This window comes from Meles meles, chromosome 10 (genome assembly GCF_922984935.1).
Source record: "Meles meles chromosome 10, mMelMel3.1 paternal haplotype, whole genome shotgun sequence".
NCBI classification, from domain to species: Eukaryota; Metazoa; Chordata; class Mammalia; order Carnivora; family Mustelidae; genus Meles; species Meles meles.
This window is the reverse complement of record NC_060075.1, coordinates 52,521,046-52,780,773: the sequence shown is the minus strand read 5'-3', so window position 1 is coordinate 52,780,773 and position 259,728 is coordinate 52,521,046. Positions and strand designations below refer to the sequence as shown.

The 259,728-nt window shown below is 38.2% G+C and overlaps 2 protein-coding genes and 2 pseudogenes across 5 annotated transcripts; 3 read left to right on the top strand and 1 right to left on the bottom strand.

The window, feature by feature from the left end:
* Window positions 1–13,608: 13,608 nt before the first annotated feature.
* LOC123951516 lies at window positions 13,609–15,044 on the top strand (annotated as a pseudogene).
* A 14,312-nt stretch (window positions 15,045–29,356) lies between these two features.
* FAM221A (family with sequence similarity 221 member A) lies at window positions 29,357–60,779 on the top strand. 4 transcript variants are annotated; one of them, XM_046020905.1, is made up of 8 exons: window positions 29,357–29,476; window positions 32,067–32,240; window positions 35,405–35,595; window positions 38,194–38,400; window positions 42,818–42,919; window positions 47,515–47,597; window positions 52,422–52,526; window positions 53,381–53,695. In XM_046020905.1, exons 1-7 carry the CDS (start codon window positions 29,412–29,414, stop codon window positions 52,488–52,490), a joined length of 891 nt encoding a protein of 296 aa, XP_045876861.1. In that variant the 5' UTR covers window positions 29,357–29,411; the 3' UTR covers window positions 52,491–52,526; window positions 53,381–53,695. The 4 variants fall into 4 exon arrangements, with proteins under 4 accessions (XP_045876861.1, XP_045876864.1, XP_045876862.1 ...); XM_046020908.1 differs by lacking the exons at window positions 52,422–52,526; window positions 53,381–53,695 and adding an exon at window positions 60,481–60,779; XM_046020906.1 differs by lacking the exon at window positions 52,422–52,526.
* STK31 (serine/threonine kinase 31) lies at window positions 60,779–162,421 on the top strand. The gene is given in 25 exon segments (XM_046020910.1): window positions 60,779–60,968; window positions 62,572–62,618; window positions 62,705–62,757; window positions 83,248–83,346; window positions 88,038–88,112; window positions 89,796–89,954; window positions 96,172–96,530; window positions 97,666–97,840; window positions 105,784–105,899; window positions 107,918–108,074; window positions 111,044–111,166; window positions 118,389–118,568; window positions 120,169–120,285; window positions 122,299–122,418; window positions 123,499–123,630; window positions 124,871–124,972; window positions 127,162–127,242; window positions 128,852–128,977; window positions 129,733–129,858; window positions 130,035–130,121; window positions 130,854–131,003; window positions 134,461–134,583; window positions 153,243–153,311; window positions 162,045–162,195; window positions 162,198–162,421. Coding segments are annotated over 25 exon segments (3,150 nt in total). The 5' UTR covers window positions 60,779–60,804; the 3' UTR covers window positions 162,257–162,421.
* Window positions 162,422–189,696: 27,275 nt separating this feature from the next.
* On the bottom strand, window positions 189,697–257,109 carry LOC123951515 (annotated as a pseudogene).
* Between the last annotated feature and the right edge of the window lie 2,619 nt (window positions 257,110–259,728).

The window sequence follows — 259,728 nt, the reverse complement described above, 5'->3', positions numbered from 1 at the left end:
AGATTCTCTCTCCTGCCCACTCGTGCTCTCTTTCTCTCTAAAATAAATAAATCTGTAAAAAGTAAAAACTCAATAGTAAACTTCAACTTGAGGGTACAAACCTAGGAAACACCTCTGATCATAATCCCCAGACTTGGTTCCATCAGTTCCTGAGCTCAGACTCTCCTATTATGAACAAGGCAATTTTCCATTTTTAAAAAAGATTTATTTATTTATTTGAGAGGAGGGAGAAGGGAGAGAGCGAACCCTCAAGCAGACTCCCCACTGAGTATGGAGGCTGCCTGGGGCTTGATCTCAGGATAATAGTTGGACACTTAACCTACTGAGCCACCCAGGTGCCCCTACTGTTTAAAAGTCATACCATAGTGTTTATATTTTCAATTAATCTTAATTAATCAGAACATCAGCATAGATAGGCCATCACTAAACGTACTAAAAACTTTCAGATTTATTTCAGAGTTCCTTTGGGTTATTTCAGAATGTCTTTAAGGAATATACTGGCAAAAGTCATTTAAACATTATTTCACATAGTTAATGATAACTTGGGTCTCATTTGTCTTTAAGAAATACTTACGACCTTGACTGTGGAGTTAGGTAGACTATAGAGGCTCAGGTCTAACTTTTTTTAAAGATTTATTTATTTTAGAGAGAGAGCATGTGCACTTGCGCGCTCGTGCATGTGGGGAGGATGAGGGGCTGACAGATGGAGAGAGTGTCCCAAGCAGGCTCCACCCTGAGTACAAGCCTGATGTGGGTATCAATCTCACCACCCTGAGATAATGACCTGAGCCTAAACCAATGGACTGTGCCACCTAGGTGCCCCTCAGGTCTGCCTTCCAAGTGACACCATGTTCTTCCTTTTGAATTTATAGAATATGCCTCATCTTATTTCTGTCTCAGAAGGCTAACAATGTTAATAGCTTACATAGGAGCCTGACTTGTATGTTTGGTTTAATTGCAAACAGTGTTTCATTTTTAACCAAACACTTTAAGCTGAAAAGCTATCGATGTAGTTATAATGGTTTCCTTTTCCTTTTTTTTTTTTTTTTTGAGAAGTGTTTCCTTGAAAAGGGGACATGATGTAATGTAATGAAAGAGACATGAATAAATGAATTAATGAATTAATTGAAACCATTTTTTAAATAATTGAAAGCCCTGAATGATTCTTAACTTTTGGTTGGGGGAAATGGTAGAGTTTATCTTTTGAGAGAGCTAAACAACTAGAGAGTAAAGAAATGAATATGAAAATGAGAATACAGAAAACCAAATGGAGGGACAAATCTGAAATTTTTCTGCCTACAGATAACTGCTGTTGACACTTTAGTATATAACTGTGAATCTCATCTCTCCTGCCCACACACTCTATTGTCTTACCATTTCTACTTAAAATAAAATCCAGTGTTCTCACTGTGGCCTGAAAAACCCTAATTTGCTCCTGTCTGCCTCCTTTTTTTTTTTCCCCAGAGATTTTTATTTATGTATTTGACAGAGAGACAGCAAGAGAGGGAACAGAAGCAGGGGGAGTGGGAGAGGGAGAAGCAGACTTCACACTGAGCAGGGAACCCAATGCCGGGCTTGATCCTGAGACCCTGGGGTCGTGACCTGAGCTGAAGAAAGATACTTAACAACTGAGCCACCTGGGTGCCCCTATAAAGGTTTTTCTAAAAATTAATGTTTTTAAGGTTTTACCAATGTCTTTCAAACATATTTCCAGAATGTCTTTAGGACCTCCTTTGAGTCCTTAGGTCAAGTGTAACTTCGTGTTGCTTGTAATTGATGATTAGCAGCATTGTTCATTCAAGTAAATCATCTTTTTTTTTTTTTTAATTTTTTATTTATTTGACAGAGAGAGATCACAAGTAGACAGAGAGGCAGGCAGAGAGAGAGGGAGGGAAGCAGGCTCACTGCCGAGCAGAGAGCCCGATGCGGAACTCGATCCCAGGACCCTGAGATCATGACCTGAGCCGAAGGCAGCGGCTTAACCCACTGAGCCACCCAGGCGCCCCTCAAGTAAATCATCTTTTAAAAAATATTTTATTTATTTGTCAGAGAGAGAGACGGAGAGAGCACAAGCAGGCAGAGTAGCAGGCAGAGGCAGAGAAGAAGCGGCTCACTGCCAAGCAGGGAGCCCTATGCGAGGCTCGATCCCCAGGACCTAGGATCATGACCTGAGCCAAAGGCAGCCACTTAACCGACTAAGCCACCCAGGCATCCCAAATAAATCATTTTTCATTTAACTTTCTCAGGTGCTTAATTCATCCACCTACTCACCCTTTCTTTAATATTTACTAATTTTTCAGACAAACTATGGTTCTGAGGAGTCATTTTTGGTGGGAGGCTATCATGTAGACATGGTAGCAGGGTTGAGGGAAGAAAACACTTTGGGAATTTACACATAACATTAGGTTATGTTCAATTTTGAGATAAATTTTTTTTGTTTGCTTGTTTCTCATCTTCATGAGTTTGAAAGGAGAGAGTCTTTTCTTTGAATCTGAATTAATTTCAGTCTAAAAGCCTTGAGTGGCTGAGTGAAGCAGAAGCAGGGGGTGCACAGAAAGGGGACTGCCAGGTAAGGGCCATTGGCTTGCCTCCTTGTGGAAGCTCTACACCTCCTATATTAAAATTATTCAAAACTGGGATGTGCCCTGGGAGGAAAGCTTTACAGCAGGAAGGATTTGGAGGATTTGTTTTTAATAATGCCTCCTCCATTCATTGGGATCATTATGGTCATGTGATTATTGAGCAGCTACCAAGGACTGTGCCGTGTACCGTGCTCTTCACGCACAGTATCATGTTTGATCTTCAAAACAACTTTGTGGGGCGCCTGGGTGGCTCAGTGGGTTAAGCCTCTGCCTTCGGCTCAGGTCATGATCCCAGGGTCCTGGGATCAAGCCCCGTATCGGGCTCTCTGCTCCGCAGGGAGCCTGCTTCCTCCTCTCTCTCTGCCTGCCTCTGCCTAGTTGTGATTTCTCTCTGTCAAATAAATAAAATAAAAAAAAAAAAAAAAAAAAAAAAAAACAACTTTGTGAGGTTCTATTACCCCCATTTTGGTGCAGAGAAACTGGGTATGGGGGCTGTGGTCACAGATCTTACCATACAGCAGAGATTCAAACCCAAAAGATGTAATTGACCACCATGTCTTACCCTCTGTTCTGCTAATCTCGGTTTAAGTACATTCTATCTTGTTCTTGGAATCCCTCTCCTTTGATTCAAAAGAAGGATCTGCTTCTCTCTTCACTCCATACTTGGCTCTTAGAGGCCAGGGTCTGCAGTGAACATAGTCTGCAGGGCATCATGCAATATGCATTTGGCGCCCGATCGCCAGGGTTTGGGGATCAGAGGAGGTGAACTCATTCCTGGGGAACTGGTTTGGAGCACCATGCTATTGTATTTGGGAGTTTATAAACGAGCCTGCCATGCCATAGTAGTGTCTCTTACATCCAATCTTAGAATAAAGGGAAGGGAGGGCTTGGCTCAGTGCATCTTCTTCCAGGGCGAACAGGATCTTCTCAGTCTACCCTCAGGGCCGTTTCTTGTGTTCAGCATGGGATTCAGGCTGCCATCAACCCACCTACAGCAGTTCTCTGTCACCATAAAATCTAGTACTAAGATTTTATTCGCAAGGCTTAGGGATTTCTCTGGTGCCAAAATACTTACCATTTTCGGTTCCTAGAGGCTAGACGAAGTGGGCTTCAACACCACTTTCTTGGTCTATTTTCCTCCTTGTAATCTCTTTAGGTTTAACAAATGGACCTGATGACTCTGGAAGAAACCTGATTGTCCTAGTAATGACTATAGCATCTGACTGAAGAGTTTCACATAGTATCTCTTGAGTTTTCTAAAATATTAACAAAGCCTTAAAAACACCTAGCCATTTCTCCAAAGTTTGCCTGTTGATTTGAGAGCATTTTATTTTATTTTTAAAATATGTATTTATTTATTTGAGAGGGGGAGGGGAAAAGGAAGAGAGAGAATCCCAAGCAAACTCTGTGCTGAGCACGGAACCCGAGGTAGGTTTGATGTTAAGACCCTGAGGTCATGACCTGAGCAGAAACCAAGAGTTGGATGCTTAATCTGTTGCACCACTGGGCGCCCCAAGATTTGAGAGCATTTGAAATTACAGAAGCTCTGGATTCACCTCTGCTTTCTGGTCCACACATCGGTCATCAGACTGGAACTGACCTAAAAAGTGACATGGAAATCCTGCTTTTGAGCATTGTCCATTATTACTCACCCCAAATTTTTTTCTTTCTTTCTTTTTTTTTTTTTTAAAGATTTCATTTATTTATTTGACAAACAGAGATCACGAGTAGACAGGGGCAGGCAGAGAGAGAGAGAGAGAGAGAGGAGAAAGCAGGCTCCCCGCTGAGCAGAGAGCCCGATGTGGGGCTGGATCCCAGGACCCTGGGATCATGACCTGAGCCTAAGGCAGAGACTTTAACCCACTGAGCCACCCAGGCGCCCTATTACTCACCCCATATAATACAAGGATAGCTGTTTGGTCTTCCCCTGAACCTGATGTATTTTAAAAGTGTAAAGAATAGGGGCGCCTGGGTGGCTCAGTGGGTTAAAGCCTCTGCCTTCAGCTTAGGTCATGATCCCAGGGTCCTGGGATCGAGCCTCACATCGGGCTCTCTGCTCTGCAGGGAGCCTGCTTCCTCCTCTCTCTCTGCCTGCCTCTCTGCCTAGTTGTGATTTCTCTCTGTCAAATAAATAAAATATTTAAAAAAAAAAAAAGTGTAAAGAATATAAAGACTGGGGGCACCTGGGTGGCTTAGTGGGTTAAAGCCTCTGCCTTCGGCTCAGGTCGTGATCCCGGGTCCTGGGATCGAGCCCCACATTGGGCTGTCTGCTCAGCAGGGAGTCTGCTTCCTCCTCTCTCTGCCTACTTGTGATCTCTGTCTGTCAAATAAAATCTTAAAAAAAAAAAAAAAAAGAATATAAAGACTGTTTATTGCTAACTCTGAGTGCCTTTTAACTACAAATACCCTTCTCTTCTTAGCTTCCAGGCTAAGAAACGCTTGGAGGAAGAAAGCTGGTAGAAGCTGGGGGGAGGGTGTTTTTGATACATTAATGTAGACAGGCTGCTGTCATTTTCTGCTTTGGAAAATAACTAAGTGGTACTTGGAATTAAAGTTTCCTAGGGAAAGTGGTATGACTATTGAGAATTTTAAGATAAAATCACTTTCTCTCTCTCTGCATGACTTAATTCTTTTTATCTTCTTTCCTAAATATCATGTATTAAAAACAATATTGGGGGGGCCTGGGTGACTCAGTGGTTAAGCATCTGCCTTCAGCTCAGGGCATGATCCTAGGGTCTTGGGATTGAGCCCCGGGTTGGGCTCCCTGCTGAGCGGGAACCCTGCTTCTCCCTCTCCCACTCCCCTGCTTGTGTTCCCTCTCTCACTGTCTGTCTCTCTCTGTGTCAAATAAATAAAATCTTAAAAAAAAAAAAAGCAATATTGGATTTTAAAACAGTACTAAATAACCATGGTGAAGAGCAGAAGAAAGGTAGCTCTTTCTCTGATTAAAACAAGTGACTTTTCTGACACAGAGTGTCAGTTCAGGGCCGGACAGACCACAGAAGTAGTTGTTCTGCCCAAATTTTCCTGAGGCTAAAAAAGAAGCCAAGGCCACAACTCTTAAAGGAGGCAATTTTTCCTATTGTTGATTAGGACTCAGTTAACTTCACCAGGGAAATGACCGCCTTGGATCCTTCTTTGATTCTCAGGGTGATTTAAACTCTTCCAACCCCGTCTTCTTGGAGGTGTTACGGTTCACATACACTGTTTCCAAAGTGGGGAGAATTGGTTTCTTCACAGCTCAGGTCAGAAGGAAAGTATTTCCTTTGCTTTTGCAAAACTAAAATAACTAGTATTTCTTGCCTGCAATAAGGCCTGAGTGCCAGTCACTTGGGAACGGTGTTCCAACGCTAGGCACTGCTGGGACCCTTCCGCCATCTTAGAAGGTAATGTTGTAATTCCAGACTGATGAAGCCCAGCCCAGAACTAGTCATGACTATGAAAAAGTCCTATTGTTTCCTCTTAGTCAGGTTTGCCTGTCCTATTTCCCGTCATACACAGTCTAGATTTGTTCCTTTCCATTTCCTTGCCTGCAATTCCTGGTCCTTTTCTTTGATGTGCTCTCTCGTTTTACCTACTTAGGATTCCAAGTTTCTGGTTTCCAACCTCAAAGGATTGATCCTTCTTCTCTGGGATGATCTCTATCACTTGTGGGCTCCGTGTCCACTGTTAGTCATTTATGCTCTTGCCTCTGTCTGGAATGCTCTTCTTTTCAGCTCTTTGCATGAGTGGCTGCTTCTCATTCTTCAGGTCTCAGCTGAACCACCACCTCCACGGAAGCCTTCCCTCACAAGCCCTTGAAGAAGTAGGAGGCTTTTTGTATGTTCAGAGACTGTCAGGTCCCCAGCACTTGGCTGCTCTGCCCTCTATTTCTAGAATGATGAAGTATTCATCTTCATGAGTTTGAAAAGGGGGAAAATGTCCCTTTTTGCTCATTTCTTCAAAACTGAACTGGGAGATTTGGTCTAAGAGTGTTGAGTGGACAGTATCTGGCACACGCTAAATATTGAATATATTCTGATAGGTGGGTATAATTTAAGTAGGATATTATCAAACGTTTTATCCTAGTTATTTCTATGTAAAAAAAGGTCATTATGTATTCTATTTTATTTTTAAAATTTTATTTATTTATTTGACAGAGAGAGAGAGACAGCGAGAGAGGGAACACAAGCAGGGAAGTGGGAGAGGGAGAAGCAGGCTTCCCGCTGAGCAGGGAGCCCAAAGCGGGGCTCCATCCCAGGACTCTGGGATCATGACCTGAGTCGAAGGCAGATGCTTAACAGCTGAGCCACCCAGATGCCCCTCATTATGTATTTTAATAAAGAAAAGGATATTGTTTTGAAGTTGTTTTAAAATCCTTAGATTTTTATGGGGCGCCTGGCTGGCTCAGTGGGTTAAACCTCTGCCTTCAGCTTGGGTCATGATCCCAGCTTCCTGGGATCGAGCCCCATCTAGGGCTCCCTGCTCAGCGGGAAGCCTGTGTGTCCATCTCCTACTCCCCCTGCTTGTATTCCCTCTCTTGCTGTGTCTTTCTCTGTAAAATAAATAAAATCTTTTAAAATTTAAAAAAAAAATAAAAACTTTAGATTTTTTAAGTTAAAGTTGAGAAAATTTGATTCTTCCATTGCTTTAACAATATGACCTTTGGCAAATATGTAATTTCTGATTCAGTGTATCCAATTCCAAAGCATTCGATGATGCTGTCCTATGTTACCCCATGGGGTTTGGTTTAAAATAAACAGAGTGTGTCTAAAACCCTGTGAGTTGGGGTGCCTGGGTGGCTCAGTGGGTTAAGCCTCTGCCTTCGGCTCAGGTCATGATCTCAGGGTCCTGGGATCGAGCCCCACATCGGGCTCTCTGCTCAGCGGGGTGCCTGCTTCCTCCTCTCTCTCTGCCTGCCTCTCTGCCTACCTATGATCTCTCTCTGTCAAATAAATAAAAAAAAAAACAAAACCCTGTGAGTTTCTTAAGAAGAAAATATTTAAAGAATAATCAGATTGTTCATCTCAAGTTCAAAATAGGTGTATAATATTTATTAATTCTACATAAGAAAAGGAGTCTGTGGACTAGCACATAGAAAGCAATAAAAAGATATTCATATTTCTAAAATTTTTATATCACAATGCAGCCTATATCCAGGACATATTTTCTAAAAAAAAAAAATGTAAGGACTACATAAAGCAATGTTGAGATGACAGGTTATGATTCATTAGGAAGATATGATATCAAATTAGTGGGTTGTGACCAGGATTTTGAAGTAATGGAATAAAATTGAAATATCCAATTTCATTGTAAGTAATAAGGGTAAGTCTTCCTTGAAACTTTTGATTCAGATCTCTGTGAATGTGTTTCCTGAGTCAAGATGTAAAATGTGTTTCTTAGGTAAGTTGAGGTTTAAAAAAATTTTTAAATTGTACAGATTATAATTGAAATGGTGTTGTCCTTATTTTGCTTGATTTAAGAAGAAAAATAGTTGGTACAGAATTCTATGTTTGCTGCTAGCAGCAAAGAGAAAAGTAAAATTCAATACTGGAAAAGCCATAAAGGACCTTTTTTTTTTAAAATCCCTACCTTAAGGAGATAATTAGAAGAGACTAAAATACACCTGCTTCACTGATAAATTCAAGTCATGTTCTGGGAGATCCTTGGTCAAATTTCTCTTTATAGAGGCACCTGGGTGGCTCAGTGGGTTAAGCTTCTGCCTTTGGCTCAGGTCTGGTTCTCTGCTCAGCAGGGGGCTTGCTTCTTCCTCACTCTGTCTGCCTCTCTGCCTACTTGTGATCTCTGTCTGTCAAATAAATAAATAAAATCTTAAAAAAAAAGCCTTCTCTTTATAGACCTACTATGAAACTAATGACTTTCTCAATTTTTATTGAAAACAAATGGCACTATCAAATTATGACTATCAACTAATATTTTAAGCTACACGAAGAACTGTACACATCCTATCCTGAAGTCTAATTGTATGTATTGCTTAAAAGGAATGAAATTAAAAAAAAAAAATTTCCTGTGCCAAGTCCCTTTCTTTCTACAAATTATGCTTGCTTGCTCCTTAGTATATGTACTTGGAGAAAACTTCCTCACTGGACCTGCTTCAAAAAAGGCAACAGAGTTTTAACTTTGTTTTTAACATTTCATTATGAACATTTTGAATCTGCAGCAAGGTTGAAATAATATGTCCAGCGTCTAGATTTTACCATTTTTTGTTAAACTTTACCACTTTCAGACATGTATCCATGTTGTTTATGCTTTTTGAAACAAATTACAGTTATCGGCACACTTCCCTGAGGTACTTTAGCATGCATATCATTAGCTAGAGTTCAATATTTAAGGTTCTTCACTGGGTGCAACATTTATATATAATACAATGCACAAATGTTAAGAGTATATTAGCTGAGTTTCAACAAAGACATTAACCTGCTACCCAAACTCCTACTTTTTTTTTTTTTTTAAAGATTTTATTTATTTATTTAGGAAAGAGAGAGAGGGAGAGCAAGAGCAGGGTTGCGGGGGAGGAGCAGCAGGAGAGAGAGAAGCAGGCTCCCTGCTGAGCAGGGATTCCATCCTGGGGCTCAATCCCAGGACTCTCAGATCATGACCTGAGCTGAAGGCCAATGCTTAACTGATTGAGCCACCCAGGCACCACCACCCGCCGCCCCCCCCCCCCCGCCCCCCGCCAACTCGTATTATATAGAAAATTACCATCACACCAAAGACCCCTCACACCTTTCCTTGTCAAGTCTTCCCCATTGATCTACCCCCAAGGCAAGGTTTTCTACTATAGATTAATTTCACCTGTTTGAGAATTTCATATAAGTGGAATCATGCAGTGTGTACTCTTGTGTCTATCTGCTTTACTCGTCATCTTGTTTTTGATTTTCATTTATGCTGTTGCATGTGTCAGTAATTTGTTTACTGTTGAGTAATATTTCATTGTATGAATGTAACACAGTTTGTATATTCTTTCTCCTATTGATGAACATCCGGGCTGTTTCTAGCTATTATAAAGCTGCTATGAATGGTTCTTTGGGAACTTTCTTAATTGAAGTCGTTTGTGAACATAAATTTTCATTTCTTTTCTAGGAGTGAAATTACTGGGTCATATGGTAAGTATATTAAGATATGCAATTTTTCCTTTCTAAAGTAGTTGTGCCATTTTACATTTTCACTGGTGATAGAATTTTGACTGGATGTCTCCAACATTGCTTCATGATCAGGGTAGGTAATAGCTAATAGAAGGTTCCTTGACAATATTCTAAACCAAGTTGCTAACTGATTCCCTGGGAATAATTGTGTATTTTTTTGCTTGTATTATAGATTTATCATACAACTCTGAGGTACCTGGTTAGAATTAGCTTTTAATTTCTATTTCATATTCCTGCCAGTTTGCATGATTTTCCTTTTATTCTGTTAATGTAATGAATTGCACTGACTGATTTTCAAATATTAACCAATTTTCTTCCAAAGTTGTAATGTATTGTTCTTTTTATGTGTTATTAGATTCAATTTGCTACCATTTTGATTTAGGGATTTTTAAACAATAGATTTATGAGATTTATGAGAAAAATCGGTCTGTAATTTTCTGTCTTTATAAATCCTCCTTTAGTTTTGGTGTTGAGTTTATTCTGGTGTCATAAAACAAATTGAGAAGTATTCTCTATGAGAGTGTGTTATATTGATGTTATTTCTTTGTTAATTTAGAAGAAGTTGCTAGTGAAGCGGGTGGGCTTGAGATTTCTTTTGGGTTCATTTTCTTTAATAGGTGTAGAGCTGTTTAGATTTTATTTATTTTACTTACTTATTTTTTTAATTACTTTTCTTTTAAAAGATTTTATTTTTGAGAATCTCTATGCCCAGGGTGAGGCTTGAATTTAGAACCTACGTGTTCTACCAACTGAGCCAACCAGGTGTCCCTATTTAGATTTTATTTTTGTGTACATTTTGGTAAGTTGGTCTTTCCCTAAATTTTTCTTGTTCATTTAAATTTTCAAGTTTGTTGGCATTTAAGTTTATTGGCATTAATATCTTACTGTTTTTTAATATCTACAGTATGAATTGCAATGGTGTTGCCTTTTATTTTTATTTGTTTTTGCTTTGCTCTTTTTTATGCTTTGTTCTTTGATTATTTCTTAGTTAAAAGGTAGGATTCTGTACACCTTGTCTGTGACATGATTTATGCATTTTAACAATATATTCTGGAGATGATTTTATAGCAGTATTCAAGAGATTTTCCTTTTTTTTTTTTTTTTTTTAACTGCTGCATAGGACTTCATAGTATGGCTATTCATGCACCTAGTCCCCTATAGATAGACATTTGGTTTGTACATATGTATTAAAAATTTGTTGTTGGGGCGCCTGGGTGGCTCAGTGGATTAAGCCGCTGCCTTCGGCTCAGGTCATGATCCCAGGGTCCTGGGATCGAGCCCCGCATCAGGCTCTCTGCTCCGCAGGGAGCCTGCTTCCTCCTCTCTCCCTGCCTGCCTCTCTGCCTACTTGTGATTTCTCTCTGTCAAATAAATAAAATATTTAAAAAAAAAAAATTTGTTGTTCATTATGATCTCATTCCCATGTGTAATTTAAAAAGCAAAACAAAAAATCCACAAAACCAGGCTCATAAATACAGAGAACAGACTAGTGCTTACAAGAGGCAGGGTTTAGGGGGCGGGCAAAATGGATAAAGGAAATAAAAAAGTACAAACTTACAGTAATAAGATAAATAAGTCATGGCAATGTAATTTGCAGCATGGTGACTAGTTAATAATACTATATTGCATATATGAAAGTTGCTAAGAGACTAAATCACATCACAAGAAAAAAATTCTAGAACTATAAATGGTGATGGTTGTTAACTAGACATTGTGGTGATCATTTCACAATACATACTGATATGGAATCATTATGTTGTATACCTAAAACTAGCATAATGTTGTATGTCAATTATACCAATAAAAAAAATAAATAAATTTTACTGGTGTTATCTTTGGGGTAGATTCTTAGAAATGGGATTTCCTAAAAATGGAGGAGAGGTAATAGCTATAGATTAAAAGAAATTTAAGAGATAGGGTTGCCTGGGTGGCTCAGTGGGTTAAAGCCTCTGCCTTTGGCTCAAGTCATGATCCCAAGTCCTGGGATCGAGCCCCACATCAGGCTCTTTGCTCAGCGAGGAGGCTCTTCCCTTCCTCTCTCTCTGCCTGCCTCTCTGCCTACTTGTAATCTCTGTCTGTCAAATAAATAAATAAAATCTTTAAAAAATAAAAAAAATAAAAGAAATTTAAGAGATATTGTAGGGGTCTGGTTAGCCAGAGGGAGTGGTTTGGTTGTAAACTTAGATTGACCCCGCCCCTCCTAGAGGAACTTGCTCGCAAGCCCTGGATATGGAGGTAGGCCAGGCCGGATGGAGACATCCAATCAGTGGGGCATGCATATATTTACTGTGGTGAATTGAAATTTGATTGGTCACCCATATTGCCCACCGAGCGTGACTGTGCAGTTTTCCCTGTGTATTGCAATCTCATTGGCCACCTGTGTATGGGCGGGGCTCAACCACCTCTATAAAGGTTAGTCTGTGAGGCTGGGGGCGGGGGAGTAGTAGGAGGAGATGTAGGAGGAGTTAGAATAGCCGTTGGGATAGCATTTAGGGTAGTCATTGGAGTAATAGTCGTGGGGGGGAGGGGTTGCAGCACTGCCTCAAGTGAGCGGCCTTGCCGCGCCAAGCCGCAGCACCACCATGAACGGCCTCGCGGCCCCAGCCACGGCACCATCAGGAGCAGCCTTGTCTGGAGCGGCTTTGTTGGAGTGGCGTCATGGGGAGCAGATTCTGTGTTGTTAGGGTTGTTGTCGTCGCATCTTTGTCGTGGGGAGCAGCCTTGCCGGGGTCGTCCTCACCGCCTCTTCGTGAGAGACGACCCCTACCGGTCGGTATGATTTTCGATCCTTGGCTTGAAACAAAGCTTTGCTTGACTTTTGCTTTGCATCAGTCTCATTCCTTTGATCACGGACCCTTTAAATCTTTAAAAAAGCTTTAAAAATAAATAAATAAATAAAAATTAAAAAAATAAAAAATCTTTAAAAAATAAAAAAATAAAAGAAATTTAAGAGATATAACAATCAGATACTATAGATGATTTTGATTGAATCCCGCTATGAAAAAATGAGCTATTTATAACATTTTGAGAACATGGGTAAATTTAAATATAGAATGGATATAAGATAAAATTAGGGAATTATTTTTGTGTTGTGATAATACCATTGTGTCTAGATAGGAGAATGTCATTTTTTTTTTAGATGTGTAAAGTATTTTGTCATAACGTCATTGTGTGTGACACTTTGAAACAGCTCAATCATCATAAAAAATATAGATAGCTAAAGCAATAAAGTTAATATGACAAAATGTAAATATTAACAGTGGTTTACTCAAAGGAGTTCATTGTACCATTTTTTTCCTACCTTTTATATGTTTGAAAATTTCTTGATAAAAAGTTAAAAATTAAAAAAATCATAGGGGCACCTGGGTGACCCAGTTGGTTGAGCATCTGACTCTTGATTTTGGCTCAGGTCAGGGTCTCATGAGATCAAGCCCTGCATCTGGCTCTGCACTTGGCAGGGAGTCTGCTTGAAGATTCTCTCCCTTTGTCCCTCCTCCAAATCACGCATGTGCACACATGCACTCTTCCTCAAATAAAATAAATCTTTAAAGAATATATATAAAATTGTCTTATCTTTCGAATGAATTATTGTTTTTATTCTTATGTTGTGACTTTCCTTATCCATAATAAGAATTTTTTCTTAAAACTGTATTTTGTCTAATACTAATATAATTATCTCATTATACTAGTATACTATCTCAGATATTTGTTTGGGAGTTGGTTCAGAGGCTGCAGCTAGAGAGGAAGGACCTGGGGAGAGCTCTAAAGATGCTATCTGGGGATGCCTGGCTGGCTCAGTAGGAAGAACATGTGACTCTTAATCTTGGGGTCGTGAGTTTGAGCCCCACTAGAAAAAAACCAAATTAGTTTTAAGAAAAAAAATGTTGTCTATGCACATGGCCGTGGGCTGTGGCTTTCATCTTCTCTCAGAAGGCTGGTCTGGTCTCCAGAAATGCTTGGCAATCATCCTTAATTGTCACAAGGAAACTTCCTGTCTCTAACAGGAGACAGTCCTCAGAAGACTGGCACTGCTGGGATGTCCTCTGTTTTTGAAGAGTGTATTCTTGGAGCTAATACCTCTGCTGACCCTGAAGAGACTGGGTGTCTCTTAAGTATTGGTGATGGTGTTGTTCAAGTACATGGGCTGAGAAATGTCCAAGCAGAAGAAATGGTAGAGTTTTCTTCCAAGCTTGAAGTGTATGTGTCTGAACTTGGAACTTGATAATGTTGATGGTGGTGTGTTCAGAAATGAAAACTAATTAAGGAAGGAGATACTGTGAAGAGGACAGGAGCCATTGTGGATGTTTTTGTTGGTGAGAAACTGTAGTAGGTGCCGTTGGTAATTGGATCCAAAAACCATAGGCAAGTTGGCCTAAAAGCACCTGGGATTATTCCTCCAATCTCTAAGAACCAGTTCAGACTGGCATTAAGGCTATGGATAGCTTGGTGCCAATTGATCCTTGTCAACCTGAGCTGTTTAATGTTGGCCAATGGACTGACAAAACGTCAAAGATTGACATAATCAATAACCAGAAATATTTCATGTTCGATCTGATGAAAAGAAGAAGCTGTACTATATCTACATTGCTATTGGTCCAAAGAGATCCACTGTTGCACTGTTGGTAAAGAGACTTACAGATACTATGAAGGGCACCATTGTGGTTTCAGCTGCTGCTACTGATTCTGCCCCACATCAGTATCTGACTCCTTATTCTGGCTGTTTAGGAGAATATTGTAAGGATAACAAACATGCTTCTCTCACCTATGATGAGTTATCCAAACAGTCTGTTGCTTTTTGTCACATCTCTGCTGCCCATGAAGACTATCTGGTGATGTGTTCTACCTACACTCCAATCCGTTGGAGAGAGCAGCTCAAATGAACGATTCTTTTGGTAGCAGCTCCTTGACTGCTTTACCACTCATGGATACACAGCTGGTGATGTGTCTGCTTATGAGCCAATGAATGTCATTTCCATCCCTGATGGACAGATCGTCTTGGAAACAGAAATGTTCTACAAAATTATCTGCCTTACCATCAATATTGGTTTGTCTGTGTCCTTTGTCAGATCTGCTGCCCAAACCAGGGCCATGAAGCAGGTGTCAGGTACCATGAAGCTGGAATTGGCTCTTAATCGTGAATTTGCTGCTTTTGCTTGATTCAGTTCTGACCTCCACAGTTCTTGAGTCATGACGTCCATCCAAATGTCTGAAGCAAGGAAAGTATACTGCTGTGGCTACTGAGGAACAATGGGCTCTTATCTTTCCTGGTGTAAGGGGTGGCTTGATAAACCGGAGCTGTTTCTATTTAATTAATTAATTATTTCTTGGCTGGAGTATTTAAAACCAAATTTTAGAAGGCATGATACTTTATCCTGACTACTTCATGATGCTTTAAATTTAAGACAAAAACATGTTTTTAAATGTAACCACAAAGCCATTTTTATATCTATCAAAATGAAGTATGCATTTCTTTTTTTTTAAAAGATTTTATTTGACAGACAGAGATCACAAGTAGGCAGAGAGTCAGGCAGAGAGAAAGAAGAAGGGAAGCAGGCTCCCTGCTGAGCAGAGAGCTCTATTCGGGCCTAGATCCCAGAATCCTGAGATCATGACCTGAGCTGAAGGCAGAGACTTTAATCCACTGAGCCACCCAGGTGCCCCAAAGTATGCATTTCTTAAGTTATAGTAAAAACAACTCAAATTTCCCTATCATCTCAAGAAATGTCTTTTTACAATTGTTATTTTTTCAAGCCAGAATCCATACAAGGTCCACATTTGGTTCTTATAGTTTCGTTTGCAGAAGTGCTCCATTTCCCCCTCCCTAATTTGATTTACTTCTTGAAGAAACTGGGTCAGCAGTCTTGTAGAATGTTTCAGTTGTATCCTTACGGTGTTTAATTTGCCTTTTCATCCTCTGTATTTCCTGCAGTCTAGAAGTTAGCTCTAAAAACATGATTAAATTGTTTCTAGATTCTTGACAAGGACATGCTATAGGTGATATTACAGACTTTATATTATTTCATCACCTCAAGGGCCACATAGGGTCAGATGGCTTCACTTCTAGGAATGCTTAAGTTGTTTATGTGGTGACAGCCTGATTCCTTCCACTGTAAAGTTTTCTAACCATCTTTCACTTAATGATTTTGGTATCTATTGATGAATACTGCTGATTCATTTGAAAATAAATAGGGATTGCAAGATGGTGATTTTCTAATGCAGTCATTCCTTCTTCATTTATTAGCTAGAATTCTGTATAGAATAACTTTTTTATATCCATGAGGGTTATTTGCTTATCCTGAAATACTGTTCATACCAGAAAGGCAGGATATGTATGTATGTATGTATGGATGGATGGATGGATGGATGGGGTGCCTGGGTGGCTCAGTGGGTTAAGCCTCTGCCTTCCCTTAAAAAAAATAAATATAGGGGCACCTAGGTGGCTCAGTGGGTTAAGCCTCTGCCTTCTGGTCAGGTCATGATCCCAGGGTCCTGGGATTGAGCCCCACATTGGACTCTCTGCTCAGCAGGGAGCCTGCTTTTCCCTCTCTGCCTACTTCTGCCTACTTGTGATTTCACTCTCTGTCAAATAAATAAATTAAAAAAATATATATACATATATTTTAGATTTTATTTATTTATTTGACAGAGAGAGAGATCATAAGTAGGCAGAGAGGCAGACAGAGATAAAGGGGGAAGCAGGCTCCCCGCGGAGGAGAGAGCCTGAAGCGGGGCACGATCCTAGGACCCTGAGATCATGACCCGAGTCGAAGGCATAGGCTTAACCCACTGAGCCACCCAGGCGTCTCAAGATCTTTAATTATTTCCTTTTAATTATCCAATTTTACAGTAATGTATTGGTTACTTAGCAACCTCCTTGATGTCCATAGAATCTTTCTCTTTTTCCTTTTTTTTTTTTTTAAAGATTTTGTTTATTCATTTGACAGACAGAGATCACAAGTAGGCAGAGAGGCAGGCGGGGGGGGGGGGGGAAGCAGGCTCCCCGCTGAGCAGAGAGCCCCATGCGGGGCTCGATCCCAGGACCCTGAGATCATGACCTGAGCCGAAGGCAGAGGCTTAACCCACTGAGCCACCCAGGTGCCCCTCTTTTTCCTTTTTTGTTAGCTTTTTTTTTTTTTTTTAAGATTTTATTTATTTGACACACAGAGAAAGATCACAAGTAGGCAGAGAGGCAGGCAGAGAGAGAGTGAGTGGAGGAAGCAGGCTTCCTGCCGAGCAGAGAGCCCGATGCGGGGCTCGATCCCAGGACCCTGAGATCATGACCTGAGCCGAAGGCAGAGGCTTAACCCACTGAGCCACCCAGGCGCCCCCTTTTTCCTTTTTTGAATAGCAGTCTGAACTCATTCAATGTGTTTCTGTCAGTTGCAATTGTTGACACTCAAATGGTTCTATTTTGGGTACAAGTGGGAAAATTTTGAGTCTTCTGTATTTGTTTGATATGAAAATATTAGCTTTTGGTAGACTTTGTTTTCTGGTACAATAAGACATCCCAAGCTCAGCTGGTATATTTCTTGGAATTGACTGTCTGGAAAATCCCAAGGCCTTTTAGTGTGAAATGGTGTTTTGAGACCACGATATGGGATTCTTGTTGCTACTGAGTTATTGTTGCTTCTGGCCTCTTCAGTAGACCTAGAAAACAAGTAACTATAAAAAAATTTTAAAGTATGAGTTTATACTGATATTTATAACTAATTTAAAATTATAAAATTTTGGGGCACCTGGGTGGCTCAGTGGGTTAAAGCCTCTGCCTTCGGCTCAGGTCATGATCCCAGGGTCCTGGGATCAAGCCCCACATCGGGCTCTCTGCTTGGCAGGGAGCCTGCTTCCCCCTCTCTCTGCCTGCCTCTCTGCCTACTTGTGATCTCTGTCTGTCTGTCAAATAAATAAATAAAATCTTTAAAAAAAATAAAATTATAAAATTTTTTAAAAAGATTTTATTTATTTATGGAGAGTGAGCATGAGGGAGAGAGAATTTGAGGCGGACTCTGCACTGAGCACAGACCCCAATGTGGGACCAAAACCAAGAGCTGGATGTTTAACCAACTGAGCCACACAGGCTCCCCATTTTTTTCTTTTTTTAAAAATTTATTTGTTTATTTGAGATAGAGAGAGCGTGCAGGGAGGAGGGGCAGAGGAAGAGGAAGAGAAAGAATCTCAAGCAGACTCCCGGCTGAGCAGGGAGCCCGAGGTGAGGCTCGATCCTAGGATCCTGAGATCATGAACTGAGCCAAAATCAAGAACTGGGCTCTCAACTTACTGCACAAACCAGGTGCCCCACACCGTTTTTTGTTTGACTTTTTAAACCTTTCTTTTTCTTTTTAAAGATTTTTATTTATTTATTTGACAGAAAGAGAGGGAGAAGCAGGCTCCCCGCTGAGGAGAGAGCCCGACATGGGGCTCGATCCCAGGACCCTGAGATCATGACCTGAGCTGAAGGCAGAAGCTCAACCCACTGAGCCACCCAGGCACCCTTTTTTAAACCTTTCAATGCTGAACAACTTTAACATAAGTTTCTTAGTAGTAGTATATTAAAAATATGTATATGTTGGTTTCCAAATAATACAATTTTTGCTATTAACAATAAAACTACTAAATGAAACTAGATAATTTAAGGTTGTTTGCCTTTCTAATGTTTTTTATTTTTGCCCTAAGATTATATCCCACTTAGAACTGTATAGTCAAAACGTTTTGTTCAAAGGTCAGTTGGTGGGATGACTGGGTAGCTTAGTTGGTTGAGCCGCTGCCTCCAACTTGGGTCATGATCCCAGAGTCCTGGGATCGAGGTCTGCATGGAGCTCCTTGCTCTGCGGGGAGCCTACTTCTCTGCCTCTGCCTGCCACTCTGCCTGTTTGTGCGCTCTCTCTCTCTCTCTCTCTGACAGCTAAATAAATAAATAAATAAAATGAAATCTTAACCCCCCCCCCCAAAAAAAGGTCAGCTGGAATAATTCTTTGTGTGATTTTTGTCACCAAACCGATACACTAGTAGGTTCATTTGCTTTAGTTTGTTTTCAAATTCTCGGTATTGGTTTTTATTTCCTTTTTCAGTTTGGTTTGGGTCTTGCTTCCTACCTACTCCTTGAAATACTTCTTTTACTTGTCTTCTGGGACAGTACTTTTTCTTGGGTTTTATTTATTTATTTTTCTGGCTCATTTGGGGCTTCTATTCAGTTTCCTTTCCTGGTTCCTCCTCCTCTTCCTGCTTTTAAACCCTGGCATGCACTAGGACCTTCTTTGCTACGTGTATTCACTTCCTACTGAACACATCTTGTCCCATAGTTTTTAACATCATTTGTTTTCTGATCACTCTCAAATTTATATCTCCTGCCTGGATTTCTCTGAATTGCAGATCTAGATCTCCAACTTTTCATTCACCGTCTGTACTTGGATGTCTAAAAGGTAGTTTAAATGTCACATGTCCAAAAATGAACCCTTGATCTCCATCCAGCTATTCCTCCGGCAGCCTCCTGTATCTCAGTAAATGATAGTTCTATCATGTTGCTGAGGCCAAATACCTACCTAGAGTCATCCTGACTCTTCTCTCTTATATTCCATAACTGTTCCATCAGTATATCCTATCAGCCTCTTTCTTGAAATACAGTGAGGATTGAATCGATCCTCCATTCCTCACCATCTACCCTGTCACCGCCACCCTCGACTAAGGTGCTATAAATTCACCAGGATTCTGATAATGCTCTCATAGCAGGTCTTCCCGTTTCCACCCATGCTTCTCCTTCACAAACTATTCTCAACTTGGCAGTCAGAGTGAGCTGTTTAAAGTCATTCCTGAGTTCAAAACTCTCTAATATATTCCTTCAAAAATATCTGGGTTTGAGTTCCAAAATAAACATTCCTTCAAATAAAGTAATTTGGTACTCCCCCTGCCCCCCTCCCCCCCAGTTTAGGGGCTTGGGGAAATTGAATGGACGTAAGTGAAACAAGGCTGGCTGTGTATTGCTAATTATTGAAAGTAGGTAATAACATTAAATTCATTATACTCTTCTCTTTATTTCTGTATATATTTGATAAATAAAATATGGTAGCCGCTAGCCCTGCGTGGCTATTGAGCACTTGAAATGTGTGAGTCTGAATTTAGATGTGCTGTGAGTACACTGGCTTTTAATACACACTGGATTTTAAAGACTTATAGCAAGAAAGAAAAAAAAGTAAAAGAACTCATGAGTATTTTCTTATATTAATTACATGTTACGATGATAATGTTTTGGGGCGCCTGGGTGGCTAAGTGGATTGAGCCTCCACCTTCTGCTCAGGTCATGATCGCAGGGTCTTGGGATAGAGCCCCACATCAGGCTCTCTGCTCAGCAGGGAGCCTGCTTCACTCTCTCTGCCTACCTCTGTGCCTACTTGTGATCTGTCTCTCTCTGTCAAATAAATAAATAAATAAATAAATAAATAAATAAATATCTTTTAAAAATAAAATAAAATTTAAAAAAATGTTAAAAAAGATGATAATATTTTGGATATATTGAGTCAAATAAAATATATTACTAAAATTAATTTTACTTGTTTCTTTTACCTCTTAAAATATGGCTACCAGAAAATTTAAAATTACATTTGTGGCTCATATCATCTTTCCAATGGACCCATAAAGCCCTCTATAATCTGGGTCCTGTTTTCTCTCTGATCTCATCTGCTTTTTTTCCCTCTTCCTTGCTTGTACCACTCAACCCACACTGATCTCTTTGCTAAGAACAAGCAAAATACATTCTCCCTGAGGACCTTTGCCCTTGCTAATCTGTCTGCCTGGAGCACTCTTGCTCAGTGTTTCCATGGTCACTCTCATGTTCTTTTAGGATTCTCTGCTCAAGGCACCTAAGTTTTTGGAGGTATTTATTTGATCCATATAACACCCTATCCCCTTCACTCTATTCCTCTTAGTCTGCTTTTTTTTTTTCCTTTATAATACTTACCATTACTTACTTTTTGGGTTTTGTGTTCCTGTATCCTGAACAACCAGCATAATGCTTACAGAGTATAGGTACTTGGTAACATTTTCTGGAAGGAATGTCTATCGATTGTGCAAATAATTATGTCAAGTTCACAACTGTTTTCTGCAATTCTGCAAATATGAGGTTCAGGTTTCCTAAATGTATGAAGAATAAAAATTATTATTTTTTTAAGAATAAAAATTATTAAAGTAAAATTTAATTATCATTACAAGATATTCCCTGCATAAGAAAACATATGCTTTATAAAATGATATAAGATTCCTGTTTTATTCCTTTCAAAAGAATTAAGGTAAAATAAATAACCTTATATGAATTAATTTTTAAAAATGTGGACATAAAATATTATGTTAGTTTCAGGTGTACAACATAGTGATCGGATAATTATATACATTACTAAATGCTTACTACTCTAAGTGTAGTTACTGTCTGTCACCATGCAACATTATTACAGTATTATTGACTATATTCCCTATGCTGTACTTTTCATCCCCATGACTTTTTATTTCTTTTTTTATTTTGATTTTTAGAGAGGAGGGGAGGGTTAAAGGCTGGACGAGAGAAGGAATTTTAAGCAGGCTCCATGCCCTGCAAGAAGCTCTACTCAGGACTCAATCTCACAACCTTGGGATCATGACCTGAGCTGAAATCAAGTTGGATGCTTAACTGACTGGGCCACCCAGGTGCCCTGACTTATTTATTTTATAACTGGAAGTTTGTACCTCTTAATCCCCTTTACCTATTTTGCCCACTGCCCCCCCCAGGCCCCTCCCCTCTGTCAATCACCAGTTTGTTCTCAGAACTAATACTAATCAATTTCTCTATATTTGTGTATTAGTAATATAGGGATTTTAGAGATACTTATGATGAATTCAGTAAAGTAAATAAAATACAGACCAGAACTTACCGAATGTCAGAAATGGTTTTTATCCAATAGATATCCCATTTCCCAAAGGCATTTTCCAAATTCTTTTATTAGTCTGGAATTTTTACTATTTTAATGATAATCTAGTAAAGTAGGTCGTGCCAAGGAGCTTAGAAATTTTTTTGGGTACATTGAAACTTTGTTGTGCTAGTAATTATAACAAAACCTGATCTGTTTATAAGATAACTTGAAGGCAGTCATTGTTCTTTATTTAAAGCAAACTATGTAGCAGGGAAAGGAACCAAAAAAGGAAAAATGCAAAAAGACTATTTTTAGCCTATTGTCTATATCTTAAAATGTAAGATGACTAAGTGTAGTATTGAAATAATTTAAAAGCAAGGAGACCTTTTCCTTAGTTGAATATATTTGCTTCTCTATTTTAATTTCAGTCTTGGTCACAGCATCCTTTCAACTATAACTAAAAAATAAATAAATAAATAAATGACACCAACAAGGTATATGACAATCTGGATTGTGAAATTATCATAGACAAAACTGGCAAATCAGGGCTAGCGCTGTATTATAAAGACCTTTAACTAAGACTTTAAAAGTATATCCTTCGTGATTTTTTGGTTTATTTTTTACTCGTTTAGCAAACATCTATTAAGTGTATATCATGTGTCAACACTGTACCCACTACCCCAGGTTACAAAACCATATTTTCTTTCTTTTTTTTTTCCAAGATTTTATTTATTTATTTATTTATTTATTTATTTATTTATGAGAGAAAGAGAGAGGATGAGAGAGAGAGGGAGAGAGCATGAGAGGAGAGAGGTCAGCGGGAGAAGCAGATTCCCCGCTGAGCAGGGAGCCCCATGCGGGACTTGATCCCGGGACTTGATCCCAGGACTCCAGGACCATGACCCAAGCCCGAGGCAGTCGCTCAACCTACTGAGCCACCCAGATGCCCAAAACTATATTTTCATAGCGGCTATCCTCCACTGAAAACCAAATGTCAAGTAAGTGTTTTCCAGAGATTATTTTAGTTAATTCTCATGGAGGGGGTGGCGGTGAATTTTATTACTCTCAATATGCAGACAGGGAAACGGAGGCTTTCCACAGAGTTCTGCTTTCAAAGAGTTCACCATCTAGAGAGGTGAGGATAAGAGTGTCTATATTATGAAGTGCTGGCTGCTGCCTTAGACAGTGCAGGGGGACTGCCTTTGGGGGGCGGCAGTGAGGAAGGCTTTCCAGAAAACAGGAAGCTTGTTCTGAATTTGGGAGGGAGACAGGAGCCTGCATGGTGAAGAAGAGTGGAAAGGATCACTAGCGTACTGAAAGACACTGAGATTGGAAATGATTTGAACATGAGCGAAAACTTTTCTGATAAGCCTTTCATTTACTCATCATGTACCACACATCCTGCATTTCCTTATTTAAACAAAGATCTGGCTTGGGCAATGAAGGATCATCTGAGTTGTTACAAAGGTCTGGGAGGGTTGGCAGGGTTTGTTAGGATCAGCAGACCGCTGAGAGCTACACGTCCTAGGCTCGGGCTTTCCCTCTGCAGATTTCTCAGGGGCAGATTCCATGGTGAATAGCAGAGCGGCTAAGAGAACAAACTCTGTGCCAGACTGCCTGGGTTTAAATCTCAGCTCTACCACTTCTTACCAACAGATAGGACCTTGGATAAGTTATCTAACATTTTAATGCCTTGGTATCTTCATTCAGAAAATGAGAACAAAAACAATAAATTCATCATATGGTTGTCATAAGGATAAAGGGAGTTAATACATATAAAGGTCTGAGAACAGAGCCTGGCACATAGGTGTAGGGGCCTGGTTAGCCAGAGGGAGTGGTTTGATTGTAAACTTAGATTGACCCCGCCCCTCCTAGAGGAACTTGCAAGCCCCGGGTATGGGGGTGGGCCAGGCCGGATGGTGACATCCAATCAGTGGGGCATGCATATATTTACTGTGGTGAATTGAATTCGATTGGTCAACCGTATTGCCCACCAAGCATGACTGTGCAGTTTTCCCTGTGTGTTGCAATCTCATTGGCCACCTGTGTATGGGCGGGGCTCAACCACCTCTATAAAGGTTAATCTGTGAGGCTGGGCCGGGGGAAGTAGCAGGAGGAGTTAGGATAGCAGCTGGGATAGCAGAATAGCCTAGCAGAATAGCCGCTGGGATAGCCGCTGGGATAGCCGTCGTCGGAGTAATAGTCGGAGTAATAGTCGGTCGGAGTAATAGTCTTCGGGCAGTAGTAGCAGCACCGTTGAGAGCCGCCGTGCTGCCCTGAGCTGCAGCACCACCGCAAGCGGCCTTGCTGCCCCCGAGCCGCAGCACGGTCAGGAGCGGCCTTCTCCAGAGCGGCCTCCTTCGGAGCAGCCTTGTCCGGAGCAGCCTTGTCCTGAGCGGCGTCATTCCAGGGAGTGGCCTCGTCCAGAGCGGCCTCTTCCCGAGCGGCCTTGTCGGAGTGGCATCATGGGGAGCAAAATCTGTGTCGTTGGGGTCGTCGGGAGCGGCCTCATCCAGGAAGTGGCCTCGTCCAGAGCTGCCTTGTCTGGGGAGCGGCCTCGTCGGGGTCGTCCTCGCCACCTCTTTGTGAGAGATGGCCCCTACCGGTCGGTTTGATTTTCGATGCCTGGCTTGAAATAAAGCTTTGCTGGACTTTTGCTTTGCATCAGTCTCGTTCCTTTGATCACGGACCCCAACAATAGGAAGCGCTATGTAAGTATTGTAGTACATACCTAATAGTAAATACCTATTTCTGTATAAATACCTAAGACAGGTATTTACACAGAAATGCTACTTTGTTCATTTAGAATAAACTTTGTTCCTATCTAATGATGCTAGAGTCTCCAAACTCCTACTTTTTCATTGTTAAGATACTTGAGAAGCTAAATTTTGAATCAGAAAGTTGTTTGGTGGGAACTGGCATGGGGTATTTACCCTAGGTACTGGTAAAGGCCAGTGAGATATCCCCACACCATAACAAAGAAAAATTCTCTATTCATTGGATTTCTTCTGTCTCCCAGAGTCATTATCTCCCTCCTGTGTTTCTGTCTGCCCAGCCAGATATAGCTAGTGGGTTCAGAGTGGAATGGAAATAGAACTTGGAAGGAATCCCAGAAGTGCTAAATGTTAAGTAGGATCTTTTTGATTTTTTAAAAAATCTCTACACCCAACGTGGGGCTCGAACTCACAGTTCTGAGATCAAGAATTGCATGCTCTACAGAATGAGCCAGTCAGGTGCCCCACGCCAGGATCTTTTTGTTAAAACAACCAAACCACTTAGAGGCATTCCTCTCTATTTCACCTCTTCCTGTGGGTAGAATGTGGCTAGGGTTTCCCTAACTTCATGATAGTCAACTTAGCTGAGTAGAAGTGGCTCAGGAAATTTACATGGAGCTCTCAAAGACGTGTTTCTCTACATTTGGTTTGGAAGTAATGCTGCCATAGGTTGTCAGAGACTCATGACATGTCAGGTTGAAAAGAGTGTAGTGCTCAGGTATCCAGGACCCTGTCAGTATGAATTGCCCCAAATTGAAGGCCATAAAATGCTTAAAGTGGAGGTACTCTACAACCCAAATAACATTCCAATCTGTTCTTCATATTGATTAAAGTTTGTCTGGAGGCTGTTTTCCACTTGCCTCCTTCCAGAATGAAGGTGAACTTACAGACACCCTGGAGGTTTTTTTGTTTTTTGTTTTTTGTTTTTTGTTTTTTGTTTTTTTTTTGTTTTTTTTTTTAAGGTGTGGAGCCCAATGTGGTTCTTGAACTCACAACTCATACCAAGACCTGAGTTGAGATCAAGAGTTGGACACTTAACCAACTAAGCCACTCAGGTACCCCATGGAGTTCTTTTTTTTTTTTTTTTTAAGATTTTATTTATTTGAGAGAGAGAAAGAATGTCCATGAGTTTGGGGGAGGGAGGGACAGACAGAGAAAGAATTTCAAGCAGACTCCATGCCAAGTGCAGAGCTGGACATGGAGCTTGATCCCATAACCCCAAGATCATGACCTGAGCCGAAACCAAGAGTTGGATGGTCAACAGACCGAGCCACCCAGGAGACCTTGCAGTTCTTAATTAGTAAAGACTCTTTGCTCCAGGAAGCTTGCTCAGAAGATCAGAGGTCAGTGAGATCCAGTAACTCATGGGTGGACTAGTCTGAGACTTCTTTTGTGGCTGTAAATAAAAAACTCACATTCTTTTGTTCTCATGAAGAACACTGGGGCTACCTGTGAGATTTTGAAGGACTTTATCTGTCATCTGGAGGGAAGAGACAAGTCATACCATTTAAGTGCTAAGTTCTGTAATAGAAGGTTCAGGGATAGGACAGTCTTTGGGAAACAGGGAAAGCAAAGAAGACCTCACAGAAGATGAAATGCTTGTCCTGAATTTGAAAGGTGAGGAGTATGCATAGCAGACAAGGGAGGATATTTGTGAGTATTCCAGAAATATTGCCATCATAAGCAATAAGACCCAGAAATCTGAAATTATCTCAACAGTCATGAAAAGTTTTCATACTATTAGCTACTTCAATGGCTTTAAAGGGTCTAATACTGAAAGGCTGGAAACAGAGTTCCCTCCTTTCCAGAGCTGGGGAAATTGGAGCTGAGTTTTGCGGACAGGAGTCTGATAATTAGAAATGACTGGGAGGAGGGCTGATGCTGTGTAAGCCGTTTTGTGATAACGAAGGCCAAGGACGCTGCAGAGATATCTACCATGACGTCATTTAGCTGCTGAACCAGCTAGATTTTATTTAAGCCACTTACGTTGAGTTTTCTGTTATTTTTAGTAAAATGAATTCCTATCTGCAGAGAATTTAGTTCCCTACGAATGGTTCTTAAAGTAACAGACTCTAAAATATGGACTTGGCTGAGTAGAGGAGTTAGGACAGCAGGCAGTGAGGACCTAGGCTGGTGATAACAGTGGGAGGGTTGGTCAAATCATTATCAGTTATGTCTTGGGACCAAGAATATGTAACAATAACAAGGAGGAGAAATGTTTAGACAAATCTCAGGTTTTTGATGTGTGTTGGCTTCTTGTTACCGCTGAAAATAAGAGGATTGAAAGGATACACCATCAACATAAAGTTGGTATAGTTTTATTAATATCAAGTAAAATACACTTTAAGCCAAAAACAACACTAGAAATGGATTTACTTCATATTGATACGTAGTTCAACACACCCAGAATATGTAACAGTTATAACAATTCCAATTCTAAACTTATACTGCCTAATACAGGCCTAGTATTCAAAATGTATAAAACAAAAAGTGAAGGAAGTGATTTGATGAAAGGGGAAGGGGCACATGATAGATCAGGCTGCCAACAACTGAACCCAGTGGCAACCTTAGCATTATGAAAAGAAATAAGCAAACCTTATATGTATATTCTAGAAGAAAGTATCAATATTACCTATGAGGTAATCTTGCCAAAAATTTGGACCTCAATCTGATCAAGGCTCTAGAGAGTTCATAAGAAATATAGAGTACAAAGGAGAACATAAAGCATAACCAAAGGATTATAATCAGTGAAACTTTAAAAAAAAGATTTTATTTATTTGACAGAGAGAGAGTGAGAGAGGACAGCAGGGGGAATAGGAGAGGGAGAAGTAGGCTCCCTGCTGAGCAGGGAGCCCAATGTGGGACTCAATCCCAGGACTCCAGGATCATGACCTGAGCCCAAGCAGGTGCCTAACCGACTGAGCCCTCCTGGGGTGGAGCCCAATATCAGGCTCCCTGCTTGGCAGGAAACCTGTTTCTCTCCCTTTCCCACTCCCCCTGCTTGTGTTCCCTCCCTCGCTGTGTCTCTCTCTGTCAAATAAATAAAATCTTTTAAAAAGGGCTCCTTTCCCTAAAATAACCCCATTTTAGGATGATTCCTTTATCTGACTGTGGAAAGCTGTCTCTATAAAATGCTAATGTGTTTGGGAGGCTTCAAAGTTTATTGGCTAAGCCGAGTTATGAGATAACGTTCTGGTGGAAAGTAACAAAAAGTAGGGAGGATGTCAAAGTGGGACTGGGACCTCCTTGAGTAGGAGAACTTTAGAAAGGAAAAAAGAGCACTGAAAAGGACAAGGGGGCGGGGCATGTAAACAATTTGTCTACATAATATCTTGTCTTTGAGATCTGAAAGACAGTGTTCAGGAAAGTACTTTTGAAATAAAGTTTTGTAGTTCAATGAATTTTTTTTCTTTTTTTACTGTTTGCCAATTATTCCTTACAGATGATTTGTAGAGAGCCCTCACGGTGATCTGTAAGTTGCGTAAGAGTTTAAGGACTCCTTGATGTGAGGGATTTCCTACTCCTTTTCCGGGTTGCTAAGCCAATCCCATAGTAATTCAGTTTTAACTAATTATTTATTTAGTAATTCAGTTTTTATTATTTTTAAAGATTTTATTTATTTATTTGACAGACAGAGATCACAAGTAGGCAGAGAGGCAGGCAGAGAGAAAGGAGGAAGCAGGCTCCCTGCAGAGCAGAGAGCCTGATGTCGGGCTCGATCCCAGGACCCTGGGATCATGACCTGAGCGGAAGGCAGAGGCTTTAACCACTGAGCCACCCAGGCGCCCCTAGTAATTCAGTTTTTAAAAAGATTTTATGTCGGAGTGGTAGTCAGTTAAGCCTCCACTCTTGGTTTCAGCTCAAGTCCTGATCTCAGGGTCCTGAGATCCGGCGGGATGGGGTTCCACGCTTCAGCGGGGGCGCTGCTTGAGACTCTCGCTCTCTCCGTCTGCCCCTCCCCCCCTACACTCCCTCTCTCTAAAATAAATAAATCTTTAAAAAAGATTTTGTGGAGGGGCGCCTGGGTGGTTCAGTGGTTTAAGCCTCTGCCTTCGGCTCGGGTCATGATCTCTGGGTCCTGGGATCGAGCCCCGCATCGGGCTCTCTGCTCAGTGAGGAGCCTGTTTCTCCCTCTCTCTCTGCCTGCCTCTCTGCCTATTTGTGACCTCTCTCTCTGTCAAATAAATAAATAAAATATTTAAAAAAAAAAAAAAAAAGATTTTGTGGAGAATATTTTCAAAGGCGTAGAAATTCTTCACCAATTTGTTTCTCCTTCTTTCCTCTTAAACCCGCTATTCACTTCCACGGAAGAACATGGTGCTTTAGTGCCACCCAAAGTGGGCGCAGACACCCAGAACTATTGATTTTTGCATCGCAGTCTCTTAAACGCCAATTTTGAAAGCGCTTCTGAGGAATCCGCGACGTCCGGCCACAAAATCAGCGAAAAGCTCCGTACAAAGAAATAAGCCCTGGGGCGCCTGGGTGGCTCAGTGGGTTAAGCCTCTGCCTTCAGCTCAGGTCATGATCTCAGGGTCTCTGGGATCGAGCCCCGTATCGGGCTCTCTGCTTGGCAGGGAGCCTGCTTCCTCCCCTCTCTGGCTGCTGCTCTGCCTACTTGTAATCTCTCTCTCTCTCTCTCTCTATCTGTAAAAAAGAAAAAAAAATTAAAAAAAAAAAAAAAAAAAAAAAGAAATAAGCCCTGTTCTGTGCGTCCATGATATGCATGCCATTGCACTCCTTTGTCGCTTGCTACCTTACAAGGAGACCTAGGCGGCCCGGAGAAGGCAAGAGCCACCGGGTCTGTGTCCCCGGTAAGCTGCTACCGGAGCTGCGTGGGCTGCCTTAGTAGACCGAAGCTTTCTCCCGACCCGAGCAGGCGGCCAGGTGGAAGCGCGCGCCCTGCGCCTCCACCGCCGTCCCCGGGCCGGCCAATCCGGAGGCTGGCGGGAGGGGGCGCGGCCGGCGGGGGCGGGGCCGGGTTCGTTCCTCCGAGGTCGGTTCGTCAGCTTGCGGGGCCGGCTCCTCTCTCCTCCTGCAGCCATGGAGCGGCTGACCTTGCCTTCCGGCGGCGCCGCAGCGGTGGACGAGTACCTGGAGTACCGGAGGTGAGGCTGCGGCTCGGCAGGGCCGGGAGAACCCAGGCGGGCCGCGTCCCCCTCACCGGAGGAGCGCGGGGGGCGCGGACAGGAGCCCGGCGCCCGCCCCCTGGGGCTTTCGGAATCCCGGAATCTGGTGTCCGGCTGCTGGGGGGAGGTTTCGTTATCTGGATTTAAGTTTCTTCTTTTTGTAGTTAAATATTGTAATGACATGTAGTTCCAATAAGTCTCTTCCGAGGCTGTTTAAGAGGTTTCCCGCTTGGACTCCTTCCAAGGCGGATTATTAACTCTTAGATTTATGCAGAAGTCCAACTGTTTTTTCTAAATGGTCATCGAAGAGTTCACATCGAGTACTCGGGCCTTATAAGAAATAGCAGACGTCGTTTGCATGTTAGTTTAGTAATAGGTATGTCGTGAACTTCCAAACGCGTTCCCAACCCCGAGGTGCTGGTTTTAGGAGAAAGACTGGTGTGCTTTCGACGGTTCCGGAGAAACTCCTCTTACGGAAATGGAAAGAGAGCTGCCGCTTTGGCTCGAGGACGCCACTCGCTGCCCTGGGCCCTGACAAAGCCTGATGCACCTGCGGAGACGTGCAGTTTTTCCCTGTCTCCCAAGAAAGGTTTTTGGCAGTTGGGAGACTGGGTGAATGGGAATTCCTGGAGAGGTTATATAGTAGGGGGATGTGGGATGAGGGCGCCAGGGGTGACGGGGTCCGGGAGGAGGTGTGGGGGCGATTGTTGGGGGTGGTGGTGCGGGGTGGGGGCCCGGGAGAACTTGTGTATATATATTCGGGAAGTGAGGCAATCACTGCTCCGCCTGGGAAATCCCAGCGGCCTGGAAAACCTGAGCGAGAGGGGCTGCTCTGCTTAAAGGTGGTCGCCCCAAATCACCCAGGGTTGTTAGTGCAAACAGATTGCTTCACTGACCTTCACTCCTTCTGACTGTCTCGGTCGTATAGTTTTGGGTAACAGCTAGAGATGTTTGGTAATTCTGAGCCAAGTAAGAGTGAGGAGCTTAATGCCTCATCCCTTGGTCAGGTCCTGTACCCAGGACAGTTTCCACCCAGCGCTCACTGAGGGCTGGGCGGGCTTCTTAAGCTCCAAGTCTCCAGGGCTTTGTGTTGACTGATAACGTAGATATTTAGATGTTTAGATACGTGGGTTGTGGATCTCCGCTATGGTCTCTTATCTGGTCCAGAAAATGTTAAGACCTGGTGGAAAATTATTTTTACCGCTTGTTAGAAATGCACATGCTGGGGCGCCTGGGTGGCTCAGTGGGTTAAAGCCTCTGCCTTTCGCTCAGGTCATGGTCCTAGGGCCCTGGGATCGAGCCCCACATTGGGTTCTCTGCTTGGCAGGGAGCCTGCTTCCTCCTCTCTCTCTCTCTCTCTGCCTGCCTCTCTCCCTACTTGTGATCTCTATCTGTCAAATAAATAAATAAAATCTTAAAAAAAAAAAAAAAGAAATGCACATGCTCAGGCCCACTCCAGACCCTAAATTAATCTGAATCTGCATTTGAACTAGATCCCCTGGGGATTCTGTAACTACCATAAAGTTTGAGCTGTGCTGGTTTAGCAGTCAAGTACAAATGATCTCCATCTTTAAAGACCTGTGTTGATCTTTTTTTCCAGTACCTATTGATATATTACATGGTACCTATTATAATGTGAAATGATACAAAACTTTTCTCAGAATAAAATGCCCTTTGGGTTTTTTTCTTTTTTAACTATTGTGTATCTAAATTATTTAAGTAAGGAAGAAGGTTGTGATGGTTTCATAGCTTCTGAATTAGTTTTATTTATCTGTCCCAGCTAAAAGCTTGAAAGTATGGGGAAAAGTACGGATTGCACAAAAAATTAAGTAGCATTCTACAAACAACATCTTTCATGGCTTTTAAGGGGTGATATTTTCAAGGAGAAATTTCTTTAATTTTGAACAAATTCTTTTACTTGTTCATCCTTTTCCCCCAGGGATGCTAACTTTTAATTTCTTAAGGAATGAAGAAATAGTAGTGGCTTAATTGTTCCCATAAAACTTTGAAGTTAAAGTTTTGGAATTAAAGGATGATTACTTAATATATATGTGGGTTTGAGCATGTGCAGATCCAAAGGTATTTGTGGGTTTCAACTCCTGGCCAGGATTTGGGTTCACATTACCCATGTTGTCTTCTGCACTGATGTTTTTTGTACTATTGTTTTTCGGGGGGAGTACTATTTTTAAGGAGGAAAATATTTGAATTTTTAGCAGTTAAGACTCTAGCTTTTAATGAAAAGAATGAGCATGTTTGCCTCCGAATCCAAGGAGAAACTGAGATTGAATTTGCAGTGATTGTCCAGTGGTAAACCCGGATCAGTAAAATCAGATGTCATGAGTTCACTTGACTTTTTTTTTTTTTTTTAATTTGGAATCCTCTTTTACTTGGGAAACAAAAGCTTTATTCCTATTGGGTAAATTTGCTATTAATATAAACCCAAGGTAAAAAAAAAAAAATCAAATCTGAAGCAGCATTTCCTTTGACTATACAAGTATAGTTTAATTTTGGAGTGTAGTATTGACCTGGAAAATAAATATTCAAGGCTTAAGAGAAGTTTTTGTTGTAGAATTGTCGGTGAGGACGATGGAGGGAAACTTTTTACTCCTGAAGAATATGAAGAATACAAAAAAAGAGTATTACCTATGCGCTTACAGAACAGATTATTTGTGAGCTGGCGGTCACCAACTGGAATGGATTGTAAGCTTGTGGGTCCAGAGACACTGTGTTTTTGTACACATAGGTAAGATATTGCTAAGTTTTCTTTGATTTGATTTGAAAATGTAAAATTGTAGCAGACTGTATCTTCCTTCTATAAATAACATTACTATGTGATAACTGAGAAATATTTAAAAGGCGGCTTTTATATAATACCCTAGAAATGATCTAAAGTGGGGTTTGTTTGTTTTTTTTTTGCTATAATTAAAAATTTCTCTTCTATCTTATTAGAACTCATTATGGAGTCCATCACCCTAAGCATCTCTTCTCTTGCATTTGGTAAAAAAGATTGGTGCCCCTGCAGCTTTGTCAAGGGTCTGCTTCTCCCACGACTGGATAAGTTAGTAAAGGATGGGCCATCAGAATGCAAAATTGCTTTAAGAGTTGCTTGAGTGGACCCACACTGAACAGGTTACCAACCTACAAATAGAAGCTTTTCTCCTTCAATTTACTAATCTTCCTTTGTGCTTTAAGAAATGTGTTGTGTTGATACCTTTCTTTAAGCAAACAAAAATACAAGCACACAGCTTTTTATTACAAATGGTCCTTTTCCGAGTAAGGCATATGGAGGAAAGAAAAGAAAGGAGGCTCCAGCCACTGATTTTTATTGCCTATACTAGAGGTTTGTATTTGTCTGTGTTTGTTGTGTTCTACTTTACACTTTACTGCTATCACAGGTCACAGCTATAAAGCTCAAAAGGACAAAGCTGCTTCTTGGAAAAATCATTGAACCTATTATGTATTTTCAGGTAACAACTTTTTAGCTTTCTGTTCCAAACAGAGCATGCAAGGAGAACCGCCCTGTTCTCATAGTTTCTGGGCTCTCTCAGGAGAGACTCTGTGTAGTTGCTGTTTACATAGAGATTTGCCATCTGCCAAAGGTTGGTAAGCCGTTGCTAGGAGGAGTAATGTTGGATATAGATTGACTTGAAATTTATTTAGCAACCCCTATGAAAACACTGTGGAGGAATGGAGAATGGGAGTTATGTTGGTGTCTTTCAGAGTTCAAGAGTAGTTTGGTTAATTTGTGTTGGTTTTATCATTTATTCTTATACAAATTTAGTGTCAGTCTCATATATGTATAATTGCGAACCATGGACTTAACTTTGAAAATGAACCCACCCCAGCTTCCGTGAAAAAGGTCTTCAGTACTAGTACTCAGTGAGATCTCTGTCTAAACCATTATGTTTTCCCTATTATAAACATTATAATTATTATTAAGGTAAATAGAACATGTAGCAAAATAGAAAACTCACCATCCAAAGCCAGCTGCTATCAATACATTTTACTATTCGTGTTTTTTTCTTTACATAGTTCATTTCGTTGTAAATAATGTGTGCATATAAATATTGAACAAGTTTTTAATGACAGTCACAGAAATGTTTCCACATTGTTATATAGTAATCACAAATAAGATTTTAAAAAAAAATTTATTTATTTGAGAGAGAGAGAGAGAGATAGTGAGAGAGAGTACAAGGTGGGAGGAGTGGGAGAAGCAGGCTCCCTACTGGGCAGGGAGTCTGACACAGGGCTCCAACCTAGGACTCTGGGATCATGACCTGAGCCAAAGGCAGACGCTCAACCGACTGAGCCACCCACATGCCCCCACAAATAAGATTTTTTAAAAAAGATTTTATTTATTTATTTGATAGACAGAGATGACAAGCAGGCAGAAAGGCAGGCAGAGAGAGGGGGGAAGCAGGCTTCCCGCTGAGCAGAGAGCCCGATGTGGAGCTCAATCCTAGGACCCTGGGATCATGACCCGAGCCGAAGGCAGAGGCTTTAACCCACTGAGCCACCCAGGCGCCCCCCCAAATAAGATTTTTAATACCTGCTCAATATTCTAGCTAGTCCAGTGGTGTTCGTTATGTGTTCCTTAGAGCTATGAGGGAGTTTCAGCAGTATGACATGGAAGGGCAGGTTAGAGGAAGGACAGACTCTAATTTTGCCTCTTTCCCTTGCTTTAACCAATTCTGCTTTTGTCTATTTTATATATTATGGTTCTGTAAGAGATTTTTTTTGCAGGAAGGGTTTCACTGCTAAAAATTGTAAAAACTGTTGTCTATTGATTTACTCATTCATTCCCTTATTAATATGTTGTATATGTGTGTGTATGTGTATTGCTATTGTAAGTACTATTGCTGATACCATCTTTATGCACACAACTCTTTCTATACACAGAAATACTTTCTGGACGTGTATTTTTGAAAAATGAGCTCTGGGTTAAAGGTTTTTTTTTTTTTTTAACCATTTAATGATTTTATTTTTATTGACATAGAATTGATATGTAATGTTAGTTTCAGTTGTGTAAGAGTGATTTGATAATTATATACATTAGAAAATGCTATATGTGAAATTATATAAGCCATGGGAAGTATGGATGGATCTTTTTAAGTTTCTTGAAACATTAAATGAGAAAGTTTCTTTTATAACACTCTTGACAGCATTGTGAATTATGTATAGTTTAAAAAAATATTGGTTCTCTTTGCTAAGTGCAAAATGGTATCTCATTGCTATTTTAACTTGTACTACCTAGAGTAATGTTAAGAATAATAAATTCAATATTATTTTATTGAGTATCACCTGAAGAGCAGGAAGTGAGTGGCCTGTTTAAGAAAATTACAGTGTTTTGACAAAGAGCTTTGGCTTTTAAAAATGTTGACAATTTATTTTGAAGTTAAAAGTTAAAAATGGAATTATATTAAATGGAAAATGCAAAATTCCATAAAAATGGAATTATATTAAAATAAATAGCATTCATATATGTTTATTAAACTCATTTCAGTTTTATAGCAAACCTATGAAAATAAATTTAAATAATGTACTTCAATAGAAAGAATTTTTATAAAGAACTTCTTCCATACTCATAGGTTGTGGTTCCATATTAAAGAATCTTCAGTGGTATCTTAAGGGAATTATATTTCTTTGTATATTGCTGTGAAAATTTTTCTTAAATAACTAAAGATAAAAATCTAAAGGAATGAAGGTTTTCTCCGACCAAAGCAATTTGTGACGGAGCTGACAGAAATACTGTTAAGGGAGTTTATTTTTGCCTTACGAACAAGAACAGCAAATAAAAATAAAAAAATTTTGAATAATTTTATATTTAACAGGACAGAGATAGTAATTTCCAGCAATCCCTGCATTGTTTTTATTTCTTTCCTTTCATTTGATTTTTTTTTTTTGTAGGTATAAGCAACATAAAACTGACTTTGAAACGATTCCACAGCAACGCCCCATCAGTCTCCCTTGCCGAGTGAGGGGCTGCGGGTGCACGGCGTACCTTTACGTCCCTCTGAACGGCGCGCAGCCCATTCGCTGCAGGTGCAAGCACTTTGCGGATCAGCACAGTTCTGCGCCCGGCTTTCTGTGCAATGCCTGTGAGTTACATTGTTAGAAAAACACCAACAGGGCGCCTGGGTGGCTCAGTGGGTTAAGCCGCGGCCTTCGGCTCAGGTCATGATCTCAGGGTCCTGGGATCGAGTCCCGCATCGGGCTCTCTGCTCGGCGGAGAGGCTGCTTCCCTTCCTCTCTCTCTGCCTGCCTCTCTTGTGATTTCTCTCTGTCAAATAAATAAATCTTTAAAAAAAAAAAGAAAAACACCAACAGAATTTTGTCTTTCTTTATTGAATATTTAATGCGTCTTTGTGCCAGTTTTGTTTAGTGCCTAGTCAATATTAAACAACTCAGAAAAGTTTGATGGACAACTACTCTAAAATGTTATTTTTGTGGAAAAACTGAGTTGTTTTGTAATCATAAGCCCTAATTTCGTGAAATTCAAATAGGTTAAATGATAGTAATAGATTTTAAAAATACTTAGATGTGATCTGATTTAAATTTTAGTCAGTTAGTTAGTTTATTTTTAAATAGGCTCCACACCCAAGAGGGGGCTTGAACTCACAATCTTGAGATTTAGAGTTTTGTGCTCTCCTGACTGAGGTAACCAGGTGCCCCAGATTTAAATTTTTTTTTTTAAATTTTTTTTTCAATTTTAAGATTTTATTTATTTGACAGAGAGAGAGACATAGAGCACAAGCAGAGGTAGTGCGAGAGGGAGAAGCAGGCCTCCTGCCAAGCAGAGAGCCTGATGTGGGGCTCGATCCCAGGACCCTGGGATCATGACCTGAGCCAGAGGCAGACACTTAGCAACTGAGCCATCCAGGCGCCCCCAGATTTAAATTTTTGAATGGGAATTTTATCAACTAAATTCTGTTGAGAGGTTTTTAGAAAGGATCTGATAAGTAAAAAAAAAACAACTTTGTAATTTGCTGGCAGATTATTATGTTATTGCCTAAAATGAAGGCTGATGAGAAAAGCAAAAGGCAACATAACAATTTTAGCACTTTATAAGTGATAGCATCCTTACCTTAATACCTGTACCCAAATCCCAGCCCTTTCACTTGATCATCCTTTTAAAACCCCCTTGGTATAGGTAGGACATTATTTCAGTATTTTCTTAAGTAGATAGTTATTCTAATTTTCATAGTAGTTGGAATTGAAATATGTTATAAAAGACTTTTAATGATGGGGCAGGATCAAATGTATTTTCACTGGCTAAGTATGGAAGTAGTTGGATAAAATTTGTTATGCGCTTTGGTTCCCATACACATTTTTTAGAAGTGTGAGTGTGTAAAATTTTGTTAATGGTGTATTCTGGCCTCCACTTCTGTATGTTTTTTTTTTTTTAATATATATAACCTTTTTTTTTTTAAAGATTTTGTTTATTTATTTATTTGTCAGAGAGAGAGAGATTGCGCTCGCAGAAGCAGGCAGAATGGCAGGCAGAGGCAGAGAGAGAAGCAGGCTCTCTCTGCCAATTAAGGAGCCCCATGCGGGACTCCATCCCAGGATCCTGTGATCATGACCTGAGCCGAAGGCAGCAGCTTAACTGACTGAGCCACCCAGGTGTCCCTATATAACACTTTCATTAAGATATAATTCACAGGGGTGCCTGGGTGGCTCAGTGGGTTAAAGGCTCTGCCTTCTGCTCAGGTCATGATCTCAGGGTCCTGGGATCGAGCCCTGCATCAGGCTCTCTGCTCATCAGGGAGCCTCCTTCCCTTCCTCTCTCTCTGCCTGCCTCTCTGCCTACTTGTGATCTCTCTGTCAAATAAATAAATTAAATCTAAAAAAAAATTTGTCAAAGTCATCACAAAAATCCCCAAATTTAAAAAAAAAAGAGATATAATTCACATACCATAGAACTCATCCATTTCAAGGGTACAGTTCAGTGGTCTTTAATATACTCATAGAATTGTGCAACCATCACCACAGTCAATTTTAGAACATTCTCATTGCCCCCAAAAGAAACTCCATATCCATTAGTAGTCATTCCTTATTCCTTCCTCTCCCCCACCCCAAGGCAACCAAGAATTAACTTCCTGACTCTGTGGACTTGCCTATTCTAGGCATTTCATATGAATGGAAGCATAGAATATGTAGCCTTTTGTAACTGGCTTCTTTCACTTAGCATAATGTTTGTATGAGTCATTCATGGTGTGGCATGTATCAGTACTTCTTTGCTCTCTATTGTTAAATTATTCCATTGTGTCCTTTCTATGTTGTAGTTGGCTTTCCTATAAAGCTTTTATGGGGCATTCATCCACAGGGAGGCCTCCACGTTCTCTCTTCACCTGGTTCTGCCACGGGGCTATCCACATCTGCTTTTAACTCCATATTTGAGGAGAGGGCCTACATTTCCTGGCTTTCCAGTGTTAGCCCAATTTCTTTTAGTCCCAGTTGGTTTTTCCAGTATTTTTTTTCCTGCTATATACCTTGCCTTACCTTACTCACTTCAGCATCTTACAGAACAGTGGCTGGAAGGAAGTTCAGGGGCTGGAGGCTAGAGTTTTAGAAGCCTGAGGATAGCATATGAGGGATTCAGATTCAGGTGATTGTGGCCAAGCTGAGCATTTTTAGGGCAGACAACTTAGTACCTATATTTAAAGACCTTTGACTCCCTTCACATCTTGATTCAGGTTCCAAGTGTTCGGGATTCCATAGTTGCTTCACTTGTGCTTGTGGTCAGCCTGCATATGCTCATGACACAGTCGTGGAAACTAAGCAAGAAAGACTGGCTCAGGGAAAGCCAGTGGGACAGGATGTCCCTTATGCAGCAATGGGAGGCTTAACAGGCTTCAGCTCACTGGCAGAAGGCTACATGCGATTAGATGACAGTGGGATTGGTAAGTGTCGATCAATGAAATGTGAGCTTGTCATATTGTTTTTATGTGTGCTGGTGAGAGTGAAGCCCTATATTTGTTCCACACTTCATATTCTTTAGTTTTTTCCAGAAACCATTCTCTCATTTGATTTTTATTTTTTAATAAAGGTTTTGTTGCTACTATATACTATATGGTCATTATAGAAAACACAGGAAAAAAGATCACTCCTACTCCAATACTTGTATCCAAATCCCAACCCACAACCCTGTTGTTTGTAATAGCTGAGTATTTCTTTTTATTTGATATGATATACTTTACGTGTTGCTCTATCGTATGCAACTTTTTTTGCCATTATAGCCGTCTCATTTTGGAAACAGGCTTATGTCTGTGTGTGCATATGCCGATATATATGTATACATGTTATCACATTTATAATAATGTATGCACACACTGCTTGCATACATGAAAGTTCTAAGTAATATAGGGAAAAGTTCAGTTGGATATATCTTGAACTATTGAAGGTAGCCGTATTCTTTTTTTTTATTTTTCTGAAGTTGAATAGAATTGGGAGAAGAATATGGTTCCTATCTACTTTAAATACTTCTGCGTGTATGGATTTTTTTTCTTGTATTCAGTTTTTTTCAGTACAAAAATTACATAAACGTGAATGAATGTTTCTTGTACAAGATTCAAACAAGAGAAATGAAGTATTGTAAGGCCCCCTTGAACACCTCTCTTTACCTCAGGTCCTTTCCCAGAGGGTAATTTGCTGTCATTGATAATCGATAATTATATTTGATTGACAATTTATTTTTCTTTTTAGCATATATTTTTATCGTTTTTAACTCGGAAAAAATCTGAAGGTCTGTCAGGTCAGAATACGCAAATCTATTCAATTCTTTTAATCCTCCCACATAATATTCCACGCTGTCAATTTATCAGGTTTTCTAAGCTATTCTGTCAATTTTTCTAAACCTCGTTCATGGCATTTAGATTGTTTCCATTTTTTTTTTCTTTACAACTAGTCCTGCCAAAAACATTCTTGAACTTTCTTGCTTGTGTGCTACATAAATCTGACTCCAAGGTAGATACAGAGAAGCAGAATTGTTGGGTTGAAGTGTGTGAAATTTCAGTAAGACGTTCTGTCAAATTGCCTTCCAAAATGTTGTACTTGTTTATACTTCCTCTAGATTGTTTAGCTTTCCTGTTTCTCACATTTATGCTGGTCACTGATATTGCAGACCCAATGTTTTGTCAGTCTGAGCTGTGAAAATGTTTTTGTTTCAGTCTGATTTCCCTGGTTTAATAACCAGTGAGAGGAGAGTCTTTTTGTATTTATTGGCTGTTTAGCTTTCTGTGACTTGTCCGTTATATACTTTGCTCATTTTTACATTTTTATCTTCTCTCATTTACTTATAGTCTTATATAATCTATGTACTAATCTTTTGAGCTAATCTATGTAGTCTTTTGTACTAATACTTTTATAGTAATCTATATAATCTGTGTACCAGTCTTTTGTCATTTATTTTGCAGATATCTTCTTCCAAGCTTTTGTCTTTTTTTTTTTTAAATCCAGCTTTTAAATTTTGGAGGCAATTATATGATTATGTTCACCTTCATGCACTTTAATACTTAATTCTTTTTTTGTTTCTATGTTTAGCTTTTTCATGTATTTGGAATACATTTTTTTTTGTGAAAATGTGAGGTATGTATAATTTCAGTTTTTGTCCAAATTGATGGCAAGTTATCCAAACACCATTCTTTCCCAAATAATTTGAAACTTTACCCTTCTCATATTTTGTCATACTATTTTGTGTCATTGGCCTATTCGTCTATTTTGGGTCAGTATTACTTATTTTTCATTATTATTCTTTGTAGTATGTTTTGATATTTGGTTTGGTAAATGCTTCCTGTTTGTATTTTCTTTTTCTCTCAAGATTCCTGTGGTATATCTGTATTTTCTCTTCTAGGTAATTTTACAATTAGCTTGTTAGATTCCATAAATAAATCATTTTTCAATTTTCATGGGTACATGATTGTATTAAGCTCATGGAACAGTTACAGGAAACCCAGTTCCCAATGGCAAAATGTTGATGATGATTGCAGCTTTGTACTTCCATGAGTCTTTCCAGCCTCTTTATATCTATTAATGCATTTAATCCTCACAATAACTGAGTTAAGCGCTATTATTACTCTTATTTTACAGATAAGGAAACTCAGCACAGAGAAGTACAACATCTTTTTCTTTGTTATTCTGCTAATAAGTGGTAGGGCTGGGTTCAAACCAGAAATTGTTCAAGGCTAATTGCTTCTGCTTGCTTGTTGTCTATTTCTGAGCAACTACCATGCCATTTTCAGTGCTACAACTTTATAATAAATTAATATTTATGACTTCATTTCATTACTTCAGAATTTTCCCGACTTATTCTTACTCTCTAATTTTTTTCAGAACTTTGGCATTATTTTCGACAACATTCTATTATTACAAAACATTCTATTTTTACAAAAACATTCTATTATTTAGTCCATAATCATGTTGAATATATGGATTAATGTAGGAAAAATTAATATCTTATTTTTTTAATACAAGATTTTACATATTTGACAGAGAGCACAGAGTGGCAGAGTAGGCAGAGAGGCAGGCAGAGGGAGAGGAAGAAGCAGGCTCTCCGCCAAGCAGGGAGCCTGATGTGGGGCTCAGTCCCAGGACCCTGGGATCATGACCCAAGCACAAGGCAGCTGCTTAACTGCCTGAGCCACCCAAGTGCCCCAAGAATTAATATTTTAAAATGTTGAGTCCCTGCATTTGTTTTCTGTGTAGCTGAGTGGAATTCTGAAGTTATCTTCATGAAAGTCCTCAATCTGTTTCTTAATTTCCTTAATTTTATTTGTGGGTGTTTAATTTTTTTTATAGCTATCATATGTAGCATTTTTTCCTTCCTTTATATTTTCTAGCTGATTATTATTTGTTTATTGAAAAGCAAATATTTTATGTTGCTTTTGTTACCAGTCCTTTATTACTTAATGTTAGAGTTTAAATGTTTGGTCAGTGTTGTACATCGTGGTATTTTTGCCTTTTCCAGTATTTTCTGGCTCTTACTCTTAACTAATTACAATATCTCGTACTTGCAGAACTGTGCTAAGTAATAGTGGGAATAGTTGGCGTCTTGCCTTCTTATGCCTTCTAGTATTTTATCACTTAGGCATCTTATAAAGAGAGAAAATCTCCCGCTTTTGGCCCTTGAGGGAAGGTGTGGTGAGGAAAGGTGAGAGTGAGGAGAGGAAACAAGATGTCTTTGCCTTGATTTCAGATGTAGGGGAACCTGGGGCAGAGGGCATCTGCTCTATTAGCCATGTAGAGTCCTGGACAGAGATGACAACTTGCTGATTTGGTTCCTTTGTGATGCAGAAGGAGTCCGTAATGCCCAGCTCCTAGTGGGTGGTTGGAAGGCAGCTGAGCCATACGGCAGTTGAGACATTTGTCATAGCAAGGGGATCCCAAGTAGAGCTAGAGGGTGGGTGTTCTGAGCTCTGGGGGATTCAGTAGAGGAAGTGGCAGGCATCGGGGGGTTTATACTTCTAGTGAGAGCAAGTGTGAGGTTCCACCAAGCTGCGAGACTAAATCACCACTTACCAGCCTTGAGCATTTGAGATCAGTAGTGCATGCAGCAAGCAGAGGACAGCACAGGGGCCTCAGTGGACCTGAGCTCCTTCTCTTATATTTCCTCCAACCCCAAGAGAGAGGAGCTGGGGAAGGAGCGGACAGGAAAATGAAAGAACGAGCAATTGTCCCACACTGTTCAGCTTATAAGAAAGGACTCATTTAAAAAACCAAATAGGATTAAGAGTTTATTTCCTTCCCTTTATCCACTGTGTGGGAAGAGGGATATAGGAGAGATGGTGGTTTGTGAAGAATATAGAGCACTTAAAAATTTTCTCTACAGCTTCCTTCCTTTTGGTCCAAAAGTCAATGTATTTAGCAGTTGGTTTTTGTAATTCTGTGGTATGGGGTTATGGATGTTTCCTCATTTCATTGAATTTTTCTTTATTGTCCATACTTTGTTTTGAGATGGTTTCCCAGTAAGGAACAGAGTAAAAATGTACTTATTCTGTCTTCTTCAACTATAGGTTCTTTGTCATGAACATCTTACTTTTGATAATATTTTTGTGACTGTATTAAGGTTTTGTACCACTTTGTCGTAGTTACATTCATGCATAACTTCTTTTTTCTGTGAAAAAGATCTCTGAGAAGTACAAACATACTTCTACCTAATTCTCTTTACTTTCTATGACAGATAAAAATCTAAATAAAAATTTTTTTATAGAAAGATTTTTTCTAATTAATCTGCTGAGGTTCTAATTTATTTTGCATTGAAATAACTTTTGTATCCTGAAAAATGGAGATTTAATTTTCATTCTTCATATATTTTGTTCTTAGGTGCACCTTCAATTGAATTTTTAGACTCTCCAGTTACAGCCATGGACCACCCATTTCTAAAAGCATTTCAAGCATCATCTAGTTCTTCTCCACTGACAGATGGTAATGAAATTAAACTGACAAATATTTTGGGGGGTAGTAAAAAAGAATGTAGATTGATTCATTTTCTAGATCTTTTTTCCTCAGTATTGCCACAATTTGGTTATCATTTTATTTTTAAATTGACCTTGTACTGAGAAGCAAGGAACTTCTTCTTTTTTGAAAATTGCTAAATCTAAGAATTATGAAGATTCTAATAATACAATAATTTGAACTTTTAAAACCTTACACGTTATTGCTTTGATATCTGAATAAGAGACTCCTTTAGTGGCTCTTCCAAGCAGGATCTAATCCAGTGATAAGTATAGGTTAGAAAGGTTTGTCATTTATAAATTATACATGTGCCTTATACATATATATTAATTTTATTCAGTTTTAAGCACTAGTATTCTATTTCCTTTATTAAGACAAGAAAAAAAACATTGAAGAGGAATTTTTATGATGCAGTAGGTATTTAATATTTACACATATTTTTAAATGAGAATTTTCTTTTTATTTGTATTTTCATGTGGGCTTTTCATGTACCCTGACTTTCTCCACAAGGGATTTTTGGGCTGCTTACACAAACAACACCCAACAAAGTAATGTGAAAATATAGATAGAAGAAACCAAAACCAAGAAAAAGGACACAGTTGTGTCAGCTTTCAAGGTTGATGTAATTGCTGCTGATGTGATTAAGCTTCGGTTTTGATAAGTGTAATGGTAGGGAAGGCACAGAGGAAGGTGTGATCAGTTAAATACTTTTCATTATTAGAAAGATACTCATCTATTATTATGGATTCCTCAGTGCTCATGAAAGTTATACTAGTGCTGGATTTTAAAGATGTCTGTATAGTCTGACACTCAATGATGTGGTGATCCATGGTCCTTCAGAACTGTTTTTCAGAAGACACAGGTACACAAGTCTGCCTGTGGTCCTGAGAAACCAATTACTCAGGCCTTCTCGGTATGGGGGCAGGGACGGAGACGGTTTTCCATCCTAAGGCTCAGCCTGTAGATCTTTCAAGATGGTGGTGACGAAGTCCCCAGGCTGTCAGGGCTTCTTCCTCTTAGTTCCGTCCTGCCAGACATTTGCTCTGTCTTGTCACTGTCCTGGCGCTGGGCTATTTCGTATGGGTTGTTTTGTGGCCTCAAAGTATTCCTTGTCAGAGCCTTGGGCCTCTTGGCTTCTTCACTCAGGACTTCGTGGACCATCATCACACTCTCTTACATGTGGCCACTAGCTTGCTTGGCTGATTCATGTGGGAGAGCCCTTGTTAGCCATGGTTTTGTGTAAGTCTAAAGGCATCATGGCTGGATGGCTCAACTGCTCTGGTTCCTACAAACTTCTTCTTTGGGATAGCATCTCTCTCCATCTTGATTGCTTATGGACCCAAAGGCCAAAAACACACAGAAGATATCCAAAAACTTTCTCTGCACTTTTGACATTCAACTTCACTGTTTTGGGGGTGGGGGAGGGGAATGCTGGGGAACGCTGAGTTTACTTGATCTTTCTACTTTCCGGAAATTGAAGACCCTCTAGTTATTCGATATTCTTTCATATGCTCTGGTTGAGCTTGACCAGAAAACAGGAAAGGATTTAAGCTTCCCAGTTCTGCAGACTCACCTGTTTGGCCGAGGGCTTCCAGCTACCTTCTTGAGGTCCTTGGCCGTGTTGATGCTCTTTCTATCGTCTGGTTGAAGCTGTGTACTTAAACTGCTTGTTGGAATAACTTTGCTCGCCCCTTCTGACTAAGACACCATACCCTTACCACCCTGTTTTAGCTCCCTGTTCCCCCAATTTTCCCCACCTTTCTGAACCAAGACAGAGTAACACTTCCACCATACATCAGCTCCGCAAACACCACGCACCTGTGAGGGAGGATCTTATCTCTCAAACTTCCCTTCCTCACACCACCAAGAAAGATAAGGAAGATAAGCAAGTGCCTGGAATGGGCCAGGCGGTGCAGTAATCCAGAGGCACAGAGGACGCTGAATACCAAGAGGAGAGGATGGAGGAATGCCGTTCCTGACGCGGCTGGCCAGAAGTCATCCTTCCCTCCACGAGGCCCCGAGGACAGCACTCTGTGGTGTGCAGGGGTCTGATGGCCCCTGTTAGATGGCTCCTTCCAGTCAGGATCACATCTTAGCTTGCTGGTTTTCCGGCACCTGTCCCTTTGCCTTGCACACAGGCGTGCTCTCAGTGTTTTCTCAACCATGGGCGGAAACTCTGAATTAACTTTCCACTTGCTCAGTATCATTCCAGTTGTTACCCGAAAACTGCGGACCCCACTCTGTATTCTCTTCTCCGAGAAAAGCACAGGACTGCCCTTGGCTGGAGGTGCCCCCTTTCTGTGGGTCCCCCCGGTAAGAAACCTGTATCTTTGCCACACTTGCCTATTTTTAGTCATTTTCTCCAGACTCTGTAACATCTCCCTCCAGCTCCCGCTTACTCAAACACAGACATTTCTGAGCTAGAAGTTCTCAGTGGAAGCTAGTTACTACCTCTCCCACTCAGCTGGTTAGACCTTTTTACTGCTGACTGGTGAGGGTAGGAGGGTCACTGACTCTGTCCCCTGACCTTGGCAGAATGTCACCTAGGAGCCCTTAGGGTTCCTTTCCTGGAGGACCACCTGCCTGTTGTCTGGGAACTAGACTTTGTTTTCCTTCTATGATGCAGTAGGGCATGTTCTCGCTTTTAAGAAACCATTTATGAGAGACAGCCCCCTCCCCTACAAAAGAGGCCCCGAATAAGAGTACAGCCCTGAAAGATTATGGACTATGAATTGTTTCTGGTGGAGATCACTTTCTACAACTAAATCTTGGTTTTCCTCTTTCTCTTGTGATGAAGGGATTACTTTTTGGTAAGGAAAAAGATTTTAGAGATTTTTAGTTAGACATCATGGAAATCCAACCCAGATTTTTTAAAAGCATGGTTCCCTCAAAAGGGAAATAGTAATGCGATAATATTAACAGTTACAGCAGCAATATGGCAGATTATTGAATGAAATGAATTAACTTGAATAAATGAAGTGACTTGTCTTCTTAAAAAAAAAAAAACTATTTTTCAGCAAATGCAGCATGTGGTTGCTCATTTCTGATAGACACTTTGACGAAAGTGGTAAAATACCATTTTACCAGGTAAATGGCAATATACCATTAAACTGCAACTCATTGAGAGTGATTCTACAAGCAGCTTAGCTCAAATGGTCCAACGTGATTCAGGGAAAGACCCAGAGTTTTGAGATGAATGGATAGATAGCACGTATTCCAAGTACTTTTTCCTCCTTTTTCTTAAGTCTTTTGTTAGATGATTGACAGAGTGTGGTTATACACTGTGGTGATTGTCTGGAGTTATGTGATTTTGTGTTGCTGGTTGAGAGTAAATTTATATGCTTTGAAAACTACCACGTGTGTTCAGGTTGATACTATGTTTTAGAAATGAGGGGACCGGACCCTACCAACACATTCACCTGAAAAGGGAGGTGACCTTTTCCATGGGGCTGGGCTCTTAGTGCACCTACAAAGAAAACTTGGTTTTTTTTTCCCAAAGCAATTTTAAATTCCTTTTACAACTCAAACTAGTGTTTGTTTAGTTTTAAAAAGTGAATACCATGGAAAATGGCTAAAATTATTTTAGTTTTGAAAAATTTCAAAGCAGGTAGTATCTTGGTTGCTTGTACAGACTGCCACAGTCCAGTCAGGCGCTATACCAACATACCATAGACTGAGTAGCTTATGCACAATTGAAATTTAATTTCTCACAGCTCTGGAGACTGGAAGTCCAAGATCAGAGTGCCAGCATGGTTGTGTTCTGGTGAAGGCCCTCTTCCTGATCCACAGCTGGCCCTTCTCATTCTGTCCTCATATAGTGGAACAGTTGAGGGATCTCTGTGTGGTCTTTTTTGTAAGAGCACTAATCCCATTCGTGGGGACTTCACCCTCCTAACCTGAGGACCTCCCAAAGACCCCACCTCCTAACACCATCACATGGGGCATTGGGATTTCAACATATGCTGTGCTGAGGATTTCAACGAACACAAACATTCAGACCTCTGCTTAATTCTTCTGTTATTACTTTTGTGCATTATCTGTTATGATGTTATGTGAATTTCTAGTTTTGCTATAAAATTTGAAATGTAAGTCAAACAAAGCTAAATGTGCTCTTGTGTGAAATAGCTGTATGTTGTTATTTAGTATGAACTAGTTGCTCATTAGGAGAATGTTTGCCAATGAAAATTACTTTGTCTTGCAATGTCTGCTTTCTAAAGAATTAGGTAGGACACCTGGGTGGCTCAGTTGATTAAGTGTCGGACTCTTGATTTTGGCTCAGGTCACGATCCCAGGGTCTTGGGATCAAGGCCTGTGTCAGGCTCCGTGCTCAGTGGGGAGTCTCCTTGAGGTTCTCTCTCTCCCTGTCCATTTGCCCCTCTGCCCCCTAAAAATAAAGGAATTAGGTAGTAGGATCAATTACCATTTAGACCATTCTGGTTTGAAAAATTAAAAAAAATCACTGGTAAGAAGAAAGTTTTCTTTCTGCCTTTTTTCTTTTTTTTAAAAGCTCAGCAGAATCTATAATTCCATAAATATATTACTTAGAATTATTTTTTCCTTATTAGTAGGTACAAGTAGTCAAGTTTCTTCTTTAAAGAGACCTGAAGAGGATGATATGGCTTTCTTTGAAAGACGATACCAAGAAAGGGTAAGTTTGTGGTGAAATTTGTTTATATTAAGCATTTAATTTGTGACAAAAGCACAGTAGAATCACATATTGATTTTGGATCATCATTAAAAATAATTTATAGGGGTGCCTGGGTAGCTCAGTGGGTTAAGCCTCTGCCTTCGGCTCGGGTCATGATCTCAGGGTCCTGGGATCGAGTCCCGCATCGGGCTGGGATCGTGACCTGAGCCAAAATCAAGAGTCCCACTCTCCCTCTCTCTCTGCCTGCCTCTCTGCCTACTTGTGATCTCTGTGTATCAAATGAATAAATAAAATCTTAAAAAAAAAATTTATAAAGTCTTTTTTTACAGCTGGTATTAGACCTGAGACTTATTTAGAATGATTCAGAGAGAAATAGGGTGAGTGAATAATATATATAATATAATAGTTAATTTCGGAAGGTCATAAAGATTGTCTAAATAGATAAAACTGTCAATAATAAACATCAGCTATCAGTAGATTTGAAAATTATATGTTCTTTGAATTCTTTTTTTTAAAGATTCACTTATTTATTTATTTTAGAGAGAGAACGAGGCAGCACGTGCACGCATGTGCATGGGTGGGAGGAGGGGCAGAGAGAGAGGGAGAGAATCTCAAGCAGAGGCCCTGCCAAGCGAGGAGCCTAATGTGGAGCTCAGTCTCACAACCTTGAGATCATGACCTGAGCAGAAATCAAGAGGTAGACACTCAACTGACTGAGCCACCCAAGTGCCCCTGTATCTTGAATTCTTAATATGTAATATTTCTTCTCAGTGCATTCAAGGTATATCTAGACTTGAGTTAAAATTACCCATTAGCCGGGGCGCCTGGGTGGCTCAGTGGGTTAAAGCCTCTGCCTTCGGCTCAGGTCATGATCTCAGGGTCCTGGGATCGAGCCCCACATCGGGCTCTCTGCTCTGCGGGGAACCTGCTTCCCCCTCTCTGCCTGCCTCTCTGCCTAGTTGTGATCTCTGTCTGTCAAATAAATAAAATATAAAAAAAAATTACCCATTAGACTTTAAGAAACTGAACACTAGATATAAATGTATTTAGGCAATTCCCAGGGCTCAATAACTATAGTATTGATGTGTTCCCAGCTTTCAGTAGTGATAATTTACCTTAGTCCTCTACCACACTGTAAACTCCTAGGGAAAAAACAGTACTTTATTCTTCTTTATATTTTCCCCAGAACTAAATACAATGCCTTGTACATAATAAGTTTTCAATAAATATTTATGGAAAATTGAAAAAGGAAACATACTAATTGATATTCACTTTCATACATGTCATATTGTTAGACATTTGATGTGTTTCATGGTGGTCATATTTGAGAGATTTGGTTTTGTTTGTTACCAGATGAAAGTATATAGGTTTGATGAGGTATGGGGGATGGTATCCGGCCACATGGTAACATTCTCCAAAATGCTTTCTTAGGATTGTTTTATAATTTCTCTGTGGGTGTTTATTAACTCTCCAACTAGGTAATAAGTGCCATGAAAGTAAAGACACTCTTGTCACTTTTTGTTGTAGCTTTTTGAGTAACAGAAGGTATGGAGAAAGGAGACCATTGAATAAATTCACCTCCTAAGAGGAAAGCGAGTAGAGGACAGAGAGAGCAGCTTGGTTTTTCTGATGAAGAATTTTGAAATAGAAGGGGAGAGTCCTGGATATAATTTAAGGCAGAGCTAGAAATAGAACTTTTGGGGGGTGCCTGGGTGGCTCAGTGGGTTAAGGCCACTGCCTTCAGCTCAGGTCATGATCCTAGGGTCCTGGGATCAAGCCCCGCATTGGGCTCTCTGCTCAGCGGGGAGCCTGCTTCCTCCTGTCTCTCTGCCTACTTGTGATCTCTGTCTGTCAAATAAGTAAATAATTAATTAAATAATTAAAAAAAAAAAAGAAATAGAACTTTTTGCAGTGATGAAAATGTTCTTTCCCTGTGTTGCAGCTGTTCATCATGTGTGGCTAGATAAGTCTGATTTTAAATAAACTAGAACTTAAAATTATTTTCCTCAGTCACAGCAACCACATTTCAGGTACTTAGCAGACCACATGTGGCTAGTGGCTACCTTACTGGAGAGCTCTCATCTAAGAGAAAGAAGTAGTAGTAGGATCTCAGGGAGGGAGATGAAATGGCCAGAGCAAGGAAAAAGAAGGCTCTTTTTACAGCATCATTAAGACTAGACTTTTAATCACATCACTCTCCATTTCTGGAATACACGAGTTCACAGCTGAATTTTAGTTTTCCCTTCAGAGCCTTATGAGGGACAGGGTTCCAGAACTCCTTCCTTCCCTCCTCCAGGAGCCTGGGTTGTGTTGACTGCCTTGAAAACATGATGGTGGTATTTGCTTGTGGGAAGACAATGGCGGGAGTGATTGTTTTAGAGGATATATGCAGCCAATCCAGACTGCTTATTATAAATAGACTGAGAATTTATGGATTTACAAGATGTCATTTATTTTTCATTTATTTTGTTTTAAAGATTTTTATTATTTATTTGACAGACAGAGATCACAAGTAGGCAGAGAGGCAGGCAGAGAGAGAGAGGAGGAAGGAGGCTCCCTGCTGAGCAGAGAGCCCGATATGGGGCTCGATCCCAGGACCTTGGGACCATGACCTGAGCCGAAGGCAGAGGCTTTAACCCACTGAGCCACCCAGGCGCCCTACAAAATGTCATTTATAACTCTCCATCTTGTGTGATTTATGAATTTACGAGGCACAGCTTATAAACTTCCCAGCTTGTGTGATTAATGGCATATAAAAACTAAGAAGCTCAACAACTTCCTAAACAACTTCCTCTGAGCTGACATGTAGTACTATACATGTTGTTAGTTCTTGAATTTTACTCCAAAAAAACAAGATATGCACTGTTGAGGGAAAAGGGGTGATTAGGAAGCTGAATCTGGTGGGTCACAAACCCTTTAGAAAGCAGTATGATGTCTGTATCTGGTTTTGCTTGTATCGTGGTGCAGTGGTAACATTTAGTGTGGAGAACACTCTGCCGTAAGTGTGAGTTGGCTCTGACAGTTGAAGCCTTTGTGGTAACGCAGTTTACTAATTACTTTTAGGTATTATTGAAGAGTTGCTTCATTTCTTCTTTTATATATTAGGTCAAGTTATTTTCTTCCATTGTGGATGACCCTTGGTCTCCTATCTCTAAGAAAGGAGAATTTTATTAAGGAAACAATTGTCAAAGGTGAACTAGGTTCAAGGTGCTATTGCTGTGAGTGCCAGGAAACTGAAGAAGAAACAAAGGAGGAGGAGGAAGTATCTTTGCTCGTCAGACCCTAGATTAGATGGATGTATTTGATAAGTATTATTTCAAGTGAGGAAGCCCTGCTTTGGCTTTGTTTGGTTGTTTAGCATCTTCTCTCTTCTTTGATCTTACTATAAATCTAACACTTGGCCCTAAATGAGAGAGGAAAAGGGACTAGCATTTGTTGATTCCTTATTAAGTACCTGGATTTTCTACATATAATCTCTTTTATACTTTCAGAACAACCTTGAGAAGTACCTATTATTGTGACCTTTTTTTTTAACAAATGAGAAAACTGTTGGTTGAAAAACTCACCTCAAATAGTTAATAAATGCTAGAGTTAAGGTTCAGATGCTCTTCTCTGTGACCCCAAAGCCTATAATCTTTACCTTAGTATAGGGTATTCCTTTGGGGGTTCTTCAGATGACTTGTTGACTAATACAGTGAACGAGAGTGATATGAATGTACGGTTTTTGAATGAGGTTCCCATCCAACTCAGAGAGGAGAGAGAGGGGAAACATGGGGATGAGATAGAGGTGAAATATATAGATTTTATTATTGGGAAGTTATTATTTACAATTTGATGAGATTGGATAGACTGGTGTTGCTAGGTTCCTTCTGTTTTCTTGATATTATTCCTATCACCTTAGAAGATAGGAGGCCCTCCACCTACCATGCCCCATACTTTCTGTCCCTTTCTCTTACAGGGATAAGGCAATGCATGCTGCCTCAGGGAATTGTAAGAGGCAAGTGGGCTTTGTGTTCTCTGGGGTCTTTTTTCCCATAGAAAGGATTTAAATGTTTCTGAAGGTCAGAAGGCCACTACTTAGGATCTGTAAAGTGCTTCTTTGCATCAGTTACACTGGAGGATAACCTTCAGGGAAGTAACTGTGGAAATGTGAAAACCAGAATTTCAGGAAACTATCCTTAAAGCAGCCTATGTTTCAGAGATAATCCAGCTGCATTAAGTGTGTTAATGTGCCTAGAAAGGATGTAAGTTTAGGTATTTAAGCTTTTATAAAACAATTTTTTTTAGGGCAGTTAAAATTAACTTACTAATTTTCTCCAAAGCAATATTCACTGTATGCTATTTTTATTAAAGGCTACTGCAAAGTTGAAATCATACCATATTTAAAAAATTCAATTGCGGCGGGTGCCTGGGTGGCTCAGTGGGTTAAAGCCTCTGCCTTCAGCTCAGGTCATGATCTCAGGGTCCTGGGATCAAGTCCCGCATCGGGCTCTCCGCTCAGCAGGCAGCATGTTCCCTTCTCTCTCTCTCTCTGCCTACTTGTGATCTCTCTCTCTGTCAAATAAATAAATCTTAAAAAAAATGCAATTGGGTCTCTTCAACTATTAGATTTTGCTTTAGAATTTAGCAGCTTAATCACTGCTAAATAAGTGTGAAATGACTGTGATAAATGAGACATGAATCCAAATAAAGTGTGTACAATGTTTTTTTTCTTTTTTTCTTTACAATGTTTTTTCTTTACAATGTTTTTTTTTTACAATGTTTTTTCTTTTTCTTTACAATGTTTTACAGTTTATTTTATCAACAAATATTCTAACTTTACAGATAAAAATGGAAAAGGTTGCTAAGCAGAAAGGAAAAGCACCATTACCATCAAATACAAAACCTTCATGAAGACTATTGGGAAAATTAAAACCATCATCCAAATAGGTCTTGTTTGTGTTTGTTTGAATACATCAATACAGTTTATTCTCTCAAATTATTTCCTTCTTTTACTATGTAAAAATGTCATTTTGGTTGTTTCCTTAATTTATTTAAACAAGTGAAAATTCTTTATATTACTTTTATCAAAATTCATGATTTACTATTTTGTATATAGTTTTTAATCTCTCCTAACAAATGAGGTTGCTTTCATTTTAGTCAAAACCTGAAAATACAGTAACTGTTTTTAGTCTGTCATAATTTAACTTTTTGAGGTTATTTAAAAAATTAAGTATGTAGGGGCACCTGGGTGGCTCAGTGGGTTAAGCCTCTGCCTTCAGCTCAGGTCATGATCTCAGGGTCTGGGATCGAGCCCCACGTCGGGCTCTCGGCTAGGCAGGGAGCCTGCTTCTCTTCCTCTCTCTGCCTGCCTCTCTGCCTACTTGTGATCTCTGTCTATCAAATGAATAAATAAAAATCTTAAAAAAAAATTAAGTATGTTATTTTGGGTTTTGAATAAATATATAAGGAACACTATTTAAAAATAGTAAGTTAAAATCCCTATTTTTTCTTTTTTAAACGTTGTAATCTTGACTTATGTTTTTAAATAAAAAAGTGTATTTAAAGATTATATAATCATTTTCTAGTGGTGTCTACTGATTTTTAAGTAGTTTTGTTGATTATGCATTGTATGTAACTGTATTGAACTTCTTGTGTGCCACCTCAAATCCTCTTGCCCTCACCTCTTACTCCTGGACTGCTGTGAAACACTTCCAGGCAGGCTTCTGACAGCTTCTCATGGAAGCCCTTTGATGGCATTTCATCTTGGAAACATTTCATGATTCCCTTGCTTTTTTCTCCAGGGATCCTCTGACAGTGTGACTTGGGATTGCCTACTGGAGCCCCTCTGCCATCATAGTATGTGAAAGATATGGAGGAGTTAATGACCTTGGGGCCACCCTTGACTTATGGATAAATGCTCTCTTCCATCAGCTGGGAAAATTCTGAGATGCCTTTCGTAAGCTTCCTCAGAAAATCCTGTGGGATTGAGTACCAGTCACCTCTAGCAGTGGCCAACTCTGTACTACATTCTTATGTTAGCTTTCTTTAACTTCTCCCTTTCTCATCCATCTCTCTGGTTCTTTCAGGTTACTTCTCAAATAAATACCTGTATGTGAGTATTTGTCTTGGGCTTCACTTTTGGCTGGTGGGTCCCAAGCCAAGAGGGATACCAGGAATGACTTTAGAAAGCAAACCCTCTGGATGGGATTCTATGACTGGATCATTTGCTGGACAGATGACAATAAAGACCCCATAACTAGTGGTAAATGGCGTAGTGATAACTCCTGTCATGTGGATGGGTCACAGTTACTGTACCGGATTTGGATAGAGTGCTGGTGGAAGGTAAAGTATTAGGTTATATAGTAGCTGTGGCATTACAGTGGAATGGGACTAATGGAAATGATAAAGATGAAGGTGTTGGTTAGTTATTGTTAACTGCTTTAACAACCTCGAAAAAAGAAAATGACATAGGCTCATGTTAGCTATTTAAGTCAAGGCATGCTGTGAAAGCCAGAATGCCTCTATACCACCTTTTAAGGAAAAATCTCATCTGTAGATGCTGGCAGTCTGTGCTGACAATCCAGCCCAAATAGAAAAGGTGGCAAAGATGCAAAGGAAATTGAAGTCACAGCCTTGATTATCTCCTCCAACAAAGTCAGCATGCTGACAGGAAAAGATTGGAACATTGAATCATAGAATGGGAACATTAGTGTTGGTGAACCTCAGAATCTTGAACCCTCATGTTTCCTTGATTCCCTGAGCCACAGAAGTGGCCTCCTCTCCTCCACTTTGCTGATCGAGAGCGGTCTTCACTTGCTTGGAAATCCTGCAAAGAATTTATCTGGGGCACTTGCATTGTAAGATGATACTTGTCCTCCTTAAGACTCACCCCTGCTACCTCTTCTTAATTCCATACTGATAACTAGGATCAGGTCTCAGCATATCCTAAGTGGGGAAATACAGTCCTTTCTATAGGAGGATAGGTTACAATCTGATGAACTGCAGGTTCTGGTTAAAATGTTTTGGCAGGAACCCAGGAAACATGCCTGGGAGTAGGTCTTGAGGATGTTGGAGGGGAATGGAACATAAGGCCTGATAGGAGAGAGTAACATGGTAGCACTTAAACTCCTGACTTGGGTTTTAATGCTTTAGATACCTGGAGTTGGTTCTAACATACTTGCTAGGATGGCATCTAGAAGATATGGTGGAAATGCTAGAATGTATTTGGCATGGTATTGAAGAAGGGGTCATAAAGCTCAGGAATGTCTCAGTGTTAGAATGGGTTTGTTGTTTGAAGCTTGAGAAGCTACACTTGAGTATTTTCCCTGGGAAGGCTCAGATGACACTCATAACTAAGGCCATAAAAAATGTACTGGTGAGAAGCATGGTTATGGCTGACCTCTAAAGGGTAGAATTGGTGCTAGAAGATAACTGCCATAATACTGGGCTCCTTGATGTCAGCATAGATGATGGGATGCAGAAAGGTCGAAGGCCAGATTGTGGAACCTGTCAGATGCCCCATGGATGTAATTAATGGGTACCAAGACATGGATCTGTGAAGGAGTTTAAGATCATGATGTTCCAAGGGGCAAAATAGAAGGACAGCTGATTAGGATGTTACTTGACTTGTATATCCACTTGCATAACTACTAGCAGCTGGTTTTCAATCTTAGGCACTGATGTAAGGGAAAGCCCAGATTCCCTTGAGGGAGTGTCCTCAAGTATATATGATAAACATCACCTTGATCCTTCCCCAAAGGGGCAGCCATTTAGCAGGGTAACTGTGCAGAGGAGAAAGAAGAATACTCATATCTTTCAACGAAGGACTTTTGAATATAGGGTCTGAGCTATATGGATCCCAAAGGACCAAAACGCAATTGTGGTCCTCTGGTTTTATGCAAGTCCAGTGATACATGGGGTCCTGACTAAAGTCCATCCCAGTGGGTATAATGGGTCTGACCCCCCTGTATTTCTGAAGTAAATATACATAATTGGGATAGATATACTGATAGAATCCTTGAGCCTACATTGATAGTTCTTGCTTCGTGCCCCATATACTTCTCAGAGGCTGCAGGCTTGGGTCAGAGTTAATGACCCAGGGGTCTCCCTTGATTGAAGTGTTGTGTAGGCACAAAGTCAGTGAGGCTCTAGAAGACTTGAACAACTGTTAACCAACTTTATGTAATTGACATTTATAGAACACTCAACCCCATAATAGTAGAATACCCATTCTTTTTTTTTTTTAATTCACAGGCAAGGTTTATTAGGTTGACCATACTCTACATCACAAAACAAGTCTCAATACTTTTTTTAAAAGAAGATTTTATTTATTTATTTGACAGAGATCACAAGTAGGCAGAGGGAGAGGGAGAAGCAGGCTCCCCGCTCAGCAGAGAACCCGATGCGGGGCTCAATCCTAGGACCCTGAGACCATGACCTGAGCTGAAGGCAGAGGCTTTAATGCACTGAGCCACCCAGGCGCCCCAAGTCTCAATACTTTTAAGATGATTTAGATCATGATGTCCTCTGACCACAATGGAATTAAATTAGAAATCAGTAACAGATATCTGGGAAATCTCCAAAAATTTCAAAGTTCTATAATATGTATCTAAATAATCCATGGGTCAAAGAAAAAAAAATAATGGAATCAAAGTACTTTTAACTGAATGAAAAGAAAACATAACAATATTTGTGAGATTTGGCTAAAACGGCACTTACAGGAAAATTTAGGCACCAAATGTCTATATCAGAAAAGAAGAAAGATCACAAATAAGTGACCTCAGTTTTCACCTTCAGGAGCCAGGTAAAGAAAGGCAAATGAAAACTAAATAGGAAGAAGGAAATAGTAAACACCAGAGCAGAAATAGAAAACAGAAATGCAATAGAGAAAATGAATAAAACAAAACACAGGTATTTTGAGAAGACCAGTAAAATTGATACAGCCAGGCTAATCAGCAAAAGATAGAAAGAGAAAACACACAAATCATCAATGTTTAGGAATAAGAGTGATGACATCGCTATACTACAGATATTAGATGGATAATAAGGGAATGTTATAAACAACTTTATGCCAATGATTTTTACAACTTAGTCTGAAATGGATAAATTTGAAATATAAAAACTGAAGCTCATTCAATAATAGATAACTTGATTAGCCCTTTATTGTATAACTATTATCCCATATATCAATTTAAGAAATTAATTTATACTTAAAAACTTTCCTACAAAGAAAATTCCAGGTCCAGATGGCTGCACTGTGAACTTTACGAAAGGATTAAGCATTAATAATTCTATATAACCTTTTCCAGAAAATTGAAGTTGGGAATTCTTTTTATTTATTTATTAACAAGATTTTATTTATCTGACAGACATCACAAGTAGGCAGAGAGTGAGGGGGAAGCAGTCTCCCCGAGACTGATGCAGGGCTAAATCCCAGGACCCTGGGATCACAACCTGAGCCGAAGGCAGAGGCTTTAACCCACTGAGCCACCCAGGCACCCCGAAGTTGGGAATTCTTTACAACTTATTCTTTTTTTTTTTTAAATAAAGTAGTCTTTTTTTCTTAATATTCCATTTATTTGACAGAGAGAAATCACAACTAGGCAGAGAGGCAGGCACAGAGAGAGGAGGAAGCAGGCTCCCCGCGGAGCAGAGAGCCTGACACGGGGCTCGATCCCAGGACCCTGGGACCATGACCTGAGCCGAAGGCAGAGGCCTTAACCCACTGAGCCACCCAGGCGCCCCTACAACTTATTCTTTGTAGCCAGCATTACTCAGATAAGAAAACCAGACAAATACATCAAAAGAAAAGAAATTCAGATTAATTCCTCTCAAACATAGATGCAAACATTCTTAACAATTTTAGCAAATATAATACAAGAGTATGTAAAAAGGAAATACATCATGATCGAGTGGGTATTATCCAAGGAATAGAAGGTTGGCTTAACATTTGAAAATTAATGTAATTCATCATATTAACCAACTAAAAACCACATGACCACTTCAATAGATGTATGAGTATGTGACAAAATTTAACACATTCAAGATAAAAACTCTCAGAAAACTAAGAAGCTAATTTCTTCAATCTGATAAAGGTATTTACTAAAACCCACAGTTAACATCATACCTAATGCTGAAAGCCAAATGCTTTCCTCCTAAGATTAGGAACTTGGCAAGGACGACTGCTCTCAGCACTTCCATTCAATATACCGGAGGTTCTAGCTACAGCAATAAAGAAAGATAAAAGAAATAAAAGATATCCAGATTGGAAAGGAAAAAAGTAAAAGTCCTTATTTGCATATGACATCATATATGTACATAAATCTATTAAATCTATTTAAAAAAAGACTCACTAGAAATAAGTGAATTTAGTAAGGATGCAGAAAAGATCAATATACAAAAATAATATTTCTATATACTAGCAACAAAACAACTAGAAATTGAGATTAAGAAAATAATACCATTTACAGGGGCGCCTGGGTGGCTCAGCGGGTTAAAGCCTCTGCCTTTGGCTTAGGTCATGATCCCAGGGTCCTGGGATCGAGCCCCACATCGGGCTCTCTGCTCCACAGGGAGTCGGCTTCCTCCTCTCTCTCTGCCTGACTCTCTGCCTACTTGTGATCTCTGTCTGTCAAATAAATAAATAAAATCCTTAAAAAAATAATACCATTTACAATGGCATAAAATATCCTTTAGGTATAAATTAGACAAAAAAGTACAAAACTTTTATATTGAAAAAATAAAAAACATTGCTCAGAGAAATAAGAATATCTAAGTAAACGGGGATGTATACAATGTTCATAGATCATAAGACTCAGTATTGTCAAGATGTCAATTCTCAAACATATGTATAGATTCAATGTAATTCCAATAAAAATCTCAGCAGATTTTGTATGTGTATGTAGACATTGACTAGTTAATTCTAAAATTCAAACAAAATTGGAAAACTAAAACAACTTTGAAGAACAAGATTGGAAGGCTTTCAGTACCTGTCATTAAGACTTATTATAAAACAGAAATCAAGATGATGTCATTTTAGATTAAAGAAAGCAAATAGACCAGTGGAACAGAATAGAGAATTCAGAAATAGTCCTACACAAATACAGTTGACACTAATGTCAAGGCAATTCAATAGAAAAATAATAGCATTTTCAACAAATTTTGCTGGAAAAACTAGACATCCAAATGCAAAAACATAAATTGATTCATGCTTTGCATCTTATACAAAAATGAACTCAAAAAGGATTATAGAGCTAAACAAAGCCTAAACTAAACATATAAAACTTCTAGAAGGAAATATAAAAAACATTTCTGACTCGGGTTAGGTGGTGATTTCTTAAATACAACACATAAGCATGATCCATAAAAGACAAAACTTATAAATTGAACTTTATCAAAATTAAGAACTTCAACTTCTTTGAAATATCCTTTTTAGAGAATGAAAAGATAAACTACAAACTGGGAGAAAATATGTGCAAATTTGAAGGAGTTAAATCCACAGTATATAATGAACTGCAAAACTCATAAGAAAATAATTCATGGACGCCTGGGTGGCTCAGCAGGTTGAGCCTCTGCTGATAGAGAGCAGGGTGGTGATCTCAGGGTCCTGGGATGGAGGCCTGCATCAGGCTCTCTGCTGGTGGGGAGTCTGCTTCTCCCTCTCTCTCTGCTTGCCTCTCTGCCTACTTGTGACCTCTTTCTCTCTGTCAAATAAATAAATAATATCTTCTAAAAAAATAATTCGCTTAAAATTGGGAACAAGTTTGAACAGACACTTTATCTAAGAAGCTGTATGGGTGGAAAATAAACACAAAAAAATGGTCAACATTTTTAGTTAACAGAGAAATACAAATTAAAACTACAAGGAGATACCATTTTATATAAATGTCTGAACTTAAGAACATTGATCATATAAAATAATGGTGAGGATATGGGACAACTAGAACTCTTAAACCCCACTGGTGCACATATAAAATAGTAAATCTACTTTGTAAAAACAGCCTAGCAGTTTCTTTTCTTTCTAAGTAGGCTCCACACCCAGTGTGGAAACCAATGTGGGATTTGAACTCACAACCCTGTCTAGCAGTTTCCTAATAATTTAAACACACATAACAATATCATCCCACCCACATTCTACTCCTAAGTATTAACCCAGGAGACATGAAAGCATATTCCCATACAAAGATTTGCATGTGATCATTCATAGCAGCTTTATCTGAAACAATCCCAAACTGGAAACAATCTAAGTGTCTATTAAGGGGCATCTGGGTGGCTCAGTCCCTTAATTGTCTAACTCTTTATCCCAGCTCAAGTCTTGATTTCGGGGTCATGAATTCAAGTCCGGTTTTGGGCTCCACGCTGCAAATGGAGACTACCTTAAAAAAAAAAAAAAAAGTTAAAAGTCTAATCAAAAGGTAGATAAATTGTGTTATACTCATGCAATGGAATAGTACTCAGCAATAATAAGCAATAAACTGTCGATACAGATGACAAAATGGATGAATCTCAAAATAATGCCAAGTGAAAGAAATCAGAATGAACTCGCAGCATGGTTATCATTAACGTCAAATTCTAGAAAATGCAAACTAATATAGGGTGAGAGAAAGCAGAACCTGTTTATATGAGGTAGGTGGGGGAAGCCAAGTATTTCACTGGGAGATGAGGAAACTTTGGGGTAGGGGATGTGAAGGGAGTGATTGTTACCTTGTGGGGATGTGTATACTATGTTCACTTACCAAATAATGCAGTGTTAATACCTGCAGTTTCTTGCATGTCTATCATACCTTAATCAAGCTGTTGAAAATTAACAGAGATAATTTTCAACTGTTGTGCAAGATTTGCCACAAAGTATAAGATCTGCATATAACTGAACAGCTTATTTATATTAATTTTTGTCCTTTAGCGTCGTGAAAAAGCTGCAACATGAGAAAGCTCTGATGCCAAGGTTGGGCTGAGAAATGATTGTAAAGGTACTAATTTAAAAATCACATTTTCATTTACTGAATTCACTTCCCATCTTGTAAAACGAATGTTGAGGATACTTCTAACTTGACTCTTTTAAATCTAAATCAGCAGGAGCAAATTAGTAGAGACTATGAAATCCAAACCACTATCTTCCTCATTTGAAGCCCTGTAAACAGAACCCACCATCAAGCCAGCCACTGAGGGCCAAAGAGGCCCGGAAGTCCCTGGCTCGCGCAAACTCTGTGCGGAGCCCTCCACGTGCATGGCCCCGCCCAGCGCTCCCCTCCCCCCACACCCCCTCCTCAGGCTCCAGGCTTTGGGGCCACGTGTACTAAGCAGCGGCTCCCAGCAAGCTCCGCAGAGGGCACGGCGCTGTGCGCGCAAGCGCAAGCGCAGCGTGGAGCCTGAGCAGCGTCTGTGCGCACGGTAAGTTATCTTCACGTGCGCGACTGGGGTCTGACGGCTAGTTGCGGTGGCGGGCGGAGGGCTGAGGGCCCAGCATGTGGGGCCGCGGGCACTTTTCTAGAACTTCTGTGGCGGACAGTGTGAGGTCAGTAGTAGTCATTGGATAAGTTCGATGCCAACCGCTTCAAGGACCGTCTTTTACCCATAGTGGCCGTTTAGGGCTCCCAAATATGGGGCGAGGCCCATTTCCTGGCCTTCCTCAGCCTTGGAATCGCTTGCCTACTTCTGAGGGTGATGGGCACCCCAGCTTTTGAGTTGCGGTGGTGGGGAGGCAAAACTGGCTTGCAGGTAACTTGGGCCTGAGTGTTCTTAGTCGAGGTGGGGTGTCTCAGGCCAGTAGTGGGGTGGAATTCACCCCGTAAATTCTGTACCATTTAAACTTCAAAATCCCTCATAAAATGGGTGTCGAGGAGCCACCTGGACTCACTCATTCCAGATTCTTGACCTGAATTGTAGTGCCATCTGGTAATCCAGTGTTGCAGGAAACGGGTGAAGCATCAGTTTCTTCATAATTATCGTGGCTAAAATCTTTTTGACCGCTTTTAAAATACAGTTTTAAGATGAAACTATAGTTTCTTGGGATTTCCAGACAATTTCAGTTTTTACTAAATTTAAGGCTGGCTTCCAGAGAAGTAATAGTCTCTCCAAGCAGATTCCAATTTGGTATTACAATTTTTTGCTCAACTAAAACTTTTTTTTTTTTTTTTACCATTAGTGGAGGAACGATACTTGTTTTGAAGATATATTCATGCAGCTTAATGATGCGAAAAAACTGTTAAGGTGTAACAAAAATCAGAAGACTAAATTAAAAAAAATTTTTTTTTTACTTTTTCTGTGACAGTTAATTTTTCTCTTTCCATAGTTGAGAGAACATTTGAAACTTTGGTGTAGCACTGTTCTTAGTTAACTTTTAAAGCCTTAAAAAGTCTATATTTTCAGTTTCCTTCACAGAACTAACATTTAGGCACAGAAAGTGCAGTATTATAGTGTATTAATGATAAAATTATAAGCTAGTCAACATTTATTTTGAAGTATTTTGGAGTTGGAAAGTATATTATGTAATGAAAATTAGTTTTGATGTAATGGGCAAAATTTGATTCATTTTGCAGTCCTTGATTGCAGGGTATCTTCAAAAGTAGAAACCACTGTTACCTTTTAAATAAAGTTGATTACCAAGGTGAAGTGTTTGTTCTCTATATGTTTGTACTGTTTGTTTTCGTTTGCCCTTTTGGGAGGGCATCAAGTATTTTGAAAGAATATGCACATTGTTCTGAAATATTGATTTATGCAATTGATCACAATGTGCCTGGATATCCACTACAGTGTAAATTTGTAAAAGCTTAGCTGAAGAGGTAATTTCAAAGCTAAATTGTATATGATGAAATTGTAGAATTTTTATATTCAAATGAAATTATTAAAGATCTCTGACGTCATTTTTGATAGACTTTGAAATTTGCTTATTTAGGAACAAAACGTACTCGTAGGAATTCAAACATTATGTAGTCTTTATTCACCTTGAATGGACAGATTATTGAACTTAATTCAAGGTATTGAATTGTTTTAGTTTTTCAGGAATTGTCCAGATGGATGAAGATATGCATTACAATAAAGGTACTGACACAAAATTATTTTTGGATGTAAGAGCTACATGATCGTGATTAATTTCTAATCTTCATTGCATTTTGATTTGGTTTTAGTTGAAGATGTGGTTGGAAGTCATGTGGAAGATGCAGTAACGTTTTGGGCCCAGGTAGTGTGGTTGATTTCCTCCTCCTTCCCCTTCCTCCACTAACCAGGTCCTGCCCAACAAAAACGAAAATAAAAACTACAGAATATAGATATCGTTGTCATTCTCAGTGCCTAATTCTTCTTCTTCTTCTTTTTTTTTTTTAAAGGTTTTAAATTAACGTGTAATGTAGTATTTGTTTCAGGGGAAAGGTCTGTGGTTCATTAGTCTTATACAACACTCAGCGCTCACCACAACACATTACCTTTCCCAATGTCCATCACCTAGGCATCTCATCCCCCAACCCTCTCCCCTCCAGCAACCCTCAGTTTGTTTCCTAAGATTAAGAGTCTTATGGTTTGTCTCCCTCTCTGGTTTTGTCTTTCATTTTTTCCTCTGTTCTCCTCTGATCCTCTGCCTTGTTTCTTAAATTCCACATACCAGTGAAATCATGATAATTGTCTTTCTCTGATTGACTTATTATTATTATTAGCATAAAATACCTTCTAGTTCATCCACATCATTGTAGATGGCAAGATTTCATTTTTTGATGGCTGCATAATATTCTGTTTTATATATTATTTATATATATAATCTTTATGTATGTATGTATACACATATATATATGTACACACACACACATACACCATATCTTCTTTATCCATTCATCTGTTGATGGACATAGTTTGGCTGTTGTGAACATTTCTGCTATAAACATTGGGGTGCACATGTCCCTTCGGATCACTACATTTGTATCTTTAAGGTAAATACCCAGTAGTGCAATTGCTGAGTAATAGGGTAGTTCTATTTGCAATTTTTTGAAACACCTCCCTACTGTTTTCCAGAGTGGCTGCATTAGCTTGTGTTCCCACCAGAATTGTAGGAGGGTTTCCCTTTTTCCACATTCTCACCAGCATCTGTCATTTCCTGATTCGTTTATTTTAACCATTCTGACTGGTGTGAGGTGGTATCTCATTGTGGTTTTGATTTGTTTTTCCCTGATGCTGACTGATGTTGAGCACTTTTTCCTATGTCTGTTGGCCATTTGAATGTTTTCCTCACAGAAAACTCTGTTCATGTCCTCTGCCCATTTCTTGATTGGATTATTTGTTCTTTGGGTGTTGAGTTTGAGAAGTTCTTTATAGATTTTGGATACTAGCCCTTTATCTGATATGTCATTTGCAAATATCTTCTCCCATTCTGTCAGTTGTCTTTTGGTTTTGTCAGCTGTTTCCTTTGCTGTGCAGAAGTTTTTTATCTTGATGAAGTCTCAATAGTTCATTTTTGCTTTTGTTTCCCTTGCCTTTGAGATGTATCTAGGAAGACATTTCTGTGGCTGAGGTCAAAGAGGTTGCTGCCTATGTTTCTTAGGGATTTTGTTGGATTCCTGTCTCACCTTTAGGTCTTTCATCCATTTTGAGACTATTATTGTGTATGGTGTAAGGAAATGGTCCATTTTCATTCTCCTGCATGTGGTTGTCCAGTTTTCCCAACACCATTTGTTGAAGAGGCTTTTTGCATTGGATATTCTTTCCCGCTTTGTTGAAGATTAGTTGACTGTAGAGTTGCGGGTCCGTTTCTGGGTTCTCTATTCTGTTCCATTAATCTGTGTGTCTGTTTTTGTGCCAGTACCATACTGTCTTGATTACAGCTTTGTAATAGAGCTTAAAGTCCGGAATTGTGATGCCACCAGCTTTGGCTTTCTTTTTCAATATTCCTTTGGCTATTCGGGGTCTTTTCTGGTTCCATGCAGAAGTGCGTAATTATTCTTAGCATTATTTAATGCAAGGCATTATTAGAAGAAAATGGTTACTACCTGAGTTACGAGTAGTGTGCTCATAATACACTGACTTAAAAAAGAAAGCAAGAGGGGCACTTGGGTGGCTCAGTGGGTTGGAGCCTCTGCCTTCGGCTCGGGTCATGATCTCGGGGTCCTGGGATTGAGCCCCGCATCGGGCTTTCTGCTCCCCGGGGAACCTGCTTCCTCCTCTCTCTTGGCCCGACTCTCTGCCTGCTTGTGATCTCTCTCTGTGTGTCAAATAAGTAAATAAAATCTTTAGAAAAAAAAGAAAGCAAGATTATAATTGTGGTTTCAGAATTACACTCAATTTAATACCCATAATCTAGGCTGCATAAATTACTGAAGATGCCAAGATACTTTATTTGTGATGTTATAGAGCCATCTAGAGGTCTTTTATAAGATTGTTTCTTAAAAGATAGTGTGTTTTTAAATGTCATTTTTTTTTTAATGGCTTAATTTTGAATTTGAGATACAGTAACTTTGGCGTCATAGAATGGGAAGCACTAGTGGAACATTTACAATTTTCTGTCAGACTTCAGGTCAGAAAACTTTGCTTAGTTTTAAATATAAAGCAAAGCACCTAAATACTTATATTCCAGAATTTAAGAAGGTGAATCCCTCTAATGCATACAGTTACTCACTAATTTTTAATTTTGTGAACTGCATACGTGGGAGGGAAGAGAATAATGTTTCTATACTTTCTGCGGTGTAAGAACTCTTTTCTGGGGGTGGAGTGAATTGGCAATATGGGAAGTGGAATTTGTGAGAAGAAAACTTATAGAAGAATATGATTAACCCAGAGTTTTTATATCTAGGTAGTAAACATTGTAGAAGGGTGATACTCACAGAAAACTTGCGATAAATATGTGTCTCTGCTTATGTAGATATTTTTTGAAAGGGTGCCCAAATATTCTCTGCCTGTTGTCTCTGTATTAATAGCAATAGTGTCTCAGGTTAGACGATAAATATGTTTAAGATCATAGCTTAAATAAGATTTTCTAGGGACACCTAGGTGGCTCAGTTGGTTTAGCATTGATTCTTGATTTCAGTGTTGTGAGATCTGGCCCCACGTTGGGTTCCATGCTGGGTGTGGAGCTTGCTTAAAATTCTCTCTCTAAGGGTGCCTGGTTGACGCAGTTGGCTAAGCGACTGCCTTTAGCTCACTTTGAGATCCCAGTGTCCCAGGAATGAGTCCTGCATCAGGCTGTCTTCTCAGTGGGGAATCTACTTCTCCCTTTGACTCTTCTCTTTGTCTCAAATAAGTAAATAAAATCTTAAAAAAAAAAAAAAGAATATCAAAGTTAAAAAAAAAATTCTCTAACCCTCCCCCATCTCTTAAAAATTTTTTTTTTCTAGATCATCACTGTTCAGTAGAAATATGTGAGCCACATAAGGAATTTGAAATTCAGCAGACACATAAAAAGTAAAAAGAAACAGGTGAAATAAATTTTATTTGATATATTTTATTTAACTCAGTATACCTAAAATATTTCAAAATGCAGTCAGCTCAGAGACATTTACAGGAGTTTTATTTTCCTTTTTCATTTAAGTTTTGAAATCTGGTATAAATTTTAGACTTACATATCTCAAGTCAGACCAGCTACATTTATTTTTATTTATTTATTTTTTAAAAAAGATTTTATTTATTTGACATAGAAAGAGAGAGATCACAAGTAGGCAGAGCAGCAGGCAGAGAGAGAGGGGGAAACGGGTTCCTCGCTAAGCAGAGAGCCTGATGTGGGGCTCAATCCCAAGACCCTGAGATCATGACCTGAGCTGAAGGCAGATGCTTAGCCCACTGAGCCATAGAGGCGCGCCCCAGACCAGCTACATTTAAGGTGGATTTTGGCTGTTGTATTTGGTCAGTGCAACTGTAGGCTTTGATTTCAATTGACCATTACGTGAAGCTGTTGATTGAATTTGGAGCTATTACTTAAACCAGGAATCAGCAAACTTTTCCTATAAAAGATGAGATAGTAAATATTTTAAGAATAATGGGCCATATAGTCTATAGCAACTGTTCAACTCTGCTCTTATAGTGCAAAGGCATCTATATGATAGTACATAAACATATAGATGGAGCTGTGATCCATTGAAACTTTATTTACGAAATCAAGTAGCAGAGGCCAAAATTTGCTAACCTCTGATTTCAGCCATGAAGTTGAGACCTTGTAGAAATTTAACATGTTAAGAAGTTAGGAAACATGTCATAAATGGCTGAAAATATTAAGGGTTAAAACTACTAATGGCATTCACATGAATTGAATGATTTCAAGAAGCAAATTGTAAAAATTTTTTATTTACTTGAGAGAGAAGGAGGGAGAGAGCGCAAATTTGGGAGCAGCAGAGGGAGAAGCTGGCTCCCTACTAAGCAGGGGGCCCAGCAGACTTGGGGCTCCATTCCAGGACCCTGGGATCATGTCCTGAGCTGAAGGCAGATGCACAAATTGTAAAATTTGATTGGAGTTGGAATGGGTATAAATAAAGACTAAATAGATTTACAGATATGTGGAGGCAGATCAAGACGAAGATCTGCTCATGTATATTCTCTGCCTTTCTGCCACTATGAATTTCTGCCATGTAAACCACTTATATGAGTACGTTGCAGAATTTTTTTTTTAAAGATTTTTATTTATTTATTTGACAGAGATCACAAGTAGACAGAGAGGCAGGCAGAGAGAGAGAGAGGGAAGCAGGCTCGCTGCCGAGCAGAGAGGCAGAGAGGGACTCGATCTCAGGACCCTGAGATCATGACCTGAGCCGAAGGCAGCGGCTTAACCCACTGAGCCACCCAGGCGCTCCGTTGCAGAATTTTTGGTAGGCCCACTGGGATGAGTAACAGCAAAAGGAATCTTAAGTGTTTGACCTTCACCTTTATTTGAAAGAAAGAGCTTCCATTTATTTCAGTCCAGATAGCTATAAGATCTAATGCAGAATATTTTGGTGTATTCTGAACTTTAGAGGTTTAATTCTGGGGCTTTATTCACAAAGACTGCTTATAATGTGCTTTGGATCAGTTTAAAGTCAGTTCCCTTTTTTACTCTGTAGTGATACTGATACTCATCATCGTTCTTTGGAATGGCTCTTTCAGAGTTTCTTTTCAGTCATCAGAAATAATCATGTTCTTTCTAGCCTTAGTCAATATTTTGCTGATATATTTTTAAGATTATATAAATATACTTAATTATTTGGGAATAACTTTAGACTTAAAGGAAGGATGTAAAATTAATACAGTCTTTCTTTTTAAAAAAATTAATTCAATTTAGTTAACATATAATGTATTATTAGTTTCAGAGGTAGAGTTCAGTGATTCATCAATCTTATATAATAATACTCAGTGCTAATTACATCATGTGCTCTCCTTAATGCCCATCACTCAATTATCTCATCCACCAACCCTCTCCCCTCCAGCAACCCTCAGTTTGTTTCCTGTGATTAAGAGCCTCTTAATGGTTTGCTTCCTTCTCTGTTTTTATCTTATTTTTCTTTCTCTTCCCCTATGTTCATCTATATTTTTTAATTTTTTAATTTTTTTATTTCTTATTTTTTTATAAACATATAATGTATTTTTATCCCCAGGGGTACAGGTCTGTGAATCGCCAGGTTTACACACTTCACAGCACTCTCCATAGCACATACCCTCCCCAATGTCCATAACCCCCCTCCTCCTCTCCCAACCCCCCTCCCCCCAGCAACCCTCAGTTTGTTTTGTGAAATTAAGAGTCACTTATGGTTTGTCTCCCTCCCAATCCCATCTTTTTCACTTATTCTTCTATCCCCCTAACCCCCCATGTTGCATCTCCACCTCCTCATATCAGGGAGATCATATGATAGTTTTCTTTCTCCGATTGACTTATTTCACTAAGCATGATATTCTCTAGTTCCATCCACGTCGTCTTAAATGGCAAGATTTCATTTCTTTTGATGGCTGCATAGTATTCCATTGTGTATATATACCACATCTTCTTTATCCATTCATCTGTTGATGGACATCTAGGTTCTTTCCATAGTTTGGCTATTGTGGACATTGCTGCTATAAACATTTGGGTGCATGTGCCCCTTTGGATCATTACGTTTGTATCTTTAGGGTAAATACCCAGTAGTGCAATTGCTGGGTCATAGGGTAGTTCTATTTTCAACATTTTGAGGAACCTCCATGCTGTTTTCCAGAGTGGTTGCACCGGCTTGCATTCCCACCAACAGTGTAGGAGGGTTCCCCTTTCTCCACATCCTCGCCAGCATCTATCATTTCCTGACTTGTTAATTTTAGCCATTCTGACTGGTGTGAGGTGATATCTCATTGTGGTTTTGATTTGTATTTCCCTGATGCCGAGTGACTTGGAGCACTTTTTCATGTGTCTGTTGGCCATCTGGATGTCTTCTTTGCAGAAATGTCTGTTCGTGTCCTCTGCCCATTTCTTGATTGGATTGTTTGTTTGTTGGGTGTTGAGTTTGCTAAGTTCCTTATAGATTTTGGACACTAGCCCTTTATCTGATATGTCGTTTGCAAATATCTTCTCCCATTCTGTCAGTTGTCTTTTGGTTTTGTTAACTGTTTCCTCTGCTGTGCAAAAGCTTTTGATCTTGATGAAATCCCAATAGTTCATTTTTGCCCTTGCTTCCCTTGTCTTTGCCGATGTTCCTAGGAAGATGTTGCTGCGGCTGAGGTCGAAGAGGTTGCTGCCTGTGTTCTCCTCAAGGATTTTGATGGATTCCTTTCTCATATTGAGGTCCTTCATCCATTTTGAGTCTATTTTCATGTGTGGTGTAAGGAAGTGGTCCAATTTCATTTTTCTGCATGTGGCTGTCCAATTTTCCCAGCACCATTTATTGAAGAGGCTGTCTTTTTTCCATTGGACATTCTTTCCTGCTTGTCGAAGATTAGTTGACCATAGAGTTGAGGGTCGATTTCTGGGCTCTCTATTCTGTTCCATTGATCTATGTGTCTGTTTTTGTGCCAGTACCATGCTGTCTTGATGATGACAGCTTTGTAATAGAGCTTGAAGTCCGGAATTGTGATGCCACCAACTTTGGCTTTCTTTTTCAATATTCCTTTGGCTATTCGAGGTCTTTTCTGGTTCCTTATAAATTTGAGGATTATTTTTTCCATTTCTTTGAAAAAAATTGATGGTATTTTGATAAGGATTGCATTAAACGTGTAGATTGCTTTAGGTAGCATAGACATTTTCACAATATTTGTTCTTCCAATCCAAGAGCATGGAACATTTTTCCATTTCTTTGTGTCTTCCTCAATTTCTTTCATGAGTACTTTATAGTTTTCTGCGTATAGATTCTTAGCCTTTTTGGTTAGGTTTATTCCTAGGTATCTTATAGTTTTGGGTGCAATTGTAAATGGGATTGACTCCTTAATTTCTCTTTCTTCTGTCTTGTTCTTGGTGTACAGAAATGCAACTGATTTCTGTGCACTGATTTTATATCCTGACACTTTACTGAATTCCTGTACAAGTTCTAGCAGTTTTGGAGTGGAGCCATTTTGGTTTTCCACATATAAGATCATATCATCTGCAAAGAGTGATAGTTTGACTTCTTCTTTGCCGATTTGGATGCCTTTAATTTCTTTTTGTTGTCTGATTGCTGAGGCTAGGACTTCTAGTACTATGTTGAATAGCAGTGGTAACAATGGACATCCCTGCCGTGTTCCTGACCTTAGCAGAAAAGCTTTCAGTTTTTCTCCATTGAGAATGATATTTGCGGTGGGTTTTTCATAGATGGCTTTGATAATATTGAGGTATGTGCCCTCTATCCCTACACCTTGAAGAGTTTTGATCAGGAAGGGATGCTGTACTTTGTCAAATGCTTTTTCAGCATCTATTGAGAGTATCATATGGTTCTTGTTCTTTCTTTTATTAATGTGTTCTATCACATTGATTGATTTGCGGATGTTGAACCAACCCTGCAGCCCTGGAATAAATCCCACTTGATCGTGGTGAATAATCCTTTTAATGTATTGTTGAATCCTATTGGCTAGTATTTTGGCGAGAATTTTGGCGTCTGTGTTCATCAAGGATATTGGTCTGTAGTTCTCTTTTTAGGTGGGATCCTTGTGTGGTTTTGGGATCAAGGTGATGCTGGCCTCATAAAATGAGTTTGGAAGTTTTCCTTCCATTTCTATTTTTTGGAACAGTTTCAGGAGAATAGGAATTAGTTCTTCTTTAAATGTTTGGTAGAATTCCCCTGGGAAGCCGTCTGGCCCTGGGCTCTTGTTTGTTTGGGGATTTTTGATGACTGTTTCAATCTCCTTACTGGTTATGGGCCTGTTCAGGTTTTCTATTTCTTTCTGGTTCAGTTGTGGTAGTTTATATGTCTCTAGGAATGCATACATTTCTTCCAGATTGTCAAATTTGTTGGCGTAGAGTTGCTCATAGTATGTTCTTATAATTGTCTGTATTTCTTTGGTGTTAGTTGTGATCTCTCCTCTTTCATTCATGATTTTATTTATTCGGGTCCTTTCTCTTTTCTTTTTGATGAGTCTGGCCAGGGGTTTATCAATCTTATTGATTCTTTCAAAGAACCAGCTCCTAGTTTCATTGATTTTTTTCTATTGTTTTTTTGGTTTCTATTTCATTGATTTCTGCTCTGATCTTTATGATTTCTCTTCTCCTGCTGGGTTTAGGGTTTCTTTCTTGTTCTTTCTCCAGCTCCTTTATGTGTAGGGTTAGGTTGTGTACTTGAGACCTTTCTTGTTTCTTGAGAAAGTACCGCTATATATTTTCCTCTCAGGACTGCCTTTGCTGTGTCCCACAGATTTTGAACCGTTGTGTTTTCATTATCATTTGTTTCCATGAATTTTTTCAATTCTTCTTTAATTTCCTGGTTGACCCATTCATTCTTTAGAAGGATGCTGTTTAGTCTCCATGTATTTGGGTTCTTTCCAACCTTCCTCTTGTGATTGAGTTCTTGCTTCAGAGCATTGTGATCTGAAATTATGCAGGGAATGATCCTAATCTTTTGATACCGGTTGAGACCTGATTTTTAACCCAGGATGTGATCTATTCTGGAGAATGTTCCACGTGCACTTGAGAAGAATGTGTATTCTGTTGCTTTGGGATGAAATGTTCTGAATATATCTGTAATGTCCATCTGGTCCAGTGTGTCATTTAAGGCCTTTATTTCCTTGTTGATCTTTTCTTGGATGATCTGTCCATTTCAGTGAGGGGAGTGTTAAAGACCCCTACTATTATTGTATTATTATTGATGTGTTTCTTTGATTTTGTTATTAATTGGTTGATATAGTTGGCTGCTCCCACGTTAGGGGCATAGATATTTAAAATTGTTAGATCTTCTTGTTGGAAAGACCCTTTGAGTAGGATATAGTGTCCTTCCTCATCTCTTATTATAGTCTTTGGCTTAAAATCTAATTGATCTGATATAAGGATTGTCACCCCAGCTTTCTTCTAATGCCCATTAGCATGGTAAATTGTTTTCCACCCCCTCAGTTTAAATCTGGAGGTGTCTTCGGGTCTAAAAATGAGTTTCTTGTAGGCAAAATATAGATGGGTTTTGTTTTTTTTATCCATTCTGATACCCTGTGTCTTCTGGTTGGGGCATTTAGCCCATTAACATTCAGGGTAACTATTGAGAGATATGAATTTAGTGCCATTATTAGTCTGTAAGGTGACTGTTACTGTATATTGTCTTTGTTCCTTTCTGATCTACTACTTTTAGGCTCTCTCTTTGCTTAGAGGACCCCTTTCAATATTTCCTGTAGAGCTGGTTTGGTGTTTGCAAATTCTTTCAGTTTTTGTTTGTCCTGGAAGCTTTTTATCTCTCCTTCTATTTTCAATGATAGCCTAGCTGGATAGAGTATTCTTGGCTGCATGTTTTTCTCGTTTAGCGCTCTGAATATATCATGCCAGGTCTTCCTGGCCTGCCAGGTCTCTGTGGATAAGTCTGCTGCCAATCTAATATTTTTACCATTGTATGTTACAGACTTCTTTTCTCGGGCTGCTTTCAGGATTTTCTCTTTGTCTCTAAGACTTGTAAATTTTACTATTAGGTGATGGGGTGTGGACCTATTCTTGTTGATTTTAAGGGGGGTTCTCTGCACCTCCTGGATTTTGATGCTTGTTCCCTTTGCCATATTAGGGAAATTCTCTCCAATAATTCTCTCCAATAGACCTTCTGCTCCCCCTCTCTTTTTTCTTCTTCTGGAATCCCAATTATTCTAATGTTGTTTCGTCTTATGGTGTCACTTATCTCTCGAATTCTCCCCTCATGGTCCAGTAGCTGTTCCCTCTTTTCTCGGCTTCTTTATTCTCTGTCATTTGGTCTTCTATATCACTAATTCTTTCTTCTGCCTCATTTATCCTAGCAGTGAGAGCCTCCATTTTTGATTGCACCTCATTAATAGCTTTTTTGATTTCAACTTGGTTAGATTTTAGTTCTTTTATTTCTCCAGGAAGGGCTTTTATATTTCCAGAGAGGGTTTCTCTAATATCTTCCATGCCTTTTTTGAGCCCGGCTAGAACCTTCAGAATTGTCATTCTGAATTCTAGATCTGACATATTACCAATGTCTGTATTGATTAGGTCCCTAGCCTTCGGTACTGCCTCTTGTTCTTTTTTTTATGGTGAATTTTTCCGCCTTGTCATTTTGTCCAGATAAGAGTATATGAAGGAGCAAGTAAAATACTAAAAGGGTGGCAAAGACCCCAGAAAAATGCGTTTTAACCAAATCAGAAGAGACCCCAAATCGTTGGGGGGAGAAAGGGGATAAAAAGAGTTTCAGAAAAAAAAAAGAAAAAAATTAAAAAAAGAAAACAAATAAAGAAAAAATATTAAAAAGAAAGATAAAACATATATATATTAGATAAACTAGTTAAAAAATGTTAAGAAAGAAAAGGGTAAAAGTTTAAAAAAATTTAGCAGAAGAAGAAAAAAGAAAGAAAAAAAATTGAAAAAAAGAATTAACCGCAAGACTAAAGAATCATGGGGAGAAAGCCATGAGTTCCGTGCTTTGCTTTCTCCTCCTCTGGAATTCCGCTGCTGTCCTAGGTATTGAACCTGCTTTCCTTGGTAGATGAACTTTGTCCTGGCTGGATTTTTTTGTTGATCTTCTGGGGGAGGGGCCTGTTGTAGTGACTCTCAAGTGTCTTTGTTCGAGGTGGAATTGCACTGCCCTTTCCAGGGGCCGGACTAAGTAATCCACTCGGGTTCGCTTTCGGGAGCTTTTGTTCCCTGAACGCTTTCAGTAGAGTTCCGGAGGATGGGAATGAAAATTGCAGCCTCCCAGTCTCCGGCCTGGAGGAGCCGAGAGCCCGGGGCCCCACTCCTCAGTGCACCCCCAGAGAACAGTGCCCAATCACTCCCATATCCCCGGCCTCCAGCCACGCTCTGAGCTCACCCAGCCTGCGACCGGTTCAAGGTAACCCCAAGCTGAGAGCTCAGTCCTCAGCTCTGTCTCTGTAGCTGGCTTCCCCGTTCTAATACCTGCGAGCTCTGGCACACTCCGACACCCCCGATCCTTCTGTGACCCTGTGGGACCCGGGGCCATGCTGACTCCACGTGGGCTTCACCCCGGTTTAGCCTCTAGAGCAATGTCACTCAGTGGAACAGATTTTTAAAAGTCCTGATTTTGTGCTCCGTTGCTCCGCCACTTGCCGGGAGCCGGCCCCTCCGCCGTGGTCTATCTTCCCATTGTTTTGGATTCACTTCTCCGCCAGTCCTACCTTTCAGAAAGTGGTTGATTTTCTGTTTCTAGAATTGCTGTTCTTTTTCTCTTCGATCTCCCGTTGGATTTGTAGGTGTTTGAAATGTTTAGATAAGCTATCTAGCTGATCTCCTGCTACCTGATGTAGTCTCAGCCTGCTACTTCTTCGCCATCTTGACCTATATTCATCTATTTTGTTTCTTAAATTCCACATGAGTGAAATCATACTATATTTGTCTTTCTCTGACCAATGTTCGTAAGCATAATACCTTCTAGTTCCATACATGTCATGGCACATGGCAGTATTTCATTTTTTTGATGGCTGAGTGATATTCCTGTGTGTGTGTGTGTGTTTGTGTGTGTGTGTATGTGTACCTTTATACATATATATATGTGTACATTATATAGTCACATATATAATTTTATCCATTCATCTGTTGATGGACACCTGGGCTCTTTCCATATTTTGGCTTTTGTGACATTACTGTTATAAACAGTAAAAATCTATATTTTTGTATAGATTGAATCTATATTTATGTATCCTTTGGGTAAATACTTCATAGTGCAATTGCTGGATCATAGGGTAGTTCTATTTTTAACTTTCTGAGGAAACTCCATACTGTTTTCCAAAGTGGCTACACCAGTTTGCATTCCCACCAACAGTGTAAGAGGGTTCCCTTTTTTCTGTATCCTTGTCAACATTTGTTATTTCCTGAGTTGTTAATTTTTGCCACTCTGACTGGTGTGAGATGGTATCCCATTGCGGTTTTGATTTGTATTTCCACAATGCCAAGTGATGTTGAGCATTTTTTCCACATGTCTATTAGTTGTTTTGTTAGTACAATCTCTCTTTATATTCTTATCTATCTTCCCTTACTGCTAACATTTTACATAACCATAATACAGTTATCAAAGCCAGGAAGTTAACACTGGTATCATGCTATTAACTGCAGCCCTTATTCAGATTTCAGCACTTTTTTTCATTGCCTTTTTTCTGCTCCAGGATTCCACATTGTATTTCATTGTCATGTATTTTTAGTCTCCTCTGGCTTTTGATAGTTCTTTTATTTATCCTTGCCCTTCATGACTTTGACATTTTTGATGAGTAGTGATCAGTTATTTTATAGAATATCACTATGGTTTTTCATAAGTAGATTGGCAGTAATACTATAGAAGTGTTACTGTGTCCCTGTTAGTGTATCATATTGGGGATTCATGATCTTGGTACATCATTTGATAATACTGAGCTTGCTTCACTTGATTAAGGTGCTCACTGCTGGGTTTCTTCACTTTAAAGTTACTGTTATTTTTGTAATTAATAAATGTTTTAGAGGGAGATACATTAAAATTATCTAATCCTGTTTTTCCTCAACTTTTCATTCACGGATTTTATTATTTATTACTGTGGTCTTTTCCTAAAGATTTTCTCTCATTCCTTCTGCATTTATTATTTTTTTTTCTTCCCATTTTATTTATTTTTTTCAGCATAACAGTATTTATTCATTGTTTTTGCACAACACCCAGTGCTCCATGCAAAACGTGCCCTCCCTATTACCCACCACCTGTTCCCCCAACCTCCCACCCCTGACCCTTCAAAACCCTCAGGTTGTTTTCAGAGTCCATAGTCTTTTATGGTTTGCCTCCCCTCCCCAATGTCCATAGCCCCCTCCCTCTCTCCCAATCCCACCTCCCCCCAGCAACCCCCAGTTTGTTTTGTGAGATTAAGAGTCATTTATGGTTTGTCTCCCTCCCAAACCCATCTTGTTTCATTTATTCTTCTCCTATCCCCCTAACCCCCATGTTGCTTCTCCATGTCCTCATATCAGGGAGATCATATGATAGTTGTCTTTCTCCGATTGACTTATTTCACTAAGCATGATACGCTCTAGTTCCATCCACGTCGTCGCAAATGGCAAGGTTTCATTTCTTTTGATGGCTGCATAGTATTCCATTGTGTATATATACCACATCTTCTTTATCCATTCATCTGTTGATGGACATCTAGGTTCTTTCCATAGTTTGGCTATTGTAGATATTGCTGCTATAAACATTCGGGTACACGTGCCCCTTCGGATCACTACGTCTGTATCTTTAGGGTAAATACCCAGTAGTGCAATTGCTGGGTCATAGGGTAGCTCTATTTTCAACATTTTGAGGAACCTCCATGCTGTTTTCCAGAGTGGTTGCACCAGCTTGCATTCCCACCAACAGTGTAGGAGTGTTCCCCTTTCTCCGCATCCTCGCCAGCATCTGTCATTTCCTGACTTGTTAATTTTAGCCATTCTGACTGGTGTGAGGTGATATCTCATTGTGGTTTTGATTTGTATTTCCCTGATGCCGAGTGACTTGGAGCACTTTTTCATGTGTCTGTTGGCCATCTGGATGTCTTCTTTGCAGAAATGTCTGTTCGTGTCCTCTGCCCATTTCTTGATTGGATTGTTTGTTCTTTGGGTGTTGAGTTTGCTAAGTTCCTTATAGATTTTGGATACTAGCCCTTTATCTGATATGTCATTTGCAAATATCTTCTCCCATTCTGTCAGTTGTCTTTTGGTTTTGTTAACTGTTTCCTTTGCTGTGCAAAAGCTTTTGATCTTGATGAAATCCTAATAGTTCATTTTTGCCCTTGCTTCCCTTGCCTTTGCCGTTGTTCCTAGGAAGATGTTGCTACGGCTGAGGTCGAAGAGGTTGCTGCCTGCATTCTCCTCAAGGATTTTGATGGATTCCTTTCTCACATTGAGGTCCTTCATCCATTTGGAGTCTATTTTCGTGTGTGGTGTAAGGAAGTGGTCCAATTTCATTTTTCTGCATGTGGCTGTCCAATTTTCCCAGCACCATTTATTGAAGAGGCTGTCTTTTTTCCATTGGACATTCTTTCCTGCTTTGTCGAAGATTAGTTGACCATAGAGTTGAGGGTCGATTTCTGGGCTCTCTATTCTGTTCCACTGATCTATGTGTCTGTTTTTGTGCCAGTACCATGTTGTCTTGATGATGACAGCTTTGTAATAGAGCTTGAAGTCCGGAATTGTGATGCCACCAACTTTGGCTTTGTTCTTCAATATTCCTTTGGCTATTCGAGGTCTTTTCTGGTTCCATATAAATTTGAGGATTATTTTTTCCATTTCTTTGAAAAAAATGGATGGTATTTTGATAGGGATTGCATTAAATGTGTAGATTGCTTTAGGTAGCATGGACATTTTCACAATATTTATTCTTCCAATCCAGGAGCATGGAACATTTTTCCATTTCTTTGTGTCTTCCTCAATTTCTTTCCTGAGTACTTTATAATTTTCTGCGTATAGATTCTTAGCCTCTTTGGTTAGGTTTATTCCTAGGTATCTTATAGTTTTGGGTGCAATTGTAAATGGGATTGACTCCTTAATTTCTCTTTCTTCTGTCTTGTTGTTGGTGTACAGAAATGCAACTGATTTCTGTGCATTGATTTTATATCCTGACACTTTACTGAATTCCTGTACAAGTTCTAGCAGTTTTGGAGTGGAGTCTTTTGGGTTTTCCACATATAGTATCATATCATCTGCGAAGAGTGATAGTTTGACTTCTTCTTTACCGATTTGGATGCCTTTAATTTCTTTTTGTTGTCTGATTGCTGAGGCTAGGACTTCTAGTACTATGTTGAATAGCAGTGGTGATAACGGACATCCCTGCCGTGTTCCTGACCTTAGCGGAAAAGCTTTCAGTTTTTCTCCATTGAGAATGATATTTGTGGTGGGTTTTTCATAGATGGCTTTGATAATATTGAGGTATGTGCCCTCTGTCCCTACACCTTGAAGAGTTTTGATCAGGAAGGGATGCTGTACTTTGTCAAATGCTTTTTCAGCATCTATTGAGAGTATCATATGGTTCTTGTTCTTTCTTTTATTAATGTGTTCTATCACATTGATTGATTTGCGGATGTTGAACCAACCCTGCAGCCCTGGAATAAATCCCACTTGATCATGGTGAATAATCCTTTTAATGTACTGTTGAATCCTATTGGCTAGTATTTTGGCGAGAATTTTGGCGTCTGTGTTCATCAAGGATATTGGTCTGTAGTTCTCTTTTTTGGTGGGATCCTTGTCTGGTTTTGGGATCAAGGTGATGCTGGCCTCATAGATTGAGTTTGGAAGTTTTCCTTCCATTCTATTTTTTGGAACAGTTTCAGGAGAATAGGAATTAGTTCTTCTTTAAATGTTTGGTAGAATTCCCCTGGGAAGCCGTCTGGCCCTGGGCTCTTGTTTGTTTGGGGATTTTTGATGACTGTTTCAATCTCCTTACTGGTTATGGGCCTGTTCAGGTTTTCTATTTCTTTCTGGTTCAGTTGTGGTAGTTTATATGTCTCTAGGAATGCATACATTTCTTCCAGATTGTCAAATTTGTTGGCGTAGAGTTGCTCATAGTATGTTCTTATAATTGTCTGTATTTCTTTGGTGTTAGTTGTGATCTCTCCTCTTTCATTCATGATTTTATTTATTTGGGTCCTTTCTCTTTTCTTTTTGATGAGTCTGGCCAGGGGTTTATCAATCTTATTGATTCTTTCAAAGAACCAGCTCCTAGTTTCATTGATTTTTTTCTATTGTTTTTTTGGTTTCTATTTCATTGATTTCTGCTCTGATCTTTATGATTTCTCTTCTCCTGCTGGGTTTAGGGTTTCTTTCTTGTTCTTTCTCCAGCTCCTTTATGTGTAGGGTTAGGTTGTGTACTTGAGACCTTTCTTGTTTCTTGAGAAAGGCTTGTACCGCTATATATTTTCCTCTCAGGACTGCCTTTGCTGTGTCCCACAGATTTTGAACCGTTGTGTTTTCATTATCATTTGTTTCCATGAATTTTTTCAATTCTTCTTTAATTTCCTGGTTGACCCATTCATTCTTTAGAAGGATGCTGTTTAGTTTCCATGTATTTGGGTTCTTTCCAGCTTTCCTCTTGTGATTGAGTTCTAGCTTCAGAGCATTGTGGTCTGAAAATATGGAGGGAATGATCCTAATCTTTTGATACCGGTTGAGACCTGATTTGTGACCCAGGATGTGATCTATTCTGGAGAAGGTTCCATGTGCACTAGAGAAGAATGTGTATTCTGTTGCTTTGGGATGAAATGTTCTGAATATATCTGTAATGTCCATCTGGTCCAGTGTGTCATTTAAGGCCTTTATTTCCTTGTTGATCTTTTGCTTGGATGATCTGTCCATTTCAGTGAGGGGAGTGTTAAAGTCCCCTACTATTATTGTATTATTATTGATGTGTTTCTTTGATTTTGTTATTAATTGGTTGATATAGTTGGCTGCTCCCACATTAGGGGCATAGATATTTAAAATTGTTAGATCTTCTTGTTGGAAAGACCCTTTGAGTAGGATATAGTGTCCTTCCTCATCTCTTATTATAGTCTTTGGTTTAAAATCTAATTGATCTGATATAAGGATTGCCACCCCAGCTTTCTTCTGATGCCCATTAGCATGGTAAATTGTTTTCCACCCCCTCACTTTAAATCTGGAGGTGTCTTCGCGTCTAAAATGAGTTTCTTGTAGGCAACATACTGATGGGTTTTGTTTTTTTATCCATTCTGATACCCTGTGTCTTTTGATTGGGGCATTTAGCCCATTAACATTCAGGGTAACTATTGAGAGATATGAATTTAGTGCCATTATTAGCCTGTAAGCTGACTGTTACTGTATATTGTCTCTGTACCTTTCTGATCTACTACTTTTAGGCTCTCTCTTTGCTTAGAGGACCCCTTTCAATATTTCCTGTAGAGCTGGTTTGGTGTTTGCAAATTCTTTCAGTTTTTGTTTGTCCTGGAAGCTTTTTATCTCTCCTTCTATTTTCAATGATAGCCTAGCTGGATAGAGTATTCTTGGCTGCATGTTTTTCTCGTTTAGCGCTCTGAATATATCATGCCAGGTCTTCCTGGCCTGCCAGGTCTCTGTGGATAAGTCTGCTGCCAATCTAATATTTTTACCATTGTATGTTACAGACTTCTTTTCTCGGGCTGCTTTCAGGATTTTGTCTTTGTCACTAAGACTTGTAAATTTTACTATTAGGTGACGGGGTGTGGACCTATTCTTGTTGACTTTGAGGGGGGTTCTCTGCATCTCCTGGATTTTGATGCTTGTTCCCTTTGCCATATTAGGGAAATTCTCTCCAATAATTCTCTCCAAGAGACCTTCTGCTCCCTTCTCTGTTTCTTCTTCTTCTGGAATCCCAATTATTCTAATGTTGTTTCGTCTTATGGTGTCACTTATCTCTCGAATTCTCCCCTCATGGTCCAGTAGCTGTTTGTCCCTCTTTTGCTCGGCTTCTTTATTCTCTGTCATTTGGTCTTCTATATCACTAATTCTTTCTTCTGCCTCATTTATCCTAGCAGTGAGAGCCTCCATTTTTGATTGCACCTCATTAATAGCTTTTTTGATTTCAACTTGGTTAGATTTTAGTTCTTTAATTTCTCCAGAAAGGGCTTTAATATCTCCAGAGAGGGTTTCTCTAATATCTTCCATGCCTTTTTCGAGCCCGGCTAGAATGTTCAGAATCGTCATTCTGAACTCTTGATCTGACATATTACCAATGTCTGTGTTGATTAGGTCCCTAGCCTTCGGTACTGTCTCTTGTTCTTTTGTTTGTGGTGATTTTTTCCGCCTTGTCATTTTGTCCAGATAAGAGGATATGAAGGATCAAATAAAATACTAAAAGGGTGGCAAAGACCCCAGAAAAATGCGCTGTAACCAAATGAGAAGAGACCCCAAATTGTGGGGGGGAGAAAGGGGATAAAAAGAGGTTCAGAACAAAAAAAAGAAAAAAATTTAAAAAAATAAAACAAATAAAAAAAATATAAAAAAGAAAGAAAAAATATATATATTTAGATAAACTAGTCAAAAAACGTTAAAAAAGAAAAGGGTAAAAGTTTTAAAAAATTTAGCAGAAGAAGAAAAAAGAAATTGAAAAAAGAAAAAAGAAAAAAAAAATTGAAGTAGCCGCAAGACTAAAGAATCATGGGGAGAAAGCCATGAGTTCCGTGCTTTGCTTTCTCCTCCTCTGGAATTGCGCTGCTTTCTTAGGAGTTGAACCTACTTTCCTTGATAGATGAACTTCGTCCTGGCTGGATATTTTGTTGATCTTCTGGGGGAGGGGCCTGTTGTAGTGACTCTCAAGTGTCTTTGCCCGAGGCGGGATTGCACCGCCCTTACCGGCGGCCGGACTAAGTAATCGGCTCGGGTTCGCTTTTGGGAGCTTCTGTTCCCTGAACGCTTTCCGTAGAGTTCCAGAGGACGGGAATGAAAATGGCGGCCTCCTAGTCTCCGGCCCGGAGGAGCCGAGAGCCTGGGGCCCCACTCCTCAGTGCGCCCCCAGAGGACAGCACCCAATCACTCCCGTATCCCCAGCCTCTAGCCGCGCTCCGAGCTCACCCAGCCCGCGACCAGTTCAAGGTAACCCCGAGCTGAGAGTTCAGTCCTCGGCTCTGTCTCTGCAGCCGGCTTCTCCGTTCTAATACCTGCGAGCTCTGCGACACTCTGACACCCCCGATCCTTCTGTGACCCTGCGGGACCTGCGGCCACGCTGACCCCGCGTGGGCTTCACCCTGGGTTAGCCTCTGGAGCAATGTCCCTCAGCGGAACAGACTTTTAAAAGTCCTGATTTTGCGCTCCGTTCCTCCGCTGCTTGCCGGGAGCCGGCCCCTCGCCCCGCGGTCTATCTTCCCGTCGTTTTAGATTCACTTCTCCGCCAGTCCTACCTTTCAGAAAGTGGTTGATTTTCTGTTTCTAGAGTTGCTGTTCTTCTTCTCTTCGATCTCCCGTTGGATTTGTAGGTGTTTGCAATGTTTAGATAAGCTATTGAGCTGATCTCCTGCTACCTGATGTAGTTTCAGCCTGCTACTTCTCCGCCATCTTGACTCCTCCTCCTTCTGCATTTATTAATTGGAATTCCTCTCTAAGGAAGAACTATATCTTCTCCTTTCATTTATTAAATTACTTAAGTTAATATGGACTCATGGTTATTTATTCAATGGGTTATAATCCAGTACTATCACTATTTTGTTGTTTGAATTGTTCCAGTTTTGGGCATCAAGAGATGTTCAAGTTGGCTCCTATGCCCTTTAAACATGTCTCCATTTCTTTCTTGAGCATTTCCTTACTTTCTGGTACCACCGGAAGTTCCAGGATCATCTTTTATTTCCCTGTCCTAGTCCTGAAAACTACTGCTCTCCAAGGAACTCTGATTACTTTTATTGGAGAATGGTATTTAGAAATCAAGAATAGGGCACTGGGTGTGCTTATTGCTACTGGAGTGTCATTGTTTTTAGGCCCTCTCAGCAGACAGATCTGGGAAATACATATGTCTAAAAACTTAGACATATACACATCTGTGTGTCTTCCTTTCATATATGCATATATTATACACACACACATGCGTACTGTGAGTTAATATGAATGCCTTCCAATTGGAATCTGACAGTGTAGTTTCATACTAGCCTTCTCCCCTTTTTTGTAATTTCTTTCTCCCTGCTCTCATTATCTGTGGTATTTGTTTAATCCTATTGTATACCTATAGGAGTTTCAAAATTGTTAGCCTATACCCATGAGAAATGAATTTACTAACTAGTTTGTCTTGTTTGTGTATAGAGGATTATATACATTTTGAATTTTTTTACATCTGTTTTCTTTATACAACAAAAATATATGAGGAGACTTAGGTCATTTGACTAAAATATGCTGTCTATTTTGAGCAATTAGACATATAGAAATTAGAATTTGAGCAATTAGAATTTGATCTAAAGTACAATCCAGAGATAGTTGTTTAAATTTTCCTCATCTTATGATTTAATAGTATTTGGTAACTTATTTTGAATTCCAAGTAATTTGAACTCACTGCAAAGTAAAAATTTTCTATACCTAGAACCATTTCTTATAAAGAACTCATTTGAATTTTAAAAACACTGCTCTAAGAATTTGATTTAATTTCTGATGTTCAAAATCTTTTTAGTATTATGCTAATAGAACTTAATTACATAACACTGTCAAATAATTTACTAAATCTTAAAATGTAGTTATTCTTTCTTCTAGAGTATTAATAGAAATAATGATATTATGAAGATTGGTTGCTCATTGTCTGAAGTTTGTCCCCATGCCAATTCAGTTTTTGGGAATCTTGATCCAAAGAAGGTGAGCCTATTCTTGGATATAATTATTCCATCTCTCTTGATAGCTTTCTTATGTCTTAGATTTTATAACTGTTGGAATTTTTTATGTATTTGAGAAGAAGAGGCAAATTTTTAGAACTTACGTAAACTGTAGTCATAATAAATTTATTCTTTCAAAAATACTTTTGGACCAGGTACTGTGGTAAGTAGTGAGTATATAGTGGTGAATAAGATAATCCTTGCCTTTGATACTGATTGACAAAAAAAATCTGTAAACGTAATCTTTATGGAGAAGAGTTTGATGATCTTTTTCTCTTTTTTTAAATTGAGGTATAACTTAAGTACAGTAATGTGTTTGTGTCTTAGCTGTACAGCTTCATTATTTTTACGTATAAATGCATCTATATAATCACCACCCAGATCAAGCTACCGTTTCATCTTTCTGGAAAATTCCTGCAGGCCTTTTCTCAGTCAATCCTTGGTCAGTAGTTCCTCCAGAAGAGTTAATTATTATTCTGACTTTTGTCACCGTAGATTCACTTCTCTGTTCTTAAATCGTACAGTATTTATTGTTTTGTGTGTATCTGGTTTCTTTAATTCAACAGAATTTCTGAGATACTTCCATATTATTGTATGTATTTGTGTGTTGGTAGTTGGTTCTTTTTTAAGCTATGCAGATTTCTTTGTGTAACTACACCACAGTTTATTGTCCTTTGATGGACATTTGGATTGTTTGCAGTTTTTGGCTGCTGCGAATTAAGCTACTATGAAACACTTATACAGCCTTTTGTTGGATGTATTATCCTAATTCTTTGGAGTGTATATCTAGGAGTAGAATTGCTAAGTCATACAGTAGGCATGTTTTACTTCGGTTATACTGGCCAAATAGTTTGGCAAAGTACTGAACCAGTTTTCATTCTTACCAGCAAAGTATGATAGTGATGAGGAGGCATTTAAATTTAAATTAAAATTTAAGGAGGCATTCTAAGATACACCTTTTAATTTTTTAAAGATTTTATTTATTTATTTGACAGATAGAGATCACAAGTAGGCAGAGAGGCAGGCAGAGAGAGTGAGAGGGAAGCAGGCTCCCTGCCGAGCAGAGAGCCCGATGCGGGACTCGATCCCAGGACCCTGAGATCATGACCTGAGCCGAAGGCAGCGGCTTAAACCACTGAGCCACCCAGGCACCCTTGAGTGCCTTTTTAAATATTGTGCCATGAATGCCTTGTTTGTGTTACCCAGCTCAAAGCTCTGTTTATTTATTTACTTATTTTATTTTATTATTTTTTTAATTTACTTAAAAAAATTTCTTTAAAGATTTGGTTTTATTTATTTGACAGAGATCACAAGTAGGCAGAGAGGCAGGCAGAGAGAGAGAGGAAGGAAAGCAGGCTCCTTGCTGAGTAGAGAGCCCACAGCAGGGCTCAATCCCAGGACTCTGGGAGCTGAACCCACTGAGCCACCCAGGCGCCCCTATTTACTTATTTTAAAAAGATTTATTTATTTTTTTTTGAGAATGAGAGAGAGAGAGAAAGAGCATTCAAGCACAAGCTGGGAGGGGCAGAGGGAGAGGGAGAAGCAGACCACCCTGCTGAGCAGGGAGTCCAGTGTGGGGTTCTGTCCCAGACCCCAGGGTCATGACGTGAGCAGAAGGCAGAGGGTCAACCCCCTCAGGCTTCCCAGCTCTGGTTATTTAAATGAAAGGGCTAGATCTTATATTTTGATATGAAATTAGGTGGTTAAAATAGTGTTTGTAAGATGAGCCCATTTTTGTAAATAAAAAACAAATATATCTTAGCATATATGTAAAATTAGTGTAAATGTAAAATTATTTTCAGGAGGTCCATGTTAAAGAGTGTTGGGAAGGAAGTCTTTCTTACTCTTTACCTTTTTGATGCACTTTGATTTTCTCTTAATAATGTGCTTCTCTTGGTTTTATTTTAAAGTAATTAAAACCCCAATGGCATATATAAAAATGTGTAAAAAGAAGAAATTAGAAGGAAAAAATGTAGCTTGGCGTTGAACATTAAAATGGATAAGGGAGTGTAATTTGTAAATTTTTAGGGTTTTTTAAAAACATCTTTGTAGCCTATAATTGTGGTTAGTAGGGTTAGAAATTAAGACATACCCACTTTTCCTCTTTTGAGTACAAAATACTTGCTTTACAAAAAATTCAAGCTAGTTTCAATAATGGATTTCTTATTATAAATGTTTACTCAGCCACCTCTGGTTACTTATGAATGCATTATAGTTTGAAAATTTGCCAGTGATTGACTGGTTCTCTTCCTCTCATCATGTAGGTGGGTAATGGGCTATAAATAGTGGAGCTGTGAGGGGAAAAGATTGGGACCAAGGACAATGGGAGTGAATATACAGTTATGCCGGTGTTTTTATTTACTTTTTTTTTTTTTTTAAGATTTTATTTATTTACTTGTGAGAGAGAGAGAGAGCATGGACAGAGAGGGAAAGGCAAGGCAGACTCCCTGCTGAGCTGGGAGCCGGATGTAGGACTCAATCCCCGGTTCCCCCGGGATCATGACCTGAGCTGAAGGCAGACACTTAACTGACTGAGCCATATAGGAGCCCCTCTATGTTTTATTTTATTTATTTTTTTATTTTTAAAAAAATTAAAAAAAAAAGATTTTATTTATTTATTTGATAGATCACAAGTAGGCAGAGAGGCAGGCAGAGAGCGAGGAGGAAGCAGGCTCCCTGTTGAGCAGAGATCCCTGAGACCATGACCTGAGTTGAAGGCAGAGGCTTAACCCACTGAGCCACCCAGGTGCTCTCTCCTCTGTGTTTTAAAGACAAATCTCTTTGGGATAGCCTTGTATTTTAATGATTGTGATTTATTCACACTAACAGAGTCAGGAGCTTCAGATTCTTCAATTTTGTTGAGTGCCAGCTCTGTTTCTGGATTTCTAAGTATCCCCACCCCTGCCTAGACAGGGTTGCAGTTATATCCCATTTCTGTCACTTGTCTTATATTGAATTGTTAAATATATTGACGTATTATTATAAAGTCTTAAATAAAAGTAATGTGACCTTTTGCAGAGTCTGAAATTGATTAGGGCTGTTGATTATCAACTGTTTTGCTACTAAAACTTTTTGCTTGCTGAAAAATGTAGTTAGATGGTTGGGAGAGTGTACCATGCTCTTTGTGCCCTCTCTTGGCCTCCAGTTGTTGAGTGTTAGCTGAGGGAACCAGAGTTAAGTGCTAATTGAACACACCTATCCTTTTTTTTTTTTTTTTTAAATATTTTATTTATTAATTTGACAGAGAGAGATCACAAGTAGATAGAGAGGCAGGCAGAGAGAGAGAGAGGGAAGCAGGCTCTCTGCAGAGCAGAGAGCCCGATGCGGGACTCGATCCCAGGACCCTGAGATCATGACCTGAGCTGAAGGCAGCGGCTTAACCCACTGAGCCACCCAGGCGCCCCATTGTTAGATATCCATTGTGTGTCTGAACTGATTTGTACTTGGTTGCTTTGGGGAGTTGAGGATTTTTATATTTAATGTGTGTATGTCTTTTGCTTCAGAATCTCTGAATTTGTCCTACCTCAAGTGATACACCTAGAAGTAATTTTTATACTTCTCTTAAAGCAGTGTTCCTCAGCCTTTGGTTATGCCCTTCTAAGGCATTTTTTCCCCTAATGGTTCTCCTCCCCTCAAGATTTATTACCACCACAAATATACTATATATCTGTTTATGTTGTCAGTTAGGTTTGAACTTTGAAGGGATACAAACCATTGTAATATTGAAGACACACCCCACTCCTGAACCAGTTTTCATTCCTTGGGAGTAACATTTCCCCCATTGAGAATGCATAATTTAAAGTGGTTATCAACCTAGGGTGATTTTGTATCCCCCACTCTCACCCCCAGGTGATATTTGGCAATGTCTGGAGACATTTTTGGTTGTCACAACTGGAGGAGGTTTATTGGCATCTTGTGTAGAGGCCCGGGAGGATGCTGCTAATTATCTTATAGTGCACAGGACAGAGAGAGCCTCCACCCCATTTCCCTGCCAAAGAATTATCCTGTCTCAAAATGTCGATAGTGCTGAGGTTGAGAAATTGATATAAAGTATGTCAATTTTCCTTTGTTTTTTAAATTAAACATAATTAAAATATAAACAAATGAAAATTCAGTATTAAGGATATTATCAAATTTAATTTTATCCATTTAATAACAGAGCCTTTATACATAAAGTAAAAAGTATAAAAAAATCTTTCTTGTCTGGTAGGACACATGGATCACACGTGGTTGAGAATCAGACTGAAGTGTCATGTACTTGGCATGTTTATATTTTAAGAATGATTAATTGTACTATTTATGTTTTTAGACATTAAAGCAGCATGATTTTAAGACTTTGATGCTTATGCTTTTTTTTTTTTAAATTTTATTTTTATGTCTTTCCTCTTTTTTTTTTGGTCGGGGGGGGGATGCAGAATTGCATTATGGACTCTGAAGTCAGATTGCCTGACTTTGTATCCTGGTTCTGTTGCTCACTGGTTTATGACTTTGGGTGTATAAATGGTGAAAACAAAGTATCTGCCTCATATGGTTGTGATAATAAAATAAGTTATTATATATAAAATGCTTATTGCCAAATAATAAGTGCTTAATAAATGATAACCATTATTCTGATCTAATTAGTGTGCTTTGAATCATTAAAATGCTAAGTAATATTTCTTTTTCTCTTTATAGATTTATGGCGGATTATTTTCTGAAGATAAATGTTGGTACAGATGCAAAGTACTGAAAATCATCAATGATGAAAAGGCAGGAACAATTTTTTTTGTTTTGTTTTGTTTTTTTGCCCTGAGTAACAATTATTTTGGGTCCAAGAATTGATGCTTATTTAGCCCTTCAATGCTTATACATAGTAGTAATAAGATCTGGTTCAATTGAACTTATAAATTGATTAATCATGTTTTTCCCCCTAGCGAACAGAGAATAAATGAATTAATTAAAAAAATCCAGGTCAGATTCAGGAATATTCTTCTGAATTTAAGTTGTCATATAATCACCAGATTGTCCAAGAGTAGATTATATAATTTGTAGATTATGTTTGCTGACCAGTGGTTCTTCATCATCATGTTTGGTTTTTGCTAAGTAACTTTTAAAAGTTGATCCTATTAAAATTGAGTAGGAAAAGAACATTTGATCTATCCTTAGAAGTTCTTTTTATCTTTTGCTTAGTTGGTTTGCATATGGTTAATGAAGATTGACTTACTGCTTTTTCATGCTTTGGTTAAATGTGATGAATTTTCTTTGTGTTTAGCTATTTGAGTTTTTACATGATGAACGTGAGGGAGATTTTAAGGGAATTTGTGGAGATAAGATTCTGAATACCTGATGGCAATTGCATATTGCAGGCTGTGTAAAAGCATCTCTGTAGGCTTTTCTTTACTGTTTTGTTCCTATATCTGCTTTACAGGACTTAAAATATTTTTTCATGTGTGTATATTTTAAAGATATTTTTCTTAGGGTAATAAGGAGATGGTGAGATGAAGTAATTCGAGTAATGCTCAGAATAACTTTAAAAAAAAATCTATGATTTATTACTGTCCAAGGTAATAGTTTATCTTAGTGAAATAGACCCTCCTTAGACATTTTCCTCACAATTTGAAAACTGGAGATGATATATTGTGTTTGCTTCTTTTTTTTTTTAATATTTTATTTATTTGACAGAAATCAGAACTAGGCAGAGAGGCAGGCAGAGAGAGAGGAGGAAGCAGGCTCCCTACAGAGCAGAGAACCCGATGTGGGGCTCGATCCCAGGACCCTGGGATCATGACCTGAGCCGAAGGCAGAGGCTTTAACCCACTGAGCCACCCAGGCGCCTCTGTGTTTGCTTTTGCCTTGACTTTAACTTTTTTAAATTAAGGAGCAAGATGGCTTTTGACGTTGGGATAATCTTCTTTTCTTTTTGCTTTCCAAATAGATAGAGAGCTGAAGGTGAGGGTAACCTTGATTCATTTCCTAGGTTTAACACTTGGGTTGGATTTAATTTTACCCAAGGAAGTTTGATAACTTTGATATTGTTTTTCATATTTTACTGTTTCCATTTTGAATTTAGGAATGTTGATTGATTTTAACATTCAAGATAGGAGAGGCCATTAGCTTCATAGATTTTTGTCTATTTAAATACTGGCTGTTTGAAAAAAAAAGCCATAATGAGAAATGGTATTATTGGAAACAGTACTGTTTGGTACTGTTGCAAATAGTACTGTTGGTAACTAGTTAACTAGTACCAAACAGTGATTACTGGGATCTCATGGACCATGGATTTTCTTTATTTTGAGAATATTTTTGGAGGTCTTGTTTTTAAATACATTTTGTCAATTTGAGGTAAAATGCCCTGAGGTAATTACAGTAATTAACAGAAGGCAGTAAATGGATGGTTTCCTTGGAGATGTTTAATCTAAATTCTGTGTTAGTATTTGTCTCATTTTTTCCCAGTGTCTGGTGAGATACATTGACTATGGAAATACCGAAATTCTAAATCGATCTGATATAGTTGAGATTCCTTTGGATCTGCAATTTTCTAGTGTTGCCAAAAAATACAGACTTTGGGGACTACAGATTCCTTCTGGCCAAGAAGTTACCCAGTTTGATCAGGCAAGTTACAGACTTAAATATTTTTGTTAATGGAAGTAAAACTCTGTGTTTGAAACAAAATAAAAATGTAATTAAATTCTGCTGATCTTCTTTAATGTAAAAGCCTGTATAAATTAGTGAAAAATATGAATTATAGAATAATTAAAAGTAATTATGTAGTAATATAAAAATATGAGTTACATAATGATTCAGAAGCAATTATTTGTGCTTATCTTTGCTAGGTAAACATTCGTGATGATCAGAGTTGCATGTGTGTATACATTTGCATAATAAGTGTAAATAATTTCTTCTCATATAAAAGCTTAGAAGAGTCTCTTATGATGGAAAAAATGATAAATATAATTATTGTTATCCTTTGGTTTTGAGAGAGTATGGTGATCTTTAACCTAGCCCTGGCCATAAATATCACAAAACTGAAATTAGTGGAGTTGTGAATTTATCAGATTTTTAGCATTTTGGCAAGAGTTCAAACTGTTTGGTGTCGTAGTTTTCAATGATGTTCTATTATATAGATTTGAGTTTGTATCCCTTTCTATTAAATTTTGGATTAGTAACCTAATTCTGCACCATCTGATAATTTTAGGGGTAGTCTTATGGGAATTCTACCTCCTTTTAAATCTCCTGTGCAATGATGATGTTCTTTTGGTGGGTGTTAATGCTGTTGAGATATTATTGATAAGTAATCAGATTTGTATTTTTTTATTTAGCAGCTCAAATGACCTTATGTGAAAAAATGACTTAATAACTGTGGAGTAGTAAAATTCAGAAAGTTATTTGCCTTTTTTCTGTTTGTTTTGTTTTGAGAATCTTGGAAGTTTGCTGTAGTTTTGTCTGCAGTTTAATTACCTATAAGAAACATTTCTGTACTTAGGAGTCGGACCTTCATAAGTATAGAGTAAAGCATAGATATTATTGTAAAATTATACCCCTAAATTTCTGGTTTAAAATCTGAAGTTTTTTATGTTTTTCTTTAATCTAGATGTTTTGACCAAGGTAGAGGATTGTTTTAAATTTCTTGTATGCCTAGAACCCTAGAATGTTAAATTTACTGACCTTAGAATTCCCCTGCTCTCACCTTATTATTTTATAAATAAAGAAATTGGGTCTAGAACAATTAGATGACCAATTATTTAAAGTAATAAAGGTAATTACTGCTGAGTAAGGTCTGGAACTCAAGTCTGTTGCTCTTCTCATGGTAAGATGGTATAAAATTTATGTCGATTGAAACAAGTATGAATCAAGAATAAAAGGTCATTTTTAAAAGTTAGTTTTGAAACTGAGAAGTAAACTTTAGTTATTGGGAATGTTTTTTAATTTTCATAGATTCTTTACAGGTGGTATTATTTGTATTTGCATGCTTAAGTTCAGTAAAAAGACTATTAGCAATCTGAATATTTTCTGGAAAAAATAGTTACTCTTGAATGTCTCTGCTTAGGAAGCCCATGTAGCCATTAATTCTCAGCTCAAGGCTTAAATATAATTTCCTGTATAAAGTCTTCGCTAATACCCACCATCCTTTCCCCTGTAGCTGTTTCAGTCATTCAGTGTATAAGGCATGTAGAGTTGCATTTTTTTCACCTCCCCCACAAGATAGTGAGCTTGTAGAGATAAGACTGTTTTAGTAGAGATAATATTTTATTCATTTTTCTATTCTGGATCTCCTCACTCTTGCCTGTTAGGTGTTAAATGAGCATCCAGTTTATCTAGCATTTGAACAAATGAATGAATAATAGGGATTTAGTTTAAGAGAGAGAGAGAGAGACATTCTCAGAGGGTGACCTAGGCACTAAAATACCTTCAGTACATTTTAAACCAACAATTTCATACCCCTGTTATAGCACAGTTGTAATTGATACTCTGAATAGTGGTTACAAATGCTGAAGATCACATGAAGATTTATGACCTAAATGCATTCCTTATTGTAAAAATTTTATGTAGAATCAGGGAATGAAACTAGAGATTGGAATTTGGGTTTAACAGATTAAAGATATTTTAGCCTGTTTTTTAGTATATCCAGATAAGATTAGGTAGACTAAAATAGCAAGTAAGTGATGCTTTCTTGGTTTTGAATAAAGCTTACCAGTTTGGGAAACACAATGAGATATGTCTTAGAAAAATGGCATCATCTTTTTTTTTTAAAAGATTTTATTTTTATTTTTTTATTTGACAGAGAGAGAGATCGAGAGATTACAAGTAGGCACAGAAGCAGGCAGAGGGGGAGGGGGAAGCAGGCACCCCGCTGAGCAGAGAACCCGATGCGGGGCTCAATCCCAGGACCGTGGGACCATAACCTGAGCCGAAGGCAGAGGCTTAACCCACTGAGCCACCCAGACGCCCAGCATCATCATTTTTTAATCATTGAAAGCTCTGTGTTCTAAGACAATTACCAGATTTATTTAAAAGATAAATCTTATTTAAGCCTTTTAAAGACCTACATTTTAAAAATAAATAGATCTCTCTTTCCGGCATGCAAGATTTAATGAGAACTATAACACATTTTTCAACATAAAAATGAAATATTTGACATTTAAGAAAAGAATACTGAATATATATATATATATAAATATATATATAAACATATATATATAAATATATATATATAAATATATATATATATATAAAAGGTTTTATTAATTTATTTGACAGACAGAGATCACAAGTAGGCAGAGAGGCAGGCAGAGAGAGAGGAGGAAGCCGACTCCCTGCTGAGCAGAGAGCCCAATGTGGGGCTCAATCCCAGGACCCTGGGATCATGACCTGAGCCGAAGGCAGAGGCTTTAACCCACTGAGCCACCCAGGCGCCCCTAGAATATATATTTTTATGGTAAAGTATAATATTAAAAAACCCATGTATTATCTACTTGGTCATTCTTTTTGTTAATTAGAATTTAAGAGAACTTAGATCATATTCCAAGTTTAGGATTTTGTTTTTCTGATTATGTATAATTCAGGGAGAATTTTATTGAACAACTAAATGTGATTGGTGATCATAACTTAAATGGAATTTGACTTCAGGGAAAAGTCTAAAATATTAGATTTTTGCATAACATTTTAAGCAAGGAGTAGTTTATACCTTTAGTGCATTCAGCTTTAGATAATTAGAACTCTTGTAGAAAGTAGATTATTTCCGTCTAAATTCATATGTTGCCCAAAGACAGAGTTTCTCAAAATTAACATTGATTAGGAGTAGAAGTTGTACTTGATTTTAGATAGACTTTCAGCATAAATGTGATGGTGTGAACAAAGGCAAAGGAAAAAAATTATATTTCTTTAAAATTTACAGCCATTGACAAGTCCTTGAGACAGGCAGTGTCTTTCTAGGAACTCAGCTGCCTCCATGTTATTAGTTTGACCTCCAAAGTCCTGCAAGTCTCCTTTAACATGTAAAAATTCCTTTGGAAACTTCCTTTATCTCTACCCACCTGTTCTTCCCAAGCTATATGTTAGCAATCATCCTCCAAGAGTATGGCACACTGATAGACATCTGAAGGGTCTCATGACTAAGTTTTTACTAGACAGTAGTAAATGACCTTTTCCTAACAACAGCTAGCCCCTCGAGGTCCTGGAAACTTTGCTTCCAAATCCTTAGACACTTGTGCTTTCCCTGACCCCCTCCCAATTTGAAAGTATAAAATGGGCCGCTCCTCATGACCCCAGTGCAGCTCTTTCTGCCCACAGATCTTGTCCCTGTGCTTTAATAAACCATCTTTTTGCACTGAAGACATCTCGAAAGTTCTTTCTTTCTTTTTTTTTTTTTTTTAAAGATTTTATTTATTTATTTGACAGAGAGAGATCGCAAGTAGGCAGAGAGAGAGAGGAGGAAGCAGGCTCCCCACTGAGCAGAGAGCCCGATGCGGGGCTTGATCCCACCTGGGATCATGACCTGAGCCGAAGGCAGAGGCTTTAACCCACTGAGCCACCCAGGCGCCCCAGAAGTTCTTTCTGGATGGTTTGCTCCCAAATCCCAACAATGTCACATCAGTTGAAACCAAAGGTTTTTGTTTGAAAGAGGTTAATCCAAAACCAGATTCTGATTGATCAAAATCTTAATCTGATCTATTTCTATGAATTATATTTTGAGTTTGTTAGCTTCACTTGCTTGATCTCATTTGTTGGTGATGCCTTCTGAACGATCTTTACTATCTATATTGGTATTCTTGGTAAATTCAAGTCTCTCATGTGTTTAAGATGTGTGTGTCTAAGAATTTTATGACTTGAAACATTTATAAAGCCTGTGTTTTTTTTTTTATTTTAACATTTTATTTATTTGACAGAGAGGGATCACAAGTAGAGAGGCAGGCAGAGAGAGAGGAGGAAGCAGGCCCCTGCAGAGCAGAGAGCCAGATGCGGGACTCGATCCCACGACCCTGGGATCATGACCTGAGCCGAAGGCAGAGGTTTTAATCCACTGAGCCACCCAGGCACCCCAAAGCCTGTGTTTTTGTAAACTTAAAATATTATGTCATTTTGGTTTGTGGATTAAAAAATATATATATATTTTTGAATGGTTAATGATGAGCATTTACAGTTTGCCTTCTGCTCTTACAGATGTACCCTTCTACGTCCAGGGGGTCTTAACTTGGGGTTAAAATGTATCATAGTGAAAGAATTTTCTTTGTAATTCTATGTATTTTTCATTTTATTTATTTATTTAAGTTTTTTTGTTCATTTCTTAGAACACAAGCCGGGGTGGGGAGGGGCAGAGGGAGAGGGAGAACTAGGCTACCCATTGAGCAAGGAGCTGATGTGGGGCTCCATCCCAGGACCCTGAGATCATGACCTGAGCTAAATGAAGGCAGATGCTTAACTGACTGAGCCACCCAGGCACCCCTATTTTATGCATTTAAAAAAAATTTTTCTGAGAAGGATTCCAAAAGTTTTACCAGCCTGATTAAAGGAGCCCATGGCATAGAAAAAGTTAAGAGCTCCTACTTAAGTCTCATTTCTACACTTTATAATACTGTATAGTTAAAAAAAGAGAATATAATTACTCCTTACCAATGTTATTTAGTTTCGTACACCTCGAATTTTTTTTTCTTTCTGTTATTCCTCCTCCTCTTCTTTGGACCTTGAAATTTTTTCTTTATCCTCTTTTTCCCCTCTTCCTTTTCTTCCTCCTCTTTTTTATTTAAATGTGTTCAGCTTGTGTATTTGCTAATTTTTAGTTTGGTCTCTTTAAAAAATATATTTATTTGAGAGACAGAGAACTTGAGCATGGGTAGGGAGGGGCAGAGGGAGAGGGAGAAGTAGGCTCAGTAGGGAGACTGCTGTGGGGCTCATGGGGCTGGATCCCAGGATCCTGGGATAATAACCTGAGCTGAAGGTGGACACTTAACTGACTGAACCACCCAGGCACCCCTAGTTTGGTCTTTATGCTCTTAGTACCTGGATTATCATTGGTATGGTTTCCTGCTTGTTTTTTTCTCTTCTAATCCTGTTTTACTGTAAAACCAGAGTACTTTTTTTTTTTTTTTAAGATTTTGTTTTTAAGCCCCCAACATGGGGCCCAAACCCAAAACTCTGAGATCAAGAGCCAGCCAGGTGCCCCTAACCAGAGTACCTAATTCTGCCTGTAAAACTATTTTTTATTTTTAAATTTTTATTTATTTTTAAAAGATTTTATTTATTTATTTGATACACACACACACACACAACAAGCACAAGCAGAAGAGGAAGAAGCAGACTCCCCACTGAGCAGGGAGCCTGACATGGGGCTTAATCCCAGGAACCTGGGATCATGACCTGAGCTGAAGGCAGATGCTTAATCAACTGAGCCACCCCGGTGCTCCTATAAAGCCATTTTTAAAGTTTTGTTGAATTTGAGTGCTTTTTTTAGATACCAGAATTCATTTTTATGTGCTATACTCCTTAGGATACCATTTCATTTCATTGGGACCAAAAATGGTCAACACTCTCTACTTGGTTTAAAATAGTTATTCTAGGGTATTTAATTGATACACGTTTTAAAGTTTATGGATATGGCTGCCTATACAGGTGTTAACTCTACTTCTGGAAAGGAAGATTTCTCCTCTAAATGTGTAATTAGAATATATTCATACACATGGAGAAGTATATTTGCATATAGCCAATAACAAGGTAAGAGTTTTCAGAATGAAGAAGTATGATTGTTTGAAAAACTGGGTAGAAACAAAATAAGTGAAGAAAGACATGTTGGCTTAGTTGGTTTACATCTTTTTTCCTCCCCCATTTTTCTTAGGGCAGAACCTTTTTGGGGAGCTTGATTTTTGAAAAGGAGATAAAAATGAGAATTAAAGCAACCTATCAAGATGGAACAGTTATTGCTCAGGCTGAGTATGGCAGTGTGGATATAGGGGAGGAGGTGGCTAAGAAAGGATTTGCAGAAAAACGCAAACTCACTTTCAGCAGTAACACCTGTGAGGAAAAAAAATCAGATCCTGGTCAGCTTGTCCTCAGGAACCTCAAAAGCCCTATTCCCTCATGGGGGCATAGATCAAACCAGTCAGCCTTCACCCGGCCAAAGGGGCGCTTAAGTGGGAGGATGACTCTTGACTCGAAGAATGAAAATGATGCAGGAAATCATGTGACATTTCCAAAGTAAGACTGTCGTGGGGTTTTCAGTCAACTAGTTTCTAATTCTTGGTAAAGCTCTTGTCATAGAAGTCAAGCTTTATGTTTTTGGAATCCTCATCTATGTCAGTGGTTTTGAGGGATGATACTCATTTCTATTTTTCTTAAATGTGTATTCCTCTCTGCTTTTGTAGGAATTTTTCATAAGAGTCATTTTGAAAGAAAAATTATTCCTGTTATTAAAGTTCACATGTCAGCTCTTCATATTAATTCTTCTGAATATGTTTACCAAAAATATACTCCTAAATCTGAATTATCCAGGCACAGCCAGAATTTCAGATAAACTTTGAAGTTTTCATATTGCTTTAAGAATATTTTAATGAGTTTTAGGGAATAAACTTTCCTTTTCTTTTTTTATTTATTTATTTATTTTTATTTATTTGACAGAGAGAGATCACAAGGAGACAGAGAGGCAGGCAGAGAGAGAAAGAGAGGGAAGCAGGCTCGCTGCTGAGCAGAGAGTCTGATGCGGGACTCGATCCCAGGACCCTGAGATCATGACCTGAGCCGAAGGCAGCGGCTTAACCCACTGAGCCACCCAGGCGCCCCTTAACTTTCCTTTTCAACAAAAGAGAAACACTTTGTTCGTCCTGTGATAACTTATTATGGTGGAATTTGATTATTACAAAGGGAATTCACTTTTTAGACAATCTTGAATTATAAATTTGAGGCAGAAAGCCATGTTTAATGTTTCTAAGTACCAAACCACTTATAAACTTCTATATCATGATCCAAGCCATGATGCCATGTCTTGGGTTATGTAGCTGTTTTTGGGATTGTAGAAACAAAACTGTCAAATAGAGTGGAGTTGATGGTGAGGAGAAATTGGAAGAAACCGATAATGAACCCTTTTTACTGTATTTGCTGGAGTCGATATTGCTATAAGTTGGAATATATTTGAGTGTTGGCAGCATTGTTTTTGAAGTATAATTTTATGAAAACTAGTTTGCATTAAAATATTTTTAAGTGTTGAACTAGATAAAGATTTTAAATTAGTTTTCAAAATTAACTTAAGATTTATTCTCAAGATGATTTAGATTTATGATCTCTGTCAGTCTTAACACAGTTTGGTTTTTAAAATAAGTGAATTTGTTTTTAATAGGGAAAATTTGACTATTGGAGACTTTAATTTAGGATCTAATGTCAGCCTGGCAAAAATTAAGCAGGACCAGAAACTGATTGAAGAAAATGAAAGGCTTAAAAACGAGAAGGAGGTTCTTCTTGAAAGTTATAAAGCTCTAGAATCCAAAGTAGAACAGACTGCCCAGGAGCTGCAGGTATGGTATGTTTACTGGTATAAGGTAAAGAATGACCATCTGGGTGATCTGTATACTCATCTGCTCTTCTTTGCTTATTTTGCTGGCACTTTTTGTTTTCTTCCCTTTCTCTCCCATCCTCCCTCTTTTCTCCTTTATATTTGTTTACAGATGAAATTTTTTCTTATACTCTGAACTAATCATCTTTGGATATCATTGAATGTTTGAAAGATTAATAATTTCCCATTTACATTTCCTTTTATGTTCTTTTAAAAGCTTTTAACTGTGGGAAATTTCATACATTCCAGAAGGAGAGAGAGTTGAATAATTAACCTAGTGTATTCATCACCCGATTTTTACAATTATTAGACACAAGGGCAGTCTTTAAAAAAAAAAAACAACCAAAAAAACTATACCTCCTGAGTTATTTTATTTTATTTTAAGAGATTTTTTTGTTTATTTGTTTGAGGGGGAGAGAGAAAGCGAGAGAGAATGCATGCGCGCATGAGCAGGGGCAAAGGGTGTGGGAAAAGCAGACTCCCCACTGAGCAGAGAGCCTGATGCAGGGCTTAATTTCAGGACCCTGGGATCGTGATCTGAGCTGAAGGCACACTCTTAACCAGTTAAGCCACCCTGGTGCCCCAGAGTTATTTTAAAACAAATCCCATTGATAATATTCCACTGTATATGTTTTAGTTAGTGTCTGCCTCTACTAGAAAATAACTTTGAAAAAGACAACTGTAATATTATTCATACTTAAAAATTAACAGTAATTCCTTAATATCTTTTAATATCCAGTGTTCGGATTTCCTGGATTGTTCTATGATGTCCCTTAACTTCTTCCAGTTGGGCTCCTAGTTTAGGCCTGTGCATTGCATTTTGGATGATAAATCTCTTAAATTGCTTAATTTGCATCCTTGTGTTTCTTAAGAGGCTCCCTTATCTGCATATATTTCCTTTTATGGTAGTTAGCTCTCAAGGTTGCTTGGATTCAGGGTATTTACCCCCCCCCCCCCAAGAACACTGTCTATTTTTCAAATGTGTGAGTTTTTTCTTACCCTAAATATGCCACCCTAACATTGTTTGTCCAATGCACCATCACCAACTGGATGTCCCAAAATTCATTTGTGATACTAAATACCAGGAGTTGGCACAGACCCCACAAGTTAAGGACTCAGTCCCGTAAGACTTCTTCCACTTCAGATTCCAGCCACCATCAGGTTCCCAGGCTACCTACACTTCTGCCTGTAAATTTGAGAGCTCCTATGATCCCTACTCCCTTGTTCAGTAATTCACTAAAACAACTCAAGAACTCAGGAAAGTGCTATACTTAGGCTTACAATTTTATTATACATGCGCGCATGAGCAGGAACAACCAAATACAGGAACAACCAAATAAAAGGAAGAGATGCATAGAGGAAGTTATGATGGGAGTGAAAGGTGGAGTAGGGGAACTGGGGGTATCTTAGCCTACCACTCTACCAGTACATGGATTTGTTCACCAATCTGGAAGCTCCCTAAAACCTACTTATTTGGGGGGTTTTGTTTTGTTTTGTTGTGTTATGTTTTGTTTTAAATGAAGCTTTCATTAGGTCAGATTGATTAAATCATTGACCATTGATAATTGAACTCAATTTTCAGCCTTTAAATCCATATGTGGCATTCTCCAGGGAGCTCTGCCTCATAAATCCATAAATCTTGGTACTGTCCATTATAACTTCTTGTTTGTATTTTTAAAGATTTATTTATTTTAGAGAGAGAGAGGGAGAGCATGCTGTAGGCTGGGGGAGAGGTGAGAAGCAGGGGGAGAATCCAAGAAGACTTCCTGCTGAGCACAGAGCTTAGTCTCACAACTCTGAGATCATGTCCTGAGCCAAAATCAAGAGTCTGGATATTTAACTGACTGAGCTACCCAGGTGCCCCATAACTAACATTTTATCTGGGGACATCCTCCTAAGGATGGGCATTTCAGAGATAAGGTCTCTTCTTAGAATACAATCTGTTTCTTTAGACGTCTAATTGATAAGGAGATTAGTCACCTGCCTTTTATTTTTTTTCTCTGGGGGTGTTCCCCTGTCCTCTTCCATGAAGAGTATAAATGGATCACAGGCCATCTACTTTACCTACTCAAGATATAAAATGCTCATTTCCACTTCAGAAAGTTCTTTGTTGCTTACCGACAGTCTAACCACTTTTCCTCCCACTCAAGGCAACCACTATTCTGATTTATATCACCACAGTTTAGTTTTCCTGGTCCTGTACTTTGTAAAAGGAATCATCTGATACGTGTTCTTTTGTGTCTGGCTTCATTCACTGAACATAATTGTTGTGACATTTATCTATGTTGTGTATATTATAAGTTTGTTCATTTTTATTACTGAGTAGTAGTCCATTGTAGCAATATACCACAGTTTATATTTAGGGTGTTTGTTTCTGGTTTTTAGTTGTTATGAGTAAAGCCATTGTGAATATTTTTGTATGGGTCTTTTTGTGGGTATATGCATTCATGTAACTTGGATTACAGAGATTCTTTGCACAGCCATATCCCATCTACTGATAAGTGCATCAAACTTGTTCAATTCTCCTCTAGTGTTTTTGATCGCTCATTGCCCATCTGTTCTTGCATGCTGTCTACTTACTTATGTACTAGAGCCCTTAGCATATTAATCATGTCATGTTTAAAATTTCTGGTCTGACAGTTTGAGCATCTATCCATGCCATGTCTGAGTCTGATTCTTGATTCATCTCTTCCAAGTGTGTTTTTTTGTCTTTTAGTATATATTCTCCCTTTCTGCCTTTCTTTATGTGCACACCCTCTCTCTCTTTCTTTCTGTCAAATAAATAAATAAATAAAATCTTAAAAAGTACATAGTTTCCCTGAGGTCAGATCTTATTAAGAACAGAATACTCTGGTATAAAATGTTTCCTTTTCCCCTTTTCCTTTTGGAAGCTGGAGGGGATTTTCTCTTTTATTTCTCTGTGAGAACATGGTAGAGATCCTGGGGGTAAAACTCATAAAACTGGAGGCATCTTGGTGACCGAGTCTGCCTGGAGTTTTTTTTTTTTTTTTTTAAAGATTTTATTTATTTATTTGACAGAGAGAGATCACAAGTAGACAGAGAGGCAGGCAGAGAGAGAGAGGGAAGCAGGCTCCCTGCTGAGCAGAGAGCCCGATGCGGGACTCGATCCCATGACCCTGAGATCATGACCTGAGCCGAAGGCAGCGGCTCAACCCACTGAGCCACCCAGGCGCCCCCTGCCTGGAGTTTTTAACTGAGTTGTTCACAGTGAGTCTTCAGCAGTTGTCATTTCTGTGAATCGCTAGGTTTACACACTTCACAACACTCACCATAGCACACCCTCCCCAATGTCCATAACCCCACCACCCTCTCCCTACCCTCTTCCCCCAGTCCCCCTCAGTTTGTTTTGTGACATTAAGAGTCTCTTATGGTTTGTTTCCATCCCGATACCATCTTGTTTCATTTATTCTTTTCTTGCCCCCCTCCAGACCTGCAACATTGCATCTCCACTTCCTCATATCAGGGAGATCGTATGATAGTTGTCTTTCTCCGAATGACTTATTTCGCTAAGCATAATACCCTCTAGTTCCATCCACATCGTTGCAAATGGCAAGATTTCATTTCTTTTGATGGCTGCATAGTCCTTCATTATAGATATATACCACATTTTCTTTATCCATTCATCTGTTGATGGACATCTAGGTTCTTTCCATAGTTTGGCTATTGTGGACATTGCTGCTATAAACATTTGGGTGCATGTGCCCCTTTGGATCACTACGTTTGTAGCGGGGGGGATCATGCGGGGCTGATCCCAGGACCCTGAGATCATGACCTGAGCCAAAGGCAGTCGGCTTAATCCACTGGAGCCACCCAGGCGCCCCCTCTGCCCATTTCTTGATTGGATTATTTGTTCTTTGGATGTTGAGTTTGCTAAGCTCTTTCTAGATTTTGGATACTAACCCTTTATCTGATATGTCGTATGCAAATATCTTCTCCCATTCTGTCAGTTGTCTTTTGGTTTTGTTAACTGTTTCCTCTGCTGTGCAAAAGCTTTTGATCTTGATGAAATCCCAATAGTTCATTTTTGCCCTTGCTTCCCTTGCCTTTGCCGATGTTCCTAGGAAGAAATTGCTGCGGCTGAGGTCGAAGAGGTTGCTGCCTGTGTTCTCCTCAAGGATTTTGATGGATTCCTTTCTCACATTGAGGTCCTTTTTGAGTCTGTTTTCATGTGTGGTGTAAGGAAATGGTCCAATTTCATTTTTCTGCATGTGGCTGTCTAATTTTCCCAGCACCATTTGTTGAAGAGGCTCTCTTTTTTCCATTGGACATTCTTTCCTGCTTTGTCGAAGATCAGTTGACCATAGAATTGAGGGTGTATTTCTGGGCTCTCTATTCTGTTCATTGATTTCTGTGTCTGTTTTTGTGCTGGTACCATATTGTCTTGATGATGACAGCTGTATAATAGAGTTTGAAGTCTGGAATTGTGATGCCACCGACTTTGGCTTTCTTTTTCAATATTCCTTTGGCTATTCGAGATCTTTTCTGGTTCCATATAAATTTTAGGATTATTTGTTCTATTTCTATGGAAAAAATGGAAGGGATTTTGATAGGGATTGCATTAAATGTGTAGATTGCTTTAGGTAGCATAGACATTTTCACAATATTTGTTTTTCCAATCCAGAGCATGGAATATTTTTCCATGTCCTTGTGTCTTCCTCAATTTCTCTCATGAGTACTTTATAGTTTTCTGAGTATAGATTCTTTGCCTCTTTGGTTAGGTTTATTCCTAGGTATATAGTTTTGGGTGCTATTGTAAATGGGATTGACTCCTTAATTTCTCTTTCTTCTGTCTTGTTGTTGGTGTAAAGAATGGCAACTGATTTCTGTGCATTGATTTTTATATCCTGACACTTTACTGAATTCCTGTACAAGTTCTAGCAGATTTGGAGTGGAGTCTTTTGGGTTTTCCACATATAGTATCATATCATCTGCTGAGAGTGAGAGTTTGACTTCTTTGCCTATTTGGATGCCTTTAATTTCTTTTTGTTGTCTGATTGCTGAGGCTAGGACTTCTAGTACTATGTTGAATAGCAGTGGTGATATGACCTCATCTTTCTTAAAGATCTAAGAAGGCTTTTTGATTTTTTCATTTTGTTTAGCTTTTTATTTGTTGTTAAGATGGTGTAGTGACTTCCAGGCTTTTTGCATGCTGGACCAGAAACCTGAATTTTTTAATGCTTTCAAAGTACTGATTTCTATATCTGTTGGTTTTTAAAATTTAAAATTTATAATTTTAAATATATTTTATTTATTTTTATATTATATATATAAAATATATATATTTTAAATATATTTATTTAAATTTAAATAAATTTAAAATTTATTCCTTTTTTATTGATTTTTTTAACTTTACGATTGCCTTCTTTCCTCTTTAATTTGCGCTTCTAGCTTCTTCAGATGGAAATTCATATCATTTTTAATCTTTTGTTCTTTAGAACATTTAAAGATAATTTTTTTTTAAAGATTTTATTTATTTATTTGACAGAGAGATCACAAGTAGGCAGAGAGGCAAGCAGAGGGGGCAGGAAACAGTTTCCCCACTGAGCAGAGAGCCCAATATGGGGCTGGATCCCAGGACCCTGAGATCACGACCTGAGCCGAAGGTAGAGGCTTAAGCCACTGAGCCACCCAAGCACCCCTAAAGATACTTCTTTTTAAGTACTGCTTTATCTGTAGGTCACAGATTTTGATACTTTGTTTTTCTTAATTAAACATATTTTTAAAATTCTGTGATTTTTTTTGAATCATGAGTTATTTAGAAGTATATTGTCTTATTTTTCAGATATTCGGAGATTTTTTTTTTCCCCAGTATATTTTTGTTACTGAGTTTTAGTTAATATCTTTTTGTTAGGGAGCATACTTTCTTTGATTTCACTTCTTTTAAATGTATTGTGATTTGCTTTATTACCCAGCATATGATTTGTCTTTGGAAGTGTTCCCATGTACTTTAAAAAATTGTTTATATTCTACAGTTGTGTGGTAGAGTGTTTTGTACATAAAATCAAATTAGCTGAGAGTATTGTTGAAGTCTTTTGTATATGGACAGATTTTTCTGTCTACTTGTTCTATCAGTTCCCAGAGAGAAGTGTTGAAATCTCCAGATATTATTGTGGTTTTCTCTGTTTCTTCCTTGTTTCTGTTAAGTTTTACTTGGTGAATTTGAGACTTTGTTATTAGTTGGATACACATCTAGAATAGTGTCTTCCTGAATCATCTTTATGCAATATCCCTGTTTATTGCTGGGAATGCTCCCTGCATTGTAGTCCACATTGCCTGATATTAATGTAGCCATGTTTGCGTGGTATATCTTTTCCATCCTTTAACTTTTATCTGTCTCTTTATATCTAATAAGTATGTCTTATGAGTAACATAGTTGAATCTAAGCCTTTTTATCCAAATCTATAATCTCCTATCTTTTAATTGGAGTGTTAATCTAGTTTTCATTTATTGTAATTATTGATGTGGTTGGGTTTGAATTTGCCATCTGTTGTCTTATTGGTTCTTTGTCCTAAAAACCATACTAGTTTCATTTGATTTTCAGTTTTTTTTTTAAATACAAGTTGACTAATAATAACCTTGAGAACCAGTTTAATTTCACAATTCTTTTAGATCTAAATGATTCTTTCCCTCAGTATTTTATAGTTTTCTTACACATATAATTCATTAGTAATTTGTATTGAAGATTTGTTTAATATCTTTATAAAACATTAAGTACATTTGCAAAGATAAAAAAAACTTTTTATTTTCCCACTCCTATTTCCTAGATTTATGTAATTTTGGAATAATTATAATAACAATTCCAGTAGATATAAACAGGCTTAAAAACAAATATAACTGATTCTTCATGGTCATCCTTCTTAACAAATGGGAGCAGAAGGTCATGAACATATCTGATTGTATCATACTAGAAATAAGCATAAGCATTCAGTATATGCTGGTTCTCTCTTTTTATTTAACTGAAGAATTGGAGAGAATGTGAGGACTAAGGAGCATGTTGTACAAATGCTGAATAAAATTTCTATGTTTATGCAATAATCTGGTTTGGAGTATAATTAGAATAAAGCTGCTAGGTCTTTAATGATATTACTGCTCTATGCATTATTTTAGATAATCATGGTACATTTGTACTTGAGATACTATTCAGAACCAGGGAGTTTAATCTAGCTTGGGTCAGGGAAGTGATGTTTTTGGTTGTTTTGCAATGTAAAATGACACAGGACTTTGTAAAACAAAAAAAAAAAAGTTGTCATTGATAATCATTTCATGTCTCTAGGGATCTTTTACTTATATTTTTAAAATTTAAGTATTAAGACATAAAATATATGAAATTTCTTTCTATTTGGCTTTTTATTAGAATTAAAGATAAAGAGTCTGTGATCTGTGTGAAGGTAGAAGACTGGAATAGATCTTTTTCAGATCCAAACTAGTAGGAAAATCAGTTGTCCTGTGGTTTAACATTTAAAAAGAAAACTTTGTTTCAAAGGATTTATTTACTTATTTTAGAGCAAGATTGAGAGAACATGAGTTAGGGAGGCTGGGAGGAGAGAAAGAATCTCAGACAGACTCCACACTGAGCATGGAGCCCCATGTGGGCTTGGGTTCATGACCCCATCATTCCCTGAGCCAAAATAAAGAGTTGGATGCTTAACGCACTGAACCACCTAGGTATCCCCCATTTTTAAAAAGTAATCTCTATGCCCAACATGGGGCTCAAACCTCATGTCCCCGAGATCAAGAGCTCCATATTTCACCAACAGAGCCACCCAGGTACTCAAATATTTTTTAATCTTTAAAATTTTATTTATGCCTTAAAAGCATTTAAGTGACACTAGAAATATAGTTTATTGTTCGAGATTCACTAGGGATGTCCTTTTTTTGTTGCAGCAAGAGAAAGCGACTACCATGGATTTGACTAAACACTTAGAAAGCACTCTGAAGACTCGTGTAGGTACCAGAATGGAAAATCTGGCAGCTAAGGTTGAAATGCTGAAAGAAATTAGGTAAGTAAAAACATATTTTTGATAAGGATAATTTTAATTTTCACTTATTTTTAAGATTTATTTATAGAGAGAGTACACAAGAAGAGGGAGGTGCAGAGGGAAAGAAGGGAGGGAGAAAGAGAATCTCAAGCAGACTCCATGCTGAGCACAGAGCCTGACTTGGGGCTCAATTTCACCCCTGAGATCATGACCTGAGCTGAAATCAAGATTCGGATACTTACCTGACTAAGCCACCCAGGGACCTCGAAAAAGATTTAATTTAAAATAATTTTTGTAATTATAATTAATTATATTATTTATAAAAATTTAAAATAATTACTGATTAGTTTGTGCTTTGTTTAAATTATATACTCATTTTTCCTTTGACACTTGATCTTTATATTTTTATGCCTTTAAAAGAGAGAAACTAAAAACACTTAGCCTGAGATGAATTTTATAGTGTTTGTGTCAGCATTCCTTTGTTACTACATGGAATTATATGGTTTTAAAGTCATCTGTGAGAATGAAATTAAAAATCAACACAAGTTCTAAGTGGTAGTTTTATGGGAAACTACTATGCCTGTTTGTATTGCTTGGTGTTATTTTTAGGCCTATATCAAAACTAAAGATTTGAAAGAAAAAAGTGGTTTTCGTACAGTCAGAAGAAAAGTGGTCTTCATGGAATCAGGAGAGAAGAAATTGGTTAGGAATCCTTGTGCAGAGTTTATTAAGCATTTGTCAGACTCTGTATATGATTTATGTAGATATTTTATATTAATAGATAATTGTCTTATTGCTGGTTATCCCTTTTCATGCTACACAAATACTTATATCAGTTACTCGTTTTCTCAGATACTTTGAAACAATAAGAAGATGTTCATCTGAATTAATACTATGTGTTGGTGTTTTGTCCAGTGGAAATTTATATTCTCCAGTATAAAATCCATCAGCTGTCATCTGGTTTATAAGCCTCTAGATAGTTTGAGTAATTTTGTTCCTCTAGAGCCTAATTAACTTTTGAAGCACTATCAGAAATTAAGTGGCTGCACTGCCACAGGTATGGGACAGATTTAGGACCAAAATAATCCAATGTATTTTAGTACATTTTTGAGGAAATAATGTGCTATTTGAGTGGTGGCTGTCTTGTTAGAAACTAGAGAAAAGAATATGGGTGGACTTTGTTATTTTTGCTAGCTGACTTGCCTCTCCAATTGTTGTTTTTCTTTTTTTCCTTTTTCCAACTCCACAAATGTTAGTCTGCTTAATAGGGTACAAGGACTAATGTGCTTGCAGTCTTAGTAAGCAAGATTGGCTAAGTCTAACATTTTTAAGGAATTATTCAGAAATCTAGCTGTATACCAGCATTGAAGGTCTATTTGATATGATCAGACTTTTAAAGTTGTCCTTTATTTTATTTTATTATTTTTTTTAGATTTTATTTTTATTTATTTGATACACAGAGAGGGCATAGGCAGGGGAGCTGGAGAAGCAGGCTCCTTGCCGAGCAGAAAGCACAATGTGGGGCTGAATCCCAGGGTCCTGGGATCATGACCCTTATGAGCTGAAGGCAGATCCCAACTAACTGAGCTACTCAGGGGCCCCTATGTAAAAGTTTTCTAATAAAGTTTTATTTGATTTTTTTCTCAAATGTATATATATTTATAAGACTTATTTATTTATTATGCTCTGTGCAGAAGCAGGGGGCTGAGTCGGAGGGAGAGGGAGAATGAAAATCTCAAGCAGACTCGCTGCCACGTGTGGGGCCCAACACGGCTCCATCCCATGACCCTAAGATCATGGCATGAGCTGAAATCAAGAGTCTGATGCTTGACCAACTGAGCCACCCAGGTGCCCCACGAATCAAATATATTTTTAATTACAAATTATACCTGATGATTTTATATAAGGTTTTAGCAAGTACCTCTTCATAGCCAACATTGTATGTTGTAACTTTAAACCATTATTATTTAAGGCAACTTTTTCTCACATCAACTTAAAAATTTCTTAATCTTTTCCTTTTTGCTTTTGTTTTTAAATAGACGTGTCAACATCAATGTTTGTTTTGGAAATGACCTATCAGATGCTATGCAAGTGTTAGATGAGTGCTTTACTATCCCAGCTTCTTTGACTGAATTAGAGAGAATTTGGGCAGAATACAATCTTGCTCAGGAGAACATACAAACTTGTGAAAATGTGGTGGGTCCAGAATTTTTCTCTCTTATGGTTTTATTTGTTGATCATAAGGGGATATCATTTGGGAAAGATTATGGATATTATAGTGATACTTTACATGAAATCTTTAAATTTTATAGGATCTTCATACTAATATTTTGATTCCCAATTTTCTTGCCTTGTTAAAAAAAGATAGAATAGATAAATGGATATTGTGGATAAAGTGTTAAGAAAATCTTTTCCCCTTTTGCATGAACATTTGACCATCGATCAATTCCTTCTCTTTTTCCTTGGTGATTTAATAAAATGATATTTCAGTCATGTTACTAGGCAGCATTGGTTAGGTAAATCTCCCTAGTTGGTAATTTATATCTGGACTTGAGAAACTTTAAACTACAGATGCTTGGTGGAGGCTCTTGCAACTGGGCATACCATCCTTGAGGAACTTTGGAAGCTATGCCTATAAAAGATGGTGGCTTTTGAAGGGGATGAAGCTTGTAAGCCATGGTGGTTGTGACACCTGCTAATGTATCTTATTTTGGGGTCTGAGTGGTGTGTTTTATGCTGCAGTATTGGACTCTGCCTTACTATTAAATGCTATTTAATTTATTAAATTAATTATAATTATTGAAAGGTGGTTTAGGGGAGGGTATGAAGAACAGATTATTTCCTATGAAATCTTTATTAGCATAGGTACAAGTATATTTCCTCTCACAATTTTCTTTAGTTTATATTGAGTTGAACAGAGCTCCTATTTTTCATACGAAGATACTTACCACAATCATAACTTTCCATAGTACCTATGAGTTCCATACTTGTGTTTGAAGTTGCTCCATCTGAATTATTGGTGGTTTCTATGGTTTCTACCTCTGGGGATTGTACCCCGAAAGTCTTCTTCCTAGTTCATACCTACGTTGCCCAGTTGGCAATAGCTGACTGTAGGTGAGAAGTGAACAGAATAACTAGGTCTTTGGAAATGCCAGGAATGTTAAATTTGTACAAGGGACTATATTTGTGTCATTTTACATGTTAAACCCTAACTGATCACTTATGATTATGGAGGAAAAAAGTGACAAAAGCAATGAGTTTTGAATCTATATGAAACACAGGTAATGTTATTAGGTAGTTTATAAACTTTTTCTTTACACTTTTAAAATGGACAGTTTTGCTCTTATTTTATAAATGAGGAAATTGAGGCCTACAGGGTTTAAGGAAATTGCTGAAGATTAAATAGTTCTAAATGTTAAAATGGTATTTGAACCTAGGTATGTCTGACTGCAAAGTGTATTCTTTTTCCATTTAAACTGTGTTGTCGATATTAAAGTAATTCATGATGTCTTTTCTTTTCTTTCTTTTTTTTTTTAAAGTTTTTTTTTTTTATTTATTTGACAGAGAGAGAGAGGCAGTGTGAGAGGGAACACAAACAGGAGGTGTGGGAGAAGGAGAAGCAGACTTCCCGCTGAGCAGGAGCCTGATGCGGGGCTGGATCCCAGGACACTGGGATCATGACCTGAGCCAAAGGCAGACACTTAACTGACTGAGCCACCCAGGCGCCCCTCTAGTAGATTTTTTAAAAAAAAATTATTTATTTACATAAGTAATCTCTACACCCAATGTGGAGCTCGAACTCACGACTCTAAGATCAAGAGTCATATGCTGTCCAGATTGAGCCAGCCAGATGCCCCTGTGATGTTTTTTCTTTTTAAAGGAGATATTTGGGGACACCTGGGTGGCTCAGTCATTAAGCATCTGCCTTCAGTTCAGGTCATGATTCTAGGGTCCTGGGATTGCGAAGCTATACTGGGCTCCCTGCTCAGTGAGAAGCCTGCTTCTCTCTCTCCCACTCCCCTCCCGTTTGTGTTCCCTCTTTCGCTGTTTCTCTCTGTGTCAAACAAATAAAATCTTAAAAAAAAAAATAAAGGAGTTATTTGTTTCTGCTTACTGCTAACGTTTCAGGATTTAATTTGGGGCTTCATTTCCTGAAAGTTCATTTGATAGACTGAAGAGTGGATTATTGAATAAATCCAGAGTTATAACTACTGCTCAGAGTTGTCTTTTTTTTTTTTTTTTTTTTTTAAAGAGAGGGTGAGGAGGGACAGAGGGAAAGGGAGAGAGAATCTTAAGCAGGTTCCATGCCCAGTGCAGAGCCAGATCTCATGATGAGACCATGACCTCAGCTCGTATCAAAAGGTGGATACTTAACCAACTGAGCTATCCAGGCATCTGGCATTTTATTTCCCTTTTTGAACGTAATTTAGGTCTTTGTGTTATTTCATTTATGTATTTTGAACAGTACCTCAACTTGATTGCCATGTGTATTTTTGATGAAGAGTTCTTTTTTGCATATAGTTATAAAATGGCTTGGTTGAATTTACACAAAAAAGAATATAAAATTCAAGCTTTTTAGCGTATGTAGCAGACACTGTAATAGGTAGCAGAGACACAGATTTGTTTAAGACATCATTCTCTTGGGTATGGGATATACATATAAATAGTTTCAATGTAGGTTGGAAGTACTATAATAGAGGTAATGCATAGAATTCTTGGATCTCTCTCATATGCCTATTTCCAAAGCTAGCCTCTTAGACAAATTGGAGGTTTTACCATGGTGGAGATTAACTGAATCTTGAAGGGTAAGTAGTTGAAGGAATTGACAGGTGGAATGGGAGCAGGAGGGAGTTAGTGTATAATTAATAATAGGAACTTGGATAATTTTTTAAGAAAAAAAAAATTTCAGTGTTGTCCATATAGTGGGAAAAATAAGAGTAGGATTATGAAATATCTTATTTCTAATTAAGGGAAAGAAAGCTCTTTGTTAGTTTGGTGATCTCAGGAGAAAGATGCTTGTCTTAAAAGCTACTGTGTTTGGAGAATGTAATTTAAATTTCACTCACTTTAAGACATTAGTTTTTTTTTTTTTACGTAGGTCAGTGTGTATTAAAAAAAACCACCTGGTGTATTAATGATGGTTATTCTTTGTTTTCTTTCTCCAGAATGAAGGAAGTATTTTGATTGCCAAAAGAAATGAAGTGCAACAGAAACTGAATATGGCAGTAGAAGTTTTTATTCTGGAAGTAGATGAGTTACCTCTTAATAAACGCTTGAAAACATTGCAGGTTAGAATTTAAAAAGATAGATACACATTAAAATGTTTATCATTTGAGAGGTGAAATTTGCATTTACCTTGAGACTTCAGATAGTACTGATGGCTACAAAAATTTTTCTTCTTTTCGATGAATTAGAATTTCTTTTTAATAGGATTAAAATACTACTTTAATATGCATATATATGTATATCTATCCTGCAAATAAGGTAAAATGGTCAGACACATCAGGATTGCTAGAGCTGCATTCACTGGGAAAACTCATGGAGATAGAAGCTGTAGCAGGCCTGTGAGTCCCTGTTGTCTGTTGCATTCCTGCAGAAAATCTGGTAGGGTCACATTTCAAGAGTTTAGAAGAGGAGTCCTGATCCATTATCAGGGGCTAGAGTACAGTAGCTCTAGGATGTTATGCAACCTTATCTTCAGCCTTATCTTGCCATCTCTGCAATGACTTTAATTTGGAGTGAATGGACAATGTAACAGTGTTATGAAACATTTTTCTCTTCATTTATTCAGATCGTTTTAGTCTCCTTTAATGATGTTTTAAAATTTTTCTCTAAAAACCCTCTGGCATTTCTTCATTTAACTTCAAGATATGTATACTTTTGGTTGCTTTTGTGGATATTACCTTACTTTCCATTTCTTAGTTATTTTTGGTGGTGTAGTGGAATACTGTTGATTTTTATTTATTTGTTTATTTATTTTTACTGTTGATTTAAAAAAAAATTTTTATTTATTTGACAGAGATCACAAGTAGGCAGAGAGGCAGGCAGAGAGAGAGGGGGAGGCAGGCTCCCCCGCTGAGCAGAGAGCCTGATGCAGGGCTCGATCCTAGGACACTGGGATCATGACCTGAGCTGAAAGCAGAGGCCCAACCCACTGAACCACCCAGGCACCCTTTTTACTGTTGATTTTTATACATTGATGTCTCTGACAACTCTCCTGAACTCTTTTAGTTCTCATTTCTCTATTAATATTATTTGAACTTTCTTTGTGGTCATGTCATTTGAAAACAATAGCCATCTTCTCCATCTACTTTTTAATATATCTTTGGACTTTTACTGCATTGGTCAGCATCTTTAATAACAAGTTAAATCTTGGCTGTGCTAGTTGGCTTATCCTTGTCTTATTTTGGACTGCAGGGAATGAGTTTGCTAGGGAGTCGAGGAAAAGGATATTCAGGGACATCTGGACACTGTCTCTTTCTGTTTGCCTGGAGGAAGATGTAGTTAGATAATACCACGTATAGTATAAGTTCTTCCAGAATTGTGACGTAACCTTTGCATGCAAAAGGGCAGTGATGTAGTAAGAATGTACCTATCTATAGTGCAGTTTTTACTTTACCTTGTAAAGGTTTTTTTTCTTCTTATGAACTGTTAGTAAACATAGGTTTGCAACCGAGATCATTGTAAAAACTCTTCTTAAAGTTTAATCTTATGAGAGTTTTTGCTATATCTGGTTTGTTTCCCTTTATATTATTCCCCTTGGTCACCAGAATATTTTTTTTTAAATATTTTATTTATTTGACAGAGAGAAATCACAACTAGGAAGAGAGGCAGGCAGAGGGAGAGGAGAAGCAGGCTCTCCGTGGAGCAGAGAGCCCGATGTGGGGCTCGATCCCAGGATCCTGGGATCATGACCTGAGCCGAAGGCAGAGACTTTAACCCACTGAGCCACCCAGGTGCCCCGGTCACCAGAATATTTTTTAAACTTCTATTTTGGTGAAGTAGTTTGATATTTACCTATATTATTCAAATACTTAAGAAATAAAACCTGTACTTCAATTATGGAGGTCAAAGAAGTTAAAGTTCGTGATTTCTGATTTCCTCAATAGTTACTGAGACTTCTTCTGTGGCCTAAAGTACATGGTTGATTGTTTATGACTGTTCCTTATAAGTTAAAAAAGAAAGTATATTCTAGGTGTACTTGGTATGCAGGTCTTGATGTATAACTATTATTTTAATCCTTAATCTTCTGTATCTTTGCTTAGTTTTTGATCTGATCATTTTATCAGTTTTGAGATATTTTTGTTATATATTCTAGTTCTTTAATTGTTAAAAAAAGTCAGTGCTGGGGCACCTGGGTGGCTCAGTTGTTAAGCTTCTGCCTTCAGTTCAGGTCATGATCCCAGGGTCCTGGGATCAAGCCCTGTGTGAGGCTCCCTGCTCAGCAGGAAGCCTGCTTCTTCCTCTCTCATTCTCCCTGCTTGTATTCCCCCCTCTCGCTGTGTCTTTCTCTGTCAAATGAATAAATAAAATCTTAAAAAAAAAAAAAGTCAGTGTTGTATTTTTGGGTGTTAATGTATTTATGCTTGTTATGTATTTTATTTTACTTTATTTATTTAAAAGATTTTATTTATTTATTTGACAGAGAGAGACACAGTGAGAGAGGGAACAGAAGCACGGGGAGTGGGAGAAGCAGGCTTCCTGCTGAGCAGGGAGCCCAATGCGAGGCTCGATCCCGGAACTCTGGGATCATGACCTGAGCTGAAGGAGACACTTAACGACTGAGCCACCCAGACACCCCGTTATGTATTTTAAACTGTTTTCTTTTCAACTATTATGTGACCTTACTCTTCCTTTATGGTGTTAAAATATTGTTTCCTTTAAAAATTCCTTTTCTGCCTCTATTTTTTGGTTATTGTTTGCTTTGTTTATCTTCTTTCCCTCCCTTTATCTTATTTTTTATTTTAATTTTTTTAGAAGATTTTAATTTATTTATTTGACACAGAGAAAGCGTGTGCGTGCACACAGCAGGGGTGAGGGGGAGCAGCAGCAGGGAGGAAGAAACAGGCTCCCCACTGAACAAGGAGCCCAATGCAGGGCTTGATCCCAGAACCCTGGGATCATGACCTGAGCCAAAGGCAGACGCTTAACCTACTAAGCTACCACACACCCCTCCCTCCCTTTATTTTAAATTGAATGTCTTTCTTAGACAACATACTAATGGACCATTTTTTAAAAGAATCTAATGTATAAATTTATCTTTTGATGGGTAACTTGATTTATATGTTTATAATTACTGTTTTATTAGAACTTATTTCTGTAATTATTTTGTATTTCTGTTTGTCATGGTTTCTTCCCCCCCCCCCCCCCCTTTCCTACCTTGTACCATTAATGTCTTAGAACATTCTCATTTGCCTCTGGTGTGTCTTCATTCTGTGTATTTCCCTCCCAAAAATCAGCTAACCAATTGTTTAGGATTTTAGTCACAGAGTGTTACAGGTAATTCAAATGATAATTCAAATAACAAACTTTAGAGTTATTCCCTCATTCTTATTTCATAAATTGTTGGATATCTTTTGGTTTTCTCTGTGTATTGGAGTATTTTCTCGAAGTGCCTTTTTTCCCTTAAATATTTATTTATTTATTTTAGAGAGAGAGAGAGAGAGAGAGGTGGAGGGAGGGGCAGAGGGAGAGGTTTTCAAGCAGACTCCCATTGAACTTGGTGCCCGATGTAGGGCTCAGTGTCATGACTCATGAGATTATGGCCTGAGATGGAACTAAGAGTTGGATGCTTATTTGACTGAGCCACCCCAGTGCCCCCTCTAAGAGTACTTTCAAAGAGGTCTTTGTGTGGTTGATTTTGTAAAGTATTAAGTATCTCAGGATATCTTTTTTTTTTTTTGAAGATTTTATTTATTTATTTGAGAGAGAGTATGAGCGATCCAGCATGAGCAGAGGTGGGGGGCAGGGGAAAGAAGCAGATTTCCTGCTCAGCAAGGATCCCAATGTGGGGCTCGATTCCAGGACTCTGGGATCATGATGTGAGCCAAAGGTAGATTCTTTTTTCTTTTTTTTTTTTTGAAGATTTTATTTATTTATTTGACAGAGAGAGATCACAGGTAGGCAGAGAGGCAGGCAGAGAGAGTGAGAGGGAAGCAGGCTCCCTGCCAAGCAGAGAGCCCAATGCGGGACTCGATCCCAGGACCCTGAGATCATGACCTGAGCCGAAGGCAGCGGCTTAAACCACTGAGCCACCCAGGCGCCCCAAAGGTAGATTCTTAACTAACTGACCACCCAGGCACCCCTGTCTCAGTATATCTTATTTAAATATTTAAACGGTTGATTGCATTTAAGCACTTTAAACAGTTGTTTCATTGGCTATAAAATATTTGATTCAAAGTCCATTTTTCTTTCAAAACTTGACAATAATCCATTGTCTTCTTCTCATAGTTGTTAACAGTCTGATTTTTGTTCTTCTGTGACGTTTTTCCTCCACTGAAAACTTTGTTTTCTCTTGACTTTGTTCCTAATTTGCACTGAAGTTTCTATTTAATCTGAGTCAATTCAGTCTGAGATTTTCTATTTTTCTTTAACTCTATGGAATATTTGATAATTATTTCTTAAGATATTATCCCTTCTTCTCTCCTACTCCTTCTCTCCCCAATTTACTTTGTCTTTTATCCTGGGACTTCTGTTAGATGTACATTTAAATTTCTTCTGTCTGCTACATATTTTAATTATTCATCTATTTTTTCTATCTTTTTATCCCTTTCTGTGTCTTTTTGGGGGGATCTGAGGAATCCTTGACTTAATAATCTAGCTCACTAGTTAGATCTCTAGCTGTATCCTTTTTGCCATTTAGTGAATGCATTGTGTTCTTTATTTCAAAGATTATTTCTTTTATACCTAATAATTTCAGTTGGTTATTGTTTATAAGTACTTGATTTTGCCTTGTGTTTTCAGTATTCTTTTTTAAAAATCTTTCTTTTTTTCCCCATTTTATTTTATTTTAATATCTTTTCAGTGTTCCAGCATTCATTGTTTATGCGCCACACCCACACACATTGCTCCTCGCAGTACATGCCCTCCATAATACCCACCACCAGGCTCACCCAATCACCCCACTCCTCTCCCCTCCAAAACTCTCAGTTTGTTTCTCAGAGTCCACAGTCTTTCATGGTTCGTCTCCCACTCCGATTTCACCCAACTCACTTCTCCTCTCCACCTCCCAGTGTTCTCTATGTTATTCCTTATGCTCCACAAGTAAGTGAAACCATATGATACTTGACTCTCTCTGCTTCACTTATTTCATTCAGCATAATCTCTTCCAGTTCTGTCCATGTTGATACAGAATTTGGGTATTCATTCTATCTGATGGATGCATACATACTCCATTGTATATATGGACCATATCTTTATCCATTTGTCCATTGAAGGACATCTTGGTTCTTTCCACAATTTGGCAACTGTGGCCATTGCTGCTATGAACATTGGGGTATAGATGGCCCTTCTTTTCACTGCATCAGTATCATTGGGGTAAATACCCAGTAGTGCAATTGTAGGATCATAGGGAAGTTATATTTTTAATTTCTTAAGGAATCCCCCCACTGTTTTCCAAAGTGGCTGCACCAACTTTCATTGCCACCAAGAGTGTAAGAGGGTTCCCCTTTCTCCACATCCTCTCCAACACATGGTGTAAAAGAATGGCCAAGTTTCATTCTTCTATACATAGCTGTCCAATTTTCCCAGAACCATTTATTGAAGAGACTGTCTTTTTTTTTTACTGTATATTTTTTCCTGCTTTGTCAAAGATTAGTTGACCATAGAGTTGAGGGTCCATATCTGGGCTCTCTACTCTGTTCCACTGGTCTATGTGTCTGTTTTTGTGCCAGTACCATGCTGTCTTGGTGATCACAGCTTTGTAGTAAAGCTTGAAATCAGGCAACATGATGCCCCCAGTTTTGTTTTTCTTTTTCAACATTTCCTTAGCAATTCAGGGTCTCTTCTGGTTCCATACAAATTTTAGGATTGTTTGTTCCAGCTCTTTGAAAAATGCTGGTGGAGTTTGGATTGGGATGGCATTGAAAGTATAGATTGGTCTAGGCAGTATAGACATTTTAACAATGTTTATTCTTCTGATCCATGAGCATGGAATGGTCTTCCATCTTTTTGTGTCTTCTTCAATTTCTTTCATACACAAAGATAAACTTGAACTGGATAAAAGACCTCAGTGTGAGGCAGGAATCTATCAAAATCCTAGAGGAGAATTTAGGCAGTAATCTCTTCGATTCGGCACGGCAACTTCTTTCAAGATATATCCCAAAAGGCGAAGGAAACAAAAGGGAAAATGAACTTTTGGGACTTCATCAAGATCAAAAGCTTTTGCACAGCATTCTTTCTTTTTGTTGAGAGTTATTTGTTATGCTTATTTTGAGTTCTTTGATTTTGCTTCCTTTTTATAAAGTGGCTTAGATTGTTATATTCCTTTCAGAGTTCTTCTGTTAGTCATGCACTTCATCCACCTCTGTACCCCCTTCAAAGATCTCGTACTTCCTTGGAGAACTGTAAGCTATCTTGGTTCTGTGCTGTTGTGTAGGTAGGGGATAGGGTAATAGAGGGTTCTGAGGGAGGGGTGAAAGCTTGGAATATAACTTCAAAGACTTCAGGTGGGTTTAGAGAATAGGATGGGGTTGTTTCTCAGAGCTTCTAGGGTTACAGTTTGGGCTCAGCTACTACCTATAGGCTTTTATTCTAGATGATCTTACTTTTCAGTGGACCTCCCAGTCCCTCTGCCTCAGCCACTACTCTTTTTCAGGGGTTACTACCCTTGGGTGTAAATGCCACCAGGTACTCAGGGGAAAAGGGAAAAAAGAAAATGCTTAGGGGATGGCTGACTTTTTTTCTGTACAGGTTATCAATTTTTGCCTCGTTTAGGTTCTTGTACTGTACTTGTGTAAGTCCATTGCCTCTTGCTTTGTGCTACTGCTTTATAGTATGAGAGGGAAGGGTGTATGAAGAAGGTTTCCTTTTCCCACATGCTATTTTTGCAGTGGTACAAGCCTTCTTCCACTTTGCAGTGACTTGCTCATTGCTAAGCACCAGCTCTCTTGTCTTCCCAAGAGTTTCTTGGGAAGAGTTTTGTGATAAAAATTTCTAGGATTTTTTAGTTTTCCCCTTGTCTCAGTGACATTTCTAGAGTTTTGTTCCTAGAGAGCCACTAGTCTCTCTTGTCTCTTCTAGTCCTTTCTAAAATGCTTTTTTTTTAAGTTCATATATATATTCAGTGTCTTCCTTAGTTGGAATTATTTGTCTAACTTTTATTATTATAATCCAAATAAATCACCTTCTAGGTAGCTTTATATTTTCATATCTAATGTTTCTAAGTTTTACTTATAAGATTCTTAAGGATTGGGATACAACATATTGCTTTTCTGTCTCACAGATTTTAATATGGTACTTGAATCCTAATATGAAGTTAATAAACTTTAACAAAAAAATATATTTTTATAGGATCTTTCAACCTCTTTAGAGGCAGTATATGGACAGGCCAAAGAAGGGACAAACTCTGAAGAAATACTTAAGAAATTTTATGACTGGAAATGTGATAAAAGAGAGTTGTTCACCAGTGTTAGAAGTGAAACAGAGGTTTCTCTACAACGTCTCGTAGCATGGTTCCAGAACACTGTAAAGGTAATAAGAGCCCTTGCCCAGTGTTGGTGTTGTAGTGTAAAGCAGGGAATATTGGTTTTATAATAATTTTCCAAGTATAATTTACTTCTATTTTGAGGAAGAGAAATGAAGAGGAAGAGAAGGATTGAGGGGAAGTTGACTGGAATAGAGGAGTGAGGGATTTACATATTTGTATTCTCTAGGAACATATATGGAAAACAGCTTCATAAGCCTTTATAGGTATAAGAAAGTATCACTGGCATTTATTACAAGTGTGGTGTATTTTTTATAGCTATAGTGTAGAGATAAGGGTCTTACTGTATTTACATGTGCTTAAAGGGTATTAGAGCTTTCTTTTTTGTTTAGTTTCTTTTTTAGCAAGATGTGTGTTTTAACATTAGTTGGCCAGCTCCTCATGCTGAAAGTATGTTAATTGGCAGTGTTTAAGTTTTTTAAGTTTTAGATATCTTAAATATCTTAAAGATATCTAACATAAATGGAGAATACTAATCTCAGTTGGTACTAAATATTAGAAATGTATTATTCTTCTTAGTTCTTATTTATTATCACAAAAACACCATGTAATTTTCCAAAAGCGGTGGGGGCATGTAGTTTTGTATTAATATACTTGGAATCCTAATTAAATTTCAGCCTCATTTTTTGCTAATTCTCTGTTTTCACTGTTCTTCTGTCTGCTTTACAACCTTCTCAGCAAGGACAAGGACACCCACGGTGTCATTTATCTGTGTAAATGTTTTACAGATATGCATTTCTAGCTTTGTTTTGGGGGGAAAAAGTCTTTAATCTCTTAGCTACCTCCAGAGCTCTTCATTTTGGTACCTTTTAATGGACATATTAACATTAATTATTTCTTTGTTGTCTTTTGTTGTTGATTAGAATGCCTTTCTGCTTAGGTTAACTATCATGTATCCTTTTCTTTCATTTCAGTAGCTGTTTCCCTAATCCAGATCTCCATAATCACGTTTCTAATCTCTGAAATCATAGTGACTGTTTAGGACTTTTATGTTCTATATTATAATTTAGGCCCATGATTTTATTCTATTTAACACTTTATTATAAAGTTTATTTCCTGAGAGAAAATATCTTTGTTTTCCTAATGAGATGGAAGTCATCTGGGTTTAATCTTTGTCTCCAGATTCCTAAATACTTAGTAGTTCATCATGAGATACCAAGTATAATTGTATGCCTTTTTTATCAAAGAGCGTGGACATTGTCTGCCTACTACCTATCAGATTTAAACTTTTCACCTGAACATATAAGGTTCTTACCAGCTTTTAGTCAGTCTGTTTTCTTTTACTATCCTCATAAAGTCTTGGTCTTGTTTCTGTTTATTTTTTTTTCTTCTTCATACTTTTCCTCTTATGTCTCTAAACCACAGATTATGTTAAAAAATCTGTGTTTTATGTGTGTGATATGTGTATGCCTTTTCTTTGTTGATATGAAAGTTTGGGGAGGGCAGTAGTTTATCTTTCTTGTATGTCCTTACTTCTCCCACATTGCCCACTGCATAGGCTAATGCTCTGCTCTAGGTATAACAACACCACACTAATAGAAAATAATTAAATGATATACTTTCATGTTTTAATTTTTTGCAAATGAGGCTTTTGATCTCTCTGTGGAAGAATCACAAACTTCTGAAGACACAATTAGTAGTCTTGATGAAATCCTAGAGAAGACTGAGTCAAGTATCTGCAAAGAGCTGGAGATATCTCTGATTGTGAGTATTGATATTCTTCATTACTGCTTCCTTTGAAGCAATACGGTTTTTCTTGCTAATTAGAAAGTATGAAGACTGATCTTAGGTTTCCTCTTATAGACCTATATGAAATAGTAACATTGTCAAGTTCTAATCTAAGCACAATGCAAATTTTTATTCTTTCACAGAGTGATAATTTCATTTTTTAAAGATTTTATTTTAATGCCAGTTAGTTAACATACAGTGTTATATTAGTTTCAGATGTACAGTACAGTTAATTCAGCACTTCCATACATCATCCTGTGCTCCTCTTGACAGGTGCACTCCGTAATCCCCATCATCTATTTAATCCATTCCCACACCCCCTTTTCCTCTGGTAACCATAACTTTGTTAAATGATGTGTACTTTCTTTTTTTTTCTCTTCCAAATTTTTATTCAAATTCTTATTAGTTAACATGTACTGTATTAAGTGCTTATAGGAGTAGAATTTAGTGATTCATCACTTACATATAACATCCAGTGCTCATCATAACAAGTGCCCTCCTTAATACCCATCTCCTGATATTTTCATTTTAATAGGACATTTCACATTAAAAAAATTAAACTTAACATTTAATTCTAGGAGAACTCCTCTTAATTCGAGTGTGTTAACTTTCTGTGTCATTTGATTCTTCAGTCCATCATACCCAATGACTGTAAGAAAAGACTTCAGAATTTGTGAAAAATTAAAATAAAATCTGAAAGAGCTCTGGAAGTGCATATATAAGACTGATTAGTAGCTCCCTTTCTGTTCTGTGTATGTTCTCTATTGTCATGCCAAGTTAAAAATTAGTGTAGCTCTTCCAAAGAGCATTTTGTAATGTTATTATTGCTCATTCAGACTCTTTCCCAGTTTTTCACGCTGTTTACCGAAGTCTCATTGGTTATATTGTTCCTTTTACTTGTTTCTTTTTACCTTTTGCAGTTTTATTCAGGTTGGCATTGAAAAATACATATACGTTTCTGTATTTCCCTATTTTAAAATGGTCTATTTTTAATAGTATTTAGATGGTTTAGTCAGACTTTATTTTTTTTATTGCTGAAGTATGATTAACATACAATGCTGCATTAATGTCAGGTGTACAACATAGTAATTTGACATTTCTATACATTATTCAGTGCTCACTAGGATAATCTTAGTCATTGTCAGTCACCTTGCAAGACTGTAAAATATTATTGACTATGTTCTCTGTGCTGTAGTTTTCATCTCCATGACTTACTTATTCTATAACTGAAAGTTTGTACCTCTTTGTCAGACTTGATTTTAAAAGATTTTATTTATTTATTTGACAGAGAGAGATCACAAGGAGGCAGAGTCAGGCAGAGAGAGAGGAAACAGGCTCCCTGCTGAGCAGAGAGCCCGACATGGGGCTCAATCCCAGGACCCTGAGATCATGACCTGAGTTGAAAGCAGAGGCTTTAATCCACTGAGCCACCCAGGTGCCCCCAGACTTGTTTTTAGAAGTGGTTGTTAATAGATGATTTCTAAAAATAAAATGTTGAAGTTCTTTGTGTTGTTTGGTTCTTAAATTTAGTGTAGTGGTATCCTTGATTTCCTTTAATACTACTCTAGAAAGCCGTAGGAATAATGATGTAATAGGAGCAAAATTTTCCATATGAACATCTTTCACATCAGTGTCTCTTCTATCTAGAAAAAGATGTGTTTAAGAAATACTTTGGGGGCGCCTAGGTGGCTCAGTCATTAAGTTCTGCCTTTGACTTAGGTCATGAACCCAGGGTCTGGGATGGAGCCAGATGTCAGGCTCCTTGTTCTGTGGAAAGCCTGCTTCTCCTCTCCCACTCCTCCTGCTTGTGTTCCTTCTCTCATTGTCTCTCTTTCTGTCAAATAAATAAAATCTTAAAAAATGATACTTTGGAAAAAAAATAGAATTTTTTAAAGGCTTTTTAAAAAAGTTTGTTCATTGTTATTGGAAGTTTAAATTATTTTGGATACTCTTGTGAATAATTCCATGTGTATGATTTATTTCACTTAGGAGCAAGGTGATGAGGACAAGGAGGTCATTTTAAATACATATAGTCAAGTACTACAAAAGATCCATTCAGAGGAAAGGCTTATTGCTACAGTACAATCCAAGTACAAGGACAGTATTGAGGTTGGATTATGCTTTATTTTTTAGGTCTTCTATATTGATGCTATGGATTTTTTAATGCTTAAATTTTTCTCAACTAGTTTAATACCCAGTGTATATGTAACTAATTATTATTGCTAGAAAAATGGTATAGTAGCTGATGTGTAATTAAATTCACCCCACAGTGAAAATAGTGGTTTAATTGATAAAAATATATTGCATTTTTGGATTATGTTCTTCAAAACCTAATCTTTACTAGGATACCTGGGTATCGCAGTCGGTTGAGTGTTTGGCTTTTGATTTCGACTTGGGTCATGATTTCGGGGTCTTAGGATGGAGGCCCCTCATTGGGCTCTACTCTCAGCAGAGTCTGCTTGGGATTCTCTCAGAGTTTTTTCTTTTTGGATGATGACATATATATGTACACATATCATGTGCATTGCATTGTTTTGTAAACTGTTTTGAAAATATTTCTTCATTTAGTGGTATATTATGAATACTGTCCCATGTGATTAATGATTCTTCTATACTTTCATTTTGAGCAACTAATGCATCATCACTTGCATAGATATACAATATTATTTAACCTTAATCTGTGTTAGATGTTAAGGTTACTTCTAAGTATTTTTAACCATAAATAAGACTCTACATAATCTTTGTGCATAATTTTGTGTTTCTCAGATTCCTAAAAATTGTTAGTTACTAAGTCCAAAGGAATCAGTGTTGTTAAAATTGATAATATTGTCACTTTGGGGACATCTATTGTCACTACTTTGGGGAAGATAATTTTAGGTTATATCCTCACTAGTAATTCAGTTTGCATCATATCTAACAAAGATGTCTCACTATAGCTCTCAGCTTGAAATATTTCCCTTACCTTTGCTACTCTGATTGCTGGGACTCATATTCTCCTGAATAGAAATATGGATAACTAAGAAATCAGTTAGTAGATTGTCTTTTTGAGAATTGGAATTTCTTATTTCAATCTGAACTCAGTAAATAGTAGTTGAATCTTAATAGAGAAATAAGAAATGGTCAGTAAGTGATTTTAATAAATATTGTTTTCTGTGTTTTAAAAATACAATAACTTTTTTTCTTACTTAGTTTAAGAAGCAGATTATTGAATGTTTCAATAAAAGCCCCAATGTGGATCACTTGCTGTCTATTAAAAAGACATTGAGAAACTTAAAAGCTCGACTGAGATGGAAACTAGTTGAGAAGAATAATTTGGAAGAAGTAAGGAAATACTTGGTTCTTACGAAATTCCATGTGTACCTGATTTTACTCTGTTTCCTGAAAATAATGCATAAATACATTCTTTAAATAGGAGAATTATTATTTACATTTTGTTTTATATATTTATCTTTTTTCTGTGTATATAAATAAGATTATTAAATTAATAGTGTAAACATTTTACCATGTCATTAAATGTTCTTTGAAAATGTTTTACATGGCTGCCTTTGTTTTTAGTAACATAAATATTTTAGAACAGTTTAAAAATTCTTTTGGTTTACACTGTTATAATACCTAATACAATACAAACCTATTACTTGCAAGGTATTCCCCTAAAGTCAGAATTTTTTCATAAAGTATTTTTAAGATCATAATGTTCTTTGTTAGCTCTCTTTTTAATGGCTGGACATACTATTCCTCTTAAGTATTCTAAGTTGTTTTCATACGATAATAGAACTGGAAAAATTTAGACATCCTAATCTGGACTAACCTCCTTCTTTCAGTTTGAAACTGGATAGACTGGTAATTCTTTGTGTTCCCTTGAGGACTGATTTATGAACAAAAGAAATCTACATTAAGTCTTAATCCTTCCTCTTCGGGACTTAATTGGACTTGGAATGAAGCTAGTTTAATAGCTTAATATTTTCCTAGTTTTTTATCCTATTCTGGACTGTGGGAAATGGGGTCTTTTTAGTTTAGTTTTTTAACTTTTGAAAAAATATAAAATAGAAAACACATGCTTTTTAAGGTGGCTTATTAATTACTGCTGGAGTTTTAAGGAGTCTTTTTGAGGTCTACATTGTTTTTCCTCTAATAAACACACCATACGTTTACTCTTTTTTTTTTTTTTGAACCAAATCTCTTATAGAAGACAATTCCAGGGAATTTAGTTGTATTTTCTTCATTCCTACTGGTTCGTGTTCTTGACATTTACTTTATGTTGGCAGTTGGTCAACTGCCAACATAAAGTAGAGATTTTCTTAGAGAAAATCTACAGCAAATTAAGAGACAAGAAATATCTGTGTTGATTTTATGTCTTTACTTTTTTTTTCCTTTTTGTAGGTTTGGGAAAAGTCAGTGTTAGAATAAAGTTAAGTGTTATGAGGGTCTCTTATCTGCTAGATAAAGAAGGATACATAGAAATCAGAATAATTTGCTATAGAAGTTGCATTCTTACTAGGAAGACTTGTTTTCGGTCCACTTTAATAAGCTTATAAGGTCACTTTTTCCTGTCTGATTTAAGTCAGATGACCATGATGGATCTGAAATTGAAAAAATAAAACAAGAAATAACTCAGTTGCGCAATAGCGTCTTTCAGGAAATTTATCGTGAGCGGGAGGAATATGTAAGTATTTAATTCTTTGAAGTTTTGAATTAGTTTTTACTGTAGAAATTGAATTCATGTATCCATTTTATGAAGTGGACTATAATAAGGCTGGAGATTATACTAGCATAGTTATGTTTATGTGAATTTAGAAATTAATTTCTGATGATAATTCATAACCATTATACCAAATGTGGAAATTATAGAAAATTATAAAGAATAAAATATAATACCCATAACTTTTCCATTCCATTATAATAGTAGTAGTCACCATGAACTTTTTCACTTAACTTCTTTTAGTCTTTTTTCTGCCTGTTTTCACAAGAGGAGATTATAGCACAAACATACTTTTACATATTGCTTGATTTCTCTTTCACATAAACTAAAGATTTTTTCCTTTAATAAAATCTAAATCAGCACTGTTTTAACCTAATGCTGCAATGAAAACATTAATGGGGCGACATAATTTAGTTGAAGAATATAACAAAGTGCAACCACCTGAATTTTGGGGGAAGTTACATCTTAAATTCTCCACTTTTATGCTAATGTCTTGTGACCTTGGGAGAGTTTGTCAGTGTATTTTCTCTTTAAAAGGGAAAGAGTATGAGGTGCCTGGGTTGCTCAGTCTGTTGAACGTTAGACTTAACGATTTCAGCTCAGGTCATGATCTCAGGGTTGTGAGATCAAGCTCTTCATCAGACTCTGCACTGGGTGTGGAGCCTGCTTGGGATTCTTTCTCTCCTTGTCCTTCCACTCCTTGCTTGTATGTGCAACCTGTCTTTATCAAATTAACAAATAAATAAAATGGAAATAATAGGAATGTTATGGGGGAACAAGTAAGGTAGACACTGCTTTGAACAATAAAAATACAGTGAAAATAATAGGCAATCTGAGAGGGAGACAAACCATAGGAGACTCTTAACTATAGGAAACAAATAGGGTTGCTGGAGGTAGGGTGCCTCAGGGGTTGAAGTGAGTGAGTGATGGGCATTCAGGAGGGCACTTGATGTAATGAGCGCTGGGTGTTATATGCAACTGATGAATCACTGAATTCTTCTCTGAAACTAGTAATATGCTATATGTTAATTAATTGAATTTAAATAAAATAATAGACATTCTAAGTGTTATGTTTTATTTAGTAAATTCATCTGTGTGTGCTTAGTTATTCATCTTTTGCACCTTGGATAAATAGTTATCTCCCAGTATTTCCAGTGAGTTGACAAGTATCTAGGAGTTTTACTTAATAAGTGTGACAAATGACTTTCCTAAGGATCCTCAGTTTTCACATTTGCTTCAAAGTGGCTTTTGTAGAGCTGCATATTTGTTTTTGCTTTCAAGGCTTTTATGATTTCTTTCCCTCCTAAATGAAATTGTTACTATTTTTAAAATGTCAGTGTGTTCTTAGTATTTTGAGAAATGACAATTGTATGATGCAGATTGATGTTATCAACACACATTTTTCATTTTAGCTTGGAAATGAGTGTATACTTTGATCTTAGGTAAGGTACTGTGCTTATATATGTATACTAAGATAAAATTGATAATTAAATTTTTCTTCTGGGGGTGCCTGGCCCTGAGTGGCTCAGTCAACTAAACATCTGCCTTTGGCTCAGGTCATGATCCCAGAGTCCTGGGATTGGGCCCCACATAGGCTCCCTGCTCAGCAGGAAGCCTGTTTCTTCCTCTCCAGCTCCCCTGTGCTAGTGTTCCCTCTCTTGCTGTCTCTGTGTCATAAATAAATAATATCTTTTTTTTTTTTATTTTATTTATTTGACAGAGAGAAATCACAAGTAGGCAGACAGACAGGCAGAGAGAGAGAAGGGAAGAAGCAGGCTCCCTGCAGAGCAGAGAGCCCGATGCGGGGCTTGATCCCAGGACCCTGGGATCATGACCCGAGCCAAAGGCAGAGGCTTTAACCCACTGAGCCACCCAGGTGCCCCAATAAATAAAATCTTAAAAAAAATTTTTTTTTCTTCTGTTAGTGAGATGGTAACTTTGACCCAAGATGACTCTTGGTTTTCATTTGATATTTCTTGAAGTAGAAGGGAAAATCAGTGATTATATATTTCAATAGGTTTTATATCTTATTAGCTTGTGTATTTTGTTAGATTTAGAGTAAGAGAGATACTGGTATCTTATTTTTTCTTGAAGGGCAACATGTCACAATTGAATATATGTTGATTTATAATAAAAATATTTTTTAAATTTAGGAGAAGCTAAATATCTTGGTACAGAAATGGTTTCCTGAGCTGCCTCTGCTTTATCCTGAAATAGGGTTACTTAAGTACATGGTAAGCTTTGTTGCCCCTGAGAATTATTACTCTGTAGAGAGTTGAAAAGCAAAGATATTAAATTGTGTGTCAGTGTTAAATTTATGCTATCCTTACTATGAAGATGTTCCTGATGAATAGTTTCTGGGTATTGTTCTAACTTTTCCTCAAGACTATCTTTAATATTAGCGTATTGTATTCTAACATCTATATTAATTGGCATCCTTTTCTCTCTTTTCTCTTTTCCTCATAGCTATTCAGTACATTGCATGACACTTATTTGAATTAGAGGTATTTATTTTTTGAAATGATAAAGCAATTTTAGCTGTTATTTCAAGAGTTAGAATAAAAGCAGGACACTGCCAGTCATGAAGAATTAAAGCAGAATATATCTTTTAAGTTAAAGCAGGCTGGGAAAGAATTCTAGAAAATTGGTTAAGTAGAGATGTTGACATGGGCATAGTTTTCTAAGCAGGCAGGATTCAAAGCCTGGGAGATCATTGTTTTGGGCAAAAGACCTATATGGAGCAGGATGGTAAGCTCCGGCTCTCAGAGCAGAATCTGTTAGCTCTTTATTTTATATTGCCTGGTAAGGATAAGGGACTAGATGAAAGATCTATTCCTTAAGATTGTCATTAAGTTCATGATAATACCTTAAATATAGTACAGAAATGGTTGTATACATAGAGTTATGAACTCATGAATATGTAAGATTAAAAGTTCCCTTAAATAGTAAAGCAATTACTGTAAAATTTTTTCAGACTAGACTTCAAAAGAATGGGGGATTTTCTTCACAGTTATTTAACTTTAGCTTAGACACTTATGTAGGATGGATGAGTAAGTATGTGGAGCTGTGTAGGACTTGAAAATTAGTTTTTAGAAGTGTGCCGATCTCTTTATTATGGAAGATTATAAAATGTTTTAATCATAGCTAATGGACTCCTTTAATGATTTTAAGATGTGACTGTGATGTATGCCCAGGAAACCTTTGTAGGTTGATTGCATTTTGTGGTTTACTTAGATAATATTGACAACACATAAAAATAAAAACCAGAAAACAATTTCAGAACCACTCTTGCTAAAATTACACCACGATAAAATTTACCTTGATCTAAAATGTTGGTAGGTTTTATGTAAAAAATTTATTCCTTTTAAAAAGTGGCAGAAATAAGTAATAGAATTAAAATACTTGAAAACCATTTTCACTTTCAAGGATTTCACTTCAAACAGAGGCAGAGGTGTTAGAATTACTTCATAGTAGTCATAATTTTTATACTTCTCATTCCCATTCTACAACCTTTGTGTCTGTCTTCATTTTAATATTTTTAGGAAACACATAAAGTCTTCCAACTAAGCATCAGGGTTTTTTGGGATATATATCTGGTTAATCCCACTCATATTCAGAATTTGTTCTAGAACTGTAGTAGCCATTAAATGTATGTTGATTACTCTTTGGGTAAGAGCCAGGAACTTGAAAAACTAGGAAGATTTCAGTATTTTTATTTTACTGGTTTCTCCAGTAGGGTTGATGATATCCATATCATTTCATAGCATGTAACTAATTATGTTAATGATTTAAAAGTACTGGGATGGTTTGGTTTCTTTAATTGTAACAAAAATTTTTGTCTAGAACTCTGGTGGTCTTCTTACTATGAGTTTGGAACGGGATCTTCTTGATGCTGAGCCCATGAAGGAACTTAGCAGCAAGCGCCCTTTGGTTTGTTCTGAGGTTAATGGGCAGATAATTCTTTTAAAGGTAAGATTAAGTTCTGACCTGTGGAAGATTGAGAAGTATAAGGGGAGTGATGGTATTATTTTTCAGGAAATTGAAAATCCATGCTTGTTCTTTAAATTATATGAGTTGAGTGGTGCCTTGATGGCTTAGTCAGTTAAGCATCTGACTTTCGATTTCGGCTCAGGTCATGATCTCAGGGTCATGAGATTGAGCTCCACATTGGGTGAGACTCTCTCTCTCCCTCTCCCTCCCGCTTAAAAAATTATATGAGTTGACTGGCACAATGCTTATGTTTTCTGTTTGGCTGCCAGAACTAATTTTGAATTCAGAGTTTCCCTCATTTCCCTAATATAATATTGTATCTTTAATAGAATATACTTGGGCTTTTCTTTTTTGGTGAACTTAACTACATTCTGTCCAATAGCCTTTTAAAATTCTTGCTTTACTTAAAATTGTCTTTGAAATTTCAGCTGTTTTACCAATACAGTTTTCTATTCTTTGATTTCTTTATTGAGCTGGAAAACTACTAATCATAATAGGATAATTAATTTGGCCCTAGTGGTAATGCACTATGGAATGTACATTAAGGTACAGGTAGAATTGTTCTTTCTTTTCTAAATTACAGCATTCAAGGCAGATAGAAAATGTACAATTAAAAAATAAAATTAGATATAATTTAGGTTATATAAAAATCACTATGTTTAAGTTGAAATGATGTATAATTATATTAAGATTTTTAATGTTGGAATTCCCATTACCTCTCTTTTTGGTACCAGGGCTATTCTGTAGATGTGGACACAGAAGCTAGGGTGATTCAGAGAGCAGCTGCCTATCACAGAGCATGGAGAGACGCCAAAGAAGACTCTGGGTTACTACCATTGATATTCCTGTTTTTGTGTAAGGTAAAGTTCTTATGTTAATCTCTTGGCAGAAAACATTTATTTACAATAAGTTTTAGCTCCAAGCTTTAGAGAGGTAGTTCGTTCTTTATAACATAAAGAAATCGTGTATAATTGATGTATACTAAAAATACATTGAAGAATTTTTCACTTTAAGTTTTATTCTGTTTTGCTTTTAGTCTGATCCTATGGCTTATCTGATGGTCCCATACTATCCGAGGGCAAACTTGAGTGCTGTTCAAGCCAGTGTGCCTTTAACTTCAGAAGTAAGTAAAAACCACTATTTCGTGGATATATTAAATGAGAAAATAACCCCTATTGTTGAGAGCAATACTATATGTTTTATAGACTATGTAAAATTTTGACTGGTATTATACTGTATATATATATATATATATATATATATATATATATATATATATATATATGCTATATAATTATCACATCAATCCTGTGGTATAAGTTATCCTGCTGTATACAGATGAGAAAAATGAGGCTTATAGAGATTAAGTGACTTGCAAAGGGTCCTCAACAAGAGGTAGAAATAGGAATTGAAATTAGGTCTTTTGGTACCAAAGCCCATGCTTATAACCATTAAGCTGTGTTGTGTGTAAATTGTGTAGTTTAGTGCTTGATACTATAATTGCTTAAGTTAAAGTTTTAATTTGCATTGTAAATTTGAATTAGTAATAAAAATAGAGGATGTCCTGATTCTTTTTACCTGGTATTACTCTTTAGTCTCTCTTTTCTACATGCTTTATATGCTCATTATTTATAATCTAAGTCTTTTTAGAGATGGCAGTGTTTTAAGTTATAAGTGTATGATGTTACATGATGATGGCTTCTGGTCTGTTTTTTCTCTATGCTGTATTCTTACATTAAAGTTTCATTTGGAAGAAGCTTCACTTACTTCCAGAAGTCTTTTAATTAAAGAAAAGTTTCAGGTATTAAAATGATTTGACAACTTCCTGACATCTTTTGTGGGTACTTATCTGTAGGAAGCTTTAAAGGTCATGAAAGGTGTTGCCCAGGGCCTGCATACATTGCACAAGGCTTCCATAGTTCATGGATCACTTCATCAGAACAATGTATTTGCTTTGAATCGTGAACAAGGAATTGTTGGAGATTTTGACTTCACCAAATCTGTGGTAAAGTATTGTGGTTTTACATAGGTTCTGGACCTCATTTAATATTATTAGACATTAGTTCAGTCTTTTACATGATATGGTAATTTATTATAAGACCTTTGTCTTGGTTAAGGCTTGTAATGCCATGTAATGTAAGCAAGTATTACCAGCTAGGTGATAGAACAAAAGTTTCTAAATTTGTGCAAAAAAAAAAAAAAAAAAAATATATATAGTGTGTGTGTGTGCACGCGTGTGCATTATATATTTTAACTCTAAGTATTAAGAGCAACCTAACATCACAGTCAATGATACTGATAATACTAATGATTAATAATTTTATCATCATCAAGCAATAATTGCTTGTAAATATGCAGGGAAAACTAGGTGGCCATCTCCAATCTCCCCTTCTGCTGGTGCCCTCTCCTACCAGTAGGTTAAATATAGATATACATACTCTGCTAATTTTTGATTAATGGGGTATTTTTAGAAACTTGGGAACCTTGGACTTTTCCATTTAGTATAAATGATGGTTCAACTATGTTACCTGCTAATTTGGTGTCATAATTTTAGTGTCTCAGAAGAGGCAATTAAAAAAGATAGAGTTGTTTTTGTTTTTTTTTAATGTATTTTTATTCATTTGAGAGAGAGACAGAGATAGCAAGTGGGGAAGAGAGGGAGAAGCAGGCTTCCCTGCTGAGGAAGGAGCCCAACCTGGGCCTTGATCCCAAGACCCTGAGATTATGACCTGAGCTGATGCTTAACCGGCAGAGCCACCCAGGCATCCCTAAAGACGAGATTTTAGACAATGGAAGTGCATACTGTGATTTTTTGTTGTTGTTGTTAGAATGGGCAGGCTAAAAATATACATGATCTCATGGGAGCAGTTTTCATTTTTAAAATAATAGCTTTATTGAGGTATAATTCACATAATGTGTACAATTCAATACTAGTTTTGAGTATATTCACAACATTGTGTATTGATCACCACTACCTAATTCCAGAACATTTTTAACATCCCAAAAAGAAACCCAATACAATGCAGTCATTCCCCATTTTCTTCTCTACTTAGTCCCTTGGAAACTACACTTTCTGTCTCTGTGCTTTACTATTCTGGACCTTTGCTATAAATGGAGTCTTACAATATGTGGCCTTCTGTGATTGGCTTATTTCATTTAGCATAACATTTTCAAGGTTCATGTGTCTTGTAGCATGTATCTGAACTTCATTCTTTTTAAAATATGCCCAAATAATATTTTTTTTATCTGGATATGCCATATTTTGTTTTTACATTTATCAGTTGTTAGACATCTGGGTTGTTTCTACTTTTTGATTATTATGAATAATGCTGCTGTGATCATTAGAATACAAGTTTTTGTGTGGACATATGTTTTCATTTCTCTTGGGAGTAGAATTGTTTTGCTATATGGTAACTCTGTGTTTCACTTTTTGAGGAACCAAACTGTTCCAAAGTGGCTCCATTTTTTACATTCTCATCGGCAATGTATAAGGATTTCAGTTTCTCTACATTCTTACTAACATTTTACTTGAGCAGTTCCCTTTTGACTAGTATAAGTCTTTACTGCTTTATACCTCGGTAATTTGCAAGTCATAGGGTAATGCCACCTATGTATAAATATGTAGTCTTAATGGTTTTTATATGGTAGCTCAAAAAGATGAGAAAATTAAAATGTAAAACTATAATGAAATGCTGGATTAAGAAAGATTTATACAAAGTAGACTTATTGAAATATTTTTTATCGTATTAATTTATCTGAGAATTAGGGTAATGTCCTAAGAAAAATGACTGAATTAGGAGTTTAAAAAGTTCTCAACTCTTAGGGATCCTGGTTATTTTACATTTTGAGCATTCCATTTGCACAACTATGCATATCATGACTACTCCAAGATTTTTCCTCTTTTATACTTACTTGTCAACTGTTATCTCCCAAAGTAGTGTTTTAATCTTCATTTAAAATTACTTATTCTGAAGTACTGATTAAACTCATCTTTGCTCCACTCTTTTCATACTGCTTTGAGACTGAAGTATTAATGAGGAAGAAAAATTTGAATGATAGTCTGTTGTCAAGGTCATTGCTTTTCTTTACAATGCATATGAATCACCTAGGATCCTGTTAATATGCAAATTTTTATTTAGCATTTCTGGGGGAGATTTTGCATTTCTAACAAGGTCTCAGGTGATGCTTTAGCCACAGGACTCTTGACCACACTGTGGGAAGCAAGGATAAAGTTAGTGCAAGAAGAGATAATTAACTCTTAGTGATCTGTACTAGGTAATTATTGTGCTAATTACCTTTATCTTTAGAGTAGCTCTGTAAGATGGTATTATTTCCATTTTACAGTTAATTTAGGCTCAAAGAGGTTAAAACCCAAGGTCACACAGGAAGAAAAATGGGAGAGTGGAAATTGCAGCCGAGGTGTCTCTGAATACATAGGTTTCATGTTCTTATCACTGATTTTTTGACACATAAGAAATGGTATACTTAGAAAATAATCAGTAAGGAAGGAAAGTACATTGTAGACTTCCAGTTTTTAAAAAAGCTATTTAGAGGGGCACCTGGGTGACTCAGTGGGTTAAAGCCTCTGCCTTCGGTTTAGGTCATGATCTCAGCCTGTCTGCTCAGCAGGGAGCCTGCTTGCTCCTCTCTCTCTGCCTGCCTCTCTGCCTACTTGTGATCTCTATCTTTCTGTCAAATAAATAAATAAAAAAATATATATTTTTAAAAAGCTATTTAGAATTTTCAAAATTAGAAAATAGCACTCCTTCTGCCCCCTCTGAACTTTATTTTTAAAAAAGGTGCCAGGCACCTGGGTGGGTCAGTCAATCTCAGGTCATGATCCTAGGGTCCTGGGACCGAGCCCCATAGGGGCTTCCTGCTCCATGGGGAGCCTGCTTCTCCCTCTCCCACTCCCTCTGCTTGTGTTCTCTATCCCCCTGTATCTCTCTCTGTCAGATAAATAAATAAATAAAATCTTTAAAAGAAATGAAAGAGGTTCCAAATGTTTAAATAATCGATGTCTTCGTTTTGAATCTACTTGAGTCTGTAATGTGAAATGTAACCAAAGTATCACTGTTAATTTTATGAGCCTGATTTTAAGAGCAATTTATAATAGCAGAAATTGGGTAAAAATATTTGAAAGCAAGAGAGAATGAAATATTTCGAAAGAATTTGTTTTTGTATTGAGTAAATGCAGAGGACTTCCCAGAAGTTTACCTCGTCCGTATTGTCTCTAAACTATATGGGGCACCTGGGTGGCTCTGTAAAGTGTCTGACTTTGGCTCAGGTCATGATCCCAGGATCCTAGGGATCCAGCCCTGCATTGGGCTCTCTGCCTGGTGGGGAGCCTGCTTCTCCCTTTCCCTTTGTTTGCTGCTCCCCCTACTTGTGCCCTCTCTCTTTGTGTCAAATAAATAAATAAATAAATCTTAAAAAAAGTATTTAACTGACTCTTTTTGTAGAGTCAGCGAGCCTCAGTGAACATGGTGGTTGGTGACTTGAGTTTGATATCACCTGAACTGAAAATGGGAAAGCCAGCTTCTCCAAGTTCTGACTTATATGCTTATGGCTGCCTTTTATTATGGGTATGTTATTTTTTTATTGAAATAGATTAGCCATATGTAAAAATATATAAGTATGTGCAAATATATTTACATATACTTAAGTATATAAAGTGAGTGGTTTTTCTCAACATATTGCTTTGGATAAAAAGCAGTGGTAGCTTTTTAGTAAAAAGATTTATTAGAAAATTACTTCTTTCTCTTTTTTAAAAAAGTCTTATTATAAACTGTATACTTTCTATCACCTATTGTATATTTACTACCAATTGGCTTGATACATGTTTTACATACCATGCTATTGTGTTAGTTTTATTAAAGTCAAGATTAACAATAAAGATGATTTTGTCCTATATTGATCTGTAAACAGTTCATGCATATGTGGAAAATAAATGTTAAATGAGCCTTGAGTAAGTGTTCCTGCTTACACTATAAACCTAGTAGCTGTTTTTTTATCCATGGTTTAAATTTACTCTTCCTACAGATTATGAGGGATTAAGTATTAACAAGGAAGAAATGTCTGTTTTTGCTTCTTTTGCATAGCATTGTACTGGAGATTCTAGCCCAGGGGTCAGCAGAGTTTTTTATAAAAGGCCAGATGGTAAATATTTTAGGCTTTGGGAGCCATATGGTCTCTGCTGCTGTGGAAAGTAGCCATAAATACATTTAAATGAATGACTGGCTGTGTTCCAATAAAGCTTTATTTATGGACATTGAAATTTGAATTTCATATAATTTTCATGTGCCATGAAATAGTATTCTTTAATTTTCTTTTAAACATTTAAAAATGTGAAACTGTTCTTGGATTATAGGCTGTACACAGATAAGCAGTGACATAGATTTGGCATGCGGGCCATAGTTTGCTGATCTTGGTTTTAGCCAGTATGATAAGGCAACAAAAAGAAATAAAATGCATACAGTTTAAAAATGAAGTAAAGCTGTTTTTATTCGAAGATGAAATTAATTATGTGGTCTTTACGACTGTACTTAAGAGCTACTGGAATTAACAAATTTAGCAAGGTTGTAGGATGCAAAATCAGTATAATTAACTGGGTTTCTATATACTAGCAACAAATGTTAGGAAATTGAAATTAAAAAGTCATTTACATGGGTATTAAAAATATGGAATTTTTAGGGATAAATATGACAAAAAATGTTCAAGACCTGTACCCTGAAAACTATGATGTATTGTTGAGAGAGATTAAAGGAGACATAATTAAATGGAGAGCTGCTTCATGGTCATGGACTATAAGATTGAATGTTGTATGGATGTGAATTCTTTTTTTTTTTTTTAAGATTTTATTTTTTTGAGAGAAAGAGCATAAGCAGGGGGAGGGGCAGAGCATGAGCTGAGGGAGGGGCAGAGGGAGCAAGAGAGACCACTGAGCAGGGAGTCTGACACCGGGCTCTATTCCAGGACCCTGGGATAAATGGGTCTATGGATTCAATACAATTTCAACAAAAATGCTTCTAGGCCTTTTTTTTTTTAATAGTAATTGACGATCAGGTGTACTTTGTATCAGAATATATAGAAACTGGGGTAGCTATAACAGTTTTGAAAATTTAAACTACCTGATTTTAAGACTTAATAAAATTATAATAATGAATCAAACATTGTGATGTTGGTGTAAAGTTGGACATACAGAATGATGGAACAGCATAAAGACATCTTGTTTCATTTATTCTTCTCCTATCCCCCTAACCCCCCATGTTGCATCTCCATGTCCTCATATCAGGGAGATCATATGATAGTTGTCTTTCTACGACTGACTCATTTCACTAAGCATGATATCCTCTAGTTCCATCCATGTCGATGCAAATGGCAAGATTTCATTTCTTTTGATGGCTGCATAGTATTTCATTGTGTATATATACCACATCTTCTTTATCCATTCATCTGTTGATGGACATCTAGGTTCTTTCCATAGTTTGGCTACTGTAGACATTGCTGCTATAAACATTCGGGTACACGTGCCCCTTCGGATCACTGTGTTTGTATCTTTAGGGTAAATACCCAGTAGTGCAATTGCTGGGTCATAGGGTAGCTCTATTTTCAACATTTTGAGGAACCTCCATGCTGTTTTCCAGAGTGGTTGCACCAGCTTGCATTCCCACCAACAGTGTAGGAGGGTTCCCCTTTCTCCGCATCCTCGCCAGCATCTGTCATTTCCTGACTTGTTAATTTTAGCCATTCTGACTGGTGTGAGGTGATACCTCATTGTGGTTTTTTTTTTTTTTTTTTTTTTAACCTCATTGTGGTTTTGATTTGTATTTCCCTGATGCCGAGTGACTTGGAGCACTTTTTCATGTGTCTGTTGGCCATCTGGATGTCTTCTTTGCAGAAATGTCTGTTCGTGTCCTCTGCCCATTTCTTGATTGGATTGTTTGTTTGTTGGGTGTTGAGTTTGCTAAGTTCCTTATAAATTTTGGATACTAGCCCTTTATCTGATATGTCGTTTGCAAATATCTTCTCCCATTCTGTCAGTTGTCTTTTGGTTTTGTTAACTGTTTCCTTTGCTGTGCAAAAGCTTTTGATCTTGATGAAATCCTAATAGTTCATTTTTGCCCTTGCACCCTTGCCTTTGCCGATGTTCCTAGGAAGATGTTGTTGCGGCTAAGGTCGAAGAGGTTGCTGCCTGCGTTCTCCTCAAGGATTTTGATGGATTCCTTTCTCACATTGAGGTCCTTCATCCATTTGGAGTCTATTTTCGTGTGTGGTGTAAGGAAGTGGTCCAATTTCATTTTTCTGCATGTGGCTGTCCAATTTTCCCAGGACCATTTATTGAAGAGGCTGTCTTTTTTCCATTGGACATTCTTTCCTGCTTTGTCGAAGATTAGTTGACCATAGAGTTGAGGGTCTATTTCTGGGCTCTCTATTCTGTTCCATTGATCTATGTGTCTGTTTTTGTGCCAGTACCATGCTGTCTTGATGATGACAGCTTTGTAATAGAGCTTGAAGTCTGGAATTGTGATGCCACCAACTTTGGCTTTCTTTTTCAATATTCCTTTGGCTATTCGAGGTCTTTTCTGGTTCCATATAAATTTTAGGATTATTTGTTCCATTTCTTTGAAAAAAATGGATGGTATTTTGATAGGGATTGCATTAAATGTGTAGATTGCTTTAGGTAGCATAGACATTTTCACAATATTTGTTCTTCCAATCCAGGAGCATGGAACATTTTTCCATTTCTTTGTGTCTTCCTCAATTTCTTTCATGAGTTCTTTATAGTTTTCTGCGTATAGATTCTTAGTCTCTTTGGTTAGGTTTATTCCTAGGTATCTTAAGGTTTGGGTGCAACTGTAAATGGGATTGACTCCTTAATTTCTCTTTCTTCTGTCTTGTTGTTGGTATATAGAAATGCAACTGATTTCTGTGCATTGATTTTATATCCTGACACTTTACTGAATTCCTGTACAAGTTCTAGCAGTTTTGGAGTGGAGCCTTTTGGGTTTTCCACATATAGTATCATATCATCTGCGAAGAGTGATAGTTTGACTTCTTCTTTGCCGATTTGGATGCCTTTAATTTCTTTTTGTTGTCTGATTGCTGAGGCTAGGACTTCTAGTACTATGTTGAATAGCAGTGGTGATAACGGACATCCCTGCCGTGTTCCTGACCTTAGTGGAAAAGCTTTCAGTTTTTCTCCATTGAGAATGATATTTGTGGTGGGTTTTTCATAGATGGCTTTGATAATATTGAGGTATGTGCCCTCTGTCCCTACACCTTGAAGAGTTTTGATCAGGAAGGGATGCTGTACTTTGTCAAATGCTTTTTCAGCATCTATTGAGAGTATCATATGGTTCTTGTTCTTTCTTTTATTAATGTGTTCTATCATATTGATTGACTTGCAGATGTTGAACCAACCTTGCAGCCCTGGAATAAATCCCACTTGATTGTGGTGAATAATCCTTTTAACGTACTGTTGAATCCTATTGGCTAGTATTTTGGCGAGAATTTTTGCATCTGTGTTCATCAAGGATATTGGTCTATAGTTCTCTTTTTTGGTGGGATCCTTGTCTGGTTTTGGGATCAAGGTGATGCTGGCCTCATAAAATGAGTTTGGAAGTTTTCCTTCCATTTCTATTTTTTGGAACAGTTTCAGGAGAATAGGAATTAGTTCTTTAAATGTTTGGTAGAATTCCCCTGGGAAGCCGTCTGGCCCTGGGCTTTTGTTTGTTTGGAGATTTTTGATGATTGTTTCAATCTCCTTACTGGTTATGGGCCTGTTCAGGTTTTCTATTTCTTCCTGGTTCAGTTGTGGTAGTTTATATGTCTCTAGGAATGCATCCATTTCTTCCAGATTGTCAAATTTGTTGGCGTAGAGTTGCTCATAGTATGTTCTTATAATTGTCTGTATTTCTTTGCTGTTAGTTGTGATCTCTCCTCTTTCATTCATGATTTTATTTATTCGGGTCCTTTCTCTTTTCTTTTTGATGAGTCTGGCCAGGGGTTTATCAATCTTACTGATTCTTTCAAAGAACCAGCTCCTAGTTTCATTGATTTTTTCTATTGTTTTTTTGGTTTCTATTTCATTGATTTCTGCTCTGATCTTTATGATTTCTCTTCTCCTGCTGGGTTTAGGGTTTCTTTCTTGTTCTTTCTCCAGCTCCTTTACGTGTAGGGTTAGGTTGTGTACTTGAGACCTTTCTTGTTTCTTGAGAAAGGCTTGTACTGCTATATATTTTCCTCTCAGGACTGCCTTTGCTGTGTCCCACAGATTTTGAACCGTTGTGTTTTCATTATCATTTGTTTCCATGAATTTTTTCAATTCTTCTTTAATTTCCTGGTTGACCCATTCATTCTTTAGAAGGATACTGTTTAGTCTCCATGTATTTGGGTTCTTTCCAGCTTTCCTCTTGTGATTGAGTTCTAGCTTCAGAGCATTGTGTTCTGAAAATATGCAGGGAATGATCCTAATCTTTTGATACCTGTTGAGACCTGATTTGTGACCCAGGATGTGATCTATTCTGGAGAAGGTTCCATGTGCACTAGAGAAGAATGTGTATTCTGTTGCTTTGGGATGAAATGTTCTGAATATATCTGTGATGTCCATCTGGTCCAGTGTGTCATTTAAGGCCTTTATTTCCTTGTTGATCTTTTGCTTGGATGATCTGTCCATTTCAGTGATGGGAGTGTTCAAGTCCCCTACTATTATTGTATTATTATTGATGTGTTTCTTTGATTTTGTTATTAATTGGTTGATATAGTTGGCTGCTCCCACATTAGGGGCATAGATATTTAAAATTGTTAGATCTTCTTGTTGGATAGACCCTTTGAGTAGGATATAGTGTCCTTCCTCATCTCTTATTATAGTCTTTGGTTTAAAATCTAATTGATCTGATATAAGGATTGCCACCCCAGCTTTCTTCTGATGTCCATTAGCATGGTAAATTGTTTTCCACCCCCTCACTTTAAATCTGGAGGTGTCTTCGCGTCTAAAAATGAGTTTCTTGTAGGCAACATATAGATGGGTTTTGTTTTTTTATCCATTCTGATACCCTGTGTCTTTTGATTGGGGCATTTAGCCCATTAACATTCAGGGTAACTATTGAGAGATATGAATTTAGTGCCATTATTAGCCTGTAAGCTGACTGTTACTGTATATTGTCTCTGTACCTTTCTGATCTACTACTTTTAGGCTCTCTCTTTGCTTAGAGGACCCCTTTCAATATTTCCTGTAGAGCTGGTTTGGTGTTTGCAAATTCTTTCAGTTTTTGTTTGTCCTGGAAGCTTTTTATCTCTCCTTCTATTTTCAATGATAGCCTAGCTGGATAGAGTATTCTTGGCTGCATGTTTTTCTCGTTGAGTGCTCTGAATATATCATGCCAGCTCTTTCTGGCCTGCCAGGTCTCTGTGGATAAGTCTGCTGCCAATCTAATATTTTTACCATTGTATGTTACAGACTTCTTTTCCCGGGCTGCTTTCAGGATTTTCTCTTTGTCACTAAGACTTGTAAATTTTACTATTAGGTGATGGGGTGTGGACCTATTCTTGTTGACTTTGAGGGGGGTTCTCTGCACCTCCTGGATTTTGATGCTTGTTCCCTTTGCCATATTAGGGAAATTCTCTCCAATAATTCTCTCCAATAGACCTTCTGCTCCCCTCTCTCTTTCTTCTTCTTCTGGAATCCCAGTTATTCTAATGTTGTTTCGTCTTATGGTGTCACTTATCTCTCGAATTCTCCCCTCATGGTCCAGTAGCTGTTTGTCCCTCTTTTGCTAGGCTTCGTTATTCTGTGTCATTTGGTCTTCTATATCACTAATTCTTTCTTCTGCCTCATTGATCCTAGCAGTGAGAGCCTCCATTTTTGATTGCACCTCATTAATAGCTTTTTTGATTGCTACTTGGTTAGATTTTAGTTCTTTAATTTCTCCAGAAAGGGCTTTTATATCTCCAGAGAGGGTTTCTCTAATATCTTCCATGCCTTTTTCGAACCCGGCTAGAACGTTCAGAATCGTCATTCTGAACTCTTGATTTGACATATTACCAATGTCTGTGTTGATTAGGTCCCTAGCCTTCGGTACTGCCTCTTGTTCTTTTGTTTGTGGTGATTTTTTCCGCCTTGTCATTTTGTCCAGATAAGAGGATATGAAGGATCAAATAAAATACTAAAAGGGTGGCAAAAACCCCAGAAAAATGCGCTGTAACCAAATCAGAAGAGACCCCAAATTCTGTGTGTGTGTGGGGGGAGATGGGATACAAAGAGGTTCAGAAAAAAAAAGAAAAAAATTTAAAAAATAAAACAAATAAAGAAAAAATATAAAAAAGAAAAAATATAGATATTTAGATAAACTAGTCAAAAAACGTCAAAAAAGAAAAGGCTAAAAGTTTTAAAAAATTTAGCAGAAGAAGAAAAAAGAAAAAAAAATTGAATTAACCACAAGACTAGAAAATCATGGGAGAAAGCCATGAGTTCCGTGCTTTGCTTTCTCCTCCTCTGGAATTTTGCTGCTGTCTTAGGAATTGAACCTGCTTTCCTTGATAGTTTTGTTGATCTTCTGGGGGAGGGGCCTGTTGTAGTGATTGTCAAGTGTCTTTGCCGGAGGCGGGATTGCACTGCCCTTACCGGCGGCCGGACTAAGTAATCCGCTTGGGTTCGCTTTTGGGAGCTTCTGTTCCCTGAACGCTTTCCGTAGAGTTCCGGAGGACGGGAATGAAAATGGCGGCCTCCCAGTCTCCGGCCCAGAGGAGCCGAGAGCCCGGGACCCCACTCCTCAGTGCGGCCCCAGAGGACAGCACCCAATCACTCCCGTATCCCCAGCCTCCAGCCGCGCTCCGAGCTCAGCCAGCCCGCGACCAGTTCAAGGTAACCCCGAGCTGAGAGTTCAGTCCTCGGCTTTGTCTCTGTAGCCGGCTTCTCTGTTCTAATACCTGGGAGCTCTGTGACACTTCGACACCCCCGGTCCTTCTGTGACCCTGCGGGACCTGGGGCCTCGCTGACCCCGCGTGGGCTTCACCCCAGTTTAGCCTCTGGAGCAATGTTCCTCAGTGGAGCAGACTTTTAAAAGTCCTGGTTTTGTGCTCCGTTGCTCCGCCACTTGCCGGGAGCCGGCCCCTCCCCCTGAGGTCTATCTTCCTGTCGTTTTAGATTCACTTCTCCGCCAGTCCTACCTTTCAGAAAGTGCTTGATTTTCTGTTTCTGGAATTGTTGTTGTTCTTCTCTTCGATCTCCCGTTGGATTTGTAGGTGTTTGCAATGTTTAGATAAGCTATTGAGCTGCTCTCCTGCTACCTGATGTAGTCTCAGCCTGCTACTTCTCCACCATCTTGACTCCTCCCCGTGAATGGTAGTTTTAAAGCTCTTCATTATTGTTAACATATTGCTTTTATTTTCTATTTTGGCCATTTCTCGTAGGTCTATAGTACTTCTCTCATTGTGGTTTTAATTTAAATCTCTTTCATAGATAATGATGTTGTATATCTTTTTATTTCCTTGCACATATCCTCTGTGGTGAAGTGTCTTTTAAAGTCTTTTGCCCAGTTTCAAATTGGGTTTCTTAATATTGAGTGGTGAACATTTAAAGATATATTCTAGATAAGGGTGGCTGGGTGGCTCAGTAGGTTAAGTGTTTTCCTTTGACTAAGATCATGATCCCAGAATCCTGGGATTGAGGCCCTTTCTTGAGCTCCTTGCTCAGCAAGGGGTCTGCTCCTCCCTCTTCCTCTGTCTGCCACTCTCCCTGCTTGTGCTCTCTGTCAAATAAATCTTAAAAAATACACACACACACACACACATACACAGAGTCTAAATGTAAATCCCTTATCAGATGTCATTTACAAACATTTTTCCTAGTCTACAGCTTGTAATTTTATTCTCCTAACAGTGTCTTTTGCAGAGAAAAAGGATTTGATTTTCATGAAGTTTAATTTATTACTGTTTTTCTTCTGTGGATTATGTTTTGTTATTATATCTAAGAATTCTTTGCCTAATCCAGGATCATGAAGATTTTCTCTTGATATTCCCCTCAAAAAACTTTCTAGTTACATGCTTTACATTTAGCTCTAGGATCAGTTTTGATGTAATTTTTGTATAAGGAGTGAGGTTTATGTCAATGTCTGTGTTCTTTGCATATGAATGTCCAGTTGTTCCAAAACCATTTGTTAAAAGACTTATTTTCTACTGACTTTCCTTGGCCTCTTTGTAAAATATTAATTGGTCATGTTTGTGTAAGTCTGATTCTGGACTCTATTCTGTTCCATTGAGCTATATATTTACCTTTTTACTAATACCACACTGTCTTGATTATTGTATCTTTATGGTAAGTCTTAACAATTGGGTAGTAGGTACAAGGTGAGTGGGCTGGGGCTCTGCCATTGTGCATGTGGGTGCTTGTGACAGCCTGGCCCATTCATAGTGCAGGCTTGGTATGTGGATAAGTCCATTCACTACCAGAGGTGGCCCCACCATGCTGCGCCTGGCCACCTGGTCAGCCTGGAGCGGCTGTGCTGGCTCAGGATTCTTTACTGGAAGCTGGCTGCTGACAAATATGAAAATGTTCAAGAATTAGAGAAGATCTGAAGAGAAACTACTCTTACATGGACATAATAACTGTATATGAAGTAAACTACCAAAGTATGAAGAAAAGATTAAGATGTTCTATGAGGAACATTTGCACCTGGATCTGCTACATCCTGGATGGGTACTTTGATGTGAGAGGTAAAAAGGACCAGTGGATCCTCATTCTCATGGAAGAAGGAGACATGATAACTCTTTCTGCAGGGATTTATTTTTCAGCCTAGTCTCATCTAGAATGCAATCCCTTTCCCTGCTTTAGTTTTCTCTCAACATACTATGTATTTCTTTTATTTGTGTTTCTTACTGTCTGCTTCTGCCAGTAGAATGTAAGCTTTTTGGGGACAGATTGTGTGTCTTAACTTGTTGCTGTGTCTGCGGTGTGCCTGGTGCAGAAGAGGCATTCACATACTAACTGAGTGAATACATGTCTTTTTTTTTTTTTTAAAGATTTTATTTATATATTTGAAGGAGAGAGATCACAAGTAGGCAGAGAGAGAGAGAGGAGGAGGAAGCAGGCTCCCTGCCAAGCAGAGAGCCCGATGCGGGACTCGATCCCAGGACTCTGGGATCATGACCTGAGCCGAAGGCAGAGGCTTAAACCACTGAGCCACCCAGGCGCCCCTGAATGCATGTCTTTATGGTATCAGAATGAGTGTTTAAATTTTAGCCACAATTATATACTGAAGTAGTAGGTTTTTTTTTTTTTTTTTTTTAAAGTATGCCATGTTTTTTTGGTGAGTTCATCTACTCATTTTTTATTTAGGCACCTTACACATGTCTTTGGAACCTTGTTTGAAGGTTTTTAAAAATTCCAACTCCTAATGTATTTCTAGGAGATGTTAGTAGTCATACTGATCCATCGAACAACTAACCTTGGGTTTTCTAGACCTTCTTAACAACTTGAGATGCATTCCTTCTTGGAATTTCAGTTACCTTCTAAAAACAGGGTTTTGTGATCCCGTGTAATTTTTCCTTTCAGAGGTAGTAGAATTCAGTCCAGTGCATTTTTATCTTGACAGGATTTCCTAACCTCTCATTTTACTATAACTGTTCTTAAATCTCCAGTATATTTTTGTGCACTCTTTCTTTTCTCCTCATGTGTCAGCAACCTTCTAGCTTCTCTTCTTTCCTTCATCAACCTTGAACACCGCCATAGAACATCAGACTATCCTGTATTCCCTTTTATTCCTTTTCTTCCCTTTAGTCTCTTTAAGACCTTAATTCTAGGTATGTTTTATGGCCTTCTATATATGTTTAAAAAAAGTTCTTACCGATTTCAAAAAAAGCTTTATTTTCATGTGTGAATAAATTTTATTAAAGTCACATAATTGATTTTTCCCGTAGTATGACCAAATATTGTTAATTTAAGGACATTATTATGTCTATTTATAACATGATGATAACATCCTCCCTTGCTAGGAGCACATAAAGCATTTTTGGCACTTAACTAAGTACTTTAAGAAACTATTTAATTGCCCACTGTGAGGAAGCCCATTGTTATCTCAAGTGTGGACATGAGGATTGTGTGAGTTAAGGAAGGACATTGCTGCTTCTTAAGTGATGTCCCATCCAGAATTTCAGTCTTCCTTTTTTTTATTTTTTAAATTTATTTATTTGACAGACAGAGATCACAAGTAGGCAGAGAGAGAGGGGGAAGCAGGCTCCCTGCTGAGCAGAGAGCCCGATGTGGGGCTCGATCCCAGACCCCTGAGATCATGACCTGAGCTGAAAGCAGAGGCCTTAACCTACTGAGCCACCCAGGTGCCCCAGAATTGCAGTCTTTTGAAGCTTTGTGAAGACCACCTTCTCCCTTCACTAAACATATTATTAAGTCTTGAAGGCATAGCCTTTACTGAAGCCAATGATGAATAGTTTTGATCCTTCATGGTTTCTCATGAGAAATCCACTGTCATTTGAATCATTGGTTTCTAGGTAATGTGATGTTTTTCTTTAGCACTTCTACACTTTTTCCTTGTTTTTAGTTTTCTGCAGTTTGATTATGATGTGTCTTGGCATATAGTTTTTGGGTTTACTCTCTTTGAGGCTTGCTTGTCTTCAGTTTGTAGATTTATGGTTTTCACCAAATTTGTAAGATTTGGTTCAGCAATTATTTCTTCACATAGTTTTGTTGACCCTGTACTCTTTCTTCTTGTTTTATGAAGTTCTGATGACATAAATTTTGGATCATTCTCTTACGGTTTCACAGGTTCCTGAGGTTCTGTCCATTTTTTGGTTGTTATTCAAATTGGGTACTTTCTATTTTTCTTTCTTTAATTTCATTGGTGCTTTCCTCTGTCATACTCCTCATGTCATTGAACCAATCCAATGAGTTAAAAAAATTTTCTGTTCTTTTTCAGTTCTAACATTTCCTTTTCGTTTTCTCTATATCTTCTGTTTTTTTTTTTTTTCCTTTGCTGAGGCTGTTATTTTGTTTGTTCTATGTGTGTTTGATCTCTAAGCATTGTTATGATGACTCCTTTAAAATCTTTGTCAGATAATCCCTCTGTGTCATCTTGGTATCTCTTGGTTGTCTTTTTCCTATTCAGGTTGGGATTTTTTTGGTTCTTAGTCTAGCATGTCATTTTCAATCATATTTTGAACATTTGGGTATTATGTTCTGAGACCCTGCATCCTATTTAACCTTCATTTTTTGGAGATAGGCCCCCAGTTAATGTAGTGTACAGTTTCAGATATGATTAGATCTTCATCTCCCTGGTTCTGCTGACACCACCCCAGCAAATGCAGAATGCTGAATTGTGAATGCTTTGCCTCCTCTCATTGCTGATGGGTGGCAGTGGAAATTCATCTCTCCATTGAGTCCTGTTGACACTGGGGAACAGGAACCATAATTTAATATCTGCTTTACCACCTCCACCTTATTTTACTTCTTTGTGCCTTTTGCTCCCTGGTAAGCCTGGAAGTTCTATTTTCCACTGGGTCCTGCTGACACTTGGGGAGTGGAGAAGAAAAAAATAGAGTCTTACTAACACTGCCTTACATTGCTTTGTTCTACTTTGTTGCTTCTGAGTAGGATTGGAATTTAGCTTCCCTGCTGGGTCCCAGTGACAGTACCACTTGGGTAGAGTGCCAGCTGATGCCATCTCACATTGCCTTGTTCTGCCTCTTTTTTGATGGTGGGGATGAAAATCCAGCTTCCCACTCAGCCCCGGTGACACAATGGGTGGTATGGGGGAGTTTTTCATTTAGTATTTGGCTGGAGTAGGGAATATTAGAGGAAAGCTTTTTATACTACGGGACCACTCTCTTCCCAGTTCTTTGGCTAAAGAGATCAGGCTTTTCTAGGAGTGGTTTTTTTGTTGTTGTTGTTTTTGTTTTTTAATCTTTGGCTCTTGGGGTTTCTGAATTACAGGATTTTCTAGCACTCCCTCTGCGATATAGGAGGTTCAAAAAGAGAACTCAGGATATTCAAGTCCCAAGGTGTCCCTAGCTACTTCACCTTCTTCTTTCCACTTTTTAGAGTCTTATGTTTGTGTGTTGATTTTCTTTTTTAAGGCTGAAGCTGAGTGGGACTACTCCATTTTGTCTGGGATCCGTTGAATGCCTTTATACCTTGGAAGCTGAATGCTTTTGCAGAATGTCACCACTATATCAGTTTAATTTGTTTTGGGTACGCAGTGCTTTCTTTTAGTCCTTTTACTTGCCCACAGCCAGCTCATTCTCATATTTCTCTCAAAGCTTACTTTAAACCTTTTACTGCTTTCCTTAAGCACCTATTGAAATCACACCCTCATTCTTTTCAGTAGACCTTTCTCCTTATTTTCTTTAAAGAAAAAAATGAGATCATGTGTGCTTTCTCTCAAATTTCAGTTCTTCTGTTTACAAACTAATCATTTCTTTACCCAGTCTTCTGTCTTCTAGTCCAGTTTGAAAGTATTCCTTTAGTACAAGCCATCCACATGTGGCCTTGACCCCATCCTCTCATCTTCTATTCTAAAACATCACTTTCACACTACGTTTATCTTTCTGGTAACTTTCATGTATTTCTTTTTATTCTGCACCTTTCCTTCAGCCTAAAAATGCAGTTATTAAGTCTGGTATATTAAAAAACAAAACAAAAATCCACAGTAATTCCTTTACCCATTGTTTTCTGTGACACATCTTAGTTCTTTTGACTTTTGTGATTGGGCATTTTTTTTTTTTAACTCTTCCTTACTTCCTGTTAACTATTAGTGTCCCCAAGGATTTTGCTTACATTCTACTAAAATTTTCACTGTGTAGCCTTTCCTTGGATGTTCTTATTTACTTCAGAGTGTCTAGCACCATTTATTTGTTAGTAGCTCCTACATTTATGGCAGTAATCTGATGCTCTTGCCAGAGTTTCCAATTGTGTATATATGCTTTCCTGCTGGCTAAAGTTACCTTAATTTACTACATACTTTATCTTGTTCCAGAAAGGATACAAGGCAATCAGTTCACAGAGGTACTTTAAAACAGAGCAAGACATGACAAATTGAAAGTTGAAAAGAAAGAAAAAAATAGCAGGGGGCGCCTGAGTGGCTCAGTTGTTAAGTGTGCCTTCCCCTCAGGTCATGATTCAGGGTCCTGGGATCAAGCCCCACATCAGCTCTCCGCTCAGAGGCAAGTCTGCTTCTCCCTCTCCCTCTGTGATCTCTCACACTTTCTCTCGCTCTCAAATAAATAAATAAAAATCTTAGGAAAGAGGGGCGCCTGGGTGGCTCACTGGGTTAAAGCCTCTGCCTTCAGCTCAGGTCATGATCCCAGGGTGCTGGGAACGAGCCCCACATTGGGCTCTCTGTTCAGCGGGGAGCCTGCTTCCTCCTTTCTCTCTCTGCCTGCCTCTCTGCCTACCTCAAATAAATAAATACAGTCTTTTAAAAAAAAAAATCTTAGGAAAGAAAGAAGGTAGGGAGGGGAGAGAGAAAGAAAAGAAAAGGGGTGTGAACATAGAGTTGAACCACCAATGAGAGTACTATAGAATGCAAACCCTGACTCACTGAGTGACTCAGTGAGGTAAGCATCTCACTCTTGGTTTCTGCTCAGGTCATAGTTGCTGGTTCGAGCCCTGCATCGGGTACTGCACTCAGTGTGGAGTCTGCTTAAGATACTCTTTCTGCTCCCCCTCCCCCTGCTGTTTCTCTAAATAAAAAAATAAAATCTAAAAACAACAGCAATAACAAAATATACACCACAGAAACCCGTTTAGAGCTGCTAATACACAATTCATGTATTGCCATTCTTTCCTTCTAACAGATACTGCAAAATGATTGTGGTCATGCTCATTGATCTCAGATAATGACTTCAAAATAGCACCCATAAGGAATAGTGTTGATTGAAAAACAAGCCTATTTACCATCCTTGATGAATATATTTTCTATGAATAAACCACTAAGATTGCTCTGATCTTCTAGCAATTATAAGAAAGGAAATCTTGTCTGTCATACAAACCATTATCTCTAAGATAAAAGGAGACCAATTAGGACAAGTAAAGCTGTTACACAAAAAGTTACACAAAAACAAGTTACACAAAAAACAAAGATAAATAATGAAACCCTTTATAAATTTCAGCCAGATTCAGCTTTTGTCAGTGTTTAATTACCAAGCTATTCTTAGTGATAAAACTAGAGACCCTCATAAGGACAGCATTTCACATTGCTAACTCAGATGTCCCAAGTTACCTGAAATTTAAAAAACAAAAATAGGTAACATTTAATGAGTGCTTACTACGTAACAGTTACTTTGCAAGTATTTAGCCAACTTAATTCTTGCAGGGGCCTTATAAGTGAGGAAACTGAGGTAAAGAGAAATTAGATGATTTATTCAGATCCAGTGGCTGCTAAGAGATGGAACCAAGATTAAAGCTAGCCAGTCTGTCTCCAGAATGTGCACTCTTTACCATTATCCCATCTCTCCCAGCCTTCCCCAAACAGTTTCTTCTAGTCATCTGAGCCGACAACTTGTAGTCTTCTTGACTCTTACATCTCCCTCACCTCACTCTTCCAGTTAATCATGCTTTGGCATTTTTACTATCTTCTGAATTCTCAAATTTCTCTTCTATCTCTTAAACCAGTGTGTTAATTCAGTATCTCTTACAGCTTGTTAGTAAGAGGCTTGTTAGGAGATAAGGATTGTGAGAAGATAAGATTTTGTTAAATAACTAAAAGTCAACAGTAAAATTTAAAGATCTAATTAGCTTTATTAATCAGTTCATGAGTCAGTCAGCATCCCTTCTACTAAGTAGAAGGGAGCTCTGAAGTGTTACAGAACAGAAAAGGCTTTTAAAGATGAAGAGGGAGTAGAAAAAAAGTTAATTAATTGCAATGATTCCATTGTTGTAGCCAAGATCATCCTTCTAAGTGGAATGGAGGGGATCTGTCAGTAAATTTCCTTCTGCTGACTAAGAAATTCCCATGTTGGATAGTTAGAAGTTACACAGATAGGGGAGTGAATGAAACTGCAGTTAGGTTAGGTAGTAAGTCATGGTTTACTGATGTGGGACCTTAACCTGAGTGACACCATTTTTGAGCCTGTGATTTTCTTTTTAATGCCTTCTGATTTATAATCTGCAATTTGCTTTGCTTTGATGCGGGATAGGACATAGTTGTGAGGACTCTGTTAGGGTTCAGTCAGGATGACAGAAGCCACACTTTACCTATTTCAGTTTATAAAGTGCTTTAATACAGGAACTTAAAGCTTTTATATACATTGGAAGATGTAGGATAACAGAGATAAGGGAAGTAGTAATCTATTTCAGCCTGTAACACTTGTTTTTTAGATTCCCCATTAAGTGCAATCATATGGTATTTGTCTTTATCTGACTTACTTGTTTTAGTATAATACTTTCCAGGTCCATCCATGTTGTTGCAACACTTAAGGTAACTATTGATATGTTGGGGGTGAATCTACTATTTTGTTACTTGTTTTGTTTGCTCTGTTTCTTTTTTATTGATTTTTCTTGACTTCTTTTGGGTTACTTGAACATTTTTAAAGAGTTGATCTTGATTTATTTATGTTTTTTAAAAAATATTTTATTTATTTGACAGAGATCACAAGTAGGCAGAAAGAGAGGGGAAGCAGGCTTCCTGCTGAGCAAGAGAGCCTGATGTGGGGCTCGATCCCAGGACCCTGAGACCATGACCTGAGCTGAAGGCAGAGGCTTAACCCACTGAGCCATTGAGGTGCCCCTATTTATGGTGTTTTGAGTGTATTACCTTCTGTAGTTTTCTGAGCAGTTGGTATGGGTATTATAATATATGTATGTGTCTTATCACATTCTACTAGTATCAGTGTTTCAACACTTTGAGTGAAGTGTAAAAGCCTTTTGTTTAAGTTCCTTCACCCTACCCACTTTTAACTATCATTGTCTTAAGTGTCAGATAGTATAATGTAATAACTTTTGTTTCAGTCATTATATATGATTTAGGAAACTTATGATGAGAAGGATAGTCTTTGACATTCCCTTATATTTCTGCTCTTTCCATTGTTATTCCTTCCTAACGCTCCAGTACTCTTTCAAAGGGCACAAGGTGGGGGAGGAACAGAGAGAGTGGGAGGGAGAAGCAGACTCTCCACTGAGTGGAGAGCCCCGTGTGGGGGCTCAGTCCTAGGACCCTAAGATCATGACCTGAGCTGAAGGCAGATGCTTAACCAACTAAGCAACCCAGGTCTCAAAAATTCATTTCTTTTTTGGTTGAAGTACTTCCTTTACCCAGTCTTTAAGAATGTGTCTTCTTGAGACATATTCTTTTAGTTCTCCTTCATCAATGAACATTTTGATTTCACTTTTTTCCTGATGGATAGTTTCACTGGATATAAAATTTGTGGTTGAGAGTTCTTTTCTCTTAGCAGTTGAAAAATGTTGTGCCACTTCCTTCTGGTTTCCATGGTTTCATAGAAATTCTCTGTTATTCAAGTTGATATCTCTCTGTAGATGATGTTTTTTTTGGTTGCTTTCAAGTTTTGTTTTTGTTTTTAGTTTTTAGAAGTTTCATTAATTTGAGTTTATACTAGATGAGTCATTTTTTGTTGTTTTGGATGTGGGGGTCATAAGACACTCCAGTCCTGGGTTTTTTTTTAACCAGTTTGTCTTCCTCTTTACTCTCTCACAGACCTCCTTTGTTGTGTTCTGTTATTTCTAACATAGTTTTACTTAGTGGTAAGGAGAAGGAAGAAACCGTAAGTCCTTTTGCTCATTTTTAAATTACAATGAATGGAACTTATTTGAATCTGGATTTAAGTAAACTATATGAAAGTATAATAATTTCTGATATTTATGGGATGATAAAGGTTTTGAAAGCTGGGGGTATCTGGCTAGCTCAGACTATGGAGCATGTGACTCTTGATCTTGGGGTTATAAGTTTGAATCTCATGTTGGGTGTAGAGATTACTCAGAAATAAAATCATGGGATGCCTGGGTGGCTCAGTCAGTTAAGTGGCTGCCATTGGCTTAGGTCTTTTTCCCAGAGTCCTGGGATCAAGCCCCATGTTGGGCTCCCTGCTCAGCAGAGAGCCTGCTTCTCCCTCTGTCTTCTTGCTGCTCTGCCTACTTGTGCTCTCTCTCTATCTCTCTGTCAAATGAAAAAAAAATCTTAAAAAAATGTTTGAAAACTGGATAGTTTATATAGGCATATCTTGTTTCATTGTGCTTTACTTTATTGCATTTTGCAGATACAGCATTTTTTTTTTTTTTTTTAACTAATTGAAGGTACAGAATTCTGTGTCAGGCAAGTTAATTGATGCCATTTTCCCAATAGCATCAGCTCACATAGTGTCTCTGGGTCATATTTTGGTAATTCTTGCAATATTTCAGACTTCTTGACTACTAGTATATTTATTCTGATCTGTGATCAATGATTATGATTCATTGAAGGTTAGATAATTAGCACTTTTTAGCAATAAGGTATTTTTAAAATTAAGGTATGTATATAGGCTTTTTAAGGCATAATGTTACTGCACACTTCATTTGACTTGCTTTATTGTCATAGTTGTTTTACTGAGGTAGTCTAAAACCAAACGTACAATATCTGTGAGGTATGTCTATATTAAAGAATTACTCAAAAAGAAAAAAATCACGAATTGTTAGTGGGATAATATTGTTACTGTGTCAAAATAAAAGATTTTAACTTTTAGAAATATGTACTAAAGTGTTTACAGATGAAATTATGAGATGTATAGGATTTACCTCAAAAATAATTTATATAATTTTATGTATAGGGTTGATGGTTGTTGGGGCTTGATGATGAATATGTAGGGTTCAGAGTACTTTGTGCATGTAAGAAATCTCCATAATTAACAGTTTTAAAAGTTTAACATGTATCTCTTGAATATAGGTTAAGAATTAGGGAGGAAAGAAACATGCTTGATTTATTTTCCTCATACTTAATATATGAAATCAACATTGTATAAGCTACTAAGTTTTGATATATTTTCTTGAAAGGTGAGGAAGCATTGAAATTGCTTATAGTCTATTCATCAGCTCTGACTGATACTTGAGGAACCCCAAGAACTGTTTAGTTCCTGTGAGCAAGTAGTTACTAACATGGAAGTGTTTTTATCCTGTGAGAGCTGATATGTGTTCTTTGAGTGAGCTCTTCTGTTTTGTCCAGAATATGAAGAGTTCCAGATTTGTCTGTGCTGTAGGATTGACATTTTGTTACATTAGGAATTTATCCATTCTCATTTTCTTTAACAGCTTTCTGTTCAAAATCAGAAATTTGAGACAAATGAAGATGGAATCCCAAAAGTGGATCAGTTTCATTTGGTATGTGACCTTTTTGTCATTTACTGGTTGGAAATATATGCTATAGTTGTAGCAGTAATGTAAACATAAATATTTGACTGAAAATATCCTCTGCCTTTTGTAAGAATGCAAAATAGCATTCACAATAAAGAAATATTGAAAAAAAAAATTCAAATGCCTTTCTTACACCACTGGCAGGGAATTACTGTTAGAGAATATTGTTGGATTGTACATTTGTCACACAAATTATATAATATTGTAAGTAATAACTAAAGAAAAATAGTCTGCTTTGTCTTCTAAGATATTATATTAAAATTAATGTTTTGCTGATTTTTGTAGGTATCTAGCTGTGTCTTTTCTTTGTCATGTATCTGTCATTCATATTGCTCTGCTATTAATGTATGTATTCCACCAACATATTTTGAGTATCTGTTCCACACTATGAATTGAACTAGATGATGTATTACCAGAATTGCAGCATTGAATAAATGAATAATTTAGAAATGTGAACCAGGGAAACAACCAAGATCTCTAGGTAGGGTATTAAGAAAGTACTTTGGAGGAAGCTAATTTTTAATTCTTCAGAGAAATGTGGAGGGAAGAGAGGTGGGTAGAAAATGCCACCAAGTAGTTTGAGGTGAATCTTCAAGATTGAATTAAGAGTTTACAAGAGAGAATGAGGTGATGGTATTGCAGGTAAAGACAAATAACCTGGATTAAGACTTGAAAATATTAAATTCTTTTGAAATAGAATAGTCCTGTATGACTAGATATTAAGAGGTTATAACTATGGCAGTAAATGAGTTTATGGAAGTATAAAAATCAAGCTCCAAAAGTTCTCATGCCATTTTTTAAGAAAGAAAATGTTTATTTAAAAATAAATGGCTTGCGGCCCTGGGTGGCTCAGTCGTTAAGTGTTTGCCTTCGGCTCAGGTCACGATTCCAGGGTCCTGGGATCGAGCCCTGCATTGGGCTCTCTGCTCAGTGAGGAGCCTACTTCTCTGTCTCCCACTCCCTTTGCTTGTGTTCCCTTTCTGTCTGTGTCTCTATAAAACAAATAAATAAAATCTTTTAAAAAATGGCTTAATATCTCATTTGTTTTTAGTGCTGAATAATATTCCATTTTCTGAATGTACCATGGTTTATTTACCTATTCACCTACTGAAGTTCATTTAGGTTGCTTACAGGTTTTGGCAGTTATGAATAAACATCCATGTGCAGGTTTTTGTGTGGGCATAAATTTTTATTTCATTGGGTCAATACCAAGGAGCACAGTTGTTGGCTTATATGGTAAGAGCATGTTTAGTTTTGTTAGAAAGTGAAAATCTTCCAGAGTGGCTGTACTATTTTGCATTACCATTCCTGTTGCTCCACATCCTTGCTAGCATTTGATATTGTCAGTATTCTAGATGTATAGTGGTATCTTGATTTAATTTGCATTTCCCTGAGACATGATGTGTGGAGCATTTTCTTATATGCTGATTTGTCATCTGTGTCTCTTTGTTGAGGTGTCTGGCAAGGTCTTTGGCCCAATTTAAATAATGTTGTTTTCTAATTATTGAGTTTTAAGTATTCTTTGTATATTTTGAAAAACAATCCTTTATCCAAAATGTCTTTTGCAAATGTTGTCTCATAATCTGCTGCTTGTCTTTTAATTTTTTTGACAGTGTGTTTTGCAGAGCAGAAGTTTATAATTTTAATTTTAATGAAGTCTAATTTATCAGTTTTTCTTTCATGGCATTTGGTATTGTATTCTAGAAAGTCATCACCAGACCCAACTTCATCTAGGTTTTCTCCTATGTTATCTTCTAGGAATTTTATACTTTTGCATATCACATTTAGATCTGTGATCAGTTTTGTGTTAATTTTTGTGAAGAGTATAAGGTATCTGTGTACATTCATTTTTTTACATGTGGATGTCCAGTAGTTCCAGTGCTATTTGGTAAAAAGGCTATTTTTGGGGCATCAACCAACTGAGTCACCCAGTTGGTTAAATGTCTTCAACTCAGGTCGTAATCTCAGGATCCTGGGATCAAGCCCTGCGTCAGGTTCTCTGCTCAGCAAGGAGTCTGCTTCTCCCTCACTTTCCTTCTGTGCGTGCTCTCTCTCTCAAATAAATAAATAAAATCTTTAAAAAAAACCAGGAAAAGACTATCTTCATTGTATTGCCTTTCCCTTTTTGTCAAATATTATTTGACTATATTTTATGGGTCTGTTTTTTGCCATTAACATATTGGTTTATTCTTTAATATCACACAGTCTCGATTACTGTAGCTTTATAATAAGTCTTGAAGTTGGGTAGTGCCAATCCTACAACTTTGTTCTTGAATATTGTGTTGATTATTCTGAGTCTTTCTGCCTTTCCATGTAAATTTTAGAATTAGTTTGTTCATATCCACAAAATAATTTGCTGAAAGTTTGGTTGGGATTGTACTGGATGTACAGATCAAGTTGGGGAGAATTGATACATTGACAATACTGAGTCATCTTGTCCACGAGTATAGAATCTCTCTCCATTTATTTAGTTTTTCTTTTATATATATATATATATATTTTTTAAAATATTTATTTATTTGTCAGAGAATGAGAGAGAGAAAGGCAGGCAGAGGAGGAAGCAGGCTCCCTGCTGAGCAAGGAGCCTGATACAGGACTTGATCCCAGAACCCTGGGATCATGACCTGAGCTGAAGGCAGATGCCTAACTGCCTGATCCACCCAGGCATCCCTCTTTAATATCTTTCGTCAGAGATTTGTAGTTTTCCTCATATAGATCTCATACCTATTTTGTTAGATTTATACCTAAGTATTTTGTTTTTTGGTGTGCTAATATAAATGGTATTGTGTTTTTAAATTCAAATTCCACTTGATCATTGCTGTATATAGGAAAGTAATTGACTTTTGTATATAAACTTTATATGTGGCAACCTTGCTATAATCACTTACTAGTTCCAGGAGTTTTTTTCTGATGCTTTCAGAATTTCTATATAGACAATCATGTCATCTGTCTATGAACAAAAAGTTTTTTTTTTCTTCTTTCCAGATAACATAGTGTCGTGCCATTTTGATTGTTTGGACTGTAGTGAAGGAACACATACAGTTTAACTCTGTAGTCCTTTAATTTATTTGACCACAGAAACATTGTGTTTTATTGCATCTAATATTCCATGAAATTAGCTTTTAAAAAACAGTAGAAATGATTACTAAGGAGCTTTGCCATACTTCTTGGATAATAGTAAAAAAAAGAAATTTGGAGACGACTTTTGGGAGACCATGAAGTTGTTTATTACATTTGCTGGCTGTAGTATAGAATGAGATAACAAAAGATGATAATACTTTATACTTCTAAAAAACAGGATACAGATTTCTTGTCATTGGCAAAATAGCTATACTGATACATTAGAGGTTGTAGCTTCACCCAAAGTGAACACTTGAAACTCCTGCTCTTTCAGACTTGATATAAAAATTACACTGTAAAAAATTATCCTGAAATTTAGTGATTTAACATGCATTTACTGTCTTACAGTTTGTGAGTTAGGAATCTGGGCATAGCCTATTTGGATTCTCTGCTTCAGGGTCTTTTACTGGCTGCCATGAAGTTGTTGACTGGGCTGTCTTAATGCTTGACTGAGGAAGATCAGCTTTCAGGCTCTCATGATTGTTGGTAGAATTCATTCCCTTTCTAGTGCATCAGAAGTTGCCCTCAATTCTTTGCCATATGTCCATCATCATAGCTTGTTCCATCAAAGTGTATAAGCAGAGAAAGGAGTAGAAAGTCTGTTAGCTAGACTGAAGTTAATAGTTTTTTCATAACCAACTCACTACGTCAATCATACACTTAAGAGGAGGGGATTATGTAAGGATGTGAATACCAGGAGGTAGGGATCCATGCGGAAAATCGTAGAAGTTGCCTACCACAGTTACATTCTGTTAGTTGTGTGCTAGGCACTCTGCTAGGTGTATGTATAAAGAAGGTGAATAAATATAAGAAGCTCTTATTTAGGGGTACCTGGGTGGCTTAGTAGGTTAAAGTCTCTGCCTTCGGCTCGAGTCATGATCCCGGGGTCCTGGGATTCAGCCCTGTATCGGGCTCTCTGCTCAGCAGGGAGCCTGCTTCCTCCTCTCTCTCTCTCTGCCTGCCTCTCAGCCTACTTGTGATCTCTGTCTTGTCAAATAAATAAATAAACTCTTAAAAAAAGTTCTTATTTAATGTGGGTAGCTGCTTAGGGAGACCAAATTAGAAGAATATTTGGCTTATGTAGTATTTCCTTGTGGGATCTGAGGCAGCTATTAGTGCTAGGAATGGGTTTGTCTTTATATTTTGTAATCACACGTAGTTACCAAACAATTGAGGGAACTAGAATTTAGACATTACAGGGGCCATATCAAAAGTGGAGAGAAATCAGAGAATTATGTAACTGACAGATACTAGAGGACAATTAATTCACTAATTCCCAGCCCCTAGAAGAATTTCTTTATTAATAGGTCCAACAGATGGCCCTCAGTCTTTTCTAAAGTACTTTTAAGTTCAGATAAATTCATTCTTTATTGTACAACTTCTAAGTTTATCTGAAAGTAGTTCTTCAAATAGATGTTCCTTCATATAACATGTTTGTGATATAATATTCAAAAGTTACAAAAAGAAGCACATCCCTATTGATGTGCCCTCCAGCTACCCTGGTCTGTTCTCCCAGTAGTAGTGCTAGTTTCTTATGAATCTTTCCAGAGAGTTATATGTGGAATCTAAAACAAAACAAAAACAAAATCCAAGGTTATAGATACAGAGACCAGATTAGAAGTTGCCAGATCATACATACATACGTGGAAAGGTCTATGTGTGTATGTGTCCTTTTCAAAACAGATTATCATATCATTAAGTTAAAAATATTATATTTGCTCTGTACCCTCAGTAAGAGCAGGAGCTTTGTGTTTGGTATCATTGTATCCCCAGTGTCAATAGTTGATACATAGTAAGACCTAAATATTTTTTGAATAAATGAATGAATCTTTACTATATTTTTTCTGATAAATATTCTTCATCTGCCATTTTTTGAACTTGTTTTTACCCTCAACCCCCCCCCCCCAATTTTCAACCTCTCTGAAATCCATTTTTGTATATATGAAGTATATATATGTGTGTGTGTTTTGTATATATGAAATCAGATTCAAAAATTTTTTAATATGTGGACAGATAGTTGACCCAGCACCATTTTTTCAATAGACAGTCTATTCCTACTGATTAAGAAAGCTACTCCAAACTCTGCCACGTTTTCATGGACTCAGGAATCTGGTTGGGGCTCTGTTCTGTTCTTTGGCTTGGGGTTTTTGTTTTTTGTTTTTTTTTTAGATATTATTTATTTATTTGACAGAAACACAGCTGGTTAAATTTTTTGAAGATCCTTCATACTATTTTCCACAGTGACTGTACCTGTTTACCTTCTCAGCAATTATTATTATTATTATTTTTAGAGGGAGAGAGAGCACAAGCACAGTGGTAGAGGGCAGAGGGAAAGGGTGAGAGAGAATCTCAAGCAGGCTCTCTGCCAGCATGAGTTTGATGTGGGGCTCGATCTCATGATCCTGAGATCATGACCTGAGCCAAAATCAGGAGTTATATGCCTTTCTAAAATTTTTTATTTTTATTTTTAATTTTTAAAAAAGATTTTATTTATTTATTTGACAGAGAGAGATAAGTTGGCAGAGAGGCAGGCAGAGAGAGAGAGAGAGAGAGAGGGAAGCAGGCCCCCTGCCGAGTAGAAAGCCCGATGCGGGACTCGATTCCAGGATCCCAGGACCATGACCCAAGCCGAAGGCAGAGGCCCAACCCACTGAGCCACCCAGGCGCCCTATGCCTTTTTTTTTTTTTAAACAAATATTTATTTAATAGAATAGGTAGGGGAGTAGAAGGAGAGGGAAAAGCAGGCTCCCTCCTGAGTGAGGAGCCCAATGCAGGACTCAATTCCAGGACCCTAGGATCATGACCTGTGCCAAAGGCAGATGCTTAACCGACTGAGCCACCCAGGTGCCCCTGGATTTTGTAAGTTTTAGTTAAGTTTATATCTGATGAAAGTGCTGTCTTTATGTGTGTTTAGAAACATATCTTGTAGAGTGCAGTATGGGCATTGGCATTCATTAATTTAACAAGTACTTACTGAATATCTGCTATATCCCTGCTACTGTGCTAGTTGTTGGGGATGAAATGATAAACTAAAATTTCACATTAGGGATCTTAGAGTCTAACGAGGACACTAGCAATAAACATGATTTTTATTCAGTGTGAAGTGTGTTCTGTTTGGAGTCATCATAGAGGGACAAAAAAAAAAGGAGTACCCCGCTGCTTTGTCAGGTGGAAATAATGGAAGAGCAGTATTATAGTGTTGTTTATGTGTGATGATACAAATAACTTTGAAATATTTCCTTGAAATTGTGGTACCTAATAAATTTTGGTTCCTCAAATGAAAGAAGATGGGATCGGGAGGGAGACAAACCATAAAAGACTCCATCTCAAAAAACAGACTGAGGGTTGCTGGGGGTAGGGGGATCGGGAGAGGGTGGTGGGGATATGGACATTGGGGAGGGTATGTGCTATGGTGAGTGCTGTGAAATGTGTAAACCTGGCGATTCACAGACCTGTACCCCTGGGGATAAAAATACATTAATGTTTATTAAAAAATTAAAATTTTTTTTTTCATTTTATTTATTTTTTCAGTGTAACAGTATTCATTCTTTTTGCACAACACCCAGTGCTCCATGCAAAACGTGCCCTCCCCATTACCCACCACCTGTTCCCCCAACCTCCCACCCCTGACCCTTCAAAACCCTCAGGTTGCCCCAACCTCCCACCCCTGACCCTTCAAAACCCTCAGGTTGTTTTTCAGAGTACATAGTCTCTTATGGTTCGCCTCCCCTCCCCAATGTCCATAGCCCGCTCCCCCTCTCCCAATCCCACCTCCCCCCAGCAACCCCCAGTTTGTTTTGTGAGATTAAGAGTCATTTATGGTTTGTCTCCCTCCCAATCCCATCTTGTTTCATTTACTTTTCTCCTATCCCCCTACCCCCCCATGTTGCTTCTCCATGTCCTCATATCAGGGAGATCATATGATAGTTGTCTTTCTCCGATTGACTTATTTCCCTAAGCATGATACGCTCTAGTTCCATCCACGTCGTCGCAAATGGCAAGATTTCATTTCTTTTGATGGCTGCATAGTATTCTATTGTGTATATATACCACATCTTCTTTATCCATTCATCTGTTGATGGACATCTAGGTTCTTTCCATAGTCTGGCTATTGTAGACATTGCTGCTATAAACATTCGGGTACACGTGCCCCTTCGGATCACTATGTTTGTATCTTTAGGGTAAATACCCAGTAGTGCAATTGCTGGGTCATAGGGTAGTTCTATTTTCAACATTTTGAGGAACCTCCATGCTGTTTTCCAGAGTGGTTGCACCAGCTTGCATTCCCACCAACAGTGGAGGAGGGTTCCCCTTTCTCTGCATCCTCGCCAGCATCTGTCATTTCCTGACTTGTTAATTTTAGCCATTCTGACTGGTGTGAGGTGATATCTCATTGTGGTTTTGATTTGTATTTCCCTGATGCCGAGTGACGTGGAGCACTTTTTCATGTGTCTGTTGGCCATCTGGATGTCTTCTTTGCAGAAATGTCTGTTCATGTCCTCGGCCCATTTCTTGATTGGATTGTTTGTTCTTTGGGTGTTGAGTTTGCTAAGTTCCTTATAGATTTTGGATACTAGCCCTTTATCTGATATGTCGTTTGCAAATATCTTCTCCCATTCTGTCAGTTGTCTTTTGGTTTTGTTAACTGTTTCCTTTGCTGTGCAAAAGCTTTTGATCTTGATGAAATCCCAATAGTTCATTTTTGCCCTTGCTTCCCTTGCCTTTGCCGTTGTTCCTAGGAAGATGTTGCTACGGTTGAGGTCGAAGAGGTTGCTGCCTGCGTTCTCCTCAAGGATTTTGATGGATTCCTTTCTCACATTGAGGTCCTTCATCCATTTGGAGTCTATTTTCGTGTGTGGTGTAAGGAAGTGGTCCAATTTCATTTTTCTGCATGTGGCTGTCCAATTTTCCCAGGACCATTTATTGAAGAGGCTGTCTTTTTTCCATTGGACATTCTTTCCTGCTTTGTCGAAGATTAGTTGACCATAGAGTTGAGGGTCGATTTCTGGGCTCTCTATTCTGTTCTAAAAAAAAAAGAATTAAAAAGAAACAAATAAGTTGCATTCTTAAAAAAAAAAAAAATTAAAAATAATTTTTTGGTTCCTCATATGGACGATGATAATGGGAGTGGTGGTAGAGGAGTTCCTGGAGATCACTTCAAAACTAATCACTAGCTGACCAGTAAAGGAGGTTACCCTTCCAAAGAAGCTTCACTGTAAAATTTTCAGTGTCGAACTCTTATCAGGCCATAAAAAAGGAAAAAGGAATAGACTTAAAAAAAAATTTTTTTTTTTTTTTTAGTTTCACTTGTTTTTGAGATATTTCAACTGTGATTCTCTTTCCTATTACAGTTCTTCCTTTTGCTCTATCTCCATTGTTTTATTATTGGAGTAATAATTCCTTTCCAATAAAAAGTAGTTGCATTTTGTAGACATCTTAAAAAATCTAAATAGGAAAAATTGATGTTAGCTCTGTATTATTGATAAAAGTGTTTTTGAAATGGATCCTCCTTCCTTATTTCAGATTTGTCCTTTTGTTTTGATTTTACTTTTGTTTTGTAACCTGTCTTTTTCCTTGCAGGATTATAATGTCAAATCCCTCATCTATAGCTTGATCCATTGTAGAAGTTCAATGACTGCTGAGCAAGTCTTGAATGCTGAATGTTTCTTGGTGCCAAAGGGGAAATCAACTCCAAACCCAGAAAAAGATACTGAATATACTGAATATAAAGAAAACAAGAATTAAAGATGGAGAATGTGGATAAACATAAGAAAAAGACAAGAAATGATTAAGCCAACTTTGATTTTGATAGATATAGTATTTTTTTGTTGTTACAGACGTTCCTTTTAAAACTTTGTTTAGTTTGGTTAAATAAAATAGAAAAAGATCTGAAAGTGTTGTGGAGCTAGTTGGGTTGTATCTTTGGTATTCCAGTTGTGAAAAATAAAAGATGTTTGGCTATGCGCAAGATTGTATAGTTCGAAATTTCATTTAACTGGAGTTGTTAAGAATTTTCTATCCGGGGGCGCCTGGGTGGCTCAGTGGATTAAGCCGCTGCCTTCGGCTCGGGTCGTGGTCTCAGGGTCCTGGGATCGAGCCCCACATCGGGTTCTCTGCTCCGCAGGGAGCCTGCTTCCTCCTCTCTCTCTGCCTGCCTCTCTGCCTACTTGTGATCTCTCTCTCTGTCAAATAAATAAATAAAAAAAAATCTTTAAAAAAAAAATTTTCTATCCGTAGTACTTTTTGAAATTGCATAGACTATGGTATTTGTAATAGAAAATGTTATTAGATATTTGGGCAAATCCTATACAGATTTTCAGTTATATGAGCCAGCTGGTGGTGATACATTCAACAAATAATTGGCCTTGTACTCAGTTCTGGGGATATAAGGTAATTAAAACATTGTCCTTATATTTACAGAGCACACAATCTGTTGAGAAAGAGATATAAACAAATCTTTATTATACAATGTGGAATAATCAGTGGTAGCTTCGTACAGAGCTTTATAATAGTACACAGGGGGAGTACTTATACTGTGGGAAAGGATGTCATGGAATGCTTTCTGGAAGAGTATGTTAGTTAAATTTTATAGACTGAGTAATAAAGTTGAAGGAGGGGGTGAGTATCTTAATTGGCAGAGAAGGTATGATAAAAGCACTGAAAGGAGAAACTTTTTGTTGTGTTTAATAATAGTATAAAATAGAAGGCAGAGAACAGTTATATAGTAGGTGAGTAAAGGCTTTGTACAAAATAATAAAATGCTCAGACATAACTAATCATTTTATAGAAAATATGGAGTCATTGAAGAATTTTAAACAGCTTTAGCTCCTTCAAAATCCTTCTATCTACCACCAGGATAGGAGGTAGGGAGACTGTTTAGAAGGTTAATATAATAAAGTAGGTGAGAAATAATGAAAACAAGGTCTAGGGAAGTAGAGATAGTGATGAAACATATAGGACAAATTTCAAAATAATTAGAAGGCAGACCAGTTGAACTTGGTGATTGAAGTGCATGTGGACTAAAGTAGTGTGGTAGAGTCTCTAGTTGCCTAGTTAAAACCCAGCCTTCCTTTCTTCCTTGGTAATAGATTACAGTTTCATTTGGGATGGCAGTGTACTTGGCTAAAATACTACATTTACCATTTCCTATATTAGTTGAGGCCTTTTGAGTACGTTCCTGCAAATAAGGCTCCTTAAAAGGAGCTGACTTAGCTGGGAAATGTGCCCTTTTGCCTTTACCCCTTTTGTTATTGCCTAGAAGTGAATATGGTGGTTAGAATTTAAGCACCCTCCCTGCATCATGAGGTGACTTTGAGGATGAACCCCATGACTGGGATGATGGAGCAGCAAGTTAGAAGAAGCTGTTGTCTTTAATCATTTTGGGTCCTCTGTACTAGCTTCAAGTTTTCATACTACTTGAGAGAATAAAGCCTTACATGAAAGTATGGTTCCTGTACCAGCAGCCTCAACATCACATGGGAACTTAATAGAAATGCAAATTCTCGGCTCCATTCCAGATTTACTAAATGAGAATTCAGGGGAAGAGCCTGAAAATCTGTGTTTTAACAAACACTTTATGTCATTCTAATGCATACTTAAGGGAACCATTGTCACATATTCAAGCCATTGCCACTTTTTGAGTTTCCTATTTTATAGCAGACCTTAATTTTAGCTGATTCAGTTGAAAAGACCCAGGTGTAAAGTAAAGCTGGGTAATTAAAGAGAACAAAGAATAGATTACTTTTATTTATACCAGTGTTTAAAATAAAGAATTAGACCAGCATTTTCCAAGTGTGTTTGCTGAACACTAGTCCCTTGGGATGTTTAGCACAAAAAGTTCTGTGATTAGTTGTTTGGAAAATAATGAATGGTAAATTGGAGATTGATTATGCATATTAGATGGTAAGTTTCTAAGAAGTTGTCTAGAAAAGAAACCTGTTTAGTTTTTCTTTTTTAAAGATTTTATTTATTAGAGCACAAACAGGGGGAGCAGCAGAGGGAGTTGACCAGGGAGCCGAGTGTGGGGCTTGATCCCAGGACCCTAGGATCATGATCTGAGCTGAAGGTAGACACTTAAACTGACTGAGCCACCCAGGCACCCCTGAAACGTGTTTTGTTTTATTTAGCCCAGTGGTTGCCAAAATTGATGTGCTCTCTTTTTTTCCCACAAATAGCAACTTCTCTCTTGTGAAACGGGGATGAGAATCAGATTTTTTGGCATATGAAGCTAGCATTTTTATTTATTGTTTTAAAATGGCAAATAATGATGTGTGATGGAAAAAGAAAAATTTTAAGTATCTCTTCAATGCCACAAAAGCAACAAGAAATATATATATGTGTAAAGGCAGTGCAAAGCCAAGCAGATATGTTCACTGCCCTATGGGCAGTTTGAGAATAATACAGTATATAATAAGCTATAAGAAAAATAATAATGTATGTTACTATAAGAAAGGAAGGCAAAAGAAGAGTGATGAGGTTGAGGAATAGACATTTGAACCATTTTAGAGGAGGAGTAGGATTTTACTTTTTTGGAATTAGAGAAGGAATTCCAGGTCAAGAAAATTAAGAGTAGATTTGGGAGAAGGCAAGAATTTGGCTGGAGTATAGGACATTAATGGGGGAGCTGAGAAATAGGCTTGGAAAAGTATTTTGGGGACAGATCATAGAGGGTTCTGAGTTGCTCTAAAAGAGATGAGACTACTATAATATTGTGAGCTGCTGAATCACACAGTCCTATTTACTTTTGAGTAAAATAGCTAACCAGAGAGGATGATTTGAGCAGGGAAATAAAGGGGGTGAGGAAGGAGTCAAGGACAGCACATTTCACTAAAGCAAATGAGGCAAAGAAAATGTCCTGTTTTAGATCAAGTTACTGAAAAGAAGAGAATTAAGAGTATAAACTTTTTCTCAAAGGAATCTGTGGGTGGTGTACCTAGGTGGTTCAACTGGTTAACTGCCTGCCTTTGGCTCAGATCATGATCCCAGGGTCCTGGGATCAAGCCTCTCATGCTTCTCCCTCTCCGTCTACCTCTGTCCCACTTCCCACTTGTGCTCACTTCTCTCTGTCAAATAAATAAAATGTTTAAAAAAAAATATGGGAAGCCTCTTGTCCATTTTGTAGTGTCAGTGCTGTGTCATTTCAGGGTGTATTTAAATGTCAACATTTGTTAAACTCTTTTTTTTTTTTTAAGATTTTATTTATTTATTAGAGAGAGAGAGATGGTGAGAGAGAACATGAGAAGGGAGAAGTTCAGAGGGAGAAGCAGACTCCCCGTGGAGCTGGGAGCCTGATGTGGGACTCGATCCCAGGACTCTAGGATCATGACCTGAGCTGAAGGTAGTGGCTTAACCAACTGAGGCACCCAGGTGCCCCTGTTAAATTCTTTTTAACATCTCTCTTTTAACTCAGAAAATGACATAGTTTATCATTTCTTAGTTGTTGGTATAATTGTGTCTTCTGCCACTAAAACTACATGTGGAAGCAGTTCTGGATTGGCCAGAGTAAGGTCTTCTGAAAATTTCCTCCATAAAAGCAACAAGAACACTGGCAGGATATTTTCCAAATCAACTTTTTCAGAACTCGGAATTAATCAAGGCCTTGGAATATTTGAAGAACATATTTAAGGAGAAACAGCTGAATTTTGGTAAGAATTGCAAGTTTTGTCATGTTTTAACTTGCCCTATTCCTATCTCTCTGTCCCCAGCTTCACAATCATGTTAGCTGTGAAAACCAGTGGCTTAACAGCCAATGGAAATGGCAGAATGCTTTGAGCTCTCAAAAAGCACCATTGCCAGAGAACTCACTATTTGACCAGTTTGGCAGCTCTCTGGGAAAGCCCCTTGTACAGGGCTTGTCCTTAATTGACCTGACTCAGAATTTGTTCAATGGAAAAACTCTTTTCTCCTTTCCCAGGGCATTTGTTGAAAAAAACCATGGCGATTGTTTAACATCACAACTGTCTAAGGTGGCACCACCTGTGAGGGAAAACAGTAAATCTGGGAATGATCTTCATAGGCTGCACTGAAAAGCTCTGATGAATTCTTGGGGTTCTAAAAGGCCATAGTCATGTTCAAGGCTGTCAGCATGTCCTGTGAAGGTCCTGATCTTTCATCTCTGGTTGACTCTGAGGTTCTAGAAAACAGGATGTGGAGGCTAAGGCAGAATTGTAAACTACTGGGTTGTTGAAGGTGTAGCTCCAAAATACAGCCTCTCAGCGAAGGTTGAGAGACTTACTGGTTTCAGGCATTTTAAGGAAATGTCTGTCCAAGTATTAGCTAACCACTAAGCTAAGCTGAACTTGGAAAGAATACAGATTTCATAGAATTATTCCAGGAAAGTCATTAAGTAAACATCATCATCATTGTCGTGAAACTCAGTAATAAACTGGATTGAGAGGGGAAAGTCTGGTTCCAAAGTTGGAAATTGTTGTATTTAAAATGTCCAGTTTTGAGAGAAAAAAAAAAAAAGATATGTGAAGAAACTGGAAAGTATGGTGCATATGCAAGAAAAAATAAACAATAAAATCTGTCTAAGAGCAAGCCTGGATGTTGGATTTAGTACACAAAGAGTTTATATCACCTATTCTAAAAATGTTCAAAGAACTACAGGATACATATCTAAATAATTGAAGGAAGGGTGCCTGGGTGGCTGAGCTGGTTGAGCAATAGATCATCTGCTCTGCCCTGGCTGCCTCAGCCTTACCAGTGCATGTCATGTCTAAAGGTCATCATCCTGAGGAAGTTCCTGAACTTCCTTTGGTGTTTGAAGATAAAGATGAAGGCTACAAGAAGACCAAGGCAGGGGTGCTGGGGTGGCTCCATTGGTTGAGCATCTGACTCTTGATTTTGGCTCAGGTCATGATTGCAGGGTTGTGTGGTCAAACCCCATGCCAGGCTCTGTTCTGGGCATGGAGCCTGTTTAAGATTCTATCTCTTCCTTTCCTCCACCCCCTCACTCTCTGAAAAAAAAAAATGAATGGAAAGTGTGAGAACAATATCTCACAAAAAAATCAATAAAGGCAAATTATAGGAAATAAATAAAAATTAGGGAGCTGAAAAGTACAATAACTGGCATGAAAAATTCATTAGGCTGAAGAGCAGGTTTGGATTGACAAAAGATCAGTGAATTTAAATATGGGTCAATTGAGATAATCTTGAATGAGGAACAGAAAGAAAAAAGAATGAAGAAAACCAAAAAAATGAAGAGGTTTGTTGGGACACCTTCAAGAATACCAACAGCCTAGTGGGAGTCTAGAAAGAGAGATGAGAAAGGGGTAGAAAGTATATTTGAAGAGATAATGGCTGAAAATTTTCCAAATTTGATGAAAAACATTGTAACATTAGGACATTCTTAGATACAAAAAAAATTGAGGGATTTTGTTGCTAGAATAACTGCCCTACCCCCCACACCCAAATATATATATAGGCTGAAATGAAATCACAGTAGATAGTAACTTCAATTCACACAGAAAAATAAAGATACTGGTAAGGGTAACTATAGCACTAAGAACCATAAGATATCTGGGAATAAACCTAACCAAAGAGGTAAAGGATCTGTACTTGAGGAACTATAGAACACTCATGAGAGAAATTGAAGAAGGCACAAAAAGATGGAAGACCATTCCATGCTCATGGATCAGAAGAATAAACATTGTTAAAATGTCTATACTGCCTAGACCAATCTATACTTTCAATGCCATCCCGATCCAAACTCCACCAGCATTTTTCAAAGAGCTGGAACAAACAAACCTAAAATTTGTATGGAACCAGAAGAGACCCTGAATTGCTAAGGAAATGTTGAAAAAGAAAAACAAAACTGGGGGCATCATGTTGCCTGATTTCAAGCTTTACTACAAAGCTGTGATCACCAAGACAGCATGGTACTGGCACAAAAACAGACACATAGACCAGTGGAACAGAGTAGAGAGCCCAGATATGGACCCTCAACTCTATGGTCAACTAATCTTCAACAAAGCAGGAAAAAATATACAGTGTAAAAAAGACAGTCTCTTCAAAAAATGGTGCTGGGAAAATTAGACAGCTATGTATTGAAGAATGAAACTCGGCCATTCTCTTACACCATACACAAAGATAAACTGAAAATAGATAAATGACCTTAACGTGAGGCAGGAATCTATCAAAATCCTACAGGAGAATATAGGCAGTAACCTCTTCGACACTAACCACAGCAACTTCTTTCACATGTCCCCAAAGGCAAAGGAAACAAAAGCGAAAATGAACTTTTGGGACTTCATCAAGATCAAAAGCTTCTGCACAGCAAAGGAAACAGTCAGCAAAACAAAGAGGCAACCCATGGTATGGGAGAAGATATTCGCAAATGACACTACAGACAAAGGGCTGATATCCAAGATCTATAAAGAACTCCTCAAATTCAACACACACAAAACAGTCAAAAAATGGGCAGAAGACATGAACAGACACTTCTCCAAAGAAGACATATAAATGGCTAACAGACACATGAAAAAATGTTCATCATCCTTAGCCATCAGGGAAATTCAAATCAAAACAACACTGAGATACCACCTTACACCAGTTAGAATGGCAAAAATTAATAAGACAGTAAACAACATGTGTTGGAAAGGATGTGGAGAAAGGGGAACCCTCTTACACTGTTGGTGGAAATGCAAATTGGTGAAGTCACTTTGGAAAACAGAGTGGAGATTCCTTAAGAAATTAAAAATAGAGCTTCCTTATGACCCTGCAATGGCACTACTGGTATTTACCCCAAAGATACAGATGTAGTAAAAAGAAGGGCCATTGTGCTCCAGTGTTTATAGCAGCAATGGCCACAGTCACCAAACTGTGGAAAGAACCAAGATGCCCTTCAACAGACGAATAGATAAAGAAGAAATGGTCCATATATACAATGGAGTATTAGGCCTCCTTCAGAAAGGATGAATACTCAACTTTTGTATCAACATGGATGGGACTGGAGGAGATTATGTTGAGTGAAATAAGTCAAGCAGAGAAAGTCAATTATCATATGGAGCATAAGGAATAACACAGAGGACATTGGGAAATGGAGAGGAGAAGTGAGTTGGGGGAAATTGGATGGGGAGACAAACCATGAGAGACTGTGGACTCTGAGAAACAAACTGAGGGTTTTGGAGGGGAGGGAGGTGGGGGGTTGTGTGAACCTGGTGGTGGGAAGGAAAAAAAAAAACTATGTAGGTAAATATAGACAACAGTATAAATATATTTTTATTTGTAACTCTTCTGAGTTAAAAGAAAACTGCATGAAGCATTAGCTAATCATAAAAATGTATTAAGGGGCTTACAGTATGTAAAGTTACAATTTGTTGACAATTATAGCACAAAAGCAAGGAGAGCAAATGGAGGTATATTGCAGCAAAGTTTTTGTTTGCTCTTGAACATTGAAATTGTTGGTATTGAAATTAAGTGGTATTAACCCAAACTGGATGGCTTTAAGTAAGATTTTAATTGTAATTACCTTGGGAACCATTAAGAAAATAAAAAATGTGGTAAAAGGGAAACAAGGGAATGGTATATTAGAAATATCTAACGCTAAAGAAGACAATAATGGGGACAGGAAAGATACAAGATAACTGAAAGCAGAAAGCAAAATGAAAGGTGTAAAATGCACCTTAGTTAACACATTAAATAAAAATGTATTAATCTTTCCAAGCAAAAGATAAAAACTAGAAGAGTATAATTAAAAATATTAAATTATGTACTATTTGTAAGGGACACAACTTAGAATCACTACCACAGAGCAGTGTTGACACCTTCAGATCAGCATAAGGAAATGCCTTTCTGTTAACATTGACAAAGCTGGCATTCAGATTGGGAGCACTTTCTGGGAACACTCTTGCCTGGAATGTAGAATCTAACCAGGTGACATCATTCTTGACAATAAAAAGGATCAGTTGGAAAATATTAAAATAGAGAATATGAATGCCTTTTGATATCTTATTTTGTGAGGCAAGAGCTGAGACATGTGTGCCCAGAGAACTCTTCCCAGATCTAGAACCAACTGTTACAGATGAGATTCTTGCAGGGAAGTACAATTCACTCCTCTACTCAGGGCAGCTTCTTAGCATAAAGGAAGATACTGCAAACAACCATGTCTGAGTTCACAACTCTGTGGGGTCAGAGATTATCAATTTTGAACTAGAGAGGATCAAAAACTTGTCAGAACACTGCAGTGAACTTAAAGTATTTTTAATTTTCTTAAGTTTTGAAGGAGGTATTGAATCAGGATGTATATGTCTCTTAATGGTGTGGCCTTTTCTTTTTTTTAAAGTAGGCTCTGTGCCCAGTGTGGATCCCAGTGTGGGGCTTGAACTCACAATCATGAGACCAAGACCTGAGTTGAGATCAAGAGTTGAACACTTAACCAACTGAGCAACCCAGGCACCCCAGTGGTGTGGCTTTTGATAGAATATAGCAGGAATATTAAATTGGAGTTCCTTGTATATCCAGCCCTCAGGGTCTCCTGTAGTAGAGCCTTACAACTCTATGCTCACCATCCGTGAACATCTATGACATGTGCCATCATATACTTGTTGTAGAACACCCCTCTTATTCCTGCATAAATAGGCTGATAGGTCTTCCATTGCTGTTTCCCTTTGGATTGAAGGGCCCTTGAATATACATGTAATAATCAAGTTCCAAGTCGACATTGTACCTATCTGAGAATACATTTCCCCATGACAAACTTTGCCTTCATCATCTCTGCTGACAAAACCTATCATGAGTAGCTCTCTTTTAGATACACCACTGCATTCTTTACGTTCTTTAGCCAGCTAGTCAAGTGTGATTTTCTACTTGGCAATTATATGGTTTGCTGCTTACTAATCAGAGGGAATGTGGTCCTAAGGATGTGAATGCTGGAAATGCAGCCATAAAGTCAAAGAATTCTGTTCAGTTTGTAGATTGGTTTCCAGCTAGTTTCAACAACCATCCAGCCATGATGCCAGGAGGCAATGTGGCTGGAATCCAATGGGATATCTGCTTGCTGAGCAACACCATGGCAGTTGTGGAGGCCTGAGACCTACTGGACCACAATTTACTTAAAAAGGAAGTAAGATGTCAATCAGTAATCTAACCTAACCTAATCTTAGTTTCTATCTAGTTAAGAAACCCAAAAGAGATGAGCAAAGTAAAGCCAAAACAAGAAGAAGGAAGGAAATAATGAAGATGTGAACAGAAATAAAGAATAGAAAAACAATTAAAAGAAATGCATGAGACCAAATCTTGGTTCTTTGTAAACATCAACAAAATTGAGAAAACTTCAACTAGACTGACCTAGAAAAAGAACACTCCAGTTATTAAAATCAGAAATGAAAAAAACACAACAGACCTTACAGAATTAAAAAGGATTATAAGGGAATATATATACATATATATATTTTTTTAAAGTTTTATTTATTTATTTGACAGACAGAGAGCACAAGTAGGCAGAGAGGCAGGCAGAGAGGAGGAAGCAGGCTCCCTGCTGAGCAGAGAGCCCGATGCGGGGCTCAATCCCAGGACTCTGGGATCATGACCTGAGCCAAAAGCGAGGCTTTAACCCACTGAGCCACCCAGGCGCCTCGATTATAAGGGAATATTATGAACAACTATATGCCAACAAATTATATAACCTAGCCAAAATGGACAAGTTCCTAGACGAACACAAACCTGTGACACTGACACAAGAAGAAACAGAAATTCCCAGTAAATCAATAATGAGGAAAGAGAATTAGTGATTACAAAGATAGGTGCGCCTGGGTGGCTTAGTCAGTAGAGTGTCCAACTCTTGATTTTAGCTCAGGTCATGATCTCAGGGTTGTGAGACTGAGCACTGCTTTGGCTCTGTGCTCAACAGGCATCTGCTTGAGATTCTCTCCTCCCTCTGCTCTCTCTCTCTCTTACTGTCTTTCTCAAAATGGATGAATGAATCTTAAAAAAAAAAAAAAAGAATAGAAAGAAAGAAAGAAAAAAGAAAATTCTTACAAAGGAAAGTTCAGGCTAAGATGACTCCATGGTGAATTGACCAAATGTTTAAAGAAGAGGTTTCAGTTTTTTTCCTTGTAATTGATTTCTAGTATCATTGCATTGTGGTTGGAGAGATGCTTGATACAATTTCAATTTTCTTGAATTTATTGAAGCTTGTTTTGTGATCTAAGGTGATCTATCTTGGAGAATGTTTCATGTGCACTTGAAACAAATATGTACTCTCTTTTTGGATTGAATGTTCTGTATGTATCTGTTAGGTCCATTTTGTCTAATGTGTTGTTCAAATACACTATTTCCTTGCTGATTTTCTGTGTGGATGATCTATCCATTGATGTAAATGGAGTGTTAAATTTTCCTACTAGTATTGTATTACCATCAGTTTCTCCCTTGATGTGTGTTAATATTTACTTTTAGGTATTTAGGTTCTTCTTTGTTGGGTACATAGATCTTTACAATTGTTATATTCTCTTACTGGATTGATCCCTTTATCCATATGTAACACCTTAAGTCTCTTGCCACAGTCTTTGTTTTAAAGTCTATTTTGGGGGTACCTGGATGGCTCAGTTGGTTAAGTGTCTGACTCTTGATTTTAGCTTGGGTCATGATCTCACTGTCATGAGAATGAGCCCCACATGGGACTCTGTGCTCAACATGGAGTCTGCTGGAGAGTCTCTCTCCTTCTCCTTCTGCACCTTCCCGATGCCCCCCCACCCCCCACTCTCTCTCTCTCTTTCTCTCAAAATAAATAAATCTTTAAAAAAAATCTATTTTGTCTGATAACTATTGCTATCCTGTTTTTATTTTTCTCTCTTCCATTTGGATGAAATATGCTTTTTCATCCTTTCACTTTCAGTCTTTATGTCCTTAGGTCTGAAGTGAGATTCTTACAGGCAGAATATGGATGGGTCTTGTATATTTTTTTAAAAAAGATTTTATTTATTTATTTATTTGACAGAGATCGCAAGCAGGCAGAGAGGCAGGTGGAGAGAGAGGGGGAAGCAGGCTCCCCACTGAGCAGAGAGCCTGATGCAGGGCTCGATCCCAGGACCCCAAGATCACGACCCGAGCTGAAGGCAGAGGCTTAACCCACTGAGCTGCCCAGGTGCGCCGGGTCTTGTACATTTTTAACCATTCTGCCACCCTGTGTCTTTTGATTAGAACATTTATGTCATTTACACTTAAAGTAATTACAAATGGATATGTACTTACTGCCATTTTGTTAATTGTTTTCTGGTGGTTTTGTAGGTCTTCTCTGTTCCTTTCATCTCTTGCTCTCTTCCCCCGGGTTTGATGGCTTTCTTTAATGTTATGGTTGACTTTTTTACTCCTTTTTTTTTTTTACTATTTTTTTAAAGTAGAACTTTTTATATTATTTTTATTTTTATTTTTTAATTTATTTTTATTTTTTTATAAACATATAATGTATTTTTATCCCCAGGGTTACAGGTCTGTGAATCGCCAGGTTTACACACTTCACAGCACTCACCATAGAACATACCTTCCCCAATGTCCATAACCCTACCCCCTCTCCTGACCCCCCTCCCCCCAACAACCCTCAGTTTGTTTTTGTGAGATGAAGAGTCACTTATGGTTTATCTCCCTCCTAATCCCATCTTGTTTCATCTATTCTTTTCCTACCCCCCAGGCCCCCCATATTGCATCTCCACTTCCTCATATCAGGGAAGATCAGGGAGATCATATGATAGTTGTCTTTCTCCGATTGACTTATTTCGCTAAGCATAATACCCTCTAGTTCCATCCACGTTGTCGCAAATAGCAAGATTTCATTTCTTTTGATGGCTGCATAGTATTCCATTGTATATATATACCACATCTTCTTTATCCATTCATCTGTTGATGGACATCTAGGTTCTTTCCATAGTTTGGCTTTTGTGGACATTGTTGCTATAAACACTTGGGTGCACGTGCCCCTTCGGATCACTACGTTTGTATCTTTAGGGTAAATACCCAGTAGTGCAATTGCTGGGTCATAGGGTAGCTCTATTTTCAACTTTTTGAGGAACCTCCATGCTGTTTTCCAGGGTGGTTGCACCAGCTTGCATTCCCATCAACAGTGTAGGAGGGTTCCCCTTTCTCCGCATCCTCGCCAGCATCTGTCATTTCCTGACTTGTTAATTTTAGCCATTCTGACTGGTGTGAGGTGGTATCTCTTTGTGGTTTTGATTTGTATTTCTTTGATGCTGAGTGATGTGGAACACTTTTTCATGTGTCTGTTGGCCATCTGGATGTCTTCTTTGCAGAAATGTCTGTTCATGTCCTCTGCCCATTTCTTGAGTGGATTATTTGTTCTTTGGGTGTTGAGTTTGATAAGTTCTTCATAGATTTTGGATACTAGCCCTTTATCTGATATGTTGTTTGCAAGTATCTTCTCCCATTCTGTCAGTTGTCTTTTGGTTTTGTTAACTGTTTCCTTTACTGTGCAAAAGCTTTTGATCTTGATGAAATCCCAATAGTTCGTTTTTGCCCTTGCTTCCCTTGCCTTTGGCGATGTTCCCAGGAAGATGTTGCTGCGGCTGAGGTCGAAGAGGTTGCTGCCTGTGTTCCCCTCAAGGATTTTGATGGATTCCTTTCTCACATTGAGGTCCTTCATCCATTTTGAGTCTATTTTTGTGTGTGGTGTAAGGAAATTGTCCAGTTCTCATTTTTCTGCATGTGACTTTACAATTTTCCCAACACCATTTGTTGAACAGACTGTCTTTTTTCCATTGGACATTCTTTCCTGCTTTGTCAAAGATTAGTTGACCATAGAATTGAGGTTGTATTTCTGGGCTCTCTATTCTGTTCCATTGATTTCTGTGTCTGTTTTTGTACCAGTACCATATTGTCTTGATGATGACAGCTGTATAATAGAGTTTGAAGTCTGGAATTGTGATGCCATCAACTTTGGCTTTCTTTTTCAATATTCCTTTGGCTATTCGAGATCTTTTCTGGTTCCATAAAAATTTTAGGATTATTTGTTCCATTTCTATGGAAAAAATGGAAGGGATTTTGATAGGGATTGCATTAAATGTGTAGATTGCTTTAGGTAGCATAGACATTTTCACAATATTTATTCTTCCAATCTAGGAGCATGGAATATTTTTCCATGTCCTTGTGTCTTTCTCAGTTTCTTTCATGAGTACTTTATAGTTTTCTGAGTATAGATTCTTTGCCTCTTTGGTTAGGTTTATTCCTAGGTATCTTAAGGTTTGGGTGCAACTGTAAATGGGATTGACTCCTTAATTTCTCTTTCTTCTGTCTTGTTGTTGGTATATAGAAATGCAATTGATTTCTGTGCACTGATTTTATATCTTGACACTTTACTGAATCCTGTACAAGTTCTAGCAGTTTTGGAGTGGAGCCTTTTTGGTTTTCCACATATAAGATCATATCATCTGCAAAGAGTGATAGTTTGACTTCTTCTTTGCCGATTTGGATGCCTTTAATTTCTTTTTGTTGTCTGATTGCTGAGGCTAGGACTTCTAGTACTATGTTGAATAGCAGTGGTGATAATGGACATCCCTGCCGTGTTCCTGACCTTAGCGGAAAAGCTTTCAGTTTTTCTCCATTGAGAATATTTGCGGTGGTTTTTTCATAGATGGCTTTGATAATATTGAGGTATGTGCCCTCTATCCCTACACTTTGAAGAGTTTTGATCGGGAAGGAATGCTGTACTTTGTCAAATGCTTTTTCAGCATCTATTGAGAGTATCATATGGTTCTTGTTCTTTCTTTTATTTATTATTATTTTTAAAAATTTATTTTTTCAGCGTCGTTCTTTCTTTTATTAATGTATTGTATCACATTGATTGATTTGCGGATGTTGAACCCACCTTGCAGCCTTGGAATAAATCCCACTTGGTTGTGGTGAATAATCTTTTTAATGTACTGTTGGATCCTATTGGCTAGTATTTTGGTGAGAATTTTTGCATCTGTGTTCATCAAGGATATTGGCCTGTAATTCTCTTTTTTTTTTTTAAAGATTTTTTATTTATTTATTTGACAGAGGGAGAGAGATCACAAGTAGGCAGAGAGGCAGGCAGAGAGAGGAAGGGAAGCAGGCTCCCTGCTGAGCAGAGAGCCCGATGTGGGACTCGATCCCAGGACCCTGAGATCATGACCTGAGCCGAAGGCAGCGGCTTAACCCACTGAGCCACCCAGGTGCCCTGTAATTCTCTTTTTTGATGGGATCCTTGTCTGATGTTGGGATCAAGGTGATGCTGGCCTCATAAAATGAGTTTGGAAGTTTTCCTTCCATTTCTATTTTTTGGAACAGTTTAAAGAGAATAGGAATTCTTCTTCAAATGTTTGGTAGAATTCCCCTGGGAAGCTGTCTGGCCCTTGGCTTTTGTTTGTTTGGAGATTTTTGATGACTGCTTCAATCTCCTTACTGGCTATAGGTCTTTTCAGGTTTTCTATTTCTTCATGGTTCAGTTGTGGTAGTTTATATGTCTCTAGGAATGCATCCATTTCTTCCAGATTGTCAAATTTGTTGGCATAGAGTTGTTCATAATATGTTCTTATAATTGTTTGTATTTCTTTGGTGTTGGTTGTGATCTCTCCTCTTTCATTCATGATTTTATTTATTTGGTTTCTTTCTCTTTTCTTTTTGTTAAGTCTGGCCAGGGATTTATCAATCTTATTAATTCTTTCAAAGAACCAGCTCCTAGTTTCGTTGATTTGTTTTATTGTTTTTTGTTTTTTGTTTTTTTGTATTTCATTGATTTCTGCTCTGATCTTTATGATTTCTCTTCTCCTGCTGGTTTTAGGCTTTCTTTGTTTTTCTTTCTCCAGCTCCTTTAGGTGTAGGGTTAGGTTGTGTATTTGGGACTTTTCTTGTTTCTTGAGAAAGGATTGTTCTACTGTAAATTTTCTTCTCAGGACTGCCTTTGTTGTGTCCCATAGATTTTGAACCATTGTGTTTTCATTATTATTTGTTTCCATGAATTTTTTCAATTCTTCTTTAATTTTCTGGTTGACCCATTCATTCTTTAGAAGGATGCTGTTTAGTCTCCGTGTATTTGGGTTCTTCCCAACTTTCCTCTTATGATTGAGTTCTAGCTTCAGAGCACTGTGGTCTGAAAATATGCAAGGAATGATCCCAATCTTTTGATACCAGTTGAGACCTGATTTTTAACCCAGGATGTGATCTATTCTGGAGAATGTTGCATGTGCACTTGAAAAGAATGTGTATTCTGTTGCTTTGGGATGAAATGTTCTGAATATATCTGTGATGTCCATCTGGTCCAGTGTGTCATTTAAGGCCTTTTTTTACTTGTTGATCTTTTGCTTGGATGATCTTTCCATTTCAGTGAGGGGAGTGTTAATATCCCCTACTATGATTGTATTATTGTCGATGTGTTTCTTTGATTTTGTTATTAATTGGTTTATATAGTTGGCTGCTCCCACCTTAGGGGCATAGATATTTAAAATTGTTAGATATTCTTGTTGGACAGACCCTTTGAGTATGATATAGTGTCCTTCCTCATCTCTTGTTATAGTTTTTGGCTTAAAGTTTAATTGATCTGATATAAGGATTGCCACCCCAGCCTTCTTCTGATGTCCATTAGCATGGTAAATTGTTTTCCACCCCCTCACTTTAAATCTGGAGGTGTCTTTGCATCTAAAATGAATTTCTTGTAGGCAGCATATTCATGGGTTTTGTTTTTTATTATCCATTCTGATACCCTGTGTCTTTTGATTGGGGCATTTAGCCCATTAACATTCAGGGTAACTATTGAGAGATATGAATTTAGTGCCATTGTATTGCCTGTAAGGTGACTATTACTGTATATTGTCTCTGTTCCTTTCTGATTTACTACTTTTAGGGTCTTTCTTTGTTTAGAGGACCCCTTTCAATATTTCCTGTAGAGCTGGTTTGGTGTTTGCAAATTCTTTCAGTTTTTGTTTGTCCTGGAAGCTTTTTATCTCTCCTTCTATTTTCAATGATAGCCTAGCTGAATAGAGTATTCTTGGCTGCATGTTTTTCTCGTTTAGCGCTCTGAATATATCATGCCAGTTCTTTCTGGCCTGCCAGGTCTCTGTGGATAAGTCTGCTGCCAATCTAATATTTTTACCGTTGTATGTTACAGACTTCTTTTCCCAGGCTGCTTTCAGGATTTTCTCTTTGTTGCTAAGACTTGTAAATTTTACTATTAGGTGACGGGGTGTGGACCTATTCTTGTTGATTTTGAGGGGGGTTCTCTGCACCTCCTGGATTTTGATGCTTGTTCCCTTTGCCATATTAGGGAAATTTTCTACAATAATTCTCTCCAATATACTTCTGCTCCCCTCTCTCTTTCTTCTTCTTCTGGAATCCGAATTATTCAATTGTTGTTTCATCTTATGGTGTCACTTATCTCTCAAATTCTCCCCACGTGGTCTGGTATTTGTTTGTCTCTCTTTTGCTCAGCTTCTTTATTCTCCATCATTTGGTCTTCTATATCACTAATTCTTTCTTCTGCCTCATTTATTCTAGCAGTAAGAGCCTCCATTTTTTATTGCACTTCATTAATAGCTTTTTAAATTTCAGCTTGGTTAGATTTTAGTTCTTTTATTTTCCAGAAAGGGCTTTTATCTCTCCAGAGAGGGTTTCTCTAATATCTTCCATGCTTTTTTCGAGCCTGACTAGAACCTTGAGAATTTTCATTCTGAACTCTAGATCTGACATATTACAATGTCTGTATTGATTAGGTCCCTAGCCTTCGGTATTGCCTCTTGTTCCTTTTTTTGTGGTGAGTTTTTCCACCTTGTCATTTTGTCCAGATAAGAATATATGAAGGAGCAAATAAAATACTAAAACGGAAGATGTGCTTTAACCAAATCAGAAGAGACCCCAAATCATGGGGAGGAAAAAGGGGATAAAAAGAAGTTCAGGAAAAAAAAATAAAAAAAAAGAAAACAAATTTTAAAAAGTATAAAAAAGAAAAAAATATATATATATTAGACTTGTGTCTAGAACAGGGTCACCCACTTAATTTTGGGAGTATTTTGGTCTCTTAGAAGAAACTACCTCCCAAAATTTTAAAGAATGAAAACATATATAAGGGTAAACACAATGAGGGGATGATATAAAGATGAAAAATTTTTTCTTTTAATTTCTAAAAAAGGGGTTGATAAAGTAAGTTGGTTCGGAGAATAAAGAAAAAGAAAGTGGAGAGATTTTGCTCGGGCTGGAGACTAGAACAAGCCCAGAGCTAGATTTAGGGTATATTTTGATCTATTAGAAGTTGTACCCCAAATTTTTTAGAAGGAAAAAACCCTATGTGTATACAAAAAATAAAGTTAGATACAATGAAGGATAAAATATGACTGTAATAATGAAGGATCAAAAAAGATTACATTTTTTTTTTATGAAAGGTATTGTTTAGACAAACTAGTTAAAAAATGTGAAATGAGGAAAGGGTAAAGTTAAAAAAAATTTAGCAGAAGAAAAAAAATAAAATAAAAAAAATTAACTGCAAGACTAAAGAATCATGGGGAGAAAGCCACAAATTCCATGCTTTGCTTTCTCCTTGTGTGGAATTCCATTGTTCTCCTTGGTAACTTGGTCCTGGCTGGATTTCTTGTTGATTTTCTGGGTGAGGGGCCTGTTCTAGTGATTCTCAAGTGTCTTTGCCCCAGGCAGAATTGCACAGCCCTTACCAGGGGCCACGCTAAGTAATCTGCTCAGGTTCGCTTTCGGGATCTTTTGTTACCTGAACGCTTTCCGTAGAGTTCCGGATGATGGGAATGAAAATGGCGGCCTCCTAATCTCTGGCCTGGAGGAGCCAAGAGCTCAGGGCCCCACTCCTCAGTGCGCCCTCAGAGAAAAGGGCTCAATCACTCCCATCTCCCTGGCCTCTTGGCTGTGGTCCGAGCTCACCCCAGCCTGTGACTGGTTCAAGGTAACCCCGAGCTGAGAGCTCCCTGCTTGGCCCTGTCTCTGTAGCTGGCTTCCCTGCTTTAATACCTGTGAGCTCTGAGACACTCAGACACCCCCGATCCTTCTGTGATCTTGCGGGACCTGGGGCCACGCTGACCCTGCATGGGCTTCACCCCGGTTTAGCCTCTGGAGTGATGTCCTCAGTGGAGCAGACTTTTAAAAGTCCTGATTTTGTGCTCCGTTGTTACGCCGCTTGCTGGGAGCCGGCCCCTCCCCACGCAGTCTATCTTCCTGTCGTTTTGGATTCACTTCTCCGCTGGTCCTACCTTTCAGAAAGTGGTCGATTTTCTGTTTCTAGAATTGTTGGTCTTCTTCTCTTCGGTCTTCTGTTGGATTTGTATGTGTTCGCAGTGGATTGATAAGCTATCTAGCTGATCTCCTGCTACCTGATGTCATCTCAGCCTGCTACTTCTCTGCCATCTTGACTCCTCCCCCGCTTTTTTACTCTTTATTTTTCATTTATATATTACAGGTTTTGATTTGTGGTTACCATGAAGTTCATATATAACATCCTAAGTACACAGCAGTCTGTATTAAATTGATGGTTGTTTAAATTTGAACACATTCTAAAAGCATTTTTAATTTCCCTTTCACATTTTATGTATGTATTGTTAGAGTTTACATCTTTTTATTTTGTGAATCCATTAGCTAATATTTTAGGTATAACTTATTTAATACTTCTGTCTTTTAACCTTCATCCTAGCTTTATAATAGGGATTAATCTACTACTACATTTACCATGTTTGCTTTTACCCATTACATTTTTTTCTTTCATAATTTTCTTCTGGTTAGGCCCTTTTCTTTTTCACCTAAAGAATTCCTTTTAGCCCCAGTAGCTCAGTTGTCCATTTGACTTGATGGATAAACATTAGTAGTTTTCCTGCTTCATGGATTAAATGTTTGGTGCCTGCTATACTGCTGAGGTATCTTATGGAAGGTCCAGGAGAAACGAAACATGGTCCAAATAAATATCAGATTCTTCTTTGTGCTCTTGGATACAAGGTATTGTAAAGAAAGCTTCAGGGTGCAACCCAATAAAACATCAAAGAAGTCTCATTTATTCTGCAGTGTGCCTCATGACATGAGGAAAAATAATGTGACATATGGTACTTAACCTTATATGTTCTGGATTGCAGCATGGGAAGAACTTATTATGACTTTAAGCATAATAATGTGGAGAAGGGCCACAGTCTAAAGGAGGGAGATTATCTGCCTCTGGGTATGTTCCCTGGAAGACAAAGAGCTTAAGAATATTTTCTATATGAAAACTGTAGTTGTTGAGCTGGATTTTTAATATCTTCAATAAAAAAAATTGTTTTCCAAGTATACAAAGATGCAGAAAACCCCCAAAACAAAACATAATGATCATATGTATACTTATCTCTCAACTGAAAAAATAAAAATAAAGTATTATCAGTGTAAGTAAAAAAAAAAAAAAAGAATTCTCTTTAACATTTTTATAAGGCTAGTTTAGTGGTGATGAATTCCTTTAATATATGTTTGTTCGGAAAACTCTTTATCTCTCCTTCTAATTTGAATGGTAATCTTCCTGGGTAAAGTATTCTTGGTGGTAGGTTTTTTTTTTTCTTTCTTTTTTTTTTTTTTTTTTTTTTTTCCTTTCAGCATTTTGAACATATCAGGCCACTCTCTTCTGGCCTGCACAGTTTCTGCTAAAAAATCATATTATAGGCTTATATGGTTTCCCTTATATGTGAGTAGTTGCTTTTCTTTTGATGCTTTTTACAGTTCTCTCTCTCTCTTTTTTTTATTTATTTATTTGACAGAGGGAGAGATCACAAGCAGGCAGAGAGGCAGGCAGAGAGAGGAAGAAGCAGGCTCCCTGCTGAGCAGAGAGCCCGATGCGGTGCTCCATCCCAGAACCCTGGGATCATGGCCTGAGCCGAAGGCAGAGGCTTTAACCCACTGAGCCACCCAGGTGCCCATTTACAGTTCTCTCTTTATCTTTAGTCTTTGTCATTTTAATTATTATGTGTCTTGATGTGGACCTATTTGGGCTCATCTTGTTTGGGGTTCTTTGTGGTTTCAGAATGTGGATATGTTTTTTACCCTCAGATTAGGAAAGTCTTCAGCTATTATTTCTTCAAATAAATTTTCTTCCCTTTTCTCTTTTCCTTCTGGGATGCCTATAATGTGAATGTTATTATTCTTAACGATGCCACAGATTTCCCTCAACTCATTCTCATGTTTTATTACTTTTTCTTGTTGCTGCTCAGCTTTGTTGCTTTCCGTTATCCCATCTACCACATCACTGATCCATTCTGCATCCTCTACTCTGCTTTTGAGTCCCTCTAGTGCATTTTTTCTTTGTAGTTATTGAATTCTTCAGCTCTTACTGGTTCTTTCTTTCTTTCCTTTTTTTTTTTTTTTAAGATTTTGTTTATTTATTTGACAGAGAGAGATAGGTAGACAGGTAGGTAGGTAGGCAGGTAGACAGAGAGCCAGGCAGAGAGAGGAGAGAGAGGGGGAAAGTAGGCTCCCTGCTGAGCAAAAAGCCTGATGCAGGGCTTGATCCCAGGACCCTGAGATCATGACCTGAGCTGAAGGTAGAGGTTTAACCCACTGAGCCACTCAGGTGCTCCACACTGATTCTTTCTCCTTTCTTTCTTTCTCTTTTTCTTTCTTTCTCTCTTTTTTTCTTTCAAAAAATTTTTAATCTATTTGTTGAAGTTCTCATTGAGTTCATCCACTGTTTTCTAAAATCCAGTGAGTATCTTTATGACCACTACTTTGAATTTTTTTTTATCAGGTATATTTCTTATCTCCATTTCATTTAATTCTTTTACTGTTGATTTTGTCTTGTTCTTTAATTTGTGACATAATCCTTTGTCTCCTCATTTTGTCTAACTCTCCGTGTTTGTTTTATGTATTAGAAAGGTCAGCTACATTTCCTGGTCTTGAAAGTAGTGGCTTTGTGTAGAAGAGGTGATGTGGTACCTTACTGTGCAATCTCCCCCAGCCACCAGAATCAGGCATTCCAGGGGTGTCCCCTGTGTTGGCTCTGTGGACCCTCCTGTTGTGTCTAAGCCATGACTTTTTTAAGCCCAGCTGGCTTCAGTGGCCTGCTTTGTCTATTGTAGGTATACCGAACATGGTTTCTTCCCTGTACTGTTGAATGGCCTGGCTGCTGCAGATTCATTGGTACAAGAGACCAACAGGCAGCATAGCCATCTATAGTTAGCCTTTCTGCCATGGCTGTAGGCCCACAGAAAGACAGGGATTGTTCCCTGCATAGCCAGCTAAGAGGCCTGGCTGCAGGAACTGGGTATACTGATGTGTAGTTATCCTCTACCTCCTCAGGGGAGGAGTCACTTTGGAGTGGCACTGGTCCTGGCTGAGGCTTCCTGCTGCATGTGGTAGAGTAGGAGACACTTTGGAGAGCTGCTTGCTGAGGTGGGTGCATTGGGGTGGGGCCACAGGGGAAAACGGGGTGGGGTATGAGATACTAAGGTAGTTGGAGAGTTTTGTCCCTGGCTCCTGCAAATGTCTGGCTATCTAGGCTTGGGGAGAGGAGGAGAAATGATGCCCTTTAGCACTTTTGCTCCTGTAGAAATCTGCAGGTGTTTGCCCCTCTGGCATGCACTCTGATACTAATAAATTTCCTTTATGTATACTCCAGGTGCCGCTTTTGTGCTGTGTCTTGGACTGAATTATTTAGTATGTTGGCTATTAAATGCAGGAACTTGGTTTCCTATTGCCCTCCAGCTCTCTTGGAGTCAGGCCCACTGATTTTTAAATCTCACAGAGTTAAGCCCTGCTAGTTTTCAAAGCCAGATATTATGAGGACTTGTCTTTCCAGTGCAGTTCTCAGTGCTGGGGATACCTAGTATGGGGTCTGATACTCTTGCTTCTCTTTGCTTGTGTTGTCCCTGCCATTTGTGGTTGGTAACTCTGGGGGTTGGTTCCTAATAGCATCTCTGCCCCTCCTACCCTTTTTAGTGTGGCATTTTCTCTGCAACTAGCTATGGAAAGCCTGTAGTGCCAGTCTTTAAGTCATTTTCAGAGTTAATTGCATAAAGGTAGCTGTTACCTTGGTGTGTCTTTTGGACAAGGTAAGCTCAGGATCATACCTATGAACAACTGGGATTTATCTCAAAAACACAAAGCAGGTTTAATGTTTGAAAATTGATCAATATAATATACTATATTGACAAAATAAAGGCAAAACTTGATGATCACGTTAATAAATACAGAAAAAGCATTTGACAAAATCTAGCAAACTTTCATGATAAAAAAAAACACTCTACAAGCTAAAAATAGTAAGGAACATCCTCAACTTGATAAATAATATTTATAAATAGCCCACAATTTACATTATACTTAATGGTAAAACACTATGGATGCTTTCCAGTAACAAGACAGAGATGTCCACTCCTGGACTATTTTGTTATAGCCAGGGAAATTAGACAAGAGAAAGGATACAAAAGGCATACAGATTGAAAAGTAAGATGTAAAGCTGTCCCTTTTTTGCAGATGATATGATCTGGTACATAGATAATCTTAAAAACGGACTTAGATTTATCTTTTAAAAATCTTGAAAATGAGGGGCACCTGGGTGGCTTAGTGGGTTAAAGCCTCTGCCTTCAGCTCAGGTCATGATCACGGGGTCCTGGGATCAACCCCCATATCAGGCTCTCTGCTTAGTGGGGAGCTTGCTTCCCCCTCTCTCTCTGCATACCTCTCTGCCTACTTGTGATCTCTGTCAAATAACTAAAATCTTAAAAAAACCCGAACACAATCCTTGAAAATGATAATCTAGGTCCATTGAAAAACTTTTAGAACTAATAAGTTCAGCATGGTTACAGATATAAGATCTATTACACAAAAATAAATTACATTTTTATACACTAGAAATTTCTATAACTGATAGTGAAATTAAGAAAATAATTCCATTTATAAAACATCAGAAAGAATAAAATAAGGAGTAAACAAAACAAAAGAAGTGTAAGACTTGCACATTAAAACTTACAAAACATTGATGAAAGAAAGCAAAGAGGACCAAAATAAAGTCAAAGTAATGATAATGGACTAGAAGACAATATTGGCAAATTGGTAATACTCCCCAATCATCTAAAGATTCAACACAACCTCTATCAAAATCTTGTGCATCTGTTTTTACAGAAATTGACAAGCTGGCCCTAAAATTCGTATGGGAATAAAATGGGCCCAGAATAACCAAAACAAATAAAGAACAATCTAATTTTTTTAGGGATGCAGTCTTAATTTAAAAACATACTGTAACGTGGGCGCCTGGGTGGCTCAGTGGTTTAGGCCGCTGCCTTCGGCTCAGGTCATGATCTCAGGGTCCTGGGATCAAGTCCCACGTTGGGGTCTCTGCTCAGTGGGGAGCCTGCTTCCCTCTCACTCTCTCTGCCTGCCTCTCTGCCTACTTGTGATCTCTCTCTGTCAAATAAATAAATAAGAAATCTTAAAAAAAATAAAAAAAACCATACTGTAAAGCAATAGTAATCAAGATGGTATGTTGCTGGCATAAGGGCAGACATACAGATCTATGGAATAGGATTGAGAGTTTCTTTTTTTAAAAGATTTTATTTATTTATTTGACAGACAGAGATCACACGTAGGCAGAGAGGCAGGCAGAGAGAGGAGGAAGCAGGCTCCTCGCTGAGCAGAGAGCCCGATGCGGGGCTCGATCCCAGGACCCCGGATCATGACCTGAGCTGAAGGTAGAGGCCCCAACCCACTGAGCCACCCAGGCACCCCGGATTGAGAGTTTCTATTACAAATTTCATAATGGTCAGCTGATTTTTGACAAGTATATCAGGACAATTCACTAAGAGAAGAAATCTTTTCAACAAATGATGCCGGGACAACTGGTATATGTAAAAGAGTGAAGTGTAGTTCTATCTCACATTACATGCAAAAATGAACTCAAAATCGTTCACAGACTGGAGTGGAATTTTTGTTGCTGGACTTTGGGTGCAAGTAAGTGAGGCCTGCTGAGAATAGGACTCCTCTAAAACGCCGAATAATGTCTGGAAGGCTGTGGTCCAAGGTCATTTTTGCTGGCTATAAGCGGGGTCTCTGCAACCAGAGGGAGCACACAGCTCTTCTTCTTTTTTTTTTTTTTAATTCGTTTATTTGTTTATTTACAGCATAACAGTGTTCATTGTTTTGGCATCACACCCAGTGCTCCATGCAGTACGTGCCCTCACTATTACCCACCACCTGGTTCCTCAACCTCCCACCTGCCCCCCCACCCGCCCCTTCAAAACCCTCTGGTTGTTTTTCAGTCCATCGTCTCTCATGGTTCATCTCCCCTTCCAGTTTCCCTCAACTCCCTCTCCTCTCCATCTCCCCATGTCCTCCATGTTATTTGTTATGCTCCACAAATAAGTGAGACCATATGATACTTGACTCACTCTGCTTGACTTATTTCACTCAGCATAATCTCTTCCAGTCCTGTCCATGTTGCTACAAAAGTTGGGTATTCATCCTTTCTGATGGAGGCATAATACTCCATTGTGTATATGTACCACATCTTCCTTATCCATTCATCCGTTGAAGGGCATCTTGGTTCTTTTCACAGTTTGGCGACCGTAGCCATTGCTGCAATAAACATTGGGGTACAGATGGCCCTTCTTTTCACTACATCTGTATCTTTGGGGTAAATACCCAGCAGTGCAATTGCAGGGTCATAGGGAAGCTCTATTCTTAATTTCTTCAGGAGTCTCCACACTGTTCTCCAAAGTGGCTGCACTAACTTGCATTCCCACCAACAGTGTAAGAGGGTTCCCCTTTCTCCACATCCTCTCCAACACACATTGTTTCCTGTCTTGCTAATTTTGGCCATTCTAACTGGTGTCAGGTGGTATCTCAATGTTGTTTTAATTTGAATCTCCCTGATGGCTAGTGATGATGAACATTTTTTCATGTGTCTGATAGCCATTTGTATGTCTTCATTGGAGAAGTGTCTGTTTATATCTTCTGCCCATTTTTCGATATGATTATCTGTTTTGTAGCACACAGCTCTTCTTAAAATCGAAGGTGTATATGCTCAAGATGAAACGGAATTCTATCTAGGCAAGAGATGTGCTTACGTGTACAAAGCAAAAAACAACACAGTGACTCCTGGTGGCAAACCAAACAAAACCAGAGCAATCTGGGGAAAAGTAACTCGTGCTCATGGAAACAGCGGCATGGTTCGTGCCAAATTCCGAAGCAACCTTCCTGCTAAAGCCATTGGCTACAGAATCCGAGTGATGTTGGACCCCTCAAGGATTTAAAATTAATGAAAAGTAAATAAAGGTGTAGATTTGTTAAAAAAAAAAAAAACGTTCACGGACTGAATGTAAAGCTATGAAACTTTAAAACTATAAAATTCTTGGAAGAAAACGTAAGTGTAAATCTCTGACTGTGGGTTAGACAAAGTTTTCTGAAATAGGATGTCCAAAGCACAAGTTAGAGAAGAAAAATTACATATATTGGAATTTATTAAATTACAAATTTTTGTGCTTCGAAGGACACTATTCAGAAAGTAAAAAAACAACCCAGAAAATAGGAGAAGTAGTTTCAATTCCTGTATTTGCTAGAGGACTTGTATTTAGTATAAAGAATTCTTATAACTCAATAATAAAAACAAACCAATTTAAAAATGGGCAAAGGGCCTGAATAGACATTTCTCCAAAGAAGTTATGAAAATGGCCAATAAGCAAATGAGAAAATCGTCAATATCATTAGTTATTAGAGAAATGGAAATCAAACTACAATGAGATACTACTTCATACCTATGAGGATGGCTGGAATTGAAAAGTCAGATGATAACTATTGGGGAGGACTGGTAGAAACTGGTAATGCTGGTGGAAATGTATAATGGCACAGCTGCTTTGAGAAACAGTTTGACAATTCCTCTAAATGTTACACATGAAGTTACCTTACAGCCTGGTGTGTTAACTCTAGCTAATTACCTAATAGTCATGAAAAGTTACTTTCACACAAAAACCTCATACATGAACATTCATGGCAGCATATTTATAAAAGCCAAAAAGTGGAAACAATCCAAGTTTCCATCTACTGATGAAAAGATAAACATATCCATATGATGGAATGTTACTTGGCAACAAAAAGAAATGAAATACTAAAACATGCCACAATATGGATGAACCTTAAAAACATTACACTAAATGTAATGTCAGAAGTCAGTCACAAAAGACTATATACCATATGATTTCATTTATCTGAACATTTCATACCTGGGTATTATGGAATGTGCAGAATAGGTAAATTTATCATGACAGAAAGTAGTTTAGAGATTGCCTGGAGATGGTGAGTAGTAGGGAGAGGATGTGACTTCTGATGGGTGTGGGTATCTTTTGATGGGTGTGGGTGTCTTTTTTGGTGTGATGGTAGTGTTCGCTAATTAGATAGTGGTGATGGTTTCACAACTCGATATACGAAAACCACTGAATTATTCACTTTTTAGTTTTAATTCAACTTAAAATTCAACTCAATTTGGAGAAGTTAAATTTTGTGTTGTGTGAATTATACCTCAAAAAACTATCCTATAAGAAAACAAATTATTGTATGTTATTCATGCAGACTGTATTTGAGTGTCTCCTGATTGTCAGGCATCTTAATAGACCCATGTGCGTGACTCACCTAAAATCTTTCTCCTGGTTTGTAATTTCAATCTTAAATCTACATGAGAGGGACACCTGGGTGGCTCAGTTGGTTGGGCCGCTGCCTCCGGCTTGGGTCGTGATCCTGGGGTCCTGGGATCGAGTCCCGCATCGGGATCCTTGCTCGGAGGACCCTGCTTCCTCCTCTCTATCTGCCTGCCTCTCTGCCTGCTTGTGTTTACTCTCTCTCTCTGACAAATAAATAAAATCTTAAAAAAAAAAATCTGCGTGAGAATCATCTGGTTATCTCTCTTAAAAAATGAAAGTTTCCCAGTATCCATACCCAGAGATTCTGCTTCAGTGTATCAGAGGTGGAACTCAAGAATCTATGTGTATAACAAGTTCCCTTAAGTATCTCTGATGGATCTAGTTGGGAGGACCACATTTAAAAACAGTGTTCTGGGAGAAAGAAGTCTCAGTTTTACCAGACACATTTTTTATTTATTTCCTTCTCGTTTTCTTGAAGGGAATTTTAGTTTCTGAATTGAAGGTGTATAGATTAAAATGAAAACATTAAAATTTTTTTTTCATGTTTCTCACTGCCTTTGATCAGGTCTTTATTCAAAATTAGCTGCCCATAATGATTTGACATTTACGGAGTAAGCAAATTAAAGTTTATGCACCAGGCTTCTTTTCTTCTTTGGTGGTTTCTTTTTTCTTTTCTTTTTTTTTCCTTCTGTAGGCTTCTTCTCAGCTGCTGGTTTCTTGGTAGCTGCAGCCTTTTTCCCCACCAAACGTTTCTTCTGCTTCTGGACACGAACAGCCTTCTTTCCTTTCTTTGCTCCTGCGGCTTCTTACCTGGATGCCCCTTCTCATCTGATTCAGCTTCTTATCTGTCTGAAACTTATGATTCTTGGCCTGGTGAATAATAGTGTTCTAGTGCATGGTCTTTGCACGTGGGTTTAGTGTCAACATGATTGTCAGGTTTTTCAGTGGATTCTTCTTTAGGACTCTGCGATGACTCTTCTTGAATGGTGCTCAGAGGGCTTTTTGGATCTCTGGGCTTTTCAAAGTTCTGCTAAAGTCTGTATTAAGCATCTTGTGCATGGGGAGGTTGTAGTTACTCTTGAGGGACGCAGCCTTATGCCAAGTGCCATACAGATTGTCTAACTTGAGGAAAGCTCTTTCAGTCCAAACTCAGAAAATTCCCACATGCCCACCAGGAGCAAGCTCCAAAATGTCTGCTTGCTTTTATTAAGTAGATTAATTCCAGGGATGTTTCTGAAGACCTTGGTGATGCCATTGGCTTCATTATAGATGATGCACAGTCCCCTTTGCTGAGTATGAAGACTTTCTCATTTTGCCCTTGCCAGCTCTCATTTGCAGAGAGGCATAGAACTTTTTGATATTATTCCAGACTTTAAGTTCTCCTCTTCTCTCCCCTTCCCCTTTCCTTCCCTTCCCTTCCCTTTTTCCTTTCTCTCTCTCTCCTTCTTTCTTCCTCCCTTCCTCCCTCCTTTCCTTCCTTCTTTCCCTCCCTCTTTCCTTCCTTCCCTCCCTCCCTCCTTCCCTCCCTTCCTTCCTTCCCTCCCTCTCTCCTTCCCTCCCACCCTCTCTCCATTTTTCCCTTTCTCCCTCCCACCCTTCCTTCCTTGTAGTTTAACAAAAGCTTATTTCTCATTCCTATAAAGTCCATCACAGGACTGTGGGATTCTATAGAACAGCTGTTCTCCATGTAGGGGGCTCAGCATTCCAAACTGAGTTTCTGATCCCTTTTTCTGTATGGTCTTCCATGACCAAGGCAGGAAAAACACCAAAGTCTTACACCAACAAATAAAGGCTTCAGCCCAGCAGGCTTTTAATTTCTTAAGAAGCAAAACAGCCTCCTTGGTCTTCTTCTTCTTTGTCTTTTTTTTTTTTTTTTGAGACTTATTTTTTTTAGAGAGAGAAAAAAAGAAAGAGCATGAGCACACATGTGTGGAGAGCGGAAGGGGCAGAGGAATAGGGAGAGAGAGAATCTTAAGCAGACTCCCTGCTGAGTGTGGAGCCCAACATGGGGCCCCATCCCACAATCCCAAAATCATGACTTGAGCTGAAATCAGGAGTTGGATGCTCAACCGAGACACCCAGACATCCCTTCCTTAGTCTTCTTGTAGCCTTCAACTTTATCTTCAGCCATCAAAGGAAGTTCAGGAACTTCCTCAGTATGATGATCTTTAGACACAACCTATGCTGGTAAGGCTGAGGCAGCCAGGCCAGAGAGATGATCTATTGACGGTGTTGTGTTCACTTTGCAGTGCTAATGGCTCCAGGTTTTGGTTGGTGCAAATGTGCAGCCGCCACAACGCATATTTCCCAAAACACCCTGGCCAAAACGCTGAAACCTACTGCCTCAAACTCTAGGAATTCAAGCTGTGGTTCTGCCAGTAAAGACTCAGCCCTGGTTTGATGACTGGCTAATTCACTGACATCATAGGGCTATATGTTGTTTTGCATAAGTTGGGGAACAAAATTCACAATATCAGGTCATACAGGAGCCCTGAACCCAGCAGGCAAAGTGACATATTTGCCAAATGACTCCCCATTTTTGAGTACATTGATATTAATGGACAAGCATATAGGGCGGAGAAGAGAGGACCATGCTGCTTTCAGTTCTGCGGCTCCTTTAGGGAAAAAAAGAAAACAAAAATGTTTTAGGATATCTATTATATTTATGAAGAAGTAGTCTATTTCTTAGCTCTGAGTGGATTGAAGAAATAGCAAACAAAGAGACTAACAGATTAGAATATATAAAAATAAACATAATGAAAATGGTAAAGGACCGTAGCTGATGAGAAAAACTTGCCTGAGTTTAGGAGATAGTGGGTTAATAGTTATAACACACAAAGTAATTATTCAAGTTTATAAGAAAATTATTAAGATTATAGTAGATGAATACAGAAATATGTGAAAAATTTTCAAAAATAAAAGTGCAAATTAACCTCTGGATTATATTTTTATGCTTAGTAAAGCAGCAAAATATTGAAATGGCTAGATCCCATGGTTGCGGTTAAATTGGTGTTGGTTTTCGTTTATGAAAGCAGTGTGAAGTTGGTATAAAGTGTTTGATGATGTCTCATGAGCCATAAAAATGATTATCTCCTTTGATCCCAGTAGTATCAGTCTTAAAAAATATGTCTTTGAAACATATTTTAACAGAAACAAAAATAAGCATTTGTAGATATTAAATTGGAAATTGAATAAATGTGGAACAAGTGAAACCTTTAATAATTCATTGTCAATAATCATAGACTGTTACACAAACATACATTATGCTCATTTACACAAGGAAACGCTACCTAAAAATGTGTTTGTGCTATAAATAACAGTGATGGAACATTTAAAAAATCCTTAATTTTTTTCAACATTTTATTATGAAAATTTCCCAACACAAAGCAAAGATAAAAGAATTTTCTAACGAATATCCATATATTATCACTTAAATTCTCCCACTAACATATTGTTATACTTTGCCATAATATTTTAAAATTTATTTTCCGTGAAAAATTTAAAACTTCCTACAGTTATCAAGAATGATAGTTTCTTGAGATGCTTATTTTTGATTAACAGAGGCATAGCATAACTTCTAAATTTCCGTGAAAAGGTTTAGAACAGTTTTCTGTAAGTTTGTGTATGGCCACCAGGTGTAGCTCTGGACTCACAACATCCTGGAATAAGCATCTGCAAGGAAGGGTTTTAGGGAAAGTTAACTTCCAAATGCAAACAGACTTGTTTGTCAGGTAAGGGTACAGTAAATCTCTTTTTCATTAAGATCTAAAGTAATTTAGGTTATATATTTATTTTATTGTTCAGAAAGTCTTTGCTACAATTTCTTTTGCCTGGAACCTGACTTTCTGACTCCTCAGCGTCTAGGTCAAAAAGTTTTGGGTTATGCTGCAAGTATGTTTATATTATCACCTTTTTAAAATGATTATTTAAGAAAGTTAAAATTAGTTATGGAAATGGAAACGTTCTTTTTCTTGTGCAATGAAAACTCATCACAACTCTAATTTTTCTTTCATGTGATTTATGTTTTTAATCTCTTCAAATATAAACTCCATGAAGTTTGGGACTATACCTAGCACAGTGACAGGAATTCACTGAATATTTTTAAAATAAATATACATAAAGAATGATCGAAACATTTTTCTGAAGGCTGTTTTATAGGAATTAGTATATCTATTCTTTAAGAAGCATGATTGTTCCATTTTTATTTTCTTTTCATAAAGGATAAAAAGATTAGCTTTAAATATTCTTCATAGTTTAAAAGTGGCTCCTAGATAAAAATATTTTCCTGTTTTTAATGGAAAAAAGAATATTGTTATTTTTTTTAATTCGTTTATTTGTTTATTTACAGCATAACAGTGTTCATTGTTTTGGCATCACACCCAGTGCTCCATGCAGTACGTGCCCTCACTATTACCCACCACCTGGTTCCTCAACCTCCCCCCCACCCCCCCGCCCCTTCAAAACCCTCTGGTTGTTTTTCAGTCCATAGTCTCTCATGGTTCATCTCCCCTTCCAGTTTCCCTCAACTCCCTCTCCTCTCCATCTCCCCATGTCCTCCATGTTATTTGTTATGCTCCACAAATAAGTGAGACCATATGATACTTGACTCACTCTGCTTGACTTATTTCACTCAGCATAATCTCTTCCAGTCCCGTCCATGTTGCTACAAAAGTTGGGTATTCATCCTTTCTGATGGAGGCATAATACTCCATTGTGTATATGTACCACATCTTCCTTATCCATTCATCCGTTGAAGGGCATCTTGGATCTTTCCACAGTTTGGCGACCGTAGCCATTGCTGCAATAAACATTGGGGTACAGATGGCCCTTCTTTTCACTACATCTGTATCTTTGGGGTAAATACCCAGCAGTGCAATTGCAGGGTCATAGGGAAGCTCTATTCTTAATTTCTTCAGGAGTCTCCACACTGTTCTCCAAAGTGGCTGCACTAACTTGCATTCCCACCAACAGTGTAAGAGGGTTCCCCTTTCTCCACATCCTCTCCAACACACGTTGTTTCTTGTCTTGCTAATTTTGGCCATTCTAACAGAATATTGTTATTTTTAAAAGATAGCAGAGCCTATGTTGAAATCCATTTTAACCTAAAAATACTCTGCTTTTTCTTCCACTTAAGGAAATCTTCAATTTCTCTCTATGTTAGAATCATCAACTATCAATTTGTTTCTACATACTCGAGAATAAAATCATTGAGGCAAGAATCTAATAGTATAGTCAAATAAATTAAACTATCTACTGGAATAACCAGGGGGAAGGATATTTCAATTTAAAGTCTTTTTTTTTTTTTAAGGAAAGAATATTTTAAAAGCTGTCTACAAAATATAGCTTTTTTTTTCATAAAGGGAAGTTATTCAGAATAAAAGGCGTTGGGAGAATTTTAGTGTAAGTAGAGATGTCTTTCTCAAAGAATTTAATGTCATAATTTGGAATTTTTGACAGTAAGGTGGAAAGATTCATGGAGAATAAACATTACACTTGTTTTTGAAGGATTTTTGTTTTACAGAAAGAAGGGATATTTCAAAGAAATAGGATCACAAAATTACTTAGCTCAAGAATTAAATTATTGACAAACTTTATGCTTATCACTTTCCTGATTTTACTTGTTTTCTTTCAGTTGTACTTGACAAGGAAGAGTCATTATATATACATATAGTCTAAAGGGCTAGAACTTTGAAGATCTTTACTGTTCCTCATTTCCTTGAAAGGTAAGTAATGTCTAATTGCGTACCTAACTTGCATACCTTCTTTCCCTTCTTTGTCTTCTCTCTACTTTTTCCTCTCTTTTCTCCTCACACTTTCACCCCACACTTCTTTTTTTTTTTAAACCATTACTAGTTTGTTTAGAGAAAGATTAGTTACTGCTGAGGGAATTTTACAACAGATATTCGGGTAACATAAAATATTTCTTGAACAACTTTATACTAAGGTACAGACTTAGATCATTATCATCGTGTTTTTGTAACTGTCCAAAAATATTATACAGATTAATATTTTTTTAAAAGATTTCATTTATTTCAGGGGCACCTGAGTGGCTCAGTGGGTTAAGCCTCTCCCTTCAGCTCAGGTCATGATCTCAGCGTCCTGGGATTGAGCCCCACATCGGGCTCTCTGCACAGCAGGGAGCCTTCTTCCCTCTTCTCTCTCTCTCTCTGCCTACTTCTCTGCCTACTTGTGATCTCTCCCTTTCTCTGTTGAATAAATAAATAAAATAAAATAAAAGATTTTATTTATTTCAGAGAGAGAGAGTGAAAGAGAGCCTGAGAGGGGAGAAGGTTAGAGGGAGAAGCAGACTCCCCATGGAGCTGGGAGCCCAATGCGGGACTTGATCCTGGAACTCTGGCATCATGACCTGAGTTGAAGGAAGTCTCTTAACCAACAGAACCACCCACGTGCTCTGGATTAATATTTTAACATTTATTTGCTTTTACTTGAACATCATGATTCATTCTTATCTAACATCAGCTCCACTTATGATAATCAGCTGATAACTACAAATTACAATTGCTATGACAAAATATATATGAAAAATGCCAGTGTAATTTTGATCATCACTATTGTACTTGCCTGAATCATAGGTTGCATCATCTTCTGCAATCTGATTTATGATTCAGTAGCTTTTATTTCTACTATATCTTTTCAGTCCCCACATAAGCTTTAGTCATAGCAGATAAATATGTGATTATAATTTGCCATAGTTGGAAAACCTGGATAATTTCTTTTGGACATTTTGCCATAGCAATTGTAAACTTATAGTTATTAGGTGATGTTAAAAGCTCTTCTTGAGTCTCCTGGGCCTTGATTTGTCTTCAGCTCAAATAATCCGTATGCCAAAGCAGCACATTCAGGGATGGCCTGCCTGAATCCCATCAATATAATTAAGTAAACCTTCAGGCTCTGATATAACGATTGATTTATAATAGCCTTTGGTTGTTGGTTTGATCTGCTGCTTTCAAATTTTACCTCCTTTTGTGTTAAAAATTTATGCAGTGTGGAAATGTTATTTTGTTTCATAATGAAAGCCTGTGTGAATCAATTACCACAGTGTATAAGGTGGGGTGGGTGCTAGGCATTATGTCTACATTATCTCATTTAATCCTCACAATGAAAGTATAAATAATACTCTTTTACAGAGGAGGAAGGAAAGTGAGGCATAAAAGGCTAGGTTCTTGGCAAAGATCACATTTATCATTATTGAACTTGTGCGTGGGACACCAAGATAGATGCTGAAGACACTAAGAGGTACGAGTCTTTATTCGAGAACGTCTTCAGTATGGTTGTTGAGACAAGGCATTATCTGTGAAAAAAAAAAAAAGAGATAAGAATTGTTTTGTAAGTACCATTAACTTACAGTAGTATCTCCTAGGAGAAGTGAATCAGTCTTGGGGTCAGCAAAGCTGCCTGAGACTCTATTCTAGAGACCAAAATGAAGGCATCTCCACTAATTTTGCATGAGTCTGTTTACTGCCTTTACATTCTTTTTCTTTTAAAATATTTTATTTATTTATTTGACAGACAGAGATCACAAGTAGGCAGAGAGGCAGGCAGAGAGAGCAGGGGAAGCAGGCTCCCTGCTGAGCAGAGAGCCTGATGCAGGGCTCTATCCCAGAACCCTGAGATCATGACCTGAACTGAAGGCAGAGTCTTAACCCACTGAGCCACCCAGGTGCCCCTACTTCCCTTATATTCTTGAGAGTTAAATTCGATTTCCCCTTATTTTCTTGAAATTAAATGGAAGGATAAATTCTTTGTGGGAAATAAAATGTTCTTAGGTAACAAGCTGTACGTTATTTCACTACTTTGGTAAACTAGAAGTTTGTTAGTTTCAGGTGCAGAGATTTTCTTGAATGGCAGAAAGATTCACTATACATGTAAAGAAATGAATTTTAATTTCTGTGCAAGTTTAATTTTTAATCAAATTACTTTATTCTAGGAGATACACTCCCTTTGATGAAACCAGTTTGTAACTGAAGTTCATTTTTCAGGCTAAAGCCAGTGCCAGGGACCATCTATGTAGAACAAATAAATAATGTAATATGGAATACAAAACTGTCAGTTCTGGTTTGAGTAAGTGAGTTTATTAACTCTCACACTAGTTTGGGGGAAATGTCTCTCAATTTTAGGGAAATCTGGCACAGGCTAAATAGTTTTTTCTTTCATTCTTTATTTTCAGTGTTTGAGAGAAAGGGAACAGAAGGATCACATGTAGAGAGACTAGAAAGAAGTGTTACCTACCTCAGTGCTCCTAAACTTTTTGTGTTCTTTATACACTTTTGAAGAGTAGAAATTAGAGTAGTCCACTTAAGGGATTTAGAAGATGACCGTCTTTTTTTTTCTTAAAAAAAATTTAAGAAATAGAAAATGCATTTCACAGTTATTGAATTCTTCACTGTTACTGTTTAATACTGTTGACTCTTTTGACTATGTTCTCCTGCATACTCAGAGGTATTCAGTTTTTAATGTTCTACTAAATCAGGAGGATTTTTTGGGGGACTGGCCAGATGCTTCATCATGTGTCTTACTTATTGATTGATTGATTGATTGGACTTGTACAAGAACTGTATTAAATTAATTAATTAAATTAACATATAATGTATTATTTGTTTCAGAGGTACAGTTCTGTGATTCATCAGTCTTACACAATTTATCATGTGTCTTATAACTAATTTATGGCAAGTTGTATCTTTTCTGTATCTAATCTTTCACATAGCCTGTAAGTCTAATATACATGTATCAGTGTATATTTTTATATTCTTATTTGTAACAAAAATAAATTTTGTATGTATGAAGGGTTTGCGGTACAAGATAAGCCTACACAGCAAAGCGTGATAGACCAACTGGGGCTGGGATAGAAAAGACAACTGGCCTCTAGGAATAAAAAATTGGGAACTTTGAAGATAATGGCAGTCTAGAAGTTGAGAATCAACTCCTAGGTAGAAAACTTTTGACAGTTTTAGGATTCTGGTTGAATTGACAAAGGAAAATTTGATAATTTATGTATTGCTTTTTAAAAAATTAGTGAGAAATATTAAACTATACCTTAGATTTTTTGTTGCTTCTTAAAGTTATGTTTTTTCATAATGTTTATTTTTTATTACTAAATGTAGAGTAGAAATAAGAAGAAATAGAAAGGGCACCTGGGTAGCTCAGTCAGTTAAGTGTCTGACTCTTGATTTCTGCTTGGGTCATGATCTTAGGGTCTTGGGATCAAGCCCTGCTTTGGGCTCTAGGCATGGAGCCTGCTTGAGATTCTCCCTCCCCGTGCTTGAGTGCTCTCTATCTCTTAAAAATAAAAAATAAGTAGAAATAAAACACCACATTTCAACGACTTAAAAAATAATTTTTAAAATTTTAGTGTTTTCCATTCCATTTTCTCTGCAGAGGTTAAAAAATGTGTTATTTTAATGTTACACATAGAATCATAACTTTTTCATATTATTATAGTTTGCATAAGCCTTTAAAAGTGGCTTTAGCAAGTATTATTTTAAGTAAATATATCATAGGTCAGTTAATTTCATGATTTTTTTTTCAGTTCATTCTGGGAGGTAGGAGGAGATAGGGTTAAGTTAGGTGAACTATAATTAGAAGGTAGAACAGAAGTCTACTTCTAAAATATTACATTAATTATAAAAATTACCCGAATTAGGAGAAACTTAAAGATCAAGGTCCAGGACAGATTAATAAAAACTATAATGCTACCTTCTGGCTCCATGGCCAATTGTCCAGTAGATCATGGCATTCTTTTCCATGAAACGAGGTTCTCTTGCTCACAGACAACAGATTTAAGATATTAATTTTCTAGGTGAAAGCCAAAGATCTGAAGTTAGAGACTGTAACAACCAGGTCTAATTTGTCAAAGAGAAAATACAAAAGATCCAGGAACAAGGAGTAAAAAGAGACAAGTAGCATCAGAAATCAGAACATAGGAATTTGAACTGCGGGTAAAACTATTTTCCTAATGATGGTCTTGTACTTATTTGCTACATGTATTTTCCCTAAACGTATTCAAGAAGTCTCTGCATTATGGTACAATGTTAAAGGGAAAATAATAAGGTTGTATTTTAGAATAATAGTATTTTTTTTTCATTTTCTTGTTTCTAAATTTTCTATAGTATGATTATATTTACTGTTATAATTAAAGTAACTTAAAAAGCATTCAAATAATTTAAAGACTATCAATTATCATAATGAGTTCTAACGAAAAATTTCTTTGTAGATAATATGTGTTTCAGATGTATCTGAATTAGCGCTGGACTTGGGGTCATAGGAATTGGGTTTTAGGCCAAACTGCTCCATTACTGTGTATGCTTTTTTTTTTTTTTTTAAATATTTTATTTATTTGACAGAGAGAAATCACAACTAGGCAGAGAGAGAGGAGGAAGCAGGCTCCCCGCGGAGCAGAAAGCCTGACATGGGGCTCGATCCCAGGACCCTGAGATCATGACCTGAGCCGAAGGCAGAGGCTTTAACCCACTGAGCCACCCAGGCGCCCCACTGTGTATGCTTTTGATGCCAGTTCTAATGTGTATTTTCCTCCCACACCATCAAACAATTCTCTGACACCAGTGGAGTGTCCTACAATTCAACTCATTTCTGATGCTGTCTTTCTAGAGATGGTTTCAGATTCCACAGGTTAATGGCTCAGTTCCACAAACTGCCCCTACTTCAGATGCCAATCATAAGGCCAGGTTGTTACCTTGCTTCTGACCAGTGGCCTATATATTAGAGGTCCTCAAGTTCCCTTTCTTGGGTTTGATTAATTTGTTCAGGAACTCAGGAAACTAGTTTCCTTAATAGATCACCAGTTCACTGTAAAAGGATATAACTGAGGAAGAGCCATAGGGAAGAGATGCGTGGGATGAGGTGTGTGGGAAAGTATGTGGCCACGGAGCTTCCATGCTCTATCCAAGTATACCACTTCTTCAAATCTTCACATGTTCACCAACCCAGAAGCTCTCCATACCTAGTCCCTAGGTATGATTGATAAATTATTGGCCATTGACTATCAATTCAACCTCCAGTTCCTCTTCCAGCCTGGGAGGTCAGGGTGGGTGGGATTGAAAGTTCTAACTGTGGGGTGCAGGGTTGGTTCACCTGGCTTTTTAAAATTCACCATGTTAACATAAACTCTGGTGTGTTTGAAAGAGTTTTGTTAGGATATCAAATCCCCATTATGGTTCTTATCACTTCAGAGAATTCAAGGGTTTTAGGAGCTCTGTGACAGAAAAAGGGACAAAGGCCAAATGTATGTAATTCTTATTGTAAATGACAATATTACACTATGCAAGTCACTTTTTTCTATCTGGGTTTCTACTTTGTCTTCTGTAAAATTGAGATAAAATGGTATCTACCTCTTGGGCCTATTGAAGAAATTATGATAATGTCTTTGAAAGTGCTTGGTAATGTGCTTCACAGATGTAAGCTATTGTGGAAGTTTTAGGATGATATAAAGCTAAAGCAAGTTCATTCACATTTTGAAAAATGTTTAAAAATACAAAGTGAAAGTTAAATAAATGTTATAATCAAGGAAGACAGACTTTTTCTCATCCCCCACCAGTTTTTTTTTTTTTAAACGATTTTGGTTATTTATTTGAGACAGAGAGAGAACGAGCAGGGGCTAGGGACAGAGGGAGAGGGAGTTATTCCTAGCCTGGATCTCCTGAAGCATGATGGCTCCTGGGGGCATGTCATTCAAGGTGGTACTTGGGTGGGGGCACAGGCAGTGTTAAAAAATTTGCAGTGAAAAATTTTTTTTGCACTGAGCCTAAGGCCCTAGCCTTCAGGCTAGAGTGAGCATATCCTCTTGAGAACTCATGGGCAGAGCACACTGCTAACAGGTTAGATAGCAAGTGTCTGCGCAGCACTGCCGTCTGTAGGTGGTTCTGTGTTTATGCTGAAGGGCAGGAGAGGAAAATGGTGCCTGCCAGCTTCTTCTCAAAGTTCCCCCACACCCTCTGAAATACTTTTAAAAAGATATCCCTCCTATTTGCCCAGGCATTGTGCAAACTGTCAATTCTACATTGCATCTCTGTGAGTTCTTGTCCCTGTAAGGATGACGACTGAGCTATTCCTCATCCTCCCTACTTGTCTACTTCTGAGTCAGACTTTAAAGCCTCAGGCTCTGAGTCCTGCTGATTATACAAACTCATGGAATTCATCCCCTCTGGTTTTCAAGAACAGACAATGTGGTGTTTTTTGTTTGTTTGTTTGTTTTTCCCTAAAATCCCTGTGTGGGTTCCCTGGTGCTTTTCCCTCTTTGCACCTGCAGTCCTATCCTTCCGATGGGTAGCTCCCAACCATTGTTTCTGCCCTTCATAACTTTTTCCAGTGTGGCTTCTTCTCTACATTTAGTTGTGGTTTGTTCTGATAGTCTCCCAGTGGCTTTCCAGTTTATTGAGTTGGATGAGAGTGATATCTAGTTCTAAAGATGGGTTGGAGTGAGTTTAGGGTCTTCCTACTCCACCATCTTTCTGGCACCCCCACCTATATCTACCCTGGGTCCTTTGATTAGGGTATTTAGACCATTTATATTTAAAGTAATTATTGATGGTTTTGTACTTTTGTTACTGGTTTAATGATTGTTTTGTAGGTCTTCTCTGTTCCTTCTTTTGTACTTTTTCCTGGTGACTGATGACTCTATGTGTGTGTTATGCTTGGGTTTCTTTCTCTTTATTTCTTATGTATCTTTTGTAGGTTTTTGGTTTGTGGTTACCATGAGGTTCATATATAGCATCCTGAGTATATAGCACTCTATATTAAGTTGATGGTTACTCAAGTTTGAACACATTTTAAAATAATTTCTCTTTCACTCCCCTCTCCACATTTTATATGTATATTGTCATATTTTACACTTTTTATTTTAATTTTCTTACTTCTAATTGTGGCCTTTCTTTTCTACTTAAAGAAGTCCCTTTAACATTTCTTAAAAGGCTGGTTTAGTGGTGATGAATTCCTTTAACTTGTTTGGGAAACTATCTATCTTTCAGATCTGGGTACAGTATTCTTGGTTGTAGGTTTTTTTTCCCTTTTAGTTTTTTGAATATGTAATATCACTCCCTTTTTACTTGCAAAGTTTCTGTTGAAAAAAACAGGTTATAGCCTGTGGGACTTCCTTTATATGTAACTATTTGCTTCTTTTTGGCTGCTTTTAAATTTCTTTTTATCTTTAATTTTTATCATTTAACTATTATGTGTGTTTATCTAGTTCTCCTTGGGTTCATCATTTTTGGGTCTCTCTGTGCTTTCTGGACCAGGATGTCTGTTTCCTTCTCCAGGTTAGGGAAATTTTCAGCTATTCCTTCTTTTCCTTCTTTCTTTAGAGAAAGAAATTTAGAATAGTTTTAGGTTTACAGAGAAGTTATAAATATACTATAGAGGATTTCTAAATACCCTATTCCCAGTTTCTCCTATTAGTAACATCTTATGTTACTATGGTATGTATATCACAACTAATGAACTAATATTGATACAGTATTTTTGTTTTATAAGATTTATTTATTTGTTTCAGAGAGAGAGAGTTCAAGTGGAGGGAGGAGCAAAGGGAGAGGGAGATAGAATCTCAAGCAGACTCTGCTCTAAACAGATCCTGTTGGATCCCACCTCACTGAGATCATGACCGGAGTGTAAATCAAGTCAGATTCTTAACCAACTGAGCCATCCAGGTGCCCTTTTTCATAACTTTTAACTGTGCATTAAATATTAAAAATTGTGCTATATGGAGGAATAGTCTAGTCCAGTTATTCTCAATTTTTAAAAAAAGATTTTTTTCAATATAGTTGACATACAATGTTACATTAGTTTCAGGTGTATAACATTGATTCAACATCTCTATAAATTAAGCTATGCTCACCACAAGAGTATTAGCTATTATTTTTTTTTGAATAATTTTTCTGACCCTTTTACTCTCTCTTTTTCCAGAGCCCCTATAATGTGTTATTTTGCTTGATGTTGTACTAAAGGTCTGTTAACTTATAACCTCTTTTTTTTTTTAAGTCTTTTTTCTTTTTGTTGTTTAACTTGGGTGCTTTCTAGTACCTTGTCTTCTAGGTTGCTGATCTGTTCTTCTGCATCCTTTAATTTGCTGTTGATTTCCCCCTAGTGTATTTTTTATTTTACTTATTGTATTCTTCAACTTTGATTGGTTCTTTTAATATTTCCTTTGTTGACATTCTCACTGAAATTATCCACTCTTCTCTGAAGTCTGGTGAGGGGCTTTATGAACAATAGTTTGAACTCTTTACAGTAAGATTGCATATCCCCATTTTGTTTAGTTATTTTTCCCCCCACTTAGGTTTTGTCTTATTCTTTCATCTGGAGTATATTCCTCTGTCCCCTCCTTTGGTTTGACTTTCTGTGCTTGTTTCTATGAATTAGGTGAAACAGCTGCCTTTCCCTTCTCTTGAAGGAGTGGTCTCTTGAAGCTCCCTCTCTTGAAGGAGTGGTCTTATATAGGAATGTCCCCATATAGACTTTGTGTGCCTGGTGGCTTTGGCTGGCTGGCCAGAGCTGGGGTGGGTGTGGGCTGAGGTACTCTGTGAAGGCGATGTCTTGGTAGGATGGGTGAAACTCAAGTGGGTCAGCTGGGATATTTTTGTACCTGGGCTGCCTTGATGAGATTGACTTTACTGTAGTGGGTATAGGATGGGGGTTTCCTGGTATACACCATGTTGGGGCACCCTTGGTGGACATCTAAAGCTGAGGTGGGCATTAGTTGGTGAGGGACACCTTGGAGGGACTGCTGGACCTAATGTGGAATAGGCATCTGGGGCTCACTGAGGTGGCAGGCCAACTGGAGCACAGTGACCATGTTCTTATCTGTACTATCAAATTGGAAGGGGAATGAAACTATGGTGTTGCCAGCAGCTATGACTGACCCTGAGGACAATTCCAACATTTCCCCACTATTTGGTGAATGCTCTAGGGTTAGTAGATGGGTTTCTTTTACTTAAAGTCTAGATACCCTATAAATGGTTTTTAATGTTGTGCCCTAGGTCAGGTGAATCTGTGTTTGGCCTCTCAGTGTGATCCTTTCCTACTGCAGTTCCTGGTATTTGTGGTACAGTTCCTGATGTTACCATGTTTCTGTCTGTCCTGATGTGTACTCATTTTCCTACAGAAGATGTTCACTCAGCCCTCAATTCTTCTTCAGGAAGAATTATTGTATATGTAGGTGTAGCTTTAGTACATCCATGAAAGGAACTAATTTCAGGGGTCTTCATATGCTACCACTTGGACCAGGCTCTTCATTAAAATTTTTAGTAGGTCTTTATATATTAGAGAAATTTTCCCTTTGTTTATGATAGTTGGTAATGTTTTATAGTAAGTGCAACAAAAAGGCTGTTTTGTGCCCTTAAAGTTACTCACACATCCCAGGACTTGGGTATCTCTCACAATCTATGGTGTTCTTCTCCCCACCCTACCCAAGCTGAATAACTAATGAAGATCTTAGAAATGGCTTGGAAAGCCTTTGAAAGATAGAGCAATCTAAATATTTGCAGTCTTTTCCTCTTAAATTGATGGAAAATCCTTGATTTTTATATAGTCTTAGAATGTATGGAATTCATTATCTCTCACAATGAATGTAGTTGAGTTAGTATAATTTTGACAGTTTTATCATGCTTTTCCTAGTTATACTTCCCTTTGCATGCAAAATTTGGGATATTCACTTTGGGCATTACTAATAGGGTTTCTTGATGTTTGGACTTATAGGTGGCCCAAGTCTCTGGATTATAGTTAGCACAAAGATGAATATGGATAGATGTCAATAAGGCCTTCCAGGGTAGATGGCTCCCAATTTCCCCACTACCATCAAAAAGGAGAGATATCATCTTTTATTTTCTATGGGGTTTAAAGAAGGCTAATTGGAGTGGAAGTGGATGAAAAAACTGAAGGTCAGTAAAGATAAAAATTCATGACATATATAAAATGCCTTTTAAAAACATTATCTCTATTAAGATCACACAATGATACAGTGACATAACAATCCCTGTTTACAAATGAAGAAATAAAATTCAGATAATTTTCTCCCATAGCCACATAACTTATAAACTAGTCTCAACATAAAAACTTAGAAATGGAAAATATTGCCCTCTGAGGTTAAAGTTTAAGTTAAAAATATAGTGGACTAGAACAGAAATGAAGGACAGGGTTGCTCCTAAGTCTGGAATGATTGACTATAATTTGATTAATTATTTTAATCTCTCTTAAGACCAGATGTGTGAATTGGAAAAGGGCTTAGTCAGCACGTATAGAGAGAATCCTGCCTGGTTTGCTAGCTTGGAAGACAGTTGGCCTCAGGGACGGGGCCACACTATTCCCCATGCATGCCTTGTGAACTTTTCCCCTTAATTTCTCCATTCTCCATTGCACTGTGTTTCCTGTCCTTCTCTTTGTCATCTTGTGTACTCAGAATACAACCCAAAAGATTTGTAAAGCCTCTCTCTATCATGTGCATGGCAGTATACCAGATACTGGAGACACAAGATACAACAGACTCTATGTGGTTCCTCCCTTCATTGGAGAGGACAGATGTTGCAGCAACAGGTAAGATTATTTCCTCATTGTAGGTAAATGTATTGTGACCACAGCATTATACAAAGCTGATATCTTATTTGCATTGAATTGAGAGGGGAAGGCAGGGAATGATCTTAATTCATCTCATCCCTACCCTCTCCACCAATATGTGTTGTAATACTACTTAGAATTGCAAAATGGATATCTGTGCAGTAGGAAATAGCCATTGGGCTTTCATAGACCATCAGTCATTTCTAGACTCTAGCTTTTAGAGGGCGTAGAAGTATTTCATAATTGATTTCTGATAGTGATAACTTTGCAAACATTGAGGGTGAAAGCCAACTCATAATGCCAAAGTCTATTTTATGAATATTCTTTCTTCAGAATTCTTTTCACCCTTGAACCATTCTTTTTTAAAATGATATCTTTTTTCTTCTATTCTTCTCTCTGTCTTCCCTTCTCTTCCCTTCCCTTCCCTTTCTCTCCTCCCTTTTTCTTCCTCTGTATCTGCCTATCTCTACTGAAGACTAGGGAAAAATGATAAAATTCAAACAGAGTATTTGTTATGGAAGAAAAATTCACACATTTTAAAGACAGTGTTAAAAAGCAGCAATCATGACAATAGGAACAACATGTGGAATATTTTGTTTCTTGACCCTTTGAAAATTACTTCACTCATGAGGTTTTAGTAGCCTGGTTATGACAAACTGAAATATGAAGCTACACTTAAAATATAAAGAGTATGGAGAAAAAGATAATTTGTCATATAGTAGGAAAGTCTAACTGCTTCTTTTAAACACCTTTACTTTTAATTTTTTTTACTTTTAATATTTTTTACTTTTTTTTTTTAAAAAAGATTTTATTTATTTATTTAACAGAGAGAGATCACAAGTAGACAGAGAGGCAGGCAGAGAGAGAGAGAGGGAAGCAGGCTCGCTGCTAAGCAGAGAGCCCGATGCGGGACTCGATCCCAGGACCCTGAGATCATGACCTGAGCCGAGGGCAGCGGCTTAACCCACTGAGCCACCCAGGCGCCCCTTTACTTTTAATATTTAATATTTAATTATGAAAAATTTCAATCATAGAATAAGGTTGCATTTTATAGAAAAGAGCAATACACCCAACTCTAAATTTTGTAATTGTCATGTTGCCATACTTGCTTTCTCTATCCATCCATTTTGTTTTTTGATATATTTCAAAGTAATTGTTTAAAAATACTTCTGCTATGATTTCATGGGAGTGACTAGAGAATTTGTAGTCTACAATGTTAAATATCTTCTTTTTATTTCTTCACATCCACTCCCTACCCTTTTGCTCTTTACTCTGTGTCATGGAAGTTAACCACATAAGTGGGCTTTCTTAACCTCTGGTTTTTGGTTAGGTACAGATTATGGAAAGTGCTGGTAGGAATCAGAGGAAGGGTAGAGTATAAGGTTGGGTTATTTAATCTTCCAGTCTCCCTCCATTCATGATTGCTGGTAACTGGCTATATTCTTCAGCCTGAAGGCCTTGACTGTTGATTTTTTTTTTAAGTTTTTTTTTTTTCATTTTTTCTTTCATTTTATTTATTTTTTCAGTGTAACAGTATTCATTCTTTTTGCACAACACCCAGTGCTCCATGCAAAACGTGCCCTCCCCATTACCCACCACCTGTTCCCCCAACCTCCCACCCCTGACCCTTCAAAACCCTCAGGTTGCCCCAACCTCCCACCCCTGACCCTTCAAAACCCTCAGGTTGTTTTTCAGCGTACATAGTCTCTTATGGTTATTAATTATTTTTATTAACATATAATGTATTATTTGCTCCAGGGGTATGGGTCTGTGAATCGTTAAGCTTATACAGTTCATAGCACTCACTGTATCACATACCCTCCCCAATGTCCATAACCCAATCACCCTCTCCATAACCCCCTTCCCCCAGCAAACCTCAGTTTGTTTTGTGAGATTAAGAATCTTTTACAGTTTGTCTTCCTCCCGATCCCATTTTGTTTCATTTTTTCCTCCCTACCCCCCAAATCCCCACCCTGCCTCTCAAATTCCTCATATTGGAGAGATGGTATGATAATTCTTTCTCTGATTGACTTATTTCACTCAGCATAATACCCTCTAGTTCCATCCACATCATTGCAAATCTCAAGATTTCATTTCTTTTGATGGCTGCATATTATTCCACTGTGTATATATATCACATCTTCTTTAACCATTCATCTGTTTATGGACATCTAGGCTCTTTCCATAGTTTGGCTATTGTGGACATTGCTGCTATGAACATTCGGGTGCATGTGCCCCTTCAGATTCCCTACCTTTGTATCTTTAGTGTAAATACCCAGTAGTGCAATTTCTGGGTCATAGGTAGCTCTATTTTCAACTTTTTGAAGACCCTCCATGCTGTTTTCCAAAGTGGCCGCACCACATTGCATTCCCATTAGGAGTGTAGGAGGGTTCCCCTTTCTCCGCATCCTCCCCAATATCTGTCATTTCCTGACTTGTTAATTTTAGCTATTCTGACTGGTGTGAAGTGGTATCTCTTTGTGGTTTTGATTTGTATTTCCCTGATACCAAGTGATGTGGAGCACTTTTCATGTGTCTCTTGGCCATCTGGATACCTTGTCTTCTTTGCAAAAATGTCTGTTCATGTCCTCTGCCCATTTCTTGATTGGATTATTTGTTCTTTGGGTGTTGAGTTTGATAAGTTCTTTATAGATTTTTGGATACTAGTCCTTTATCTGATATGTCATTTGCAAATATCTTCTCCCATTCTGTCAGCTGTCTTTTGGTTTTGTTGACTGTTTCCTTTGCTGTGCAAAAGATTTTGATTTTGATGAAGTCCCAATAGTTCATTTTTGCCCTTGCTTCTCTTGCCTTTGGCAATGTTTCTAGGAAGAAGTTGTTTCTGCTGAGGTCGAAGAGGTTGCTGCTTGTGTTCCCCTCAAGGATTTTGATGGATTCCTTTCTCACATTGAGGTCTTCATCCATTTTGAATCTATTTTTGTGTGTGGTGTAAGGAAATGGTCCAGTTCTCATTCTTCTGCATGTGACTGTCCGATTTTCCCAACACCATTTGTTGAAGAGACTGTCTCTTTTCCACTGGTCTTCCCTTCCTGTTTTGTTGAAGATTAGTTGACCATAGAGTTGAGGGTCTATTTCTGGGCTCTTTATTCTGTTCCATTGATGTATGTGTCTGTTTGTGAGCCAGTACCACACTGTCTTGATGATGACAGTTTTATAATAGAGCTTGAAGTCTGGAATTGTGATGGCACCAACTTTGGCTTTCTTTTTCAACATTCCTCTGGCTATTCAAGGTCTTTTCTGGTTCCATATAAATTTTAGGATTATTTGTTCCATCTCTTTGAAAAAAATGGATGGTGTTTTGATAGGGATTGCATTAAACGTGTATATTGCTTTAGGTAGCATAGATGTTTTCACAATATTTGTTCTTCCAATTCATGAGAATGAAACATATTCCCATTTGTTTGTGTCTTCCTCAATTTCTTTCATGCGTACTTTATAGTTTTCTGAGTACAGATTCTTTTCTTCTTTGGTTAGGTTTATTTCTAGGTATCTTATGGTTTTGGGTGCAATTGTAAATGGGATTGACTCCTTAATTTCTCTTTCCTCTGCCTTGGTCTTGGTGTGTAGAAATGTAATGATTTCTGTGCATTGATTTTATATCCTGACACTTTACTGAATTCCTTTATGAGTTCTAGCAGTTTTGGAGTGGAGTCTTTTGGGTTTTCCACATAAAGTATCATATCATCTGCAGAGAGTGAGAGTTTGACTTCTTCTTTGCTGATTTGGATGCCTTTAATTTCTTTTGTTGTCTGATTGCTGAGGCTAGGACTTCTAGTACTATGTTGAATAGCAGTAATGATAGTGGATACCTCTGCCATGTTCCTGACCTTAGGGGAAAAGCTTCCAGGTTTTCCCCATTGAGAATATCCACTGTGGGTTTTTCATAGATGGCTTTGATCATATTGAGGTATATACCCTCTATCCCTACACTTTGAAGAGTTTTTATCAAGAAAGGATGCTGTACTTTGTCAAATGCTTTTTCAGCCACTATTGAGAGTATCATATGGTTCTTGTTCTTTCTTTTATTAATGTATTGTATCACATTGATTGATTTGTGAATGTTGAACCCACCTTGCAGCCCTAAAATAAATCGTGGTGAATAATCCTTTTAATGTGCTGTTGGATTCTATTGGCTGGTGTTTTGGTGAGAATTTTTGCATCTGTGTTAATCAAGGATATTGGTTTGTAATTCTCCATTTTGATGGGGTCTTTGGTTTTGGGATTAAGGTAATGCTGGTCTCTTAAAATGAGTTTGGAAGTTTTCCTTCCATTTCTATTTTTTGGAGCAGTTTCAGGAGAATAGGTATTAATTCTTCTTTAAATGTTTGGTAGAATTTCCTTGGGAAGCCATCTGGCCCTGGGCTCTTGGGAAATTTTTGATGACCACTTCAATCTCCTTACTAGTTATAGGTCTATTGAGGTTTTCTATTTCTTCCTGGTTCAGTTGTGGCAGTTTATATGTCTCTAGGAATGCATCCTTTTCTTCCAGATTGTCAAATTTGCTGGTGTATTGTTGCTCATAATATGTTCTTTTGATTGTTTGTATTTCTTTGGTGTTGGTTGTAATCTTTCCTCTTTCATTCATGATTTTATTAATTTGGGTTTTTTCTCTTTTCTTTTTGATAAGTCTGGCCAGGGATTTATCAATCTTATTAATTCTTTCAAAGAATGAACTCCTGGTTTCGTTGATCTGTTCTACTATTCTGTTGGTTTCTATTTCATTGATTTCTGCTCTGATCTTTCTTATTTCTCTTCTCCTGCTGGGTTTAGGCTTTCTTTGCTGTTCTTTCTCCAGCTGCTTTAGGTGTAGGGTTATGTTGTGTATTTAGAGACTTTTCTTGTTTCTTGAGAAAGCCTTGTCTCAGTGTACACATTTCTCTCAGGACCGCCTTTGCTGTGTCCCACAGATTTTGAATACTTGTGTTTTCATTTTCATTTGTTTCCATGATTTTTTTAAAAATTCTTTTTTCATTTCCTGGTTGACCCATTCATTCTTTAGTAGGATGCTCTTTAGCCTCCATGTATTTGAGTTCTTTCCAACTTTCCTCTTGTGATTGAGTTCTTGCTTCAGAGCATTGTGGTCTGAAAATATGCAGGGATGATCCCAATCTTTTGGTACTTGTTGAGACCTGATTTGTGACCCAGAATTTGATCTATTCTGGAGAATGTTCCATGTGCACTAGAGAAGAATGTGCTTTAGGATGGAATGTTCTGATTATATCTGTGATGTCCTTCTGGTCCGGTGTGTCATTTAAGCCCTTTATTTCCTTGTTGGTCTTTTGCTTGGATGATCTGTCAATTTTAATGGGGGGTTGTTATAGTCCCCTACTATTATTGTATTATTGTTGATGTGTTTCTTTGATTTTGTTATTAACTGGTTTATATAGTTGGCTGCTCCCATGTTAGGGGCATAGATATTTAAAATTGTTAGAACTTCTTGTGGGACAGACCCTTTGAGTATGTAATGGTGTCCTTCCTCATCTCTTATTATAGTCTTTGGCTTAAAATCTAATTCATCTGATATAAGAATTGCCACCCTAGCTTTTTTTTTTTTTTTTTTTGATGTCCATTAGCATCGTAAATTGTTTTCCACCACCTCACTTTGAATATGGAGGTGTCTTTCGGCCTAGAATAAGTTTCTTTTTTTTTTTTTAAAGGACTTTATTTATTTATTTGACTGACAGATCACAAGTAGGAAGAGGCAGGCAGAGAGAGAGGAGGGGAAGCAGGCTCCCCGCTGAACAGAGAGCCCGATATGGGGCTCGATCCCAGGACCCTGAGATCTTGGCCTGAGATGAAAGCAGAGGCTTTAACCCACTGAGCCACCCAGGCACCCCTAGAATGAGTTTCTTGTAGACAGTATATTGATGGGTCCATTCTGAATCCTGTGTCTTTTGATTGGGGCATTTAGCCCATTTACATTCAGGGTAACTATTGAAAGATATGAATTTAATGCCATTGTATTGCCTGTAAGATGATTGTTACTGTATATTGTCTCTATTCCTTTCTGGTCTACTACTTTTAGGCCCTCTCTTTGCTGAGAGGATCCCTTTCAATATTTCCTGTATGTCTGGTTTGGTGTTTGCAAATTCTTTTAATTTTTATTTGTCCTGGAAAATTTTTATCTCTCCTTCTATTTTCAATGAGAGCCTAGCAGAATATAGTATTCTTGGCTGCATATTTTTCTCATTTAGTGCTCTGAATACATCATGGCAGTCTTTTTTGCCCCGCTAGGTTTCTGTGGATAAGGTAATCTCATATTTCTACCATTGTATGTTACAGACTTCTTGTTCCAACCTGTTTTCAGGATTTTTTCTTTGTCACTAAGAGTTGTAAGTTTTACTATTAGATGATGTGGTGTGGACATATTTTTATTGATTTTGAGGGTGGTTCTCTGTGCTTCCTGGATTTTGATGCTTGTTCCCTTTGCCATATTAGGGAAATTCTCTACTATAATTTGCTCCAATATACCTTCTGCCCCTCTCTCTGTTTCTTCTTCTGGAATCCCAATTATTCTAGTACTGTTTCATCTTATGGTTTCACTTATCTCTTGAATTCTCCCCTCATGGTCCAGTCGTTGTTTGTCTCTCTTTTGCTCAGCTTCTTTATTCTCTGTCATTCAGTCTTCTATATCACTAATTCTCTCTTCTTCCTCATTTATCCTTGCAGAAAGAGCCTCCATTTTTGATTGCACCTCATTGATAGCTTTTTTGATTTCAATGTGGTTAGATTTTTGCTCTTTTATTTCTCCAGAAAGGGATTTTATTTCTCCAGAAGGGGTTTTTCTAGTCTCTTCCATGCCTTTTTCAAACCCATCTAGCACTTTGACAATCATCATTCTGAACTCTAGTCCCGACATATTATCAATGTTCATATTGATTAGGTCTGTAACTGTTGGTACTCCCTCTTGTTCTTTTTTTTTTTGTGGTGAGTTTTTCTGCATTGTCATTTTATCCAGATAAGAATATATGAACAAGAGAATAAAATACCAAAAGAGTGACAAAGACCCCAGAAAAATGTATGCTAACCAAATCAGAAGAGACCCAAAATCAAGGGGAGAAGATAGGGGAAAAAAACAAATAAAAATAAAAAATGAAAAATTTAAAAAAATATATGTATATTAGACTGATGAATATAACAGAGCCACCCACTTGATTTTGGGTGTATTCTGGTCTTTTTGAAGATACTACCTCCCAAAATTTTAAAGAAGGAAGTACATATATATATATATATATATATATATGTATATATATATATATATATATATATATATATATATGTATATATATATATACACACACAAAAATAAGGGTAAACATGATGAAGGGATGGAATATGACTGTAAAGATGAAAATTTAAAAAATTCTAAAAAAGAAATTGATAAGATAAGTTAGTTGGAAAAAGAAATAAAAAAAGACGAGAAAATGTGCTTAGGGTTGAGACTAGAACAAAGTCCTGTGCTAGATTTAGGATATATTTTGATCTATTAGAAGAAGTTGTATTCCAAAATTTTAAAGAAAAAAAAAACCTATATGTTTACAAAAAATAAGTTTAAGTAAAATGAAGAGGTAAAATACGACTATAATAATGAAGGTTTAAAAATATTTTTTTTAAAGAAAGGTATTGTTAAGATAAACTAGTTAAAAAACATTAAAAGAAGAAAGAGAAAAAGTTAGAAAAAATAGAATAAGAAAAAAATAAAATTAAAAAAATTTAACTTTGCAAGACCAAAGGATCATGGGGAAAAAGCCATGAATCCTATGTATTGGTTTCCTCTAGTTCTGGAGTTCCTGCTGTTCTCATTGATCAGTGATCTTGATCTTGGCTGGATGTTCTTACTGACCTTCTGGGGGAGGGTCCTGTTGCAGTGGGTCTCAAATGTCTTTGCCCAAGGTGGAATTGTGCCACCCTTGCCAAGGGCCAGTCTAAGTAATCTGCTCGGGTTCACTCTTGGGAGCTTTTGTTTCCTGAATGCTTTCCCTACCGCTTTGGAGGACAGGAATGAAAATGGCGGCCTCCCAATCTCTGGCGTGGAGGAGCTGAGAGCTTGGGGCCCCACTCCTTAGTGCACCCTCAGAGAAAAGCAGTCAGTCACTTCTGTCTCACTGGTATCTAGCCATGCTCTGTGCTCACTCGGCCTATGACCAAGCATTTATATCTCTGGCGCACAGCCCTGTTTAGAGTCTCCAAACCCACCAGACTCCTGTAGCATGTTCCGGCACCACTTCTCCTGGAGGAGGAAGGAGGGGTTCTTTTTGGATCTGCCACTTGTGGGGTCCCTGCTTGAAGATCTGTGACTTGGATCATGGTTTAAGGTAACCCTTATCTGAAAGCTCACTCCTTTGCTCTGTCTCTGTAGTCAGCTTCCCTACTTTTATACATGGGACCTCTGCCATACTCAGACATCCCTGGTCTTTCTGTGACTCCATGGGACCTAAGACCACACTGTTCCTGTGAGGACTTCACCCCTGTTTAGCCTCTGGAACGATGTCCCTCAGAGGTGCAGACTTCTAAAAGTTCTGATTTTGTGCTCTGCTGCTCCAGCACTTGCTGGGAGCTAACCCCTCCCCCCACAGTCTATCTTCCCATCGCTTCAGATTCACTTCTCTGCGTGTCCTACCTTTCAGAAGAAAGTGGTTGATTTTCTGTTCCTAGAGTTACTGCTCTTCTTCTCTTCAATCTCCTGTTGAGTTTGTAGGTGTTTGGAATGGGTTTGATAACTATCTAGCTGAACTCCTGGGACCTGATGTCATTTCAGTCTGCTTCTCCTCCACCATCTTGGCTGACCCTTGACTATTGATTTGACTTCCTAATTATTTCTTTAATTAAACTCTTTTCAAATTATCCTAATTCTAGTGTTTCATCTGTTTCCTGCTGGGACTGTAAAAAAGGGCCTTCAGAGGATTAAGAGCTTACTTTGGGTTGGGTCATCCAGAATGACTCTACAAAGTAGATTGTATTTTATATGGGTCTCTAAGAATAGGTTTAAGGTAGATAGAAGTGGGAAGTGTTTGGAAGAATGGAATGATAGGAACAATATTACAGTATGGAGAAGTGGTGAAAACCACTTTGATTAAAGTAAAGTTTAGTGAAGGAAGATTATTAGTTGGAATCAGATCATGCATGACCTTGAATATAAGGCTAGGAAGCTGTTCTTTACCCTGTAATCTTTGAGGTAAAATTTAAGAAGAGTAGCAACATGGTCAAATAAAGTATTTTCTGATCTTTAACCTGGTCTTGAATAGATTGGAGTGGAAATATTCTAGAGGTAGAGAAAAGACTCTAGAGGTAACAGTTGAGACTTGAGGTGATTAAGATCTAAATTATGATGATATCATGGAAATGAAAGGGAAGGAACCCGTTCCAAAGCACAGAATGAGAGATCCTTGTGCCTGATTGCTGGAGAGGAAAGACTCAAAGAAGGCTCACTTAGGAAAATAGTGATACTGTAGACAGAAACAGTAAGATAATGTAAAAAAAAATGTAAGATAATGAGGAAATGATTTTAAGGGGGCCATGGTCTCACCTTTAGGCCGGGTAAATATGTATTGTTTGAACAATGGAATGGAATGGAAATGGAATGGAATGGAAATGACTAGCAGGCAGAGAGAAAGGCTGAACTTGAGTGTGGATAGAGAAATGAGAGCTGAAGGGCTGGTCCTGGAGTCATCTACTTAGAAAAGGGAAACAGAGAGAGAAACATTATTTATTGTGTGCTTACCATGTTCTAGACTCTAATCTATTAACTTACTCAGTAAAGTATATTTTACTGTCCCATTATATAGATGAGGAGACTGGGGTCTCAGAGAAGTTAAATAAATTTGCTCTGGAGCTAATTAGCAGAGCTTGGGCTTAAACTGAGGTCCAAATTTCCACATCCAATATCTTTTTATCAGAGATAGAATTGAAGCTATGAGCATAGATAAAAGTTCTCAAAGATAGTGTAGAGCAAGAAGATTAATAGATTAAGAACAACCCATGGAGGGTTAGCCAGGACTCTTTTGGTTGCAAGCTAACAAACCAAATTGAAGTAGTTTGAACAACTAAGTAGGTTTTATTGGATTCTTAAACAACTGTGGGGAGAGCAAGAGGTCACAGAGAGATTAAGGGAGAGAATGATGGGGAAGAACGCTGGTTTACTGATTAGGATGTTGTTTTCATCTTTTGAGATTTGATGAACTCTCACTAGCAAAAAGGTTACATGCCAAACCTTAAAACTTTAGATGCAGTTAGGGTTTCATAGGTTTCATAGGGTTTCAACTCAACTCTAGGTTTAGAGGCACACTTTATGTAGAGCTGAAGGAACAGAATGAGATTTCGTAAGAATAAGGGTCTAGAGTGTGCTGGATAATTTTATGTCAACTTCACTAGGCCATGGTATCCAGATCTCTGATCAAACGTTATTCTAGAGATTTCTGTGAAGGTATTTTAAGATAAGATTAACATATAATCAGTAGACTTTAAATAATGCAGATTACTCTCTGCAATATTGGTGGGCCTCACCTACTTAAGGTCTTAATTAAATAACAAAAACAAAAACAAAACACTGACCATCCTCAGGAGGAGAATTCTGTTAGCCAATTGCCTTCAAACTCAAACTGCAGCATCAACTTCCCTGAGTCACCAACCTGCCAGACTACCTTACAGATTTTGGATTTGCCAACCTCCATAATCACGTGAGTCAGTTCCTTAAAATCTCTCTCTCCTTCTGTATGTGTACACCCACCCACACACACATACACACATTTGTGTATATATGTAAATATTTATTATTTCTATTTCTCTGAAAAACAATGACTAATATAGAAAGTATACAGGGAAACACAAAGATATCATTTGTAGGTTGGTCTTTTGAGAAGTATAATAGTGAAAGGAAAGCAAAAAACAGACTTATCACAAAAGAGGAAATGTTATTTTTAGGAGTATGCTAAGGAAGAGAGAGATAAATACACTACACAAAGTTGTAAGAATCTGATTAACTTTGGCATACACTTGTATTGTACTGATATGAAGGGAAGTGCTGGGTTTGTTGAATAAGAGGCTGAGGAATCTCAGTGTTAAAGGATCTTATCAACAGAGGAAGATGTGTGCTCACTAGAGATTTCTATACGAGATGAAAGGATGAACAAACCATTACCTTAGGAAGTTTGGAGGTGGGCCAGATAGTAGGTCTGGGGAGTCATGGTGATGGCATATATTACTTGGGGTCTAGATCTGGCTACCATAACACAGACCAAAATCACAATGATTTAAACAGGACAAATTTTGTTCTTTCTTACATAGCAGTCTCAACGTAAATAGCTTAGGGGTGGCATGGCAGTTACGTGGTGTTAGAGACTCAACTCTTGCTGCTTAGCCATCCCTAGGTTAATCTTGTTCATTAGCACATTCAAAGATGGTTCACTACCCCATGTCCATGTCCAAAGAAGAAGGAGAAAAATAAAGGGAAGAGTATAACCTTTCCTTTTAAGAGGATGTTTCAGAAGTTGTACAATTTACCACCATTCACTGGGCCATCCCTAGATAAAAGGGAAACTGAGATTGTGTTCTTTACTTAGTAATTGTGTGCCCAGCTAAAACTGAGTACTCTATTGTTAAAGAAAGTAGGAAAGAGTGGATGCAAGAGGATAACTGACAGTATTTCCCATGAGGTGGCAAACAGTAGCAGCAGTGATTTGATGAGGATGATATGTAAAAATGGCTTTTGTACAAAGAAATCAGATATATGTGACAACTACATGATTCCAAAGTGGTGTGAAGAATGAGCATAAGACCAACTCCCTTCTCTCACCCTTTTACATTAAGTTAGATAACATGGAACCTCCATAGATAATGGTAGTGAGAAATGATAGTATCTTCATGGATAGCCAGGAAGAAAGTAGGAAAGATAGTCATATGAATAGTTATGAATGAGTACCAATAAGACATAAATCCCATTCTTCTCCCAAAAAAGTTTCCAAAGGGAATTTAAAAATTTGTGGTCATAATTTTAAGAGTGGTCATGAGAAAGTGACATAAATTATGTAAATAATAAAATATAAGTCATGGCACAAGTATCAGAATGGTTACAATAAAAGAGACAACACAAGTGTTTGCAGAGATGGTTGACAGAGAAACTAGAACCTTCATACATTGCTGGTAGGAATGTTAAATGATGCAGCTGCCTTGGAAAATAGTTTGGCAGTTTCTAAAAATGTTCAACAGAGTTATCATATGACCGAAAAGAGGTTTATACCCCAAAGAGATAAAAGCCCATATCCATATAAAAATTTGTACAGAATGTTCATGCCAAAATTATTCATAATAGCTAAAAAGTAGAACAACCAAATGTCCATCAACTTATTAATGGGTAAATAATATGTGGTATATCCATTTAATGAAATATAATTTGGTAATTTGTTTAAAAAAAGAAATAAATTACTGATAAATGCTGCAATATGGACTAAACTTGAAAACATACTAAGTGAAAGAAGCCAGGTACAAAAGACCACATATTGCATGATTCCATTAATGTTAAATATCTGGAATAGATGAATTCATAGAGACAGAAAGATTAGTGGTTGCCGGGGATGGAGTTGTGGGGAAATGGTGGGTGACAGATAATCCATATGGAGTTTTTTTTGGAATGATGAGAATGTTCTAAAATGGCTGTGGTGATGGTTGCACAGCTCTGTGAATATGTTAAAAACTATTGAATTATATACTTTAAATGGGTGAACTTTATGGTATATATAAATTTTGTATCAATATGGATGTTAAAAGTAACTCATGGTTCAGCTATTTGTAAATACTTTCATTATGATAAAAACTAAAGGAAAAGAAGATACTGTGAGCATTAGTATTAATTAGTCCAGGTTACCAGTGAACCAAGGTACTCTGGATTGTAAATCTATTCAATATTCAAGACCATAGACATCAGTACACAATCTCATTTCAGTGACAATATGGTACAAATGGAAGTAATCTAGAGGAAAAAGGATTGTTGTAAAAAATATTTTTAGGGGCCATGGGTGGTTCAGAGGGTTGAACTTCTGCCTTCAGCTCAGGTCATGTTCTCAGGGTCCTGGGATTGAGCCCCGTATCAGGCTCTCTGCTCAGCAAGGATCCAAGGATCCTGCTTCCCCCTCTCTCTCTGTCTGCCTCTCTGCCTATTTGTGATCTCTCTCTGTGTGTTAAATAAAAACTTTAAAAAAAAAGGTAATTTTTAAAAATGTAAAATCATGGTTCTCATACAGATTTAAAAATGAACATATGTTAAAGATTTTATTTAAGTCATTCATTAAAGGAAATAGGGAGATGTTATAACCATTTCAAAAGAGGATTAAGGGGACACCTGGGTGGCTAAGTTGGTTAAACATCTGCTTTCGGCTCAGGTCATGATTCCAGGGTCCTGGGATTGAATCCCAAACTGGGCTCCCCAGTCAGTAGGGAGTCTCCTTCTCCCTCTCCTCTCTGCCCATCCCTCCTGCCCCTTCTCCCTTCCTCTCTCTCTCTCTCTCTCAAATAATAAATTAAAAAATCTTAAAAAAAAAGAATTAAAAAAACAGATATACAGAGTTATAAAACAAAGATAATGACTAGGGCTAGAATCAGATAACCTGGCAGAGCATGCTGTATGTAGAAAGTGTTTAAGGATGAAAGGTTAGAATCATATGACATAGAGGGATATCCTTGAGACTGCATAGTTCTCTTTTGAAACACATTTTTTTTTCTCGCCAAATGTTTGCCTCAAGTAGGCTACAAAGTGGAGAGAGGCTTAGAGTAGAGTAAGGGTGAGAAGGAGTCAAAGTGGAAAGGATAAAAGCATTCAACAGTTTGTGCCCAAAGCAGTAGACCTGACAGGAATGATGGGGACATATACTAGAGTTAAGAGAAAGGGAAATTTATTGTGACAGGAGGCGGTAGCTAGAGGAGTAGAAGGACACATGAAAGAGAGGGGAAGGGTCATCTAGGAGAAGGAAAGAACTTAAATAGATGGATTTTGACATATGACTTGATCAGTTGGACGTTGCCACAGAGAGTCTAGGCTTGGTCCCTGCTTTAATTTCTAAAAATTTAAAAAAGAAATTAATTAATTAATCAATTAATTTTGAGAGAGAGAGCATGTATGAGTGGGTGGGAGAGTGGGGTGGAAGAAAGGGAGGTGGGGAGAGGGAGGGTAGGAGGAGAGGGAAAGAGGATCTTGAGCAGATTCCACACCTAGCCTGGAGCTGGATGCAAGACTCCATCTCATGACCCTGAGATCATGACCTGAGCCAAAATCAAGAGTTGTACACTTTACCTACCATGGTTCAACCCAGGCTCCCCTAGATTCCTGCTTATAAAATGCAAGACTCAGTCATTGCTTTAAAAAGAATGACCAATTTTTCAAGTGACCAATTTGCCTATTAAGTAGTTTGCTGACATCAATTTGCCAGGTGATTAATTTGCTAGGTAATCAATTTACCAATTTGTTTCAGTTTTGCTGTAACATTGGCAAATTGCTCGTTTAATGAATTGATTTTCAGTGACTTGGTCTGCTTCCAGATTCTGATTCTGTAGGCAAACCAGTTTGCCAAAGTTGAGCTACCTTTTGTAAACCACACTCTACATTCATTAATTAATGCGTTCATTCACTGGCAATTTCTTAAGTACCTACTGTGTGTCTGGCATTATTTGAGAGAATTTTCTGCTCAGAGCTGTGGAAGGAAATCCTTTCATCCACTGTATATTATACTTAATCGACAAAGATATCTTAATTTCATAAAAATGTTTTAACCAAATATCAAAAAATTATAAGGTTGTACCTAAAATAGACGTCTAAATGGACAATATTAAGACATGGGAAACTGGTTAAAAACTCAACAAAAATTTAGGAAGTGTTTTCTCTAATCTGCATTGTGCTAAGTAGGACTTTAAGGGGGTAATAAATGAATTATAGGAAGAACCCAAGGAAAGAATATGTTGGGTTTTTAAAATTTATGTGTAGTTTGCTTGACACAGTTCTCCCTTTCATGGCATAGAAATCATGTTATGAACAGGGATTAAGTTCTTGGGTTGGCTCATAGCCCTTTAATCCTCAATGTAGCAGTGAGCATGGCAAGAGAGGCAGTGTGTGATATAATATTAAAAATAAGGACTTTGGAATCTGTTAAGACCTGAATTTGAGTGATTGGGTAACCCTGGGCAAATTACTTAAGTTCTTAGAATCTCATCTGTAACATGAGAATGATAATGTCTATCCAAGGTGATTGATGATTAAGTGAGATAATGTAATACAAAAGTCTTTCTCCAGGTATTCTTTAATCTTTTTATATGTAAACAAACACATTTTCTTCCCTTTTTTCCTTTTTCTTAAAAAGAACAGAATAACCATAATTTAGTATTCTAGTGATTGGTTCGTTGACTATTTATGTTATGGTGCCCTCAAGAACAGTTTACTTATATAGGGTATTTCTTCTACATTAAATGGTCTTCGATTGTTATTTTATGTTTTTATCATTTAGATGCCTCACATTCACTGTAAAGCATCATTTCAGGCTGTTATTAGTGTCTAGTTCTAACTTTGTAATGTACTGCTCTTAATCTTCTGGGGAGAGAACCCAGAGGACTTTATTCATTAGTATTGCTTCTAAGCCAAACAAAGGGCTAAAACACAGTCTCCAGGGATTTACAGGTTTATCATGAAGAATACATGTTTTTTGTTATTTCTGTAGAAACTCCTTTACCTGTAGTTTTACCCAAGTTACAGATCAAGAACAAAGCTATACTCCAGAGCCAAAACATATCATCTCTGTTCTTCTTCAACAGAGATATGATGGCAACAGTGGTTGTGCAGTCACTGCACGACTTATCAGTCTTCAGCATGTTTGCTGTGTTTGCATCTAGTTTTGAGATTGTACATGAAGGGGCGCCTGGGTGGCTCAGTGGGTTAAGCCGCTGCCTTCGGCTCAGGTCATGATCTCGGGGTCCTGGGATCGAGTCCCGCATCGGGCTCTCTGCTCGGCAGGGAGCCTGCTTCCCTCTCTCTCTCTCTCTCTCTCTCTGCCTGCCTCTCTGTCTATTGTGATCTCTCTCTGTCAAATAAATAAATAAAAAAAATCTTAAAAAAAAAAGAGATTGTACATGAATATTATTAGTTTCATGTTTCTCAAGCGCAAAACAGAAAGAATTTTGACAGTGGTAGTTTAAACAAGCATGTGATTAGGATGGAAATGAAAGCAAAGAAGAAAAATAATGGAATGGCAAGAAAGTGGGCACGTGGGAAGAATTCTTTAATAGGATTAATTCTGAAGGCCCATGAGCAAATTCTACAGATGTTACACCTATGCAATGGAATAAATTAGGTAAATGTTGCATGTATAAAATGACTTAACACAAAGCTATTCACTGCAACTTTGTTTATAATGGAAAAAGCCTGAAGACAATCCAATTGTACAACACAAAAGGAGTGGGTAAATAATTATTATATATCCATGCAATGGAAAACTATGAGAATCTGATAAAATGAGAATACTGTTTATGTGCTGATATTGAATGGCTTCAGATTAAGTTAAAATCAAGATGCAGAAGAGCATTCATAGATACTACCATTTCTGTAAGGAAAAGTAAAATATATACTATTTTAAAAATTACTATTTTAAATATACTATTTTAATATATTTAAATATGTTTAGTGTAGAGTATCACTATAAGAATATTTATGATATTACATCTGATACCACAGAAATACAAAGGATTATAAGATACTACTATGAGCAACTATATCCAAGAAACTGAATAACCTAGTAGAAATGGAAACATTTTTAGAAATACACAGTCTACTAAGACTGAATCAGAAAGAATGGAAAATCTGAAGAGATCAATTGCTGGTAAGGAGCTTGATTCAGTAAAAAAAAACAAAAACAACAAACAAACAAAAAGCAACACAGCAAAGAAAAGCCTGGGACCAGGGGCACCTGGTTGGCTCAGTTAGTACAGCATTTGACTCTTGGTCTTGGGGTTGTAAGTTTGAGCCCCACATTGGGTGGAGAGATTATTTAAAAAATAAAATCCTAAAAAAAGGGGGGGGGGAGAAGAGAAAAACCTGGGACCAGATGGCTCCACAGGTGAATTTTACCAAACATTTAGGAGAATCAATAACCAGTCCTTCCCAAATTCTTCCAAAAAAATCAAAGAGGAGGGAACACTCCCAAATCTTTTTTTTTAAATTTGTATTTATTTATTTGACAGAGTGTGTGCATGAGAGAGAGAGAGAAAGCAGAAGGAGATGCAGAGAGAGGGAGAAGCAGGCTCCCCACAGAACAGATAGCCTGATCCTAGGACCCTGGGATCATGACCTGAGCTGAAGGCAGACACTTAACTGACTGAGCCATGCAGGTCTCCCCCATCCCCAAATCTCCTCTTATGAGATCAGCATTACACTGATATAAAAAAAGCCAGACAAAGACACTACAAGAAAAGAAAACCATAGGTCGATATCCTGGTGCAAAGAGTCTCAAAACAAAACAAACAAATTGAGTTCAGTAGCACATTAAAAAGATCATTCACTAGGATTAAGTGTGATTTATCCCTGGAATGAAAAGTAACTTCAACATATGCAAATTAATAAAGGTGATACATCACATTAATAGAGTAAAAGAAAAAACAATGTGATCAGACACAGGACAAGCATTTGACAAAATTCAATAATCTGTTCATGATAAAATTAGGTATAGAAGGAACATACCTCAACATAATAAAGACCAGAAATGAGAAGCCCCCAGCTAACATCATACTCAGTGGTGAAAGGCTAAAAACTTTTCCTCTAACAACAGGAATAAGACAAGGATATCCATCCTCATCACTCCTATTCAATATAGTATTGGAACTCCTAACCACAGCCATCAGGTAAGAAAAAGGAACAAAAGGCATCAGAACTGGAAAGTAAGAGTATATCGTTTTTATTTGCAGATGATGTGATATGTATAGAAAATCTTAAACGCTTTATCAAAAACTGTTAGTTCTAATCAATGAATTCAGTAAAGTTGCAGGATACACAAGTAACATACAGAAGTCAGTTTTGTTCCTATACAATAATAGTGAATTATCTGAAAAAGAAAATGATCACATTTAAAATAACATATCATCAAAAAATACTTAGGAATAAATTTCACCAAGGAGATGAAAGACCTTTACACTGAAAACTATAAAATATTGATGAAAGAAATTGAAGAAGACACAAATAAATGGAAAGGTATTCTGTGTTCATGAATTGAAAGAATATTGTTAAAATGTCCATACTACCCCAAGCTACCTATAAATTAAGTGCCATTCCTGTCAAGATTTCAAGTGGTATTTTTTACAAAAGTAGAAAATCAATCCTAAAATCTATATGGAACCACAGAAGACCCCATACAGCCAAGCAAGCTTGAGGGGGGTTGGGGTGGAAAGAAACTAAGCCAGGGGCATTGTACTTCCTGATTTCAAACTATATCATAAAGCTGTAGTAATCAAAACAGTATGGTACCAGTACAAAAACAGACACATAGACCAATGAAATAAAATCAAGAGCCCATATGTAAACTAATATTTGGTCAACTAATATTTGACAAGGAAGCCAAGAGTATTCAATGGAAAAAGAAAATCTCTTTAATAAATGGTACTGGGAAATTCAGATATTCACATGTAAGAGAATGAAACCAGACTCTTTTTTACAGACTCTGTTTTACAGTTCTCACAAAAATCAAGTCAAAATAGATTAAAGACTTAACTGCAAGGCCTGAAAACATAACACTCCAAAAGAAAACATGGGACAAACTCCTTGACATGTGTATTGGCAATGGTTTTTTTGGATATGACACCTGAAGGGCAAGCAACAAAAGCAAAAACAAGCAAGTGGAACTACATCACTCTGAAAAGCTCCACAGCAAAAGAAATAGTAAGATGAAAATGTACCCTTCAGAACAGGAGAAAATCTTTGCAAATCATTATCTGATAAGGGGTTAATATACAAAATGTATAAAGAACTCATACAACTCATTAGCTAAAAGACCAAATAATCCAAAGTTTCAAGGAGGAAGTAAAATGGATCTTGAGAGGGTGAATAGGAATTATCCAGAAGGATGAGGAGAGTATGAAATGAGGAAAAACTGCCTTTATGGGGGGTAGAGAATATGATATAAAATATATTTTGTTTGGCTAGGGTATGTTTTGGGGAGTGGTATGGTATACATAGTCAGGGGTAAGAATGGAAAAGCAGATTGGAGCTTTGTGATGAGACTCATAAGCTCAGGAGTTTGGAGTTTATCTTTCTGCTTAATGTCTGTTCTGATTTCCCCTCATGATGTTGAAAACTATGAGAGTGGATTTTTAATGGACAGTTCAAAAGCCAGCGGAAGTGTTTCAGGGAAAGGGAGAGTTAGCGTTGTCTGTTGGAAAGATCACATTGGCAGTGGGATATGAACAAATGCAACAGATGAGATAAGGAATGGTAGGAGAATTAGAAAAGGGTGAGGGGGTTCCTAGGATCTGTAGGGTGTCTTAGTCTGCTTAGGCCACTGTCACAAAATATCGTAGACTGGGTGGCTCAAACAGAAATTTATTTTCTCACAGTTTTAGAGGCCAACACTCCATGATCAAGATTCCTGCTGATGGGGTTTCATGTTAGTGTCTACTTTCTGGCTTGCAGATGGCTGTGTTGGCTGTGTTGTCACTGTGTGTTCATCTGACATCATTTTTGTGCACCCTTCGTTGGGAGAACTCTCTGGTATCTCTTCTTCCTCTTCCTCTTCTTCTTCTTCTTCTTTTTTAATTTATTTATTTATTAGAGAGAGAGAAAAAGAGAGGAGAGAGAGAATGAGAGCATGCAAGTGAGCAGGGGAGGGGCAAAGGGAGAGGGAGAATCCTAAGCAGACTTCGCCTGAGCATAGAGCCAATGAAGGACTCCATTTTACCACCCTTAGATCAAGACCTGAGCCAAAACCAAGAGTTGGATGCTTAACCAACTGAATCACCCCTCTTATTTCTCTTCTTATGAGAATACTAACCCTTTTGGATCAGGGCTCCACCTTCATGGCCTCATTTATTCTTAATTACGTCTGTAAAGTCCGTATCTGCAAATACAATTCTTTTACCTGTAAAGTGAAGATAATACTACATTTCACAAGGTTGTGAGAATTGTTTAAGACAGTGTATGTGGAGACTTTTGGTGCTTTTCAGATGGGTGCCAGGAAAGGGTGTTTTTGCATATTGGTATATATTTAGCCTGCTGATTTGTAATTTCTTTTTCTGTCATTGATTTCATGGTTTCCCCTTGTAACTACAGGGCCTCTATCTACCAGCAAGAAGGGAATAACTGTAGGATTCAGTGCAAAAGAGTAAATCTGCTTTTTTCCCCATGTGATTTCACAGAATACCCTACTTTGAACTGGGAGCTGGGCTGCCTATATGCACATGAGTATGGCTTATGTGAACTTTGTCTCTTCAAATGTTTAATCTTCAGCTGTTCATTATTTTGTGGTCACCATTCTTGCTAACCTAGTTCTCTAATATTTATGAGATGTTTTAAGTAAACATTAGAACATAATACAGTGCAATGCACTGCTAATAGAAAACAGCAGGGGGAAGAGAGAAGTCCTTTTAATTTTTATTACCAATCTACCTCTATTAAAATTCCCAAATAAGATTAAGGTTATCTGGGAGAAGCACAGAGAGGAAACCTGAGCTAGCAACATGAACATTCTATACAGAAGGTCTTCAACTGGGGCTTTCTGTTCTTTGAGAAGTCTGTGGGTACATCTTTTTTTTTTTTTTTTTTTTTTTTTACTGTAGTCATACATTTGCAGAATTCAAGATAGAAAATATAGTGCATGTAAATACGAGCAGCTTATCAGCCCCAGTCTTTTTAAAAACTGAGGAGTTATATGGTTTTAGTGGTTTGTTGTTTATAAATATACTAGGCTTGAATGTAAGCATTTACTAACTCTTAAGGAGCATTTTTTTATGTTAGTGGAACTAGATATTTTTTCAAGTTCAGAGTACCCTCTGAAAGAGCCTCAATTTGGTTTCTTTTCCTTTTTTTTTTGTCTTTTCACTAACTAAGGTGAGTGCAGATTGCCTCAAGTAGGACTCTGGGTGCTTTAATCACAGACCTGGCATCACATGTAGGGGAGGGGAAATGGAGGACAATTGCTTCCCAGGTGGATGATGCTGTCTTGAATGAAAACAGGTACTGTTTTCATTTGTGTGTTTCTGTTCAATCTGTGTCAGAGTTTGGTAAGGAGAGGCCACAATAGGGACCCTTAAATTAAAAAATAATGTTTAAGGTGGCTAATTCTATGAGAATCTCAGCATAACAGAACAGGAGAGGGACCTGAGGATCACTCAGTCTAGCTCCTTCCCTGTTAGGAGCAAGGAGGTAAAGTGACCTGATCAAAGCCCATCATAATTTGTTATAGAGCTGGGGTTAGGATCCACTACTCTTTTTCTTTTTTTAAATTTAAAATTTTTTATTAACATATAATGTATTATTAGGCCCAGGGGTACAGGTCTATGAATCTCCAGGTTTACACACTTCACAGGACTCACCATAGCACACACCCTCTCCAATGTCCATAACCCAACCACCCTCTCCCAGATTCACTACTCTTGATGGATTTTTCCATGAAATATGTTTTGCCCCTAGGAATCAACCCTATCCTTTCCTTTTCTCTTCTTTCCTTTTTTTTTCTTTTCTTTTCCTTCCCTTCCCTTTTCTTTCTCTTGCCTCCCCTCCCCTCTCTTACCCTCCTCTCCCCTCCCTCTCCCCTCCTCTTTTCTTTTTTCTTTTCCTCCCATCCCCTCTTCCTTTCTTTCTCTTACTTAAAACAATCTAATCATTTAGAATGTATCTCCTGAAAACTTTTTGTTTGCCCTCTATTGGGTAAATTATAAAAGACTGTTGCTATTATGGATGGAATATTTGTGTCCTCCTACCCCCAGTTCATACACTGAAAGCCTAACCCCCAGTGTGATGGTATTTGGAGGTGGGGCCTTTGAGATGTAATTAGGTTTAGATGAAGTCATGAAAATGAGCCACTCCAGGGTGGGATTAGTGTCCTTATGAGAAGAAAAAGAAAGAATTATTTTTCTTTCTTTTCTGTCTGGTGAGGACAGAACTAGAGGTAGCCATTTGAAAACCAGGATGAGATCCCTTACTGGTAAACTGAATTGAGGGGCATCTTGATCTTGGACTAAGATCCTCCAGAACTGTGAGAAACAAATCCCTATTGTTTAAGTCACTCAGTTCATGGTATTTTGTTATGGCAGCCTGAACAGGCTAAGGCAGAAGCCAATCAACTAGAGGTGTATTAGGAATAAACACTGTAATTAAAAAAAAATTTTATTTATTTATTTGAGAGTGAGAGCAAGCAAGTGAGAGAGCGTGTGCAAGGAGGAAGAGGGATAAGCAGACTCCTCACTGAGCAGAGAGCCTGAGGTGGGGCTTGAGCCCAGGACCCCAAAATCATGACTTGAGCTAAAAGCAGACACTTAACAGACTGAGCCACCCAGGTGTTCCATAAACACTGTAATTTTTAAAAGTAAAAATAAATAAATAAATAAATAAATAAAACTATCCTGACCTTTCCTTTTAAAAAAATATAACTTCTATGTTTTATGAAGGGTTGAATTCAACCATTCATTCCTTCAGCAATTTCTTTTGAATACTTGTACACCAAGATTGGAGTGAAGAATGCTTGGCTGTGACTCTAGAGTCTAATGAAAGAGGCATGTCTGTAAATATACAATTACTCCTGCAGGGCAGGGCTCACATCTGTTTTGCTCACCATTTTATCCATATTGTCTAGTGAGGACAGAGGGCATTATTTTTAAATGGCTTCAGAGATGAGGTGATATTTATTTGGTTTTAATCACTCAAGTAGCCTTGTCTGGAAGTAAAGATATAGAAAGAATCTGAGTATGAATTTTCAACTGATTCCAAGTTCTTTATTTGACATTGATTTTATTTATTTACTTATTTTAGAGAAAGAAAGAGTGGGGTGGGGAAGGGCAGAGAGAGAGGGAGGGAGAATCTCGAGCAGACTCCCTGCTGATTGTGGAGTCCACAGTGGGGCTTGATTTCATGACCCTGAGATTATGACCTGAGTGGAATCAAGAGTTGGACACCTAACTGACTGTGCCACACAGGTGCCCCTTGACATTGATTTTATCTGATTACACTGTGTCATAGCCAATCGCCATATAGTAAGCTACATTTTCAACTGAAGTCCAAGGACCAAAAAATGGAACTGAAAATTCTTCACTCTGAAAATCAAAAGAAACCACTGATACTTTGACCAGAAAGAATAGAGAATAAATTAAAAAAACACAAACAAAACTTTTCCATTTACCTTTATTTCATTTTTACATTAAATTAAATTAATTAATTAATTAAATTTAATACATTTCTCACTTAATACAACACTGAAGAAGAGATATTGTTATTTCCATTTTAGAGATGTGAAAAATGAGACTTAGAATGATTGAATAATTTGTCCAAATTTGCATATCTATTAAATGGTAGAACCAGGATTTAAATCCAGTTGTTTGAGACTCCCAAGTCCAGCAGCCTCCAAAGCTCTGCCTCCTACTACATCTCCTTACCAGTGGGGTTTGATGCAATCCTTATGCAGTCAGTAAATCCCTGTAATCTTACTATCCGCCATGTTTCCACACTCTTAAAATCTGGGCTTTAATCAGGTCAGTGGAAACTCAAGAAATGTTTTATCTTCAAATTTCCCTAACTCACTGGAAATCCATTTGGGATGAAGCTTACATGGTATGTTTGTCAATGTGACTCATCTGAGTTTTATCAAGTAAAGGAGAGGAAGTTGGGGGATGGGTGGTAGGAGAAAGAGGGGAAGAGAGAAGGAGAGCAAATATTTGTTAGGGAATGATTGGAAGGAGAATGAAACTTTTCAGGGAGGCACCACTGGTTTTAGATGGGAAATGGCTGGGAACTAAGGGCCAGTAACAAATAATTGGTATTGCAAAGCTGAATAGAGTTTAGTATTATATTTAAAGATAAAAGTTTTGAGGTAAGTGATGTATATGAAGATACTTTCAGTTTAATCTCATGGAGCTCTGAACACCATGGCAGACCTGTTGGAAGGGGCCTGGCCGGACAAAGGGTTTATGGGGCTGGATTAGAAGTTCTAAGAATTTCCTTATTCTTTCCTCTGCCACATTCCCTCATAAACAACCAGAAAATCAATTTCTGTCCATTAATAATGCTTATGTGTTCTCTATTTGTGGACTTTTATAAGGGCACATTTGACTGTGTTGTATTCTAGAAATTACTCATTACGGTAGAATTTAGGCTTCATGATAGGCTAGTCCAAGTCAACACAGCTACAACCTTAAAATCATATTACATGCACAACTCCCATTATGTTGTGGGCAAAGATGGTCCTACCTGTGTTTTGGGATGACTGGTTCTTGGGGAAAATGGTGGGTTATGGTGAGGTTTTTTTGTGCTGTCCCCTACCTGTGGTGCATTCTCTGTGAGAGGTAGGAAAGTGAGAGAGATAAAAGCATACAGGAAAACAGGGTGCCTGGGTAGCTCAGTGGGTTAAAGCCTCTGCCTTCGGCTCAGGTCATGATCCCAGGGTCCTGGGATTGAGCCCCGCATCGGGCTCTCTGCTCAGCGGGGAGCCTGCTTCCTCCTTTCTCTCTGCCTGCCTTTCTGCCTACTTGAGATCTCTGTCTGTAAAATAAATAAATAAATAAAAAAATCTTTAAAAAAAAAAAGCATACAAGAAAAGAGACAAGAATACAACCGCATGTCCCCTGAGAAGCAGTCATTAGTACAGGGAGAGTCACTTAGAGTGTAAGTAAGGAGTGAGAAATGCAGGCCACATGCAGGACTTGGGCAGAGAGACAGCACACAAAAGATTTCTATTCACTCTAGTTCACGGGCAGATCTGACAGCCCAGGCTCATTTTCTCAGGGCCTTGACTGTTGAGAAGGATGTATTTCACTTTCTATGTCAGAAGCATTCCTAGAAATAGGAGAACGTTCCTTTGTAACTGCCATCAGTGGGGAGATGAGAAGCTACAACCTGTAGAGGACCTCCTTTCAGTGTCAGGAGAGCTCTGCATCTGTGGCATGACTTTCTTCTCCATCCACATCATAACACCTGAATGAGAAAAATTGGAATTTTTTTTTTTTCTAGCCCATTTTGATAGGCTCTTCAGGGTTTGGGTGGAGAACACTTTTATTTTGCTGAGGTTACAGGAATAGTGATTAATTATACCTCAGGGCACTGCATCTGTTTTTACCAGCAATACTACACCCCTGATGTCTTATGTGTATTTCCTGTCTGTGCACACATGCGTGCATGTATGTGTGCATGTATGCATGTATAACTTTCTCTCAACTTGCTTCCTGGAATGTTGCTGACACCTCTTATCTGAATTTCTCAGTCTGACTCGCGATTCTCCCTTTTGACAGACACTAGGTTGAGGTTTTCTTTAATTGGCAGCTCTTTATCAGTAGACAGAATATTAGAAATGGACTGGGAGATAGGCTATCCCTGCTACACTGTTAGTTCAGATAATCTTATCTGCATCCAGCCCCTGGTATTCACTGCTTCTAAGAAACATAAATTGGTCTTGCTGCCTTTTTTCCCCCACCTTAAATAAAATCCTTTCCCTCTGTGATAACCAGCTCCTGGAAAATGGCAACTATGACTGAATCCAATAGGCTTTGATGTTGCAAGCACAGGAAAAAAGGAATTGATGAGGTCTGCTTGGGTTACTGATTTTTTTCTTCTTTAACTTCTAATAGGTCTAAGTGAGTATTTGGTAAAACCACATGGATTTTGAAAAGGACCTTAGAGAAATAGAGTGGGAATCAAAGAGGGGTGGAAAATGTCCAATTTAGCTTCCCTGTTGATTGAGTCTTTAGCTTAAGATACCTTCTTGCAGCCCCCTGAGTTCGTAGGAGGAGGACTCTGTCACGAAGCTCTGCCTCAGCCTCTTGGCAAATCCACCCTGGGAAATGCTCCTTGACACAGCGGCAGTGGAAGTGCTGCCCCTTTTCATCCTCAGGACACAGGACAGAAGGCAGAGATTTGACAAGGGGAGGGTGTTCTTACATTTCTTGCCTGGTGTGTTGACTTCTGGCACACCACTTTGGCCTGGACACAGATCCTAGCTCTGCAAGCAGTGCTGGTCTCACCCTGGGCCTGGTAGTGGTTGGGGAGTGTCGTGTTGCCAGCAGCAGCTTTGCATTCAAACTCAGAGGAGCGGAGAGCGTGGATGTAGGTGGACGTTCTTTGTCCACATCTGATTATGGAGATGGACACCTTGCAGGCCTTTCTCTTGAGCACGACTGAATTGTGAACACCAGAGCTCTGTTCACCAGGGGCTGCTTAGTTGAGCCATTTGCACTGCAGACTTGAGATCTTTTCTTCTCTGACATTTCCCAGGCTCTGTTTGTAGTCTGATGCCTCCTGATTTTAGATCAGTATTTTTGGGCCTTTAAAATTTCAAAGGACATTGAGATTGGACTGTATGACCTTTATCTCTAAGCTACCTCACTCCATATCTCCATGTTTCTGGCTGCTCCTTATTCTTTCTCTTACTATGTGTCTCTCCCTCCCTCCCCATCTTCTGATTTGAGTTTCTCTATTATCTTCTTCAGATTAAGAAGAAAAGTTTTTTTGTAACATGTAAAAGTGGAAAGAACAATTTTTTACAATGCATATTTCCATCCTCAAATAATGACCATGTCCATCCTGAATCTTTTTGCTAGCTAGTCTAGATATTACTATTTCATTCATAAAAATATGCATGTCAAATACCTGCAAGCAAAGGCAACTTTATAACCAAGGGAGATAGTAAGTGCAGTGGATAATGTAGATTGATCTGTGTTTGAAACATAACCCCTTTGAGCCTCAATCTTCTCATGAGTAAAGTAGGAATGATAAAATGTGGTTTTGGGGAGTATTAAATGTTACAGTAAAAAATGTTATAGTAAAAATCATAGGACAAATGCTTAACAAATGGTTTAATGTTAACATAATTTAAAAAGTAAGAAAGTGTTCTGGAACTGTTGAATGAACTGCAGGCGTTGGAAGCACAGAGGGCTGGAGTGAGGGAGATATCAGAGGAAGAAGCCAGCTGGGCAGAGGAGTTCTCAGATCATATCTGGATTCCACTCAGATGGAGGCTCACTTTGCTGCTGCGAAGATCCTAAGTGTGGAGCCCTGAAGTCTCCTTCATTTGGGAAATCTCCCCTGCCAGTTCTTCCCGTGCGGAGCAAGGAATCCTTTTCCCCGCCTCTGCAGCACTTTGTAGCTTTATGAATCAATTTATCATATTATAAAGCCATTTAAAAATTGATATCTAGATTCCTCACATGCCTGTGAATTTGTCTAGGTTAGGAACAACATCACACTTACCTTTGTATCCTCAGGTGCCCAACTCCCTGATTGTTAGATGGGAGGGATGGATGGATATGTCCATGTGTAATGCACATTATCATCAGTGCAAGTAAAGTTTTGTGGACTCAGAATCTTGGGAATAGTGGGAATGCGTGCATCAGTTTCTTTTTTGCAGGGGTAGGGTGGTACTGTGGTACAGCAGAAAGAAAGGACAAACTCAGAATAGAGAGATGCTATGTCCTGATTAGATGAATTTTCTGTACATTTAAAGTACACACAAATATCCCTTTTGGTTTCAGCTCTCATTCTATATTTCGGAGAATCTACAGGGATTCAATGTGTCTTAAACTTTTCCGTTGCAAAAAACACCAAGACAAAGGAGAGTGGTCACCAGTCTAGCTGGAGAAAATGGGGGCTGGAGTCAGAACCTGAACCTGCTTACAACAAGATCATACTCTTTGTTCTTCATTTAATCTTTAAAATTAATGAACACTTTGCATTGGACATTATGATATATCTTTGTTTTTATACCAAATTATGTTTAAAGCTACTTCCCATTGGTTAAAAGCAAAAATTCAACTAAGTAAATTTAAAGATTTAATCTGCTTTATTTATTCACTGATTCATGAATCAGGCAACATACTGTCAAAAAAATATTGGAGTGTTCCAAGGAGCTGTACAAAATAGAAAGCTTTTATAGGTGAAATGGGGCAGGGCAAATAAGTTATTAGCAAAAGAAAAGAAAGGATTGTTTTAGGCAAGGCCACCTTCTCTTGGAAGAAAGGGCAAGGAGTCTTATCTAGATGACCTCACTAGTGTGGATAAGGAAATTCTAGACTGATTGGTTTAAAATTATCCTCATGGGAGAGGCTGAAACTGCAATGAGGTTAGGTATTAAGTCTTGGTGCTTAACACAACTGATTCCATTTTGGAGTTTGTTTCTTTTAACAGTTCCTCCCTTTCAGTCAAACTCTCAGCCTAACAGAGATGTGATGGAAATTAAAGGAATTAGGGCTACTCTCAGTTACTGATCTGTAGTTCTTGAAGATTTTGTTAAATAACAAAACTTCAACTGGGTACAGTTTAAAGATCTAATTGGCTTATTTAAACAATTCATATATTGCACAGCATTCCACCTAGCAAGCAGAAGAGAGCTCCAAAGGGCTTTAGAAAGGGAAAGGTTTTTAAAGGCAGACCAAAGAAGTAATAAACAGAAAAAGACCTGAGAAGTCATCTTCCTTTGGGGAAAAAGGTTTTTATTAGGTAAATTATCCCATCTTTGGGGGATGGAAAGGGCCCATGAGACAGATTACTGACCAGAAAATTCCTGATTGCCTGGTTAAGATAATATTTCTGGAGGATGTTGAAACTGTAATTAGGTTCAGTATTAAGCTTCATTTTGGTGATGTGGCCTAGCATAAGTGACTCCATTTTGGGCTTATTGTTTTCTTTTCAATGCTTTGATCTCATTTTTTTTTTCTCTGAATCACTGTGGTATTCAGAGATCACAACTTTATGCCCACTTTTTTTAGTTGATCATTCCCTTTGTTCCTTTTTTGATGTTCCATTTCTCAGGGTGATCATTTGCATGCTGGTTAGGGGATCTCAACATGCATTTAAAGCTTTTGGGAGAATACAGTGTACCTGGGAGATTACTATGATAACTATAAGCAAGACAATTACTGCTTTTTTGGGGGGACTGTGATGCTGGGGGGTGAGGTTCCAGCTAGGCTAATGGATGTTGGGTCTCCTTGTCCTCCTCCCCTTCGACCTTTCCCCTAAGCCCCTTAATAAAATGGTTTGATCCTTAAAAAAAAAAAAAAAAAGACAATTCCTGATATTTGAGTCATGGCCCCCAAACCAGTCAAAGAAAAACCCATGAATGGAGTCACCCTTTAAGCCAGATGGCTTGCTCAGTGATCTGTATGTAACTTCATTTCAGTTTCCCAGAAGTATTAATCCAGGTATGGTAGGTGGTGTTGGTCATAGCAGAGAGACCTCCTTGCTCAGCTAAGAGACAATACTGTTAGCAAGAACAGCTTTGGCCAAAGAATCTAGGGACCTTTGTTGGATACTTTGTGTCCTAGCAATGGAACCTGCAATGTCTCCAAGAGTTAAGGAGAAATTTCTGATCATATTCTCAATTGCATTTACTCTTAAGCCAGGGATCAGTCAGGTTTTTAATACATATGGGAAAAGAATATTCTAACCTGAAATAAAAAGTACCCTAAATGACTTACAAAGATGGGTACTTCTGGTGAAATCTCTTGCACCTGGTGGCAAATCTGATCTAGATAATCATGGGATAATCATTATCTTTCTAGGCCAGGGCTAGGGTAAAAAAAAAAATTAAATTAAAAAAAAAGGAGAAAGGATTTCATGGTGAGTTACTGTATAAAGTTTTGATTTGATCCAGCATCTTTTTTTTTTTTAAGAAAGTTTTTTTTAAGGTTTAAAAACAATTTTTTTTATTTGTCAGAGAGAAATAGAGAGCACAAGCAGGGGACACAGCAGACAGAGAGAGAAGCAGGTTCCCTAAGAGCCTGATGTGAGACTCCCTTGATCCTAGGACCCTGGGATCATGACCTGAACTGAAGGCAGATACTTAGCTGACTGAGCCACCCAGGTGTCCCTTAATCCAGTGTCTTGGATTTTGTCTACTTTGATGTCAGCTCCTTCTCTTCCTCATCAACTTGATTTGTAGGTCTTCAGTGTCTGTATAGGACCAGATGTCAGTAGAGTCTTCTTTAGTTGTGAGATGGTGTATCCAACGTTCAATGTCTTCTAGTTTTACAGCAGTGTCAGTGGTCATGAATACTTGGTAAATTCCCTTCCAGTAGGACTCAAGAGTTGTCTTCCTCTGGTGACTTCCAGACTACCCAATCACCAGGCTCTCAACTATGATCAACAGGATCCTTTGAATTGGAATCTGGGAAAACTTCTTTAATATGGTGATGATATGATTAAATATAAGAGATTGAAGACTTACAGTAGCTGGTCATACTGTAAGTATGAGACAGCAAGGGATTAGCAGAAGGTTGTATACCAATAGACAGACATTGGTCTGCCAGTAACCATCTTATGCGGAGTGAGCTTATGTTTCCCAAAGTGGGTATTGTTAACAGTCAGCAAGACCAAAGGCTATACCTTAGGTCAGGGGAGTCTGGTGATTTTGGCAAGTTTAGACATTTTAAGTTGAGGGATCCTATTCTCTCAACCTCGTCTGATGATTGAGGGTGTTAGGGACATTGTTAATTCCAAGAAGTTTGCAAGGTTTTCTTTAGGACTCATATGATTTACCCAGTGAAGAGAGGGCTTTGACCACTAGAGACTGTGGAATGTATACCCCAAATGGGAAACATACTTTCTAACAGTTAGTTTACCAGTGTGAGGGCATCAGGTTTGAGGCATGGGAAGCCTTCAACCCATCCAGAAAACATATGTACAATAAGAAAAACATATTGATAACCCATACTAAATGGTAGTTGAATGAAGTCCAGTTGCAGGTTTCAAAGGGTCCAGAGGGAGAAGGTGTGAGGTCTTGGAGGACAAAAATGGTTTTTCCATGACTGTGAACCTAGCAGTAAACTGTTAGTGCAATTTTATAGAAGTCTCCCTACCAAAGTCAATTCATAATTTGAGTCCTATTAAATATGCTCTGATAAGTGAAGGGAAGCAAAAACTGAAAAATAGGGTTTGCTGGGGAGCTGGGAGGAACAAAGCAGCTGTTTTGGGTTTCCCATAGCCTTGATTATTTGTTTAATTTAACCATTTTTGCCCATTTTAATCACTCTGATTTAGGAGCAGACTGTTGCCATGTGACAAGGACATCAGGATGACAAAAATCTGGCAAAGGAAGGACCATTTTTTTGCAGAAGCAGAATGGACTTCAACCACATGGGCTACAATCTTTATAGATTCTGGTGCTGTTGTCTTTGCATTAAAGTCAGGTAGGGCGCTTCTCTGATACTCAGGTTTAGTCCTTTTTGTGTCAGCCTCAATTTCAATGACAGCAATTTCAGAAGGTAAGAGACTAGCACTAAGATCATTTACTTGTTGCCTATTTTTAATTGGGGTCCCAGGAGATAAAAGAAAACCCCTTTGTTTCCATAATATCCCCAAATCATGGATGACCCCAAGGACACACCAACTATCAGGATAATATATTAAATATTAATGGTTTGTCCTTCTGATAACTGGTATGCACTAGTAAGGGTATGGAGCTCTGCTTCTTGGGTAGATTTAGCTGAAGGGAAGTGTTCCTTCTTGAGTAGGTCACATTGAGTAGAAATAGCAAAACCAGCTTAAAAATTCCTTTATTCCACAGTATGACTCATCAACAAACAAGATTAGGGCAGGATTAATTAAAGGGGTATCTTGTAATGGGATGCTATTACCTCGTAGTCTTGGGACTTGTTTGCATCAGGCAGAGGTAATAACATAGCAGGATGAAGGACATTGCAATGTTTAAGATGGAGATTAGGTGATGAAAACAGAAGGATCACAGAGGAAGTTAGTCTACTCGCAGAGAAATAGTGAGTCAGTTCAGAGTTAAGACGTTAGACAGCCAGTGGAGTTTGCAAATAAATGTCATTTCCTAGGGTCAGATCTGCTGAGGTTGCTACTAACTTTGCAGCTGTGGCTATAGCCTTAAGATAGCTAGGATGGGCATGAGCGACTGAATCAAGTTGTGTGCTATAATGGGCAATAGGCCTGTTTTATTACCATTATTCGTGTGAGCATACCCTGGGTTTGATTATCCCTTTCATGTACAAAGGTGAAAGGTTTTGAATAGTTAGGTGGCCCTAAGACTGGCAGTTCTTGCAGTGTTTGTTTTAGTCTCCTAAAATCCTGCTCATGTTTGTCTTCTCAAAAAGAGGATTCAGGGGGCGCCTGGGTGGCTCAGTGGGTTAAAGCCTCTGCCTTCGGCTCAGGTCATGATCCCAGGGTCCTGGGATAGAGCCCCGCATCAGGCTCTCTGCTCCGCAGGGAGCCTGCTTCCTCCTCTCTCTCTGCCTGCCTCTCTGCCCAGTTGTGATTTCTCTCTGTCAAATAAATAAAATATTTTTAAAAAAAAAGAGGATTCAGGGATGAATAACTTACTAAAGTTCATACAGTGGGGAAGATAATAGAGAAAAATTAGCAACCTATAGCCTGTAATAACCGAATAAACCTAGAAATCCAAAAAACTCTCACTTAGTTGTGGGTCTAGGAAATTCCTGGATTAGCTTTATTCTCTTTGGAGACAGCGGAATTCCTTTAGCATTTAGATCATGACCTAGGTAATGGACAGTATCTAGAGATAATTGTAAGTTTTCTTCAGAGAATTTGTGTCCCTTTTTAGCTGTGGCAGCAAATAAATGGAACGTATTACGGATGCCTCTTTGGTACCTGAGCACAGCAAAAGATCATCTAGGTATGGTAAAAGACCAGGCCCTATCTCCGAGGGAACTGGATGAAGGGTGTTTAAATCTTGGTGAAGTACTTGAGAGAAGTAAGAAGGGGCTTCAGGGAACTCTTGAGGCATAACTGTCCATGTATAATTGGTCCAAGGAAAGGCAAATAAAAACTGACTGTTGGGGTCTATAGGGATGCTAAAAAAGGCTGAACAAAGGTCTATGACAGTGAACTACTTTAAATCTGGTGTCACTTGTGACAGAGGGTACTCTGGTTTGGAGCAATTGGAAATGGGGAATAATTACCTTCTTAACAGCTCTCAAATCCTAGACAAATCACTATCCCTATACACTACGTTTCTGGACCAGCAAGATTAGTGTGTTGCAGGGACCAGTACAGGGAATGATTAGCCCCTGGGTAATTAGACCTTCTTCCGTGATATGAGGCCTTGTATGGCCTCAGGCTTTAATGGACACTGAGGTCATTAAGAGAGCGCTTTAGTAATATCTATTCAAATCTTTATAGGTTCCATAGTTTCTATTCTTCTAATGTCATATTACAAGCAGTGCATGGTTTTCAGGTACCTCAGTTAAATTAGGGGACTTTTGCTGGAATTCTTCCTCTTCTGTGTCAAGGACAAACTAAGGAACATAAAAGATCAGGTCCAGTTGGTCAGGAAATTCTGAGGTGAGATCTCCACTGGAGGCAAAATGTTTTAGCCCTTTTAATTACCTAATAGTTTGGTTGGGGCTGTATCACATAGCCAAAAGGAATGTTTTTCAGTAGAGGGTCCGAGAGTCATTTGTACGGGTTGAGATAAAAATTTTCTCTGAACTTTCTTAGATACCCCTACTATTGAAATCTTTTTACTCTGAGGGGTTTGTTGTCCTATGAGGTCAGTGTTTAAAGTAGAAAGTGTAGGTCTGGCATCAATTAATATTTGGCAAGGTTTCTTATTAATTTTATTTTTAGCTTTCTTTTGACTTTTTAATAAAATTGCTGGTAATAGTTTACCAGAGAAACCCTTGGAGACCTGTTAACTGTGGGAGGAACCCACATGGGGGCTTGCTTTTGGATGTTAAGTATGAGGGCATTTGAGAAGAATTTGCATAAGACCTTTGAGGACAATCTTTATTTCAGTGTCCAGTTGATTATAGCCCATACTTACTTTTTTTTTAAGGGTATAAATTTTTTTAATTAAATTTTTTTTCAGTGTTCCAAAATTCATTGTTTATGCACCACATCCAGTGCTCCATGCAATACGTGCCCTCCTTAATACCCACCACCATGTTCACCCAACCTCCCACCTCCCTCCCCTCCAAAACACGCTCAGTTTGTTTCTCAGAGTCCACAGTCTCTCATGGTTTGTCTTCCTTTCCAATTTTCCCCAACTCACTTCTCACATCTCCCAATGTCCTCCTTGTTATTCCTTATGCTCCACAAGTAAGTTAAACCATATGAAAATTGACTCTCTCTGCTTGACTTATTTCACTCAGCATAATCTCCTCCAGTCCCGTCCATGTTGGTACAAAAGTTGGGTATTTATCCTCTCTGATGGAGGCATAATACTCCATTGTATATATGGACCATTTCTTCTTTATCCATTTATCCTTTGAAGGGCATCTTTGTTCTTTCCACAGTGTGGTGACTGTGGCCATTGCTGCTATGAACATTGGGGTACAGATGGCCCTTTTCACTGCATCAGTATCTTTGGGGTAAATACCCAGTAGTACAATTGCAGGGTCATAGGGTAGCTCTATTTTTAATTTCTTAAGGAATCTCCATACTGTTTTCCAAAGAGGCTGCACCAACTCGCATTCCCACCAAGAGTGTAAGAGGGTTCACCTTTCTCCATAACCTCTCCAACGCTTGTTGTTTATTGTCTCATTGATTTTGGCCATTCTGACGGGTGTAAGGTAGTATCTCAATGTGGTTTTGATTTGAATCTCCCTGATTATAGCCCATACTTTCATCTTTAGATCAGTGATTTGATGATGGACCCCGAGAGGGTACAATGTGGGAGGCCCAGGTGTTGTTTTGGGTCTCTGGTTTTGGAGCTGTTGTAGCTGTAAAGCTAATAGCTTGGAAGATTTTTGTGATCTTGCTTCAGAGTCCTCTCAAAATGCTTAGCTATAGTCACAAGTTCAGTTATGCTGGTGGCCTTCCATCCTATCTTCTACCTTTTTATCAATCCACTAATCTCAGGAGATAATCTGTTTACAAAGAGGGCAGCTCAGCAGCCTGGATGGCCTTATTAATTGTATGGAACCCTAAATATCATAGAAAAAGGGCTTCCAAATGGGCTTTAAAGTCTGCCACAGATTCATCTGTTTTTTGTTTGCAAGTTTGTATACTAGACCAATCAGTGTGGGCAGGGAAGATTCTAGGAGTGGCTTGTAAAAGTTCAGTTGGTATTTTGTGAGCTTCTCTGAGTCCCTAAGATGTTGAAGACAGAGGATCTTGAATATCATCCTTGTGATTTTGCCATCTTCCTGCCTCAAGTTTTGAGCTTCACCAGTGCTCCCTAAGATGTTGAAGACAGAGGATCTTGAATATCATCCTTGTGATTTTGCCATCTTCCTGCCTCAAGTTTTGAGCTTCACCAGTGCTACCAATCTGTGTACAGGCAGATAAAGATCTTGCTGCCAGGGTCATAGCTCCTGATAATGACTCTAAATTCTTCAGAAAACCTTCAGTGTTCCACCCTAGGTTTAGGAAATCTTTAATTATGGCCCTTAGCTTCGTCTTTGACCAAGGGTTGAAGGAGACTGAGGAAGTTTGTCTGCAACCTTGGGTAATTTTATTTTAAAAGATGACTGCCTATATGGGGATTAAGGAGTACACTTGTCCTGATGAGCACTGGGTGTTATATGGAATTGCTGATTCACGATATTGTATACCTGAAAGTAATATAACATTGAATGGTAATTCTACCAGGATTTAAAATTAAGTTTAAAAAAAAGAAAGAAAGAAAGGTAACTGCCTAACAGTCTCCAAGTACAAAGGTAGTTCAGACAGAGTTTAGGAAAACATGAGTACTCAGGTAAAAAAGGATAACGGGGAGCAGTAGGAGTTATATCAGACCTACTGTCTTTTGTTTTAGGTGCCTCTTACATCTTTAATTTATTATTAGCCTTTTGTAAGGAATCTTTTAGTGAAGCTATTTTAGAATCTTGAAGCCTTTTGGAAGCTCTGCATACCAATTAATTATATAGCCTATTCTGTTTAACTTGGGATTCCTTCCTCTCAAGTGCATTTCTTAAATGAGTGATCTTGTCTAATTGGAATGTTCCCCATAATGGGCTATTGTAACTCTAGGTTATTTTTAGTAAAGTTTTTCTATTTTGCTAGATATCTGCAGCTTCTGGGACTATAGTTCTTAAACATGAAATAAACAAGTGTCCCAGAAAGTCACATGCTCAGCTTTTTGGATATAAAGGATCCCATTTATTTTAGCCATGCCTTTGGGTTTGCTGGAGCCAAACTATTTTCTAAGAGGGCTTATCATGGGAGTCTTTTTGAGGTGGCAAATACTATAATAACCACTGAATGCTTGACCCATGTTCACTAATGTTCGTGGGCTTTTTGATTTCCAAGATTCCCATTTTTTAATATTCATCTGAGGCCTCCTACTGGACACAGTCCAGCCCAAATTGGACCCATCCTTTTCCTGGAACCAGTCTGGTTTTTAGATTAGACCCTGTTCAGTTCTGGCTTAACATTCAGTAGTTCCCTATGTGAAATCTGGGAATTGGAGGAAGAATTGAACCAACAGACCCCAAAGAATGGGAACTGTGGATTGATTCCAAACAAATGGACTGTAACAGCTACCGGGAAGTTCCCAATGTGGAATCTGGGGGAGGAACCAAAGGCTGGGGTTTCCAAACAAATAAGATACTTTGGAAAGAAATTAGGTTGGGAGCTCAATGCAGAGAGTAAGAGCTCAGACCTGAGAAGAACCTATCAGTGGCCTTCAGGAATGGTGAGAAAGAGAACTAAAAGTGTTTGAGGGCTCTGTGCCTATGTTTCTCATTGTCTTAGAAGGCACAGAAATTCTTAGGGCACCTGGGTGGCCCAGTTGGTTAAGCATCCGACCCTTGGCTTCTGCTCAGGTTGTGATCTCAGGGTTGTGAGACTGAGCCCCAAGTTGGCTCTGTGCTCAGCCTGGAGTGTGCTCGAGATTCTCTCCTCTTCCTCTGTCCCTGCTGCTCATGGTCTCTAAAATAAATAAATAAATCTTTAAAAAAAGGAAAAAAGAAGCAGGGAACCAAAGAATTCTCCTTTGGTCCCCTGCTGTCATCAAATCTTTTTAAGAACAAAATTCAACCCAGAAAATTTTAAGATCGAATTGGCTTTTTAAAAATGATTCATAAAATGGGCAGTGTTCCATCTAACGAATAGTAGCGTGCTCTGAGGAGCTGTACAAAATTGAAGGGTTTTATAGGCAGAAATGAGGGCAGGACAAGGAACTTAACAAAAGGAAAAGGATTGTTTCAGGCAAATTCACCTTCCTTTAGGGGGAAGAGCAAGGGTCTTATGTAAAGGACTTCCTTAAAGCTAATCAGCAAATTCTAGACTTGAGTGGTTTAAAATTCCACTCCTGGGAGAGGCTGAAACTGTAGTTAGGTTAGGTATTAAGTTTTAGTGGAGCTTAACATAAGTGACTCCATTTTGGACCTGTTGTTCCTTTATAATAACTTTTCTTTCAAATCATTTCTCCTTCAAATTTCTCAGTAAAACTGAACTTGAGGAAGATGTACCATATTTATCTCTTGACTTGGTGCTTTTCTCACCTTCCTTTAGAGGAAGTAGCTTTGGAAGAGAAGGATGGCCCTGTACATGGTGTACATTTTTGCCATAGTAAACGCAAGTTTTTGATTATATGAAGAATGAGGTTATTATGCTAGTAGGTGACCAGTTCTCTGTCCTAGAGATTTTTGACATATGAAGTACAACTACAGAATGAAACTAATAAGCCTGTATGAATCTTGGGAAACCTGTCTCCTTGCTTTATGATCTTATTATGTGTTTATGTGTTGCATCCTTATTCATTCAATAGTCTTTGAAAGATTTTTGTGGAGTGCCTGGTGGGCTCAGTCGGTTGAGCATTCAACTCTTGATTTTGGCTCAGGTCATGATCTTGAGGTTGTGGGATTGAGCCCCACATTGGGAATCCTCACTCAGTGGTGGTGGTGGGGGGGTCTGCTGGAGGTTCTCTCTCTCCCCCTTTCTCTGCCCCCACCATGCTCTCTCTCTCAAATAAATGGGTAAATCTTAAAAACAACAACAACAACAAACAAAAAACAAATAAACAAAAAAAAACCCCAAAACCCTCAACCCCCCAAAAAAACCTAAGGAAGGGGGAAAGAAAGATATTTGTTATGGGGCCATCAACCTGTTGACCAACAGTGTTTTATAGTTTCTTTTTTTTCTCTTAGGATATCAAGAAGAAAAATTAGGCTAACTATAAGTTTTAGGGGGTTAAATGCAGGGAACTTATGTATCATAGAATCGGGATCCTGTCTATCATACCCCATACCCTTGATACCACCAGGCAATAAAAGAGGGTAGAAAAGAAAACTTTGGTTAAAGCCTATGTAAAGTATTACAGATATGGGAAGGAGCCTTGAGAGTCCTTTTTGTTCCCTTTGTAAGTTTTATGAGCAGAATGAGATGAATCATATATACTTCTCTTTTTAAGAGGAAGAAATTATACAGTGTAGGTTATAGCTTCCAATGTGTGTGAAGTGTATGTGTGTGTGTGTAAATTACAATTCTCAGGTCAGCTATGGTCTGACTATCTTACTATACTAACCTATAAGAGCTGCCTATGTCCAGTGAAAGAAAACATCACATCTTATTAGGAGCTACATGTTAGGATTACCTAATTTACATATATATAAAGCTCCAGCCAGATGGGAATTCTGTTCTGAAACTTAGTCTACTCTAGAAGTATATTTAACCACATTTACTCTACTTTTGAAGTACACTAAACCACATCTAGAACTGACATACAGAATAGCCCAATTTGTATATACATAAAAACTAAAGCTAAAACCAACGCCTTAGGGTTGCTTAATTTATACATATATAAAACTTATAACCATCGGGTTGTAGTAACAGTATATACACATATAAGTGTAGGACTAACATATTGATTTCCACTAATGAAATTTTCATAGCTCTATGATGCTGCTGCAGGAATTCATCTTCTCTTTCCCCTTGTCTGATCCTGGAGGTTTTAGCTTCTGGAGCATGGTTCTTGATATTGCTCCAATTGATGAAGGACAGGTAGAAGGCAGGCAGAGACAAGGGACCCCGGTGCAAAGAGGAAACCACACTCCTTTTATTTTATTTAATTTTTAAAATTTTTTTATTAAATCTTTTTTTTAAAGATTTTACTTATTTATTTTACACAGAGAGAGATCACAAGTAGGCAGAGAGGCAGGCAGAGAGAGAGAAAGAGAGAGAGAGAGAGAGAGAGAGAAGCAGGCTCCCTGACGAGAAGAGAGCCCAATACAGGGCTCGATCCCAGGGCCCTGGGATCATGACCTGAGTCAAAGGAAGAGGCTTTAACCCACTCAGCCACCCAGGCACACCAAACCACACTTCTTTTAAAAATTTTTTATTTATTGGGGCACCTGGGTGGCTCAGTGGATTAAGCCTCTGCCTTTGGCTCAGGTCATGGTCTCAGGGTCCTCGGATCGAGCCCCACGTCGGGCTCTCTGCTCAGCGGGGAGCCTGCTTCCTTCTTCCTCTCTGCCTACCTGTGATCTCTCTCTCTCTGTCAAATAAATAAATAAAGTCTTTTAAAAAAAATTATTTATTTATTTATTTGTCAGAGGGAAAGAGAGAGAGAGAGAGCTCACGTGAGAGCAGAAGCAGGGGAAGCATCAGGCAGGGGAGAAGGATGCGGCTTGATGAGCAAGGAGTCCCATACAAGACTCAATCTCAGGACCCTGGATCATGACCTGAACCTAAGGCAGATACTTAACGGACTGAGCCACCCATGCATACTGAGAGGAAACCATCCTTAAAAGGATTTTATGCCGGTCGGGAAGGAGCTCCTCAGCCTTTCCCACATGATAGATAGGTGACAAAAACCTGACTGGGTGACAGGGCAGCTAGGGTTAATCAGATTAAAACAGTCTGCTAACAAGCCCATAAAACCCCCTGGACTTAGAAACTCTAAGAGTTTCTAAGAGGGTGGCAACCCTCTCAGGTCCCCTCCCTCCTTGGGAGCTTTGTACTACCACTTTGCTATCACTCAATAAACCCTGCTTTGCTGACCTCCACTCTGTCTGGTCTACCTCTTCATTCTTTGAAGTGGTGTGACCGAGAACTGGGGACACCGATGGAGAAAATGTCCTGTAACACAATGAGAATCCTGTTATTGGATCGAATCTCCAGAATAGGTTTAGGCAACTGTGGATGAGTGGGGGGAGCACATCCATACCTACAGGGTGATAGTGGATTATCACAGGTGCCACATAAAGGTTGTTACTGTAGCTTATTCCTATCCCAAAGAAGTGCATAGTACATGTGCTAAAAGGAAGGCTTAGTTTAGAAAAGTTCAATAATTTTATATTGGATTATATATTTTTTGCTTTCAATAGCTCTACAATAAATATAAATAATTTGAGAAGACTACAACTAGTAGATATCCACATCATTGCATGAAATCCAGTGGAGTGGATGAGGGAGGGTCATTGCAGACTTAGACTTTGGTTTTGATACAGAATTTCTCAGGTCTCATCCAGAGTTTTCTTCTTTATCTCATTAAATCTGAAAAATATAAATAGTGTTTATCCTTCACTTAAGCTAATTCCTTCCTTCCTTTCTTCCCAATTTTCTTTTCCTCCTTTCAGAAATATTTGGATGTTTCCTATTCTTTTATTTAGCAACCACTTTGAGTGGGCTGCAGATGTATAGCAACTACCATGACCTCAATTCTTGACCTCAGCATCCAGGAGAGCAAGTGGGAGTAAAAGACTCATAATTAGGACAATGAGATACATATTTTGATAGATTCAAGCACAGAATTCTTGGCACAGTGATAGAACTTGTGGCTTAATGAGGGTGAGAGAAGGTAGGTGAGGATTCTTCCTGAAAAAGGTAATGCTTGAAAGTCAGGGAGGATTCAACTACATGGGGACAGTAGGACCTAGATTTGGGAACAGCAGGGTAGGGAATGATATGTGGAAAAGAATGAGAGATGAAAATACATGCATGAGTGGAGAATTTAAAGTAAAAAAAAATAAGGTAGATTAATCTGGGTGAAGAACAGCACGAGTTGGAGGAAGGATGAGAAATAAGAGAGAGGAGAGAGAGAGAGGATCATGCACGGCCTTATATGTGAAGTTGGAGATCCAAGGATTAATTCATTCAACACTTATTTATTAAATACTTTCTATATGTTAGGCATTGTTTTCGGTATCTGGGATGCTGGAGTAAATAAGATGGTACCCCACTCCCACTCTAGTCTAGAAGACAGACAATTTAAAAACAATAGGAAAAAGAAAAACATCAAATATGATAAACGCTATGCAGAAATCTAAGACAGGGAGATGTGAAAGAAGTGACTATATTGGATCAGATTGTTAGTGAGCCCTCTTACTCAACTATAGACCCCAAGTTAAAATCAGAAATAGTCAAGACCACTTAACTCATGCTGTAACTAAAACTCAATGTGCTTATTTCTTACTGCACTTTCTTGAGGCAGTTGATGAAGGTGTTTTGCAATGACTAGACTAGCCCAACCACCAGACCAGAAAAAGCCCTGAGAGCAACAGACTACCTGGAAGACCATACCCTACAAATCCCTTTCCCAGCATTTGATCACTGGCTGAACACATACCACCCTCAGCCATAATGAGGAGCTCCTTGTCTGCTCTTTTGCATGACCCCGACAATCTCTCTTTTTAATACCCCTGGTGTCCATCCAGCAGGCAGAGATGTCACTTGTTAAGGTTTGAGTTTGCCATCTCCCCTGGCTGCTGACACCCAAAATACATTTCTCCCTTTCTCTTTTCCAAACCCTTCTCTCAAGTTACTGACTTTTCTTGCAACAAGTTTATCTCAGTTTATTTGGCAACAGTTTTGGCAAACCCAGCCAGGAGTTATGCTTTCCATTTGTCCAGCCCCCTCAGGATTCCCTGGAACAGAGCAGATGGCTGGGCAGCACTGTAGGCCTTATTCATTTGTTTCCTTAGTTAGTGGCATATGATAGATCTTTTGGTAATAAGATGTCCAAAGAAGACCTTTCTTACAGGGTAGAATTTAGGACAGGGTAGAATCATTAGGAATCATTATATCTGGTTATTTTGTTATTTTAGTCAAGTGAATATAGTGGCTATTAACAAAAGAGGTTTCATAACCAAAGGCTTATGAGGGGGAAGGTGGAGTGGGCAGGGAAGCAAGTGATGGAACCTGGTGAGACTGCAGATGTCTATCTGTGAAGTCCCAGCCACCTCAGACGCCAGTGCTTAAGTTTTTACAAGGTAATGTATTGCTTATATAATTAAATGTCTAATTAAAATGAATTTGGGATTCCAGACCTGAGAAGGATGAGGCTGCTGTGGTTGGGGTCTGAGCTGAGGAGTGGGTAATGAATCTAAACTGTAGTCTGTTAGGGAGTTGTAAGAAATGGGTAACTAGGGAAGAGTCAGATCAGGATGGCTTTGAAAGTCAGGCAGAAGAAGTAAGCCTTGCTGTAGTTGGCATTTTAATTTCTTGGGCAGAAGAATCAGGCCATATATAAAATGTTTGTGGGTAAAGTAGATATATGATTTAACAACATACTGACTTGATTTGGAAAAAGAAATTATTACATGATTGTGTTCAAACTGCCAACATAGAGTGTGCATCTCAAGCAGAGAATCTTGGGCTTAAAGGTTCATATTGTGTGTTCATTACCTCTACTCTTTAGTGGCTGGTGATTGCTAATTTCTCAGGAGAAATTTGTGGTATCAGAGAATCCTAACATGACCATAGTGCATGTTTCCCGAATTGGGTTCCAGGGAATGTTGGTCTTTGAAAGAAGTAGGGCTATTTATTCAAATATATTTGGAAAAGACAGTGTATTACACTCCCCCTGCCTTTTTTTTTTTTTTAAAGATTTTATTTATTTATTTGAGACACAGAGACCGCGCAAGTAGGGAAGGCCAGAGGAAGAGGGAGAAGCAGACTCCCTGCTGAGCAGGGAGCCTGATGTGGGGCTTGTTCCCAGGATTTGAAATCATGATCTGAGCCAAATGCAGAGGCTTAACAGATTGAGCCTCCCAGGTGCCCCTACACTCCCCTTTTGAAAGAATTCATAGTGTATTTTAGAATATTAAAGCCTCTGTATAGTCTTTCAAGAAAGAAATTCTGAAGTCAGGTAGTCTCCAGAAGAGATATGATTAATGGCTCAATAATAACATCAGGAAACCATTCCAGATTTCCACATCAATTTCATGCCAAAGATCGTTCTCCCTAGGGTCACAGGGAGGCGCTACTGACAACTGGGGTCTCATGTTTCCTTCTTCATGTCCAGCAGACAGAAGAGAGTGAGAGAACTTCTTTTCCAACCATGAGCTGTAAGTATTTCTCTTCAGTCCAAAAGGACCAGCTCAACTCATGGTCATCAGAAGAGTGCTAGCTACTGATTTGCTCAGACTAACCAGATCCACTTCTTGAAACAGGGGCCTGGGTTAGTTTCCTTGGAGCTTGTGCGGAGGAGTGGATACTTGAAAAAAAGTCAGGATTCCGTGGGGAAGGAGAGGATGATGAGGCTAATATGCATACAGTGATGAGACAAGCACTAGAGACATAGGTGATGAGGCCAGAAGGCCCCATGGGAGTGTGAGGCACCAGGTGGCTGTGGTCAGTGAAGGGGAGATGGTGCTGGCTGAGGGCACCACGCCCAGCCAGAGGAGAAAGGGTACCTGACAAAACCACCAGCTGCTGTTTTCAGTTGTGGCTCAGGACTGTATATTTTGAGAGCTTGAGGATTTATTCAAAATTCTGTCACGTAGAGACTGGTTTAGAATTTTGGAGAGTTTGAGAAAGAATTAAAATGCTGCTGAACTTTAAAGAGAACTAAATAAAGAACAAAGTGGCAGGAAGTGCTGTGTGCAGAATAAGGCTGGGGTTCTTTTTTCCTCAAGGGTGCCAGGCATGAAAAGTTCCAAATGGCAATTTATTTTCTTTATATACAGTTCCCCTGAAATATTTGTCTATCAAGGCTGTCAGAAGTGAACATGGTTGCAAAATGAGTGACTAACTTAATTTGAAGACTTAAAATGTTTTTCTTATCTTTCTGCCTGTGATTCAGCATAGTTGTTTTCTCCAGGACTGAGTAAATGTTAGGGCAGAGCCTTTCGGCACCTGAGATACCAAAAGCCTAACTCACCTAATCAGACACTTAAAAGTGTTTATCTTGAAACTGACATTTCAGCTCAATCTTTTCTGATGTGACGTGAAATACAGGTTTCCTTGCAGCAAGTACCCAAATGGTAGCTAGTAATTATATGTTTGTGCAGTTACTCATATTCTGTATCTATTGGGACATTCATGACTATAACAAATATATAAATAAGTAGAATGTATAGAGAAAGGTTGGTGAATTTGTGAGGAAGAATTTTCTTTATGGGTATCAGTATATCTTACTTTACATTATAAGGCTACCTATATGGGTGTATAAATCAGAATTTCAAATGAATTTAATCATTTTCAAAAGTACCAGGGAAACTCAATGTGTAAATGATTTGACAAAGTGAGCATACACTCATTTTTCTTTCAGGTAATATAATTTTTATATAATGGTCTTGCTTAAAGGAGGAGTGTTCTTGATAACAACTGTATCATTCTGAAAACCAAGGGTAAAAAACTATGGGAAAGGGGCGCTTGGGTGGCTTAGTCGTTAAGCATCTACCTTCAGCTCAGGTCATGATCTCAGGGTCCTTCCTGGGATCGAGCCCCATGTGGAGCCCCACGTTGAGCCCCACATCAAGCCCCACGTTGAGCTCATGTTGGGCTCCTTTCTTGGTAGGGAGCCTGCTTCTCACTCTCCCACTCCCTTAGCTTGTGTTCTCTCTCTCTCTCTCTGTCAAATAAATAAATAAATAAAATCTTAAACAACAACAACGAAACTACAGGAAAGCTTTAAGTCTGTTGTAAATTTGATGGGGCAGCACTTTCCTGAGCTCTTAACAAAGGCACTCCGTTTTTTAGGACATGTGAAAGGTTGAGGAGGATGTAGGAGGAATCTGACCATTGTGTTTGAGGCATTGTTTTTGCTCTTTACAAATGTAAAATTTGATTCTAATGAGGGGAGCATTAGGCTTGTCTGTAGGGTTCCTCCTAGGTATTGGCAACTTGTTGGGCAGAGAAGGAAAAATGAAAGCAGACATTAATGTGACCCCAGGACTTCGACTTTTGAGGGAGTGGTGAGGTTTATAATAAACATAACTGAATTATATAATGGCTCGGGGGGGGGGGGGGGTAGGCAAGTTAGAGCATTTAAAGAATTGATTTTTATTTGAGAGGAAAATGAGGGTTGAGAGTGGAGGGATATTATAATTACCTTTTAAACTACACAACTTTCTTCTCAAAATTGTTTCTAGCTCTATAACATTTATGTACTCTGCCCCCAAAATGAGAATCCTTGCTATGGTCTGTGCGGTGCTGTTACTGACAGAGTTTATTATCTTCCTTGGGTGTATTGGGGCAGAACAAAATATTGACAGAACTCTAAAAATATGAAGATTCTGTCAAGGTCAGAAGGAAACAGGAAAACATCTGTGTCTCTTCTCTACTTTGAGATAGGAACAAAACTTTTGTGATGGAACTAGATGGAACCCCTGATATTTTCTTGCAACCTTGAGGGCTAGCATCGGTGGCTGGGATGGAGGTGGGCAATAGCTATTTTAAAATTTCCAACATTTTTTTTTTTTTTTTTTAAAGATTTTATTTATTTATTTGACAGACAGAGATCACAAGTAGGCAGAGAGGCAGGCAGAGAGAGAGGAAGGGAAGCAGGCTCCCTGCTGAGCAGAGAGCCCCACGCGGGGCTCGATCCCAGGACCCCGGGATCATGACCTGAGCTGAAGACAGAGGCTTTAACCCACTGAGCCACCCAGGCGCCCCTCCAACATTTTTTCTGCTTTCCTAGAGATTGAAGTCTGACTTGACTTTTGAGGGCAGATCGCTCCTTTAACAACAGAAGTTAACATCCCTGGGCCTTCTGGTTAGATAAGATAAAGGCAAGAACCTATTCTGGAGTAGAAAGGTTTAATGCAGCCAGAAGCTAAACTGCTTCTGTTTAAAGTAAATTTCTAAAGTAAACTGAAAGAAAAATGAAAATGAGTGTCATCTTTACGTGGGTAGAATAGAAAAATATTTTGATTGGGAGGGGAGCATTAAATGCTTTTTCCTTGGAAAGGACCTGGAGGAGATTTGGGACAGGAGCTCTTGATGGGGGGCTGGCAACAGGCTGCAGGTTAGAGGATGCAGAGAGCTAAGGACAGAGGGAAAAGCCTTGCCTAGAGTTGGTGAGGCTTGGCCTGTGGACCTGGGGGAAATGTGACATTCAGCTGACAGTATCTGCTCAGAGCTCTAATGGTCTTTTGTGCCTCCCAGCCTTCAGTAACATTCTTGCTTACTGTTGTCTGGGTGCTGAGGGTGGGCCCATGCCTTTGTGGAGCTAGGCGGCATTGACAAAGAGTGGCCCAGAAACAAAAGTCCAAGGAATGAGCCAAGGTGGCAGTATGTACACTTTCTTTTGTATTCACCCCGTGTTGCAGGATCTCTTTTTGCTTCAGGGCCCATGGTTCTTGGTCACACTGCTCCTAAGAATGAAGAGGAAGACCAGGCGAAGAGTGGTGGGCAGCAAAGCAAAGTTTATTGAGTGATAGTACAAAGCTCCTGAAGAGGGAGGGGACCTGAGAGAATTGCCACTGGAGTTTCTAAGTCTAGGGCGTTTTATGAGAATGTTGGCAGGCTGTTTTTATCTGATGAACCCTCCATGCGCCTGTCACCCAATCAGGATTTTGTACACGTGTTCATCTGCCTATTGGGTAGTTGTTCAGGTGAGAAAGGGTGGCAGGCTCCTTTCAGGATAATGTAATATCCTTTTAAGGGTAGTATTCTCTTAGGGGGAGGCAGGGGTCCCTAGCCCCTACCTGTCCTTCTTACGATAATTCTTCATTACCTGGAGATGGGAGATTTTGCTCCAATACTATCACCTCCAGCTTTTAGAAAGAAGGGATTTTTGTATTCATCCCAATCTGGGGCTTGTTTCCCAAATAAATAAATAAATAAATAAATAATAAATAAATTTGTCTTTCTCTCTCTTTCTCTTCCTTTCTTTCTCTCTCTCTTTCTCCCTCCCTCACTCCCTTCCTTCCTTCCAGATTTATTTTTTATTTTTTAAAAATTTAATTATTTATTTGAGAGAGAGAAAGAGAGACAGAGAGCTTGTGCAAGCACAAGCAGGGGTGGGAAAGGGAGAGAATCTCTAGTTGAGCTCGGAGACATTCCTATGATTCTGAGATCATGGCCTGACCTGACACCCAGGTGCTCCAAGATTGATTGATTTATTTTAGAGAAAGAGAGAGAGTGAGCAAGAGAGCTCACTCTTGGGGCGGGGAGGGGAGAGGAGCAGAGAGAGAGAGAGAGAATCTGGAGCTGACTCCCTGCTGATGGGGGAGCCTGACCCTGAGATCATTACCTGAGTTGAAATCAAGAGTCAGATGCTCAACGAACTGAGCCACCCAGGTGCTCCCAAATCCTAACTTCTTACCTGGGTCAACATCTTCCCAGGAAGATTGGCAGTAGTAACATTTCTTCCCTTCAGGGGAAGCCCCTCTCCCACTTACAGAAGTATAGATGGACCTGAAGACCTCAGTGAGGAAAATCACAGGAGAGAGTGACCCTCCTAAATAGACTGATTCCCCACGTGGATGCAGTGAGTTACCTGGTTGGCTGACAACAGCCTTTGGTACATGTTTTTCAACTGGGAAGCTAATTTATTTAGCCAAGGTCTTGAGAGCCAGGGATTTCTCCTCCTTGCCCTTCCAAGTTAGTGGTGGAGGTAGACAGGAGTGACAGTCACTCAGTCCCTTCAGGTTGTCTGTCCTTGAGATTGACTGTGAGGGAGTTAGACAGGCCATTTGTCTTCCAACCTAGCTTTATCTGTAATAGAGATGGTATTCTGTGCTCCTTCTGCCTCTGCCATTTAAAAAAAAAAAGGAAAGTTTCAAGATCCAGGCAGGAAAAAGGAATCTGTTTAGGGTCTGTCAAAACCCTACAAGTTCTGCCAAAGACTTAACTCTGTAACCTGGGACAAACTACTTTATGTTTCTCCATCTGTAAACTGGATCCATAACAATGGCCACTGGATAAGGGTTTAAAAAAAGTGCTATAAATTTGGTAAATATAAATTTGGCTGAAAGATGTAATTTCTGGCCCCATCCCCCTGGTAATATAATCATTGTTTGACAACATTTTCTAAATCTTATCTGAGAACCTTGCTGCTGTGACACATTGATTCATTTTGGCTGGCACCATATGCTCCCATCTGCTGTGAGTGGTATAATTGCTCTCAGTCATCAACATCGAGCACCCACAGCTAATTTGTGGGAAAAGGCTCCAGCCCTGCAGACCCAAATGCAACTTGTCTGTCAATTTGCTCATGTGAAAGGAATATAGGTGCTCTTCATGCCTCTTCATTTTGTCTTGGGAATTGGTCACAGTCCATCCAGGTATTCAGCTCTAGCTTTTCCTGGGTATCAGTAAGGACAAACATTCTAATTTATGAAAAGAACTTTGTCCTGAGTCTCAGAATGAGATCACTTGTTGGATCATTGTTGTATATATATTTAGTGTCCTGTTTTCACTGCTGGTTGTTCTGGATTCAAATCCTAGTTCTGCCCCTCAGTAGCTTATGTGGCCTTGGGCCAATGACTTAACCCCTCTTTACCTCTTAGGAGGTAGCTTATTTATATATTTTTTTTATTTTTTAAATCTGTAATTTAGGGATAATACCTACCTTGCAGGGTATTTTGAAGCTTTTACTTAATTATCTGAGGTAAGTGAAGCACTTAACTATATACTTGGTTGATAGTAAATGCTCAATAAGTGTTAGTGATTATTTTTACTGGAGTGCCTATTCTTTGTTCATGGAGCAGTTATGAAGAATAATGATTTTTTCTAACTTTCTCCACATGCATTTCTAGCTCTCTAGAAGCTTGTTCCTCAAATTACGGTCTTTGGAACAGCAGGCAATCGTGATCTGCAGAGAAAACATGTGTTGCTAATAAAGCATCCTGCATATGAAAGCATTCAGGTATATGAGATTTAGATTCATTCTTGCTGGGGTTAGCTGTTGATGGAGCCAGTGTATGTAATATTCTTATTGAAGGAATTCCAGAAAGCCAGGTTTGGAGGAGATTGCCATGCTAAAAGTGCATTCCCAAGAGTGAACACTTCTTAATGCAAACAAATTTAAAATAATTTAGTCAAACTGTGGAGATGAGGCAACTTGAGACAACACAAAAACTAGTATTTCAGAAAGTAGCCAGTTTGCTTGTTCTTGTGTTTGCATGTGCATGTTTAGTCAGGTTCCAGATGACAATTGATTTCCCCCATGTCTAAGGCACTTGGTTGGGATGGGAATGTCAGTCCAAAGCGGCTCTTCTCTTAATGAGTTAATTAGCAGATAAATAATTAGAATGTAGTTGGAGAGTTCAAACAGCATTTATCTGAAAAGTAGTAGTTTAGGACGCAAACTGAATAGGCCATCCTAATAATGAACATTATTGGAATTCTGACCAGGGGCTATAACTTCTCAGTGGGTCACCTCTGGCCACAATGGCCCCTTTTCTGGGCTTGGACCAAATATCAGGCAAACTTCCACCCATGGGTCTTTGTATTTGGTTTTCTCACTACCTGGAATGCTCTTCCCTAGTTGTCTGCCTGGTCTTCTCTCTCACCTTCTCAAGTCTCTGCCACTTCTCAGTTAGGTCTTCTTTGACTGTTCTATTTAAGATGACAACATTGATCATTCCCCACTCCCTATCCTTCTTTTCTGTTGATTTTTCCCCGCATAACACTTACCATCAACTGTATGGTATGTGCTTTCTTGTTTATTTGTTCACTTTCTGTTTTCCCCATGCAGATTCATGAAGGCTGTATTTTTGTTCTGTCCCATGCTCTATCTCCAGACCCTAGAATTGCTACTGGCATGGAGTAGATAGAGACTCAATACATATTTGTTGATTGGATAGTAGCTTTATATGCTCTCTTATTTTTATAGCACCCCCCAAAATGGTTATTATTTGCATTTTTGAGATGAAGGAACTAAGATGGGGAGAGTCTAAGTGCCTGTCTACAGTCACAGAAACTAGTAAGTGGTAGAGACAAGATTTGAATCTGGCCTCAGATTTGTATATGACCACCTGTCTGATGAGATGGTAGAGACACCCTATGAAACTTCTGTGCCTGCAGTATAAGAAAGATCTTTCTTTGCTCCTAAAATCTTTGAAATTTCCTGAGTGATAAGGGTGATGGGAGAGTTTTTGTTGTTGTTGTTGTTGTTGTAATGAGGTGACTCTTGGTGTGCCCTTAGATTAGTTTCAGGAAGGGACCTGGTCACCAGAAAGATTAAGCATTGATTAGTAGCTTAGAACTTTCAACCCTACCCCCCAACCTCCAGGGAGTAGAGAGGGTATAGAGATTGAGATGGTTATCAATAACCAATGATTTAATCAACCATGCCTAAGTAATTGAAACCCTCAGATAAACTCCTAAACAGTGGAGTTCGGAGAGCTTCTGAGTTGGTGAACACATCCATATACTGGGAGGGGGGTACATCTCAACTCCTGGACAGAAGCTTCTGGGCTTGAGATCTTTCCAGACCTTTCCTTATGTACCTCCTCATTTAGCTGCTTATTTGTATCCTTTGTAAAAGCTCAGAAATGTATGTAAAGTGGCTTCTTGAGTTCTGTGAACTGTTCTAGCAGATTGAAACTGAGGAGGGAATAATAGGAACTCCTGATTTATAGTTGGTTAGGCATAACTGTGGGTGACCTGATATTTGCAAATGGCCTCTGGAATAAGGCAGTCTTATGGGACTGAACCCTTAACTTTGTGGAGTTTGATGCTAACTCCAAGTAATTAATGTCAGAATTAAATTGAATATAGGACACCTTGCTGGTGTTGGAGAGTTGGAGAAGTGGTGTTGGAAAAGATACCATGCAGTTGATGTCAAGAAGGAAAGTACCTCTCAGTGCCCAAGATAGGTCTGTGGGTTCTCAACCACACCCCCTCTGTTCTTCCTTATTTTAGAAAATGTTGCTTCCACTTACCCTGGTGCTCAAGCCAAAAACATTAGTACCATTCTCAACTCCTTCCTTTTATTCATCCCCTCCATTTGGTTCATCAGGAAGTCTGGCAATTCTACTTCCAAAATAATCCCCAACCCAGACACTTTCCCTGTTCTGCATCTCTCACCATGATCATCTTGCATCTGGATTATTCTAGTAGTCTCCTAAATCAGTCTCTCTGCCTCCTCAGTTGCCCTTATAATTCATTCTCCACATCATAGAATAAAAATAGTAAGAAGCTGTGCACTGCTTATCCTGGGAACATGAACAGGAGTCCTACATTCGTTGTGCTGCTCCTTGGATGTTCTTGGCATATCCTTCATGTGCTGCTGTTGCTTCAAGGACATCATTGTTTCAACTTCTAGCTTATGATGGCTGGAATCTAACTTCAGGCTGCTGAGTAAACCTCCAGGACTTCAAGCCAGAATGTCCTTTTTAGAAAAGCCCTATGCTTTATTAACTTAGGAGGGCCCTGTCTGTACACAGTACCTGACTGTTCCTGTTTCATCACAAAATGCAAAACAAAAGCATATAAAAATTATTATTTAGGAGAGAATGATTTAATCTGTTGTAAATTGTTTCATTTAACTGCAGCTGTGTTGTTTGCATTTTACATTTGTGTACAAACCCATAAAGACTGACTGGCTCACCCCTGTATAGGTGGGGCCAGCAGCTTTAGGCAGCAGGCTACAAAGCCTTAGCCTTATGAACTAAAAGACTGGACAAAGCCATTGGGCTATCAGGGTAATGGTACCAAAGACAGCAATCTGACTGTCCACTTGGAACAGGGAAGGACATATGAAAAGAATACAAAGAGTAGTAGAGAATTGCTGAGTTCCTCCTGCTGGTTTCTTTTCACATGGGGCCCTACATGCAACTGATGAATACTAAGGAATGTGTTCTGGGAACATGGGAGTGTTTTGGAAGTAGTGAGTAGTAACATCTCCTATGTGGAGAACACTTTACCTCTATAGAGCCCTACAATTTTCGGAGTGTTCTTCAAGACATTGGCTCATTGATTCTTGCCACCACCCTGGCAAAATCATTACCTCCATTCAAAGCTGCAGGAAGTTGTGGTTTAGAGAGCTGGGGATGCTCATGGTCACATAGCTGGTAATAGTTTGAATACAGGTTTGACCCCAGAGTCTGAAGACTTTAATTTCTTTTGCATTATTCTGAGAGTGTAAAAGAGATTTTTTTTTCTTTTGGTGAGCTAATCTTGATTGCTTACTGGTCATTATTTAGAGCAGTAAGTTCAGAAATAATTTGAGGTCATTGCTGGGTTCTCTGGGAAAGAATGTTATCATTGATGGGTTGTGACTGCCACTGGTGAGATATGAATTAATGTGGTAGCACATTGCTTTTTAGTTGCCTACTCTCCCTTCTCTCTCTGTATTGTGCCATAATTCCTTTCTTTATAGTATCTCCTCTTCTTTTTTTGGATCAAGGGTTAAAATAATAAGAAATACTACCCAAGGGGCGCCTGGGTGGCTCAGTGGGTTAGGGCCTCTGCCTTCGGCTCAGGTCATGATCCCAGGGTCCTGGGATCAAGCCCCACATTGGGTTCTCTGCTCAGCAGGGAACCTGCTTCCCCCTCTCTCTCTCTACCTGCCTCTCTGCCTACTTGTGATCTCTGTCAAATAAATAAATAAAATCTTAAAAAAAAAAAAGAAATACTACCCAAGAGGCTTACATGTGCTTCTTTCTTTCTGTCCTGGTTGCTATGGTTGTTTCTTCTGTTCTGATTATAGATGACTCAGGAAATTATCTCACATTTCTGAGGCTCCTTTAAAGAAGTTTAATGTATATATGTGAAAGAGCGATAGCAGAGGCCAATCACATTTATGTGAAGAAGTAGGCAATATTGACCTACTAGTCATTGTAATTGGATTCTTAGGTGCCAAGCTAAATACGGTGCAGATCTAATTCAGAATGTAGAAGTTGTAGGCTTGTCTCCTTTTTAAGCACTGTGAGGAACTGTAGACAACTGATTGCCTATATGTCATCAACGAGATTCTTCTCTATTCATTCCCATGTCTGCATGGAGTAGTGTAGACCTAAAGCTTTCCTTTACCTTAAGTAATTAACTAAAAAAGTAAATTCTAACTAAAGCACAGCCACTTAGGAAGAAGCATCCTGTATTTGGAGCTATTCCTATGTTGCAGTGAATTTCTTCTGACAGTGGACTTCCAGTGACTCTTCCATTCCAGCTCCGTCTCTCATTAGTCTATACTTAGCCAGACTAAATTATTTTTTTCTGTACTTTCTGTCTTCTGCTTCTTTGCTTATAAGGTCACTTCCTCCTAGAATGTACTTATTGCCCATTACCCTGTTTCTATATGTTTGCACCATCTCCTTCAGGATGTGTCTCCTAAAAATCCAATTAGATGTGATTTCTCCTTTCTTTGAGCTTTACCTGACATCTGGGGCAGGGAGGATGGCCATTCTGCTTATGGATTTTTCTGTATGCTCCTTCGTTTTATTGTTATTGACTGAGTGCTCCTACTGTTTACTGAATTGTAAGCTTTTTGAGGAATGCCTCTCTGATCATCTTGTCTCTAATACCTAACACAATGCCTAGGCCAGAGTAGAAACCCAAAAAATATTTGTTGACTCAATAGACTTTTTCCCCCCCAGTAGTCAGTCCATCAAGTCTTGTTTCTTCTAGACATTCATTCATTCACTCATTCACCTGCTTGCTTGCCAGAGTGCCTGGACATGAACCACTTGAGTTGTATTGGGTGGTTGGTCATCGAGCAGTTCAAACAAGGCATGGTGACAGGTTGGACTAGAGATGGTAATAGATATGGAAAAATGTGGACTGATTTGACATGTAAAGAGGAAGCAAAAATGCAGCACTTGGTGATGAAATGGATATGTAGGCAGAGGGAGAGGGAGATAGCAGGGATGGTTTGAAAATTTTTGTTTTGTCTAACCAAATTGATAGTGATGCCAGTCATTAAGATGGG

Bases quoted from the DNA above. Each gene is read 5' to 3' on its own strand.
- FAM221A (XM_046020905.1), top strand. From the start codon at position 29,412: ATGGAGCGGCTGACCTTGCCTTCCGGCGGCGCCGCAGCGGTGGACGAG. The intron at 35,596-38,193 runs GTGAGTTACATT...ATCTTGATTCAG, and splicing joins CGGCTTTCTGTGCAATGCCT to GTTCCAAGTGTTCGGGATTC. The intron at 42,920-47,514 runs GTAATGAAATTA...TTTCCTTATTAG, and splicing joins TTCTTCTCCACTGACAGATG to TAGGTACAAGTAGTCAAGTT.